At 33.7% G+C, this 288,358-nt stretch overlaps 21 protein-coding genes and 1 pseudogene across 27 annotated transcripts; 14 read left to right on the forward strand and 8 right to left on the reverse strand.

Moving 5' to 3' along the window:
- The first annotated feature begins 5,267 nt into the window (after positions 1–5,267).
- Positions 5,268–7,955, forward strand: LOC128182481 (uncharacterized). The gene is made up of 3 exons (XM_052851116.1): positions 5,268–5,867; positions 6,002–6,217; positions 6,393–7,955. Exons 1-3 carry the CDS (start codon positions 5,781–5,783, stop codon positions 6,660–6,662), a joined length of 573 nt encoding a protein of 190 aa, XP_052707076.1. The 5' UTR covers positions 5,268–5,780; the 3' UTR covers positions 6,663–7,955.
- A 1,028-nt stretch (positions 7,956–8,983) lies between these two features.
- On the forward strand, positions 8,984–20,015 carry LOC128181110 (uncharacterized; annotated as a pseudogene).
- Positions 20,016–44,370: 24,355 nt separating this feature from the next.
- Positions 44,371–47,153, forward strand: LOC128182129 (uncharacterized). The gene is made up of 4 exons (XM_052850741.1): positions 44,371–44,379; positions 44,477–44,687; positions 45,579–45,724; positions 46,102–47,153. Exons 1-4 carry the CDS (start codon positions 44,371–44,373, stop codon positions 47,047–47,049), a joined length of 1,314 nt encoding a protein of 437 aa, XP_052706701.1. The 3' UTR covers positions 47,050–47,153.
- A 10,182-nt stretch (positions 47,154–57,335) lies between these two features.
- LOC128182598 (CD27 antigen-like) lies at positions 57,336–60,378 on the forward strand. Its single transcript, XM_052851320.1, has 5 exons — positions 57,336–57,482; positions 57,788–57,853; positions 58,298–58,394; positions 58,933–59,064; positions 60,051–60,378. Exons 2-5 carry the CDS (start codon positions 57,791–57,793, stop codon positions 60,194–60,196), a joined length of 438 nt encoding a protein of 145 aa, XP_052707280.1. The 5' UTR covers positions 57,336–57,482; positions 57,788–57,790; the 3' UTR covers positions 60,197–60,378.
- A 1,216-nt stretch (positions 60,379–61,594) lies between these two features.
- LOC128182589 (acid sphingomyelinase-like phosphodiesterase 3b) lies at positions 61,595–65,608 on the forward strand. The gene is made up of 6 exons (XM_052851310.1): positions 61,595–61,739; positions 62,632–62,830; positions 63,423–63,667; positions 63,966–64,129; positions 64,626–64,803; positions 65,100–65,608. Exons 1-6 carry the CDS (start codon positions 61,670–61,672, stop codon positions 65,564–65,566), a joined length of 1,323 nt encoding a protein of 440 aa, XP_052707270.1. The 5' UTR covers positions 61,595–61,669; the 3' UTR covers positions 65,567–65,608.
- An 824-nt stretch (positions 65,609–66,432) lies between these two features.
- On the forward strand, positions 66,433–73,088 carry LOC128182599 (uncharacterized). The gene is made up of 8 exons (XM_052851322.1): positions 66,433–66,679; positions 67,399–67,486; positions 69,246–69,565; positions 69,731–69,870; positions 70,037–70,223; positions 70,840–70,956; positions 71,063–71,125; positions 71,250–73,088. The coding sequence occupies exons 3-8, from the start codon at positions 69,403–69,405 to the stop codon at positions 72,680–72,682; spliced, it is 2,103 nt and encodes a 700-aa protein (XP_052707282.1). The 5' UTR covers positions 66,433–66,679; positions 67,399–67,486; positions 69,246–69,402; the 3' UTR covers positions 72,683–73,088.
- A 26-nt stretch (positions 73,089–73,114) lies between these two features.
- Positions 73,115–74,505, forward strand: LOC128182594 (basic salivary proline-rich protein 3-like). The gene has a single exon (XM_052851316.1). It carries the CDS (start codon positions 73,454–73,456, stop codon positions 74,246–74,248), a length of 795 nt encoding a protein of 264 aa, XP_052707276.1. The 5' UTR covers positions 73,115–73,453; the 3' UTR covers positions 74,249–74,505.
- A 1,995-nt stretch (positions 74,506–76,500) lies between these two features.
- LOC128182585 (uncharacterized) lies at positions 76,501–97,085 on the reverse strand. 4 transcript variants are annotated; one of them, XM_052851304.1, is made up of 11 exons: positions 96,954–97,085; positions 91,426–91,542; positions 87,851–88,071; positions 87,248–87,308; positions 86,633–87,074; positions 84,108–85,649; positions 82,808–83,003; positions 82,268–82,511; positions 81,279–81,425; positions 80,496–80,516; positions 76,501–79,616 (listed from the first exon to the last, which is right to left on the reverse strand). In XM_052851304.1, exons 2-11 carry the CDS (start codon positions 91,522–91,524, stop codon positions 79,488–79,490), a joined length of 3,102 nt encoding a protein of 1,033 aa, XP_052707264.1. In that variant the 5' UTR covers positions 91,525–91,542; positions 96,954–97,085; the 3' UTR covers positions 76,501–79,487. The 4 variants fall into 4 exon arrangements, with proteins under 4 accessions (XP_052707264.1, XP_052707266.1, XP_052707263.1 ...); XM_052851306.1 differs by lacking the exon at positions 96,954–97,085 and adding an exon at positions 94,955–95,264 and having other exon boundaries at positions 86,858–87,074; XM_052851303.1 differs by lacking the exon at positions 96,954–97,085 and adding an exon at positions 94,955–95,264.
- Positions 97,086–98,193: 1,108 nt separating this feature from the next.
- LOC128182600 (pseudouridylate synthase 1 homolog) lies at positions 98,194–119,784 on the forward strand. The gene is made up of 17 exons (XM_052851323.1): positions 98,194–98,339; positions 98,850–98,909; positions 99,133–99,227; positions 99,487–99,580; positions 100,115–100,183; positions 100,491–100,560; positions 101,125–101,225; positions 101,536–101,563; positions 103,125–103,203; positions 105,640–105,685; positions 107,688–107,781; positions 108,618–108,688; positions 109,110–109,154; positions 109,477–109,551; positions 109,806–109,876; positions 113,664–113,742; positions 119,250–119,784. Exons 1-17 carry the CDS (start codon positions 98,262–98,264, stop codon positions 119,553–119,555), a joined length of 1,461 nt encoding a protein of 486 aa, XP_052707283.1. The 5' UTR covers positions 98,194–98,261; the 3' UTR covers positions 119,556–119,784.
- A 12,147-nt stretch (positions 119,785–131,931) lies between these two features.
- Positions 131,932–137,937, forward strand: LOC128182591 (neuropeptide Y receptor type 5-like). Its single transcript, XM_052851312.1, has 2 exons — positions 131,932–132,067; positions 136,637–137,937. Exon 2 carries the CDS (start codon positions 136,637–136,639, stop codon positions 137,756–137,758), a length of 1,122 nt encoding a protein of 373 aa, XP_052707272.1. The 5' UTR covers positions 131,932–132,067; the 3' UTR covers positions 137,759–137,937.
- Positions 137,938–141,066: 3,129 nt separating this feature from the next.
- LOC128182584 (uncharacterized) lies at positions 141,067–147,181 on the reverse strand. The gene is made up of 2 exons (XM_052851302.1): positions 141,693–147,181; positions 141,067–141,214 (listed from the first exon to the last, which is right to left on the reverse strand). Exon 1 carries the CDS (start codon positions 147,094–147,096, stop codon positions 142,066–142,068), a length of 5,031 nt encoding a protein of 1,676 aa, XP_052707262.1. The 5' UTR covers positions 147,097–147,181; the 3' UTR covers positions 141,067–141,214; positions 141,693–142,065.
- Positions 147,128–148,718, reverse strand: LOC128182130 (uncharacterized). The gene is made up of 3 exons (XM_052850742.1): positions 148,520–148,718; positions 147,228–148,041; positions 147,128–147,138 (listed from the first exon to the last, which is right to left on the reverse strand). The coding sequence occupies exons 2-3, from the start codon at positions 147,844–147,846 to the stop codon at positions 147,128–147,130; spliced, it is 630 nt and encodes a 209-aa protein (XP_052706702.1). The 5' UTR covers positions 147,847–148,041; positions 148,520–148,718.
- Positions 148,719–150,196: 1,478 nt separating this feature from the next.
- On the reverse strand, positions 150,197–163,892 carry LOC128182588 (heparanase-like). Its single transcript, XM_052851308.1, has 10 exons — positions 163,673–163,892; positions 160,637–160,854; positions 159,362–159,538; positions 158,006–158,183; positions 157,108–157,158; positions 156,301–156,501; positions 155,971–156,085; positions 153,271–153,383; positions 152,696–152,827; positions 150,197–150,886 (listed from the first exon to the last, which is right to left on the reverse strand). The coding sequence occupies exons 1-10, from the start codon at positions 163,846–163,848 to the stop codon at positions 150,724–150,726; spliced, it is 1,524 nt and encodes a 507-aa protein (XP_052707268.1). The 5' UTR covers positions 163,849–163,892; the 3' UTR covers positions 150,197–150,723.
- Positions 163,893–164,136: 244 nt separating this feature from the next.
- Positions 164,137–170,797, reverse strand: LOC128182597 (UPF0687 protein C20orf27 homolog). 2 transcript variants are annotated; one of them, XM_052851318.1, is made up of 5 exons: positions 170,663–170,797; positions 170,396–170,518; positions 168,101–168,337; positions 167,560–167,685; positions 164,137–167,352 (listed from the first exon to the last, which is right to left on the reverse strand). In XM_052851318.1, exons 2-5 carry the CDS (start codon positions 170,418–170,420, stop codon positions 167,252–167,254), a joined length of 489 nt encoding a protein of 162 aa, XP_052707278.1. In that variant the 5' UTR covers positions 170,421–170,518; positions 170,663–170,797; the 3' UTR covers positions 164,137–167,251. The 2 variants fall into 2 exon arrangements, with proteins under 2 accessions (XP_052707278.1, XP_052707279.1); XM_052851319.1 differs by having other exon boundaries at positions 170,659–170,745.
- Positions 170,798–170,964: 167 nt separating this feature from the next.
- Positions 170,965–188,440, forward strand: LOC128182583 (trichohyalin-like). Of its 2 annotated transcripts, none has more exons than XM_052851300.1 (17): positions 170,965–171,140; positions 172,200–172,294; positions 172,487–172,579; positions 172,755–172,883; positions 173,364–173,440; positions 173,899–173,987; positions 175,043–177,339; positions 177,505–177,976; positions 178,424–178,509; positions 178,845–178,949; positions 179,343–179,422; positions 180,087–180,138; positions 180,530–180,755; positions 181,274–181,466; positions 181,566–181,738; positions 182,099–185,162; positions 185,846–188,440. In XM_052851300.1, the coding sequence occupies exons 1-17, from the start codon at positions 170,996–170,998 to the stop codon at positions 185,859–185,861; spliced, it is 7,392 nt and encodes a 2,463-aa protein (XP_052707260.1). In that variant the 5' UTR covers positions 170,965–170,995; the 3' UTR covers positions 185,862–188,440. The 2 variants fall into 2 exon arrangements, with proteins under 2 accessions (XP_052707260.1, XP_052707261.1); XM_052851301.1 differs by having other exon boundaries at positions 175,055–177,339.
- Positions 188,441–189,551: 1,111 nt separating this feature from the next.
- LOC128182596 (uncharacterized) lies at positions 189,552–190,717 on the reverse strand. Its single transcript, XM_052851317.1, has 5 exons — positions 190,631–190,717; positions 190,450–190,546; positions 190,197–190,328; positions 190,023–190,087; positions 189,552–189,879 (listed from the first exon to the last, which is right to left on the reverse strand). Exons 1-5 carry the CDS (start codon positions 190,715–190,717, stop codon positions 189,661–189,663), a joined length of 600 nt encoding a protein of 199 aa, XP_052707277.1. The 3' UTR covers positions 189,552–189,660.
- Positions 190,718–197,204: 6,487 nt separating this feature from the next.
- Positions 197,205–199,477, forward strand: LOC128182587 (uncharacterized). The gene is made up of 2 exons (XM_052851307.1): positions 197,205–197,281; positions 197,440–199,477. The coding sequence occupies exons 1-2, from the start codon at positions 197,259–197,261 to the stop codon at positions 199,475–199,477; spliced, it is 2,061 nt and encodes a 686-aa protein (XP_052707267.1). The 5' UTR covers positions 197,205–197,258.
- A 5,103-nt stretch (positions 199,478–204,580) lies between these two features.
- On the reverse strand, positions 204,581–205,837 carry LOC128182131 (uncharacterized). Its single transcript, XM_052850743.1, has 5 exons — positions 205,751–205,837; positions 205,499–205,607; positions 205,250–205,381; positions 205,084–205,148; positions 204,581–204,933 (listed from the first exon to the last, which is right to left on the reverse strand). Exons 1-5 carry the CDS (start codon positions 205,835–205,837, stop codon positions 204,715–204,717), a joined length of 612 nt encoding a protein of 203 aa, XP_052706703.1. The 3' UTR covers positions 204,581–204,714.
- Positions 205,838–206,955: 1,118 nt separating this feature from the next.
- On the forward strand, positions 206,956–210,254 carry LOC128182590 (ribonuclease P protein subunit p38-like). Its single transcript, XM_052851311.1, has 5 exons — positions 206,956–207,095; positions 207,871–207,921; positions 208,200–208,487; positions 209,211–209,430; positions 209,745–210,254. The coding sequence occupies exons 1-5, from the start codon at positions 206,971–206,973 to the stop codon at positions 210,237–210,239; spliced, it is 1,179 nt and encodes a 392-aa protein (XP_052707271.1). The 5' UTR covers positions 206,956–206,970; the 3' UTR covers positions 210,240–210,254.
- Positions 210,255–213,779: 3,525 nt separating this feature from the next.
- LOC128182593 (uncharacterized) lies at positions 213,780–219,338 on the forward strand. Its single transcript, XM_052851315.1, has 3 exons — positions 213,780–214,377; positions 215,534–215,718; positions 218,922–219,338. The coding sequence occupies exons 1-3, from the start codon at positions 214,028–214,030 to the stop codon at positions 219,194–219,196; spliced, it is 810 nt and encodes a 269-aa protein (XP_052707275.1). The 5' UTR covers positions 213,780–214,027; the 3' UTR covers positions 219,197–219,338.
- A 7,118-nt stretch (positions 219,339–226,456) lies between these two features.
- Positions 226,457–243,256, forward strand: LOC128182592 (protein FAM43A-like). 2 transcript variants are annotated; one of them, XM_052851314.1, is made up of 4 exons: positions 226,457–226,569; positions 228,165–228,466; positions 233,197–234,313; positions 234,419–234,753. In XM_052851314.1, the coding sequence occupies exon 3, from the start codon at positions 233,244–233,246 to the stop codon at positions 234,270–234,272; it is 1,029 nt and encodes a 342-aa protein (XP_052707274.1). In that variant the 5' UTR covers positions 226,457–226,569; positions 228,165–228,466; positions 233,197–233,243; the 3' UTR covers positions 234,273–234,313; positions 234,419–234,753. The 2 variants fall into 2 exon arrangements, with proteins under 2 accessions (XP_052707274.1, XP_052707273.1); XM_052851313.1 differs by lacking the exon at positions 234,419–234,753 and adding an exon at positions 241,757–243,256 and having other exon boundaries at positions 226,459–226,569.
- Positions 243,257–267,175: 23,919 nt separating this feature from the next.
- LOC128182601 (tumor necrosis factor-like) lies at positions 267,176–284,042 on the reverse strand. The gene is made up of 4 exons (XM_052851324.1): positions 283,100–284,042; positions 275,857–275,893; positions 269,850–269,945; positions 267,176–268,711 (listed from the first exon to the last, which is right to left on the reverse strand). Exons 1-4 carry the CDS (start codon positions 283,571–283,573, stop codon positions 268,275–268,277), a joined length of 1,044 nt encoding a protein of 347 aa, XP_052707284.1. The 5' UTR covers positions 283,574–284,042; the 3' UTR covers positions 267,176–268,274.
- Positions 284,043–288,358: the final 4,316 nt, after the last annotated feature.

Consider the following 288,358-nt stretch of genomic DNA (forward strand, 5'->3'; position numbering starts at 1 on the left):
ATTGTTTCGAAATGAAGGGATATCAATAAGAGAAAACTGGGACATTTTACAAGAACAGAGAGAGTTTTATGCTGCTGAGCAAAAATCAGGTGAAAATGCTACGAGTTGTGAGAACACATCTTATACAAATGAATTGGAAAATGAGACCAGTTCTTTGCAAGATGAAGATGATGTTGATGAATGGACAGAAGATCCAAATTTTGAAAGTAGACTTACTGGAAATACAGACACGTTGCTGCATCCTGCAGATGTAAGATCATTAAATAAGACAATGTCATTTGCACCAGGTGAAAACCAAACACCTCTTGGGTTGTATCAAGATCCAGATGCAGAATATTTAGCATTTCCAACTATATACTGTGGTCAGAGAAGAATGTCTAACAAAAATCGTACGGTGCCAGTTACTTACAGTTCAATTTGCAAATGGGAGTTAAGATCCCAAGATCGCCGAGCAGCATGTTCAATGCCAAACCTTTTTTTCAAGTTAAAAAAATTACAGATAAAGCAAATTCAGGACAAAGTGACACTTGCAATGCGAAAGTGCAAAAGCGAAGGCAAAAAAATAACAGCTGGTCATGTTTTGAATCCTACTTCGTTTGATAACATTGTTAAATTAAATGAAGGGTATAAGAGTCTTGAGAACATTAAGAAGATCACCAGCATATTGGGAAAGTGCAAAAAGAGATGTTTTTGCAATGATAAGACAGCTTGGTATTCCAACATGGTTTTGTTCTTTCTCAGCTGCAGAAACGAAATGGAAAAATTTGATTCAGATATTGAGCAAAAGTTTGAACAATGCAGAACTAACTGAGTCAGATGTTGATGAATTGACTTGGATCGAGAAATGTGAACTCATTAAAAGAGATCCAGTAACTTGTTTGAGATATTTTAGCCATAGGTTTCAGATATTTATGTCCAAAATTTTGAAAGGTGACTGCAGTCCTTTAGGAAAAATTGTGGACCATTTCTTTCGTGTTGAGTTTCAGCAAAGGGGATCTCCACACATCCATTTGCTTCTTTGGATAGAAAATGCACCTGTGTATGGAAAGTCAACTAATGAAGAGATTCAAAACTTTATTGATGAGCATTCCACTTGTTTCAAAAATGAAAATATTGCGGAACTTGTCAATTATCAAACACACAGGCATGCTAGAACATGCAAGAAAGCAGGAAAGAATATTTGTCGTTTTAATTTTCCTTTGCCTCCAATGCCAGAAACCATCATTTTAGAACCATTGGAGGAGGACAAATTTGAACAGAATGCAGATGTACAGCAAAATTACAGGAAAATATGTGAACTGCTCAATGATTCTAAATTGTGCAATGCAATGAGTTTTGATGAATTTTTGACAATGATAAATTTGACAAAGGAAGATTACATTTTGGCAATACAGTCTTCTTTAAAGTCTCCGAAGGTATTTTTGCGTCGCAGCATTGCAGAAATAAGAATAAACCCATACAATCAGATATTGTTGAGGTCATGGGAAGCTAACATAGATGTGCAGTTCATTCTTGATGCATATGCTTGTGCAGCATATATTGTGTCGTATATTTCGAAGTCCCAGAGAGGAATGTCTAATTTAATTCATGATGCTTGTGAAGAGGCAAGGAAGGGAAATTTATCTTTAAAGCAGCAAATAAGACAAATTGGAAACAAATTCCTCACACATGTAGAAATATGTGCTCAAGAGGCAGCATATTTGCTTTTGCAAATGCCATTACGATCAAGTAGTAGAAATGTTGTGTTTATAAATACATGTGATCGAGAAAATCGCACATTTTTATTGAAGTCTCTTGAAGTTCTTCAAGATATGCCAGAAAATTCAACAAATATTGAGTCAGACAACTGGATAAAACGTTATAAAAGAAGGCCAGGTGTTCTGCAGAACTATTGCTTAGCTGATTTTGTGTCAAAATTTGATGTTGTGCCACCTCCTAAAGACAAAAAACAGAACAATATTGAAGAGTTGTTACCAGAGGATGAATATGAGGAAATGAATGAAGACAATAGTGATGTGTCAATTAGTGATGAAGACAATTCAAATAGTCAAAAAGAATACCATATGAAAGATGGTTCTATTTTGAAACTAAGGAAAACTCAAAAAGTCATCAGATATGTTCGATACAACAAGGAACAAGATTCAGAAAACTATTTCCGAGAACAACTTGTTTTATCCATGGAGAAATGAAGAAAATGATCTAATTGGAAATCATACCTCTTTTGAATCGCATTTTAATCAGCAACAGGAAAAAATAAAGAAAAACAAATTGCCTTATGAAGCAGACAGGGGTATAGTTGACGTTGTTGAAAACAATATGAATGATTTATTGAGTAATGTTGATCATATTGTTGCTGCAGAAGTACAACATAATGAAGAAATTGACTTTCAAGAAGATGAAAACTTGTGCTTAGATCATGGTTGTTTTAACCCAAAATTTGCACAGATGGAGTATGACTTTGGTTATGATTTAGGCATAGCCAGAAAACAAGTGGAGACTGATGATATATCAGTAAACATGCTGAGTGATAAGGAATATAAACTCCTTGCAAGAAGTTTAAATCAAAATCAGAAAATATTTTTTTACCACATACTTCATAAGATTAAAACAAATGATCTACCAATTCATTGCTTCTTAACAGGTGGTGCTGGTGTGGGAAAAAGTTTGTTAACAACCTGCCTATTTCAGGCAATTGTTCGTTATTATGCCAAACGTGTAGCAGAGAAATGTGATGAGGTTAAGGGGGTGTTATGTGCACCAACAGGTAAAGCTGCATACAACATAGGAGGGCAAACTATACATTCTCTTTTCTGCATTCCAGCAAACCAAAATTTGAAGTACAAACCTCTTGATGTACAGCAACTTGACAATATGAGAGTAAAGTTTCGCAGCTTGAAAATTGTCTTTATTGATGAAGTTTCGATGGTAGGAAATAAAATGTTCAATTACATTAATTTAAGGCTGCAAGAGATTTTTGCAAAAGGTGTTCCATTTGGAGGTATTAGCATCATAGCTATTGGTGATTTATTCCAGCTTAAACCTGTATTTGATGGCTGGATATTTGAAAATCTCACTGAAGGTTATGGACCATTAGCAACAAATTTATGGACTGATTTGTTTCGAGTCTTTGAATTAACAGAAATTATGAGGCAAAAAGAAGATAAAAACTTTGCTGAATTACTAAATAGACTCAGAGAAGGAAAGCACAATGACAATGATATAAACGTGCTGAGAACGAGAATCTGCACAGAAGAAATCCAAAATTTAAATTCAATTCCACACTTGTTTACAACCAATGTCAAGGTGAATTTTCATAATAGTCAAGAATATGAAAAAGCAGATTCAAATGACAAATGTATTGTGACGGCACTTGATGCTGTTACTGGAGATGTGTCCTCTGAAATAAAAAATGCAATACTCCTTCAAGTATCTGATGATCCATCTAAAACCATGGGACTATGTAAAAAATTGCAATTGGTGACTGATTTACCTGCTGAGGTTTGCATCAATATCAATGTCCAAGATGGGTTAACAAATGGAAGTCCATGCATAGTGAAGAAATTAGATTACAGAGTAATAGGTTCAAACAGGTGCGGTATTGTATGGGTATTATTTGATGACCCAGTAATAGGATTTTCTGCACGACAAAAATACTGTAATCTGTATTCTGAAGATATCTCTAAAGATTGGACACCCATTCTTGAAGTGACTAAAAAGTTCACAGTCGGGAGACACAAATCCTGTCATGTCACAAGAAGACAGTTTCCACTCCGACTAGCATGTGCAAAAATAATACATAAAGCACAGGGTTCTACATTAAATAATGTTGTGCTAGATTTAGGAAAAAGGAAATTAGATCACATTCATTATGTCGGTCTAAGTAGAGTTCGAAAACTGCAAGATTTGCACATTTTGTCTCTAAATGAAGAAAAAATAGGAGTTTCAGGAAATGTTGTTTGTGAAATGGAACGTATGAGAAATCATGCAGCATTGTGGACCTGCCTGCCTATTCTTGAAAACATAACCTCAGATTTGAAAATTATATATCACAACAGCAGGTCGTTGCATTTGCACATAAGTGACTTGTTGTCGGAAAAAAACATTCTGTCAGGCGATATTGTAGCTGTTACAGAAAGCAGATTAAAAGCAAGTGACAACAGTGAAAATTATTTGTTACCAGGTTTTCATATTTATCGTTTTGATGAAGAAGAATCCTCTCATACAATGCGGCCATTTTATGGTTCAGTTATTTACTCCAAATATCCACTGATCAATGTGTCAAAAGCAGTTTTAAATGGCATTCAAACAGTAAAGGCAACACTTATGAAAAACAGTGACCTTATTCAAATTATTTTCATATATTGTCCCCCAAAGTTTGCCACCATCACCAATATTTGTTGTTTTCTGGTTTCAGTCTTGAACTTATTAGATACTAGTCAACCTTTTCTTATTATGGGTGATACAAACATAGATTATTTTACCCAAAGAGATCTCTCTTCAAATTTGAAACATTTAAATATCAGACAAATAATGCATAGTTCTACAACTGACTATGGAAGTTGTTTAGATCATGTATATACCAACTTAAATAGTTCTGCTGAAATTTCATGTGCTACTCTGGAATCATATTATTCAGACCATAAACCTATTGCTGTGTATTTGCCATTTTAAAAACTTATTATATTACGCGTTACTGCATTTCAGCTAAAAAAACACATAATGATTAAAACAATCTCACCTCTTACAAATATGCATAATGAGTTCAAAATATAAAACAATAATAATCAATTGTCTGCAATATTAAAATACTCAACATTGTAAATCTATTACCATCGTACAAGACCATTATATTAAGTATCTATAGACATTCTTCAAGACTCTTAATTTATTTCTGTATTTCAGATGCTGCACAAAACTTTGGCAGAGTTGCAAAAAATGAAGTCAGGAGATTCCCTTCCATATCCCAATGCTTTGGTTAAAGCAACAGCCATCAAACCTGGCCACCTTTACCAATGCAAATGGAGAAAAGGGTTCTATTTTGAACTTTAGTGTTGCTGATGGAACTGAGGCCATGCTTGTCACTCTTAGTGATGAAGCAAAAATGCCAACTATCAAAGACGGAAGGACCCTACAAATAAGAAATTTCATTGTGTAAGGAAGTTGACTTGTACTGTCCAAACAATCAAAAATTATGGCAGGACCAGCTGTATACAAGTGCCAGAATCTTTAAAGGGACTTGGACACGATTTAACTTAAAATTTTCAAATTTTATTTTTCCATTTTCAATGTTTATACTGATAAATATAGAAGTTTATAATGCTATGTAAAAATTTGAGAGTCAAATATCAAGTTATAAGCAAGTTACAGAGTTCATAATCCTTTGTTTTGTAAACAAGGCTCGAATATTGTCATTTTTACATATGTGTTGTATTGGTGTAAGTTTCAATCAAATTTATCTTTCTTTTGTTTATAATGGTATTTATGAAGATACTGAATTAGTTTAAATTGGTTTTTTGCATGTCATTTTGTCTAAGAAATGGTAATTCTCTACAATACATTTTTTGTAAACAACTATAAGCATGATAAGACTCGAGCTTTGTTTACATTACAACCAATTCTTACCTCTGTATCTCACTCGTAACTTGACTTTAACATTCAATAATTTGGTCAATCATTTAAAATGCACCAGTAAACCATTTTATACATAAAAAATAAAAATAAAATTTTTGATCTCAAATCGTGTCCAAGTCCCTTTAAAGGAAAAAGCAGTTACCATAATCATGCCACCATCACCTACAAAAACCTTGAAGGATGCAATGTCATCGCCTGTTAGAGAAATCCTGACTGTTCAAGGGCAAATTATTCGTGTACGTAACTCAACTTGATATTAAAGTTAAAAATCATCTAAAATTATAATTCATAATCAAATGAAATTAAAAACAATTGTACTTGTATTGAATTATACCCCTATAGTTTACTTTTCAATTGATTTTCTTTGCAGGATGAAGCAATCAAAACAGTGAAAGTTGCCCAGAAGGACACTAAGATTAGAGCATTGACCTTAGAAGAGAATGGACAGACAATGGAACTAACTCTTTGGAGAGAGCTGAGTGAACAAGACTTGAAGATAGGGCAATACATTGAAGTTACTCATTGTCTTGTATCTGAATGGCTCAGAAAGAAGAGTCTTAACTCCACAAGAAACACCACCATCAAGGTAACAATAGCTTGGTACATTCAACTGCATTTACATGTATTCAAAATCCAAGCATAGTACTAGTTTATTGTAAATTTACACAAGATTTGAAAAAAAATAATGTACTTTAATCATGCCAAAAAATATCAGCTATGCATATTATGTATAATAACGAATGAATACTTCATTGTTTCAGGCTGTACAACGTAAAGATATGGTTGTAACTGGAAATGTCGAACCTCTGTCAATGACGGACACCCACTGTGAAATGTGTGTCAAGGAAGATGACATATATAAAGACTTTATTGTGGATCTGGACAAAGTTCGTGCCCAAGTTCAAAGATATGTGGAAGAAGCCGGAACATTAAACTTACAACAGCTAGAAAATATGATTGTTGACAAACTTCTCTTCCCTGTGAAGCTTGTCATCAACGGCACAACAGTCATTTCCTTTGAATTGTTATAAACACTTGCCAACATTCCTACATTTGAACCATATCAAAATAAATACTTTTTGTAAGAACTGTTAAATTACTATAAAAAAAAGTCAGTATGATTATTGATTAGCTATCATGACATCTCTTCAAATTGACATTTGCAAACAGGCTTATTGAATTTGTAATATTTCACTTACCTTATTTTTACCTTTTCTGAAACACCATAACTGTATATAGATCTAGTTTAATTTCTGGTTGTAAATATTAAATGAGCAAATGCAAACAGCAACTGTTTACAGAAATACCGGCACATGCTTTTCTAACTTTGCATGCACACAGTGGTTATACAAGTTAATTAATTTTGTTAACTTTGATAGTTAGTCTACTTTTATTGTTTTTGTTTCAAAAAACCATATGACCCTTTCATCCAATCTTTATTTGGGATATACAGATTGATTTCTGTTAATTATGTTGGTTTTTACTTTACTTTTCCCATTTTAGTAATATTCTTACTTGATGCATATTGTTAGTTTTACCGTAGTTGTATTTTTGTTGTTTTCATCTTCATAACCATATAACTCAATTGTTCAGTCTATAAGAGACATTCACATATGGTTATTTCTTTGACATAGATATATAGTGTGTTTATATATAGAACATGTTTGTTTATACTTTACTTTTTTTGTTTCTGATACTACCCTTACTTGATGCATATTCTAGTAGTTTAGTTATAGTTTACATACACAGCACAAAATCTAAGCAATAATTATCTTGCTGAAAGTGAAATGTATTGCAACTTGATCACGAAATACACTACAGACTATAATCTCTGCATGCCATTTTACAATTCATCCATTTCTTTCTTTGAAATGTGTACATGTTCTAAATATGAAAAGAACATACTGCCAAATAATTTGTGCCAAATTTTCATTGCCATTGTCAATATACCAGTTGACATTCAGTTCATCTTAGAAAAACTAATTCTCCCAATCCACTCTAATAACATAACCAAAATAAAAAAACCTTTGTGTAAATCATTATATTGTTAACTATTCTTTATATATATCTCATAATACATAAACTTCCATTATTTTGTTTATCTCTATTTTCCAAACTGATATACTCTCAAATATACAAGATTCTGTATTGTTATTTAAAAGTTCTTCCTCTTTTATCAAACCTAGCTATGTGTTCAATAAACATTTGCCTCTTGATTTCATTTTGTTGTTTTACCATACCTAAAGAAATCAGACAACAGTAGCATCTTGATAAACCAACCCAACTTTTCACGCCACCGTCTTTCAGTACTTTCAGTACTTTGATTTTGTATAGAGTTATATAGTAACTGTTTTACAGGGGTATAACAAGTTTTCTTTATTATGTATTTCAAATATACTTAGAATATTATACACTGTACAAACATTGCATATATTTCTTTTTGTTCTATTGTTATTATTATAAATACATTAAATGTGTCATCCTATATCAGATGATATAGAAAAACTTTTACTTTTCTGTATTAGGTTGGAGCTTAGTCAGGGCCCCATCTCTGGCAGCTGCCTTAAAATTAGATAAGGGTAAAATATTTATTATAAATATAGGTCTGGGACAATAAAAAAAAAATTTGGGACAGGAAGATAAATCTTTCGCAACAATTATAGAGTAAATCAACCTCAACTCATAAATGAACCATATCTTAGGGGAAAAAATCACACCATTGAACCTTATGTGAAATACTAACGACATATCCAGACATGTCTAAAATGTTTACAAGTCTTGATGCATTCAAATATCTTTTATTTTTTTAAAAATGAATTGTCAGTACCTACTTTTTAAAATTTTGCCATGAATTGAAAAAAGGGTCTTTAGTATTTTTTTTTTAAATGTAGTTCTATATATTCAGTTTGATCATTGCCATCACTTTAAAATAATAGTTGCCATGATTATTATCTCACTAACATGTCGTTTCGAAATAATGGCGCAAACATACTGTCCTTTAAATGCGAAAAAGTCAATTTACATGCGCACAAACTCAGATCGAGGGATAAATATTAACCATCACAACCCCCCCCCCCCCACCCCACCCCACCCCCGATTTTGTTTTGTCTACAGTAACATACTTTCTTTTTATAGAATTCCTGATTTCACCACATTGATTAGTAAGATACCTTAAGAAAGGAAATATAACAGCTATAATTTAAATACAATTTGGGTCTCATTTCATGTTTCAATATGTTTACATTAAATTAGCTAAAACCAAGACAAAACAAAGTTAAATCTAATACGATATAATAATAGTTTATTGGACTTAAAAACAAGTCATGGTTTAAGTGCTAGCAACTGTTCTGTTGGTCCATGTCCAAGTACACAGACCTGCTGTTTGTATCAATATTATGGAACATAATAAACATATGCATTTACTGTGTATATATAATGGCGATATATGTCATCTGGTGATTTTTTAATGGATAAGCGTCAAAATAAAGGGCACACTATCCCGGGCGAATGCCAAGGTGTTTTATTAACTATGTCATTTACACCACTCACAACTCGTGCTTTCTGAGCAGAGATGGCAAATTTTGCAGGGTGGGCAATATTTGTAAGTGCCTATGTCTTCCATTCTTGTTTGGGGTACGGCCCTGATGCAGGATTATGGGATAGCGAGCCCCTGCAATGTGTAAATAAGGTAAGGTTATAGAGTTGTAATTGTACTTTATAAATTTACTTTATATTTTATAATGAATATTTGCGTGAAAGTTGCCTAGGTCACATTTTCAGCCGATGGTCGGCTGAACAAATTTTCCTCGTAATGTCGGCCGAAGAAACATGATCGCTCGACACTGCTATCGGGCAACGCGGAGCAGTCAAATTATTTTCAGAAACACCTTTACCTAGACGGTGAATCGTCGCTCGATTATCGATCGATGAGCCACAGGTTCTTAATTTTATTGATGAAAAAAGGTTTAAAACATTGCGTCGCGTCCGCCTGTTCGCCACTTATCGACATATAGACGGTAGATGTTTAACGTAATCCGTATCTGATTTGTCAAAGTCGCCCAAAAAACAGTTGAACTTCGGCCGATTTTAGGTCGTCTATTGGTATCTGTTGGCGTAAATTTAGGAATATTTACGAAAGCCGAGAAGGATCATTCGAGATTCGAGATTCAAAATACGAGATTCGATATACGAGATTCAAGATTCGAAATTCGAGATTCAATATCTGAATTAACCAATCAAATCATGGATCTGAAACCTGTATCCTAGCAACATCAAACTGTTCTAAATAAAGATCATTCGTACATGCTCTTTCCTACAAATAAATGTCTTAATAGCTCTTATATAGTGGTTAAATGGTTAAATTAACATTGACGAATTAACCCCACACAGTATTATAAACAATTAAATTAGTGATAACACTGTTGGCTTTGCGAATCTAAGTGATTTTGTTTACCCTGTATGTATTTCCCCCCGAACAATTTTAACCCGAAGTGTATTCGCCCCAACTGTGTAAAAATCGGCTCTCGAAGAAAGATCTGTTTAATCTAAATAATTAAAACTGAGTGTGGTTTTAGCTATGAAAAGAAACTCAATGAAATAATCGACATGTCAAAATATAGGTTATGATAAAGATTTAAACCATAGAAGATATAATGATTTACAACCTCAACGACAACAATCCAGATAAGAATAGTGTATTGTAGGGTATGGCAATGCCATTGTATATATGAGAGAGAGAGAGAGAGAGAGAGAGAGAGAGAGAGAGAGAGAGAGAGAGAGAGAGTGTGTGTGTGTGTGTGTGTGTGTGTGTGTGTGTGTGTGTGTTTTGTAGTGTCAAATTCAATTTTGATTTAGAATTTGAAATTGATTTGATTTGATACAAGCATATATGGACAATAATTAAGCCTCTAAAAGGAGAAAAGAGAGGAGGTAGCTAGGGTAGGGCAGACCAACTAGCAAGCTTTAATTTTAACGGTGTTAGCGCACCTGGGATTTACATCGACTCTCTCTCTCTCTCTCTCTCTCTCTCTCTCTCATCACCTAGCATGCATTTCTTTTTCCGTGAGGGGGTTTGGGGTATTCTTACATTAGCTAGCGAAAATGATAAACAAAAAAACATGAAATTTTCTTTAAATTGTGTGCGGATGTTGTACTCAATAATCTGTTTTCAGTATACACATTTCAAGAGAAGGGGGGGGGGGGGCTATATAGTCCTAAGAAATTTGTCAGTTATTCTGTCCCCACTTTGTTTTCTCTTCGTTTTCCATCTTTTTTTATTTGGCACGGCAAATTAATATAAAACATTCTGACAGTGTGTAGCTCCATAACGATGCACTGTAGATAAATTATGAGTAGTTTTACTTTCAATAAACAGGTACATATCCGTACTTGATTTTTAATTTGACTCTTATAATCGAATTTAATATTCCAATAAATATAGGATAGGAAAGAGTAGACGGGACTTTTTTGCGCTTATCCTACTGTACCACTCATTCAACACAGGTATTAGCACTCATCGAGTTCGACTTGCTTTCCTTTTTTTATCCACTGGATTTAAAGCTATTAATTTTTGAAAATATTTTGAATTTATGGCCTGATTATATATAAATTAGAGCTGCGCTGGTGCATCTATTTACCCAAATGGACTAAAATATAACCAAATGAATCTAAAAATTTTGACAAAATTAGTTTTAAACGTACGACTCTTTTTTCAATTCTAATCGGGTATGTCCTTTAGAAAAATCTTGAACCACACATATTTTAGCAAATAAAACGACAATGGTTTCATTTTTTTTATGGGGAGGGAGGTGGTGCCGGGAAAGGACATGTATTGCTTGTGGCAGTTGTGCTATACTCTCATTTGATATAATAGGTAATATTATATATTGATATAAAATGAAAGTTTCCAATTACACTGTACATAGCTTCTATCATGCATTTTGACGCGTGCGATAGTTTAAAACAATTTTCAAAGCATTTAATGTAATTCAACCGATCATTTTTGAAATTTAATTTTCTGGATCCCCGCCTTCTAGTATATTAGAATTACATGTACGTTGACCATATGTACACGTTAACCTAATCAGCTATGTTATGTGACGATAACATTTTTATCAATGTTTTTGCAGGATATGTAACAAATAACAGCCTATTTGTTGGTTTTTGCATTGATTATTTGAGATAATTTGCCGCCATCTTTTATGCATTCACACCCTACTCACAGTTTCTTTATTTGGTGTTCTGTGTGTATGGCGACAAATTGGTAAATTTGCACCACTCGCCCCTTGTAGCTTCACCCTGATTACATTTTATCTGGCTAAGTGTAATGTAGTAGTATATTAAATACACACATCGTTGTTTGCAGTGCTTATTTTTTTTTTTTTTTTTTTTTTTTTATTTGCAGTTTTTCATTTTATAGTACACTGTACATATAACACATTCATACACACAGTGTAAGTGCTTATTTACATCTTTAGAGATTTACTTACAAACAAAGTAAACATTTGTATGAGTTATATGTAATTATTGTCAATTTTGGTGCGGGGGGGGGGGGGGGGGGGGGGGGTTAGGAAACTACAGAGAAACTGAACTTGGCTGTGATACGTATGCTTGTCTATACCTTTTATTCTTTCTTGTTCATATATCAATGCATGAATTATAACAAAATGCATGTGCAACAATTAATTTTGAAATATTCATGCACAATCAAATTTTTAAAAAGTTTTACTGTTCTCTGCACAAGAAATCGGCAATGTGAACAAATTGGCACCCTATCATCCCTACCTTTAATTGTAGAGAGTAGGTATCCTTCTAAATTGAAAACAATTCCAAAAGTAAGACTCATAATAAGTTGTTTACTGAGGAAAAGGAAAAAAAATGTATTAATAATTCCGTATGATGTGATAATATATCAATGATTTGTTTATCATCATAGTACTAGTGTATGATTGTATGCATACATAAAAACGATAAGTAATGCTTATATTTATTGGTGAAACCGGACTGATTATTTATAATTAGATTATTTAGATTCATGTACTAATCTTCATGCGCGGATCTAGAAAGGAGGGGGTCAGGGGATCTGGACCCCCTCTTTGGGAAAATTGGAGCTTATTAAATTTACATAGTAAAATTATTTAAAATTGGCCTAGGACCCCCCCCCCCCCCCCCCCTAGAGAAAAAATTAGCTACGCTTATGAAGTTCTCTACCATAACCGCATTTTTACACAACAGGGGTGAATAAACCCGGGTTTTAAACTATTACTGGTGGTGAAATACCCCAGGTTTCAAACGCATCAGGAGGAAATGCACCAGGCCAAACAAAATCACTTAGATCTGCGAAACACACTGCATTATTTCTAGTCTACTTAGATATTCTGTGTAAAAGTAAATACAAATAATTATATAGTTAGGTAGGGAGAAGTGAACATAGCATTTATTTGTATATAAGAGCATGCACGGATGATTTTTATTTAGAACAGTTTGATGTCGCTAGGATAAATATTTTCAGATCCTTGATTTGATTGGTTAATTTAGATATTGAATCTCGAATTTCGAATCTTGAATCTCGTATTTTGAATCTCGAATCTCGAATGATCCTTCTCGGCTTTCGTAAATATTTCAAATGCCTCAAGCAGACATAACAATCTTTCTGCCGATGGTCGAACGATGAGTTGCTCGATGGACTATTCATCAACTGTTTCAACTGAAAGAATCGGCAACCGACGCAGAAAAATTTATAATTTGGCCCGATGGACACAAAATTGATGGTCCGACGAAAGAAAGAATGATATCGGCCAAGAAAACGGATGATGAACTGCCGACTGTCGCCCAAAGAATCCCATTTTTGCCTCAAAAATCATCGTCCGCTGGTCATTTTTGGGAGTTGATTTTAATCAACTCTCCTATGCAGTTACTCTGGCAAACCGAAAGTGAAACAGTGTTTGGACCTCAGCACAAATCATTACGCTGACAAGACTAAGTTCTGGAAAATAATAGAAAAATTCGATGTAATGTATGCTGAAGCATTGTTTTTCAAGGAAACTTATCTATAAACACTTTGAAAATAGTCAGATTTTATATAATACGAACAATTTAGATATATTTTTGTAGTTTAATGTATTCCTACGCCAGAGTTTAATATAGTCTCGTTCAACCAAGCTGTCTCCGTAAATCTCCGACAAGCAGAGAGGCTCTCTTGCTTACCGGAGATTAACGGAGACAGCCGAGCGTCTGGTTGAACGAGACTATAGTTCGATATCAATAGTACTTGGATCCATACATTTTTTAGAATACTAATACATAGTTTAAAATCTTTCTTTCAATATTACACAACATGATTCATATGGGGTTTCTTGAAATTCTTGTCGGAAAAGTCTAAAAATTCATATTATAAAAAAGTGCGTAATTCAAATACAGACTAGAAACTAATTGCCATGCAAGCTAAGTTGATTTTAAAATAAATGATAACAGATAAAATCAACTCCCGTCAGTACTTCAGTACTTTGATTGGAAATGTGACTTGGGTTTAAATGGTATATTCCGACCATCATATCTTCACAATTTTCTATATAATTATCTATATTAAAGAGCCCCTTTTCTCAAGGAGATTGACATTGTCTAAAAATGGCCATAACTACCCATCCCTCCTATTAAAGCAATGACGGATGGTTTAAAAAAATCAAGCATTTAAATTTTTATATGTTTGTATTTGATTTATCAAGCATTCTCCATCTTGTAGGAAAATTTTCTATCAAATCTCATTTTAAAGGCATTTGGCCCCTTTTTGATGAAAGATATACATACATGTAAGAAGTATCGATTATAGTTCACCGACTTCTTATTTATAGACCAGCACTTTTTCTTGCCGGTTCGTGACTTTTTTTATAATCTAAAATTGAAACGAGGTAAGCCATTTGAAGGCTTTTTTAGTTTCTGAACAAACATATGTAAAATTTGAGTTATTTGACATAGAAATCGAAATTTACAATATTATTACTTATTATACTTTGTCCCGAGTTTTTGCTTCCATTACTTTTTGCTTGATATTTCAATAATAGTAAATACCTTGTGCTCAGACCACGTTCATCCACTAATATGAAAAATGTCCATATTATCTTTTTTGAAACGCCCCCTCTATAGCTTCAGGTTTCAATATACACATCCCAAAATTGAAAGTCTACGGAGATTTTGCATTGCATCAGCCATAAATAGGCCCGGATGATTATGATATGAGATTGATCAACCCAATATATTTCCGTAGTGAGTCAGTAACTAACTAATAAGTGTTTTGTTTTCCCGAGGACTATCAAGCGACATATTTATTCACAAATAGCGATGATCTACGCAAAGCCATGTACAAGATGCTTAACTTCTCGTTCAATTTAACTCATTTAAACTCTTCAAAATTTTTAATCTCACCTTTCAAATACTCTTTAAAAATTTTTGCTTCACCCATGTTTACTTACAATGTTTTGTTGCTATTCAATTTTAAATGTTTTCTCCCTTTCCTCTGCAGAGATTTAAGCAAATATTTCGACGCTGCCATTTTGTTCTGCTCCAGACAAAACAATGTGACGTCAATATTCTAAGGGCAACTACTCTAATTTCAAAGAATATCAAAGGGCAACAACTCCAAATTTTTTAAGAACCTACGGAATGCGGTTTATGTATTAAATACTATGAAATGTCGAAATAAGTAAGCAAAGAGTCGGGTAATGACGGCCATATTGCATATAGGTCTGTCCCAAGTTATTGCTTCCATCGCTTTTGATGATTTTTAATAAAATTACACATACCTGTGAAAGAAGTACAGTTGAAATCGTTTTAAATAAAAAAGGGAATATATCCAAGATATTTTCATTGAACAATTATCCCTTTCCACTCAGAAAAATTCATAGGAAAGAAAACAGATTCCTTACGGAGATTTATTATGGGGAATGTTTACATCTTTTCTCCATTCGGAATACACTCGGAATACATCGCGCAATTTTTTAACGTTATCATCCGGGGATATTAATGGCTGTTGCAAATCAAAATCTCCGTAGACTTTCAATTTCGGGATTTGTATTGAAACCTGAAGCGGTAGAGGGGGCGTTTCAAAACAGAAAATCTGGACATTTTTAATATTAGTGGATGAACGTAGTTTGAGCACAAAGGTATTTACTATTATTGAAATATCAAGCAAAAAGTGGTGGAAGCAAAAACTCGGGACAGAGTATAATATTATTTCTCACCGAACAAATACAGAGATATATGAGGCAATCACGTGCTATGTGTAACGTTAAACCAATGAAAGTGTGACATTTCAGTCCATATTATTGTACCGGATCAGCTAAAGTCTGTCCCAAAATATCTATGCAGCACAATTGAAGGATTTTAAAAGTAAAAATACACATATTAGTGAAAGAAGTGCAATTGAAATAGATCGAAGGAAAAATATCCAAGATAACGAAATAAATCGGAAAATAAACAGAGGCGAAAACAGCTAGATTTTTTAATATATGGAGATTTAAAATAGGAAATGTTGACATATTTTCTCAATTTGGAATTCACACGAAATACCTCGCACAATTTTTCAACACTATCATCCGGAGTTGTTGCAACGAAAAGCCTTCGTAGATTCTTTTATTTTTAGCATTATGTCGAAACATGATAAGTTAGAGAGAACGTTTGAACAGTTTAAAAGAGAAATCTTGGGAGATTTTTTTTATACTTTTGAATGAACATCGTTTGAACCCTAAGGTGTTACATGTAAAATAGAAAATCGAGTAATCAAGCAAAAATGTGAATCGATGATATTTTGAGACAGGGTATTATAATATATGTACTCAGGTTGCGATATTGTGAAAACTAGACCTGTTACCGAGACCTACGACAGCTCCCGCTACACATAATCGAGGTTGCGCCGTTGGCTGTAATACGATTGGCTCGTTAAAGGGGCATGGTCACGATTTTGATCAAATTCCATTATTCTATTTTCATTATTTACAATGCTTTAGAAATGCATTTCTAAAGATCAAATGAAACTTGAGTCAGTTGTTGAGTTATAACCAAGATGCAGGGCTCGCAATTATTTCCCACGTAAACAAGGCTCGTGCCCTGTTTTTGTTTACATATAGGTTCAATATACCAGTAAAAAAAATCTTTTTCAACCTGATTTGTCTCTCCTCTTATTAATTGTAAGCATATATAGAATATTTCAAAGTGGTCTGCTTATCAACTGTGACGATAATTAACATGACAATTTTTTACTGAAATATTTTTTTTGCAAGGAATTCATGCAGGGTTATCCTAGAATAAAAGGACCCAGGTCGGTACATGACCGCATCGCCATAATTGGTGCCGGACCCTCGGGAGTACATGTACACATGGCATACGAACTAAAAGTACTTCATCTAATACATGTACTTAAAGCAATATGAGCTGCATTTTCATGCTGAATTTAATTTTTTACGAAAATGTTATTTTCCACTAAAATGACAAAAATATCATGGTTTTTAAATTTTTGTTAGCCATATTTTTGTTGAAAAGGCCTTTAAGAAGCCTTAATCAAAGCAAAATTCAATTAATGTCGTTCTGTACAATAATTGATCTGCTTTATATTCCTTAGAAGAGAAATCTTTCTTCTGACAGAAATTAATGATTTTTTTCAAATCTTATTTATCGTACTAAGAGTTTTAAGTTACATGAAGACTTATCATACTAGCAGGTTGTTTCAGCAAAATAAAATTCTAAAAAATACAGCTCATATTGCTTTAATTGAATTATCAATATACAGTAAATAGAACGAATGAGTTCAAAGTTTATTTTTATATGCACATATTTATAATATATATGTGTATAAGTGATCTGATAAATTTATTTCAAACCATGGATCAATGATCAAAAGTGGTTGTCATTACAGAAACGAGGTTTCCGAAACATTGTGATACATTGTATTTGAAAGCCGGGACGAGGTCGGGGGGAAGTCGTCCTCTAGGCTATACAGGAACGTGTGGGTCGACCTTGGGACGATCGGTCTGACAGAGATTTATGACAAAACCGTTGACCTACTAGAGAGGTTCAATGCGGGATTCGAAGTCCGACCGGATCTTCCAAGGGTTACATGGCTGAACAGAAACGGCAAGATAACTCTCTGTGTTTGCAAATTTTAAAGTCTAAAAATTTGGACAAGGAACTCAAACTTAATTCGTCATTTTAAGAAAAAAAAGGACTTGTGATTTAAAAGATATAGAGTTCTGAAAACGTTTATAAACCTTTTATTTCAAACAATAAGATATCTGTGAGCCAATGCTTACTAGTATTAGTAATAACCCCGCTCTGATGTAAAAATACAAAATAAGCAAAGTCGACAAAGTTAACAGAAAATTGACATGTGTGAAAAATCTTCGACGAAAATTTATTTGAAGATTTAGGCTTAAAATAGACAAAGTCGATTTTAACAGGAAGTTGATGTCTGGGTGTTACAAAAATATATCCCAACGCATGACATGCCTAAACAAATATTGTGTAAAAAATTCAAGCATTTGCAAAGAATTGTGGCTGAAAAAATTGCGTCTGAAAGTTTTGTTACGAACAGACAGACAGACGGACAAACAGAGAGACACACAAGGGTACAACAGTATACCCCCTTCTCCTTCAATAAAAAAAATATAATTTAATTATAGATATAACTTTGCATTCTAGATCTCTATATTTCTTGTCCCAAAACTCATTAACCCATTTGGCAATCAATAAGAGATTAAAAAATATATATATTGTTATTTTCATAAACATCTTCTCTACACTATAGTATATAACTATATTATAATGAGACGTTATTTCTTTATTTACAGAATACAGACCTACCATTGAAACAATTCCGGTCCCCATTGAGAGAATACAGCAAGCCTCACAGCGTTATACTGTTCTTCACCAATGTTTCTTTGGGACTTACGACAGCGAGCTTATGCCGCGACCTTCTCCTGAAATTCTGAGGAAGGTAAACTGACTGAAACAATTAGCAAGGAGGGATAAGTTGTAAATATGAACTCGAAGAAAATTAATTTTAAAAGATAAAAATTTTAGCACGGAAAAATGAATTGAAAATAATGAACACGAAAACAGATATTGAAAGTTGAGCACATAAAAGATTTTATTAATTTATTGAAACTTGAGCAAGTAAGGAAAGATAAATAGATAAAAATGATCATAGATAAATAAAGATCAAGATACTACTAACCAAAAAAAACCACAATTTTTTTTTTACATAGACTTATATAGTTAACTGTTAGAATTATCCAATCTTGCTTTCAGTACATCAATCATCAATACTAATTTTTTTTACTGTTAGATTCGTGGGACAATAGGGGACTTTCTTCAGAGATACAACTTGACTGACTTGCAACCAATATTCTTTGCCGCCATTACACTAAACGGATATGGATTTCTTAACGAGACTTCCGCCATATACGGATTGACATATGTAACCCCTTTAGTAGTACAGTCCTTTTTTAGGCCCGAGAGGGGAGCATACAGACTCTACGGTGGCTGGCAGAACCTTTGTCGCGAAATAGCAAGACGTAGCGACGTTGATATAAGGTTTAACGTAAATATCAAACGGATTAATAGAAAAAATGGAGTTCAAATAGTGTACAGTAAAAAACACTCTGGGCAGACTTATGTTGACGACTTTGATTTTCTCATTCTCACCCCAGCCATGAATTCTTTATTCAATGTTGTCGATTTTAATCAGCATGAATTAAGCATTTTCTCTCATCTACGAAATTCTTTTGCTTTAAAATCCATCGTCAATTCCATAATCCCTGGTAGAAGATCCATTTCTCCTCTCGACACCTACTTGTACGACTTTGAGAATGTCGAGTACAGTGTGTATAGGTCTATTAACCCTCATCAAGTCGAGAACAATATAACGGGCGTGGATTATCAGCTTGGATTGCGGGAAAACGTTGATCCCGATGGGAATAAATACGAGACAAGCGTGTACATCCAAATTGGTAAATCTAACCCTTGGAAACCAAATGTCGATGCTCATATTCAAAGAACACTTTTCAAACATTTGCGAGATTTCAACAAAGCCAATCCGGAAGTCGTCGGGCAAGTCAAATGGGGCTACTACTTTCCAAACTTCCCCCCGGAAGCTGTGACTGAAGGTGCATTATGGGATATTCTAGATATGCAGGGGCATTACAACACGTGGTACATTGGTTCGTCGGTATGTTTTGAATCAATAGAGAGTGTGTTTGAATACAACTACTTGATACTCAAATCGTTTGTATGATTTATCATCAATGTTTTCTTTTCTTCACTCAAAATGATCTCTGAGAGTCTTATTTTAATTCAAATCATATCTACTAAATTAAATAAAATAAGATTTGAACATGGTTTTGTGTTGTTTTATAATTCTTATATATTGTAATTGATTGTTGTTTGGTTTTTTTTTTGTTCTGTATTTTGCACTTTTCGGGAGTGTTTTTCATCTTTTGTTAAATTAATGTCGCATGTATGTAGATATTTACCATATTTACAGAAACGTTTCCAGGAAAGCATGATGTAGTTTCATGTATAATCGTGACGATTATAAAGTCTCTAAAACGAATGGGGCCATCATTGGGGGTAGGGATGACCCACATGGGTCAAACGTTACAAGCAAAAAGATTTAATACTTGATTATTTCTATTTTGAAATTCGATGATGTCCCCAAGAGGTCATTTACTGTATATCAGGTGAACCGATATGACCCAAGGAACTCACCTGTTTTCAAGTATTTGGGCACTTCCTGTTCAAAAGACGGTCAAGGCCAATCCCCGGGGCCCATGAACTATAAACCATTTTTTTCTTGCTACGAATAAAATGGTTAGAATCCATCTGGAGGGAAATTATACGAAACATTGTTTTTGGGTTAAACCGTTTTCCAAAATAGATACTGAACGTAAAAACAGAACTTCTTTATGTTTACAACAATGAGTTTCACTTTAATTCACGAAATTCGCGGTCAAACTTTTACTTGAAAGTGCATGGTCATGCATCATTCAACGCTGACGTGTATATTATTCAGCGAAATAAAAAAAATTAATATTGAATAAAGTTAAAATAATGTATTCAATTTGAATAATAAAAATTATAATATACACATCAGCGTTTTCAATGTATTATTTCAAGGCATTGAAAAGTTTTTATAGGTCATGTTAACTTTCAAGTGACAAATTCGATCAATTCCTACTAGCGTAAATCATTTAATATTTATTCGTTTGATGAGATATCGGCGCTTCTGATTGGTTGAAAAATTTCTTTGATACCCGCATCAATAAAATTTTTGCCGGATCTACTTTTCTCAACTGTTCTGGTCTAACACTATTTATAGAACAGGTATTTCCAAGATAAACACTGTCAACAAAATGTAAAGTTGTGTCTGTTTTATTGTCAGCAAAGAAAATGCAACCTTGGGAATATAAAAACTTGAAAGTTTAACCTTCAAAAATGAATAAAACACATTATTTGATTCACGAAATAGAAAATTAAGCGTCTTCTCACGATTTCGTCTGCTTGAGATCAATGAACATTTACAGCGAGGCTGGCTGTTCCTCTTCCAGGAATATTATAACGAACTAATAGGCCTATAAACTTTCACGGTTACACTGCTGTTCAAATTTGGTAACGATAAGTTTTTAATTTACACACGTACATGATCGGTCATCAGAAATGGCGTCGTAAAGAAAAGCTATGAGAAATGCATCGATCAACTCCTTCGGCGCATTCCAAGCGGCAGATATACCATTTAAGGACATCACTGGCTATCTAGTTACCACAACGTTTACAAAAGTCGCTTATACATACTATTCTTTGTCGACATATCAGCTATTTTCGTCCACGATCGCCTTTCCTTGGATGGTTATGTCCATTGAGTTGCATATTCCAGCGATCTCACATGAAAACTAGTTTTAATACGAGTTTTTCTGCACAGTGAATAATATCACATGTATTTTCCTTTCGTTTTCAATTCAGCCGGTTTAGATTTTAACTCACTATTTGTGTTTAATCCATTAAAATTAGCTCAATAGATCAGCATCAGCTGAAGGCGCATCCATTTTGAGTATTGTTGCTGTTGTTGTTTGGTATTCATACGCGCTGCTTCATTTACATTATTTACATTTTTGATCAATGACACTTCACATTTTTTTATTTGAAAATGTTTAATTAAATGATAAGAAATGAAGATAATAATTTTTCTATTGATCGACGTATCAAAGAAAAAATTGACCGGAAAACTTTTTCATCAATGCGCTACGCGCATTGATGAAGTTTTCCGGTCAATTTTTTCTTTGATACGTCGATCAATAGAAAAATTATTATCTTCATTTCTTAATTCATAAAAATATATAATTTTCACCAAAATTCTGAATTTATATATCTTTATTCATAAAGAAATGCTTTCACAAACCTAATATACAAATGTGAATTATAACAAGTTTTATTTTATACAGATAAAATTGCGACGCTTAATATGCTTCAATAGCTTATTTTCATTATGTATTCATTTTTGTATCAAAATGCTTTATTTCTTAAGTTTTGTTAATAAAGATGCTTAGCTTGATAATTATCTAGATCATGAACGATATCATATTTTGTGTAGGGGCCTTCGATGTTTCCGAGCCCGATCTTTAATATCCCACTATAATGATTAGGTACTATAAGTAGGGGCCCGAATCTCAAAATTAAGAGATGGCCACATCATCATATTTTCACAGTGGTAGTGGTATACCACTAGCAGATGACCCTGAAAATTTCACCTCCAGGGTAGGGGCTCTCGATATAAGGGCGAAAGTATCCCTGTATACAGTACATTGGTCATTTTGGGGAGTAACATCTACGCTAAACAAGAGTGATCACCCTTAGCTAACGAAGATGGGGAAGCAATAATAAACAAAATTTTAACAAATTCTGAACAATTTGTCTTTTTCAAATGTAAATATAAGAAAATAACAGCAATGTTTAAACGTTCATCGGGATATAAAGTTGGTTGGTACGTGATCAAATCCTCTGAGAAGCCGAGATTCACAGGATTTAATCACGTGACCAACTAAGTTCATATCCGGGTGAACTTTGTAACATGATTTAATTTCATAAATATTTACATCTGCAAATAGGTTTCCTTATATAAACCTTATATGAACCTATAGAATAGCGAAGACTTACATGTATCAAAGGAAAAATTGATCGGAAAACTTCATGGTTGCGCTTAGCGCATTGATGAAAAAAGTTTCCGGTCAATTTTGCTTTTGATACGTCGATAAATAGAAACATTATCAAATTAATTTCTAATCATTCAATAAAACATTTTCAAATCATAAAATGTGAAGTGTCTTTGATAAAAAATATAAGTAATTTAAATGAAGCGGCGCGTATGAATACAAAACAACAACAGCAACAATATTCAAAATGGATGCGCCTTCTGCTGAGCAGAGCTGAATCTAATGTATCAAACACTAATAGAAGGTTTAAAATCTGAACCGACTGAATTGATAACGAAAGGGAAATACGAGCGATTGCTAGTGATGTTACTCACTGTGCAGCAAGATTCGTTAAAACTGGTTTTGATGCGAGTTTGATCTCCTGAATATGCACCTGAGCGCATGGCATAACCATGAAAGGAGACGCGATCATGGACGAAAATAGTTGATATGTCGACAAATAATAGTATGTATGTGCTACTTTTGTAAATGTTGTGGTAACTAGATAGCATGCGAGGTACTTAATGATTTATCTGCCGCTTGGAATACGCCGAAGCCGAAGGAGTTCACCTGATGCACTACCTATAGCTTTGCTTTACGATGCTTATTCTCATGACCGACCATGTACGTGTTTTAATTTGAAACTCATCGTTACCAAATTTGAACAGCAGCGTTACCGTGAAAGTGTATATGCCTATATATGTTCGTTATAATCAGTCCTGGAATTGGAACAGCCAGCCTCGCCGTAAATGTTGATCGTTGATCTCAAGCAGACGAAGAGAAGACGTTTTATTTTCTATATAGTGAATTAAATAATGTGTATTGTTTATTTTTGAAGGTTAAACTTTTAATGTTTTATATTTATAAAGTTGTCTTTGTTTGATGACAATCAAACAGACATAACCTGACATTTTGTTGACAGTGTTTATCTTGGAAATACCCGTTCTATGAATAGTGTTTAATCAGAACAGATAAGAAAAGTAGATCCGGCAAAAATTTTATTGATGCAGGTATCAAAGAAATTTTTCGACCACTCAGAAGCGCCGATATCTTATCAAACTAATAAATAATATTAAATGATGTTCAATTCAATTCAATACTTTTTCATGACGTCACAATGGTCGTAGCACGCGCTTATCGCTTGTCGGTTGGATTATTGTAAACATAAAAACTTGATAATTTTAATAATTCAGAGCAATTTGCTTTTTTCAAATGTAAATATAAGTAATAAACAACAATGTTGAAAAGTTCACCGGGATATGAACTTGGTTGGTACGTAATTCGATCCAATCTTCTGAGAATCCCCTCGGGCATTTTTTTTTAAAAATTGTTATTGATAAGAACAAACAAAATATACAAAAACTTCAAGCGCAATAATCAGAGTATAGACATACTGTATAATTCCTTAATTGTTTATATAAAGGTTGTATATAAATATACATGCTCCCATTGAGATTCACTTTTGTTTTTAAAAAGAAACTTTTTTCTAATTAATTGTCTCGAAAGCATCATATTATAGTTTACTTAGAATACTCTTCTGTCATCGATTCGTTGTATAATTTCATATTGTTTATGAAATGAAACACAAACGGCAAACATATTTAAATTTGTATGGCTTCGACAAATAATGTTTGCGTATAGTATATAGGTATACCTGTACCGATTACATTGATGGTAACCTACAACGTACCAACAAAACTTCATGATAAACGTGATGACTTCAATTTTTCTACTTTCCTTAGTTATGTAGCAATTTACCATCATCATCTGCATGTGGATTTTTTGTCTCTCAATTAATTTGATACGCAAGGGCATGCTTTACGTATGAACAGCTTCTAAAGCGAGGCAAGCTACTCAGTACTGCCAAACAAGTTTAATAAAATAGGACTACCAATAGTCTCGATTGAAGACATCTTTACGTAAGTTCTATGGTCGATACAACGACCTTGTCACAAATACAATCTTCCTCTGGGTTGCATGCTGACTTATTTTCATAAGTATTGGTAGACCATAATTACTCACCTAATTGTCTAAGAATTTTTCCGGTTTTCTCGATTATGATAAAGTGCACAAAGCGAGTGTGACCGGTCAGCAGAGAATGTTCCCATCTCCATGCCACCTGATCCTACCTCTAATTTTATTAGAGGTCCGTGTTTGCTCTGCTTTCGTATTGTATTTTTTCTTTGGACTTTTGATTTTGGTCACTGATTTTGATCACTGTCCGTTATCACCACCTGTCATACAGCTTCATTCTGGTGCATAGGGCTAGTGAAATAAAAAAAAGGTATACAATATCATTTTTCTTTAATGTATATCTTTAAGAGCATCGACAAAATTAGAACCAATTACATTCCAAAAACATTAATAGAATTCACTAGGTAATTCATAAAGGCCAAGTGATTTATCATGTTTCATGCAATTAACAGCTTCCGTACAATTCTCGAACGTTGGAAATTTATCTAGCATATATTTATTATCCTCCCTTATTAATGGTACCTAGATTTCCGATAAGTAATCACACTGCACTTCACAGGAATTGGTCACATGACCAAATAAGTTCATAATCCGGTTCGTTGTACATTAACATATTTTTTTTTTAATTTTGTCTACATTATTCATTAATACACTTTTCTTTCTATGAAATTCTTTTTTTAATCACATTAATAGAAGAGAACAAATAAAGGCATTGTGCCTGCTGTTCGATCCGATTCTATGTATTCTTATTTACTTGAATAAAATACTTATTAAATTTGATTAACCACATAAAGGAAAATACAATTATAGCAGTGATTTTAAATAGACCTAGATCTAATTTCATGTTTCAAAGTTAACTATGTTCATTATAGCTAAAACCAAGATAAAAGCAAAATCGAATCAAATATGATAGTGTTTTTCCGATTTATAAAGAACTCATGGTTTAAGTGTTAACAACTGTTCTGTTGGTCCATGTACATGTACCTGCTGTTTGTATCAGAACTAATGGACATAATAAACATCTAAATTAACAGAATGTAATGGCGATATATGTGATTTTTTAATGGCCAAGTGTCAACATGTTGGGCACATTAACTTGAAAAAATGTACAAGGTGTTTTATTAACAATGTCATTTACACCACACATAACTCGTGCTGTCTGAGCAGAGATGGCAACTTTCGCAGGGTTGGCAATATTTGTAAGTGCCTTAATTTTCCATATTTGTATGGGGTACGGTCCTGATGCAGGATTTTGGGATAGCGAGCACCTGCAATGCGTAAATAAGGTCAACCTATATAGAGTTATGGATGTAAGTTATATTTTGTACAACATTTGTACAAAAAATCGGACAAAGTATATACAAAAATATGGTTCATCATATTAAGCATTATATGATAATAATTTGTAAAGTGTTAAATCCCGCGCTTGCGCGGGGTATCATCTAGTACTTCATAACGAGTTTTCTTTCTTTTATCATCATATTATAATCATCATATTAAATTTTAATCACTGATCAATGTGCAATTTTGACATAATCTTTGCCATAACAATTATTTCACCAACATGTAGTTCCGTAACTTATTTAGGCCGGCATTTCACTACAAAATAACTGTAGATTCCTTATTTTACGCGAGTAATTAATTCCACGATTTAACGGTCTTGCATCAAATCACGATAAATTAGCGAACGCCGAATTTGAATAATAATTCAAAATAGTTAATATCTGTTCAAAAATTTTTAAAGAGGTTTCTTTTATCCACGAGATGTGCTTCTTGCGAATTTACGTGAATATTAATTTCTCTCGTATAATTCGGAATTTACGCTATTGACCAACATAAAGCATAAAAAGTCACATATTTAAAACGGATGCAATAGATATTATATACACATTACTAAAGTCACTTATGGCACTTCATATAAAGATACAAAAGAATACATTGACCTTTAGAATGCAAAAAGGTTAATTTAATTCAAAAGTACTTAACTCAGAGAAATAAAAAGTGACCCTCGCCTCTTTTTTCTTTTGTACGTGTATTTTACATAGTGTTTCGCCTACGTACAGTACTCAATGATAAATACATGATGTACTAGTACTTTTTAAGAAATGCTTAATTCAACCACATTGAGGAGTAAAATCTTTAATTCAATAATTTAATAAGATTGAGTTCCATGTTTTAATTTGTCCGGTTAAAAACGAAGATTAACTCAAAATTAAAGTGATTAAGTCTTGGTTTCTGTACTGGGTCTTGTTTCGTTGATACAAACATGCTGTTGGGGACATAGTTAACATGATTAACATCTGGATCTACAGTACATCATAGTAATAAATGACATCTAGGTCACGTGACCTTTGTAAGGACAAGTCTCAATTTGATGGACAAGAGAGAATTGACCTTTGTTTTATTGATAAAGTGTCAGTTACACCACACATAACTCGTGCTGTCTGAGCAGAGATGGCAACTTTCGCAGGGTTGGCAATATTTGTAAGTGCCTTAATTTTCCATATTTGTATGGGGTACGGTCCTGATGCAGGATTATGGGATAGCGAGCCCCTGCAATGTGTGAATAAGGTAAGCCTATTGAATTAATCGGCATAATCACTTTAAAATAGACTGACACAAACATCCATTCACTCACTCATCTTAATGTTCCATTAGAAGTATTTATTACTAAATGTACAAGTAGAAGAAATATGGATGATGCTTTTTAAGCAATGAAGGATGGTTAAAAAGAAAACAGTGGGACGGACAACTTCGGAATGGACATTTTTCCGGCGTTGCGCACCTCTTTCCATACACACTATTGACCAAAGTTTAGTACCAAATGGTGGGGTTTTTTATTCTAAATAAATTTATGGAAAAAAAATTGAAACATTTTTAGATAGTTTTTTAGATATTTGAACTTAAAAGTTCCAACCCCATGGGATTTTAGTTTGGAAAAAATACCCCACAGAAAACCCCATGCAAACCCCATGGGGTTTTGCAATAAACCCCATGGGGCAGAAAACCCCATGAAAATAATGTGGGGTTTAAAAACCCACTTTTTTCTTAAATAACAGTTTAGGGTTTTTAATCCCATAAAATAGATGTCATGGGATTTATTATCCCACATATGCATGGGGTATTTTATCCCATTTGTTCATAATATAAAATTACTAAAATATTTTACCAATCTATTAAAATACCAGTACTCACAGTGCAGACAGTATGGGGTGATGTTAACTAAACCAATCCAAGCAAATAAATCAGATTCTCAATAATAAATTACTCGAGACTAATTTATTCATGTTTGCATTAGTTTAATGACTCTAGATTTTCTCTTGCATTGAATTATAATCCACAGATGTTGGTAATGTCTTCCAAAAATGCCTTTTTTTCAAATGACAAGTGTCAGCATCAGAGGTATGCTCTGTCATCCTTTAATTTGCCTAAAAATATGTCATGAAAACTATTTAAATTATGTTTAAAAGATATAACTAATTCAAAATAAGTATTGCCCTACTTATTATAAAATTCTTTAAAATCTGACAGGTTGTAAATATTTATCAATACTGAACTGTATTGTATGTACCAATGTTATATGATCCACTAATAACGGCATAAATTTACGGTTTATGCAATCACAAAGATTACATATAATGTTTAAACTTCTGTTAAATATCATAGCATATTAATACAGTCTTTAATCTATGGTCTCACTATTTCGAGAAAATTCGGTCCAGGAATAAATGTTGGGTTTTTTTCATTACCTAGCTTTTCACTTGGAAGTTATTAAAGAATATATAGACGTATAAATTTAAAATGAAACTGATTTGCAGTCAATGGAATTACCTTTGGAAATGGACAGAAGAAACACAAACTTAGCAACACTAACTTATCAAGAGTTGAAAACCGGATGTCGAAATAGTTAGACAAATCGGGACACAGATATTTCGATTAGAGCAGTCGAAATTTCATGAATTTCAAGTATAATGCCGTTTAATGAACTCGAAAATCCTATTAGTTATTTAACATCCTGAACACCGTATTATTATATAGATTATTCATCTAACTATAAACATGATGAATTTAGTGTCAATGGTGGGGGTTGGGGGGGGGGGGGGGTTATAACAACTAATAAATAAAGTGTGCAAAATGTTTTATATCATTATACTATTAGTAAAACCAATAATTATTATAAAATTCTTAATTTAACAGGAGATAGTAAGGTGGTTATCAAGGTATATATGTACAATAATACTTTTCGACGGATAATTTCAGCTTGTGTACATGTTTTCTCATGGGGGGGGGGGGGGGGGTACTTGATGAAAAGTCCCGTTGATTTTTTCTTTTCCGTAGAATGTTTTAGTGAAAGAGTATAAATTTTGTGATAATGTCCAGGAGCTATTTTGGATAATAAAAAATAGATACCATGTCTATAGTACATCAGAGGCATGTGACAAAATCAGTACGTTTAAATATACTGTAGAAGCCTCTCACAATAATTATTTTGTTTTTAAATTAATTCATAGCATGTATACCGGTAAGTACCTCTTATCTATTTCGTTCCCACTCTTCCCATTGTATAGGACTTATCTCAAGCGAGCAAAAGCTGGAGCAAAAGCTGGAATTTTATTTCAAATCGAATTTCCCATTGCAATTAATTTGGCAAGTATATATAAAGGATAACCTTTATACAAAATAAACCAGTGCTTGAAATACATAGTCATGGAGAACAAATCATGCAGTCTTTGTAATGATTTTAAAGCTTAATCATGAGAATACTTGGAGTGATTTCCACACCGGCAATAATAACAGAGTCTAAGGCCGACAAAAAGGCATCACAATCTAAGTCAAAGGATGAAGCCCATTGCACATTTGTATCGTTTAATATATTCCCACGATTTCATAATAAACTGAACAAGACCAATCCCTGTGTATACATGTACTTTGTATTCACTGTCTATATTTCAACACATGTGTATACATATCATCGGAACGTTGTGTATACTAAATATATCAATGCATGCTTGATTTTAAGTTGTCAAATTTGTATCGAGCCGAGAAGGAACTGTTACTGGATTGATATTATTTTAATTTTTGTGGCATTTTACAGAAAGAAAATTTGGAGAAAAATCATTGCCGGCCGTGGGATCCGAACCCACAACCCTTGGGTCTGTAGGCCAATGCGCTACCATATGCGCCACGGCGCTCATTAATATCATCTGATGTAATTAAATATTTAAACGATATCAAAAAGGGTCATTAACTGATTACGGGAAAATGATAAATAAATGGTGTTTTTTTTAACTAAGATATTTTAAAATCTCATTACCTATTATTATACTCATCAGATATGATTTAGAACCAATGCAAAATCATTGTACTTGATTTTTGTTTCCATTTTTCGACATTTAACTTAATTAGTTTATATTAATGTATGATCATTTACTTATTAGTCTCTGTTGCACATCCAGAACGTCTAATTCTTGCCGAAAAAAACTTTGAAATATACTGATTGTTATATTTATCCTTCCAGTATTGATATTAGAATGCAGAAATAATTCATTACTGATAATTGTATTAAGTTGTTTAAGATGTATAAGATATTTTTACTACAGTAACTTTCAGTACAATGCACAATGTTTGATATGCTTATTCATTGTTACAGTAATATTCTCCGATAATTGGAAATGGCTTGCATCTTGTTATAAATCATAAAAGCTAGTGAACGTATTTTCTTTACTTTTATCTAATAAATGCCCTGTTAATTGTGATCCCACGCCAGAAACACTTCACCAGTGTTCACTGCTCAATTGAACACAGATCGCTGCAATCATTGCCGCTGCAATAAACTGGTCAACAGTGATACATCTTTGCAGAAAAAATCCGACGAAGGTCATTAAATAGATGATTAACATAACATATCGTTTAACCATTCAATTATTGCTCTGATAAAAGTCCCTAGAAAATAAGGGCGACCAAAAGGAGTTACCCAGTACACTTTTATTTTAAAATTTAAATCTACATCCCAACCCATTGCCTTTAATCCCAACCCCCCGATCCGGTAGCGATATACATCCTGATCAGAGCCGTTTAAGTGTGTTCAAAATGCACTGTTTTATGAAAAGGTCCAAGTTGCATATATTTTAACATCGATTATAAAATGCGTGTGTGGGGGGGGGGGGGTGATAGCGTGTAATCTACCTTTAACTTCATTTTCCTCTCTTAACATCTTGTTTTCCAATTTTTAATATTCTCCCCCAAAAGAGTGTGTGTGGGAGGGGTGGGGGTGGGGGTGGGTGGGCTCTATGATAACTCAATTATAATAAAAATCTTTGCTGCAGAAATAGACCCCCCCCCCCACCCCCCACACCCAGCCCCCAAGTTGACATCCAGATTAATTGCAGCCCCCTGTCCATTACTTTGTTCCTGCTTACACGTGCACAGCTCGATCGGACACCTGCTCTCACGTGTCGTGTGTATGTACCTTTGCTCCGTTGAACAATAGGGTGGTTAATTGGTATACACAGAACGTACCCGTTACAAAGACAGGTAAGAATTCTTAGTTAATTGCAAGGTCTGTGAAAGAACAATAGGTGCTAATGAGGTATACACAGTGTGTCTCCTTGGTTCATATCAGGCCAGCCCACTCTCATCTAAGTTAGAAAAACACCCAGAGCTACATTCTAATTAAATTATTCATTTAAACAATATTAGAAGACAAATGTAAAATTATTAAAACACACATGCTGCATTTTCCTTAATTTGGGAAGGGTTTATGGATTTTTTTTTAACTCTTATATTCTTATTTAGCCGTAACGTACAAACACCAAATTTTGCAGATTAATTTCACCTAGGTCCACTTTTCAGTGATAGAAAATTTTACATTATTAGACTATTTTTTCTTTTTTTTAGTCTAAAGTTGAACAATCCAATACATTTGTATAAAATAAAGTGATCACAACAGCTTTTAAGTACGTTTACTTCAAATCCAAATTGTTCCTTGAGAGAGAGAGAGAGAGAGAGAGAGAGAGAGAGAGAGAGAGAGAGAGAGAGAGAGAGAGAGAGAGAGAGAGAGAGAGAGAGAGAGTTAGTAGTTGATTGACAGCTTTATATAATCTCTATTATACAGTCAAATTTGAGTAAGTCTATTAAAAAGAAAGAAGAAAAAGCCAAGTTTCCCATCTCATATAGATATCATCTAATCTGCAATTTTTTGTAGCAATATATTTTAGAGTCGATATATGTCTTTCAATATCTATTATTAATTCATGAATTGATAGTATTTCCTTAAGACACCTTTTCCAATAGATATGGGAATCATAATCAAGAAGATAGAATAAATGTCTATAGAAATAGGCTCAGGGTGTAGCCCGAATATAAAAGTTATTTTAATCTTATATGCCAAAATATCTGCACACAGTAGGAATGAATAGGGGGAGATTGGGTCGCCTTGGTGAAATCCTCTGCTATGTTTGAAAAATTTTGAAAGGTTTCCAGCTTGTGTGACTGATGGTTCTATATTACATTGACAAGTAGATATCTAAGATTGAATGGATGCTCCAAAGTTGAAAAAATCTTAATATTTGTGAATAAATTTCCACGTGAAGTATCAAATGCTTTTTTTTTAAAAAATCAATTATGAATAATACACCAGAAATGTCTCCCCCCCACCCCCCCCCCCCCCCACCCATATGTTGCATAAGATCATATATCAGCTTAGTATTTTCACCAATATATCTTCCTGGAATGAAACCTGTTTGATCGGGACTACTTATTATATCAAGCGTATTTTAATTCTCTGAGCATTACACTCATAACTTATTTTATAAGCAATGTTTAGAAGTGTTATTGGTCTCCAATTGTTTAAATACCATCTTTTGGAATACAGGTAATTATTCCTTGTTTCTATTTGACATAGTTCCCGAACTTTGCATGTACCCATATAAAAAATATGGCAAATAATAAGAGTCCAGGCAGTGATATATTTACAACAGAATTCTATAAAGTTTTTTGGAATAAGATAGGACATTTTGTGGTTCGATCATTAAATTTAATTTAATGATCGAACCACAAAGGAAATTTCACCTTCTAAGGAGTCTCTTTGTTTATTAAGTGTTTTATTTCAATGTATGTTAAAATTTTATTTCGATTATAGATAATGTTTTCATTTTTATTTTATAAATTCTTATAAAAACTTTTTAATTTCATTCATTCAGGATTTCCCTTTGGTTTGTAATTTCTTACAAATTCTCAAGTTCTCATGTGTCGTGTGTATATAGTGCTTTGCTCTGTTGATTGTAGGCCGCATTAGGAGAACAATAGGGTGGTCAATAGGTATACACAGAATGTGCCGTTGCAAATACACATGAGATTTCTAAGTTAATTGCAAGGTCTGTGAAAGAACAATAGGTGCTAATGAGGTATACACCGTGTGTCTCCTTGGTTCATATCAGGCCAGCCCACTCTTATCTAAGTTAGAAAAACACCCAGAGCTACATTCTAGAAATTAAATTATTCATTCAAACACAATATAAGAAGACAAATGTAAAATTGTTAAAACATACATGCTGCATTTTCCTTAATTTGGGAAGGGTTTCTGGATTTTTTTTTGACTTTCATACTCTTATTTAGACATAATATATGTACAAACACCAAATTTTGCAGATTAATTTCATCTAGGTTCACTTTTCAATGATAGAAAATCTTACAGTATTAGAATATTAGACTATTTAATCTCTAATTGAATGTACAATGTATCTATACATGTACATATTCTGGGTACATACATGTATTTACATGGATGTCAAGTTTCATTTATATCAATATCATCCTGGCCTCAATCAATTTAATTCAATTTTATACATCCTGAAAAAATTATCCCGATATGCAAACAAATTACATTGTTTCTTCAATGAAGTGTTTCTAAAAATACACAAACCCATTGTGCATTTCTTGAATCTCCTAGAATAATGTCCAGTTCAGTCTTTGATATATGCTATCATACAATGCATTATTTTGTAGTAATGAGGTTATTTCTTAAAATTATTGCTATTTTCATAATCTCATTATTAATCAAGCTCTGTAACTTGATACATTAATATGTTATCCTATTGGGAATGCATAACTGAAACTAAACAAGTTAAAAGTCTATAAACTCGGTTAGCTATAAATAACTACATGTAATTTGCATGTATCTCTGGTATTCTTTGAGTGCTCAGATGATAAGTCTTATTTGGGTCACACAAAATTGTTGATCATAATTAACACATAATTTTTGCAATAAAACAAACACTGCCATATGCTACTATGCCAGATAATCAGTAACCTAATGGCGAATTTGGATTGTACATGTAGATGTACATGTAATATCAAAATACAATTTTATATTCAACTGAATAGCGCGTACTTGTCACTCAGATTTATAAAATTGATATTATGGAATCATACCAGCAGGATTTTTTGATAATGAAATTCAAATTATGACTGCATTGTTTTATCCATTAAGTAAACATACATGTAAATGTCAAGGAGGAGAAAAATACATTCAATGACTAAGTGGCTAATTTTCTTATCAATCTTTTTGTATTAGTGAAGATCAATTTAAGGTTCTAATATTTTTTTAAACATGAAGATTGAGATAACAATTATTTGCTCTAATTAATATTTATATTGACAATCAGGGAAAATGAGCTGCCAATGCACTACCAGTATTAGAAGTTCTTGATCAGTTATCAGTTGTATTCGATACCTTATTACACCTCATAATATATATTCAAGAATAAGGGTTGTCTGCCGCAATCTACATGTAACTATATATGTAGAACTAGTTAAACTTTTTAAATACATGTATAATTTTATCACATACATGCATACTGAGATACAATCTATGTTAATTTTCTAAATACAACTGAGACAGGTTTTTTTGTCGATTAAAGAAATATGTCAATTAGATATATACATGTAGTGGATATAGTGTATATTTCTTACATGTGGGTCGGGGCGGGGTTGTTAAAATAAATGTTCTGCATGCAAAGGTAAACACTAACTAGAGGAGCCCAATCTCAATTTGTTTTCTAAAAATTTTACCTTTCTTACTGGCCAGCATGCACAAGCCCCAAGTAACTGCTGGAAGCAACTGTACTTGGGATATTGTCTACCCATGCAAAAAATTATCAATTATTGGGGGGACCCATTACATCCTCTTTTTCAAGCATAAATCAAAAAGTGAAAATTTTGGCAACATTGTTACAGCAGCATTTTCTTAATCTATTCGATAAAATAAACAACCATGCAATATTATAGTGTCATTATATGAACAATGGACATGTGCTCCACTCCCAAACAAATGATTGCAATAATTATTCTGACTGTACTCCTAAAATAACCATTCAAATGTCTGGTTTCCCCCCTCCTTTTTCATAAATTAGACAGGTCTTTCAGACAAAACTATAAATATATCCACTGCCATCTTTGACATTAAGTCTAAGAGTTTATTTCTCACAAAAACACTTTATAATCAGAACGCTTAGGTTGTGCAATTTTAAGTCGAAATTTTCAAATTTAATTTTATTTCACTTAAAAATAAAAAAGTTAATTCTGTTTTAGTAACATCCCCATTCCCGGCTGAACCAATCACCTTGTACCGTGTAATAACAGTTTCTGTAAATTGCTTTTAAGATTAATTATGACCACTTTTAATTCAAAAGCCATTTTTATTACAATCAGTTACATCAAGAATTCTGTACATTTAAACGATGTAAACACATTGACTATTCCCCTTCGAATAAAATGTTTCATGTTATATTTTACCCCTTGTCTAAAGTCAACAAAACAGTCATAGCTGCAAGATGATCAATTAAAAGTTTACCGGTACTTTGGATCATAATGAACCTAGCTAATATAAGTCATTAAGGACCCACATATCACATACCAATTTCAATAGGAGACATCTCTCTAACTAATGCTAATCACTAAAAACTATTTTATGACTTTTTGCAACACAACATAAGCCTGAAAGTAGAGCAATTCTCCATTTCACCAAATAATTGACAGTACAAATAATCTAAAACAGTCCCTTGCTACCTTTCACTTACACTTACTTTCTATAAAGAAGAGTTTTGTATTATAATAAGAAAGAATATGCAGTTCTAAAAAAAAGTAAACCCCATAATGCCACTTCCATTGAGGTTTAAGAAAAAATATAACCATTTAAGTGATCCCACTATCTCCACTTCACTTAATCATCTTTCTATAAGTATAAACATGCACAGATTCATGGGGTTTAAATTTCCTGCAGTAAAACATTTTTACTAAATAATCACTAAGAAGTCAATTGCTCTTCAGTCTCCTCTAATAAGAATTGACCTTAATTATTCAATACTACAAGTACCTGGTATCTTCATGATATTATCATGATAAAAGCATTATAAACATCACATAGAAATACCCTTACAGCTCCCCCTATCTTTTGATTTTCATGAAATGCAGCTAGATGTTAAAAACCTTTCACATATAGGATCATAAAACCTACGGCAATTTCCTCGAGTCAATTCTCACACACATTTGAAAACAATTGTCATAGAATCTAAAAATTGACCTTTAGATTTGTAGCATTTTACATGTATATATTTATACATAGCCACAGACAAAGAGACATTCCATCCGGCATATGATATTTCTTGATTCCATGAAAAAGTGAGCTTAATTAAACACTCATTTTTAGTGAATATCTAATATATACTTATAGCTATATGGTGTTTCTACTCTCTTGTCAACCATGCTAAAGCAATAAGACCTACACGTATAGCTACCAGTGTGATGTATGCTTTTAAGTAAAATAAGATTAATATACAGCTGGATAGCTGCATGGTGATAATAGAATTTCATGGAAAAATGTTCAAATTTTACCTATGTTTTTCTACATGTACCGGTATATTAAATAAATATTCCAAATATACCAGTATATATTTTTTGTTCATTTTGAAAATAATTTTCAAAGTAGATGTTATTTTTACAGTCAAAGATACATTTACATATTCTACATGTTAACTGAAGGATGAGGTGATTTTCCACATGTACTAGATGTATTTAATATTATTCAAATATAACTTTTGGACAGAAGAAGCAACAGAGCAAACATGGGTTTTTTCTCATTTTGTTTTCTATGATAACTTTGTTTGTCTACATGTCAACTTAATTTCAAAAATATTTTTTTTACTGTAACAGAAACAAACACTTGTGCTAGGGTCATAGACCCCTTCACGGTAACTGTGATGACTGCTCTTTTGCAGGGCAAAATGACTTTATTGGGTGAAACATGACGTACCATTAAACCAGGCCCCCTGAATCTCTAGGCAGGTGCTCTACCAACTGAGCTATCTGGCACTGGTATTCGAACAGGTCTGACCATCACATTCCTCCCCCCTTAAATGATCTTTGCCCTTGAAGATCAACCCAGACTCTTCCCCTGGCAGGAGTTAACCTGTCAGTTCCAGGGGTTGGTCACGGCACCAAATGTAACAGGATGGGAGAAATAATGATGGTCGTGATTCGAACACGGGCCCCCTGATTCTCTAGTCAGGTGCTCTACCTACTGAGCTATCTCGCCCCGGTATTCGAACTGGTCTGCATGACCATCACAAGTACTTAAACTTCACCATAATTGATCATATTTCCCTGCAAGAGAGCAGTACCACTCTTACAGTAAAGGGGTCTATGAGGTTTATTGAAACCCTATTCCAAGTTAAATGCATTTCATAAATTGTAATTACTTAAAATAACAGTTTTATGATCATTCCTGCTGTTAATCAACTGCACTTATTATAACTTAATGAAAGTTTACTGATCCATTTTCATTTAGTATAATTTTCATAAAAATATGGATTCATGGCAGTTATGATTTGTATTCATATCAAACTGAAACTTTTTTTTAAAAAAATTGCTGCCATATAACATGTATAATTCATATTAGTTTAATTATTAAATTTATCCTCATATAAAAACCAAGACAATTAATAAAATCAGTAAATCATATAATAAATCCAAAAATGGAAAGGGATAAACCTTATTTACTTATGTAATATATATATACAAGTTGCTATATCAATTCCAGGTTATATGACATGTTGCAATCATAAAGTTTTGGTTTTTCAATGTTGCAAAAAATCAGTCTAATATGTCTATAAAATATGTTCAACATTCAGGGATGTATTCATCATTAGGGATCAAACCCATGCAGACCAGTAGAAGTAATGGGGGGGGGGGGGGGGGGGCAGGGGTGAATTCCTAGGGAGGGAGGATGAAAACCAATTTTAAGGGGTAATTAGCACATTAAGGGGAAGGTGTGTGGGTTGTCTTTAGGTATCTTAATTGGGGGTTGTTCTTTCTTTTAACTTGGAAATGCATGCACTTACACTGGGAAGTATATGAAATAGGGTTTGCCAGAAATAAGCAATGTTAAGTTGCTAGCTAGCTCTCAGAGAAGTTCAAACAGTTTGCAGTTACTACTATAAGATATACCCAATTTAAAATGCCATGTTAAATGTCAACATACACTTGCCTCGGAATTAAATATCTTTACCACGCTTCGCGCTTGTGTATACAACAGAGTTTATGACCACTGTTCGCTGATGCAACCGTTGTACAATATATTCACCATTACACTGCAGTACTGTACTCCAATATATGGTCGAGGATACACCTGTACACTAATGTAAAAAAAAACGATCTTTTTTCTGAGACAACAACCGTCACCGCAGTTCCGCCGGCCTTATACAATGTTCTGATCTATTTATAGAATATTTTAAAATATATCTTTTTAAATGAAATAACTTCAAAACAGACAGTTTCGTGTATTAGCTTTCCCGATTGCATGTTCTGATTTTAGTCAACACCTGTCATAGTCTTAAAAGCGCTTACTGTTACGTTATTATCAGTCTGGACATTTGAACAAGAGTCACAGTGTTTGGACTGAATCATGCATTTGTAAATTGTTTCTCGTGTAAATAATTTTCCGAGAATCTAATTTTCGATGGCGTGAATCAGTTCACTAAACAACACCTTCAAAGAATTCATTTGCTGTAAGTACAAAATAAGGGATTGTAGATTTTTGCGTGTGAAACTTGCTCTCGTAGTTCATTATATACTCATAATATCACGAGTTCTTCTTCTTGACGAACACAGAACCCCAGACAGTATATATATATATATATGTTGTAGATTGATATTGAATAGGCTAACTGGTCCAGTTTTATTTTGCTGTTTGTGATTTTTACCTAATCGTTTTGCTGTTGAAATATTTTTACTTTGAAAACCTCATTGCCAGCAAAATTTTTGATTGCAACATTACAGACTACATGTAATACGCCCTAGCTGACCAAAATTTTGATAAATACCACATCTTGCCATTGCAATGTGAAAGTCACAATTAATTTAGGATAACTTAGGAAATTAATTAATAAGTAGACTTTGTAAGAATACATTAACAGGTACTTTCCAACAATTGACATTAGGTTATAGTTAAGTTTTCACCTGGGCTGCTATATATTTTCCTTGATTTTTAAATGCTAATTTTAAGCATAAACTAGCTAATATAGAAATATTTTACAGATTTATTCAAACAACCAAAAATTAAAATCACTTGCAACCTGTTCTGTCACAAAGAGATCCATCATACATTTGATGAGTAAATTCAACTTTATTTGAAAATTGCCTAAGTAAAAATTTGTAAGGTATATCAACTAGGCAATCGGCCTAATATCAGCCATTAAGCAGATTCTATTACTTCACTTCAGATTAATATTTTGTGGGGTTTTTTACCCCATTATCATTACTTTAGTAAATATGGGGGAAAAAACCCAACATAAGCATTAAATATGGGGATAAAAACCCCATCTGATTTTTTTCGGGAATGGTGGGGGTTTTTTCCCCATAAATAATTTCATGGGGTTTATTGCAAAACCCCATGGGGTTTGCATGGGGTTTTCTGTGGGGTATTTTTTCCAAACTAAAATCCCATGGGGTTGGAACTTTTAAGTTCAAATATCTAAAAAACTATCTAAAAATGTTTCAATTTTTTTTCCATAAATTTATTTAGAATAAAAAACCCCACCATTTGGTACTAAACTTTGGTCAATATTGTGAATGGAAAGGGGTGCGCAACGCCGGAAAAATGTCCATTCCGAAGTTGTCCGTCCCACTGTTAGAATTTAATAGAATTTATCAAGCATTCTCCATCTTAAAGGAATTTTTTATCATATCTCATATTAGAGGTATTAGACTTCTTTTTTAAGGAATGATATACATACATGTATAGATTTTAGTTTACTTATTTGTTATTTGCAGATCAGAACTTTTTTTTATGTTTCGAATCATTTCTATTTTATTAACCTAAAACAAAGACAAAGTAAGCCATCTTTGAATTTAAACTTTAAAATTAGAATTAAATTTATTCTAAGATAGATTGATATTTTACAGGCAACTAAATACATTATTTGCCGACCCCTTCCACCAACCAATTCAGTGTAATTTAGTATTTATAGTTTTCTAGATAGTTGCCGTACATAGAAATATAAAATTCTGATATTCAAACCGACATCCCGCTTGCAAGTGATGGAAGATGGAATGGCATTCCCTTAGGAGGAAGACTTTGCTTTTTATTTGATCAAAAAGGAACATAATAAATTCCTTATCTTTCATAATGTCGATTTGAAATTAAACCACAAATTCTGCGATTAAACAATTTTTGTTCCAATGTCATCACTTTTGTTAGCAGGTTTTATTTTATTCATTGACTTCTTTCCTTACTATCAATTAATGAATCACGAATTACATTATTTACTTTAATTTCCGTGCAATGGGACACTTTACAATATTGTTATCGCCAAAATCAAGTCTTTTTTTCATACATCCTCTCGAGACTAGCATTCTTTATAAATACAATACTAGTATACACCAATAATATGCATTTCAATATTCTTTACATTGATTGAAAAATATAACCGATTATTTTCCAAATCTTTATTAGTTATTAAGTCATTAGCTTGAATATTTACCGAATAGACACAGAAAAGGAGATTGTAAAGACTTGACCATTTACTAAGACATACGACACTTTCCGACACTTTCCGAAGTGTTCTCATACACATATCGGTTGGGCGGTTTGCTGCAATTACAAATCATCTGTGATATATACACCTCAGGCAAATGTTCAACAACTTCAGACTGATGCTCATGACAGGTTCATTGTCCAAGACCTGTTAACAATAGCAAGCGTGAAAGTGAAGATTCTGCAATACTGTCTGGTGTCATTATTGTTGTCTTCGTAATTAGAAATATAAAAAAAGACACCATTGTTTTGGTTATTACCAAGGGTCCTCGACACTCCCGTCTCTTTTATTTTTTATGACAGTACGTCACACCTGGGCGATTTCAACTCAATTTTAAACTGTTTATATCCTCATATTTGGATAACAGTGGGTCTTACTACGGTCTACTAACCAGCAGGTCGAAAAAAATAACGACTTTTGTTTTTTATGAAAAGTATTAGTTACTGTAAAGTTTACAGTAACTAATACTACAGTGTAAACAATTTTTTTTTCGCGGCGACTTTATTCCGCGATTAACTGCCGATAAACTGGTTTGCGACGACTAATGTTCGTGACCAAACCTTCTCCAGACCTGTATTGTAATAAAAACTATAGACAAAGGATTGGTTCGCGCCAAGAAATAATTGCGACGACAAGGCTCTCGCTAACCCCGCGAAAATTTCTTGAACGCGAATGAAAGTTGGTTTACAGTATTTTTTCTTTAACATTTTGACCTTTTATCAGCCATTTTCACGTCAAACGTAACGTTCTATAATTCCTTAACTGAAATGAATATAACACCGTATGGTATACAAGACTTTTTCCATAAGAGCGGAGAACCCTTCGTCAGCTATTAATTACGAGGGCTTAATGACTGTGGCCATTTTTAGGCTTTATCACAAAGATAGTTAGACAAAGATACAAGAAAATTGTTAAATTTATCATTAAAATTATTGAATTTTTTCTTTCCTAAATAATATTTATGACCAAAATTATCATATTTAAGGCAAATTTGATGGTCAATTCATTGACCATTTCGCCTCATTAATCAAGAAAAGTAAGAATGTGAATAGCAGTTACCTGTCATGAACACCATTTTCGTCATCTGTTGTGTTCTGTCCTCACTCTCTTTGTTTGACCGTTGTTGTCGTTCGTCAGTCTTAACATTGGAATGGTAATTCTGACTGTAAATGGCAAAATCGAAATACATGTACATATGTAGATTACAATGTAAGTTTATGAAATACAATATGTTCGTATGTATGTAAATTTGTTTGTACAGTGTATGTATGTATGTATAATCCTTTTCTTTTCATGCATTTCAGTAAAGACAGGTGACACAATTACAAAAACATTGACCAACAAGTTGAATTGTGAGTGGGATACAATTTCTGCAAAATTTTCCTTACTACTCCCATCTGTTTCACAGCTATTGCTGAATTACTGAGCCGATTGCAGGTGTCATAACAGTATTTCACTGAAGGTTCACGTCAAAACATGGCTGAGCCAAAATAATTCCCGAATTTCCTTTGAATTCGGGGCGGTTCCGCTCGAGACAGGAGCTGATTTTTTTTATGAGATGAAAAACAATGTGTAAGAGGTCTAACTATCCCAGTTTTGTAATAATGCGAGGTCATTTGAATTTTTGATGCGCGTTGTTTCTGGAGGGGGGTGAAAAGTCCCGGGCTTGATTTTCAAGCACATGTGTAACTTCGATGTAAACAAAGTCGCACGCCTTGCTGGATGCACGTGTGTATTTTGCTAGAAACTTGTAAATGAAGCGTTGTTTAAAAAGATGTCAAGAGGATTTTTTCCAGAAGTTCGTTTTGAATTTTTAATCTGTATGTAAAGTTGTGCAATTTTGGTAAGAATATATAGTAGAATTTAATACTGTAGTGCAACCATAAGACGCGTGACCTCAATATGCATATCTGAAGCCTCTGAGATCGGAAACCTTCGGTGCGACGTAATAGCCGACACACTGCCCATTCGCTGTATCTTTCAACCATAGGGATTTCTGAATTGCTCTTATCTAAAATCTGAAGTCATTAACTTTTGCTCATTGCTTTTAAAAGTTTGAGAACCCAGTACATAAACAGAGTTATTATAAGCTTAGAAACCCCATTTCTGTTTCCTCAGCAATTATGAATAGGAGTAAAAATTGTGACCTGTACTGTTAACTTTTCATTGATCTATATACTTCATGCTGGAAAAAAAATGTCAGATGTAGGATTTGTAAAAGATAAAAATCCTCAAAACCATGGAATCATTGTTTCTGAAGAAAGGATTTTGTTTTGTCAACACATAGTAAGTGATATTGTATAGAGGCTTTTAGTAACCATGAATTTCACTGGATCTTAATCCCTAAATAAACCCTAATTAAGTTAATTGGACGTAATAAAGGATTTTTTGATTTAAGAAGTATTACTAGAAATCCTGGTACCTGTAAGCAAATATGTTTGTAAATTTCTTTAGTTCCACAAAATCAGGGGTCTACCTTAATCTCAATTCTAATAACCGAAACATCTTTTAATTTCATTTTTTAGTATGGTATTTGATCATGTTTGTTTATTAAAACTATATTGTTCATAATCAGTAAAGACTGAAACAGTAGTTTTTTAACATAGTATTCAGGTTTTAAAAACGTATTAATCTCAGACTCCTTGAATTTTATCCAAATGTAATTTGATCTTTTTTTAATAGTTTATGAAGATCATTTTTTGGTAGTACTTCTGAGTTGTGTATAATTTATTCTCTATTGATCAAACCTAAAAAAAAAAAAAAGCCAAAAACGAGCTATTAGGCACACTGATTACTTCTTATATACTGACATTAGATTCAGATGGACAATGAATTATTTTTTTTACAGCAACACCAATTGTTACAAATAGTACACAAAAAAGGATTTATATGTGATACAATAAAAATCTAACTCATCGTGCTCCCAGTTGAGTTTTTTTTTAAGAAAAAAAATATTTAGATTAATATCAACTTATTCAAATCAATGTTTTGGATCTGCAAGATTGGATAAATATGCATATTCAAACAATAAATTTCAAACTTTACTGAATACTGACAATCTGAACAAGTGGTTGCCTGTCTGGCTGACAGGATGATAAACTGCAATAAATGATTATCAATCACAGAATCTTCAGAGACAATGCACTTAAATATTGAAAAATCACGGTAAAATTTTTCTATACAGATTGCCAAATATTTAAAACAAAATATCGACCCCGAAATGAACTAAGAGCTATTAGGTACGTGCTGAAATACACTAACTTTCTTGTTTTTAAGTTTCGTTGATTTCAATCTGTTGGTTTTATTTTTTTCTGGGCTCTGTCGAGAAGACGTATCGATTACAAAATGCTGAAAATATCAAATCACTTTATTTCATAATTTTCGAATATTTTCCTATTTACCAGAGTGAACACTTAGAAGTTTTGTTAATTGTAGATGTAACAATGAGGAATGTACGTTATTTATATGAAATAAGTACAAAAAATATTATTTGAAAAAAACATATATATCAAACCACCCATAATCTGAATTAAGTGGTTGTCATTACAGAAACGGGGTTTCCGGAACATTGTGATATTTGAAAGCCGGGACGAGGTCGGGGGGAAGACGACCTCTAGATTGTACAGGAACGTGTGGGTCGACCTTGGGACGGTCGGTCTGACAGAGTCCTATGACAAAACTGTGGACCTACTGGAAAAATTCAACACGGGGTTCGAAGTCCGGCCGACACTTCCAGGAGCTACATGGCTGAACAGAAAGGGCAAGATTTTTCTGAGTATTTGCTATCTGTAAAGTCTTGGAATAGAGAACTTTAGTCTGTCCCAAGATATTTATGCAGCATATTTGAACCATTTTTAAACCTGTGAAAGAAGTGCGCTTGAAATCGATGAAAGGAACACTATCCAAGATATCTTCGTTGACACATGGTCATTTTTCACTCGAAAAAATACACAGGAACGGAAACAGATTTCTTAAAGAGATTTTTTAATGGGAAATGTTTACATTATTTCGCCATTCGTAAGTCACTCTGGATACCACGCACAATTTTTCAACGTAATTATCCGGTACTTTATCTCTTTTGCAATGCAATATCCCTAATGACTTTTTTTTTAGCTTTGTAGTGAAACCTGACAAGCTAGAGGCTATGTTTCAAAAAAGAAATCGTTGGATTTTTTCATACAATTGAATGAATATAGTTGAGGCGCAGAGGTATTTATAAATACAGAAGAATTAAGAAAAAATGTTTGGCAAAAATATCTTGGGATAGACGATAAAAAGTAATCATTTAGGGTCATTAAAGGACTCAGCGGGAATTAAATACTTTGTGTCAAACAGCAATAGAGTGTAAATATATATATCCCATTACTGAAAAAGAGAGCCCTGTAGACTTAGCAAGCTCAAACGTGCACACCTTATACGCGTGTTCTCGACCTGTGTTATCTATAAGGACAATGTTTCAAAAAGAACTAATGGTTTAACACAAACTCGTATTTAGTGCCTTCAGCGTTTCACGAAAGCGTTTTTTTTTTTATTACGTTGCATGTACGTCGCGTTTTGCTTTGGGGGTGGGGGAGAGTGACGTTAAAATCACGTCTCAGCGTATCATTCAATCCTACTTATCATAATGTGGCGTTCTTTCCTAACCTCACAGAGTACAGACCTACCATTGAAACAATTCCGGTCCCCATTGAAAGAATACAGCAAGCCTCCCAGCGTTATACTGTTCTTCACCAATGTTTCTTTGGGACTTACGACAGCGAGCTTATGCCGCGACCTTCTCCTGAAATTCTGAGGAAGGTAAACTGGCTGAAAAAAAATTAAGTAAAAATTATGAGCACGAAGAAGATTGACTAAGTTGAAAATTTTAGCATGGTAAGATGAATTGAAAAAAAAAAGAACGAAAAGATTAATTCAAAATTGAGCACAGGAAGATAATTGAAAATTGAGCAAGAAAATATAAATTGAAAAAACTAGCACTGAAAATTATCGATGATAAGAGATAAAAACGAAGATTTTACGTGATGTCAGATAAAAAAAACGATATTGATAGTGTACATTGTTTGCAATTCAACCAACATGAACCTTATTCATAGATAATGATTTAGCTATAAAGTGTATTTTTCAATTAGTTACTTTATTTGAGATTTGGTTTTTATTTTAATTTTTACTGTTAGATTCATGGATCAATAGAGGAATTTCTTCTGAGGTACAACTTGACTGACTTGCAACCAATATTCTTTGCTGCCATTACACTTAACGGATATGGATTTCTTAACGAGACTTCCGCCATATATGGATTGACATATGTAACCCCTTTAGTAGTACAGTCCTTTTTTAGGCCCGAGAGGGGAGCATACAGACTATTTGGTGGCTGGCAGAACCTCTGTCGCGAAATAGCAAGACGTAGCAACGTTGATATTAGGCTTAATATAAATATCAAACGGATTGATAGGAAAAATGGAGTTCAAATAGTGTACAGTAAAAAACACTCTGGGCAGACTTATGTTGACGACTTTGATTTTCTCATTCTAACCCCAGCCATGAATTCTTTATTCAAAGTTGTGGATTTTAATCAGCATGAATTAAGCATTTTTTCTCACCTACGAAATTTGTTTTATTTAAAATCCGTTATCAATTCCATTAGCCCCGGAAGAAGATCCATTTCTCCTCTCGACACCTACTTGTACGACTTTCAGAATGTCGAGTACAGTGTGTATAGGACTGTTAACCCGCATCAACTCGAGAACAATATAACGGGCGTAGATTATCAGCTTGGATTGCGGGAAAACGTTGATCCCGATGGAAGTCAGTACGAGACAAGTGTGTATGTTCAGACTGGAAAATCTAACCCTTGGAAACCAGACGTCGATGCTCACATTCAAACAAAACTATTCGAACATTTGCGAGATTTCAAAAAAAGCAACCCGGAAGTCGTCGAGCAGGTCAAATGGGGATACTACTTCCCAAACTTTCCACCGGAAGCTGCGACTGGAGGTGCATTGTGGGATGTTCTAGATATGCAGGGACATTATAACACGTGGTACATAGGTTCGTCTGTATGCTTTGATGCAATAGAGAGTGTGTTTGAATACAACTACTTGATACTAAAATTGTTTGCATGATTTATTATCCAAGTTTTCTTTTCTTCAGTCAAAATGATTCATGAGAGGTTTTTTTGATTGAAATTATACCTGCTAAATTAAATAAAATCAAGATTTAAACATGATATTGTGTTGTTTTAAAGTTTTTATAATTGATTGTTGTTTGTTTGTTTTTTGTTCTGTATTTTGCACTTTTGGTATTGTGTTATTTTGTTAGTTTTCTTCATGGGATTTTTTCTGTATTTTTTCTTTCTAGAATGTTTTTTTAATAATAATATATATCTCTTTAATTTTTCGGGTTTATGTATTTATTATTTGCCATATTTAGTAGAACACTTCCTGTAAAATAACGTAAAATTGGAAACAGGTGAGTAAATCAACAATGGTTTTCCGTAAAAAATAGCTTTAAAATATTCGTCTCTACCTTTTCTCTCGTTAGGATATAAGAGAACCCAAGTTTACTTAAAGTGTGACTTTAGTGAACTTTAAACAAGTGAGTATTACTATTATATGACATTCCAAAATTCCACAAAAATTCACAATTGTTGAGACAATTTTTGAGTTGATTGTCATAGTATTTTTTGAATAATAAAAATTCTACTTTAAACATCAGCTGTGTTAAGGTATGACTGATAACCGCGTATTGTTTAAACATAATGAAACTTCTATATATTCACAAATAGGGCCAAGCAAACTTTCACATGACAATTCGATCAGATCCTTTTAGCATTAATATCTAAAAAGATATTAAATCTTAACCAAAACATTCTGCATTGGCTTTTCTTTATTCATAACAGACGGCTTTCACAAACCTATGATTATGAATTATAGCATTTCAAATATGAATCAATAGTTTGGAACTATATCCACAGCAGAATTACGTAATGACCGTTTGTTTTAATGAATAACTTTTTAGAAATTGATAATAATTTTTTAATTTAAATCATAAGTTTAATTTAATACAGGTGAAAACATTAATATTCTAAAATTGCAACGCTTTCTACATGTACGCTATAATAGCTCATCTTTATTAGTTTATTCCTCCATGTACAAAAGATAGCGTGCATGCTTTAAAAGCTTTATTTCGCAAGTTATGTTACATGTAATAAAGATGCTTGTCTTGAAATAATTACCTAGAACATAAATGAGAACATACATGTGTTCATTAAGTAAGAATAGAATACAATGCAATTAATCAATAAGAGCTTGCGAAAAATCAATGGGAAAAATAAATGGGAAAATTCAGAGGTGACCGTTGAATCGATCGTAATAAATTAGTAAATTTTTAAAGCTTCTTTGGAAAATACGTACGTAAGCTACAAGTATTTCCTGTATTTTTAATGACCTTGAGTAAATATTTTTATCAAATTTAATGACAATATCCGGAACATTGGGCCACTTTAAAGTACTTTGACAGCTAGTAAAAAATCAAGTGTATGCGTACAACCCCCCCCCCCCCCCCCCTTCAAAAAAAAGCATATACGTATATGTGTGGGCCCCTAGTACCAGTGTTCTTTTTCAGCATAAGACGTCATATTAATTCAAAGAACGTGTTTTCATTGATGAACTCATTTATGTTGTAATAAATCAAAGCACTGGAATTCCAAGATGGGAGGGGATTTTTTTTGGGGGGGGAGGGGGGAGTTTTTAATCAAAATAGAATTTAACGAATCGTCAGTCATATTAGATAGCAGACGGGTCATTTTTTTTCTCCTGAAGAATATAGATGAATCATGCTGTTTTTCCGTCTGAGCTAGTAAACACAATTGAAGAACGCAGACCATCTTCTGAAAGTTTTGTCTATCAAAGCCTATTCGTAAAGCATTGAAATAAAATGTAAAACATTGAATTTCACTACAATGAGTGTTAATTTACGTTCATATATCGAATTTGTTGTCGTAATAAATGCCAATGTGGAACATTGTTTTAATAAACAAATTGTTTCGCTCTAATTGAACATTTTTACATTTTGCAGTGAGCATAAAGCTTATCAAGATAGTTTGTATTCATTTGAAAAATTTGTATCTTTTTATAATTTATTTGTATATTTATTATTTAGTTGATATTTTTCAGGTTATAAAACAACAGAAAATGACTCTAGAAATTGTGTCTCTTCTTTAATACCTAATAACACTGTCTGTAAGTATGCATCGCCTCCCTTGTCACGGGACCGCTGTCTTGAATTTTTAAAATATTTCTGTTTGATTTGATTTTATATTTATGTGCGGATCTAAAGGGGTAGGGATTACGACTCCCCCCCCCCCCCCCCCCTCCCCTCCAAAATTAAAATAGTACAATCTTCATTGTAAAATTGCCGTTAATAGGCATCTAAACCAACCCTTCCCAGTAACCAAAAATTATCCCTCATTCGATGAACGACAGTTTCAGCAATTTTGTTACTTCTTTGATCAATTACTTATTGAAAGTTTAGTACAACACAATTATATAAGAGGAAACTGACTCTAAGACAAGAAGGATGACCCAAAATATTTATATCTAAATAAGTTGGGGGTTTTTTGGGGGGTCAGGGAAAACTTTATCCTTCATATCTTTATACAAACAGCCATCTCCTGTTCACATGTCGAGAGGACTAACTTTTAGACGGGGGAGACTAGATGTTGTATCTATGTTGAATGGCAACCAAGTAATTTTCTAATACATTTCCTTTTAAATGCATATATTTGCATTTTCCAGTGTCTTTGCCTGTGATAACACTACGTATCGATTTTGTACTATATAACTCATAATACAATGACGCCAACTAGAGGCGCCAGCGGGGTTTGCTTATTTATATTTAAATATTTAATCGTACGATGGTTTAAAATTATATAAATATAAGTAATAAGGAATCATTCTTTGAATATTATGAGGTGATAATTTCGGTCGGGGCGTGATCAAATCTATCATAAAGCCCTTCGGGCTACTATTACATGACATTCAAAAAATTCCACTAAAATTCCCAATTGCTGAGACAATTTTTGAGTCGATTGTTAACTCGTAAAAAAAGAAAAAAATGTATCTGTTTTATTTAAAGGAAAATGTCACTTCATATGCATGTACACAGCATGTTATCATGATGTCGACTTATATTGAAGTTTAAATAGGCATTGACACCCCCGATTACTACTATCATGATTAATGTATTGAAAAATCATATTTACCAATAGTCGTTAGGGATACCTTAATACACTTGCGAAGAATTTTGTCCCGTTCTGAATTCGCTTAAACACAGTTAGAAATATACAGTTATTTAAAAATTTAATTCACCCAGTCTTAAATTCGCCCATTGACAAAGTGGGGAAATGAGCGAAAATAAAACAGGTCGAATATATCCCTGTATACAGTATTTCAATTCATTTTCTACGTCTTGGCTGTGATGTATAGGTAGCTGTTACTTCTATCCAGTTGCTTTTAAGGAATGCACTGTTTTTAAGTAGGGTGCTAGCGAGGTATCCACGCCATACTAACACGTGATGTTTACAATTCCACCAATGGTGTATGGACTTTATTTTGAATGTTTTTTAATTTACCATAACCAACTATTTAGTTGTTTCTTCATTGCACTTTGAATCTGGTTTGTGTGCAATATTTCTTTTCTTTCAAACGAAAGCCTCATTACCCACTTCTTCGGCGGCGTTATATTGTATTCTGGGTATCTGCAACCCCACCCCCTTTAACCACATTTTTAAAAGCTTTGAAACAAAATAAATCGTGAGTGACAAACGATTTTAATTAATTTTCGATCTTTTTATTTCTTTGATTTTTGATTAAACAAAGTTGTGAATTGCTGTTGACTGATCCATAGGCTTTTGGGTCGAAATTTAGAGAGATAGGTTAGATAGTTTAGAATTCGTAGAATAGCGAAACGCAAAACAGGCACGTAGCATCTTTTTTGAAAGTGGGGGGCAACCTCATCCAAACAATCTTGACAAGCAAAAAAAAATTTTCCCAAAATCTTCAAAATCCTAATCCGTGGGGGGGATTGGGGTTGTTACTTCAATTCGACTCCTCATTTCGTTATTTTCATATCTATTTTTTACATACTTCAAAAAAAGTGGAAAAGTGGGGGGGGGGGGGGGGGGGCAACTCCATGTTAATTCACTTTTTTATATGTAAATTTTAAAAAATTTGTTGCTGCGAGAAAAAGTGGGGGGGGGGGGGGGGGGGGCAGGGCCAGGTGTAACACGGTCCACTCTAATAATTCCATTATACGATCTGATAAAACTACATTTTTTACAGTGCATTGTTTCAACGCACTTTGAAAAATTACGCACTTTGAAAAAAAGTTGTTCAGGATCTAGTCGAAATAATTGATACTTTTATATACAATAAAAGATTGTTTTAACCTTGTTTAACTCAATGGGATATATTTAAAAAAGAACCCCATGTATTCTCAGCTAAATTGACCAACAGTTTCTCGATTAGATTTTTTTCTTTTCTCATAAACCTACGTAGTTTGACAATTTACACATAAAAAAACAACTCGGGAGATTTGAATTATCCAAACATGACATACTAGTAAACAACATCACTTGGCAATTGCCTTTCCTTTTTGTGTATGCAACACATTTACTTCTCATCTGGTACATTGGGCTATGCCAGAAACGAAAATGATTTATGTTATACATGTATATTGATAATGATTTATATATAATGATAATAGAGATCAATGTATATCATTTTTCAACTGGCTTCGATTGTATTTGCTTGTAAACAAACAAAATGTGAAAAAGGGATACGTTAGTTATGTTTATCAAAAACAATACGATTCTTTAAAACATCAGTGCGAGAATAAAGAAAGCCACACCCTAATACCTATTTTAAAATTTATGATAATTTAATGTCTGTCAATGTAAGTTTTTTTTATAATAAAGTGATTTATTTAAGTCATTAGAATTTGAAAAAGAGGGTTTATGTTATAATTATAATCCTTACAGATTCTTTAACATAGCATTGGAGAACTAATTGTTTGGCCAGTTCGTTATTTTAATATCACAGTACTTAATTTGCAACAAAGCATGTTTCTTTTTCCAATCTTAAATGTTTACCCCAAGTTGCTGAACATCATATTGTTATGAAGGAAAATTAGGGATAGTGGACCTTCTACCTGTCATCAATTAAATGATGTTCTGGTAATTGACCTAAGATTAACTAGTGTTAACAAATCATCATACAATCAACAAATTTAAGTGTCTCGATAGTAAAAAATGTTGATGTACCTTCAAAAATTTTCAAACTGTGTTAACTTGGTCCCAATTCTAACGCACTTTGAAAAAAAAATTTATTGCGTTGCCACAGTGCATGTATATTTGTATAGAGGTATTTCAGTTCAAAGTGATTCTGATGCATGATTTGCGCCTGGCAATTCGACGTAAGTAATTGTTGAGAAATAAATCGAAAACCTACTTTCATTTTCGATAAACAAGCCCGAAATAGCAAATATGAGAGTAAGGTGGTTGATACGCTTTGGCGTTTCCAAGTCAGTGGGATATTACATCAAAATACATGCTTGCAACGAAATGATATTGAATAAATACGTAAAGAATGAATACATTTACTTAGAACTTATTTAAGGAATATATAGAAATCAAGATATGACAAATGTTAAATAAATAAAATGAACCATTGTGTTTCTTACATGCGCGATTGTAGTTTTGATAGATCGAACTTTCCAGAACGGGGTAACCAAGAACGAGAGTTGACTAATTAACGTCATGGCGAAAAGTGTAGGACGAGTTCAGTTATATATCCTTGTGTGCTCATATTTCGACAGTCTTAATCTATAGGTCTTTTTTTCAGATAAAATGAGCAATAATTATGAAAGCTAAGACATTTATCATGATTATCAATCATAGCTTGCTGTGTTAACATTAGTTTATTTTGTTATTAACCTTTTTACATTTTGTTTTTCAACAAACAAAGTATCAATTCATCAACAAAATTACGGGTGCCGCTATTACTGAGTCCTAAATTCGACGATTGCTCTACATTGTCTTGTCAGTGAAATTTATCCTCACAATATCGATTGTTTTTCATTAATGAATCTTCGGTCCCTGCAGACGATACATCTTGGGGTTCTTCATAGTGTTTATATTTTTGTATTACGATGTTCAAAATTCAGGGTAATGGTGGATTAACAAACTTTATTGTTTTCGATAGTAAAAAATCATAAATTAATTTCTTACTTGTTTGAGGTGCATTTTAATAAATACTGGGTCAGTTGATTGTTCGTCTATCATAGTATCATATGCATGCAAAATTGCTCTTGTTCCTGCGAAAACGAACGAGATGTAAAAAAAAAAAAAAAAAAAAAAAAAAAAAAAAAGAATGAACACCGTCGAAATTTGGACCCTGTTGATTTTAGGACCTTCGACCATACCTCGGATCAAACATAAATGTGTATATACTAGCGTTCTTAAATTACATTCATTTTTATACCACTACAAGTTATTAGAAACCTTATGCAATTTATGTGTGAACCATAAACAGATTATTTAAACAACTGTACGTCTGTGAAAATAAATGATGTATGCGTAAACGTATGGGGCGCCGTTTTAATATTTTTTAGGTATTTTCTGATATCAGAAAATGATTTTTTGATATCAAGAATTCGAATTTCTGATATCAGGAAATGATTTTTTGATATCAGAAATTCGAATTCTTGATATCAGAAAATACGATCCATTTTCTGATATCAAAAAATCGATTTTCTGATATCAAAAAATCATTTTCTGATATCAGAAATTCGATTTTTTGATATCAGAAAATGATTTTTTGATATCAGAAATTGAAACTGATTATTTGATATCAAGAATTATATTTTCTGATATCAGAAATTCAAAGAAAATGGCGAATAAATTTCACCTATTTAATGAATACTCCCTTGACCCAAAATTAAATTGCCGAACTACAGAGCCAGATTTGCATTTAAATATTTGTTGTCTTTTATTTGTTTTAATGTAAAATTTAATAAGTGTTCTTGATAATTCTGGTCTTATGTATTGAAAGCGCTAACTGGACGCCTGTATAACTCTTTATATTATGCGAGGCCATCATTTTTCAATATTCACAGCAAATCGCAAAGAAAGCAGTGTTGATCATTGTATATGTGGCAAAACTTGCCAGAATGAAACCAGGTTTAAAATAAGGCATTCATTATCATTCTTAAGAGACATCTACAGGCTTGAAACACATTTTCTTACAAATTACAAAAGTTGCATTACAGGGAGCATTCATTAAGTTGATAGTAATTTTATGTAAGTCTTATTTTCTGATATCAAAAAATAGATTTTCTGATATCAGAAAATGTAAATGATTTTTTGATATCAAAAAATGATTTTGTGATATCAAGAATTCGATTTTTTGATATCAAAAAATGATTTTATGATATCAAGAATTCAATTTTTTGATATCAAAAAATCAACTTTAATTCTTGATATCAAAAAATCTATTTTGTGATATCAGAAAATCATTTTTTGATATCAAGAATTCGAATTTGTGATATCAAAAAATGATTTTCTGATATCACAAAATAGATTTTTTGATATCAAGAATTAATTTTTGATATCAAGAATTATTTTTTGATATCAAAAATTCGAATTATTGATATCAAATATTTATTTTTTGATATCAGAAAATACCTCAAAAATATTAAAACGGCGCCTCATATAAACGGGAGGAAGTTAAATTGGGGGAAGGGGTTACAGTCTTTTATCCGAATTTCTTATTTGGAACAGTGATAAAAGTTACAAAGAGATTTTGATTTGACATAAAGAACGAAATTTAGAAAATAGATAATTCATGTAAAGGAGAAAATCCTCAAACTGTCCATTCTGGGGCCTCGAACAGTTCTTTCTCTCACAGAATGGACAGTTTGAGGATTTTATCCTACTTAAAACATTTTCTCTTAAAAAACTGTCTCAGGTGTTGGCTTGAATGATTGCTAAGATTACGTAACACAATTGATTGTCCATTTAAAAAACAACAACAAACGGGTTTAAAATAATGGTGTATATTTTAACTTAATTGACAGTGCCAGGTAAGTTAATATTTAAATGATACCTATGGTGACTACTCTCTAGGTAAAACTTAATGAGAAAAGATGTCTTCATCAGATGGAGAAAGTATATTTTTGACGTAATCGAAAAATAGATCTAGAAGAAAGTGTAAATACGGATGGCATTTTGAGTGACATTTTAAACATGGAAGAAAACAGCAAACCACCGGCACGGTTTGCTTTAAGACTGGATTTGTTCTCAGATGTATCGAAGAATAATTAACAGAAGGTAGTCAAGGTGTGGAGAATATGGAAAGATTTTTAAAACTGCTTAATCAAGCAGAATTAGATGATTTGGTGAAGAAAGGTCTCTCAAAGAAAACGAAGCAGAAAACAAAACGGACTATTCATTTATTCAGTGAGTAAAATAATTCATGGAAAACGGGGAAATTCGAGTGATGGAAAAATGGGGAAATTCAAGTGATGGGCAGTGTGAAAAAAAGATAAAGAAAAAAATGTGTGATCCCTGAGATTCCAATATCAGTGCACCTAGTGAAATTAATATTACCTCTGGAAATATGTCTTTCTCATTCAAATTCTGATAGGTTTCTGGAGTCACATTTACAGAACCATTCATTGAAATGGTCAGCATATTTTTTGTGCATGCATGCCTTTCTCCGGAGATGAAAAAATCATACTGTTGTAAAATAATATTTTAAATACTAATGTTGGTATTGATGTTTATATTTTGATAAGTAATTTTTAATTTAACTGGGGACAATGTGTGTGTGTTTTGCTTTCAACATTTAAAACCTGTACATAAGTTACCTGTAGCTGTACATTAAGTTGGAGAAGCTGTCGATTAAGTAAAGAATCGACAGTTTTTTCCACTTAATATACAGCTACAGGTAACTTAATGTACGGGTTTTAAAAATCCAAATATATTACGCTATATAATGTACCAAAAACATAAAGGATTACAGAACAAAAATGTTTTAAGACACACTATACACTCACTTCCTGGTTTGGAATAAAATAGAAAAGATTGTTATTTTTTTTTAGTTGGCTGCAACAAGAAAAATAATAAAGGCCATGTACATGAATCATTGTATTATATTTATGTATCAAGTGTCGATTCCCGCGCTTGCACGTGTTTCATCTTTTATAATACGTAATAATGAATAGCTAAGAAAGATAACTCTAAATATACTCTCATAACGCGTTTTAGTAATTTACTTGAACTTTTGGAGAGACTGTCTATATTGTTTCTATATAACAAGGAGGGTTTGTGAAAACTTTCTACTTTTCTTTTTATTTTATATTCGATTTTTTTCTGCGACAAAAAATAGGTTGAATATCTGGAGGGGCATTAGACGAGACATTGTGTCATGGTAAACCGTATCCAAAAAATAGATACTGGAAGTAGACAACGGAACTGAATGATTTATGTTCAAAGCAATGAATTTCATTATAAGTCACGGAATTCAGGAACAAACTTTTACCTGTTAGTGCACTGTCATGCATTATTCAACGCTGACGTGTATATTATTCAAAGAAATACTAAGAAATGATCTCAAAAAAAATTCTGGATTTGTTTTTCTCTATTCCTAACAAAAGGCTTACATTTCTCAAACCTACGAATATGAATTAAAACATTTCAAATATGAATCAAAAAGTTTGGTATTAAACCCGAAGCAGAATAACATAATGCCTGTTTATTTTAATGAATAACAACTTTTAAAAAATTAATAAACCCTTTTTTTCATACAAACCAAAAGATTTATTAAATACAGATGAAAAGATTTTTATAAAATTACAACTCTTTATACACTATAATAGCTCATTTTCATTAGTGTATTCATCTTTGAATTTAAATGCTTTATTTCGTAAGTTTTGTTAATAAAGATGCCTATCTTGATAGTTATCTAGTTATGTATTTCATTGAGTAAAAAAAGAATATAACGTAAAAAAAAAAATCAATAAGAGATTACGAATATTCAACGGGGTTCAATCGATCATGAGAAATTCATGAGAGATTCATTGAAAACTGCGTTAGCTACTTGTATTCTAATTCATACTGAGTAAAAGATTTATTAAGTAGTTTATTGATAATTTCCGGGAAATGGGGTCACATAATTAAGTGTAAGCGTACGAAACATAAATATATGTACATGCAGTGTAGGCGTAAAAAATGGACATGTACATCGCCTACTAGTATCGGCACAATCTTTTTCAGGACATGACGTCATATTACCTCAGGGATTTCCGAAATGCGAACTAAAGAATGGCCATTCGTAACTATAGATAACAGATGGGTAAATTTGTTTTCCCCCTTCTGAAGTATATAAATGAAAGAAGTTGTTTCTTTTGAGCTACAAAATATACAACTGAAGAGCCCAGATCATCTTAAAGGCTTATCTGTCAAAGCCTAAATTCGTAAAGCATCGGATATAAAAAGGTAAAACATTCACTTTAATGAACGTTCACATTTTTTTTATGTTTCATTTTTTTAAAAATACGATCCAAATTGTTGTCATAATAAATGCCATTTATTTGTGTTTTGCTTATGAACAGCCATGTGGCACATTGTTCTAATAAACAAATTGTTTCGCTCTAACTGGACATTATATCAATATTATTATTAGTAGCAGTGATAGTAAAGTCATATCAAAATAGTTTGCATCATTTGAAAATTTGTAATTTTTATAGTTCATTTATTTATTTATTTATTTATTTATTTATTATTCAGTTAATATTTTTCAGGTTATGAAACAACAGAAAATGACTCTAGGAATGGTGTCTCTTCTTCCATGCCTAATCACATTGTCTGTAAGTATGCAACACCTCCCTTGTCACGGGACCGCTGTCTTGAACTTTTAAAATATTTCTGTTTGATTTGATTTGATATTTATGGGCGGATTAAAGGGGTAGAGATCACGACCCCCCCCCCCCCTCCCCCTTGGAAAATTTGAATAGTACAATCTTCATTGTAAAATTGCCGTTGATAGGCATCTGACCCCCCCCCTCCCCTTCCCAGCAAACAAAATTATCCCTCATCCACCCCCACCCCCCCCCCCCCCACCCCGAATAATTTTCTGGGTCCACGCATAAATTATATTTTCAGCAATTAAATTACCTCTTTGATTAAATACTTATTCTAAGTTAAGTACAACACAATTATATAGAAGGAAACTGACTCTAAGACAAGAAATCTGACCCGAGAGATTTATATCTGAATATTTTATTTAGCAGTAAACTGTTATCTTCCTTCAGATCTTTAAACAGGCAGCCATCGCCTGTTCACATGTCGAGAGGACAAACTTTTGGACGGGGGAGACCAGATGCTGTATCTATGTCGAATGTCAACCAAGTAATTTTCTTAATACATTTTATTTTAAATTGATTTATAATCTTATTACTGTATGTATTCAAACGATATTTGTAAAACGAATATTCCCACATGACGCCCAATGATCAAAAGCTAGGAACGTGTTTTTTTTTTATAATAGACCGTGGACTTTCGGTATCAGATGTTTAGTGAACAGGTAAAGTTTAATTTACACACTGAAACAAGTTGAAAGTGTAAAACGTACATAGGTATAAAACTAAATATATTCATTGGTTTCGCAATGATGTTACCTGGAATTTATATATCTATTTACTTATCGAAACAAGTTCAAAGAGTAAAATATAGATACACCTAATAACGATTTTTAATGAGTCAATGACTGAATGAGCGGCATTGATATGTGTGCCAGACCACAGCTTGGCAGACGTAAGTCAAAATTCCTCGGTCTTTTTTTAAGTGGTTGTAATGACAAAATCAATTGAAAATAAAGTAAGACTTGAACACTCATTCCATTTATACATGTGAAGAGAAATTGATTAGATTGTTATAACAATTTCAGATTTTTACGTGAAAGAATGTGAAGTTGACAACACTGCGGACACCTGTGAGCCCTGCCCCGCGGGGTCCTTCATGTTTGACCGCACGGACTCTCACTTTCCATTCCAGTGCCGTAGATATTCATGCCCGCCCGGTAAGATGGCATTTTTATTTTTTATTTCCCCCTCAAGACAAGTGAATTATTTATTTGACATATCAAGTTTGATAAGATTACTCTAAATAAAACGGATGGTTTTTAGCCTAAACGATATTTAGAATATCGATATTTCAATGTTGATAAAAGCGCATATATGAACAAAGTAGCATTACATTTAATAGTGTAATTGATTTTTCGTAAGCTGTTTTAAAAAGCTTTTAAAAGCCTAAATAGAATACACAACCAAATATGATACGTTTTATAGTAAACCAACCAACCTAGTGTTGAATAGATAACATAAAACTTGAACAAAATTAATAACGGCATGATTAAAATTTTAAAAAATTGAATGTACAAAGTTTCATGTGGCTTTACTGGAAAAACAAAATAGCAAAGCAAAAAGAGAAAAATAAAGTCAATGTAAATATTTACTCTCAAGTTGTTGATTTCCTTCGCCTGTGATAACATAACTCTCCTCTTGGCATATACATATTGGGCCTGTTTACCCCTCGCATGAAAAAAAAAACGTTTGTTAGGGGTGAGGATGAATTCTTTATTGTTGAAGTCAGTAACTCAGGCTTGGCTCCTGTCAGAACTGATATTTCAAGTTGGATTCTGATCCTGCTGTTTTCGCACGCAGCTGTTGTTGTTTTTCTTTCATGTTCGCATTGTGGGGGTTTTTGTCTGTTATTGCTGCTTTCACTTTATCAGCTGGATTTTAGGTGCAGATGAACTCGCAGCGAGACCTTATTATAGATATTTATTTATTCATTTATTTTTTTTATATCGAAATTTCATTTATTGATTTGTTCATTTATTCGAATAACATGTGTAGCTATTTATTCATTTCGTTCTCTTCGCATGAGAATGAATTTATTTATTTATTCATATTTTATCTATGTATTTTCATAATGTACATATTTATTCATTTATTTTTCATCTATATTTGTGTATTGATTTATCTTTTTTTTTGTCTTTAACAGAAGCAAGACCGAAAAGCTCTTTCTCAGAGAAAGGTTGTAAGTTGCCTTGTGAATGTGACGAAAGTAGAGGATATATTGGCGAGGATCCATGCTTATGCAGAAAACGGGCGCGGTCTTTTCTATTACAAACACTCCATAGAAAATGATGAAAGCATAGCTTGCAAAGCCCACAGTCTGATCTGCCAGTAATTAAATACAAATGTGTTCTATTGATATTAATTTTAAACTATATACATGTACATACCTCTATATTGAACTGTTAGATGTATTTGTATTTATTCTTAAAAATAAAATGGCATTTTTTCTTTTATAAAATCTTGCGGAAAAACTTTCCTTCTTTTATGTTTTTAGTCTGGCAACGTTGGCATCAAAGACTGGAATGCATTGTCTTTGGAGGTCAAGGAAATTAATTTTAACGAAAATTTAAGAAAGCCGTAAAATCATTCTTGTCTTCTAATGCAAGAGACTATACTATATGACTGTTTGTCCAAATCCATTTTTATCGTATGTATTGTTAGTACTTTTAAGTTATAAGAATGATTAAGGAAACATGTCATTTTTCAAAGCATTGTGCTATATTCCTTTTCAGTATCCTGCCTAAATTCCATAATGTAAATTTGTAGTGCACTTTTGTTATTAATCTAACTTTTATATAAGGACCCCATTAAAAATAAGCTTTTTAAGATTTATATGCCATGTAATCTATTTAATAACAATATTGAACAAGTTAATTCTAATGAACTTGCATATAGTGCTGTGATAATGTCTGGGTTATTTTTATTTGATGTATTTAAGCCTGGCATTCTGTGATATATTTACCTAATAAAATGAATGAATGAATGAATGTTCAAAAGACGAGATAGTTCATTAATGTTCATGTTGTTAAGGTTCTTTTAGACTTGCTCAAGTCTCTATATTTTGAAGTTTTTATATTTCTTGCTTTATTGTGTTTCGGAAATATATATAAATTCCTTCTCGCTGTTATCAAACATAAATTATATTTGGCATTGTGCATATAATTGTATCAAAGAGAGCGCTAAAAATATTAAACATATACACGAGTGAGTCAAGGGTTCTTTCAGTCATTATCGATGAAAAAAGAATAAGTATTTTATATGAACAAGACCCCAGGATCATGAAGCAATCTTAGACTTAAGTCAAAAACTGTACACTGTCTTTATGTATCTTGACTGAAAACACCGAAACAATTGAAATGCCATTAAAAGTGCCTCGATATAAAGTTGTTAATCAAAAATTTTAATCATCATTTTAGGATAAACAATTCTATCATGGCTGACTGAAATTGTTTCAAGATCCCGAGACCTCAAAATCGCAACTTCTTGGGCTTTCAGACAAGCAAAACCACTTTTATTGTATTTAATACGTACGTCCTTTTTTATTTGACTGAATATGTATACATGGCATTGGATTAACAAATTCATTTTATTACACGTACATTGTTTAAAATACTAGTGTACATCTCTCATTTCGTATTCTTTAATCCACTCGATTCGAATCTCGACTTACACACATGTACAGAGACAGTCATTTAGAGGTAACCTTGCTGATAAGAGATCGCAAAGCTTCAAATGCACGCAAGTTCTCAGATCTAATCAAAGATGGTTTTTCCTGGTCTATGCATCGTTTTCCTTTTATCCTTGCTCCGGACCTCTTTGTGTGTATCGGAAGGTATATTATATACATGTATTAACTAAATTTAAAATCGTTTTTAAAAAAAACTAATAGATTGGTAGAGGTGACAGCATAAACTTATTTTTTTAATTGATATATGTTATGAAATGGACTGTCGAAAAAGAAAGGAAGGAACTTAATTTCGAATGATCGTTGGGTGGATTTTACATATATCGTTGAACAATTTACAGGTTATGTTGAAGGCTTTTTAAATATTACGTTAAGGTTGGAATTTAGATGAAAATAAATGTTATTAGGTAAGATTGAACAAGTAATGCTGAAGATTGGACTTTACATGTTACATGTAGGCTATATTTTACACGTTACTTTGAAGATCGAGTGCTACGTTTTAGGTTAGACTTGAAATGATAGGTTTTAGGTTGGATTTTAGGTTGTAGGTTATAGTTTATAAATTACTTTTAGATCGGATGATAAGTTACATGTTGATTTTTACATGTTACGTTATAGGTTTTATTTAACATGTTACATTGTAGATCAGATGTTACGTTGTAGACTGGATTTTGTATGCTACGTTATATAGGTTTGATTTTTCATATTACTTTATAGGCTAGATTTAACATGTTATGTTCTAGGATGGATTCTTTCATGTTAAATGTAGGTTAGATTTTACATGTTACATTGAAGATCGAGCATTTCGTTGTAGGTTTGACTTAAAAAGTTACATGTTACGTTTTAGGTTAGATTTTAGTTTACATGTTACGTTTGAGGTTGGATTTTTAGTTACATGTTACGTTGTAGGTTAGCATTTACATGTTACTTTGTAGGTTAAACATCACATGTTACGTTGTAGGTTAGATTTTTCATGCTACTTTGTAGGTTAAACTTTACATGTTACGTTGTAGGCTGGATTTTACATGTTACATTGTAGGCTGGATTTTACATGTTACGGATTTCCACTGGGACCGTTCCTATTCTAGCAATGATCTCTCTTGCAATGGCGTCGTGAACACCCATGGCATGTATGGGGACTACTGGTGCGACTCGCCATTCTCTCTCATTGATGTTACAATGAAAGCTATGAAGAACGCGACGTTAGATAAAGAAGTGGATTTCATGCTATGGACTGGGTAATTACCACTTGGAATTTTCTGGAAAAAATAAACAAAAAGCATTTTTAAAATATGATCCTCCATAACGTTGTTGCAAACAGACGTCTCTTATTTTTGTTGTAAATTTAAGTGTTATGACAGGGTTGACAAGACTGGCTATAGTGTTTGGAATGCCTGTCGCAAAAGTATTTTTTACGTTTTAAAAAAAACTCGTTAGAAAGTCAAAGTCATGGAACCTCATCTTTGTTCGAGTCCAAATTCAATACTTAGCTTAGACCTGTCCCCGGGGCTATAAAACTTAGATGAGCTCACTTTTGATCTCAGTCTCACTTTTGAAAAAGGAATATATAGTGGAAAATTGATAATGAGATCAACAGTGAGCTCCTTAATTTTTATGGCCCCGGGGCCTGGTCTGCTGTGTTGAAGTTATAAACATAGGATCTCGATTGTTGAATGCAGCTATCATGTGCCTACATTTTATCTTTAAAAACAATAATATATGCGCTTGATTCTGATGTTTAAAAACATGATAGTATTGGCGATCATTGCAAAAAGGTTCGTAACTATTGGACGATACATGTATACTGAATGCAATGGGTTTTGTTCACAGTGATAGCGTACTTCATACACCTGATGAGAACCTGAGCATAAACGAGAACATCGACATTCTCACAAACCTCACAGGCCAACTGCAGGAGGCATTCCCAACAATGGACGTCTACGCCACCTACGGAAACCATGACTACTTCCCTAGCAACCAGTACCCTCCGCATAACAACGAAATCTACAATAGGACGCTGGAACATTGGAGAACATGGATCAACGATAGTACGCAGGAAACCAACTTCCTGAAAGGTGTTGGAAGTGTTTTATTTAGGTCAACAAATTACCCATTATTAATGATATTTGCCTTAAATTTTCAAATTTGATATTTTGTCATCAACAGTAAAGAATAAATGAAGATATTATAGGCTTGACAGTTTGAATATTTTTCCTGTATTTATATACAGGGCTCTAAAGGAGATAAATTTAGCCTAAAAATGACCACGAGCATCAAGCCCTCTTTAAAACAAGTACTATATATATCACTGTGTAAAATATTAACCAAAGATGCCGAACAAAGTTAAGAAACCGTTTTTGATGCCTTCAACAGGTGCCTATTACACACTTAAAACAAAGTACGGGATGAGGATATTGGCCTTGAACACCAATCTGTACTACACGTCTGACAAAGTGACCACACACATGGACGACCCCGCCGATCAGTTCGTGTGGATGGAAGGAATTCTGATGCAGGCCAGAAGGGACCACGAAAAGGTATGCGAAGGTTTGGTTTGTATTGCTTCATTTTCTATCACGTTAGAGAAAAAATGAATGAATAAAGGGTTGTTTTCGCCCCGTGTTATTTACGCCCTTCTTCACTTCCAAACGGCTTCGCCCCCACTCTCTACCATCGGCTGAGAGAGGAACGAACGACAACTCTGCATGGGAGAATGCTTCGCCCCGTCTTGAATTCGCCCAGACAAAGTTGAGTTTAAAGAGAGTCAATAAGAGACATTGTAATTCGTCCAGTCTTAAATAATTCGCCCTCTACATTGTAACAACGAGGTCGAAAGGGGCAAACATAAAACGGGGGCGAATATTTCCCTGTGTACAGTAGATCCTTCGTGGTACTATCGGCAATGTTGGATAAAACATGACGAAACTGTTATTGTTTGCTTATAATGTCTTTGATTACCTATTAGCTAAATATTTGCACAGAAACTATATACTTGTAATTGAGTTTTGGTTATCTGTTCATTGTTTTCTAAAGGTATTGGTTACCGGACATGTTCCCCCGGGTATTGCTGCAGAGGGAGGAAGACCCTGGTTCTACCAACATTTCAATACTCGTATGGTGCACATATTACAACAATACAGTGACGTCATCATCGGGCTTCACTTTGGTCATGAGCATGCTGACACGTTTAGAATATTCTATGATCATTCTGGTAAACATGATTATTACATAGATCATACTTTTCGTGTCGATTTCTTTCTTCTGAAATATGATATAGAAAAATTATTTTTTTTTAAGTGTGTACCATCAAATAAAATAGTATTAACTAAATTTCAATCATGCATACTACCCATACTATACACCCTAACTACTATGTATTCTCCAGTTTATAAATGAGACATATACATCATTTCATATCCAATTATTCATCATGAATTTTTTTTCTTACGACTAATGAATAGGATTATTAGAAATCGTAAATAAATCACTCGGCATCTCCATTTGTAGGACGACCGGAAATGACGCTGTACGTAGCCCCTTCTGTAACTCCTTGGAGATACAAAATTCCCTCGGCAACCGGTCCAAAACACAATCCGTCGTTCCGCCTCATCAAGTATGACAGGACAACAGGGCGCCATTTAGACTTGGTTCAATACTACATGGACCTTCCCGAAAGTAATAAACAGGGCAGACCAATATGGAGCATCGCTTACACAGCCACCAAAGACATGGGCGTCCCTGACATTTCTCCAGCATCCATGGATGGTTTCGCAACTCGAACCAAAAATCCAAACGGTCCGGAGTTCCAAAATCACCTTAGGTGGCGAAATGCCAATGCCGAAGTGATGCCGTGTGATGCGCTATGCCATTCGCTGATTTTCTGTAACTTCTTTAAGGTTCACGATCACGATTACAAAACGTGTTTACGTGACACGCAGCATTATACAGCATCCATATTTGGGAAAAGAAAATAGTTTATTTTGTTTGTATCATTAAATTTTTAACAAAATCCAAAATTCAGTTTGGGTTTTTCCCTTCCACAGTTGGTTTTTGTATTGAACTTTATCCAAAAAAAGATTTAAAGATTCTATATTTGAAACTTTACTCTCACTGATGGAGTCTATTAAGTCGAAGTTGCAGAGTCTGGTGGTTCCAGACGATAGAAAATAAGGCAATTACGAGGAATTTCATTTTGAAATAATGTGATAAGTAATCCAGAAATATGTATTAACATACATGTTAACCTCCAGTGATGAAAAATAGGTAGATTTTGAACACAAAAGAGGTAGCATTGCGCGCTGCGCGCGGCGGTTTCAAATTTCACATTTTCACATTTTTACATGAAGCTCTTCTGCTAAAGGAGATTCATATAGTCTAAAATACGGCCATGACCATCCAGACGTCTTAAATGATATCCAAGCGAGCTCTTGTAAGTAACATCAGATATTTCAATCTTTTGGATATTAAGTGTAAAAAAAAAATCCTATAAATAAGAATTTAGATATGATTGTTTTAGCCAGTAACATATTTATTAAATGAGGGAAAATTCCATAACTTTTGACATTTCCCGATAACATCTTTATATAAAGCTCTTTTTCTCAAGGAGATAAATAAAGTCTAAAGATGACCACAACCACCCAGCCATCTTAATTGATATCCAAGCGAGTTCTCGGAAGTAACTACAGATATGACAATCTTATGGATACATGTAAGCGTTAAAAATTGCATCCTATTGATAAAGAACTTTTTTACAAGCCGATCAATGACTACTGTTTTGTTACTGGAAAAAAAATAAATCCTTTCAAGCTTCCTAGACCTACTACAAAATAGAAGAACAGCTTAAAATAAGATCTTCTTGGAAAAAACAAAACGACATTCCTCAACTGAGAAAAACAAATTAAAGTAAATACTAGCATATTCTCTATATTTAGTACAAAAATTAATCTTATAAATGTATGATTACAACGGCTTCATTCCGATAATATTCACGTGTATTTTTTTCCGGGAATCGAACGAGGAAGTGATTGGACATATTTACAATGCGTCTGAAGTCCCAGGTAAATTACTCCGTGAAACAAAGGGAAAAGGTGAGGTTGTCTTTCATTTCTTTGGTATTGCAGGAAATGTGTTACAATAACTATGTATTCCAAGATGCATGAGAAGAATTCGGCGATATGAGATTTAATTAATTCGTTGTAGATGAAAGTTCCTGATGTATAACATATCATTGCAGTTTCCATTGTTTAAAAATTTCTAATCATATTTCATCATAAAATGCATTTTAATAGGTTTTATTACGTAAATTAAAATCTTGTTTTGAAAAAACAATGACTTACAGATGAGATTTGTTGCTAGGCGATAAAACAAATGAGAGATACGGCGTCATAATGTTAGGAGAGTTTCAAAATGGCCGTTTTGCATGGTACCTTTATACCATTGGATAGCATCCAGTTTAAATCGGTACATTTACATGCAGCGTGTAATTTTTAAATGAATGAATGAAAATTTCAATTACCTTGTTCCATCGTTAGTATAACTTTTGCCGGCGACGGAATTTTTATTCGCACATTGTATTGTATCCAAGCGAAAAGTATCTTTTCTTTTAAGTTACGGCCATAAAACTAAGCTGTCTTTGGTAAAAAAGAAAGTTCGGACGAACAAAATATTTGATCGAACGATATGGGCATAATTATGGTCAAACAAATTACATATTTGCTGAAACGAATTAGCTATTTTCTCGGACAAATGTGTAATTGTATTTTGATAGTTTATGGTTTGTTTAATAACTTTTTTTTATTATTCATAGGTGACCGAACAATAAAATTATCTTATCAAATGCATTGCTGAACTCCACATGAACCCTTTCAGATAAGCCTCACCTGTGTAACGGACAGGTAAAAAACACCAATCCTTTATTTGATGCAGGTTATTTATAAATACATATTACAGTGTACATGTATATATCAATTTGTGTATGGAAAAGAGTTGTTACTGATGAGTATTATTCAGTTGGTTTTCTTTAAATGACATTCACAGAATATGAAAAAACTTTTGTTTCGGCGGAAATGTACGTCTCCTCTCTCTCTCTCTCTCTCTCTCTCTCTCTCTCTCTCTCTCTCTCTCTCTCTCTCTCTCTCTCTCTCTCTCTCTCTCTCTGTGAGCCCACTATTCAGTCAATTTAGAGATTAGAGAAGGTGGTCTACAGAGAGCACAAGAAACAATACTAGTAGTCCATCCTTGCTATCAAAGGTATAAACGAATCTGACGAGGAAATAACTACTAAATGAAAATAGATAATCATATAAACTTATCAGACCAATGTTGTACATATACCAATTGTTTTGATATTGATTCGTTGTTTTATCTAAAAATATGCATGAGTAGTACATGCATTGTGTCTTAGACTATCAAAATCGATAAAACCACACTCCAGAAGGGAGTTATCATTGCAATTGTTGTAGTTTTTTATGCTCAATTAGGTCACATTTATCACAACGGGAAACCCCCCTCCCCCACATTGCACCGCTAAATACACAAGTAGGCCAGTAGTTTTAAATTCATAATAACTAATAATTTCACGCCCCGGCTACTTCATTTAAATGCAAATCGAGGTTTAAATTTAGCCGAATAGTGAACATTTTTGCCTTGTAAACAGAGGCTTTCGGACACCTGTCTTTTCAAATACACAGTTACTGTTGACACAGACGAAAGCTGGATGTACATATATGTCATAGTTAAATGCATCTATCATCTACTGTGACATAGTTTTATTTCTCTGCTGGTCTTAGAAGATGCAAGAAATGGGGAAACAAGTACGTTTTTTAATCTTCTAGTCGCCATGTTTATCTAAGAGCTCGTATTCTTGAATGATTACACAATGTGGGGTTGGAGGGTGGGGGGGGGGGGGGTAATTGTAGTAGTGTATAAATATAGTATACGTAATATATTTTTTTCTGTGATAATGAAAGACAACATTTAGCTAGCTACCCTAACAAAATGAGGTAATAAGGATGGAATAGTTTGAGTTGTCAGAGTTCTAGGTGATATTATGTACGTCAGGCTTATTTCGAGTTTATTTTTATATACGATCCTGATACTCATTATAAAGAGGAGCCTTTCGTCTGACTGAAAATGACCTTGAGTCTGATGACGAGACCAAAGATTGTTATTTTGAAACCTGTAGTACAATATTACGACAATAAGTAGGCAGAATAAAGGGGAAACCCTTCACATGAATGCGTCATCCCCCATGTACTTTTTTTTAAACTTGCTTGTTTACATGTACTGAATGTACGTTCACACTTCACAATAATGCATGTCTGATAGAACTATAGTTTATGAAATACAAAAGACTCGTCTGATTATTGGTCTCTTTTTCTAATTATAGATATTGATAGTAGCTTTGGTTATGATTCTATCATAACCCCCCCCCCCTCCTCCATGTGTGTGTGTGTGGGGGGGGGGGGGGGGGCTTAATATCCATACCATGATAAATGTTAAGTATGTTTTTACATGCACTTACATGTAAATTCGTACTTAAAGTACGTTGTGCACTAAACCGACTGATAGTTTAGTACATGCTCTACAATGTAAATTCTTTTTTAAATTGCATTTTAATTTCATAATTTTTTTCTTTCCTTTTTTTTTTACCAGCTGCATTTGGACCCGGATTAAAGTGCTTATGGCAGTTATTTAAAATTAATTACTTAAACCATGTGGTTATTCAACTGAGAGAGCTACATCAATCTAACTATAATAATTGATATATGTCATCAACAACAGAAAAGCTTCGAAACTTCATCGCTCAGTAATGGATAGCGACATTGACGTTAGTTTTGGCCCAAAATTACAAAAGGATTCATTGAACAGTGATAATCCACTCGCCATGAGGGGATATTGCTCTTTGGAAGACGGGTCGTTGATGAGACCCCCATGTCAGAACCAGCCTACAAGACCTAGTGACATTGATGCAAGTAAGTAAATAGCTGTAGATATGTGGATTAACGGACAAAATTCGGGTTATAACATGTCATAGATTCTACGACATGTCAACACACATTTATCAATTCCATATCTGTTTCTTTCCTATTTTTCTTTCAAAAATATGTCTAATATTATTCACAAAATGATAAATTCAGGGCAGTGTCTGATAGACCCACCAAGGCATCAGCCGACATTGTCACTGGATCGACCACCAGAAGCGGAAGACGGGGGAAGTCGAACAGAACCGGAAATACACAGTACTTCCGGTCTAGATGATTCGTGTCAACTTGAAACGGTAAACACGAAATAAGACGCATATTTCCTATGGACATTATCTTTTTTTTTTTAAATTTACATATTTTTTTTTTTATAAAAAGGGGTTGAAAATTGAACCATCTATAAAATTATAGAATAGTTTCACCACACACACACACTAATTTATCTATCTGAATATTCATCAGACATCAAGTGAAGAGAAACTCATGTTCGGTAAGGCGATCGACAGTTTAGACCCAGAATCCATTTATGGTTCCGGTTCCGGTTTATCTGGCAATCTCCGGAAACCAAGCAATCTCAGAGTGGATTCCTTGACTGAATCAAATGAAAATACTGGAACCTCTGAATCTGAGGACTACCTTAATGATAACGGTAAAATTGTTGTAAAATTAAAAAACAAAACAAAACAAAAAATTACCAACAAAAAACAAGTGATGGCTGGATTGACAATTTGAATGAGTTCTATAAATTTTTAATCTTAATGAAGCCAGGTAGTAATGGTCATTTTAGGCCACTTTTCAATATTGGTAGCTATCTATTCCTTGCGTCAAAACAATTAAAAATATGACGCTTGCTTCAAGCGAAATATGCATCGTTTGCGTGGTCTTAGAACCATTTTAACAAGAGCTTGTACTTTGGGTAGTTGTGTCAAACAGCAATGTGACGTAGGCCTGTCTATTTCATTGCTGGCCACTCAGCCATAAATCTTTGAAATCAACAAGATTTGTCTGACGTTTGGGCTAAGACTACGCAATCGGTGTATATTTCGCTTAAAATCGCGTCATTCTAACTTATTTTGACGCTAGAAATAGATAGCTACGTTCAACCGAAAGTCCAATGTTCTAGCTCAAAAGCCAAATAAATCTTGTTGATTTCAAAGAGCCATGGCTAAATGGCTAGCAATGAAACAGATTGGCGTACGTAACACATTGCTGTTTAACACAACTACCCAAAGTCCAAGCTCTTGTTAAAATGGTTCTATTTTCAGAACGATCCTCAGCAACAGGTGAATCCAGTATCGGGAACTTTTGCAGTTTGGATGTTCGATCGCTTACCGAAAGCCGCAACACTTCGTCAGAGTATTTTGCAGGAATCATAAAATCTGGTAAGTTTAATTTTTTTTTCGATGTTTATAATTTTCACAGATTATGAACTTGGTTATTAAAGTAACCGAGTAAGCTTAACGTATTAATTTTCATGTATGTATTTAGAACAAATGATGGCGGATTCAAATTCCCTATGGCAGACTGGTCTAGACTATTCCTCAGTGGACGGTAAGTAGATATCACTTTCTGAACGTTGCAATACTCTTTTGATATTGTTTTGTTGATATAAGTATAATTATAAACTTGTACATGAATCTTGAGTAATAAGTAACTATGTTGTTGTTTGTTTTAGAATGTCAAATGCTGCAACCGAGGATTCCCGACTTTGTATTAAAAATGTTTGTAAGCATTTTAAGTGGACGTCAAGTTAATGCTGCTTTGTTAGCAAACTCGTTGTATGATTCGGGTATTGTCTCAGAGAGCTGTTTGCAACTTTTAAACGACGACCAAGATTTATCCGACGATGATAAAATTAACATTGTTATCAAGAATATCAACAGAAACGTAACAACCCTTCAGCTAATATACAAAATTTATAATAGCAATTTTTCTAAGGTTGCACAAGACTTGTATGCAAATTACATACAATTTGCAACGCAACCCAAAACTAGAGAGGTTACCCGAAAAATTGTCGGAGAGCGTAAAAAAATACAAATTTACTTCAAACAAATCAAACAAAGCGTCCATATGCTCGTCTCTTCGAACATCCAAGTTAGTGAATTAGGAAAGATTATGCTTCGGGAAATCAAAGAAGAAACTAACCCTGGCAGAAAACGTTTCCTCTATGATAAATACATTTGCCTTAAAGCAGCCGAAATTGATGCAAAGACTAACCTTACGGACAACGTTGATCCAAAAGGAGAACCCTTCAAAGAAATGGGAGAAGCGATCGAAGAAAGTTCGTGTCCAGAAATCTCGCTCATTCTAATGTTGGGCCGACAGGCAGACATATCTTCTTCCCTGGGTACCAGTCCAAGTGATGGCGAACCGTTTTTGGTGCAAGCTTTTCAGTGGCAGGATATATGCGAAAGATGTATCGAATCGACGGATATGATGTATAAAAGCGTAGTTTTCAATCTGTTACAGTTTCAGAGAACGAAAGACGAGGAATATCGGCAAAAGGTTTTAAAACAGGCTAAAATGGGACTCGAATCTCTTTCCGAAGAAGATGAAGACGTGCGATTATTTTGGTCTCGGCTTTTTAGACTGAGAATAATCTATTGTCATTTGGGAATCGGAAAAAGGTGTGAGATTATAGAAGGGTATGAAGTAACCCAGGATTCAATCAAAATTGTCCAGAAGATGTTTAAAGAGGATAAGTTAGCCAACTTGGAACATCGGAGGAAAATGATGTATGGAATAGCAGTCGCGCGATTCTTCCATCTTCAGGGTGGCTATCAAGAAGCAAAGGACATCATTGACTTAACAATGGAATTTGCTAATGAAGGAAAATACAGTGAAAAGGAAAACATTTCTGCTTATCAAAAAGTTCTGCATAACATAGATGTCCCTGAACTTGTCTTTTTTCCAGACGAGTACTTATTCAACACTATTTCACCGATTTATTCGCGACAATCTTCCAGGACTTCAGCAACGTCTACCAGTTGTTCCGAAAAAACCTCCTCTAAAAGTCAAATTCTGTTGACGAGTATTTCCTCGGGTGAATATGGAAATATAACAGATAGTGACGGGCCAAAAGCGGCAATGCCATCCACTGGATCATAGAACCATTTTAACAAGAGCTTGGACTTTAAGTAGTTATGTCAAACTGCAATGTGACGTAGGCCTGTCTATTTCATTGCTGGCTACGCAGCCATGTCTCTTTGAAATTGACACAATTTGTCTGGCTTTTGAGTGAAAACTACACAATTGTGTATATTTTGCTTAAAACCAGCGTTATTTTAATTTGTTTTGACGCAAGAAATAGATAGCTAAATCCTACCGAAAGTCCAAGGTCTTGTTAAAATGGTTCTAAGTTTTGTGGATGGTGTATAAATGTTTAAAGTTTTGAATAATTACGTTGAATTGGTTAATGGACACAGGGATGGCATATTGAGCATGATGAGTGAATTCGAGAACAGTTCATTAGTGTGATATATATTTCATAAAAATGGAACAAAACTTTTTAACTTTTTAACTTTTTAACTTTTTAAAAACAGCATACAAGTACACGTACTTTCAGCAAAACAACACAAAAATTACAAACTTCTCTGATACGGTGTCATAGATAAAAAAATCAATTTATTTTTAGATGAGGGAAATGTTGATGAAAAAACCACTTAACATATAATTAGACTTGCTGAGTTATCATATCTTATGATCAGTATGTAAGTAATTGATATGTTTATCGTTTGTTTGTTGTTGTTAATGTTGAATAAATCCATTTACATGTACATTAAGCATGTTTGATTAATAAAAACGATAACTAACGTCACCATCTACAAATCCTATATAAGAACTAAGGTAATAATAAATTAAAACTTACTAGCCATAAACATGGCGAGTTCCTTGGTATTTGTTTTACTGGTGATCACAGCAGTTGTTTTGTCGGAAGCTGAGTCGCTCAGAAACCAAGAATTGAAAGAAAGAGATGAAGAAATGAGTCATAAACCAAAAAGAGATTTTTTTAATTGGGAAACGGGAAAAGAAAACGTTCCGGATAAATTGCCAAAAAATGAAACGGGCTCTTCGGATGACAACCGGCAAGATAAAGAAAACAGTATCAAAGGAAAACTGCAAGAGGAAAACAATACGCAAGAAACACCACAAAATGACAACATGCAAGGAATACCACCGGGGCTCAACATCTCGCAAGGAGCACCAGAAAATGACAACATGCAAGGAGCACCACCGGGGCTCAACATCTCTCAAGGAGCACCACAAAATGACAACATGCAAGGAGCACCACCGGGGCTCAACATCTCTCAAGGAGCACCACAAAATGACAACATGCAAGGAGCACCACCGGGGCTCAACATCTCGCAGGAAACACCACCGAGACTCAACAACGTGCAAGGAGCACCACCGGGGCTCAACATCTCGCAAGAAACACAGCCGGGGCTCAATATCTCGCAAGGAGCACCATCAGGACTCAATATCTCGCAAGGAGCACAAGGGGATCAAAAACAGTCATCTGGGGAAGAAGGGTCTTCAGGGGAAAACGGATCTCAGCAGCAACCAAATAAAAGAAATGGTGACGACGAATGGGAAGATACTCCGTCTACAGAGGGTCCGCCCCCAGTGTTCGCTGACCCTGTGCTTCACGTAGATCCAGAGTCTGTAATGGGTTAGGTAATTCTAACGACAGGAGTATGCAAGGCATCAAATATTTCATCAGCTAGAACTCTAATGGAAAAGTTTGATTTGCGACAAAAGTTAATTTATTAATAATGATGACTTCGGGAAAAATAACTGGATAGCTTAGGAACGGTAATTTTTAGTAATCAACATATTTGTTTGATTACATCCTCAAACATTTCGAAAATCAATTTTTCTATTCTGTATTAAGAATTTATTATGGCTAATAAATGATAAAGAAAAATGTTTGAAAGTTTAGTTTTAATGTTCTTCTAGAAGAAATGACTAGTGGAATTAAGGAAAAAATTAATAATAATTGGTTCCAGGTAGAGATCAAATCAATTATACTAGCGCATTTTTAAAAATCCTATTTTCAAGTAATAACCTAGCAAGAACGTTTTTAGCCTGCCAGATTGTAATAGAAATAAGCATACCATTTGCCAGGCCTCACTCAATCCGTGAGGGGCAATAAGGGGTGATATTTTCTTGAAATTTGGCTGATTTTGAGATATACAATACTAGTATGCTTCCTTCAGAATTGAAACTAATCGGTAGAATTTCTTGCTCATAATGTACAAAAGTTTCACTCTCTGCATATTACTATAAAAGCAAGAAGGCTAAAGCACTTGTATTTATTTTTCATTATTAATAAGTATCCAATTCCTATTAAAACTGTATAGTAAATATTCTTCATTAATTTATTGTAATATATTTGTTCCTACATTTTGAGACGGTCCCTTACAAAAATTACATAATATACGTTTTTTGTTTTTGTTTTTCGAAAAGAGCCCCCTCCTACTGTTACTAAGTGTCTGCCTAACAATATTTTGAGGATAGAATTTTAATAAAATTGCAGCAACACTAATGTTGGCGTTTAATAGAGTAAAACATATATGGTATGAAAACGATTTTTTATGCTGTTCGTCAACCGAAAAAACAGACCACCCTTACCGTATGATCATAGTTACTATCATGTACCCAGCATTGTCATTCAAAACCATGCACTGATAACTACCAATGAGTCAATATTAACATTTTTCTGTTTCGCATCTTTATTTCAAGCCTCAACAACATCACAAACATTATTAAACTTTGGAATGGTCAGGATTGCACTTATTTGTGTTAGTACATGTAATTACTAGCTTCACTATATATTCTCACAATCGCAGCTTCTCGAGCCTTTCCGGCAAGCTCGGAAAAACACGTGTTTTCCGAGCTTGCCGGAAAGGCCCCAGAAGTTGCGATTGTATATTCTCAGTGTGTATTAGCTCATATATATATATATAGACATTATAATACTTATATGTCTACCATGCAGCAGTACAATAGTAATAGCAAACATATGCGCGGATCCAGCTTTTTTCCAAAATGGGGGATGGGGGTGGTGGGGGGGCGTTTCTAATATTCTCAATATATTCAAACATTGGTCTGAAACCACCCCATCCATCCCCCACCCCCCAATCTCGAACCACTCCTGAAACATACAATTAGTATCAGATCAACTTTATAGCAGGCACAATACATTCACTATCAATATGTAAGAAAATAAGAACAAAATTGTAAAATAGATATATTAAATCGTTAACTTAACATTGTTATTCTTTACACCAGCTAGAGCTTAGAGACAGATCAATATACATATTTAATAAGTATAGCTCCATGGCACCGTGTGTTAAAAAAAAAAAGTTGTTTTAATTATAACATAATATAAAATTCCAAGAATTAACCTAGTGAAACAAAAATGAAATTTCTAATGAATTATGCAGTTTGAAAGCAATATACAAAGCAGATACTTTTCAACTGACTAATAAATTGATGAAAATCTGTGTCATTCATTGATATAGTTTCATTTCTCTTCACATTGTCAGTTTTTACTTTAATTGTCATGCTCAAATAGAAAAAAAAAACATTGGCAATTTTACATTAATCATAAAATGAAACATGAAAAAAAAAATTACACACTAATAAATGATCAATTTGCTGTGTGATGCAGATATCTGTATAATGCAATTTGAATAATAAATATACTCGTGATCATATATCTCAAAGCATCAAGGATTTTGCAAAATGATATCTATCTAAATCTGCTTTCTTCTAATAAAACAAACTAAATCCAAGATATGCAAACACAAATTCATCCACCTAATATGTGACCAGCACAAATAGTCTTTATTCTACAAGCCATATATATTTATGACATCTGTCCATTTCACAGCTACAAAGCACCATCAACTAAAACATCTAGATATTATTATGCAAATATGAGAATACTGATAAATAATTCATTTTATAAAATTTTGTAATGAAGAATCATTGGCAATTACAAAAATTTAATAAACTATTGCTGAAAAACTTTGTGTCTGAATATTTTCTGAGGGGTGAAATTTTTTACATATCGAATGCCAAAAATTCAATCCCCAGAACATCTTTTTACATTACTATGTATATACTAAGTATATGAAATAAAGACACTGTATTAAATTTAATTTTGAAAAAAAGAAGCTTTTATTTTGGAATAAAAAATATTTGCACAACTTAAATATTGTTAAAGTGCTATTCTTTAATTTTTTTTAAATATTCTCATGCATGGTTTGGTTTTTTATTCATTAATGAAATTCTAACAAGTTTATAATTAGAAGTATATAAAAAATAATGTATTAATGTAAAATACAATTTTTTTTTTTTACTGACAACTTTGAGTCAAAGAATTGTTATAAAAAACAACATTTTGCTTCAATAGTACATGTACAAGTTATCTCTCTTATGTAATGAATCTGCAGTGAACAATTAATAAGCACAATTTTTTTAATCCAAGCAAGCTGAAAAAGTTAATGATAAAATAAATTATATCATGTTGAGGGAGACACATCTTATGGCATTCAAAAATTCTGGTAAATGACTCTTCAAAAAATTGCGTCAAAACAATTTTAACAGAACTATAGTTACAACAAGGTAATTATTATAAATTTACAAGTACATGCATTTGAAATCGTGTGTGTATATCAAAATTTTGTATCTTAATTTAGTTTATAAAAAAAATTTGTAAGAAAATTCTTTTTTTCCCCTTTAAACAATAGTTATACATGTATTGATCGAAAAAAATATCTCATCATTTATGATGAAAATAAAAAAAATTAACAGAAATATATGTAACAGAATGATCCAATTCAAGTCACATTAAAAATCTAATATCCATTTAAATTTTACTGATGAAACTCTAAAATTTACACATATCTCTGGTTTTCATATATTTTACATTTTCCGGCCCATTACAGCTCATATAGTATGCAAAAATACTAGTCTTCATTTAAAATAACTGCCTGCACACCATAATAATTTTTTTTCTTTTTCATTCAATCTATGTATTAAGTATTAAGATAAAAAAAAAAACAACTAAATAAATGGTACAAATTTGTAGAAACAAAATATTGAAATTTATCAGTGAGGATTAGCAGACCTTTGTTAGCTAGTACAAATGTAGAAAATGTAATTACTCAGGCCTCAGCAGTTGTTTATAATTATATGATTTCTTGCGTTGTACATACACACATATACATATAATTTATTATTATTCTAAAGGATAAAAAAGTATATTTTTTCTACACATGAAAAAAAAAATTGGGCAATATGTCATAAAACGGGTAAGTGGATTTGATGTTCCATAGATTGCCTACAGTACGGGAATAACTCAAGCACTTTATATGCATCATATGTAACAACATGGAAAAAGCACACTGGATGACGGTCTAATATTCTAGCACCATGCAATAGCAACAAAAACTGCAAGTATTTGTAAGGTGAAAAATCAGTATCACTATGGCAACAGTTTGGGTTTTTTTTGTAGATCTACATTCCTTTTTAAAAAATGCTATGACAACACATGACAAGTTCTACTTAATACTGTAAAATCATTCATTTTCATGGGTTAAAATGTTTGTGATATGGGAAAGGGGGTTATAAATATTGGTATTTGTGGCTCCCTAATACAGTTTTAGGAAATCATTATTACTAATTTGTAATTGATTCACAGAAAAAAGGTTCTTAAATTCAACACATTTTGAGACAGGAACAAAAGTAATATAATGTTAATTCGTAATTAAACCCAAGGAATTAATATCCGTGTAAAATCGCGAGAAGCCCGTGTCGCAAATTTTAAAATCTCGCTTTTAATTTTTGGGCATATATAAACTACATGTAACTATGATAAAATTTCCGCATTCACAATTTTATGTTCTAGCAATTTGATAGAAAAGCATTGAATCGCGGAATTAAGTACTCGTGTAATATAAGGAATCTTCAGTAACTAAAAATAATTACTGACATTTTTGGAAAATTGGGTAGAACCATATAAATTATGGTACATGTACAAGTCTTAAATTAGTCTCACTTGGGTTGCTTAGAGTTTTGAAAAAACTTTATCTCTAATTTGCATAGGAAATACCGGTAAATTTTGTGTATGTACCCCTGTCCTTTAATTATGGCAAGAACTTGGTACATATTTTGCACTGAAATTATGCCATTACAGAAACCCAAGTCTAATATTATCACATACCCTGAAGTTTAACTGTTCAAGTATGATGACACTTTATCAAGGATAAGGATTCTTTACCCTAATTGAAACAGATATACAGTGAAATCACAAAACTTCATAATCCCCAGTAAATACTTATGATTTTACAGTACATAGTTACCTTCTAATCATTTTTCTACACTCAAAACAAACATAAACTTAATTGGCACCAATTGCATTGATGAAGCAAACAAACAAAAAATTAATATAAAAATTATTTAAAAATACTGAATGCATAAACTTGTTTGGATTTACTTGACCTGTGTACTCGCACACAAATTGTTTTTAAGTATATTAACATTTGCACTAAACTTAGTGCAACCGTTTGAGTGCAACTCCATTAAATTTATTGCAAACCTATACTAATATACATATACATGATAGTTTTCTCTAATATCTATAAAGTTTCATTCGATGTGCAATATACCTTGCTACTTCTACCTATTATATAAATTTTGGGATGTACAATCACAAATGCTTTAGTCTGAATTTCATGGCCTCATTTTGAATACATGGATTTTATAAAGTATCACTTTCATGTCCAGCAGGAATAAACTTTTAAATACAAACTAGTATTACATATTCAATATGTAAAATTAATGTCAAATAAACCATGTCTACATTTGATTGTGATGCAAAGATTTAATCCGCATTTCCTCTGGCCTAATACCTCATTAACAGATCTTTGTAGTTTTTGAGCTTCTTCAACTGTTTCTTCAGTTCTTTCATAAAGTCTTCAGGTTGTACAACAATAGATATGTCCTTACCCACAGCATTCAACAAATGTTCAATCTACAATGATGATAAGATAAAATACTTTTATTTCCATATTCTGGGCCCTTTTGGGCATATGTAGGTAATAACAATTTTTTTTTTAAAAACCCCAAAATAATAAAAAAAAATAAAGAATAATAATAATAAAATACATTCACACATACAAGAAGAGAGAGGGTTTCAAAGTGATAGTTTATATTTCAAGTTAAATAAAAGATGAGTCTATTACAGTCTCAGTTGAACACAAGGCTTTTCTCAATTGAAAACAAAACTATAAATGAGTTTGCAAAAATTTCAATAACATTATCACATTCAATAGACATTAGCCAGATAAACTTGTCTTTATTACTTAGATTTTGAAAATTTTTACACATTGAACTACATGTACTGTATACAGGGAAATATTCGCCCCTGTTTTATTTTCGCCCCTTTTGCCCCTTTCGTTGACGGCGGGCGAATTTAAGACTGGGCGAATTCCAATGTTCCAATTTATCTCTTTAATACACAAGCATGTCTGGCCGAATTTAAGACGGGACGAAACCTTTTGGAAGAATTGAAGGGCGAAAATAACACAGGGCGAAAATAACACGGGGCGAAAATAACACGGGGCGAAAATAACCCTGTATACAGTATTCAAGGACTCTATTAAAGGTCTCCTTAATGTATTGTTTAATGTACAATTGAATATAAAATGAATTCCATCTTCTACTAATTTAATAACTTCAGATTTACAAAAAGTACATGTCCTTTCATTAACAGGAGTATTGTTATAGTGACCAGTTTCAATGGCTAATGAATGAGAACTAGTTCTAAAGTTGGTGAAACATTTTAAAACATGAGGATTTTTGATAACAGAAAAATCTTTTTTTTTTAAAAGAGCATATGTTCTGAGTTTACCAATTCATTTTTCTGCATTGTCTGCAAGATGATGAAAATACAATAAAGCGATATTGATATCGTGCAATCAATCAAATAATTAATAGTTAATGAAAGTCGCTATTACAATCTCAATCTGCATTAACTGAATCATCAGAGAGGTGATAAATACATCCAGTAGACCAGTACCAATTGAATTGATTTTTCAAAAATGTCTTTATTAAATGCATGATTATATTGAAAGTGTAAACTATGAATTTGTGCATAAGGGTTATTATTCTTATACATAGTGAATTTCACATTTAATACTATTACTGTGTCAAAATTCATTAATTTTTTCCTAAAATATTGTTTGAAGCAAAAGCTAAATGAACCTTTCAAAAAAATCTTACATATTAGGAACTAAATATAATTCAGTCTATTTGTGCACTTGACAATAAAACCATAATTTAAAATTATTGCATAATGTAAAGTAATGTACAAGTGTGGCACATCGTGACATGTTATAGGACAAATTTATTGTTTTAAAAGTTTATCAACTCAAAGTAGATGTTATATAATATTAAGAAATTGTTCAAAATACTACATATTTATATCTTGAAAAAAAAATATAGATTAACATATAATAATAATAATTTGTTATTTAATCTCTTTCTCTCTCTCTATGTGTTTGTATAATGTATGTATAGAACATATAACTGCTGTTTTTGACTTACTGTAAGTTCATATATCTGTGGGCTTTTTTAAATTTTAAAAAAGTAATAAGTTGAACTCAATGACCTTGTCTCATTCTGATTAACTGACCTCATTCCCCTTGAAAGACAGGTCGAGGGGTCTGCTGTTGATCTCGGTCAGACACCAGTAACAGAACTCGCTGCCCACCAGCACTGAGCGCGCTCGCTGCTGTAGTCCGTGCTTTGCTGCCAATCCATTAGGATCTACGTACACAATCTAATAACATAGAGCACATAGAAAATATACAGTCAAACATTGAAATCTCAAATTGTTTAAACTTTGAGGCATCCAAGGATTTCAGATACTGTAAACCAACTTTTATTCGCGTGCGAGAAATTTTTGCGCGGTTAGCGATAGCCTTGTCGTCACGAATATTTCTCACAGCGAACCAATCCTTATCCTATAGTTTTGATAACAATACAGGTCAGGATAAGGCTTGGTGGCGAACATTAGTCAACGCGAACCAGTTTATTGGCAGTTAATCGCGAAATAAAGTCACCGCGAATAAAAATTGGTTTACAGTAAGTAAAACTTATTATTGATAAGGATAAAATTGATAAAGAAACAGTAGATGACATCACTAAAAGCTATTTTAAACATCACTGAGATGCATGGTGACCATCTCAAAAAAACATTAGGAGGAGACGCAATATAGAGGACTTTGCTAAATTTTTTACTTCTGACTTAAGTTTGAAATTTAGTTCAATATAAATAAGCTTGGGCCAGGACAAGGATATTGCATGGAAATATCCTATGACCTTGACATTTGAACAGGAAACTAATTTTCAAGATTATTCCACACCAGGCACTGTGGGTAAACTTAAGTATGAGTCAAATTGGGCTAAAAAGGGAAAAAAAATATGATTCTGACAAGTCAAATTGACACTGTCAGAAAGATTAACAGAAAACAAACTAGGCCAAGGGTAAAGAAAATATGCCCCGAACAAATTAAGGCAGATGGACGGATAGAAAAACAGATGTATCACTTTAATGTGCCCACGGAGCAAAGCCTTTTTAATGGGTGTACAGTAAAACAAGTACATATTTTAATTGAGTACCTTTGAAGTTCCCCCATCCCTCTGAATTCCTATTGGCTGTTTGGTCTCCTGTCGATGTATTGCTATCACCTGAGCATACGGCAGTCTCTGCACCGTCAATATCACGGAATCCTCCGCACTCTTGTACATTTTCTGAGCATCTGCACTATTTTTAACTCTTTTATCATTGATTTTTAGCAATTGGTCTCCAATGTGTATTTTGTCATTCAACCGGGGACAGGTCTTCATATCCCAGCCAGCAACCCTTTAAGGAAATAATATTCAAGACTTAAAAACAGAAAAGCAATACTGGACGTACAATATTGACACCATTTTTTGCCTACATAATGTTCAGACAATAACATCAATCAAAAAATATAATCATGAAAATATTAATTACATGGGTGCAAAGAGAGGAAATAAAATTACAAATTAAGTTATCACCATTACTTGACGTTAATTTATGTCACCTTATTCTTAAAAGGTTCCCGAGTTTTTACATTTAATTCACTCTTTTTTTCTATGATCATGACCTTGTACACATGTAATTCAAGTACCAACCAGACTTTCTCAAAGCAGTCAACCAGCGCGATCTTTGTTCCGGTCGGTCGATTGATGGTGACATTGATGGAGGGGTGGCGCTGCTCCTGCTGTAGGATCTCCACCTGGCTCTGTTTGAGGGGCACCACATTGATGACCCCCACTGTCTGACTGATCCGCTGTCGCTCCTGTAGTGACTGCTGTCTGACCACAGAACCTTCAACAAACAGGTGTCTCGATGCATGTGTCAATTATTTAATATGTTTTCCTTATATATAAATAAATCTTCATACCATCAACAAACAGGCATCTTGATATACAGAGTTAATTACTTTACTGGAATATAAATTCATGTACTGTAACAATATGTAGGGGAAATAAGTTCCTGGCCCTCCTGTAGTGGTTAAGGCCTGAGCATCTTATCTTCAACAAACACAGGTCTCAATGCACTTGTCAATTACCTAACTAAAGATTTTACTTTTATGTATACTTTTATATATACATATATGAATAAAAAGTAAAAATTTCAGTTAAGTAATTGACAAGTGCATTTATGACCTGTGTTTGTTGAAGATTAGATGCTCAGACCTTTATCACTACAAGAGTTTATGTAATACATGCTATGCATGAATATTCATATTACTCAGCAAAGTGTCTTGCAGAGGGTCAATAACTTTACTTGAGGTAAGACACAACCAGTGGCTTTCGTGGGTAAGCCTTGCCCATGAATTTGCAACCCCACGAACCTATACACAAATTATCCCGATTACACTACCAACGAAATTACGTCCCCATGAACCAGAAAAATTTTGGCTACCCACGAACATTGACCTCACAAATAAAAATCATTCCACAATAAAATGGCAATTGTAATTTTTACTAAATAATGGTCATTTTTTTTTTAACGGGCATGAAATATACTGTGGTCTCATTAATTTTCGTGGGTATCAATTTTCGTGGATTTTCTGAAAACCACGGTTTCAAGGATATGTAATTTCGTGGCCAATGATCCTATCAATACAAAATCGTAGTTGAAATTGAACTTCAATGAACATTTAATTTCGTGGATCAACTTAACAATGAAATCCACGAAAATTGGTATTCAACGAATATTGATGAAACCAGTCAGTTCGTGTTTTGTACTGTTTCACAAAAAAATAAATAAATAAAGCAAACAAAACTCTAAACCAATGATTTCTGTTGTTGGTTAAAGGTTATCCTATATCATAAAATTTGATCACATATCATGATGTACAGTACACAGGGTTAAAATTTACCCTGCATACATTATGTTTATAATTGCTTTGTACTAATGACTCACTTTTTGGTCGTACTGGGGGATCATCTTGCGTAATCTGGGCTCTCTCTTCAGCATTGTGGTAGCTCTTGGACTTGTTCAGATTTGGCTTCATCGACAGGCGGGGAGGGGGTTTGGGTGGCTGACCATTCATACCTGTAGCATCTTCGTACTCTTCGCTGTCATCGGTGCAGTCCGCAGCAGCTGTTGGTTCAGATTTACCTGGTTTGAACTTAAAAGACTGCTGGGGTGGGGAATTTACCCCTCTCCCCTCAATCCTCTGGGGTACCTGACCCCGGGGAGGGGGAAGTTGAGGAATATCCCCCCTCTCCTCAGGTTTAGGGGTCACAAATGCGTAATCTGTTGGAGGGGGGATGTTTTTTCGTTTGGGGGGAAGAGGTTGCACGGAATAAAAGTTGCCTTTATCAGGGTCCTCGGGGTTACTTGTGGGTAGATCTGAAAGACTTCTCGCATGTCCAGCGGGCTTAGGCGGTACCCTGCACGGTATATTTTCCTGCGACAAAACCTCCTGTAAAGTTCTCCTTACTGGTATGGATTCCAGTGGAGGGGGGATAGGGCTGGGGCCCTCGGGGGTCCTGGATTCTCTGGAGTTTCTGTTTGAGTGCGGTGGGGACAAAACGTTTGAATCTTTCTTGTTCCTCGGCGGTTTTTCGGGACTAGAGCATTTCGGAGATTCGCTGCCGTTCTGCCTTGGAGGGGGCAAACTAGGGACACTTTCCATATTGGCATCGGAATTCCTGAAATCTAATCCTCCTGGAAAGGGGGCATATAAATTCTCCTCTTTGGACGATGAATTTCGAGATCCTTCAAACACACTACCACTGTCCCTGTTTGTTGAACTAGCCTCACTTCTACCACTTAGTCGCTTTTCATCACTACTTGACGGCAAAGATACTCTAGTTTTTTTTGTATCACATGACATATCCTCATAATCGAACGAATTTGGATCGCTAGCATCAGATCTGATAGCTTGGTAGCCATCATCAAGACTTTTCAAGTCAATGGGCTCTTTGGTTAAAGTTCTGTTCTTATCAGAATCAGCCATGGCTAAATACGGGTTATTTTCAAGTAATAGGTCCTCATCCAATGGGAATTTCGCTACATCATAGTTATCGTCGTCCATATCTGGATTGGTAGGGGTTGTCGGATGATCACCGCTACACATCCGAGGCCTTCTGACAACACTATACTGATCCGATCTCTTGAGGTTTTCCTGGTTATGGCTTTCCTTTTTACTGTTCTTTCTCGGATGTGGAATGGACAATAAATTCAACCCCAAATCCAAAGGTTTGTCGGGATTGTAGTTTTCGTAGATGTTGAACGATGCAGGGTAATTGATCATGGAAACAGGGCGCACTGGTTGTGGGGTGGGACTTCTTCGAATTCCAAGGTCATCGCGGAATCGACGCTGTACTGCTGGGGATTTCTCGAGTTTTTTATTACTTACAAAAAAGTCCTCTGCCACGAAGTCTTCATCACCTGTGGTATCCGGTTCACTAGCACTCGACTCCGAGTCGCCATGGTATCGCATATGTCTAGGTTTTCCTGAAAGTTAAAGACATTTAGAAATTTGAATGCATTCTTTCCAAACTGGAGTTAATTATGCCTTACAATAGAATAGGCATGAAGTAAACGTTAAATCAACACATAAAAAAAAAACCCAGAAGTCCAGAACAATGAATCTTTGCAGATATTATTGCTGATAATATCAGAACAATGTTTCTTTCAATTTTCTCAATGACAGTGATAATTATAATAAGGCATGAAAATTCAAGTTTGTAAAATTATCATAGTTATGATGATAGAATATATTCTAAATACAAGCAAAACATATCATGGTTACTATTCGATGACAGAATATATTAGCCACTGTAAACCAACTTTCATTTGCAGGGACTAATTCTCGCAATCAAGATTTCTGGAAAATAAAGTACCAGAGAGACTTTTCTGGACTGGATTTAGGCAAGAAAAATTCTTGGTGATGAGGCTCTTGTGAACCTCATGAAAATTTTTGACACACGAATAAAAAGTTGGATTACAGTAAGTTAATTATACGTAGCTCCATTGTAGCTGAAAGTGTCAAACAGCAATTCTTTAATTCAGTTGACGATCCCAGAAATGTGAATTATTATAGTCTACCACAAAATATGGCTTCCATGGGAAAAAAATAACTTGTAAGTATAGTGAAATGCAAACAGCTTGAGCTCTACAGTGATCGTCAAAGCAACTTCAATCATTGCAGAGTAATTAGTGTTAGCTGTTCCATTCAATTTCAGAAAATAAATTGCAGCGTTCTTTCATTAATGATATTAATTACATGTAGCACTGAGATGCATGATTATCTGCTTCAATGAAATGATCAGGCTTGAGAGAGAATGTTTTTTCAGAAGATGCTAGCATCACTACATACAACATACCCATATAAACCGGAGTAAAGACAGTTAGTCAGCGAGACGGCAAAACCAGAGCAATTCTACACCAGTCTAAAGAAAAAAGGGAGCCTTCAGAGAATCTAACACAAAATAAACCTTTGTGGGGTTGTTTCAAATGGTGATGATCATCTATGATCCAGGCGGCTTCGCTATACTCCGGGTCGCTATCGATGTCTCCCTCTGTTCCCATGTCATCCGGAATCGACCTACATACTCCGTCTTCCGGAAAAGAGTTACACACATCCTCATCCGACGTGGATGAGTTCTGATTGGCAAAGATCAGAGACTCTCTCAGTCCAGCTGAAGCGTTCTGTAAATTACCTGAATTGCGTAGAGTGTCCATAAGACTCGACTGACTCTCAAAGATGTCCTCCTTCTCCGAGCTCCCGGAGGAAGCACCCTGATTACTTGAGGGTAGAGGGGGCAGTGCCTCGGCTCCCAGGGGTTCCGGAGAGTCTGGAGGGGTTACAGGGAGGCTTTTCCTGGGGGGCCGTTTTATAGGGTAGGCGCTGTAAACATGTTCACTGCTGGTTTTTCTCTGAAAAAAAAAATGTTTTATAAGAATGCATATAGCCAATACCACATGTAGCAAATTCTTCATTTTTTGGAAGGGTGGAGAAAGGGGCATCCACTTAGTAAGTACTTATCTAGCTTGCCTTCATCTCATATCTAATACAGTTCTATATTTTTAGTAATTTTAAAATTACATACAAGGTTTCCAAAGGCATGTAGAGTTCTTTCCAGTATCCTGCACCATGAAAGCATACTGTCTCTGAAACAAATATACATCTAGATATAACTACATGTACATGTACATGGTATTCTGTCCCTTTTCATCAAAAAACCTTAAAAATTTGGTTGTGTGTTCTGTTAATTCATCATTTTTTGAAGATCAGTTAATTAATCATTTTTTTAAAGTAAATTGGCTAATCCACTAAATCCAATACACTGTACCTGGTACATTGCTTCCCTTACATATATGTATACATGTTATAATATGGGATCATAAGTCAAAAAGAGGTCGCATTTAGAAATCTATGCTAACCTACAGAGAAATCAATTTTCCACCAATCAACGATCTTCACTAGCCAAGGGTTTTTGATCCACTCCACTCAACGTAAATTTATGGGGAGCAGAGTGAACCAAAAACCATTGGCTAGTAAAGATGTTTCGGTTCGCTCGATCCACTTTCCATCAATTTATAATAAGCAGAGGATCAAAAACCCTTGGCTAGCAAAGATGCCAAATAAACTTAATTCTAAATAAAATATGTTTACAGAATTTCATAAACATGAGATGGATAGAAACCAATACCTGTTATCAGCAGTTAGTTCCAGGATTCGGTCCTCGAGGAAGATACAGAACGTCCACACCTTGTTAAGTCTCCCCATGGTGTAAGTGATGCGTTTACAGTTGGCCATGCAGAAGGAATGGATTGGCTCCCCTGAAAAGGCGCTCTCCTCTTTGTCGTAGTATTCCAGATACGGAATCCCCATCTTCATTCCAAACACATACCATCTTTGGGGTTCAAACAACTGAAAAAAAGTTTTTTTCATTATATATATATCATTTATTTTAAAGGTACAATGTATGAACAGTAAAACCCACTTTGTCCATAAACAAATATAGTGAAATCATGAATATGAGAAGTTTTAATTACTCCATGACAGTAAAGTATTGTGGTCTAAAGAACTATAGTACCCTGGTACATGTATTATATATACAAATTAAATATTTACAGATTCTGTAACATCTCCTTGATTTTAAAATATTTGTTTAATTTTCTGGCTGTTTTTCACTTTATGATATAGCAAAATGATATAGTTAAAATTAGAACCTCAATCCGCTCCCCGATTTTTAAAACGTCGCCTGGAACATATCAAAAACCGAGAAGTGGACGGCAGTTCTTATAAAATTACATTGTCATGATTTCATATTCTTGCCATTTGATACAAAGCAGCAGACTTCCAAAAAAAAGTACATGAACTTGCCTAAAATAAAGAATCGGCAGTATTGATTTTGTGTAACAAAATTTTCATCTTTAATTTACAATGAATTGTTTTAGTATTTCGATCAAGTTAACAATGCCTCATTGACTTTATTATTGCGAGTATTTCTTTCCACAGAAAATTCTTTCAATTAAGTATCTGATAATCTTAGGTTTCCAAAATAGATTATACATTTTTTTTTTCTTTAAGGATATCTTAGTATATCTATAGGAATTAGAAGAAACATAATTGTTTGCAATTTTGCTTTACTGCACAGACATAGCCAAATAAATTTGTAGGTCTTTTAACAATAGGAGTTTACTACCGGTATATCTGAGTTGTACTTGCTATAAAAATATAGTGTAGGAAGTAAAAAAAAACCAGTTGAACAACAAATATTCATGCTTGCCACATGCATTTTAACAGTTTACGTGCAGTTTCTCAGAGAAGTTTACATTAAAGATCTACATTTCATTTAATTTTTTACAAATATATCCTTTATTGGTTTCCTTCCTCGTCTTATTTCGGCCAAAAAAATACACACAAAAACATGCATGCTTGCACATATCTACTAAAAGATCTTAGTTCTTTAAAAACTCTGGAGTATACTTAACAGGAAAATTTCAACCCACGCACGGTATATATAACAGCAGTTATATAGGCCAGGAAACCCAAGATAGTATGAAAATAATTTCATATATAAACACACATATGATAGCTGAACCATACATAATATTTCTTTCATTGAAAGGGGTTGAATTTGAATTTGGAATATGTATAAAATACGGTTCTGTATTTTCCCATGCTTGTATAGTTTTTTTTGGCTTTCTTTCTTGTTTTTCTGGAGTGTGGGAAGTGGTCTCTGTTCCTTTTTCAGATTTTTGTGTTTGAATGCTACAATGAATTTTGTTGTGATATATAGCTTGAACTAGGAAGTGAGACCGTACAAAAATAGCATAAGTGCTAATTTGGGTCTTATATTTTTGTATATTATATATACATGTACATATAGTGTTGCACATCGTCCTTACACACAAACAATTTCAATTTTTATCATTTTCAGGAAGAAAAAAACCCCACCATAATTATAATGCATGCAGGTGCATTAATACATTAATTCTTCCTGTTAACTAGCATATAATCAGGAGAAAAAAAAACATGGGCTAGTAAACTAATCGCTTAAGAAATAACTGCAGCATGGTGCTTCATTGTAAAATTAAATGTGCTTATTCACGAAAATACAATATATTATTGAACTCAATTTCCTTGTCAAATTTTCATACAAAGTGTGCTTGTGCTTCGATAAAAGAGCAACATATCATTATTGTAAGCATGAGTATGAATAGAAAGGCGTAAGATTTCCAAATATTTCAACATTTTCCTGATTCAAATCTTAAAATAAATTTCAAATATTTCAGAAAAGACTTCTATTGTAAATATGCAGAAACTTATATAATTACTAACCAATAAACAAATGACGTGCTGCAAAAAGTTTTAATTGTTTTGAACAACTTGAATGCTACTGGGCCTTTCAGTAATTATTCAAGTCTTGGGCAACATTTGCATAATGTACTTGTGCATAAAATGCATAAAAATGTACAGACATGAATCACGGCCACTTAAAACATTAACTGATAACCATACAGTATCCTTCCTGTTGCATGACGCACGCACATTGTAAAAAAAATAAAATATGTCACCCACCAAAAATAAAACTCTGAATATAGCACAAGCTCTTTGGGCTGCATATTCTTTTTAATTATATGAATTGGTCCGATGGATCTTACATGTAATTATAAAATTTCTCGAATGACCAATGAAAAATCTTGTTGCAAGTGACCATGCAGAGACAAACAAATATTTAATACCTATAGCCCTGCAAACACATACACAAATCTGATGAATTTTTAAGACTGTGTAAAGTAAATCTAAAGTACCTATATTGCAAATGCAAAGGAGAGACAAAGAACACTGTTTAAGAGAGAGAGAGAGAGAGAGAGAATAAACTATAGACTTTGTATAACACCTATCTTCTAAAAAAAATGAATATTTCTTAAAAACAATACAGCTGTTAATTTAAATAGCTAAAGGCTAGCACAATCAATAGTTTAATATAGCTGTCCTTTGCATATAGATCAAAATGTACCCAACACCTGTTCAATAAAAATAAAACCCAAATAGTTAATGTTTCCTGTACTTTGAAGTCAATGACAAATGCATGTCACTACATGTATTTATAATTATTCCAATCACATCTTCCTTAGATCATGAAAACATTTACAACATTTACAGAGAATAATTTTAATATGACAGAGCAATTTTACTATTAAAATTCAAAGTGTTTATAGAACAAACATTATGTCTGGTGATTGGTTATTTTTAGCATCCAAAAGCTTATTTTTGTTTTAACTTTTTAGAAAAATGTGCTCAGAGATCAAACATATACTTCATATTACAATTCTACTATTTCAAGAATACCATAGGTCAAAGCTAGATTTTAATTTGATCTGATTTGAACATGTTTTATTATGTCAATAAACATAATTGGATTAGGCAACAAGCATTGCATTTATATCATAAGCCTTCTCCAAAAAGACTCCATTCTAAAGATCATAATTTATAAATAGATAAAGCTGGTATTTCTTAAACTGCATAATTAATATGTTTTGACTATACTCCTCATGCGCAGATCCAGAAAATATTTCCGGGGGGGGGGTTCGGGTCGACAGTTATTTGAATTTGCCAGGGGGGTGGGGGGGTCCAAGGCATATTTTTGATTTTTGGTAATTTAATAATGTAATTTATAGAAATTTGAATTTTACTGGGGGTGATCTGGATCCCCCCCCACCCAACCCCTCAACCCTCCCCCCTCTAGATCCGTGTATGCTCCTTGAGTTGTACCTGTTTGATACTGGTGGCAAAACTGGCCCCAGTCGAGGAAGGGGAGGTCGGGTGTGCCTTTTTCAGGTACCCCTGTTTGATGATATTATCCATGCTCATGGTGAAGCAAAGATGGCACTGAAAAGAGAAAGCAATAAACTACAGTGCAATTAGAGAGCTCTAAACATGTTATACACAAGAAGTAAATCTACATTAGGTACATGTTATATAAATCTTATAGATCTAAATCAATTTTATGATGAAGCTTTACACTGTACAAGCCTGAGCTTATACATTAATATAGTATTTTTATAAGAATATTACATTCCTGATCCCCTTTATAGTACTGTTATAGACATCTTCCTAAGTCAAGGGTTTCTGATCCGCTCCGCTCTACATAAACCCTTGACCGAAAAGACAAGAAATATGCGGGTTAACGATTAAGCCATCTAGTACTCATTTTTTAACTTTTGTGACTTCTTTTTCTGACCAATCAGAGAATGTGTTATAAACAGAAACAATATAGCAATATGGCTGCTCCCATGAACAAAATCAAATTTGTAGAAAAGATGGATTCACTAAAAACCAATAGCAGTAAGTCAAATACTTACTAGCCCGTCTCAAATTAATTTGACAATTGTTCAACATTGATCAATGCACAATTATCATCGTTTTTGAAACAATGTTTCTTATTGGTTAATGCAAACTTGTATAACACCAACCAGCGTGCGAGGTTTCTAACCCTGTCAAACTCTGCCTATTCGGTCAAGGGTTCATGTAGAGCGGAGCGGATCAGAAACTCTTGACTTGGGAAGATGTGTTAATTATTGACTGAACTGTCTTAGAACTGGCTCTGGGGAATCAAAACTAAAAAAAACTCACTGTTGATCTCAGTCGAACTTTTACAAAAGGGTGATACAGCAAATAATTTAGAATGAAATTCAACATGTTCAAGACTGCATGGGTGAATTCCTATGTTTCAAACTATCTTTCTTTATTCACAAATTGACTGGGTGAATTCAAGACAGAGAAAAACCATTTTCAAGTGAAAACGGGTATAAATAACACAGGGTGAAAATAACCCTATATAGAGTATCAATTAATGTTTGTGATGGCCATGGCCATTTTAAGACTGTATTGTTCCTCTTGAGAAGAAGAGTTCTATATATATCATCTTCCCTTGACTTCAGAAGATGTGTATATATGTATATATAAAGATACAGGAAAATACTCAAATTTAAAAACTGAGAAAAAAATTTAAATCTTTCCTTTCTTTACTGAATAATATTACTGGCACTGTACCAGTTATCGGCTATAATTTTACGTTTTCTTTTCGTGTTTCCTTATTTCTTGATATATTGTAATAAAACTTTTCATACTTTAAATTGTGAACTCCTTATTTATCCATCGGTTAGATTAAATCATCATTTAGAACCCAAAACATATTGTTTCTGTGCTTTTTAGCAAGCCCCAAATTTCCCTAGGTTTTATGATTTACTGTACCAGTTATCGGCTTCGTGATAATAACATAGTGAAATCCTTGTACATGTTGATTTTATATTCTGCAAAGTGTTGCTTGAATTATGTCCCTTGATGGGTCAGCCTATAGGTCGTAGGGGTTATAACACATAAATTAAACTCATAAAATAATTCTTTTATCATCATACGGTAATACACACAATCGTATGCTAATCAATGCATAATTATACAATCCGGCGTTCAACTGCGCAATGAATCTCTCGGAATTTAGTGAATTCCTTTTCTTTATAAATGTTATATGTATTGATATTATATGTCAAATCAAAGAGGGGATATAATTACGTATCACAAAGAGGTCATATTCTATTTTTAACTTATTACGTCACTTCCCCCACAGCTGAAAGTGCACAGATGTAAATCAGCGGTAAACAATGATCGTTAAAGCTCATGTTTAAAACATATTGAAGAAAGTTTTCAAGCAAACTTACTTTTCTTTATTAGAAACAGATGACTGAATTAAAAAATCTCGGATATTCGCATGCTATAGACCCAAACCCTCAGTTTAGCCGATAACTGGTCTTAGCCGATAACTGGTACAGTACCAGTATAGTTCAACAAATGATGGATAATATAATTGTAAGAATTCATTATACAACCCATGCGCGGATCCAGAAAAAAAAAAAAAATTGTGGGGGGGGGGGGGGGGGGGGGGTGTCCGACGGTTATCCGAGTTAGCCATGGGGGGTCCGAGGCATATTTTTTGGTAATTTTAAAGAAATTTGAATTTTGCAGGGGAGGGGGGGTCTGGATCCCCTGACCCCCCCCCCCCTAGATCCGCGAATGCAACGAAAACAATTTAGACTGATACCAGACTGATACCAGGCTTCAAAACCATTAAAAGCGACTCGCGAGTCTCAATTCTTTGCTATACATGTAGGCTATATATTTCCAATTTAAAAGTAAGACTGAAATTAAAAGTTAATTACTGTATACATGCCCGTCTACACTTGCAAACGGTTTTGCCCTGTCTTGAATTTGTCAAGACACAGTTGTATCAAAGAGAGATAATATGAGAAATTCTAATTCTTTCAGTCTTAAACTTGCCCGCTAACAACAAGGGCGTAAAGGGCAAAAATAAAACAAGGGCAAACATTTCCCTGTGTACAGCAACTCCTCTAGGTTCAATGGCGTGAAGACCTCATTACTAAAATACTGAGTCTCTGTTAGTTGTGACTTAAATTATCCTGATCGATCTTCATCCAACATTCTCAGTAAAAATAAGAGAATTTTGAAAGTAAAAGATCAAGCCACTGCATGTATGTCCAAGGTCTAGTACTTGAAAAAATGCATAAGCATTTGACACACATTATTTTCTATAAAGATAATTGGCAAGTACATTTTATGACCAAGTTTCTTTATACGGGATTATAGAGTTGTGTATTGAAAATCTATCATCTACTTATTTTCACTAACAGCATGTCAATTTGCTTGCTCAGACCTGTTCTATTTTTATAAATTTATTTTTTCACTATTTAATTAATTAAATTAAATAATTGATATTTAAATTTGCATTATCAAGCACAAAATTTGAAATAGCACTGACAGTCCTGATCAATCGCAATGTTTGCTAGATATGATTTGGTTTTTCGACTGAACATAGGTTGCCATTTTCTATGAATGCCTTCATCATGTTCATATTAACTTAGTCTGCAATTTGATTGTGAATGGTCAGTACTACTCTTCGGTTTTGTTTGGTTCTTGTTTGACTATTAAAGGAATGAATAAAATTTTATCGAGTTTGATCTAGACAATTCATAGACATTCATTGGTAGTGAAATAGTTTATATCGACTTGATGAGATGTATTCAGATATTAACAATATAAATGAGTACACATATCATTGCTTCAATTATGCCAAACATTTTACAATAAAAAAAACTAGCACTATCTTGAGAGTTTTGTCAGTATAAGATGATCCTTATATAATGATGAAAAAGAATAACATAGAGCCGATTAATTCTTGTATTCTACACAAGCATAATATTTTTCTAAAAAAATTGTTATGCAATACCTCATATGTCTAAAGCATAATGCCACAAAGAAATGGACGCCGATCTTTTCAGACTCGTGGCCTTGAACATTAAGTCTAAAATTTACTTCCTCTTCTTTTATATTACTTCATCAAAACTTAAAATCGATTCACTGTTCACCATAGTCGCTAATGTCGGTGCAAACTGAATTTACCAATACCAATGAAATTTCAATCTTATTCCCAAATATTATCCGTCGTAGTTTATGTCACCAACTTCAATATGTGTAATTTCATTATCATAACATTTTCAGCATTGAAACTGCAAGTAGCACTTTACTTCCGCAATCGATTAGCGCCCTCTGTAAATATTGAATCAAGAACTGTAACTCTATGACATTTAGTTAAAAAAAAAATATTATACTGTACGTATTTTTCAAAGCCTGTCGAGGAATCTCGTATATGCATTTAATGAAGATCATTCTGGAGTTAAAAAAAAAACCGAAAAGTAATGCATGCATGAAAATCTTTGATTTACCAAAAATATTGCAAGATCAGCATTTTTTTTCTTATGTATTATCCGGCATCCTGGATGTCGTCGGTACTATACGTACATTCATATAGTGCATATTTCAAGAGCTACGGATATTCAAAACCATCTAAAGACATGTTTTTTCCTCTAGGATACGCAATGATATTATAACCCCCCCCCCCTTCCCAAACAAATATTTATCTAGTTAATTGCACTGTAAATCATTACCATGGAAATTAAGATTATATATACGTGTTTGTTAGGGAAAACTTTATTTCCAGTTCTAATTTTTCCACACCCAATCACTCATATACTTAACTAAAAATGCGTACTTATGATTTGATGGTTGATCAGCGTTGATTGATTGGAATATCCACAATTAATTACATGTATCTATGGAATAGGCCAATCATCTGGCTTAAAACTAGAATTTTTGAATATAGTTTAAATAGCAGGACATCGCAAAACAATTCTAATACCAACGTACATGTATATATGGTGACTTTACTATGATTGTTGACAATGTATACAGTGACCATATACATTGTACGTTGCCTCTTGACCAAAAGGATTGGACCCTTTTGATGAATTATATTAATTAACATTTTTTTTAAATAATTTTACAATCTGGTAATTTTTTCCCGTTAATTCGGAACAGAATATGCCTTGTATATAAGTACATGTAAAATATCGGTTTTTGAAATAATGGTCTTGTCTTTTACTAATTTACAATTTTTAATTGTCAATAACTAATTAAATTAGTCATGGACTCATTGACAATTAAAAATTGTTAAATAGTAAAAGACAGTGTTATAAAGTAAAATGCATATATTTTTTTTAAATGAAAAGAAAGTTATAAAATAAAAACTAAACGAGCGGTGCTGGGTGATCGATATGTGTCTATCAATATACATGTAGAACGACCACAGCTGATTTATAAACTAATCATATGAACATGCATATGCATATATTATATGTGTATATACAATTGACCTTTGAACAAATATCAAACATGTATATACTGTAACATGTACCTCATAAATATATAAATATAACTTCAGATAAAACATATTTTTCACAAGATGCGTATATATATATATACAATGTATGAATAGTTGCAGCCCGTGGCTTATAAAACATAGCTAGAGTGGGGCATTAAATTCAGTAAGCACGGTAAGAGCGAGACTGAAGTGAATATAATTAAGTCTCAGATGTGCATGCAGAATGCGAAAAACTAAATCATACAATAAAACATCTTTTATACTTTTCCCCCTAAAGTCAAGATCAGTATCAATGTTATTGTGGTAATTTTTTTTAGTAAGAACATACTCAGTGACTTTTTTGGGCATCCTCACAATAACGCCAAGAATCCTGAGTCCACCCGTGGCCACGAATTCGAATAGACTCGGGATCCCTGATGTTAATTGTGATGGTGCTTTTGTGGGGTTATACATAAAACGTTTTTATTATTTACTGGATAGTATTCAGGAATGTTCGATCTAAACTTACCCATATTCCTCTCTTCGCACAATATATTGTTTCTATCCTGACTCATACACATGTAACATACTATGTCGAACCGTTTTCAAATATATCACGTGCGTTGCATACATATACGCTTTATTATAACAATCGATGCAATGTTTTATTTTTAGATTTTAGAATCACGATTTTACAAATTCTGCGACGAACAAGGATGTTAGTTAAAAAGAATATAAGTATAATATAAATCGGTTAACGCGTAATGATTGGCAGTTTAAATAAGTACTATGTATTTGTGTATGCATGGTCGATGATTTGGGTCGTGTGTAGACATTTCGATACATATATAATCTTTGATGTCGATCCCCCGACCCTGGGCATAAAAAGGGGATATGCACATAAGAAAACTCGAGTTAATCAGTTTATAGTTTAATGAAAAACTAATTTCATTCACGAACTGTAGGATATATTTTTTTACTTGTTAGCGAGGTTTTTTTTCTGTATATATATATGCATCGATTTACAAATGTATATATACGCGAATGCATGATTTGTGATGTGCTATGATTCAAAAGGGTAGTCCCGGTGGGTGGGGGTGGGGGGTCAGAGACATAAATTACATAAATGTTATTTATGACTCTGGTTGAGGTGTAATCATGCAATTTATAACTAGATCGAAACTATTTTATTTCTCTTCTAACAAACATGTACTCCCATTTCTATTGAACTTTATTCCCACTCTAACCATTTAATCACTGCGTGATTTTGTCTTTAAAATAATTCTTAAAAACAGATAAAATGATCAATTGAACATCTAAATTTTTCATATTTGGTAAGAAAGGAGCTCTTTAAGTCTATAGTCTATTTGTAAAGTGTTTGAAAACTTTTGAATCGAACGACTATATAATTATTTGGTTTTGGATTTGTTTATTTGTTTGATTGTTGGTTTGGTTTTTTTGTTGGTTTTTTTTTTTTTGTTTAACATGCGCGGATCTACATGTATCGTTAAAATTGGATATATGTATGATCACCCCCCCCCCCCCCCACCCGGAATATTAAACTTATCAAGGTTACATGGTATCGTTTTAATTCTATTCTTCTGTAAATAATATTTATATTTTCTAATAAAAACTATATATAGCTACGAAGCTTGAATCACATAAATACATGTAGCTTTTTTTCTCGGGAAAAAAACCCTGTACCATTGATATCTCGATCCGAAATAATTTATACCGCATAGAGCGGTTTGCATTTTAGTGTGCAAGTACTGTTTCCTGTAATTTCAACAACGTGAAGAAATCTGGTCACACACATACTGAACAAAATGCAACGGTTATGATAAGACGTTTAGCTTCCAGATTGCGTTCTTATATTTCAAAAATCATGAGTGAAGTCACCCCTGAATCGAGTCTGGTAAATATCCATTCATTTCAATTGTCTTATCCAAGTAACAGTTAAAAATTCAGCCGACTCGTACACTCTACTCGGAGTCGGGAGTGAAATTATGAGTCTGATTATTGATAAATTATACACATTGTGACTCGCCGCCTCTGTCTCTTTACTGTTATTTTATTGTAATATTTTGTACAAAAATATCCATCAAAACCGTAGTCTATTCTACCAGAGACATGATTAACTCTGATCCTACCTTACACAATCTCAGCATAATAGAAGACAGTAAGGACATTCCTAAAATAATAAATATTTAATCATTTTGAATTGCAAAAAGTATGAAAATTTGTGGCTTATTTTTGAATTTAAAACTAAGTGAGGGGTGTTTCGAAATGTTTGGAGTGGGTTCAAGATGTTCGATTTTTCCATTAATACTTCTAAATGTTCTTTGGACATATTAAATAGTGGTCTAAGAGAACAGAGTTTTGTAGCCAGTAGATGTTATTCTTTTTTTTGTTATTTTTATGATAGAAAAGGAAAGCAGACAATGAACAAGAAACTTCATCAAAAAATACCAAAAACATTAAAAAGGTAGTAAAGTTTCCTATTTTGTTGTTTATTTATTACTCATCAGCATATTTAATGTGTGCATCATAATAATTATATAGATATATATTTATACCTTTGGTTTAGCCTTAAATACAGTTGTTTAAAAGTACCAGTGCTGTTGCTGAAAGGTTTCAAATATCAATGCAGAGTTGGGAAAAATATTGATAATATATAGGGTTCTTAAATGCATGTTATTTATTTGCAGGAACAAGTTCCACAAATGAAAGGAAATCCAAATGTAAAGAGAAAAGTTGCAGTTTTGATTGCCTATAATGGCAAGGGATACCATGGCATTCAAAGGTGATTAAGATATTTCTACCTGCAGTTTCACTTTGTAAAACTTTTTTGACAACATATGATTACTGGTATTAACTATTTTTTGTGAAATTCATATGGATTGTAGGGAAAATAGTTCCTATTAGGTTGAATGTTGAACTTCATGAATTTTGATAAAAATAGTATTTTATTGATAAGACTATATTATTTCATTGTATGTTAGGTTTTATTAAAAAAAAATTGTCAATGTACATTATCTTGGTTTACACAATGAACTTTTCAGAAACCCACCGTTCCCCTCAATAGAAGAAGAAATATTGAAAGCTCTCTTAGAAGTGAAGGCAATAACACAAGAACAGTACGATAAACCCAGCTTAGTGAGTACCCAAGTATATCTTCTTTTCAGGAGTTTCTTCTTGAACTTGTGAGCCTATCATTTCCCAAATGCATTCTTTGAAATATTCAGGATTCTTGACAGTACAATTTTTTGTAATGAATGTGTACAACTGAGAAGTACTTTCCTATTAGTTTTTCAACGTACATACGGTTGAACTTCAATATCTCGAATATTGATATTTTGAATACAATGGATATGTCAATATGAAAGTGATTTGTAAGTCCCAACCACTTATTTTTGAAGTATTTTACCCTCGATATCTCATATACTTGGATATCTGGAATGTTTTTAAAAAACAGTCACATTTAGTTTGAGATAATGAAGTTTGACTGTAATATGTGAATTTAAGATTATTTTTAGAACTCATTTTACGGTCTTTCATTATATTGTAGAGGAGATTTTAATATACAGCTTTTTAAAATTATATTGTACAAGGTTGTTTATAGTATTAAATGGACTCTAAACTGTACAGTATAATGTTCATCAACCCCTGATGACTTACATTTCTTTTTAGGTGAGTTTCCAGAGGGCAGCCAGGACAGACAAACATGTCTCCGCAGCAAGTAACATACTCTCATTGAAGATAAGTGTTGTACATCTTCACCTAGTCTTTTACAATTTGCAATGTTATCATTGACTTAAGAGTTTTCTCCCTTTTCTCATTTCAATTTTGAAACTGAATGCATTTTGATTTTCTGTCAATATTTGTACATATTGAATTATTATAGAGAAGAAAAAATAAAATGTATCACAATCATGTTTTTATTAATATTTAATTATAAACTCTGTTTGTGATGAAATCTTATCCCAAAGTTTTTTTTATTAATAAGTGTTTCATTATAATCAGAAACTACATGCACATATTGATTGTCAATTTTGGATTTCATTACATGGTGACAAACGTAGAGAACTTTTTGGACAACGTGAACGGGATATTGCCTAATCAGATCAGAATGCTGGGTAATGTATTTGATTGTGGTCATGCATAATCAAAGTTGAAGATTTTTTACTTTCAACGATAAAGTTTGTTGCATGAATGTACACTTCATACTACATGTTAGGATAATTTAGAAATATATAAAAGAATGTTATGACAATGCAAGCTTATTAATGTATGTTCTAATAATATAAAAATATAGAGGAATGTTATCCTAACTAACAAAAATATTAAGTTTTTTTTCACACCTGTTGTTTTGATTAAATCAATATGATTTAAGGAAAGAAATGAACAGCTACCCAATTTATACAAGAATAAACTGGGTTAAGACAGTTTAAGTTTTAAACTTTATAAACCCACAAAGTGGTTTAATTCTTTTCTGCTCTAAAAAGTAGATAGTAAGGTAAATTGACTATGAATAACTTTTAACATTGTACAAAACTTAAATTCAATGTTTTTGAGATGCAATGTTATTCTTATCGATTTTGTAAGCAAAATTCTTTATACAGTGTAATAAGGGAGATTCAGCCAATCAAAATACATAGAGCATGTACATTACAACCAAAATCAATTGTTTTTTTCTCAAGGGTTCAAGAGGACAACAAAGGGGTTTGATTGCAAGACACAATGCACTGGCCGCACATACATGTATGTTCTACCCACGTACGCTCTTGCTCCTGTGGAAATGGTGAGACTTTAATGTTTAAAGATATTAAGTACTCTATGTATGTTATACATATTTGTATTGTAACATTCCATTTATTTTGGATTTGACACAAAACTGCTTTTTAATGGGTATGAACTATTTGGTACATGTACAAATGTATTTTAAATGTCAGATTTTTCTAAAATTTAGAATTGAAAATGAGTCTTGAACATATGTTATTGTAATACTCTTTTAGAGTTATTGTCATTGAAATACCTGATATTATAAATACTTTAGTAAGACTTGGCTATTGGAAGTTTTATAAATATCAATTTTGTTCATTTGTTTACAGACAGTGACAGACAATTATCGAGTAACAGGTAATGTCCAAGAAACACGAAGAGGGAACACATTATCTAAACATACAGTAAAACTTGTTAAGTTGAACTCACTTATAACAAATTTACGTTTACAGTGAGTCAATTTGTTTTTAAGTTGTTGCATGTTAATATTTTCAATTATGTTTTCATTTTAATATACTAATTACCGGTATTCAGTCAAATTGACTCAATCATTATAATTAAATAGGGTGTTTAATGGCCAACTCTAGATCAAAACTCAGTAAATGCTTGTTTCAAAAACTTTGTAAGTTTAAAATTGGACAAATAGTTGTTCTTGTTCAAACAATTTCAGTGTCCTCAATCCTTTGAACTTATTGATGGTTACATGATAATTTTGAAAACTGAAAACAAAGTGTTTAGCAATATACACTGTATGCTAATTAGCATACAGTGTATATGCTAAACATGTTGTTTTCAGTGGTTAACCACTTAAATAAACAAAAGAATATCTATTTATATAAGTTTATCAGATATATTTAATTGTACTAATTCTTCATTTCTACTACTACATGTACCATGTTTTACTGTTTATATCTAGCAGTCAAAAAAATATGTTTTAGTAGTTAATCACTGAGAGATTAGATCTTACTGAATTTTTTCACCCAGTACTTTGAGTATCAAAAAAAAAAATTAGAAATTATATTGGTATCTTACATTTCTTTTATACAATTGTATTACAAAATTTTAATTAGTTTAAAATAAGGCCTGTTTATTCGAAATTTTTAATGAGTTTCATAGAAAGTTATATCAAATACATGTATTTGCCTTTACATTCAAGTGTTTTTTCTGTCAGCAAAAAAGATTCAATAAATCTTTTGGTCAGAGAGCTAATTTTTAGTTTACCGTACTTAAAATATAGATCACTATTGGTAATTAGGCAAGGACTGTATTTGATACTTTGAAGCAAAAAAACTGCTGGTTCATGTATTGAAGGGACTTAGACACGATTTGGCTTAAAATTTTCAAATTTTATTTTTCCATTTTCAATGTTTATAATGGTAAATATGGAAGTTTATAATGCTATGTCAAATTTTGAAAGTCAGATATCAAGTTATAAGCAAGATACAGAGTTCATAATTCTTTGTTTTCAAAACAAAGCTTGAATATTGTCATATTTTACATAATTATGTATAGTACTGGTGTAAGTTTCAATCAAATGTATCTTTCTTTTGTTGATAAAACCTGTAGTATTTATGAAGAAATTGAATTACCGGTAGTTTAAATTGTTTTTTACGTGTCATTTTGCCTAAGAGATGGTAGTTCTCTACATTACATTTTTTGTAAACAACTATAAGACTCGAGCTTTGTTTACATAACAATCAATTTTTACCTCTGTATCCCGCTTGTAACTTGACTTTAACATTCAATATTTTGATCAATCATTTAAAATGCACCAGTAAACCATATCATACATAAAAAATAAAAAAAACATTTTGTATCACAAATCGTGTCCAAGTCCCTTTAATTGTGTCAAATACCAGAATAAATTGTGTATGAAACATACTCCAGTTGTTGTTGACAAATCCAATTCTCTCTGCAGATGAAGTTCTCACTAGAGTCAATGAAATTCTTCAGCTGTATGTTGGTACCCACAACTTTCACAATTTCACTTCAGGCATGTAAGTATAATTCTTTTTAATTTAAGGCAATAAAACATCTTGATCTTTAGTATTATCATGTCTTGATCTTTATTATTTACTCGGGCTAAAAATTATGTAAAAATGCAATGAAGGAATACATTTTAATTGCGAGACTTGAAAAAGAGGAATAACTTATTTTTTTTAATTACTTAAAATTTAATAAATTAATACATTTAAAAATTAATATACATTTTTTCTACATGGCAACAAAATTATTCACAATGGCCTTTGACCATTGGTGGCAGCTAAAAAAATAAACATTAATTTCTCTAAGCCATACTTGTAGCTCCTTATTATACCCCCGCAAACGAAGTTTAGGGGGGTATATTGGTTTCATCCTGTCCGTCTGTCTGTAGATGCAACTTTGTACCCCCTATAGCATTTTTTATTACTTCACGGAGCAGTTTGAAAATTTGTACATATGTTGAACACCATCTGAAGATGTGCACCTGCAATTTTTTTTAAGATCAGACAAGATTTAATGATTTTATGACAGTTTTCATTTTCCTTACTCTATATATTGTACACTAATGTTGAAAAGTAAGGGAGGTAATCCTTACAGATCTTATTAATTAATTAATTAATAGTATTAAAACACTCTAAAATATATTTATATAAATACATCCAGATGGAGGTGTTTTGTCTTTATGTCTTAATTAATATAAAAATTGTTTTTTATAAGTATTCTATCAACTGACAATGCAAAGTTTTTGTTTGTCAATGATAAATTCTTAGGAGCTAATGAGAACATCAAAGAGAAGTGTGGCTGATTTCATTGGTTCCAAGGGAGCCATTATCTGAGCCATGGTTCAGATGGAGCATGTGTTTAGGTATTTTAAAACTGTTTCATGTAAACCAAAAGTTTATATCAATATATTAAGGAAATAAATAATATCATTATTAATAAAGAAGTTGAAATATTTTTAGAAGTTGTTTTAATTTATTAGTCAAGTAAATTGATGAAGTGACCCTATCGGGCATTAATTTAAATGAAATTCAAAATTACTGATATGATTGTAGTGTTTTGGCAGTTTTAAAATTGTTTGTTATATTAAATTTTCTTTTTTACATAGTATGGTAATTATGGTAATGTTTTGGGAGTTTATTAACAATTTAGGTTTTGGATATATATGGAACTGTAAAGAACAATTTAATGAACATGTATTCCTACATGAAGTGAAGCAGAGGTTGACTGACATGTTTATACAAGAAGGACATGGCTACTTTGAAAATTCCCCCAAATGTGTAATGTATAAGCACTTATGTAATAATTTTGAAGTACAAGAATATTTAACAAAACCAATACCAACTGTATATGTTCAATTTATAAGTAAATATCATTTATCCTCTCATCAACTGGAGATTGAGCGTGGCAGATTTTATAATATCCATAGAAATGAGAGAGTTTGTAAACTATGTTCACTATCACAGATTAAAGATGAGTTTCATTTTATTTTAATCTGTCCATTTTATAAGGAAATAAGAAAGTTGTATGTAAAAAAAATATTATTATGAAAAGCCTTCTGTTTTTAAACTTATTCAATTACTTTCAACAAAGAATATCAAAGAGTTGTGCAATTTGGGAAAATACCTATATAAATGCTCAAAATTACGATAAAATTATAATTAGTTTTTGTTTTGATAATATACTCTTAATTATCCTGTTTACTTCTGTCATGTATATTTTGCAGACTGCTATGTGCACACGCAGTCTAATACAAGATTGTGATGGTCTTTCTTTTTTGTTTTTGTTTTTAAAAATGTTTTCATATGTTTGTTCACTTATGTATATATGTTAAACCTATGAATCGTATGGTTCTTGGTAATAAACAATACAATTAAATTTAACAAGCTCATCAAAACAAATCATAGTCCTATGGGATCAATTTTCTGATATGGAGTTCCATTGTGCCATAGGAGAAAGTGAGGAAAATTTGAAACAACTAATTGCATTTGTCAAGACTCTTATTAGAAAGATACTGAAAGTTTTATCAACAGAAGAGCATTGCTTGGCTACCGGTATTTTCCATTTACTGCAAAGGGAGGGGTTATTGTCATTTTGTTGGTTTTTCTTTAAATCAATTAAATTTTAAAAAAAATATCATCAGATACATACATTTGTAAATGTATTACTGTTATAGATATGTATTTACAGTGAAATTCTGACAATTTTGATTTTAATTTTTCTTTGTTAACTAATTTTCTTTTTTTTTTTTACAATTCTAGATTTTTTATTTTTTTGTATGTGTTCCAAACCTTTATTATTCAATTCAATTACTTGTCCCATTTGAAATTAGCCTTGCGGGGGTATTAGTCCCATTAGGACAGTTCTAGTTATCATTAGTATTAATCTGAGGATAAAATCCCCCTTTTTTCTGTTGATATGCAATGAAAACATTTATTTTAAATTTTCAGAAAACCAACAGAGAGAAGGGCCTACAGATACATTATTAAGTTTGAGGTAAGACATTTCTGATCTTTATAAAAGATTGTTATTCTGTCAAATTAAGGATTTTTTTCTTAATTAAAGTATTCCTTTAAAAACAATCATTGACTCTAGTCTACCTTGTTGAATGTCAGTTCTGTATCTTTGCTATTTTCTGATGGCAGGGTTTATGAAATTCAGGGAGAACTCATGTTTTTCTTTTCTTTTATTGATGTAATCAAGGGCATGAAATATGATCTATTTACAATGTACCGTAGATCATCTGAGGATATTTTATCAACATAGCTAATCTAATATCGGAAATTAAAGTATTGTCCTTATTATCGTAATTAAAACAAAACTTTTAAATACTGATGGACTTGTACTTTAAGATGTTAATTCCAGACCAGTCATCAGAGAAATATGACCTGAATACAAGTAGATTGATGTCAACATCAACCTTTATACATGTAGGGTAAACGTGCAAAATATCGGACAGTTTTTGGAAAAACATAATTAAAAATCTGCGGATGTTTTTTTGTTTTGCACCTGTCTTTCAATAACTAATTATTATAGTCATCCAACATATAAATCAAGTTTTATTGGTTGAAAGATGTCAAATGTTTATTGTTTTGAAAAAGATCTGCAATAAACTTCGTAATTACTGTTAACGTGAATGTCCTGCCAATTACCGGTTTCTGGTCTTCAGTCTGCAAATATGCACAAACTGTTTTGAGACTGATGAGTATGACATCATCACATATGTACTGAACCCCCCCTGGTTTCATAATCTATGATTAATAATGAATGATAGAATAGGATATAGCAACAACATACAAGGATGTCTATATTTGGATCAAATTGTAGATATACACTGTAGATAAATGGTAGATAATACTAGATATACATGTTGATTGCTGGAATTATTTTATCAAGAAAACCTTGGAATGATTTGGGTTTTTCGCTTATTCGTTCATCTTTTATAAGGTTATTGAATGTTCAAGAGGGCAAATGTTTAAATTTTGATCCATGCGTACATACACATTCCATATATCGGGTAATTTTTGTGATGATCTTCTGTAGAATATGTTGGTGTACTGAAAGCAATTTGTACATATATGAGATAAGTGTAAGTAAAAGCTCAGATTCAGCTTTTTCACATTTCTTCTCTTGAGTCCAGTAGTATTGCAAAATAAAATTATAACTAATTTTCCTTTTTCCCAATTTGAATGAATTTTGAGTTATTGTACTAATTCTTTTTTTCAAATCTTGCGTAAAATACCTGCCTGCCACATTATAGTTTGAAAGTTTTGGCTGAAAAAACTAAAAAAAAATTTTTTTGGCTTATATTGGCTAGCTGCAGGTATATAATTTGAACATTTTAGCCAAGGAAACTAAAATTGTTTTTTCGGCTTATATTGGCCAGCTGCAGGTATTATTTTAAAGTTTTGGCTGAAGAAACTAAAGATAATTTTCTTTTGGTTTATATTGGCTAGCTGCAGGTCTTTAGCTTTTGGTAAAAAAAAATATGAATGGACAACCTGGGTGGCAAAGTTATCAATCAGTTAGAATGTAAAAACATTTTTAAATGATGTAAACTTATATAAAAGCATGCCTCTGGAAGTCATGCATGGCCATTTTTTAGTCTTTATTTATAAATCTCCTCTACAAGAAGAACTTTGTGTGACGGTAAAGAAAAATATTCAAATTTAAAGCTTCATGTAATAGAGTAGGAAGTTTTCTTTACTTAATAATTATTAAAGTTCATGGCTAAAAGATTCATATCTTAAATTTTAAAGTACCGGTAGATCTGATGGTTATATTTTCTTGATTGACCTATTTGACCTTCAAGACTCCTTAATATTGAGACTTTTTATCTATCATTTGATCTGTTTGAGGTAATGGATCAAAGGCGATACATCATTTAATTACTCTGGTTTTTATTTTTTTGAAGATTGAAGAAGATTAAGTTTTCACTGTGTACATTTTGCCATGGCTGGTTTTGGCAACTGAAATTTCATTTTTTTTTTTTTTGCAGTGTGGGAAGCCATTTGTGCGGGAAGGTTTAGAGTTCGTGACCTGCAAGGTCAGGGGTCAGAGTTTCATGCTGCATCACATAAGGAAAATGATAGGTATGTGTGCATGGGTGTGTGAGTCCATTTTTACTCTAATGTAGGTGGTCACTGAATTTACATATTTATCATAAATTCCTGCTTTAATGAAAGGAATCAACATCCACGTAAAATTATGAGAAGAATTCTCCGCAAATTTGAAAATATCACTTTTCATTTTTCTGACAGTTGTCAACTTTAAAAAATATAACATGTAAACTAAGTGCTTGCAATCTTTGAATTTTCACAATTTGATACAAAACAGTGAAATCACAAAATTAAGTAAATAATTATGTACAGTATTAGCTCTCATTAAATAAAGAATCTACACTAAGTCTAAAATCTATCATTATATAATACTGTACTTTCAGGGAAACAGTTTTCTTTGATATTAGTATGCTTAAATTTTCAGCAATTGTACGATTAAATATTTGAATATAATAAAGCAAACACTGCTTGCACCGCAATTATACGTCATTTGAATTTATTGGACAGTACAGTACAAAATCAATATGCAGTTTTATCACAAGCAAAGACACTGAAAAATGTAAATATTAAGGAATTTATGTATAACTGTTCAGACTTTTAGATTGGTTATCATGGTTATGGTTGTCGAGTGAAATTAACGTGAAAAATATTGATTTATATTGAATAAATATTCAAACTTTATTTGTGGCCTTATCTTTGATAAAGGCATCGGGAAATGAAAATATTACAATTTCAGTTTGTAATTCAATCAGCTGATATGTAATTTGAAGTGAAAAATATTGATTAAAAAAACTTCTTTTTATTAATAAAATAAAAAACATATGGTAAATTCTGATCTGCTTGTGTATAAATGGGTTTTCTGTTTGCAGGTTTAATGATTGCCGTAGTGAAGGGCTACTGTAAAGAAGATTCTATTGAGTTGTCATGGGAGTCAGAAAAGGTAAATAACAATGGTTTCCTTGTGACCTTGACCTTATTAAAATTGTCCAATGAAATAAAAAAGAAGGCTTGGTGGTTTAAATTTTTAAACAGCAAAAAAGTATAGATGTTTTCTTACCAATTGATTATTATTTTATACTGTATACAGGGAAATATTTGCCCCCATTTTCTTTTTGCCGTTTCGCCCTCATTGTCAGAAGGCAAATTTAAGACTAGATGAATCCAAATGTCTCATTTTATTTCTCCTCACACAAAACTATGACTGGGCGAATTCAAAACTGGGTGAAACTAGTTGCAAGTGTAGATGAGTGAAAATTCACGAGGCAAAAATACCCCTGTATACAGTAGCTAAAAAAAATAATCTCTAAAAAATTCTGTATATTTCTGTGACATTTCTAAATTTTTTTTCTGCTGATTACCAGGTAGATGTCCCAAAGGCCCCAGGACTAGGTTTACTGCTCGATGAGGTAATTTCTTCTCTTATCTCATCTTCAGTTGGTACTCTTCCTAGTTGCTCAGATCCATTTCTTGTATACAATATATGTACTGCAAATTATTCCAAGAAATCTGTAACTATGGACTGTTTTTGCTGAGCCATATTAAGAAACTAAATTAATAGTATGAAAACTATTTATGAAAGTATAAAACACCCTTGTTTTTAAAATTTAAATATCAATTGTTATAATGAATTACAAACTGTGCGTACCATCTGTTGATTTATTATTAAGAATAGCAAAATAGATATATTTGTGTTTATAAACATACTGGAAATTTTCTGTATTTTTGTAGCTCTACTTTGATGGTTATAATAAAAAATGGGGCAGAGATGGTCTACATGAACCAATAGAATGGTCAGAATTTGAGGTAAGTCCTTATGAAACTAAAAATATATAAGTACAATATCCATATGCATATTGAAGTCAAGATAACCATGATGTAATCTTCTCCCAAATGTTGCATTTATGTATTACAGTACCATTTTCAATAATTTTATGTCGTAAAAGAAAAGAATTTTTAAGGTGTGAATTCCAAAACATGAATTATATACTAGGTAGATAATTTTTGTAGCTGTGTCTCTTACAAAGCCTTAATGGTCATTGATGATTTCCTATTTCCAGGAAGAGCTAGAAAAATTCAGAGAGGAATATATATTGCCAGAAATTTACAAGGGAGAGAAAAATGAGAGAGTGTATCCTTTCAATTAGTCTTGATATTTAATGTCAAAAAATATACTAATTATACAAAACAATTAATTGCAAAAATTAAAATATTGAAATGTTACATTCACCTAAACACTCTTCTTATAGACATACAACACTGGCAAATTTAGTTTAGGGGTACTTGGATATTTATGAATTATTAAGAGGATTCAATGGTCATAGACTTTTTTTTAGACTGTATCGATCTCCTTTAGAAGAAGAGCTCTAAATAAGACTTTAGGAAAATTTTTGAATTTTAAATTTTAAAAGGTGAAATAGATTTTTTTCTTCACTGAATAAAAGGTACAGCTAAACAAATCATGTCTTAAAATCTTAACTATACTGGTTGGTAATTTGGTTGACCATCCAGTCTCCTTAAGTACTACTCACTGCAAGTCCTACTGTTGTGTCATTACATGTAAAAACAATGTTTGGCCTTTTCTGACTACCTGGAAAAAACGAACATGACTCAGCATTTAAAAAAAGAAGCAAAAAAAAAAAATGAATAAAAGCTACCATGTGTTTATTAGTTGTTCATTTTTAACGAGAGTATTACATTTAAGGCACTGTGGATATTTTTTGATCGAGTGTAATTTGGTTCGGGTTTGAAAGTATTTCATTCTTATCACTTTTGATGGGGCCATATTAAAAATGTTTGTTTGGAATTGCCGCCTGGTGGTTTCTAGAACCAGGAGGAAAGGGTTTTTTCCATGTTTCAAACTTTAACTATTTAAAAATTGGTAAAAAAAAAAAAATAATAAAACTCCACAAAAAAAAATTGTTTATTTTTTGCTGATAAAATTTTATCAGTGGGAGGTATTTCAATGAGGCAGGTGGCAGTTCCAAACAGATGATAATTTTATTTTGGCCTTGTGAAGGTTAACGTTTTATCCTGCTTTTGTTTCCATTTTACTGATCATTTAACAGTACTTACAGGTTCATTTTTATTATATCACTTCCTATTCCAACGATAGACTTTATTTTATATAAAATTTATTGGATTGGTCTCATTCCAGATTAAACTTGAACTTTATTTTGCTTCTAATGCTTAATTTACTCCGTGATAGGGATTAAATATGTAGAATGAACTGCAAAAACACGTCTTGTTGAGCATTTATTATATGTTTTGATGAAAATATAAAGCAGAAATTATTATCTGTATCCTGTTTGTGACAAAAAATCTTTAGACTTAATTGCATGTGTATATGTATGTTAAAGCTGTATGGTCCGATTGTTTGGCTATTCCAGTACAGTATCCAACAGTTTTCCATACAAACCAATTACCCCGGTATCTTAGAAAGTTATACTTTTGCCTATTTACACCAGCAGAATCGATCTCTTTTCAAAGTTAGAAATATTTAAAGTAAATGAAAATAGTTTCTTTATTGGGTTTCAAAAAAACCCATTTGAAACCAAAATGCTTCTTGGGATGTTTAAGAAAGGGAACCGTTTGGTTTCGTTCCCCGATAGTTTTGGTTTCTTCAATCCGGATGTTATGCATTGAATGTAAACAAAACAAACTTAAGAAATAATAGTGAACAACATGTAAAAAGGTTTAATTTTGATTTGCCAGAACACTACCCATATTAAGACTCTATTAAAGCGATGTCAAAGTCGTAATACGATCATCCCCGCCTCGACGTCAGGGGCGAATTTTAATAGGAGGCGAAATTATACGACACCCTTTTCAGGACGTATGTTTTGTTAATAAATTTTGTACATAATTTTTTTCATTAAAATGTAGTTAAATTGACCGGAAAAACTATTGCAATGTTTATATACATGCTTAGCATAACCATTACTTAAATGCGTACCCAAAATTTTATATAAAATCGGACTCTTGTTTCAGTACAAACTATGAATATTTGCATCCGATATTTTTGTACCCCACACAACACTTGTTGTATATTTGTCTACGTTTGTCAGTCAGTCATATTTTTCAGTGTAACTCCTCTATAACCTCTGCACAGAATTTAATATTTAAGGTTTAAAGTAATAAGATTACAATATATAAAGGTGCATATTTACAAGAAATTCAGAATCCTTTAATTTTTCATCAAATTTGACTCCTTTTGGACTTTCGGAATTTTCCCTTTTATTGAATATATTACTGAACAGTTTGCACGTGCCATTTCTCTTAAGTTTACCACTGCACTAACTGTTGCTGACTAAGGTTAACGTGACATTATCTACATATGGTTACCCCAAGGAGGTTTGGCGAGGGCATTGGTCATCCTTGATAAGTTCTTGTTGTCTTTACCTTATAATGTCACAAACTCTTCCTAGATTTATCAACCAATATGTGATAATTGATTTCAGTTGTTGAACTGCTTGGGAAGGGCATGGGCATTCAGTGTGAAACGTACCAAGTTCATGTTCACATGCTTGTGTTATAAATACTTCTGTAATTTATCTTGAGGCAACTGCGTAGTTTGTTATTTAACCATATCTTTTTTGAATTTATGATACATTAAATTCATTAATGAGTATGGACATAGACATTTATAAGTAAAAGGAAACAGGGCAACATCTCCTCTCATTATGAGTATGTTTTCAATTTGCTGTAGAATTATTTAGCCTGAGAATGCTGAGTATAATATGCATATAAAGACTGGTACTCTAGTTTCATAAATATTTCTTGAATGCCATGTATCTCATGGATTTCGTTGGCGAGTTGATTCATGAAATTAAAGCTGATTGGTCCGATTTTTAAATCAAATTTTGTGTACTCTTTTAAACGATGGGGTTTTAATAAGAATGTGCATGATAATACACATTGCAGTAGTTATCCCGGTCAATTAAGCCATATTTTAATAATAAAAAAATGTTGGAAAATTTTGTTCACAGAACAAGCGACATTTAATGATATTGCGTTATTTCGCCTCCTTTTAAAATTCTCCCCTGACATCGAGACGAAGACTTTGAAATCGCTTTAAATGGAGTCTAAATATGAGTTATGTTCTGACAAATCAAAAATAAACTTGTGTACATTTTGTTCATTTTTGTTCCTGAGGTTTGCGGGTTTTAATTCCAAACATTCGGGGGACGAAACCAAACGGTTCCCTTTCCTAAACATCCCTATGATGCATTTTAGTTATGTACGCCCATAAAGAAATTATTTCATTTTTTGAATATTTCTAATCTTGAAAGGAGACCGATACTGCTGGTATAAATAGGCCAAAGAACCATTTTAACAAGACATTGGATTTCGATTGGATATAACTTTTTTTCTTGCATCAATACAAGTTAAAAGTGATGCTAATCTGCTTGGATTGCATAGTCTTAGCTCAAAAGACTGTTTGACACAACTACCCAAAGTCCAAGCTCCTGTTGAAATAGCTCAATCAACATATACTGTGTTAAATATTGAGTCAATGGCAACAAATTTAAGTATCATTGAAACTGATTTTCATGCAATGACCCACAAAAATTGACGCCCGCGCATATTTATGAAATTAAACATCTGTTTTACTGCAATCCTAAATTTAAAAAAAAGTTGGACTTTTTTCTGCTTTGCCTTGTGTGCAGAAGATATATGTTTATGATTGTATAGTCGTCGCAATACTATTTTAAAAACCTAATTTGCTTAGTGTGAACGTTCAATTTGGCTCTTTTGATTCCAGACAAATCCCCCCCCCCCCAAAAAAAAAAAACATGAAACACTGATCATTATGTGTATTTTGAGCTGTAACAAAAATGTACTATAGTCTTGTTTTACATATTTGTGCATATTTGTGTATGAGAGACAAAACGACATGTTTCTTAATTCAAGAAAAGAATGTGGGACTGGCTGAAAACCTTGCACATGCACTCATTTGATGTGGAGAGCAAGAACAGAAGAAGAAACAAATATTCGGTAAAGTCCAATCCACACTTTGTAAAGTTGTTTCCCTCTGCGGGGTCAACCCAAAGGTCAAAAGGGAAAACCCAACTTTTTCCTTGTTTATGCAACCAAGTACTTGGGCGTCCTGTGATGACATCTTTTGGAATTTAATTTATACTGTTTACTCGCACAAGGGGCATGGACACCCCTCCATCCCCCATACCCACATTCAGTTTTTTGGAAAATTATCTTTTTTTGCCTATGTTCCTTCTAATATGCAATATCAATTATTTAATGTAACTGATGTAGCCTTAATTAAATTACAGAATGTAACCTATTAAAATTTGTGTACATATATTTTTGAAATACGCACGCTTTTATGTGTCAAAAGTTTTGATTTTTAAAAGTTGTTCAATGAGACAAATAAGTTAAGTTTTTGATAAATAGAATGTTAAATAGAATATTCATATAAGAGAAAAATTTAAAAAAAAAAAAGTGTAAGACAAGCCAAAAATATTTTCATTTAAAAATTAAAGTACAGGACAAGAGGAAGGGGGCTTGAAGCCCTAAGTGTTTGTTGAAATGTTTAGAAGACAGAACACTATTATAACTCGGTGATCTTTGTTTCTGTTACAAAGGTTGGAGGCTGGAATAACCCTCTTTTAAAATAAAGGACCTATGGGGGCCTCCCCCATTCTAGGGGAATAATATGTATTAAGACGTTTAGCTCACCTGAGCCAAAAACTCGATGGAGTTTATTTATCTGTTGTCTTTGTCATTAGTTTTCATATATGTTTACCATCTTCAGAACCACTTGACTAATTTCAATTTGGCACAAAGCATCACTGAGCTTGAATTTTTCTAGTTTGTAAAAATGAAGGACCAAACTTACTTCAAAGGAGAGATAATTTGAAAAAAAAGACTGGCTAAAGTTTGTGAAATATATATGAAATTAAGTATGAATAAGTGTTATTTAGTAGCCGAGCATATTTTACACTTGAAAACAGGTGGGAATTCTTATCCGTATTTTATTAAGTCACCTGAGTAAACTCAGGTGACCTATTGCAATCCGTTTTCATCCGTCGTCGTCCATCGTGCGTTAACAATATAACATTTTAAACTTTTTCTTAAAAACTACAAGGTTAATTGTTACAATTTTTGGTATGAGACATTTCTATGATAAGAGGAATCTAAATTGTGAAATTCGTGGCTCTACCATCTCCGGGGCACCACAGGTGGGGCCAAATATGCAAAAAAAAAGCAGCAAAATTTTCAAAAAACTTCTCTACTCCAATATACATGTGAGGAAAAAACTGGTTGCATTGTTATGATGTCCATGAGGCCTACCAAAATTATGAAATTTATGACCCCTGTGTCAGGGGTTCAGGCTCTAGGGTGGGGCCAATATGACCATATAGTTAAAATGTATTAATCCATAGAAAATCTTCTTCTCTACTCCCGTATATATTTGTTAAAAACTAAATGCATGATTATGATGTCCATGAAGTCCTCTACCACAATTGTGAAATTCATGGCCCATGGGTCATGGGGTCTGGCTTAGGGATGGGGCAAGTATGGCCGTATATTAAAAATGTATTAAATCTTTAAAAATCTTCTTCTTTACTCCCACACATGTGGGCAAAAAACTGAATACATGGTTATGATGTCCGCTAACTCCTCTACCAAAATTGTGAAATTGATGGTCCCTGGGTCAGGGGTTCAGGACGGGGGGGGGGGGGGGGGAAATATAGTGTTACATGTAAAGCATATAATGTTTAAAAATCTTCTTCTCTTTTCTCACACATCTTTATGAAAGACTGACTTCATAATTATGTTTTCCAGGAAGTCCTCTACTAAAATTTTAAATTTCATGTCCCCTGGAGTATGGGTTTTGCCTCGAGGGCAGGGTCAAAATGGATGTACAGGTGTTAATGCATATATCAATGTTTAAAAATTATCTTCTTTACTCCTACGCACCTAAAAGGAAAACTGAATTCATGATTTTGTAGACCAGATCTTTCAGTTTGCTAAAATTATAGGTTTCATAGTTCTCTCTGAAAGATTTCAGGCAAAGAGGTGGTCGTCATTACAGATTTATAATTTTTCTACTCCAGAATGAAACCTAATTAAATGCATATATGTGACTCCTCGTCAAGATTGTGTATGGGTTATATGCTACTCAGGTGACCGTTAAGGCCTATTGGTCTCTTGTTAAGTATTCAATATCTAAACCCACACAAGAACATTGGGTGTAAATTGACATTAGTAGACATAAGATGTAAAATGATATTATATGATAATTAGCGGCTGTCATTCGAATGTGTCATCTGCTAATAAAACATGACGTAAGCTCAGTTTATGGTTTTTTAAAAGTGTAAAACTTGCGTACTCCGTGCAAAGATTTTTTTAACGTATAAAAATATCACAAAAAATGGAAATGCAACATTCATTTACACAAAAATACCCACAAACTAAGAATATATAAGTAGTTTCCTAATTAGACTTTTCACAAGGGTAATTGTGACGTCATCAACAGTGCAAAATGTTGAAGTCATAATTATTTTTTGAAACAGTATAAAAGCGTGTAACTTGGTTCTTTTTATACACAAATATTCAAGATCGTTATTTTCAAGAGATTTAAACAACTTTTGAATTTTTGGACAAATATTGAAATAAACTGTTCCTTCTTCTTTGTATGAAATTAAGTACAAATATTAAGTTTTATTCAGTAGTCGAGCATACAGCCAGGTGGGATTTTTTTATTCGTATTTTATTAAGTATTCAATATCTAAACCCACACCAGGGCATTGGGTGTAAATTGACATTAGTAGACATAAGGTGTAAAATGATATTATATGATAATTAGCGGCTGTCATTCGAATGTGTCATGTGCTAATAAAACATGACGTAAGCTCAGTTTATAGTTTTTCAAAAGTACAAATTGTAAAACTTGCGTACTCCATGCAAAGATTTTTTTTAAGGTATTTTCATTATGGTGTACCTAATCTCGCTATTTAATTTTGTATCTGAAAGTGATGCAGTATCCTTTAAAATATATTTATTTACATTTTCTGGTCTTGGTCTATGATAACACTACGAATCGATTTTGTTATTTATTTTCCAATACATTTCATCAATTGTTCAATCGTACAATTGATTATATTTTTGTAAAATACATATTGAGTATTAAGGAAGTATGATGTGATCAAATACGATCGGGTGGGATCCAATCGATCTTAAAGACCTTCGGGTTTGACTGTGTTTGATCAGAACCGGCCATTTTTGATCACCTCATTACACGGCCCAAAGAATGATTTCTTATTCCTTAAATCAAACGTATCGACAATATGTAATATTTCAGAGTTTGTTAGCATTTTAAATGATGACATGCTCAACTCCACAATGGTACCTATCTCTTATTTTTTAGCGGTCCGTGTTTGCTCTGCCCCTGTTTTGTATTTTTCTTTGGATTTTGATTTTGAACATTGTTCGTTATCACCACATGTCAAGCGGTGAAATTTTGTGTACTCCTACGTAAAACTCACGTTAGAAAAGAAAACAAATAACAAAGATGGCTTCATTCTTAAAAAGAGGACATGTTATTTTTTTAAATTCTTAGTGAACTTTTTATTTAAAACGATGAAAAGTTGTGATGTCTGTACTACTATATTAGAATTAAAATAATGGACTTAAATTTTTGGGCTTTAATACATGTCTTTGTTTTCTATATTTTAAACATCATTGTTACTTGAAGATTACCAATTTGTTTTTAAGGCGTCGAGCTAATGCTCGGCAGCCTTCTAGCGACGTCTGGATTGGCAATCGTACAAAAATTCATGCTCTGCACCGCCTTTTTAATGCGCATAAAAAAATTAGTTCCTTGAAGTATTAAACGTATTACAAGATTTGTATTCCTTTTATTCAACTAAATTGTGTTACAAAAACCCAACTTTGCCTCCCTGGTTATTGACAACTCATTGCATTAATAAAATTTGCTTAATCAAGAAATGGCAGATGAATACAATAGGGTGCAACGTAAACAATTTAAGTTTATCGCTTACATTTCGATTGGAGACCGTGCCCGATAGAAATAAAATTTGATATGTAAAGTTATTTGTTATCGGGCATGGTCTCCAAAATAATTATAAGCGATAAACTTATCTAGAGATTTTGTTGCAATTAATAAACACGATAATGCAGTTAGTTTGGTCGAGCATTTTAGATAGCACGTGTTGTGGATTTGTTTGTAAACAACCATAGCATAGGTAATCTTGTTTCAAACGGGAATTGAAATAAATAAAAGTATGTTTTATTATTATAATTAGGGACACACTGTTAATGTATTCAAATTATGAGCCTGTGAAAATTGTGCAAAGACTTTTCAAAGCAGAAAGAAAATGAATTTTTTTTTAGAACTTTGAAATTTCTTCGATTTTTTGTAACCATGATGAGTTATTGTTTATAAACGCATCACTACCTATTTTATAACGAAATATACTGATTATTGTTTTTGAAACAGCGCAAAAAGTAATTCATTTCCTTTTTTATTCTAATATTATTTGATATATGACTATTAGTACAGTACAGAAATTCAAATTACAAATGTATTGATATCATTCTATATAAAAGAAAATGTCAGCTCGACGCCTTTGTGGCCGTTCCGGCCTTTGATTATTTTTTCTCAAACAAGCTTTGCTAATTAATAATCAACGAAAATTTCTTTTAAAAATCTGGAAATCATCAGGATTTTTTGGTTTTTACGATGGATTTTACAATCTTGCGCATGTGCATTGCATTTACGCTAAATCACGGGATGCTCTTTAGTTTATGTTTTCACAATGTCACATTTGCATGGATAAACTCAGAAACGATAATACAAATACGTGTAAATTTTCATTCCTATTACATATATTCTGTTCATCAATGAAAATACGATAGATAACTCTGACTCAGTGCATTTAATATGAAAATGCACGAGAGTATCAAATGTCAACATTGTGTGTAAATTTGAAGCGAGTAAAAACGTTGGTGAAAAAGTATTTATTCTTAATTAATAAGAATTAAATTTTTAGATGAAAAATATTTACAGCCTCAAAATGGTTTGTAATGAATAATTTGACTGTCATTTTCAATGCAGCTTCATTTATTTTCTACAAAATCGTTTCGAAGCGATTCTGTAATTTTTGGCTACATTACGGGTATATGAGAGGCATTTTAACTGTGGTGAAGGCCTGTCCCAAGACACAGATTATTCTAACTAAGCAGAGTGTAGTGAAATGAATAGCATTATTGTAGGCTAACAGCTGCTTAAAGCTTGGTTATGTAAATGTCAACAATACGCTGTGTCGATGTATCTATTTCGTGAATGTCCGATATCATATTCAATGTGTCAACCCGTGCAAGCACGGGTCAAAGTCTAGTTTATATTGTTATACATAGTGAAAAGGGGAAATTTTAATCAAGTTTGTTGATTTTTTAAACGGATGACAAGCAATGATGGGTTATATTATAGTACACAGCTAACTTTATTTTTTTTTTAGATTCCAGGCTCAGAGGAAAGCACGCGGGATGTGAACGAGGAGTCCCAAAACACTAACCTCGACCTCACAGATGGGGATACCGGAGGTGAGGTCATAACTAAAAATAGAACGGAAGTTGAGGCGAATCCCCAGACTGTGCTTTCTCATCCGAAGGAAGATGGAGAGGTTAAAAAACAAGACTTTACAAAATCAGATGAAGTCTTAAAGGGAGAATGCGAAATAGGTCACAAAGATCTAGAAGTGGGTGAAGGTCAAGAGGGTGATGGTCAAGATAAAATTAACTCTGTGGGCTCCCAAAGTCTATGACAAATCAGAATGTTGCAATTACGGAGGAGGGAAAAAAATAATTCAGGAAGAATCACACACAATGCAAACGACACTCTGATCGCGAGCGGAAGTCCTATACGTTGTTTGCAAATAATAATAAGACATGTTATGGGTTTGTTTACCCACGCGACAAAACAGGATGTGGAGCAACATAAACAATGTACCAGTACCAGGTTTATATGATCATGAAATGTCCTTTTAATTGTAAGATAGGTATATATATTTTTTTATATCCGAACTCTCAAGTTAATTGGAAATTCCTTAAACGGCATCTCAACCACACAACTATTTAGTTACTAGTATACCGGAATGTGTCCACACGAGATGTTTCGTATTACAAACGAACATAAATCCACCAAGGATGTCGAACGGGATTTTGTTTATATATATATATAATATATATATATATATATATATATATATATATATATATATATATATATATATATATATATATAACAAGGTAGATATATTTTAACCCAGTTGATAAAACTGTCAATAATTTTTCATAATGAGCTGCAACCATTTTAACTGTCATGCTTATAAACAAATAAAATACATCAAACATCTGTTGTAAACCTTTAACAAAACGATACATTTTACGTTAAATCCATCAATGTAGTTCACCCGTCTGACGTCACTTAACGGATTTATTTTTACTTCCTGTAGCCTGATTTAAGATGTAATATAGGAAGACTATACAATGGGGTCTTTATGTCTTCTATCAGATATTTTTGACTTGATCATCACTTGTTGCGCGACGTCATTAGAGGTATTCAAGCCACCAAGAGAAATTAAAAAGGGGTATACGGGATTATGGTCTTCCCATAATGCCGTCTTTTATCTGCCTGAAAAAGACAATAATGGCACCTATGGGAGAGCGTGCATAGACATCAACAATCGCGACACATACGTTAGACGATGAATTTGTCTTATATCATTAAGAGGGCTGAATGTGGTCGTGGTATTTTTTACACTACATAAACCTTCTTAAAATGAAGAGCTTTATGGAAAGATATAGGGGAAAATTCAAATTTTGGAGTTAAAATATATGGCATTTTCTGTATAGTATTAGTTTACAGCTAAAAGTAATTTGTTTACCACACAGGCTTCCTTAGGTGGTATAGGATACCTCCATATTGTGACATATTTCCTATTGAAATAAACAGTAGAATCAAGTATGATTTTATCATTTTATTTTCGCCCCTTTCGCCCACGTTATCAGCGGGCGAATTTAAAACTGGGCGAATTCCAATGTCTCGAATTATATTTCTTTTAAAACAACTGTATCTGGGCGAGTTCAAGACGGGGCGATACTGTTTTCAAGTGTAAAAGGGCGAAAATTACATGGAACGAAAATACATGTAACGCTGTATACAGTATGTAGGTAAAACGTAAGTAGCCATTAACATTACATGCTGATACTTCAACATTGCATGATGGTACTTTAACATTACGTGCTGATACTTTAACATTACTTGATGGTACTTTAACATTACATGCTGATACCCCAACATTGCATGATGGTACTTTAACATTACGTGCTGATACTTCAACATTGCATGATGGTACTTTAACATTACGTGCTGATATTCAACATTACTTGATGGTACTTTAACATTACATGCTGATACTTCAACATTGCATGATGGTACTTTACGTGCTGATACTTCAACATTACTTGATGGTACTTTAAGATTACATGCTGATACTTCAACATTGCATGATGGTGTTTTAACATTACGAGCTGATACTTCAACATTACTTGATGGTACTTTAACATTACATGCTGATACTTCAACATTGCATGATGGTACTTTAACATTACATGCTGATACTTCATTACTTGATGGTACTTTAACATTACATGCTGATACTTCAACATTGCATGATGGTACTTAAACATTACGTGCTGATACTTCAACATTACATGATGGTACTTTATCATCACGTGCTGATGCTTCAACATTACATGATGGTACTTTAACATCACGTGCTGATACTTTAACATTACATGCTGATACTTCTTCATTATATGATACTTTACCATTACATGTTAGTTGAATAGTTTAATACATGTATGATTGCGTCCATGAGGAAAGAGTGCTCATTGCATTTTTGTGTGTGCACATTTTGAGATTTTTACAGAATTGAATAAAAAAATATCTTTCATTACATACTCCAGTTGATTATCTTTATTAATTTTTTGTATGAATATAATTATATTAAAGTGTTTGTTATACATATGCATACATGTAGGATATGTATAATTTTTTTTATTTAATTGTCGTGATTGAGTGGTTCTTGCCCCACTTCCCTCCAGAATCCAGTTTCACCTGAGTGGCACAAGCTCTAGTTTTGGCAATACGTATTTTAATAATACCCACTTGGGTTCGAAAAGTGTCCATTTTTATGTAAGGAAATAAAGGAAGTAATAAATGAAGCATGTTTGAATTGTTGTGTAGCTTGACTTAAGTCCTATAGTTTCTCGTAATAAGGAATCACGATCCTGGTGCTTATAGCTAATTAAGAGCCACTACATACTGAAATACCATCATTTTATGAAATATCAGCATGTAGTGTTAAAGTATCAGCATGTAATGTTGAAGTATCAGCATGTAATGTTGAAGTAATAGCATGTAATGATAAAGTATCATATAATGAAGGAGTACCATCATGTAATGTTAAAGTATCAGCATGTAATGTTAAAGTACCATCGTGTAATGTTGAAGTATCAGCATGTAATCTTAAAGTACCATCATGTAATGTTGAAGTATCAGCATGAAATCTTAAAGTACCATCATGTAATGTTGAAGTATCAGCATGTAATGTTAAAGTATCATCATATAATGTTGAATGATCAGCATGTAATGTTAAAGTGTCATCATATTATCACCATGTAAAATATATATTTTACATGTAGCGAACATTTTCTTTAGTTTAGCTTGTTGGTAAATTAACGTTATTTACTCTTATTAATTATCGTGAAATTCCTCCTGACTGTGATGTGATAGAACGAAATTAATGTTAACAAACGTCTTAACTGTAACAAAGAAATAGGACATCAAAGTAATCAAGTGCAGCTTTAGGAAATATACTTATTAGAAAGGCAGGATTGAAGGACAATGGTTTCAACTAAGAAATGTGTGTTTTACACTAATGGAGTTAATGCAATTACATAACAATTAGCGGATTTACACAGGTGAATAAATGGGCGTTTACCTGGGAGATGGTCAGTTTAGGGATAAAGAAATATTCTCTGATTGGATGATTTATACATGTCAATTATTTAGATGGTCACGCCAGTAAAATATTATTATATGTTTTATAGATGATTCTAAGTTTATCTAAGAGAGTTAGAGTTCGATAGTTAGAGGTGAAGAGTCAAGGTACAAGTCCGTCTAATCCGTTACGATGTTTTCCCTTACTGTCATATGTAGGTTAACATTAAGTTAGAATTATTTATAAGCGAGTTTCCCCTTTTTAATGTGTACGGAGTGGAGAGTAACTGTTTGTATAAATGTGTTATGAAGTGGAATAAATGTGGAAAATACAGCGAGTGTTGAGCTAATTCCCTAGTAATCGCCCGGTATGGAAAATATCCCATACGGTACAAAGCCGGCGGTTATAATTGGTTTGAGTATCCTGATTTCCCAAAGATGTACCTCTCACAGGAAAAATATCCATTTCAACCTAGACATGAGGAAACGTGTAAGAACGGTAGGACGAGAAGTTACGGACGTAAAACGTGTAAGAACGGTAGGACGAGAAGTTACGGACGTAAAATGTAGGACGAGAAGTTACGGACGTAAAATGTATATTTTACGTCCGTAACTTCTCGTCCTACCGTTCTTACACGTTTCCTCATGTCTAGGTTGAAATGGATATTTTTCCTGTGAGAGGTACATCTTTGGGAATACATGTAGCGAACATTTTCTATAGTTTAGCTTGTTGGTAAATTAACGTTATTTACTAACAAGCTAAACTATAGAAAATGTTCGCTACGTGTAAAATATACATTTTACATGGTGATAATATAATGAAGATTACCTACATAAGGCAGTTGAGGCGTTCCATAGATAATACCTAGTATTTATGTTACTATATTTAAATCCACAAAGAATATTTCTATCTATTTCTTACGGAAAATGATTGTTATTTATAGCTTTATAAAAACTGACATGGCTGAATTCTACATGATCCAGTTCTAACCAGTTTATCGATCGGTCGAAATGATCTAGTTTGAAATACATTGTGTAAAACTTACATACCACAAGCAAAGATCTTTCAACGTATTTTGATTAAGATGTACTTTCACCTACATAAAAATCTCAAGGTGCCCCATGGCTCATACCACCTTACTTTTTTAACGTGGAAGCTTTTAAGAAATAAAATGCTTTTGTTTGTGATTCGTGCGGTATATGAAAGTAGCGACATTGCAGGAAAAAAATTACAAACCCGGTAAGCATTATCGCCGTAGTAAGCAGTTTTGTTGAGGTGGCTTGTAAAGGTGACTCGAATCAGCAGAAAAATACTTGATCATGAAAGATAGCATGAAGAATGAGAAGTGTATGTTAGACCAATGGGCGTGGTAATCTGCAATTTTGGGTAAAAATGATGATTTTCAAATAAATATCAATTATGAACAAAAATCCAAGTCGGATTCGAACTCGTGATCTGCGCATCACAAATTCGATACTTTAACCACTGAGATATGATATTCAATTAAATCGATTGATGCAAACAAAACATTTATCTGTTTTTGTTTTTGTTTTTTTTGTTTTTTTGTTTTTTGTTGTTGTTTTTTTTATTGTAAACAAAGGTTAAATATATTGTTTTGTATATAGTATTACAAAGTTTAGAATTCTGTTCTCCCAAACAAGGGGATAAACACCAAATAGTACATTACAAACATCAAAACTAACGTTTTTGTTGCATTTCTCATATATAAGCATACTAAGTGCATTCCATAGAGGCTGGATTTTCTTGCAAGTTGCAAAAACATGTTTTATAGTTTCAGGCATATCATTACAGAAAGTATAGCAGTCAGAAAATTCTGATTTTCTTAAGATAATATTTAACAGGAAGAATTCTATGGAGAATTCTATATTGTAACCAATAAATAGTTGAATCATTGGTAGTTCTAAAACATATTTTAAACACATCCTGTACACAGAGATCATTTGGCAAAATATCACATAGCTCAGCATCCCATTTGTTGAGAGCTGTAGGTACACAATCATTTAAGGTTAAACATATGTATATATGCTTTGTTACTTTTTCTTTCAAAAAATAGACTCATAATAAAATGGCATAAGTGTAGTGCAGTCTCTCTTCATAGTAGACTTATCAATAGACAAATATGTCAAGTATTTTGATATTGCACATAAAACACTATAATTATATAACATTGGAGGTATATATGAAAAATGGAATCTTTCAGTAAAATCTATTCTTGACAATATGTTTCCATTTTCATTCAAAAAATCTCCAATGATTTTAACCCCTTTCATATACCAATCTTTGATAAATACATATTTACATGCAATTTTTATATTAGAGTTGTACCACACAGGGATGTTGAAAACATTCTTGGTATTTAATGAGCTTTTAATCATTTTCTTAGTATAGCAGAGCCAAGAATTAAAAACATCTTGCCAAAAAATATTGTTTCTTTGAAAAACCATGCATGATAGAATATCATCACCAAAATCAATAAGTTTTTTGGGAGTTTATTTTAATCAACTCTCCTATGCACTTACTCGGGCAAACCGAAAATGAAACAGTGTTTGGACCTAAGCACAATTCAATACCGCTGACAACACTTAGTTCCTGAAAAAAATCGATAAATTCAAATGCAATGTATTCTGAAGCATTGTTTTTCAAAAAAACCTATTTATTAATACCATGAAAATAGTAAGATTTTAAATGGTACAAGCAGTTTAGATATTTTTTGAAGTCGTATGTATTCATACGCTAGACTTCAATGTACTAGTCTCGTTCAACCAGACGCTCGGCTGTCTCCGTTAATATCCGACAAAACAGAGAGTTTCTCTTGCTTGTCGGAGATAAACGGAGACAGTCGAGCGTTTGGTTGAACAAAACTAGAGTTCAATCTTGCCTGGATTCATACCATTTCTCAGAAATATTTCGATAACTGATGCTACTTGCCATGCAAAATCACATATCCCTGATTTTAAAATAAATGATAATCGATAAAATCAACTCCTGTCAGTACTTCAGTACTTAGATTTGCAAAGTCATTAACTTTTATTGATAATAAAAAGTCCATCCATGGTTTGTAGCCTTGAGTTAATTTCTTAATCCATGAACATTTAAGAGATGCCATGACGTTAGAAATGTCAACCATTTTTAAACCACCCTTTAGGTAATCGAGAGTAACAATTTCTCTCTAAACTTTATCACACTTTGAATTCCAAATGAATTCGAACAGGCTCTTACTAAGAGATAGAATGACATCTTGTATTGGATTTTTAAGTGAAATAAGCAGGTGGTTAAGTTTTGGAATAATCAAACTTTTTACAACTGTGATGCGACCAATGGGAGTTAAAATTCTCCTCCTCCATTGTTGAATTAGAGAAAAAACTTTTGGCAGTTGTTTGTTGTAATTTAGTGATGTCATTTTATCTAAGTCAACAGAAAATTCTTTTTATACATAAATGAGATAGGTATATTAATGTAAATAAAGTTAATAAACTTACATCCACTATATGGTTTTCTCAATTTAAAAAAAAAAAACTCTTGTAATTCCTTCAAAATGACAAGAATGAAATCCACGCAAAAAAAACACCTACGGTATTGGCGTATGAATATACACATATTCCTTTAACATGTCAAATGATTTTTTGTTCATGTAACTGCAATTTAACAATTTTTGATCAGTAATTGTTTACTTTCCGTGAGTACTAAACTAAAGTTTCAATGAGAGATGAACTCTACGGACTTGCACGTACGGGCTGACCCCAGACTTCTAAGAAGCTGTAGTTTCCATGGTAACAAATGAAAAATTCATTGTTCCCTCTGTCTAAGGTTCTGATCGACAATAACAATAACGCACTTTATTAACTTTCGAGGATAAATGAATAAATCATTCTGAAAGAGGTGCAAGTATAAACAGTAAATTGCTTTCTTTGGTGTGTCATATGCAGTTATTGCAGAAACGAACACACAGCGGGCAATGTGTCAGCGAGTGTCTAATTTTTTTTCCTGCAACGCTATACTAGTAGCTACATGTACATGTACCTTCATACCATCATGAAACACCAAAGAAAGCACTGTATGGTTTCAAATAAAAAAAAAATGCTCTTCGTGTCGGTTACTACTGGCTGTGAAAAAAGATCGACGTTACAGATTTTTTTCTAATTTTCAAAAATTGCTGCATGTTTCATGTACCCTCATACCTTTGAAGCAAAAACAGTTGATCTCCAAAAGAATATCGATAGTACAACTTTGTTTCACTGATCTGTCAAATAATCTATTTAAGGTTTGTCTTATGCCCATTCATTGCGCAGTTTTCATGCGCGACTTACGAATTTTTTTCATTTTCATTTTATTTAGATTGAAAGCCTGTATGAGCTGTATTTTTAAAAATTTTATTTGCTACCAAAACATGCTACATGTAATTATAATATGTTAATTCTGTGTACATAATTTGAATATAATAAATGAGATGAAAACAGATAGTTAAATTTTATCACAGTACAAAGGAAAAACTTAGTTGAAATGGGCCATACACGTGTTGCTATGAGCACGAGTATGTTCGACAAAAGTGTCGCAAACGTTTCCAGTCACCCTTGATGTTTATAAACTACCGGTATAATTCAACTTCCCGAGTAAGATGAGGCGTACTTGGTTCCAGTCGATAAATAAAGATTACCGTGTCTTTAATGTATTTCCGGCCATTGCCTCCTTTAATCACGTGATGGATGAGTGATATTCTATGTAGTTTCTTTAATGTATATTGTTGCTATAAATTGATTCATATGGTAGAGTACATCAAGTATTATGTAGCCCAGTCTTTACTACCGACCGTTTGTAAACCATGTCAGATTCTCGCTTAAGTTCATCAGATTCGATGCGTTACTTGTGTAATAGCACTGAAATATACTGTCTAAGCACGCTAAAACGCCATCATTTTTTTTTTCAAATTCATTTTTACAATTCACGCAATGATGCGGAGCATTTATAGCGTAAGAACTAAAGAATCGTTTAAACTGCGACGGAACCATGTAGTTTGATTGACGATCCTCTGTCGCTATTTAGATCTCGAATACTAAGTCGTTCAAGATGCAATCGGTTAAAGATCTACTTGCGAATAATAAAAGATAATGCTACTTGAGGTGGATGGTCTTTGTTTTATTACATAATAGCCTATAAAGTCTGGCACAAAAGTTATAGTCTCGATGAAAATTCAATTTTATTAAACATTCAATAAATGATAATTATTTTAGTCTAAACTCATGTGAGAAGGGAAGGGGGGGGGGGATGAAATATATTTTCCAAATTTCATATCCAGTTCGTCGATACAAGTATTCATAACTGTTTTTGCTTTTATATATATATATATATATATATATATATATATATATATATATATATATATATATATATATATATATATGAGACATCTCATCGTAACGAGCCGAAAAAAAAATCTGAGTTCATTTACATTGTTTACGTTGCGTTCGTCCTAATCCGAGCTGTGTTTCAGTCGAACGTATTCGGCGAGTGACGGTAATCCTTGCACATGAATAATTATTTGTTTTATGTCGAGTTCACGTGGAGAGATTCATCCTTCGGTGAAACTACTTTTATCCTCATCAGGACATCCCGGAGCATAGTTTTTTTTCATTAGAATCAAAACACAAATCACGAATAATGGCGGATAACAAAAATGAATGAAAGTGATGTCGTGAAAGACAGATATATGATCTAGGTATAATAAATAAATTAATTTTGATAAAGTCATTGTGCTATGGGCTGTCTCCAAAGATGTATTGGATGGACTAATTAGCGTAAACCTACGTCAGTACGTCTGTCCGTTTCCGGAACTGGGTCACGTTTCCCGACGATTCAGTTGATGTATATGATATTTATAATTCAATAGTTTTTTATCAGAATTAATTACGATTCAGTATTGTCGATGGTTAAGAGTACTGAGTATAATACAGCGGCTCGCCAAATATTGTCAACATATATCCATAGCATAGTTATTGAGACGATTCTTTTTGTTTATTTAGGGTATGACCCGTCCTTGACCGAGATGCACGAAAAATAATCGCGTGTTCGATATATTCCACAGAAAAACACATGATAAGCATGCATCACTTTCAGTATTGTCCCTCTGGTGAAGAAGAAGAAGAAGAGGAAGAAGAAGAAGAAGAAGAAGAAAAAGAGATAGAGAGAGAGGAGAGAGAGAAAGGAGAGAGATTAGGAGAGGGAGAGAGTTGCAAAAATAAGCATTTTTTGTTCTTAAACGTTTTCGTGACAGTCCGCTCACGAGTCAAGTGACGAGGAGAATTTATGATTCCAGCATATTTTGTTCACTCCATAAATCGTTATAATTAACACAAAAGGAACGGAGGGAGACAACTAATCTTTTTAAATACTGTGATTAAATGGTATCGGGACTTTAATTATACGATTATAAGAGGGTTTTTTTATATCAAGAAAATCCCTTTGTATTAAAGAGACGTCAATATTTGTATATGAATAAATGTGCTGTTGTATCCACTACAATCCCCCCTCCGCTCTCCTTCCGTGCAATTAAAAAAGAACATGTATTTATACTCGTTATTCTGGTGGTTCTTACAACAGATACTGTGGAATCAATAGATTTCGTGGTAGCTCAATTTTCGTGGAATTCGTGGGCACCGCTCACCCACGAATTAACATCCTCCACGAATAAAAAAAATTAGGACTGTAAAGTCATATTTCCTTTCGTAAGTATCCGAGAATGCACGATAATACGTCCCAACGAACATGTAAAATTGAAGCAATCCACAAAAATTGGCCCCCACGAATTTTAATGATTCCACAGTATTTTGTTAGGTCACCTGAGTTACTAAGGTGACCTATTGCCATTTGTCTTTTTTCTGTCGTCGTGTGTCGTCTGTCGTGCATCGTTCGTAAACAATCTTACATTTTAAACTTCTTCTTGAAAACTAGAAGAACTGTTACCATTTTTGGTTTGAAGCCTTTTTAGTGTACGGGGAAATCTACATTGTGAAATTTATGAGCTTTACCGTCCCTGTGGCCCAATGGGTGGAACCAAATACCGGTATGCTAAAAAAAATGCTTCTCTACTCCCACATGTAAGGAAAAGTGGAACATGTAAAATGGTTTTGGATTAAATGCCAGATGGTTATGCAGCATCAACGGTCGGATTTTGAAGGACTGGAACATGAAAAAAAAATCGTTTTAAATGCATCACAAGGAGAGTTTCCGTCTGGCCCAAGGGGGTGGGGGATGGGGGTTGTTTTAAATAAAACATGTATACTAGCTTTCTTGCTTTAATATATGATCTGTGAAAATATATTCACATAAATCTATTCTAAAGTTAGCAAATATGGGGAAATCATTTCATATTAGAGTCTTGCACCTTTTTAATATCAGCTCATGCAATCTATTATGATCTTTATGTTTTTCGCCAGTTTTAAGTTTCGTTGTCCTTTAAAAAAGATTTCAAGCAGAGAGGTACAATATCATAATCCTTTTACTTCAGAATGAATCGTAGATAAATTCATACATGAGATTCCTCCACAAGTTTGTGTATGGGCTATGGTATTCAGAAGATGACCGTTAAGGCCTGTTGGCCTCTTGCTGTCTTTATGTTCATCGGTAGACTGATCGAGCTTTCTTTCCTTACATGATGACTGTGTGCATATATTTCTGTATTACATGAATTTGCATACAAAGTAATTAAGAAACTAGTTCTGTAACAAACAAAGTAATTAAGAAACCAGTTCTGCGACTTCGAAGATGTCGCTCACCGTAGGTTAACCACCACACACAAACCAGTAAACATGGCGACACGTTTCTCGAGCATCTTTTTTGTATCTCCTCGTAATAAAGAGTTCAAATAAAAATGATTATTTTTATAATGATTTTTAAAATGATTAAAATTTACTTGTGTATGGTTATATGCCTAGATGGCCGAGTGGTTAGAGCCGTGGCCGCTCTCTGCGAGGAGCGTAGAATCTAGAGGTTGTGAATACAAAGCCCGGCCCAATAAAGTGAATTTCGTTGTGCTGTATTATTTATTTATTTTTAAATCAGCAATTCAAGTGTATTTTCAAGAAAATTATAAAGGAAATTGCTTTCTATAGTATTTTGCAGAAATGCTTGGTAAGGTATCCTAATTTTTGGCAAGAAAACTTGTCGGAGTAGTAGTAAACCATTAACAAATTCCTGGAAAATGTTATATAAAATTGAGGAACGTGTCTTCTGACCTTAAACGTCTACTTGACAATAAATATTATCTGAAAAATTAATACGATATTAATTGTATTGTTAGTTACTCATAAAGATTAAGTGTTGTGCCTGTTTTTAATATCACACATCAAGTTGACTATACTTTATTTGAATCTTAAAAACACGAGGCCCGTGGACCAAATAGCTCACCGTGCTATCACTTTCCAATTAATGTTAACTAGCAATTGTCTGCCTCTAATGATCACAATTTAAACAAACATCAAACATATAAATATATAAGCTTGCTTTAACAGGAGATTATTATGGTTGAGTTTGACTGCAATTGCCGTCCATATTACAACTTTACATGTAAAATTAGTGAAACTTCTGCATGTGTACTGTACCTATAATAAACATACGTTTGAAACAATGGCCGCTGACTTCAAGATTAAAAAGCTAGTCTGGAAGATCAACGAATTACCCATTTATTTAATTTAATGTTTTCCTATCCTATTTTTCAGAACTCTTCTTCCTAAGTAGACTTTTATGGTCCAAATATGGCCACAGCTATCCAACCCTCTTCTAATATATATATATATATATATATATATATATATATATATATATATATATATATATATATATATATATATATATATATATATATATATATATATTTCGGAATATCGGAGTTTTTCATCGTCCCTTGGTCATTCATTTGCATAATGACCATTCATTCTACTAAAGATGTATGCATGCATCACGCAGTCAATCGTTATTCTTAAATACTATGTGCTATAGATGGTCGCTAAGTAGTGTTTGGGATGGTAATTAAGAGAGAACGTTGTCGCTTATAGTTTTCTTCTCTCGGCATAGCTCTACTGTCGCATATTGATTCGTTTTAAAAGGTAAACACGCTACTCTCTGATATTTTCTCGCATTTGAAGAATCTTGCGTCTCATCAATGTGATGGCGTTGTTCTTGCTTGTGTGCAGGTTATAACCCGCGCATTCAACCAAGTATCACCTTATTAAGGATACGCTTAAGTGATTTACAAGGTAGGTTAATTTCATATTTTGAATTATGATTATCAAAAAATATTAATAGAGTGATGTTGAATCAGATTATTTTCTGAAATCATTTCCGCTGCATCGTCGCCATGCAGTTTGCAACATTGATAACAAAAACTCTAGTAGATCATTCATTTTACATATAGATACATATACATGCATTGCACTCTATAAAAGAAGTTTGCAAATACTGTTTTTTTAAATTCCCACTTTTGAAAAATAAAAAATAGCGTGGTTTACTTACAATAAGTCAGATGTTATCATGTATATTTTTTTTAAATTCAATTTAGAATAAAACATTGTTAGAAAAAAATATTAAAATAAAAAATTCGCAATTAAATTTTGTTTGTAAAACTCGTTTATTAATGCGTCCCTTGCATTGTGTGTATCGCATTTTTATATTTTCTTTCCTCAAACTTCTTGTATAAAGTTAAAGCTGATATTGATTGGGATTTTTATTTATTTTTTCATTTTTGAGAAGGAGAGATATTTGTCTTTGCATGCTGCAAACTCGAGTCTGCAACAAGAAGAGAGGGGAAAACGCGCCAATGATTTATATTGAATGGTTGATTTATTAAAGCAATCTAGCTGTAAAAATCTAGATTCCCGTTGGGACATTCTAATTTAAAGTAAAATGTAAAAAGTGCACAGAAACTATATACCGGTAAAAAAAAAAAGAAATTGCGTGAAATTCTGGTTTAAAAAAATAAATTGGACAATTAATGAAAAACTGCTATTAGACAATAAAATATTGAAAAAAATATGGGCAAATTTTGTTTCGCCTAATGATTCTTTGAGTAACACATATCACATATGACTTTGGAGTACAAATCACAGATATGGACTACACATGCCAGAGTATTGCATTAAAAACCCTCCAACTACCTTCATTTAATCTTGAGCACTATATTTATTATAATGTCTTGGTGCCTCTTTTTTGCGACACCCGGGAATAATGTTTATAGTTATCGATTTTTTCAGGAAAAGAAGCATCATTACTGGCTTCGTTTTAACAAAAATATTAAATATACAATTTTTATTTCGTTTCACACAGTTTTGTACATTTCACTATGTCACATCTTGCGCGTCATCTTGTGGGTTATATGGGACTTTGATCCGAAATCACCAAGACAGATTTGTTATAAATGTTTGTGTTTTTTGTGGATTTTTTTTTTCTTCAATGTTTTGATTTTTATTTTTTTTTTGAAAAATCTCCAGATAAGAGAGATAACTCTCACAGCGATAAGTTACTGGATCTTCGGAACTTCCCGGGATTTTTTAACCTGACACTGCTGTGAGCGAAGTCCTAAATTACAATTCTCTTTCTCTTTCAAAATTTTACCCTTACGTTGTTTAATATAAAATAATTTTGCATTTTGATAGAACTTACTTTAGATTTATTTTAAACAAAAATGATTTCATTGCAGCCAAAGAAAATTAGATTCCAGATAACTGAGTTCGTGATTTTTGTACTTACGTATGTCTAAGCTTTTTTTTTATAATAAACAGCATAACGTTATGGAATGCAGACAAAGATCTGTATTTTTATAATAGTGAAATACGGATATCAAAGTTCTATGAAAGTACTAGGAAAAACCTGAAAGAAGCTAGGTACGTATTGCTGGTCAGTACCAGCGGGTGTAATATCATGATAGTTTATATACATATAAAAATCACAATTAAATATTTAAAATCAAAAAAAAAGTTTCAGAATGTTTGACCCCCCCCCCCCACCTCCGTGAAATCCCTCTAGGTGGCCCCTATACCCCCTGCCTCTGAAACAAAAATTTCATCCACCTGACTCCCAATCCTCACATTGGGAAATTCCTGAATCCGCCCCATGATAACATTTTTGAACTATAAATTTGTTTTGATGATTTCTGTTTTAATTGTTCGGTATTTGATTGAAAATTGAGGACGTCACATAATTACCGCCTACTTGTGTTTAAAACTATTATAACTATACGTATACATGTACTCATAGAATGCAGGTTGGACTTAGAATTGTTGATCTAATTTTCTTGGAAAGTCAACGGGTTCATGAAAAGCTCAACAAAAGTTTTATAAGGTGCATATGTAGTAAAGTGCCCTTTCTGATATATTCCATTTCACCTCCTACTTATGTTTTGAATTATCATAACTACACGTATACTTAAAGAGTTTCTTGGAAAGTTAATTGGTTCATGAAAAGCTCAACGAAACTAACCCCCCCCCCCATCCACCCACGGATGAGGATTAGGATTTTCATGATTTTGGGCATTAGTGGGTGGTTTTTTGTTTTGCTTGTCAAAATTTCTGATGATTAGTCTAGCCTCCCCCCCCCCCCTCCCCCCCAACTTTCAATTTGCTTCCGAAACCACTGACATGTATATTGTATGTTTTATTTGTTAAAATAAAATTTATCGGAAAGGAAATTACATGTAGCTATCAAGTATGAAAACTGAATATGCATCTGCATGAAGTAGAAAGGGAAATTTAAAGTTCCCCTGAGTACGGATTCTCTTAGAAAATCCATACCTGGATACGAGTTCCAATTGCAACTTCTCGGGCCTTTCCGGCAAGCTCGGAATTTTCCTAACTTGTCGGAAAGGCCCGAGAAGTTGCGATTGTACGAGTTCTTCAGTGTACGCAGGTTCTCCAGCTAGGATACGACTTCACATGATACGAATATGCATGGGTACATGGGTTAGGATGTTATACCGGTGTATGCACATACACATGTACATGTACAGTGTACTATCAAATTCTTATTCTAAGTAAGATTAAAAAAATCTTCAGAAATATATAAAACCTAAATTAAACAATAGAAAGCTCTCTAGTGGTTCAAATGGGTTCCTGTATGTAAGAAACCCCCACAAAATTAACGATTTTCTTAAATTCAATCGCAAAAAAGAACAAAATTATGTTAAATTACCCATTCTAATCAAAATTTTACCTTTTCTGAAAAGAATAAAAAGAAGAAGAAACATTAATACTATAAATAACCCCTTTCATGAAAACATCTTTATTTTTCTGCACTGATCACGAGCTTCAGAATCTGAAACATCAATTTTTATTTATTTATTTTTTTTTACATCTTGCTTTGAATTTCTAAAATCGTTCGTGTAAAAATTGCCAACATTAAACTGTCTACTAAAGGTCAGAAAATTGCATTAATTGAGAGAACAGCCTAAAAAAAAGTTCTGGCGTCAGAATGTGCATGTCTGTTGCTAGGACAAACTCGATAGGTCGATCTATCTTTCTGCAGTCCACAGCAAATTAACTTTTAAAGTATAAAACACGGCAAATATCAATGGCATTGACATTTCACATCATAGGTATTTTAAAAAGTTCAAAATCAATAAACAAGAAATAAACACTTTTTTGGAAGAAAAAAAAACACCAACGAAAGCTTCTACAGTTTAATTTAGCATCTTTTTGTACGTTGGTGTTTCGGTCTGTTGCTAATACTCGGACAAATAACACTTATCTTAAAATTTGTCATTGATAAAACTGGTTAAATAAACTATTGATTGCTTTTTTGGTTTATTCGGGGTGGGGGTGGTATAGGGACGGCTTTACTCAGTGGCTGTGAATATGAAAAATGATATAAATATTTTCCTTTTCTTTTACTCCAACACAGTAAGTCCCTATAATGAATATCTAGCGTTTAGAAACATATCATAACAACCACGGTTTCGTATTATATATATTTGCTCAAAATAAATCAACATTTCATACATTAAATCTAAACTAGGCACCAAAAAAACGTCATGCAGTAAAAAACATTTTTGTTTAAGAACAACCAACTTTCATGACACTAGAATTCCATGTATTTGCATATTGATGCGCAGTTATGAAAAATATGTATGTATGTATGTATGTATGTATGTATGTATGTGAATATACAAACGCACGCCCAGAGGGTGTGGAAAAAATACCTTCAAACACACAACAGTACAGTCATAAAATCTCAAACTGTTCCATTAACACGGCAAAACCCAACATTTCGCTCAGCTCACCTTAATTCCATACGTACATGTATTGATTTGTCTATTAGGAATATAGCAGCCCACTTTTGATGTTAACTGACAGACATGGGTAACATCGCTCGTTACAAATTGACTTCAATTATTGCCTTTGATCGCATCCTGACGTCAGAATAAAGTCTCTTATAAAATAATTGCCAGCTCTTTGATGCGCCAAGAAAGGAATTGGAAATCAAGGTACTGGTATCTTGTGTTTGTTTTTGCCGACTACTAATATACATGTATCATATTAGCTTCAACTGTGCACAGGGATGCGCGAATTATGGGTTTAACGATTGAAAAGTCATATTAAGCTGGAAAACTTATGTGGAGCATACTGAGTAATTCAAAATACAGAGCTCACGAAGTGCAGAAGAAAATAAACTTGGGGTAACATCTTGGAGATAAGTAGTAGTTACCCCATAGAGTTGTTGGTTATGTATAGATAACCAACACTTTGAACGATAAAAAAACGCCAAGCTGTGGCACAACTATTAATTTATTATTTGCTGTATTTCATTAACTTTTTATTTTTCATTTTATTGCCTAGATGTCAACAAACGAATCTCAGTTCGTGCTAGAACACGGTGTACTCTTCACAAAGAACTACTCTTTGACCGAGTTCGCCAAAATAGCTAATGAATTCCACTTCAACCACAAGCTCAGCCAATCTTTGGAATCCCTGTTCATTGTGTTATTTACTCTGATCGTATTGTTTGGCTTCTTCGGAAACTCCTTGCTTGTCTACGTAATCATCAGGAAGTCCAAGATCAAATCCAGCCGATGTATGTTCGTCTTTAACCTCGCCCTCACCGACATTTTGACATGTCTTCTCTGCATTCCTCTGACGGCGGTGCGGCTTTTGCTGACCCACTGGTCTCTGGGAGAAATGCTTTGTAAACTGGTTCCCGTCTTGCAGGCTCTTTACATCTTTGTGTCTTCTTTGACTGTCGTTGCGATAGCCATCGACAGGTACCAGTCCATTGTTAACTGGCCAAAAGCTATCCGGAAGTCCAACATGAAGTACGTGTTTTTGATGATGTGGATGCTCGGCCTCGCTTTGGCTCTCCCCATGTTTGTTTTCCACGAAGTGGAGACGGTAGATGTGATCCCTGGTCTCCTTTCCGTGTCAGTGTGTGTGGAGAGGTGGAGTTCCTACATCTCCCGCGGAATCTACACACTCGTCGTGTTAATGTTCCACTTCGTACTTCCTCTGGCCTCGATATCAATGCTCCACCTCCTAATCTGTAGGTTCATTGGCGCCCATTTTGGATCCAAACTGCACAGCAGATCCGACAGAAGTCGAAGGTACTTAATAAGGCAAAGAAAAAACGTTGTTCTTTTGACTGTCATCGCTGTGACCTTTGCCTTCACTTGGCTTCCTTGGACTTGTGTCAATTTGATCGCAGACTTCAGTTTGGAGCACTTCCGGTCTATAAACATCAACGTTGTCAATGCCGCCTGTCACACGTTAGCAATGAGTTCCGTTTGTGTCAATCCAGTTGTATATGGATGGTTCAATTCTATATTCAGGCAGGAAATAGATTCAGTGTTTCGCACATTCTGTCTTGGACGAAGCCGTGGCAGCGAACAGCCGCCATCTCCGGAAAAGAACTCGTTTACTCTCTTCCAGAAAACTACAACTTTATCGTCCTACGTACGGCATGATTAAATGGTACAAAACAACGCCATTGTATTGTCATTTCTATTCTGTGACGACGCAGAACTACGCCTGTTTTGACGGGTTTGGTATCGACAACTTCCGCGATTGTAGAATATATGGAACTTTTTTTGCACTGTTATTGATTGTGAATATATGAGTTGATAATAAAATTGTATAATAAATGTAGTACAAGCCTTCGTTTTTGTCAATTATTCATAAGGTTTTAATAATTTGGTGTCGCTTTTATCTATGAAATTAGAAAATACAGGGTGATTCCTAAGCTCGAGATCCTTTTGGTATTATTTTGTTGCTAAAATTTAATTATGCAATACCATGAAAAAATTTTAAAATTTCTTTCCAAAGGGCATTGAAGTGATTTTCCTAAAAATGCTGGAAGTTGAATAAAGGCGTTTTAATGATTGCTTTTAAAAATAGAAATATCTTAAATTTTACCCTACCATTATTTTGCCCCCCCCCCCAGCCAAAATTGGTTTTGCTTTGTTCAGCCTTGAAGTCGTTAAATGTTACTTTTACTCCCAGAGTTTCGTGTATTACCTTTTACTCTCCCTTACAACTTACAACATGACTATATATATAAAAGAAAAACCATCTCTCTCTCTCTCTCTCTCTCTCTCTCTCTCTCTCTCTCTCTCTCTCTCTCTCTCTCTCCAGTCATCTGCAAATTAAAGTTTCTTAACATAAAAATATGTTTATTATCTTGACTGTTTTGTTTGAATAAAGTACGAAATTACTTGCAGTGGTTTTCTTTTCTAATTAAAAGACTCTGGCTATTACAGAAATATCTACCGCCTGCAATGTTTGTTTATATCAGTTCAAAGAAGTCTTCCTTGGTCTCCAAGGGCAAAAGTGTTGTCTTTTTCATGATTAGAAAAAAAACACGGTCTTTGATAAACTTGTTTTCTTTCTCGCCCCTCTTTCCACCAACAGTTTCCCAGAATAGATTATTTTCTAGGAAGCTCGTAGCTATAGATCACAACTACACAAAATTGTTTTTTCATTTTTACAATCAATGTGCATTCCCTTTTAGTGCATATTTGTCACCAGAAAACCCCGATTCTGGTGATTTTAATTCTAAGACTCCTAATATGTCTCTGTGTGTGTGTGTTTTTTAAGGGGGGGGGGGGGGGTATTATGTGTCGTGAATACCAATGAATAAGCAATATACATCGTTTATACAGCGCGCGCAATTTTTAAATGCAATAAATAAAAAATAAATATTATCAGCATCAATCTAACGGCAACACATTTAGATTACATACAAATTAAATCTTATGTATGGTCTAACAATGGAATTCAGGACTAGGTTAGAAATCAGCAATATCGCATCATGCACAGCAGAACTCAAAACACCTGCCTGAATATCTATATATTGTGGACATATACTAGTCTAGTATTATTTACCACCATTTTTATGTCATCCTTTACTTTTGACAAAATAATCGCCCGACATCGATTTTGAGAGATGATTGTCGAATTTGGCTCGTTTATGTCAGCAAGGACATGACTAACAAAGCCATGATGAATACCTATTATAGTTCATCGATCAATCCTTTCATCGCCTTTCCTACTTAAATTTCACAATCAAATTATATATCCGTATTTAATATTAAGCGGGTAAAAAAAAAAGAACACAATACATCCTTGATCATGATTGTCAATTAAATAATACACGATCTGAAGGAATGTCTATAATCATTGCATAATATGGCAACGTGTCGAAAATAGAAAATTTCAAACAAAGCTAGCTGTTCCTGGTTTAGGCTAGTAGCTAGAGTAATCTAAGACCATGCAAAAAAGTACACCGACTTAATCTATAAATAAAGATATTTCCTGAACCCTAATGTATAAACAACCACCAGAGACAAATAATTTTGTTTTTCTTCGCGGTGTTTATATAGAAGAGTCTTTCGAATTAAAAATTCCCTCCTTCGGCATTTTAATGAAATAACACCCTATTTTTGTTTTTTTGCTTTGCTCTCTTGACGCAGTTATCAGTCATGATGACTGCAGACAATCGAAATCTAATTATACCGAGGGGAGTTCGACCGGATTACTTGTTTTTAATTGTCAGTTTGAAAAAAAAAGAGTTACACTCACGAGCTAATGCGGCCTTGAGCTTGCTTCTTTCAGATACACAGCCAAAAACATGTCAGTCTTTTTTATATACTGAGAATGATTAATTTAGGTATTTCTATTACTTTAGAAGAAACATGAATGCCAGAAGTCTTTAAGTTACAAGTAATTTTTTTTTTGTATTTTAACAATGAAATTTAAAAAGGAGATACGTAGTTTTTTTTCAATGTAGATAATTAAAGTTTATGTCATGTTTTTTTTTATGAATTTGTGTATTAAAAATGGTATACCATATTTTAACCACAATGACAATTGGCAAATGTAAGATTGTTAAATTAAGTTACATAAAAAAACAGCTTTCAAAAACAGAATAAAATGTGATTTGAATGAAACGTTTGTCATTTTTAGTGAATGTATATTACATGTGTAAACAAATACATGGCAAAAATTGTAAAACTGTAATCTCACTTATTACTCTACGTTTGTACATGTATTAAGAAAAATTGAATGTGCTTTTTGCCAAACAAAGATTGCACTTGGAACAAATATACTCCACGAATAGACACAGCCAACGCATCCAATGAAAGCAAATCGCGAAAAAAAGAAACTCTTTCAAAAGAACGGCTCTGATGTAAATAGTATTTTTATACAGAAATAACACACCATGATTCAGAGATTTGATATCAGACGGCGTTAAAACATTTCAGACCGACTGTCCCACTAACATACAAGATGATTATCGGTTTATGACAAAATCCTTGCATAGCTATTCATTAGATGCCGGGAATCACGCGCAAAAAAGGGAACTACTGAAACGTTAGAACCATCAATAAGACGTACGCGACCAGGAAAAAACCCGAGAGAAAGGGATTGCCATTACTTTAAAAGAACTGAAATCTAATACATCTCTGAATTCTGAATGCACTGTGTGTTTGAATTGTGTGTTAAAAGCTTTAACATAGGGAATCACAGATTACAGAGCTTACCGAGACATCAGCTTTACGAGAATACCACTTTGATCAACATGTATATACTAAAAATCAGATTGAATGGTCTTTCATACTAAAATATTGGATGTTGTAGCGTGGCTTAACACAATATTATATGATATCAATGCATGCACTATTAATCAATAAATTACTTACGTATGATACTTGGGTCATTTGATATAACATATTATTCAATATGATACTCTATTGATGCAATATGATATTGTATCACACGTGTACTGACTACCATCAAGGAAGAGTCAACTTGTTGTTAATGCACATCTTTATTCAGTCATTGTATAACTATAATGATGATTTAGGACATGATGACGTGACTTGATGTAATGACACGTGATGTGACTAGATGTGATGATGTGATTAACTGGAAAAACAAAGAAAACATACATAAGTTTTGATGCTATGAATAAACAAACAAAACACACTCAGCATATGACAAATATCACTCTAGTAAATATATATGCCCCTGTTCTTGTAAACAATACTTTCACTTATATATATATGCTCTAGTAAATTAGCAAATATAACGAAACTCGTACTACTAGCAAATTACACAATTCAAAATGAATATATATGTACGCCTATGGTAGAGTGCACAAAACATCGCATCCAAACAATGAAACCTTAAATTCCGATATATCATACAATAGAAACATGCTACGATGATACTTATAGCTTTAAATTTATATAACATTCTAGATATATCCCTTGTGCCAACATTCTAACATGTTACTAAAAATACATCTTCACAGTTGAACACTTTTGTTTACACATTTATATCTATCGTTTATACATAACTTTCTGCACAAAACAATACACAAGCAGATTTCATGTTAACTTACCAACTTAGAAGTTTTCTCTCGTAGAAACAAACATAGTAAACATGGTAAATGTAAATGGTGTTCAGCACAGGGACTAGGAAAAAATCTAAACTGCTCGTTCCCCGCGAAAAATCCTAATAACAAAACCAAATCCGGAAATCCGGAATATTCTAAAATTCAAACTCAATCCGGAAAAATGTATATAATGTTAAATTGGCTATAACAATCCAGCCCCCTAATTGTGGAACATTATGTGACACAATTATACAAATCATAATACTTGATATATAATCAAATTATACATATTGAAAAAGTACCCGTGTCAATAAAATGTCATAGGTTGCCTTAGATAAGCAATAAATATGAAAAAGCACAATGAAAGTTTGATAACACATCACACAGAAGGTTCGTCCATTTCCAAAATAAGACACAGTTTATCTATTGGACGCATCAAAGTGTTCGTTGTTGTCTTTACTTTAACTTGTCGCACCAGTCCAAAACGATCGGGAACAGTCTCTAAAACCACACCCATGGGCCAGGAATTACGAGGAGAGTTCGAATCCACCACTAAAACCACATCACCGATTTTCAGGTTCCTCTTCACTTCGTGCCACTTTTGACGCTCTTGCAGTAATGGTAGGTATTCTTTCACCCATCGGTTCCAGAAGAGGTTGGCCATATATTGAACCTGCCTCCAACGACGTCTGCAGTAGTTGTCAGATTTCGTAAACACTCCTGGCGGTAAATTTGGCTGTTGTCTCATTAACAAGAGATGATTTGGTGTCAAAGCCTCTAGGTCGTTGTGATGATCGGAATTCTTGGTTATTGGTCTGTCATTGAGAATGGCCTCTATTTCACACATAAGTGTATTGAGTCCTTCATCATCTAGGATCTGTTCTCGAAGAACACTGTTCATCACTTTTCTTATGGTCCTGATGATTCTCTCCCAGACACCTCCATGATGGGATCCTGCTGGGGGGTTGAAATGCCAATCTATGTTTTTCTGTAGCATTGCTTCATGAATCTGTGACACATTCCAGTCGTTTATCGAGTTTCTAAGTTCACGATTTGCCCCAACAAAGTTTGTCCCATTGTCCGAGCGAATTTTCTTCACCTGACCTCTGCGTGCAATGAAACGACGTAAAGCGTTGATGTAGGAATCTGTAGTCAAAGAAGACGCAACTTCTAAATGCACAGCACGACTGGCAAGACATGTAAAGATAACACCATAACATTTGACGTGACTTCTCTTCAATTTCACTTCAAAAGGACCAAAATAATCCACGCCAACTCTAGTGAATGGTGGTTCATCAGGTATTAAACGATCCTCTGGTAATTGAGCCATTTTCTGTTCTCCAACTCTAGCTTTTTGGCGGCGACATACTATACACTTTGAAATCAACTTCCTGATAGAAGAAGGCGCATGTATTAACCAGTATTTTTGTCTTAACATAGAAAGCATATGATTTCTACCACTATGTTTCAGTTCACAATGGATCTGTTTCAATATCAGATTTGACACGTGGTGATCCTTAGGTAAGATGATTGGATGCTTGGTTTCTAATGGCATACTTGCTCTGTGCAATCGACCACCAACACGAATGAGTCCATCATCAAGAATAGGGTCTAATTTTCTGACATTGCTACTAAGTTTCACAGGATGTCCTTTCTTCAGCTCTTCGATTTCTGATGCAAATGATGTTCTTTGAATGAATTTCAAAATAGCAACTTCAGCTTCCTGCAAGTCCTCAGCTGATAAACATGTCTCAGCTGCTTGATTTTCTAATTGTGTATTGCGTCGAGTTCTGAGAAACAGTTTTTTCTTTATTTTGAGAATCCATGCCACACTTTTCTTTAACTTGTACCATGAGGAATGATAGTTCAAGAGTCTTTCAACACTATCAACATGATTATCACTGGATTCACGTGTATGAATAACTGCCCTCACTGTGATCTTTTTTACCTCTGGATCGTCAACAGGTATCTCATCAGAAAGTTCCATTGGTTTTTCAGCCCAACTATCATTTTTTGCTAACAAGACTTCAGGTGCTGTTATCCAATGTTTTCCTTGAAGAATGTCATTAGCGGACATGCCTCTTGATGCAAGATCAGCAGGGTTTTGTTTGGTATTGATGTATCGCCATTCATCAGGTAAGGAGCCTTCATGAATCACTGCAAGTCTATTTGCGACGAAAGTGTGAAATCTAGATGAGGTATTTCTTATATACCGAATAACTGCCATGCTGTCTGTCCAAAACACAGTTTCATCTATAGGTACATCTAACTCGGACTTCAACATCTTATCTGTGCGAACTGCTACTGTAGCCGCTGTCAATTCCAGTCGAGGAATTGTCGTCTGTTTTAATGGAGCGACACGTGACTTGCCTATAACGAATGAGCAATGAACTGCACCATCAAAGTTCTCCTGTCTTAAGTAGGATACAGTTCCATATCCACGTTCACTGGCATCTGCGAAGTGATGTAGCTGTGCGGACTTTATTTCTCCGAAATCAACAGGTTTATAACATCTTGACACTTTAAAGTCAGAAAGTCTCTCTAGATCTTGTAGCCATTCGTTCCACTGTTGTGCGAGATGTCCTGGTATCTTCTCATCCCATCCTAGCTGAAGTTTACAAAGTTCTTGTAGTAAACACTTTGCTTTTAGAGTGAACGGGGCCAAAAATCCCAGTGGGTCAAATACACTGCTCACCATTGATAAGATACCTCTTCTCGTTAAGGGTTTATCTTTAATGTCCATCTTGAAACAAAAAACATCATTTTCAACACACCACTGAACTCCCAGGGCTCTATCGATGGGAAGGGTATCATTTTCCAAATCCAAGTCTTTGACTTCCTTTGCTCTCCTTGAGACTGGAATATAGGTCATAACTTCCCGGCTATTACTAATCCATTTAGTAATATGAAATCCTCCTCTCATAAGAAGATCTTGCAAATCACACAACAGAGAAGATGCTTCAGTTACGGTTTTCACTGATTTCAAACAGTCATCCACATAAAAGTTTTTAAGAATAGTGTTGATGACTTCTGTGTTGTAAAGTCCTTTGTAATCTTGCGCTGTTTTCCTCAAAGCATAATTTGCACAACTTGGCGATGATGTCGCACCAAATAAATGTACTACCATTTGGTACTCAATTATGCGTTTTCTAGGATTTCCATCCTCCCACCATAGGAATCTAAGGAAACTTGCATCCTCCTGTGGTACTTTCACTTGATAAAACATGCTATCGATGTCTCCCATGATCACTATCTCATCTTGTCTGAATCTTAAGAGTGTACCAATCAGAGTATTTGTGAGATTCGGTCCTTGTAACAGTTGTTCGTTCAATGAAGTTCCCTGATATCGAGCTGCACAATCGAACACAACTCTCAACTTCCTTTTCTTAGGATGGTATACTCCATGATGAGGTAGGTACCACACTTGTCCGTCATCTTGAATAACTTTCTCATCTGGAACTTTGACAGCATATCCTTCTTCAAGAATCTTGTTCATGAATACACAGTATTCTTTGTGAAAGTTTTCATCACGACTAAATCGTTTCTGAAGTGAAGACAGTCTTTGTTCAACTTGTTTCCTGTTGTTAGGTAAACACACGTTTTCTGACTTAAACGGAAGGCTTATAACGTAATGTCCATCTTCAAAATGAATAGAATTTGACACACATTCTAGGAATCTTCTGTCTTCCTTTGAGGGTTCACACTTGTCATCAATAGTTCTTTCATTAAAGTCATGATTAAACTGATTGCGAATCTGTTCCTCCAAGTTGTTCATTAGTTTTGCATCTACACGATTAACGGACACATATGTATCATTCGAAGTCGCATGAATTTCGAGTGGGCCATTTATCACCCAGCCTAGCAAAGTTTTTACAGCGAACGGTCCATTATCAACACTGGGTATAACATCCCAAGGCTCCATTGCTCTAGGCACATTGACTCCAATCAGAATTCCAACATCACTGTCAATCCTGGGAAGTTCAATATCACTGAGATATGGATAGTTCTCAATATCCTCTGGAGAAATCACATCTGTCCTCGATGCAGGTAAAGTAGGCTGTGTGTAGACCGGAGGAAGTTCCAACACGTTCACACCATTGATGTCGGATATTTCTAACCCGGAAATCACATGAGAAGTCTGAGTATGCTGTTGGCCCATTGTCGTAAGGTTGAGGTTCATCTTCCTTCCCTCCAGTTTTAACAATCTTGCAATGTCCTCCAAACAGAATGTTGCATTGCTTCCTGAGTCAAGGAAAGCATATGTTTCCAGGTATTTGTCACTGAACTTTGACTTGACTCTGACCGGCACAATAGGTAGTGCTTGTTTTCCAGCCCCCATATGAACTGTAGATGACATAGCGAACAAAGGGTTTTCACCGTCAGTATGTTCTCTTGAAGTTGAAGCTCCATTTGTTCCTTCATTCTGTCGAGGATCAACGTGAAGAATGGATGGATGATACTTCTTACAATGAGCACATGTCATTCTTTGTCGACAATTAGTTTTCACATGTCCATATCTCAAGCATGCAAAACACAGTCCATTCGTTTTCAAGAATGCATATCTGTCTTTAAGAGGTAGAATAGTAAGGCTCAAACACATGTCCAATGAATGGGCTCCATTACAGAATGTACAATGTTTGAAAACTGGTTTCATCTGTGTAGCACTGTTATCATAGAAAGATCTTGTGTTGGTTTTCACAGCAAAGTTTTTATGTGCTTCTGATTTCTTCTGGTCTTGAAAACGTTTGTTGGCTGAACTGCTCATAATTTCTCTTCCGTATATAGGATCTGTTGCTTTTTTGGCTTCTTTGCGAACAAAGTCAGCAAGATGGTGAAACTTCACAGCTTGTTTCTTCTCTTTCAGTTCATATACACAGCTTCGCCATTTGTCGTGAAGGTAAAATGGTAATTTCTTCACTAACAGTTTCAAATTTTCTGAATATTCCAGTACACGACCAGTATCAATGTTTTCAACAGCATATTGACACTCACGCAAAAATATAGCAAACTGATCTAAAGTTTTTGCACTGTCCGGTTTTACTGGAGGCCAATCGAGAGCTTTCTTCACATATGCTTGCGCTATAATGTCAGGGTCTCCATAACGATCCTTCAACTCTTCCAGTGCTGCTTTGTAGCCACGTTCAGCATCCAGATATGAATAACCAGAAACGATTCTTTGTGCTTCACCAACAGTAAACTGTAATAGATAGTTCAACCGTTCTTCGTATGATTCCGTATTAGAACAAATTCTGGCATTGAATTGTCTGAGAAATCTTGTGTAATTCATAGGGTTTCCATCAAACTTCTGTAGATCAGCTTTTGGTTTGTTCAATTCACGAGCGACAGTCTGTATTTCACTGCTTGATTCATATATGGGTGTTGACAATTCTGGTCTAACTAAACGTTGCATTGATCGATGAGGAATGCGCGGAGTAGAATTGTCACATGTGAACTCATTTTCACGATCAAGATCAAAAGTTACAATTCTGTCTATATTTTCATTGATGAGGGAGTTTTTTAGTTCTTGGTCACGAAGTTCACTTTTCTCTAATTCTTCCAATAATTTGGATCGTGCATCACTTATCTGAAGTTCAGTTTTAATCTTCAATTCTTCTTCTTTCATTTTCAGCTCCAGTTTAGCCGCTTCTAATTTTCGTTGTTCATCTAAAGCTGATGCTTTGGCCAACAGTTCTGCTTTTCGTTGACTTTCTTTTAATTTCTCAAGTGAAATTTGACTTGAAGTTCTCGATGCACTCGACAGTCTCGATTTCACATCAGATGGTATTTTCTTTGGAGTAGGTTGCACTGAATGTTTCCCGAACCACTGTTCTACAGAATCTTTCACTTTATGAAATCGGGAATTCCTGTCCTGAAATTCTTTGTCATCACTTTCTCCACTTCCGGTCGAAAGTTTCAATAAGCCCTGAAGACTTTCATGTGTAAATAAAAGTTCATCGTAAACTTTCAGCCATTTCTTGTACAGTTCTTTGACTTCATTCACATCTGTTGATGTTGTTAATAATTCTTCGATATCCTCACTCAAAGACACCAGTTTATTTTCACATCCCCGACGATACTTAGACTTACGATCGAGATGATATTCTAAACCTTTCTCGGTATGAGTTCTAGGTCTTGTCTCTCCCGTAGCACCATCCGCCATGACGAAGTACAGCTTCTTTAGGGACAAGATCTTCTAAGTTGTTAATGTTGTACTGACTACCATCAAGGAAGAGTCAACTTGTTGTTAATGCACATCTTTATTCAGTCATTGTATAACTATAATGATGATTTAGGACATGATGACGTGACTTGATGTAATGACACGTGATGTGACTAGATGTGATGATGTGATTAACTGGAAAAACAAAGAAAACATACATAAGTTTTGATGCTATGAATAAACAAACAAAACACACTCAGCATATGACAAATATCACTCTAGTAAATATATATGCCCCTGTTCTTGTAAACAATACTTTCACTTATATATATATGCTCTAGTAAATTAGCAAATATAACGAAACTCGTACTACTAGCAAATTACACAATTCAAAATGAATATATATGTACGCCTATGGTAGAGTGCACAAAACATCGCATCCAAACAATGAAACCTTAAATTCCGATATATCATACAATAGAAACATGCTACGATGATACTTATAGCTTTAAATTTATATAACATTCTAGATATATTCCTTGTGCCAACATTCTAACATGTTACTAAAAATACATATTCACAGTTGAACACTTTTGTTTACACATTTATATCTATCGTTTATACATAACTTTCTGCACAAAACAATACACAAGCAGATTTCATGTTAACTTACCAACTTAGAAGTTTTCTCTCGTAGAAACAAACATAGTAAACATGGTAAATGTAAATGGTGTTCAGCACAGGGACTAGGAAAAAATCTAAACTGCTCGTTCCCCGCGAAAAATCCTAATAACAAAACCAAATCCGGAAATCCGGAATATTCTAAAATTCAAACTCAATCCGGAAAAATGTATATAATGTTAAATTGGCTATAACAACACGGTACGATATTGTATATGATATTTTATCATATGATACGATATTGTATCATGTAATACGATACCATATTGTATCTAATATTATGAAATCGTATACTATGACATCATACCATATAAAATGATGTTTTATCTACTGATGATACTGTATTATATGATATTTAGATATTGTATCATATAATACGATATCGTATTTTATGAAACGATAATGTATCATATGATATTATATATGATACAGAAAAAATATTATGCAACATGGTATCATATCACATTATAAAATATCATATAATATAATTTTAAATCATATCAAACAAGATAAATATATTTTATATAATATACATAGGATCTCTCATGATTTGCAATGGTATAGGACTTTTATCCAACGAATTGTGTAACACGAGTTGAATAAAAGTCCTATACCATTGCAAATCATGAGGGATTCTTTTTATCACGTTTTACCAAGCCTTTTGTTAAACCTCAATTATTTCAATAAAAATTATAATTGAAAGCTGCACAAAACATTTACCTCAAGACGTTTACAACTTCATGCACGGAAGAAAGATCCTTAAAGATTAACGAACATTCTATTTTCAAGCATATCTTTACCAATTCATGTGCAAAAAAATAAAACTGCATTAAATGCTTCACATTTACAACTCTACACTTTTCAACTGAATTGTTTTGTTACTTTTTCATTCTACGTCAATCATCCGCAAGAAGTTTATAATGTACATAGTATTACGTACATATTGCTTAATTATGATGTCATGTGGCGTAAAAGCACAGAGGAACATCAAAAATTTATCCTATGAGTGATATCCACCGTATCCTGAGATAAACGTGATAATATATCATATAATACAATATTATATAAAAGAGCAATATCATATAATACAAGATTATATCATATCAGATAATATTTTACAATGTCATATATCATAGGATACAATATCATATGACACAATCTCATATGATACAATATCATATGCTACAATATCATATGATAAATATCATATGATTCAATATCACAGGAATAGTAATCATGATGATATATCTAATTACCAACAATCACATCCATCGAGCAAGTTTTGAGTGAGGTATGCAGAACAAGATTTTCATAGCATCCTTGATAATGGAGATCAGGCCCTGTATCTACCGGTATCCGAGCTAGCATCATGTTTCATAAAAAGTTAGATGGACCATGAATTGTAAGTCAGGATAAAATTTTTTTTCCAACAATCAATTCAATCTGTATTTAATGACTATAAAAACTTACACCTGCTTCAGCATCAAGATAATTATAATCAAGATCAAGCTCTGTATCTGAAGCTATCACTATTTACACCCCTGAAATATATGAACTGTTTTAGTCTGACTAGGTATGAACAAAGTTTAATTCTTTTGTAACCAGCCCCAAGCTACCTCTGTGGTTCACTGACTTTGTCTCAGTGGGCCAAAAAACCATAAAACTACAATATTTTCATCATTTATTATCAACAGCAGTATAAACATCATATGTACAAATTATCTCAAAATTCTCTCTCTCTCTCTCTCTCTCTCTCTCTCTCTCTTTTGTTTGCAAATATACATGTACGCTTTATGCAAGATTCAAGATCCATATAATAACAGTCAACCATGGAAACTTGCATAAAGTTCACTTTAAAAAAAATAAAATCAAATTAGATGACATTTAAGCCCTGTAGTTTTCTATATGTCAGATTTGCACCAACACTCTAAAACACTCCAGAGAGATTCGATCAAATATTCAAGTAAATGACATAAAAGCACCAATCTGTAGTTAAATGTCACTATCGCACTTGACAGAGCCCAAGAGATTCCCACAAGGCAATCAGTTTTTTACCGCCTGCATATTCAGAATCACAGCTTTGGTATTTCATGGTATTGAGACATTGTTATGAGGTCTCAAAAAGTCTCTAGACAGTCTTTCCTCTATTTACATGTATTGTTATAAATCTTACATAACTACTAGATATCACTCATTTCAGGTGTCTAGACAACTTTTACTGTAGATTTTGTTATCAGCTACGATAAAAACATAGGAAAATGGTGGCAGAAACAGCAGATTTGGCCCTGACCTTGGGGTCAGCTCTGGTAGGCTTGTGTCAGAGGTCATCTCCAGGGTAATCCCATTCAAGTTTACAAATCTGTACAAAGGTAAAATTGTGAAATATCACAGACATTTACATAGATTGAACTTACTTTATGGTTAAAAATATATATAAGTAAACAAGTAAACACCACACATCAGTAAGAAGTGATTAACTTAAATATTAATCATATTTATCCCCGTTTTGCTTACTGTATCTAAAAACAACAAGAGATGTTTGTGAAACACTTATGCCCCTTTCCCTTGGAAACATCCACAAAGAAAATGAGCTTAAACTGCAAATAACTGGAATTTTTCTAAGTCCAAGGAATATAACTCTGTCGAAAATTGCTCTATCATACCCAAAATCAAACCTGACCTAGATATAACTTAGATAAACCTGTATACTAATTTTCATATCAATATGTGCACCATATGCGAAGAAAATGAGCAAAAACTGCAAATAACTGGAATTTCTCTATGTCCAAGGGCCATAACTCTGTCGAAAATTGCTCGGTCATACCCAATATCAAACTTGACCTAGATATTATCATGATAAACCTGTATACCAAATTTCATTCCAATATGTTCATTCTCTGCGAAGAAAATGAGCGGAAACTGCAAATAACTGGAATTTTTATATGTCCAAGGGCCATAACTCTGTTGAAAATTGCTCGATTGTACCCAATATAGAAGTTGATCTAAATATTATCATGATAAACCTGTATACCAAATGTCATTTCAATATGTTCATCCTCTGCAAAGAAAATGAGCAGAAACTGCAAATAACTGGAATTTTACTAAGTCCAAGGGCCATAACTCTGCCGAAAATTGCTCGATGGTACCCAATATCGAACTTGACCTAGATATTATCATGATAAACTTGTATACCAAATTTCATTCAAATATAATCATCCTCTGTGAAGAAGATGAATGGAAACTGTTGGTGGACCGACCGACTGACAGACAGCAGCAAAGCAATATGCCCTCCCTTCTTCGAAGGGGGGCATAAAAAGTACTTGTTAGAACAAGATGGCAACTTCAGTAGTTTTTATTTTATAGTTTCAGACATGTAGATTTAACAATAACCTTGTGACCTTGACCTTTTTGACCTGTAAATCGGTAGAGATCACCTGCTTTTTGTACTGTATGTTAATTGATTCTTTTGGTTATTTTTAAATACCCTGATATACTGGTAGTTGATGAGATCTGTTCTCTTTGAGCATTGACAGAAAACATCCTCTTTTCATACTTTTGAAAATACCCTAAACTGACTAGATTAATCAAACAAATACACATAAGTGTGTACTTTCTAATACACAGAACTTGCTCTCTTTGTGTAGTGCAGCTTACTGAAGTTTCATACCTAAGCCCTCTTACTTGTACAGGCATCTAAAGCAAGTTAAAGTGTTTTTTAAGGAGGCTGAATGGTCATCACCTTTTTTTAAGACCATATTAATCTCCTTGAAAAGAAGAGCTCTGAAAATATAGTATGGGAAAATATTCAAATTCTATAACTAAAATATCCAGAATATTTTTTCACTGAATAATAGTTCATAGGCAAAAATATAATATTTTAAATTCTAAGATACTGTAAATTCCTTATTCTACGCAAGTACTTAACTCTGCTATTCTGCTGTTTTGTATCAAATTGATAGAATATTAAATCAGGATCACCATTTGTTTGTTATAATTTCCTACAGCTCAAAACTAGCTGAAAAATAAAAGCAAGATTCTAAACTCCACGAGGATTGTCACTCAAGATTTCACGTGGAAATTAATTCCTAATGTCTAATTAGGAATCTACAGAAGATCATGATGGTTAATTTGTTGACGATGCAGCCTCCTTCAGTGAACTTGTACCTACCTAGATTTCAGGTTTTGGTTTGGAGCAGATAAGAGATAAATTTTAAGTTGAGCTTCAAACTGGGGAAATGTCACATTGACCCCTTTGGACAATAAATTCATTCCGTAGACTGTCACTGATCCTTGGGGAAACCTAGAAATAGATTCAATTTCTCAATCCTTTTTTTAAAAAATATTACAGTTTGTCCTTACTCCTACATAAATTCTATGTAATTCTATGTAATGATCATGTTCCATTTATCTAGGTTTTTTTATATTGAGCTTTCAGCTGCAAGCTTCTTTTTTTTTTAATGTTAGCTAGTGGTTCATACATTGATCAACAATTTTTAGTAGTAAACTGATAAAAGTTTTTAAGTACGCCATTGTCAGACTGTTATATTTCGTTACCTCAATTTTATTTCCATAGATTGATAGAATCAATGCTTTTGACGATAAGTCATACATTAGTTTTTATAAATAATAAATCATACAAAAAATAATAAAACTCCTAAGCTTGGCAATCTGTCACCCACATACGTGTAGGTCCAAACAACACACAAATCAATGAATTACCATTCCATTAATATGTACTCTTACCCCTCTGCTGAACAATGGGCATAAAACCTGACGTCTCCAGAGAGCGGTGAGGAGATGACGTTAAGGACTTTGTTTCCGACCAATCGCTTGTACAACACAGTAAGCCAGTAGTCCTACACATCAAGAATTAACAAGATATCTGTGAGCCAATGCTCACTAGTGATACCCTTGCTCTGATGTGAAAATGCAAAATATAAACAAAGTCGACATTTAACAGAAAGCTGGCATCCGATTGGTACAGAAATATATCCCGTAATATGGCATGCCTAAATAAATAGTGTGTTAAAATTTAAAGCATCTGCGATAAATAGCTGCTGAGAAATCTTTGAGGAAAATTTGTTTGAAAATTTTGGCTAAAATAAACAAAGTACTAATTTAATAGGAAGTTGAGGTCCGATTGGTACAAAAATATGTCCCACGATATGGCATGCCTTAACAAACACTGTGTAAAAATTTCAAGCATCTGCGATAAATAGCTGCTGAGAAATCTTTGACGAAAATTTGTTTAAATATTTTGGCTAAATATAAACAAAGTCATTATTTAACAAGAAGTTGACGCCCAATTGATACAAAAATATATCCCACAATATGGCATGCGAAAACAGATAGTGTGTTAAAATTTCAAGCATCTGCGATAAATAGTTGCTGAGAAATCTTTGACGGAAATTTGTTTGAAAATTTTGGCTAAAAATAAACAAAGTACTCATTAAACAGGAAGTTGACATCCGATTGGTACAAAAATACATCCCAGGATAAAACATGCCTATACAAATACTGTGTAAAAATTTAAAGCATCTGCGATAAAAAGTTGCTGAGAATTCTTTGACAAAATTTGTTTGAAAATTTTTGCTAAAAAATAACAGTCGTCATTTAACAGGAAGTTGACGTCCGATTGGTACAAAAATATATCCCCGATATGGCATGCCTATACAAATATTTTGTAAAAATTTCGAGCATCTGTGATAAACAGTTGCCAAGAATTCTTTGATAAAAATTTGTTCGAATATTTTTGCTAAAAAAAATAAGCAAAGTCGTCATTTAACAGGAAGTTGACGTCCGATTGGTACAAAAATACATCCCACGATATGGCATGCCTTAACAAACACTGTGTAAAAATTTCAAGCATCTGCGATAAATAGTTGCTGAGAAATCTTTGACGAAAATTTGTTTGAAAATTTTGTTTAAAAAATAAGCAAAGTCGTCATTTAACAGGAAGTTGACGTCCGATTGGTACAAAAATATATCCCACGATATGGCATGCCGTAACAAACACTGTGTAAAAATTTCAAGCATCTGCGATAAATAGTTGCTGAGATAAATGCGACAGAAATTTTTGTTACTGATGGACAGACAGACGGACAGACAGACACACAAGGGTAAAACAGTATACCCCCTCTCCTTTGGAGCGGGGGTATAATAGTAGATTTCTGTGACAAAGTTGACAATTTTTACATTTTTATTTTCTATATTTAGCTTGGGCCTTCTACCGCCATGCATAACGTTAAAATAGAGATTTCTGTCATACTGTTCAAAAATTTCCAAGTTTTTATTCGTTATAGCGTGATCAAGCTATATAACTCAGATAAACTCACTTTTGATCTCAGTCTGACTCAATGAAAAAAGAACACATATTAATCATGATAATGAAAAAGTGAAACTGAGATCAAAAGCAAACTGGCCAGGCCCAATTAAGGTAGGTCGCGGTAAGCTTGTGAGAAAACATACCCTGAAAATTTGTCTGCGTGATCGATAGGTTTCAGAGTTTTATTTCTAAAATTTATTTGAGATTCGTCTGCTTGGTAATAATGTTATTGTGATTCAAACACAGTGTCGCTGATAAAATCATGCAACGCCAAATCAAGAAAATATATAGTTAAATACATATCTCAGTCAAAAACCGCATTTCAAAACTATGCTTCAAAATATAAACAATCTAGACAAACTTGATTTTATCAACACAATAACAGAAGAGTTAATTTTGAATCAGTTTATAAAAAAAAATCAATATGTGTTTTCGGCAAATTTTTCTCAAAACAACTTTAAAAATTTAAAAGATTTCACAAAAACCTATATTTTCATCACGGCGTTAGCGCGACGTCATCAATTTCTTTCGTCCGAGAACCAAATGTTTTGGTTCTTGAATGTTTTCGAATGTAAGGTTGTGAAGAGAAGAAACATGGCTACTTTTCTTTTCATGAAACTCAATGGGTCAATTGTTCAATGCAAAAAATACTACCATACAACTATTGACATATTAATAAGTTTGTAATCGTATACGATAACTAGCTAAAGCCAAAATAATTTTAATAGTTAGATCGGTATTTGAAAATACAGAATTTATAATTGTAAAACAGGTGGATTTTATACATACGGTTCAATTTATTTACAATGTACTTGCTTAAACATGATTTTAGATGAAAGTGTTCAAACCCACTCATACGTTATACATCTAAATGCGACAATGTCTGTCACGTCTTTAAATTTTTAGCACTTAATAATTACATGTATAAATATTTTATTAAACTGCAATTAAGCTTTTTGAAACATTTCATTTTATGTTTGTAAAGATCATTTGACTTTGTTATTCTTAAAAGAAATGTATGAGTATGCAATGACGGTCAACTCTTAACATAGAATCCTATAGTGACATCAGCAAACCCGCGAGCTACGTTAGGAACCATCAATATTTTAAATTCTCACAGGATTTGGATCTACTGTTGTGGCATCTAGCAGGGCGTATTTCCCTCCATAAAAGCTCTGCCTCAGTACAACATCTACATTGTTCTTGGCTGATATTCCTAACTTGTCTAACCACCTTTAAAGAGAGAATCCACGACATTTTCATAATTTAAAAACTCTTTTAACTAATAGATTATTATTTAATACGCGTGCAAGTGTATCACGTTTGTACATCATTTAAAAATGTAGGGCATTAACATATGAACATGAACAAAGGCAGTCATATACGTATCTAACTGCATGCACTTGTCTATGGTTTTATACTTAGATGGCAAGTAATTTCATACGTACATGAATGCAGCCACATAGGCGTCTGACAGTCCATCTGCTCCCCCTCCATAGGCAGAGCTTGTCTCTCCTAGCCACAGTTTACGCTTCCTACCAGTAGCCTCAATGATCCTGTTCCCAGTCCTAAGCTCATCCTGTAGGCTGTCTAGGACTTCTGAGTTTGTAAAGTCATCCACTGTGGCAATTCTTCCATTAACATAGTATCTGGCAAGTATGAACAGGTTCAACTGAAAATTGTTACCAGAGCAGTATCTTCAGGATAAACAATAAGATTTTTTTTTTTTTACCAGCAATAGTTTTTTTTTAATTTTCTAGTGATCTGAAAGAAGGTACATTTAATTACTGTGAGTAAAGTCACTTCAATTATCTACCCATTTGGGAAATTAAAACTGGTTACGGTACATGGAAATACCTTTTTTTTGGAAATGTGTTTTTAAAGTAAATATCCTTTTCAAAAGGAAACAACTACATGATGTCCATAACAAATTAATCAATTCATATTTTGTGGGGGGTAAATCTCACAACAATGTATTTTTCTGTTCCCACATGAATTGTTTGAATGTCACAAACTTATACTTAAGCACCATTAGAGTAAATAACTTTAGATTTACAGTAATTGTAAATAACCAAACCTACTGTCCATGTTTCAGTTTTACAAATACCGGTATACCAAAAAAAAATTGTACTACATGTTGCTATTTCATCTTTATCCTTTTTTTGTTTTCTGTCTCTCTCTCCCCTCCCCCCCACCCCCCCCCCCCCAAAAAAAAAACACCCAGATTTTTTTCTGACGTTAATATCAATACCTACTGGTGAAAATTTGGAGATGTCACTTCTCTTCCTCCTTCTGTCGCCATGAAACTAAAAAGGAGAAAAAAGAAATTCATGGAGCAGCAATAATTGCATGACCCTGGTATATACTGCAAACCAACTATTACTTGCAACAACTTTTTCTTGCGATTTACCGAAGATGAACTGGATAGAAGGGATAAATTTTCACGACTAAGCCTTATCCACACTTTTTTTTTTTTATTACAAATGTATGGCAAATACTGGTCCATGGCGAGAAATAAATGTATTTGCAACAATGAGGCTCTCGTGACCGTTGCAAAATTTCTTGCACACAAATAAAAGTCAGTTTACACTGTATGTAGCTAACTAGCTATAACTAGATTTCCGGTAAAAATACTGATACTATATAAATAGTGCCTGTTTGGGAGGGTAACAGTTGAAATTGACACCCTGAGAAAACCATTGTCAACCGACGCGAAGCGGAGGTTGACAATGGTTTTCGAGGGGTGTCAATTTCAACTGTTATCCTCCCAAACAATCACTATTTATTTTGTTATACTGAATGTCTTAATTCTAAAGAAAACATCACTGCTTTTAGATAGGAATAACGTGAACCGTACGCGCATGATTTTCGCGCATGTAACAATTTTTTAATGTTACCCGTTGCTAGGTGCGTTGCTAACGCTGAGGGTAATAGAACAGATTATGAACTGCATCTAAACCAATCAGATTTCAGTATTTAACATGAAAGTATAACAAAATAAATTCACACGTCTATATGCACAGTGATTTCTGGAAACATCAATCAACACAACACAAAAGTAGAATTAATTTAGGGCAGCCATAAATGGTAATAAAACATATATCTAATATTAAAAACAAGTTGATTTGGCTGTGTTAAGTATGGATCACTTACTCAGAGAAATATTTGATGGTTGGTTTCTTATTCAGCTGTGTTGTGCTTGGTCCAGTCAATACACTCCCTTTGATTTTAGGAAATTGGTTCAAAATTTGTGATAATTGAAAGAAATCATCTCCAAGTGATTCTGCAGTGACATTTAAAGATGAGTTCAAATGATGGAAGCTGTTGGGCTCTGAAAGAAAAAAAGAAAAATTACTGGGACAATCCAAAGGATATTATTCATCCCCCCCCCCTTGTCTCTAACATTTAAGGTGGCTCTATACACCACTTTTTGATGACGCAGTACGCGAAAAAGTAAATCTTTGTTTAATAAATTCACTTATACAGGCCTATAATGAAATATGTATGTATTTATCATTCCAACATTATTTTAAGGAAATTTTCTTCAACTCAGAAATGAAAAGTCCCCAAGGTGTTTGGACCTTGGGACTTAGGAACGATAACCCTTACAGGTCTGAGGAACTTTCATACCAAATAAAATTAAGAATATTTTTTGTGTTTATTTTCAATGATTTTCATTCAATTTTTTATGTCACATTTATTAAAATACATTTTCTTATAACATCAAGCAACTTTTTCAGATGGTTTGTCAACAGAGTAAGAAAATATGAAAAATTATGTTTTGGGGAAATACTAAAAAAAATTGCAATAACAGTTTTGAATGTTAAGAAGTGTTGTATATTTTTTTATAAGTCGGAAGGAAATATCCATCATATGACTAAAAAATTCTCTCAATTTGTTAATAGCTGTCTTTTAAAAAAAATATTTTACAAAAACACGAAAAAACATTAAAAAATTCTTTAAAAATACCTATAGTATCCCCATCATCATTTTAATACATGTATTTGATAAGTTTATGTTTTGTAGTCTTCTATTGAAAATTGGAATAAACTATGGGTGTATAGAGCCACCTTAAAGAAATTTGTCAGACATTTGTTAATGAGTGTTAATGTGTTAATAATTATTGAACAGATGTAAGTAAATTCTTAAAAGAGTTATATGCATTGGATGTTACAATTTATAATTCCAACTCTTTGTGAAAACTTACTCATTTTATACTACGGTAACGGTAACTACCAGCATTTGTGTTCGAAAATAAAGTAAAAAAAATCTCAAACTAGATGGCCGGGACTGTTTAAAAACTTCGAGATATCCTAGTATTTGAGATATCGAGGGTTAATACTTCCATGAAGATATCTTGGACATTTTCCCTTCCATTAATTTCAAATGCACCTTACAGAGCTACATGTACGTGTATTTTTATAAAAATTGTTCAAATGTGCTGCATACATATCTGAATGTACAGTTTTGTATATAATTTTTTTTATAAATAACATGTAATTTTTCTACCATTTCCTAGTTCCCATCCTGCCATTGTGTAACCTCGCCCTTGGGTATACTTCAGTAGCTCTATAGCATTTGTGCTGTTCCATTTCTGATCTTTTGTTCTCTTCAGCACGTTGAGGTCAAAGATCAAATCCAATTTGGCTTCCTGAACAAACTCATGAATTTCATCCCAAGTTATTCCTGAAAAATAAACAACTATTTTGGGCTGTTTAGTAACAAGAGCATGCATGGACTTCGGGCAGTACTGTATACAGGGAAATAATTGCTCCCTGTTTAATTTTCGCCCCTTTTGCCCAGTGGGCAAATTTAAGACTCTGCAAATTCCAATGTCTCGTATTATTTCTTTTTCAAAACAACTGTGTCTAGGTGAATTCAAGACTGAGCAAAACTGTTTGTAGGATTAGAAAGGCAAAAACCAGAGGGCAAAAATAACTTGTCTTGCCTAATAAGACTTAAGTGCATAACACATCAAGTGACCAGGCCAGGGTTTGAACCATTGACCTTTTGATTACTGGGCCAACGCCTATGACCACTGAGCCATGTGCTACATCCAATCAAAAGATTGGAAACAAACTCAATGACTTGAGAGGATCCCCAACCTACTGTTCATATTTAGTTCTTGGAGAAATAGGGGAACAACAGACTATTGCATGCTTCTGTGTTTCACCAAGAACTATAAATTAAGAATCTATTCAAACTGAGAGGTATCAAATGAAGGAGAGCTGCTGAGCAGCAAGGTTGCTCTCTTCATTAAAGGGGCATGGTCACGATTTTGGTCAAATTCTATTTTCATGTTTTTATTATTAAAAAAGCTTTAGGAATGCATTTCTAATGATCAAATTAAATTTGAGAGTCATTCGTAGAGTTATAAGCAAGATACAGGCCTCATAATTCTTTGTCATGTAAACAAGGCTCGTGTCCTGTTTTTGTTTACATAGATTCCATATACCAGTAAAAAATCTTTTTATTCATTTTAAGCAAAGATAGACACTTCCTAATTAACGTTTTACACATTTGTTTATAGCGAAGAATTTCAAGCTCTGTAACTCGCTTATAACTCAACAAATGAGACTCAAATTTCGGTTGCCTTTGAAAATGCCTTTCTGAAGCATTGTAAATATTAGAATCGGAAAAATAATTTTTGACCAAAATTGTTACCATGCCCCTTTAATATAGATATACATGTATTGTGCACCACAAGTACACAAACAGCATTGAGGATGAATTACCAGTAATTTAAAAAGGAAAAGATGAGGGTTAAAGTATGGTAACTGTTACCTGTCATAAAGAACTCTGTGAGATTCTTGTGTTTGTTCCTCTTTAAATGAAATAGAAGATCATCCTTTGACAATCTTCCTGGATGTAACTTTTTAATATTTCTACTAGTATTGTTTGAAAGAGTAAATGTACAAAAATCTGCAGCAGTACCACCCAGTCTGAGGTATGTCTTGGAGTATGGCGATAAACCTTTAGCCAGTGTCAACACTTTGGGTGACCTGCAAGATGTATTTTGAGGCAAGATAACACATGTAACACTCACAGTTTTTCAGTAATAAATTAATTCATTTTAAACAAGAGGCCCAGGGGCCACATCGCTCACCTGAGCAACAATTGCCTTAATTCTGATCAAATTATCATTACAGTATCAAAATATCTTGACAACTGAGTACAGTAGATCTTGCTAAAAAAAATTGAAAATCTGCCAATTTTTATCCACCTCTTATTTTTTAGTAAAGCCCCTTTTGTTGTTGTACCTGTAAGAAGATTTTTCTCTATTCCTATAACCCCCCCCGCCCCCCTCCTCATTTCGTGGCCCCACTATTCTCTAGGGAATCATGGTTTCATCAAACTTAAATCTACCTATAATCTCATAACCTGTGCTTTCACACTAAGTACTGAGTTTTGGACCGAAAACTTTCCCAGAATATTTTTAAGGATTGTAAAACTTGATCCCCCAATTGTGGCCTCACCCTACCCCCAGGGACCATGATTTGAACAAACTTGAATCAACACTTCCTGAGGATGCTTCCATTTAAATTTGAGTTTTTCTGGCCTAATAGTTTTTGAGAAGAAAATTTTTAAAGATTTTCTCTATATATTCCTATGTAAAACTTGATCTCCCAATTGTGGCCCCACCCTACCCCCGGGGACCATGATTTGAACAAACATGAATCTACACTTCCTGAGGATGCTTCCATTTTAATTTGAGCTTTTCTGGCCAAACAGTTTTTGAGAAGAAGATTTTTAAAGATTTTCTCTATATATTCCTATGTAAAACTTGATCCCCCAATTGTGGCCCCACCCTACCCCCAGGGACCATGATTTGAACAAACTTGAATCTACACTACATGAGGATGCTTCCATTTTAATTTGAGCTTTTCTGGCCAAATAGTTTTTGAGAAGAAGATTTTTAAATATTTTCTCTATATATTCCTATGTAAAAATTGATCCCCCAATTGTGGCCCCACCCTACCCCGGGGACCATGATTTGAACAAATTTGAATCAACACTTCCTGAGGATGCTTCCATTTTAATTTGAGCTTTTCTGGCCTAATAGTTTTTAAAAGAAATTTTTAAAAAGATTTTCTCTATATATTCCTATGTAAAACTTGATCCCCCAATTGTGGCCCCACCCTACCCCCGGGGACCATGATTTGAACAAACTTGAATCTACACTTCCTGAGGATGCTTCCATTTTAATTTGAGCTTTTCTGGCCTAATAGTTTTTGAGAAAAAGATTTTTAAAGATTTTCTCTATATATTCCTATGTAAAACTTGATCCCCCAATTGTGGCCCCACCCTACCCCCGGGGACCATGATTTGAACAAACTTGAATCTACACTTCCTGAGGATGCTTCCACTTTAATTTGAGCTTTTCTGGCCAAACAGTTTTTGAGAAAAAGATTTTTAAAGATTTTCTCTATATATTCCTATGTAAAACTTGATCCCCCAATTGTGGCCCCACCCTACCCCCGGGGACCATGATTTGAACAAACATGAATCTACACTTCCTGAGGATGCTTCCATTTTCATTTGAGCTTTTCTGGCCAAACAGTTTTTGAGAAGAAGATTTTTAAAGATTTTCTCTATATATTCCTATGTAAAACTTGATCCCCCAATTGTGGCCCCACCCTACCCCCAGGGACCATGATTTGAACAAACTTGAATTTACACTACCTGATGAGGCCAAAAAGTTTTTGAGAAGAAGATTTTTGAAAAATACCAACAAATTTTCATTAATTCTCAATTATCTCCCCTTTAAAAAGGGCATGGCCCTTCCTTTGAACAAACTTGAATCCCCTTCATCTAGTGATGCTTTGTGCCAAATTTGGTTGAAATCTGCCCAGTGGTTCTTGAGAAGAAGATAAAAATGTAAAAAGTTTACGACGACGACGACGACTACGACAACGACAACGACAACGACGACAGACAACGGACAAATTGTGATCAGAAAAGCTCACTTGAGCCTTTGGCTCAGGTGAGCTAAAAATAATTGTTGTAGCTTTTTAAGAAAGAAAAATGCAATTAATGAAATGGTATCAATATTTAATGTACTGCATTACAACTCATATTTTAAGGAACTCAAAGAATGGAAATAATATATATTCACAACAAAATCCCATGAAAATCATATAGCTTGAAAAAATGTTGCTGCATGCAAAATCCCCAATGGGAAATTTTAGAAGTTGGCATGTATGACAAACTTAATTTACTATAGGTATAACAACTTTATTATCAATACAAATAGAATTTCATCAAAAGGTTTCTAGTTCATCCCTAGATCCCCTACCTGCTGAATCCATACATGACTTCTGTAGTCTGACAGACAATAAAATTTGCGACAATGTAAGTTCAAAAGAATTAATTAGGACTCGTTATACTGTATTTTGGGAAATGCATCATTAGTAAAGATCAATTGAAATCTCTCAATTTTCTCGGGAAAATCTGAGAAAAACAAAGTAAGAATTTAATAAGTCCCCAAAATGTAAAAATCGTATAAACTGTACTCGATGTTTCCTGAAATAACAGATCACAGAAAATATATGAGCCATTCCTATGATATTGTGGTAGTTAAAATCATTTTGTCGAAAAATCTATCAATACGGAAGCATATTTCCAAAACTCTAATGTTAGTTTCCCCTATTATATACCTCAGTGACGTTCAGCGTGCCTCTGTTTACTATGTCTAAAAATATCCCGACGTCAAATGTCAATTTCAGCGCGTGCTATCATACGTAAACAGAAATACCTCGATACCATAAAACCAGCGATATGATAGGAAACAAGTAACGTTACATGTATGAGACATTTTACCTAAAATCCAATTTATCCCACCGAACTCTGAGGAGACCAGTATCTAACGTCACACCGACAAATTGTTTTGAAGTGGTCGAAATTATTGACTTAGGATCAAAGGTAACAGAAAATGCGTTCGATTCACATCCTGTTATAAGAATTAAGAAAATAACAATATACATGTATTCAATCATTTTCGGTTTCCCGTTGTTGTATTGTTTACATTGTTTTGAACTTCGATCTCGATCGAATTTCCAAACTAGATCCCGATTTGAATTAAACCGGCCTGCACCGAAAATAATTATTCAAAACTTTCTGTTGAACATTTCTAAAATCATCACATTTTTAGTAACATGAAAATAATAAATTAAAATGTGTGTGTTTTTTTCAATGCCAACAAAAAGCATTACACTAGTTTTAATTCTGTAGGTACAATCTGAAAATTAAAAAGAGACAGTACAGAAAAAAAGACAAACAATGTGTTATCAAATTCAGAGTTTAATCAGCTACAAGTTCCAAACCAACATAAAAAAAATCATTCCCCAAAGTACATTAAAATGTAGTTCAAACACTGAAAATAACTATAATATACTAAATAAATACTGTTCAACATAAACATGAAGCACAAGTAGATCTAGAGTACTAGTATTTATAAAGTAACATAAAGAATGCAAACTCTGTAATGAAATTAGGGAGAAAAAAATTCAAAAACAACCCCCCCCCCCCCCCAAAAAAAAAGAAGAAGAAGAAAAACCAACATTATTTTTATATCATAGCTTTAAATGTTTAACATGTAGTCTAAGGTATTAATTTTTTATCTAAAAATTGCATACTATACTTTATAGTGAAGAACAATTTTTGCTCAAGTTCCACTTAAAAAATTATAAATTATAATATACATTCTAAAACATTCATTTATACTCGGATATTAAATTTAGCTTGGCTACAGGATTTTATCCAATTACCGAGATAATATATTCGGTCTTTAGTATATTTTATGAATAAATTTCAAGCTTATGTTAAAAGCTATCAGTATTTTAAATTGTTTATGTACCATCTACAGTGTAACTCTAAGACTAACAATAAATTAAAACCATGTTGAACAGTGGAGCTACATTTGTATACAAATCATCTTCTTCCCAGAATATGAATCGATCTAACAAACCCTTCCTCCCTTTGTAATTTTTTCACTAACATCTAATTACCTATGTTAGTAGTAAAATAAAAAACACATGGATAAGTTTCGATTTTCTGAATATATACTAGTACACAACAGCGAACCAGATAACATTGTTCAATAACAAATGTTAAATAACATCAACAGATCTACATATACCAAAAAGAATTATTTACAAAAAAAGGTTTACATTTTTTATCTTATCAACCCACCACCCAAAGATAATTCAGAAATTGATCCACTGGACAGCTGCCTATAAGGTTATTTAGCAGGAATATCATAAATCACATCATTGTCATTGCCCATATCTGGAGGGGAGGGAGGGTGGAGTGTAGGTCCCAAATTGAAAAATTCAAACTTATCAAATTCAGATGGTAAAATCATTTAAAAAGGTTGTGGTCCCCCCCCCCCCCTTCTGGCAAACATACCAGTATATAATTATCCCTGGGAAAAATTTTTGGGATCCGCACAATTGAGGTGGGTTAATAACAGTAAAAGCTTCTATAAACTCATAAAGCCGTTGTAGCTTGTTGTGTAAAGATTTGTGCATAGACTTTTTTTGTTTTGATACATATCACTTAATGATGTACATGTATTTGAATATAAGGAAACAACATGCATGAATACAGAATTCACTCAAATTAAAAATAAAACTATCAAAAAGAACTTAAATGTTTATAAAATAATATATACCGGTAAACAAGTATAAACTGAAATCTGTAAATAAGTAAAATGCAAGCAAGTAACAATGTTACATTTTAACACCAGTGACTGATAAATTGTTTATTTTCCATGCACTGCCACAATGTAGTATGCATAATTTGCTTGGTTATCAGTATACATGTATTAAAATATTTGAAAACTTCAAAGATTTTTTAATCAATACATTTGAAATTTTAAAAACATTTTTTCCCACAATTACTTTAACAGAAAAATTGATATGATCATACAATACAAAAATAAATGAAAAAGAAGAAGAAAAATTGCATCCATAACGAATGGAATGCAACATACCTCTCCCCAAAAAAAGAAATAATTTCAAGTATCCATTTGCAATCATACATGTATAACGCACATCTAATACGTGTGTGACAATCTATTTAAAATTTGATGTTCCAAATGCACTTCTGCTTCGATTGGAAACATCAAACTTTAATTAGTTTGCATGTGATAACTGTTAATACATGTATAATTCTTTAATGTACCATAAAAGTTACAGGATTTTTTTCACAAAAAATCTAATTCACCATGCAGAAGAATTTACCATGTAAGCTCAGCTCACCAGCAGTTTTCACATATACATGTATTTTGATTTTCAATGCAAAAGTTTTTGTTTTTTTTTCATGCTACCATTTAATAAATTTAAGAAGTAGTTGAAGACTACAAGTATTGCATGATCGATATTCATTCATTACATTACATGTAAAGTTTACACAGAGAATTACGCACAGTAATTATTGTAACATCATTCTTAGTTACTTGTTTACGAATCAATTAATCCATATGTACATGTAAATTACATATCGTTGGGTTTTGATTGAATGGGGTTTACCGGTATTTAAAAACTACAAGCCTTGATTTAATTTGTAAAATCATTGCATCACAAGTCTTGGTAAATATTAAATTGTTGCTAAGTTGTCAAACGCTGTACATTTCATTTGCCATTCTCTATATACACTTCCTAATTAATAATTTTATATCAATTTAAATGCTGAAATTGCCATATCATTCTGTATTTCACAGATATTTGATAGAGAACCTGTCCAATATATATATACACATGTATATATAAATCCCTGATGCCATATACATTTACATACTGTTTATATAATATAAAGTGAATAAATTGATAGCATTTGAGATCTAGATACAATGCACACGTATGAACTTGGTTTGGTTTTTGGGGGGCTTTTGTTATTTTTTTCTATTGAAATATGTTAACGTGTTTCAAAAATCATTCCTGGGCATTTACCAGTTTTCAAAAACCATTTACAAAAATCTGTTAATTTTGCACTTAAGTGTGTCTTTTTAAAAAACCTGGTTTCACACATAGTTAAAATTGTCTCTGTTATGGTTATTTATTTAATAAATACATGTATCAATTACAGTGTTTTTTAATTAAAGTCTTTTTGAAAGACTAATGTACTTCTAAATTAAAAGAAAATATTAATACTACAGGACATTTCCTGTCCCATAATTCTAAATATTTCTATCATAATCTACAAATTTTAAGATTATAGTAAAATGTCATGATCGATATACATGTATATACAAAATACTCCTCATCTAATATAATATAACTAATAAACTTGTTGGCAATACTATTCGTGGCAGTTAAATTCTACATAAGCACACCATAGACAGAGGAAGGACTGTGGGCTCCTGATGGTTGGGGGGAAGGAGGGAGGGGGAGGCCGGGCTCAGAATCCCTGCCAGTCGCTGTGTGCGTCCGAGTCCTCATCAGTGTCCACTTTGTAACATTTGATTCCATTCTTCAGGGCAGGAGTTCCTTTCCCTTTACCTTTAATAGAGAATAAAATAAGGGCCAATGACCACTAAACAACTAACAATAGTCCTTATAGTTCTCAAGAAAGAAATTCACTTATCAGTCAAATTAATTAACTAGCACTACTTAAACTAGATCTGATAGAATATTTACTACAGGTAGTATTATGAATTTATATACCCAGAATAAGTTAAGAGTTTGATTAGTATAAAAAAGAATTACCAAGTACTCGTGCATGGATTACAATCTTCAGATTCTTTTCCTCGTCCTTGCTTTGTATATGAATCACCTCGTTCAGCAGTTTCTCTCTGTGAGCATTGAAATTCAGCGAAATATCATGTCCCTCACCTGGAAGTGATAAATAAAATGGATTATTTACATTTAGTTATAATAAACCGAAGTTCTGCATGTTGCTCTTCATGACTTGTTTTTGGAATCCCATGCTTATTCCAAACCTTTCACACATACTGTTAATATTAACACTGTACTGAAGTAAAAATTTCTCACAACAAACCAGAAATTTTTAAATAATTTAAAAATGTCTTTCATTTGCATCTGATTTATATTATCAACTAAAGTCAAAATAAAGCTGCATGTTGCATATCAAATTTGGTTTAACTTTATTGTTTCAAGGTCATTAATTATTGATTGTTTTTAAATTCAATTTCATCAATCAATATTAAAAAACTCTAATTTAAAAGAGGTAATAATCAATTTCCTTTTATTTTGGGACAAGATTGCAGTAACGAAATTTATGCATCACCATCACTTGTTGGAGTAACCTTCTGGATCTCCACATGAAGATTCTCCCTCTGGTCGTAGCACACTTCCTGTCCCAGACTGTCCTTGATGCAGAAGCTGACATGGTAGTGATGGTGGATCTGTAGGAACCCCAGGTGGATGTCCACCTGCCCTTCCTGCTGTTTGATCTGGATCTCCAGATTGTGGTCCTTAAGCTGCTCGGCCGAGAAATGGACATGTTCCTTGCAGTGGGCATGACCTTAAAATGACAGCAGATGAAAACTAACTTTACAAATATAGGTTATCAATTTGCAGTACCCTTATTACATTATTGAGGTATGTTGCCGAAGAAACTGTAAAACATTCTTGGAAAAGGGTTTTACTATGATTGTTTTAAAGCATGGTTACCGATATTACTAAGGATCAGGCTGGTGGGGAAAAAAAAAGGCCATCAGATCTTCCCAAAAATTTTAATATAGAGCTATATTCTTCTAAAGAAAATCAATGCAGTCATATGGCATTGACCACCGAGTTCTCTTAATGCAAAAGAAACCATCTTACTTTGAAGGGAATATTTTAAAGTATCGTGCCTGCATATTTGTTTAACCTTTTCAAGGGCAAGAGCATACAGGCTTAATTTGGAGACTGTGTTAATAATTAACAAGCTCATTATACTGGAGACATGGGATAATTGACATGCTCTTTTCTTAGTTGGCTATGGCAAGTACTGGTACAAGCATGTAATATGGTAACATAATTATATATCATAACCATGCATAATTAACTTGCACATCCATTTTTTTCATGGATGAAATTTTACTTACATGTAATGTGGGGGTAAAAAGTAATTTTAAAACAAACATAATTGCACAAACACTCTGCAGCTGGAACAATAGATAAAAACAAGAGGCCAATGGGCCACATCGCTCACCTGAGCAACAATAGTTATAATAGGTATGATAAAATCAGCTAAACAGAGTCACAATACAAACTATCTGGACAATGTTACAGTAGTATAATACATGTAAATCCTGTATTAAAAAAAGTCCAATTTTTTTTTCATCCTGAATGTTCTTATGTTTATAATCAAGCCCTTTTCCTAACAGAAAGATATTTTTAAAAAATATTACTCTTTATAATCCTATGTAAAACTTGAATCCCCCATAGTGGCCCAACCTTACTCCCGAGGACCATGATTTGAACAAACTTGAATCTACACTATTTGAGGATGCTTCCACACAAGTTTTAGCTTTTCTGGCTGAATTATTTTTGTGAGGAAGACTTACACTATATATTCCTATGTAAAATTTTGACCCCCCCCCCCCCCATTTTGGCCCCACCCTACCCCTTGGGGTCATGATTTTCACAACTTTAAATCTACACTACATGAGGATGCTTCCAAACAAGTTCCAGCTTTCCTGTGGTCCCACCTTACCCAAGGAGGTCATGATTGGAACAAACTTGAATCTACACTATCGGAGGATGCTTCCACACAAGTTTCAGCTTTCCTGGCCAAATGGTTTTTAAGAAGATTTTGAAAAAATATCAACAAATTTTCAATAAATTCTAATGTGGCCCTTAATTATAACAATATTTAGTCCACTTTACCCAGTGATGCTTTGTGCCAAGTTTGGTTGAAATTGGCCCAGTGGTTCTAGAGAAGAAGTTGAAAATGTAAAAAGTTTACAGACAGAAAGACGGACGAACGGACAGACAGACAGATGCACACTGGACAAAAAGTGATCAGAAAAGTTCACTTGAGCTTCAGCTCAGGTGAGCTAAAAGCCTTAAATTGAATTATTATTTCTTCCATCTAGTTACATTTGGTGCTATGCCCATCCCTCAAACTGACAGGTTCACTCCTGCCAAGGAATGAGCCTGGGGTGATCTTCAGGAGCGATGACCATTCAAGCCATTTAAGGGGGAGTAATGTGACAGACCAGCTTGATTACCGTCGCGAGATAGCTCAGTTTGTAGAACACCTGACAAGAGATTCTGATATCCTGGATCTGAATCCTGGTCTGGTCCATCATTATTAATTTCCCCCATCCCTTTACATCTGGTGAGGTGCCAACCCCTGAAACTGACTGGTAATCATTTTAACTCCTGCCAGGTGAAAAACCTGAGGGATCTTTGAGGGCTAATAGCATTTGAGAAGGAGATGGTCAGATTGATTCAAATATAGGTGCCAGAGAGGTCAGTTGGTAGAACAACTGACCAGAGAATGAGATTCTGGGGGCCATGTACATGTAGGTCTTGATCTGGCTTGCGCCTGTCATTATTTCTCCCTTTCCATAAATACGTAAAGATATCTTACCACTTTTTTCGTGGATTGTTTCCATCGCTGACAAATTTGAATCTTGAATTAAAATAGTATTATTTTTTTTTCTCTTATAGCAGTGCAGTAGGCATCTTAATGCTTCCTATATATTGAAGGATTCTGAAAATAGAAAAAAATTAGTATCCAAAATCCATGACAAAAAATACAGTAAGTATTCTGAGGTTTAAATGTTAGCATCGAATTTTTAAATCAAATTAAAACAATGTGCAGTTGTCATCAGTACTTGTATCCCTACTTACTTACAAAAGTGATTTGAATCCTGTGTGTGATTAACTCGAGGAAATTCAAGTGGCATGAAAAAATGGGTTGCAAGTCGATCCCGAGTTTTATGAAAATACTACCAAAATATCTTTTAATGTGCCTATCCTCAATTTTTTTAATGGATATGTAGCTTTTATGAAATATGCATTTCATAAAATATATGTGAGCAAGTAGTAAAATTAAAAATATATATACACCAGATACTATATAATGATGTCGGGATCGAAAGTGTTTTCGGGAGAATTTAGTGCTTCTGTTTTAAATTAAAGGAAACACCGAGGTATTCCGAAAAAAGCTATTAGCATATCGATCAAGATGGCGGCGGCGTCAGAAAATGATTGTCTCAATGACCCAAACTTTGCAGTTATTTGTAATTTTTTGGATCGGTATGGTGAAATGATAGGCCTTGGAGACATATCCTACACAGATTTACAAACATGGCTTGAAGACACGAAGCATGGTGCGTGAAATTGGGCGCTATTTTATTATTTACCTCATGCAAAACAAATTATCTTTGTTTATTTTTTGTTATGATGTTGTGGGAAGATCATTATTTATTTCTGACAGTAGCATTGTGGTATAAAAAGTATATGTTGGTAAATGCATTTTCATATTTGTAATTTTTGTGCACATAAATTGCACAAACATGAAAAAATGATATTACAAACATTGTGCATAGTGAATGTAAAATGGTTTAAAACATGTAAGATGTCATGCATTTTATTAAAATGCATAGTGTATATAAAATGTTTAAAGTTATTATACTTTATTTATGAATAAATTCAACCTGCCTTCGATAAATAAAATGATGAAAATAGCTAAAATAACATCGTTTGTTAGGTATCAAAACAGATCCAATTAGATAATGATTGCAGAATCAGGCAAACAGAATGATTGAAATATGATTTATTTTTGAAAAGATAATTTTTGGGGAAAATGATAGATGCATTGTGATATCATGGTTGTCATTGATCATAGCTATACATACTTAGCAATTTATCTAGTTGGGTATTGTGTTTAAAATTTCTTTAATCAATTAAAACATGCTCTGTATCAATTGTTGCAGAAAGTTGCTTTCAGCTTGTCTTTGTATAATAAGTGCTTTGTATTATAAAAAAAAAGGATAACTATGAAATATATAGTACATAATAGATATAAGAATACTTTTCTTTCTGAATTTCTATATATTAGCTAATATATTATGTTATATTTGATTTTAAAAACTTTGTCATATAAATTGATGGCATCACTAACATGCTGTTGTTATGCATCCCTACACTACCAAATAGTGATAAGGAATATACCAAACATAATTTCTAAATCATAATTTCTATATTTATAATTTTTTTTCAAAGCACTGACTGTCCATTAAATAAAAAGGAATCAAATTTTTACCTTAGATTTAATTAATTTTTTTTAAGCATTGGCATCTAATATTTTTTAAATAGATATATTTTATGTGATATTTGTTCAATATTGTTAATAATAAAAATTGTTGTACATTTTTTTGTTGTTATAGTCCCCTCTTTCCTGGTAGACCTGCATGTTAAACTTCTTAGACGGATGGGGAAAAGTTCCGTTTCTACAGAGCGATGGGAACGCTATGTAATCAAGGTACGATTTCCAATTTAATACAACTCATAGATAAAGTTAAAAAAAAAACAATTTCCATAATTATTGTTAATATTTAAAAGGTGCCATTTGATAAAGCTTATAAGCTTAATATAATGCAAAGTTCCAAACAAAAAAGTGCACATCTTTTTTTTTCATAACAAAATTAGAATTTTATTATTTTTCCTGTTTTAGTTCATACACACCTACTCCAGTGTAGACGCGTGGGAAGTGGAAAGGTTTGGATACAAGCACTGCAAAATAACCACCAAACTTACAATTCTAAAGGTAAGCTTTATAATCCTATGTATTTAGTCAATGTTTAGATTATAATCAAAGAATTCAACAGGCCTTGCATGAATTTTTTCTCAGTGGGATTGTAGAATCTGTGTATTGAAACCAGAGTAGATTGAAATTTTAAACGATACAACAATGAAAAATTTCAGAATTTATTATCTTGCAGAACCTGCTTGAGAAACAGTTTGACTTCAACTCTAAGTTCAAAGAGCAGATAAATGCCAAGCCAGCAGAAGACATGAGGTTTGAGCCTCTTGGTCGAGACAAAAACGGACTAGCCTATTGGTACCTCATTGTAAGCATCCCATTTTAGTGACAGTTTAGCTCTCCCAAATTTTTCTGATTAACAATGGTCTTCAGATTTTTTTTCTCATGTTTGCATTTCTAAGACTGAGAGTTTTTTTAATCATGAATAAATAAAATTTTTGAATTGTCTACTCCTTCCTTAGATATAACATTTTTAACCAAAGTTGACAAATGTTCAATCATGAGATACATTTTGCATTACATCCCTCTTCCAAGCTGGATGAGACCCCCCCCCCCCCCCAAAAAAAAAAAAAATTAACATTTTCCTCTAAAAATGTTACCTGACTTTTGTAATTGTGTTTTTTAAGGATCATTGCTAAAAAAATAAAAATCAAATTTTAGAAATAATACACAGTATGTTTTCTGTCAAATTGAGTTCATGATTATATGTTTTTCAATGACATTGATTTTATCCTGTTATGTTTTTAAAAGAAGATGAAAGGAAATGTATTAACATTATGCATTGTAGGATAAAGAGTTCAATGTGCGAGTGTACAGAGAGGACCAAGATGACGTGGATGCAGAGACTTGGGAAGTTGTCTGCAAGTATGTACAACTCATAAGTACAAAATGATTGAAGAGGGGGGGGGGGGGGGGGGGTAGGATATTTGGTGCCAAACTTGTATTTTTGTAATTTATACTTTATTAAATTTATGTTTTTCTTTTCATTATTGATGAACTTTTATGGGGGTTTGTGTGATTTTATTATGACAATTAAAAAAAAAAAAATTTTTTAAAATCAAGCAGAAAAAAAATTTAGATTTCAACTGGAAAAGATAAAGACTGAATATGTTTTTTTAAAATATGATTTACATTGTAGATTTATAATCTTTATTCAAAGTTTTAATTTCACATTTGGTCATTTTATTAATAAAAGGAAAATATTAATAGGAAATATAGCTTCATGAAACTTTCTGCATAATAACACATTTTCTAGATCTTACAAAAAATATATATATCGTATATGATTACTTATTCATATATTAAAATCTCGTAAATTACAGGAGCAGGAATGAGCTTGCCCAACTGATTGGAACATTGGAGAACCAAATCCAGAACAACGATGTTAAAGAGGAGACTGAGTCAGAATCGGGTGAGTTCACAGTCCTGTTAGGCCTATAATAAAAATTGTGTGTTTAGGGTAACACTGATGAAAAAATAAGGTTGGGTAGGTAGGGATTTTTTTTTATTTTATCATATTTTTTCTGCATGAATCCTAAGAATGTTTGTTTGTGTCATATTTAAAAACAGACTTTTTAATAGAAATAATATAAAATTTACAATCGGATAAAAACAGACATCTAAAAATGGTAGGATCGGGCGTTTTTGTAAACACACAACTTTTTTTTTAGGCCTTACACAATAGCCATTATTTAATACAACTTACTAATAATTGTATCATAACTAGCAATTTTGTTAGCTCGTCAAGTTTTTTTTTTCTATAGTAGTTTAAACATTTATTGAGTATTCAGAAGGATTAGGTAACAGGCAAAGCCCATTTAAAACCTCTCCAAAATGTATAATTTCTATAGTTAATATATTTGGCCCAGCTAGGTCACAATACTTTCGGCGTGCAAGTGATATTAAATGGTATGTTCTTATATTATTAGAATAAGTTTTTGTACAATTATATATCTCTCTTGAGAACAAAAATTTTCTTATTTCCTGATCTTAAAGACAGAAAATCAAATTTTAAGGAATGAATTTCATTATTTGCCAATGTTATTCCATGTAGCAAATCTATGGACTGTAAACCCTGTTACATGTATATTGTTTCAAGCTGATAGAAAATTCTTCAAAAGTAATAAAAAAAATCTTCATAATTATCATAATTACACAAAAAATTCATTCTTGATAGAATTAAGCAGTGCTGTATTATTTTGAATATTTTTAATTTGAATCAGTTGATATCGTTGTTAATGAAAATCGGTGAAGGAAACTAAAAAAGAATCACAATTGCTTTGAGGCCAGGGTGTCTGGATAAAACATTTTTTTTTGGGGGGGGGGGGGGGGTGGGGAGGGGGGTTCTCAAACACCTGTAAACATGCAGTGAAAATCATAGCAGATATTCAGTACACTTTGGATGTCAAGGACTCTGTACATGTATGATCATTGTTAATAGATGACAATTTTCTTTACAATGAGCAGTCTCATTGACAGAAAACACAAACGGTGACGTCAAGAAAGAGCTGAGTGACGATGAAGACTCTGGCAAAGACACGACTGGATTCTCCAACCTGAAGAAAGAACCAGATAAAATGGATGAAGTTGACGGAGGAACAGAAGACAAGGAAGATGGTGCAGATGACAAGAAAAATGTTGATGTGATCAAGTGTGAAAAAAGGGACAAAGATCAGAATGTGAAAGTGGAGGTCAAAGAAGTGAAAGTGGAGGTCAAAGAAGTGAAAGCAGAGGTCAAAGAAGAATGTTCAGTGAGTTTGGAAGAAACCACAGCAAATAAGGAAGAGACCACAGCAGTAAAGGAAGAAAGTATGCAGGAAGAAAATGTCAAAGATTCGGTTAAAGTGGAAGATGGTGTCAGCGTAAAACAAGAATCTTCCAAAGAAAGCAAAGAAGAATCCACAGAGGTAAAAATGGATGATTCCTCGAAAACGGAAGATAATCTGAAAGATAAGGAAGGTTTGCCGAGTGAAACGAGAGTGGGAGAGTCATTAGGAGAGGACAGAAAAACTGGAGAGGACCCTCCTTTTGAAGTGGATATGAAGGATATAGCAGGCAAGGAAAAAAGTCCACAGCATGATAAAGATTTCTCAGAGGAAGTAAAAGAGATCAAAGCAGAGGATGGTACTTCCATGGAAGACGAGACTGTTAAAACAGAGGAAAATGTTTCCGAATCAGACAACATTTCTAAAGAGGAAGAGATCGATAAAATGGAAGAAAATGTTTCAAAAGAAAATATTTCAACAAAAGAAAAGACAGAAAAGATTGCGGAAAATGTTTCCAAAACGCAGGACATTTCCACAGAAAAAAGTACAGAAAAAGTGGAAGATAATATCAACAGATCAGATGATCCTGAGAAAGTTAGTAAACGTGAGGAGTCAGCAAAATCTCAAACCTCAGATGTGTCGAAGACCAAATCTGAAAGTGCGGAATCTGATACTGTAAAATCTGAAGAGCAAGTTGAAAATAAAGAGTCGGATCCAGAGAAAAGTACTGTCAGCAATGATGAAAGTAAATCCGTTAATACCTTTAATTCTATTAAACCATGTGAGACAGATGGAAATGTTAAAAGTGTTTCCACTGAAGAAATTTCACATACTGATAAGGAGAAGTGTGATGATAAAGTACAATCACAGGAAACTAGTTCTAATGAAAGAACTTTTGTCAGTGAAGAAAAACCTCTTGGTGATGCAGAAGTGAAAGACTCAAAAGTAGAAGTCAGTAGTTATAATGAAGACAATTTAAACAAAACACCCAAAGAAGGTAAAACAGATTCACAGGACGAGGAGGGAATTTCTACTAAGAGTAAGGAGGGTGAAGTTGAAGCAAGGAGTTCTACAAATAATGATAAGGAAATTAGTTCAATGGAGGAAAGTGAGTCTAAAATAAAATCATCAGATGTTATAGATAAAGAAACCAATTCTGATAGTTCATTAAAAGTTTCCAATGAAGAGGTTAAAGATTTTAAAAACAAATCTGCCGTAGATTCTATTAATGACTCTGAAGAGAAATGTTTGAAAGAGAAGGAAGATTTAAAAGTAGAAGATACTGTTGACTATGAAAATATTGATAAAAGTTCCATAGAAAAGGTTGAGAAAACGGAAGAATTATCACCTGAACAGGATAAAAAATCTAATGCAGTAAGTAGTAAAGTTGATGAAAATCAACAGGTAAACGTGTCTAAAACTGGTACAGGGACTGAAAATGAAGAAAAGGCTGAAGGTAAATATCTGCAAAATGCTCCTTCAAATGAAATCATTGATGATGCAACAGTAAATGATACCGACAAAGATGCTTCAATTTCATTAAATGATGCTAATGAAAGTCAAGAAAATGATGTGAATAAGGGTCAAGCCAAGAATGATCAAGAGGAGGAAAAGAATGAGGAAAGTAAGATAGAATCAGATAAGACACCAGAGAAAGCCAAACAAGAATCTCCAGCGAATGAAGTCCAGCAGGAAAAGGATCCAGACACTGCAAAACAGAGTACTCCGAAAACGAAAAAACAGAATCTGAAAGGACGTAAAAGGGGGATTGAGTTCGACGAATCTGCCGAAGATTCCCCCGTGGAACCTTACTCAAAGAAAGCGAAGGACGGGAAGAAAATAATTCCAAGAGGGAAACGAAGGACCACAAAGAAAGTGGATTCCTCGTCGGATAGCGATGACATTCCGCTGAGTAAGATTGGGAACAAGTCGGGGGAATCAGCCAAGAAACGGACAGAATCATCTACACCTTCCAGAAAAAGTACCAGGCCAGTCAAGGTAATGTACTTCTCAACCACACTATATAAAATTAAAATGATCACAAAAATAAGTTTGAAAAACTTTTAAACAGTTAAAACAGTATAAAAGTTTTTAAAACTTAAATTAATATTATGATAGCCAGTTTTTAGACTTTGTTTTATATGAAATGTGTCAAAAATTCAGAAAAAGAAAGTCTCCAGTGATGATGAGGAGGAAGAAGAAAGTCCAAAGAAAACGAAGTCAAAGAGGAGAAACATTGCAGAAAAACCAAGTGAAAGCGAAGATGAGGAGGAAGGTCCAGAAACAACAAAGAAAGGAAGCTCCAAGAAATCAAAACCACCACCCAAAAAGACCAAGAAACAAGAGGAGCAGGGTTCCAGTGATGATGACCTACCTCTGAAAAATTCCAAAACGGCAAAAAACACCAAACTGAAGACTGAGGAGGAGGCTGCAAGCGATGAGGACGATCAGGGCAGGAGGAGGAGTGCCAGGGTGAGGAATATGAGGAAGAAGAAGGACCCGACCCCAGAGCCTTCCAGTTTTGAGGAGGACAATGTGGACACCGAGTTTGAGGTGGGCTCCGAGGAGGAAACGTCAGATGATGAATTCACTCCCACCAAAGGACGCAATGCTCAAAGACAGGAGGCTCGCAAACGTGAGATTTAATACTCAATTTTCTTACAGACAAAATTTTTTTCAATTAAAAGAAAGTTATTTAACAGAGTTTGTATTGGGAGTTTATCTAGATTATTTTCAATATAGAGTAATTGTCAATAAAATAAATAGTTGTTAAGAGTGTCAAGATTGTTTTGCTGTGTTGTTTTGCCAGTTATATACTACCTTTATGACTTTATATTATATGCACGCTGTTCATATGTTTTGACATACTGATGTACATTTGCCCGGCTGTTACAAGTTCATGTATGTGTATGGACTATTTTTATATGTAGAATCTCTCTTTTAGGCATTTCTATCTAATATCTGTAATCTTGTATGCCCTCTGGGCCCAAAATTGGAAATAAACTATTATTATTAATATTATTATTATACCAATGTATTTTTTTTTTGTTTATTTGTTGTAAGTTTTTTCCTTGGTTTGTAGGCCAGTTAGAAGAAGATAAAGCAGAAGAGGAGATTCCAAACGACACACCCTGCTGTAAATGTCAGAAAACCCACCAACCAGAATGGGTAATTACTAATTTAGATTTCCATCTAAAACATGTAAAATTCATTTCAGTAACAGTATGACCTGATCCTTATATTTACATGTATACAGTGTATGTTCATATACATTGTGTGATATTAGCAGATTTACATTGATCAGATTGCCTTTCAAACTAGGAGTATCAAAAAAGAACTTGTTTTTCTATTACAAGCTTTGTCATCAGGAACATTTCTCACTATCACAAACCATGCATTTGAAGTCCCTTGTAATTGTTAAGTTTACATAGTTTTTGACTGCTTGAACTTAAAGTAAAGTCTAGAGGCGTTCCACATATTTGATGTCCATTATGTTGTTGTAGCTGCTGCTGTGTGACAAGTGTGATGCGGCGTTCCACACGGCCTGTCTCCGCCCCCCTCTGATGATCATCCCGGATGGAGACTGGTACTGCCCACCCTGTGAACACGTGAGCCACCGTTTATGTCTTTTATCTGGGAATCTTATGAATATTTAAATTTGCAAAATTATTTCTTTCTATAAACCAACAAAAGAGCAAAAGACATTCATGTCTGTGACTGTGAACTTTTTAAAGGTCATGTTTTTGACATCTGCTCCCAGTGATCATCGCATGTGCTTATGGTGTTACAGTTGCATTATTACAAGCATAAATACTTTGCTATACATGTATTTATTACTCTGAGCCATTTTACTTTCTCATACGTAATATATTAGAAATAAACAGCAATGTTATATACATGTGAGATATGAACTTGGTTGGTTAGGAGAAGCCTTTCGGACATCACAGGATTTCATCACATGCTATTAACGTAGCATAAATTTCACTTATTGATGTTTACAGAAATCCTTGGTGTCAAGGCTACAAGAAAATTTGAAAGATTTGGATACAAACCTTAAAAAGCATGAAAGAATTATCAAGAGGTATTTATGCCCAGAATTTTAAAAAAATTTATTGTTCTAATATTTGTGACTTTGTTTTGAATCTGTGTTAAAAAGAAGGTGAGTGAACTTAAAGTAATTCCAGTGTTCTGTGATGTCACACTTTTTTGTAAAACTTTGAATTCTTTAAAAATTGTGCAAGGTAGTTTTATTTATTTTATGTGAATATAATCACATGGATGTAATTAGAAATTATTGGTAGGTTCAAGATATTTTAGCACTTAATTTTATCCTAAATTTCCAAATTTTTATACATCTTATCTATGCAAAGGGGAAATAACTCTTTTTCTGACTTTTCTCTCAGTTGTATGTTTAAATGCTATAGTTTTTCTTATTCCAACGATTAATTTTAAAATGTGTAATTTTAGTTTTCTGATAAAGTTAAGTTACATTAAAATTAAACAAGAAAAACAAATTTCTGCCTACAAGATTTTACTTTTAACCAAAAAAATACAGTTTTCTGATGCTAAAATATGCTTTAGTTTATGTTTATCTGGCATCTCATAAAGTGTGATGACATGTATATTTTTTCTAACAATTGATGACATTTAAGTCTATTAAGTTGAAATCAGTTCAGTTTTTCAACTTTCCTCAGAGAATTTTACGAGTATGGAATTACCGTAATTTTTTTTTTTTTTTTTTAAAGGAAGCAGAGATTGGCATATGTTGGAATTAGCTTGGACAACATTCTCAAAGAAGTATGTGATGCTACACTTTTTGTATATCTTGAGTTTGATTGACATGTCTCTTGCATATAAGTGCATCAACTTGAAAAATAATTTTTGAAAGTAAATTTTTTAAATCAACTCCTCTATGCAATCACTTTCTCCAGAAATGATGTGAACCTACTAGATGAATGCGCAATAAACAATAGTTCTTAAATAAAATATATGAAAAAAATGTTTCTGCTATTTACTGAAAGCATAACATGTCAAACAATTATCATACAAAAGTCATCTCCCTTAAAGTAGTTTGACCATTTAGAATTTTTTTCATCACTGTATATGGCTTACTGTTCAGGTCATTTCTATTAGAAATCATATAGACATATACACTGAAGTTTAATGAAAATGTTCTAAAAATAATTAGGAGTACAAGGAAAAGAAAGAAAACATAGCTCCTGACGAGGAAGAATATGAGAGCGAAGAAAGCCAGAAGAGTTTCAACCCTAAGCCCAGGAAGAGTAAATACATCAAGCGGACTTGTCGGCAGAGGAACACGATCAGCTACAAGTTCGAGGACTTTGATGACATGATTGACAAAGCCATCAAACAGGAGGTCGAGGAGGTCAAGGAGTACAAGAAACATAATTATGGTAATTATATGAAATAGAGCTAGGAATCAGTCCTACCATTTAAAAAGACTATTCAACTGGGAAACAAAATCAGTGAAAAAATAGAGAATTATATAACAGATCAAAAAATTAGTCCTCATGACTAGAAACTGTACAAGAGGGAAACGGAAAGAGTGGGAAGAGAGAAAAATTATAATACATGTATAAATGTACAACACACTGTATGAAAGGGAAACAGAATGTCAGTGAGAGAAGATAGGTGTTGTGGTTTTTTTGTCCCATTAAGGTGACATTTCAAAATTCAAGATGAAATGGCATTTGGTTAGGGTAAAATAATCTGCCTTTTCAAAAAAAAAATTATTTACCTAAGTTTGAAAATAAATGTCAATGGACATGTCACATGTAAAATTGAACACTTTAATAGAACATATCAGTTTAGATGACTCAACCTAATCAAGTTGAAATGATTTGGACAACAATAAATATGAAGAGAATATATTTAAAAGTGCCTAAACATTACTTCTATTTCTTTGTTAAAGGACGAAGTAGGGGCAAAGACATGGCCAACATCTATGAAGCTGAGGGTCGAGAATACATACCTTCTGACGAAGAAAAATTAGATAAACCACCGCCAGTGGTCAACAGGAAAAAGCGAACTCGCCGTCTGACGACATTGGACAGTGATGATGATGATGATCAGGGAGAGGAAAGCGAAGAGTTCCATTTGTCTGAGTAAGTCATGATCTTCTCCAGATTACATCAAGATGTACAAGCAGTTATCTGTGTTAATGCCGTTTTCTTCATTCAATTGTCTCTCATTGTTTGTTTTAGTGAGACTGTTTCTGAAGTTCCTGAAGAAGATCAGGAAGATACTGAAGATGAGGAGGAGATATCCGACTACAGCGAAGATGGAGAGGGCTGGAGGTCAGGTCGAAGGTCAACTCGAAAACCAACCAGGAAAAGTTCTCGGAAAAGAGGACGCCACTCCATATTTAAAGACTTTGGTAAGCTATTAAAAGACATTTAGAATAATACTTCTTGTTTTCAATGTTTATTAAGTGCCTTAATTAAAACCAGTTGTAGTTATCATTTAAATTGCACTCTTCTAGATATTTATATGCAATGAACTTGTATTTATTTTTATTTTATTTTTTAGATGTTCTTTTAGTATATTCATTTGCTTATATAATAAATAAAGTCTTTGTTTCAAAATTTGTTTAGGAGGTAAAATTGTGGTTGAGAGATACCTCTTAAATCCTTGAAAATTGAGCCACTACTAATTCTAATAATTCCCCTTTAAGAGAAAAATGTTTGAAAGATAAATTGTTTCAGTATTTTAAAATTTGTTCTGTATTTTATTGTAGTGGTGGATGAAGATGAAGACAGTGAGGAGAATAGGCGAACAGCGAGGAGATCTGCTCGTAAGAGAGTGACGTACCGCGATCCATCGAGCGAGGAGGAAGCTGAGACTGAGGAGACAGAGGAGGAAAGCTTTGACAGCGAGGATCTGTGTTCTGAGGACAGCGACTCCAAAAACAAGAAGAGCAAAAAGAAAATTGAAATCGCAAAGAAGAAAAAGAAATTGGAGACTTCATCGGAAACAGAGCAAGAAAGTGAAGGGTCAGTTGTGAAAAAGAAATCCAAGTCTTCTTCAAAGAAAAAGACAAAAAAGAAAGTAGAGGAAAGTGAAAGTGATTCAGAGGATGAACGCAATAGACGATCCAGAAGGAATGTGAAAAAGATCGATTTTAAGTCATTAATGATGTCTGAAACTGAGAGTGAAGATGGAGGAAAGAGCAGCAAGAAAAAGAAGAAAGTTTCTAGTAGTGAGAGTGCGTCCAGTGATGAAACAGGGTCAGAAAGTGAAGAGGAGGAAGAAGAGGCTATGAAGAAGAAGAAGAAGAATGTAATCCGAGATGAATCTTCAGGGACGGATGAATATGAACCTGAAGACAAAAACAGTAAACTAGAGGAGAAAGACATAGAAAAAAGTGTGGCAGAAGATAAAACAGAGGAAAAGACTGAAGAGCTCTCTGCTGATAGTGTTGTTGTGAAAAGTGACAAAGAAAAGATGGATTCAAAGGCTGAATTGAACGTACCGGACATAGGTGCTGCCCCTCCAAATCCATCAAATGTAGTTACCAGTGAGAATTCTAGTATTCCTATGAACAGAGGATTTGAAGATCAAGCTGTACACCAAACTGTCCCTCCTCAGCAGCATAACATGTACTCAAATTTCTCCAATGTACCTCAAGGACCTCAGAACGTGGGATTCCATCCACCACAGCAGTTCCCAAACCAAAGACTTCCTTATTCGGGAATGGATAAACCAGTTTTCCAGCCCCAGCCCGGCCCAATGAAGAGTCCCCCACATTTACCTACCCCTCCCAATCATCCTCACAGTCACAATCAGAGACACATATCAAGTCCACCCCAGGGGATTTCAAGCCCCCCTCCATTCCCTGGACAGAACCGAATGGCCAGTCCACCCCATCAGATGATGAGTCCATCACACAGTCAAGCCCCACCTCACAGTCAGATGAATCCTCGCATGTCCTACCCCTCCCCCCAGCATGGGCCCCGTCCAGGAGATCCCCAGAATTTTCCTAACAGCCCACCCCCAGTTCCGTCATCCCAGGGCCCGCCGATGCAATTTGATCCCAGAATGCATCAGAACAGGATGCCAATGGACTACAGAGGACCACATCCAAGGATGCTAAACAACTCCAACAACCCATATTCTCAGTATGGAAATCTTCCACCTGGACCTCAAGCCATGAACTTTCAGAATCAGATGAGAATGCATGGTTCGGTTCCGTCAAGAATGGAAGGTCCTGGACAAATGGATCCTGTAAGCTCTTCCCCAGGAGGACCATTGACGTCACTAGGACAGATGGTAGTTCCTGGATATCAGGGCCCCTCACAGCAAATACCAAGACCAGGCGGTCCACCGAATTCCATGAATATGGGTATGCCAAGACACAACATGCCCCCAATTCAGCAATCACCTCACAGCATACCACAGAGTTCAGCCAGTCAGAATGCAGGAATGTTATCCAATACTCAAGGACAACACATGCCTTCAAATTTGATGATGCAAAACATGCCACCTTCTTCTTCGAGTTCCCAATCAGTTGGATTTAATGTACCAAGTAAAGGGATGCCACCCTCTTATCCAGGACAAACACCAGCTTTAAGTAATTCCAGTCAAAGCACAACTCCTCCGGCTTCTGATGCTCCCAAAGCTGGATCAAAGAGGGGCAGACCTAAAGGCAGCAAAAGCAAAAAGAAGAAAGATGCAACAGCAGAGAATGAATCTTCCAAATCTCCTGGATCATCTCCACAAATAGATGCTCCAAAGTTTCCATTTCCTGTTCCACCCAATGGAGAAATGGATCAGAGACAAATGCATCCTGCTGGTGTCCCTGAAAACTTGCAAAGACCCATGATGCCCGGCCATGAAAACAGGGTAAGGCCTTCTCCATATATTGGTAGAAATGAAGCTATTCAAGGTCATCCGGTCAGTCATGCACCCCCACCACCGCAACCACCCCAACCACCAAGTGACTCAAGCAGTAGACCTCCAGATCCAAAGGTGCAGTCCACCGAAGACAAGCAACGGTTAAAAGACAGTGATAAACATAAAAGACCTCCAGAAAATGACACACAGAAAAAGCCTGTGGAAGAAGCTAAGACAAATCCAAGTAGTGATGATAAACAGAAACCCATTTTGAGTGAAGGCAGCATTAAACAGGGTGTTGAAATTGAGACAGGTGGTCGACAGACTGGTAAAGAAATGATGCATCGACCCCCAATGGGTGCTGTGGGTCAGAGACCACTTGGGCCAGAGATGGGTCATCAAATTCCGGGCCCAGATATGGGTCAGAGACCCATGATTCCTCCCTCCAGCCAGATGGGTCAGCATCCCATGCCGCCACAGTTCAGTGATATGAGTCAAAGAATGATGCATCCTGGAATGATGCCGCCCAGAATGATGGACTCAAGAGGTATGCCCATGCTTCCACATGGACACCCAATGAGAGCACCCATGTCTTATCCGGGCTTCCCTTACAACAGGGATCAGTATGGAATAAATGGGCATCCAGCGTCTATTCACTCTTCTATGCAGGACCCGAGCAGTTTTTCTAGCATGAATCCAGCAATGATGAGCTCCCCTCATCAGAACCCAATGATGCACCCCAGCCATGTTTCTCCGTCTATGGGAGGGGGGCGTGGATTCATGATTGATAATCTGTTGGAGAAAAACCAAAAATCAGCCATGTCCTCTTTTTCTGAAAATTTGGAGGAGGGAGCCTCTACTCCGGCAGAAAGCAAAGGGGACTCCTCTCAAATAGAGCAGGAATATGGACCAGGTTACCAAGGCGACCAGGAGGAAGAAGGGGTATCAGACATTGCTGACATTGTCAAGTAAGTTTGAAACAAGCAACAATTTTTAAAGTTTTTTTTTTTAAAGAGGGCTAGATAGTCATGTTTAGACTAAATATATTTCATTAAGAAAACGAGGTATATGGAAATATATACGGAAGTTTTCTGTTCTAAAAATAACGGTAGTTTATAGCTTAACAAATGATTATTTTTAAATTGAGGTTAAATAAGTAACTTAGATCAAATGGATAATTTAGTAACCATGCATCCACTTAAGTGCTTTGTAAATGTATTTTAAATACCAAAATGTTTGACACAGAAAAAAGTCAAATGCTTGCAGATATCTCTGCTATTTATACACTATAAATCTGATTTATATCATGTCAAGTTCTTTTCCACAGATCACTGCTTAGAAATGTATACTAAATAAAAAAAAAAATTATTTTTATTTTTTGATAATCTTTAAAAAAGGATAACTCATTCTGTTCTACAATAAAAATTCTACTGACAATTTTTCCATGATCCCAGCATACTTACTGGTATTAACAGTGATATCGGATTCATAAAACAACTTTACAATTTGTGGTACTAGAATGTGAACTCTTATATCTGTTCCTAAAAATACATTTATTTCTCCAGAATACATGTAGAAATGAAGACTTTTCATGATTTGCAGGTAGTTAATAGGTTTTTGTCTAATTTTTCTTTTCTTGCTTTCATTGCAGATGTTTCAAAGCATAGTGGATTGTCATCCAGTCTTCAAAACCAAGTTATACAATCCGTCTTCCATGGAAATTTGTTCAAACTGCTTGTGATTACAATTTCCCAACTCAGTTGAAAACAGTTCAAGGTGAAGAGAAGTTTGTGTGTTAAATCTAGGGGAAAATACATGTACAATACTGCCTCTTGTGCACACAGAGCTATTAGATTAGCTTTATGAGGTGTTTTATTGATACTTATAAATATGTTCATTTATTTCATTATCATTGTTGTATTTATGATATTCATTCAGTCATTTTATACATTGACTTTATCAGATGTGCTTTTTAACTAAATGGAAAATGAATGAGAAATTTTGTTTTCTCCTAGAGGCAGTGAGTGTAAGGCCTAAAAAAAATTAATGTTTTGTTTCTCATCAGGTTAAACACTACAGCATTGATTTATTGAAATGCTTTTTTGAAAAAGGGGAATAACTCGATTTTGAAATTTTAGTTGAAATATGAAAATTTAGTTATTCCCTTTGCAAATTTTGCTTTTTTGGAAAAGGGGAATAACTTTTTTTTAAATTTTAGTTGAAATATGAAAATTTAGTTATTTCCTTTGCAAATTTTGCATTATTTAAGCCTGCCTGTTGCTTTGTAATTTTTTTGGCCTGAGAAACTGAATATTAAATTTTTTAAGGTGTAATACGTGTTGAATTTTTATGCTGCTATGAATCAGGGTTGTGATTGTGATTTTTTTTCCCCTGTAAATTTATAATTTTGTATCGTCGAATGATTTTGCAACTTGTATCCATGTTAGTTTATAAGAATTTCTTAAATCTTTATTTGTTACGTAAGTGTTGTCCCAGGTTCATAACTTGTGTTTTATGTTCAAAGACGTGTCAATAGTTTTATATATATCCTTACGCTTTATTAGTGGCAATATACATGTATGTGTGAATTAAAGAGTGACTTATTCAATTTTCTGTATTAGGATATTTTTATTTTCTGTGGTTAAAGGATATTGTTTCTTTGATTTAAGGTACTTCTCCGTTTCTTGCTTGACAACCCAGTATTATTTGTTCAGTGCGTGTGTACCTTAAAAGATTCAATTTCTCCTTAATGTTAATTCTTTAGTTTGCATAAAGAAAAATCAAAACATGTTTTCTCACATGTTCCCAAATTTTATTTTTATTTTGACTATTATAAACAAATTTGATTTTCCAATTGTGTCCATATTAATATATACTAGTACATACTTGTAAATAGTATTGATATTGTACATGAAAACTTTTTTCTGATTTTTTTAAAGAAAGCTTATATTTAGACATGTCAGTTTCAATTTTGTTTTACAGTAGAACTGTACGAGCTGGCTTTACTGAATGCATTGATTGCAAAATAATCAATGATAAGTGTGATTTGTACATGTACTATATTTTTATTAGTAGAAAGAGCTTGCATTTTTTTTTTGTTACAAAGTAAAAGAGGTGCTCAATATATATGTGTGTCTACTTATATTGTAAATACTATTCATACTATATTTGTACATATAGTTGTTTTTTATACTTTGTACATACGTACTCTTTTTCATACATTTTTTTCTACTCCATTTTAAACTTGTTAGCATTTAGTCATTTTTTTTTTCCATCGGCACAGTGTTACATTAACTGTGTAGCCTAGATCTGGTCCTTATATCAAGTCCTGATTGATACGCATTATCCAATGGCATTATGTTGTGAAGTCTCTTTTTCTTTGAACAGATTGTTCTCTGTTTCATGTACTGTAACTAAGCTTCATGGAGTGAATACGTTTATTGACACATAGAACTTGGCCACTGATATTTTTTTTTCTCCCTGTTCTTTAGGCAGTTAATGCATGCTTTGATTTTTTTTTTAATGAAAAATTCCATCCATATGTTGTAATGTAAAAGAAACATTTATTTCATTATTTCATTTATATTTAATTTAAAACTATTTTTTAAGGAAGGTTGGTTCTTATGAAAAGAGAGGCAACTCCCCAAATATGATAACTTAATTTTTGATTTGATAAATGTCAATTTTTATCCCACAATGAAAATTGAATAAAGATTTAATTTTCCAGAAGAGGAAATTGTAATATGTGTTAGCAGAGGGATGCTGTACATTTTGTCATTATATTTTTCACTGTCAGCTTTTTTCTACCAGTCGCACAAATTTAAATTCTCATTTTGTTATCACCATACTCGTGGATACCAAAGCATATAAATCCAACCGGCAAATGCCTGCAGTCCAGTCAGACTCTAATTAACGAAATGTTTTCTTTTTTTTTTTTTTGAATTATTATTTCATGTATTCATTTGTTTTCCTCAAAGAAACTTCAGTGCTACGGGAACTCTGCCGCTGGTATGGTTTTTATTACTTAGTTTATATACGTTACGTAACGATTTGTGTTGAGATTTCAGCTCACCTGCTGGTTGACTAGTGGCTTTTGTCTGTTGTTTTGTCCCTCTGTGTTAGATCTGATATGTTTTTTTTAAGTTGATCTCAGGACTTCTATGTTATTTAGCATCTGAAATCCTCATATCACATGTCACATAGGAATTTATGTTTCTCTCATGAATCAATAAAATTCTAAACTCTGTGCACTTCTTATTATTTATCTAATCTACTATAGGACAAAGGATTTGATATTTTTGTGAGCAAGGTTAAGCTGAGATTAAGATATATGCAATAAAGTGAAGCGTAATACTAGTATTCTGGTCGAGTACTCTCAGTACTTTGATGATTTTCCTTATTGCTTGCTCTCTCTCATGGGTTTTAGTGGCTTCTGTTTCAGCCTGGTATAATACATCGTGAGCTATTTCAGATTTTGTTTGTTTACCTATTATACATTTTGAATGTGAGTTTTTACTGTGTTTTTACACAAATCTCTTCTAGGGAGATGATGCAGTCTAAAAATGGCCACAACCAACGGGCTCTCTTAAGGTACTTCACTACACCGAGACTTATACTTTTTAAGACACTACGTCACAAGATGGCGATTTAAATGTTTTGTTAAACTGTTTGTATCAATCGATTCAGATGTATATCGTCATAGCTCAGTGGTTAAAGTATCAGGCTTGTGAACCGCAGGTAATGAGTTCGAATCCACCTGGGGCTTTTGTTCATGTTTACTGAATGACATTTTTGAAAATATCATTTTTTATCTAAAATTGTACATTTTCTCGCCTCGTTGATATATATAATTCTTATCCATCAGTCTCTCTATCATATTCAAGTAAATTTCTGCTGATTTGAGAAATTATTTCAAGGTGTAGTGAGGTACCTTAAGTTTCGACTGAACATTTCATAAAATTAAATTTAATCAAAGTGCAAGAAGGCATCATTAAACGATGTTAACCATATCTTTTTCTTACCTTTTTTGATTGAGTTGATATTTTAATCAGCTTACAATATCCAACTCAATCAAAAAGGTAAAAGAGAGGTAATATACTACTGAACATTTTGTTAAAGTTGTAGATAATTGTTTCATATAGAAAATTTAAAAAATTACACGAGCTTCCTAAAATCATGTAATATATACGTCAGCGTGAATATATTATAAAAAAATAAGAACAAAACAAGAACTAAAAATTAAGTCAATTTATTGGTGACTAAAACGCCACCACAAAAAAATGCATACTAGTATAGTCATGTGACTAGAACGCCACGACAATAATCCATAGACTAAGTCAGGTGACTAAAACGCCACAACGAAAATCCGTATTCAGGTAACTATAACACGAAAACAATGTTCAATAGCCAGGTGACTAAAACGCCACAAGTAAGATCCATAGCCAGGTGACTAAAACGCCACATAATTTACTGAATGTCTTGGAACTTCAGCATCAAGAAATCTCTCGGATCTCCTCGGCCAAATTTATTCTTCAGTGACATTTTAAATCTCTCAAGAAGTCTGGGTCTTCGAAAGCAAAACGGACCAACTCCAAGTTTTGTCACGTGACTTTTGGATTTCGTTCTGTCATCTGCACTTGGATCGCTGGTTTTCATTATCTCTAGATGTCGCTGAAATCGTTTGATCTATACAGGATAGAGAATAATTTATTTAATTAAACGTGAAGTTCAGCATTGCCAAAAGCAAGCAGGTAGAAATGAATAAATTAACTGATCGATGGAAATTTTTTTTTACATTTTGAAGGCATGCTTTGTATATAAATACGTACGTTAAAAACTGTCTCCCCGCTGTCATGGAGAATTCTCTCGTATTTCTCAGCTGTCTCTGCCATTTTTACAGTAGAGGAAAAGAAGATGAATGAAAATGGAGCAATATTAATTTGAAAAAGAATATGATAAAAAATAATTATGATCACAGCAAAATAAAAACATAATGTGCATACCGCTGTTGACCAGGGACAGGAGGTGCTGCCCCCACATTCTCTGGAGTGTGGTCAAGTCGGTCTCAGTTATTGTGTTTTTCTTCAACGCCTCCATGAACAGATAGCCATACAGAACGTACTTCTTCTGTTGGTCTGAAATTAAAAAATATAATTCTGATTAACCCAATCAATCTATAGATCATTATTTAAAAGAAGTAAACAAGTTTTATTTATTGGATTAGAATTTTTCTGCTTTGAACATTTATATACAAACCAGCAACATCTTTGTTCTTAGAGTAAGATAATCCACCAGCTTCCCTGAAACTCTCTTCTCCGTACAGAATCATCAACAGCTGCAGGATGTGTTTTCTCTGTAAAACAAAACAGTAAAAATAGTAGATGGTAGACCAAAAAACCTCGACAAACATAAACTAGGGTAAAAAAGCAAAACATACCACCGGAGTCATTGTCCGTGTGTTTGTGGTGGACACGTATTCCATCAGGAGTAAACGCAGTCGAGTCTCGAATCCAGCTTTCTCCATATTTACAAATCAATCAAACTTTTCGGACAAGGTTCCAACAAGAGCGTTTGTTTTGGTGTTGTTTGACAACGATTATAACTCGCAACGTTTGTGACGTCATGATATTATGATGCGTTGCAAGACGACGTCACGAATGAAGGTAAAAAGAAAACCAAATAGGTCATTTTTTCCGACTTTGAAAGTATAATGATTTTTAAACCTTCTGTTTCGTCTGAAAATATTGGCTCAAATGTGGGGGTTTTTTCTTCATAAAATCCAGCTAGTTTGTGTAATAGGTATCTCTCTTGCCCTTCTCTCTGTCATATTGTTTTGGTATATATTTTATTTTTGTTGGCGCAGTGATTTAGATCAATCATGTTTTAATCAGGGAATCCAATTTCTGATGCACTGATGCTCGACCCATCCATTCCTTTTAACAATGAAAATTCAGCGACTTCAATGTGCCGTCATATTCATGATTTTTCTTTTTATTTTACGTTAATTAATAAAGAAAAGATTTGTTTTTTTAATATAACTTTTGCGAAATTTCAAGAAATCAATATTTTTTAAAAAATAATTATCAGTCATTTTGGAGGACTAATGCATGAGAACGAGACAGTTCTCGAATGCAGTCAAACATTATCCTTGACAAATGTTTAAGCTTTCTATAATTTTTTCTGCGCATTGCTCGATCGTTTCGCCAGCTCTTAAAAAGGTAGAATAATTCCCTCAGGGGTGGATCCAGAAATTTACTAACGGGTAAGGGGGGTGTTATTTTTATTGGTAGATGACTGGGACACACAACAAAGTAAGGGGAGAGGAATGGAGGATGGGACTGACTTACATGTACCTTATTAAAAAAAAACGTAGTTTTTCACAATTAGTTATGAAAGAAAAAGTGCACTTAAGCTATAGAGAATGGGCCCTTTTTCAGTGCTGTTTTTATGTAGAAAATATCAACAAATTGTGTTTTTTCGTAATAGTTCAAGCACTGATGGATATCTCTGATTTATGTGCACGCCAAAATTTACCAAAATTAGCATACAATTCCAAAAATTCAAGATTTTTAAATGCTTATAAATAATCTAAATCCGGAAAAATCGAATCGAACCTACTTGAATTGTGTCTATTTAAATCAGAAGGAGGAGACATTTAAATCAGCATTATTCTCTTGGTGGATCAATTGGCGCGTTTGCTGAAATATTATAATTCTTTATGCATTATTTTACGTCTGAACAAAACTCGAATAAAGTTTGAAGTTGCATATTACCATATTGATCAAACAACCTTCTTTACCATACAACGTTGATTTAAAACGAGTCAATGTTTTACAGTGAGCAACTACATGTACCTGGATAGAACCCACGTGATTGTTTGAAATAATTTATTCCATGCGTGAGTTCAAACATGGGTCACACAGGTATAGCTTTCGCTTGCTATAGGAATCAAAGTACTGAAGTACTGACGGGAGTTGATTTTATTGATTATCATTTATTTAAAAATCAACTTATCTTGCGTGGCAATTAGTTTCTTGTCTGTATTTAAATTACGCACTTTTTTATGATATGAATTTTAATTAGACTTTTCAGACAAGAATTTAGAGAAACCCCATATAAACATGTTGTGTAATATTTAAAGACAGATTTCAAACTATGTATTAGTAATCGAAACAATTCTAAAAACTGTATGGATCCAAGCACTACTGATATTGAAATCCAGTCTCGTTCAACCAGACGCTCAGCTGTCTCCGTTAATCGCCGACAAGCAAGAGAGCCTCGATCTCTGTTTGTCGGAGATTTACGGAGACAGCCGAGCTTTTGGTTGAACGAGACTATATTAAACTCTGGCGTAGGAAGACATGAGACTACATAAATATTTAAACTGTTCGTATTATATAATATCTTACTATTTTCAAAGTGTTTAAAGATAAGTTTCCTTGAAAAACAATGCTTCAGCATACATTACATCGAATTTTTCTATTATATTCAAGAACTAAGACTTGTCAGCGGTGATGATTTGTGCTTAGGTTCAAACACTGTTTCACTTTCGGTTTGCCAGAGTGACTGCATAGGAGAGTTGATTAAAATCAACTCCTAAAAACCTTAAAATTTTAATACGTTTTCCATTTTTTAGGTACCAGCCTAATGTAGTACAAACTTCTTGTTTTCACAGAAGTTTTCTAAATGTATAATGCGTATTTTGTCTTTTCCACAAGTTTGTACTGGGTTAGGCTGACAGTAAACATGAATGCCCGTCCTCGATTTATACTATACAAAATCACGAATGCCGGCTGACCACTACTACTGTTGTAAAGCTTCGTGCTTTTCATATACAGTAAATTCAGCGCTAAAACTTGCTGATTCTTATGGATTAGATATCAATAGGTGATGTTAGGTAAAAAATTATAGGTACAAAATATACAGTGCATCATCACTTCCTATTTCATAAAAGGGGGGAGGGGGTTAAAATTAACACCTGGGGTCATTAATGTACTTTACACCGGGTGCGTTCAGAGTATTTCCAGTGGTACCAATACCTGTTTGTCAATGGTAACAATTGTCGCCATTGGTGCAATTAGACCCATATGTACTCTGAACGAGTTTTGGGGTACAAATAGTGAGAAATTTACCATTGTTAACAATGGTACCTTTGGTGTACCATTGTTAGCACTGGCTGATTATTTAGCGGAAAATGTCAAACCAAGATTCAATTATTTTTGCCTCGTTGATCATTTTGCACCAAAAGGATACATTCAGAAATATAATTTGTGTACAGTAAAGTATTTTTTCTTACATTTTTTTCTCCTGCAAAACGTGCGTAGATTTTTGAAAAGCATGGCTAGAGTAAGTCATTATAATATGAGATTACTGTACTATCATATACACCCGATGATTTTTATACCGTTTGTCCAGGGACACATTTGAAAGTAAATGCTATGGTTAATGCCAACAACAATCTAAAGGGCCCTACCCCTAATGTTGAAAAAAAAAACCCGTTGGTGTTTTGTAGAAACTCTGTTTGAGAGCTTTCGATGTATGGCTGATCGGTTTTAGAACATCTATAAAAGAAAGTTTTTTGTAGAGTATATTCTCTTCCTTGAAAAATATTGAGGCCAAGTAGATAGCATACATCATATGCAAAAAATTGGAGAAAATTTCAATTTCAAAATGTTGCTTTAGATGACATTCATATTCCAACCAATGTCCCCATTCACCTGCAATTTGCCTACATGTACGGAAAGAAATTCTATGCAGTTTGTACTGTGGCATGTTACAATGCTTATAAGGAATTGTTCAGCTACAACAAGATTTAAGGTGAGAAATTTGTGCCTGAAATGCATATACACAATATTCGCCATATTTGTGACGTCATAAATCAAAGTACTGAAAGTACTGAAAAGCGCTAACCTAGCTTAGTTCTAAGAAAATTTACTGTGTGCAAGCGTAGACGGAAATGAGCCTTATTGAAATTTTGGTTTATGTTTAATGAATATCAATTCAAAGTATCGAAGGCCAGATTTCTTTAAATATATGTTACTTTCTTAAGATGATGTGAATTAAAGCTGAATACGATTTGTATATGGATACTTGCCTGAAAAAAGATATGTTAAAATCACGAATTATACCTTTTGAACAGTAATTTATCACAGTTTTTGACATTTTCTTGCAAAGAATCGATTTTATTTTTCTACATTTTAGCTTCTGAATACGCACTATATTTTTTCATCACTGCGTAGCATCCCGTGCTGATGTACGTAAGCCCCGCAAACCAATCGTATCTACTCGGCCATTTCCGTCACCCAGATAACTGGTTCCCTATACCTCTTACCAGTTTAAATGATGTATATTTCTGCTCATAGAGGGCAGTTATTCCTTGCACCGGAAATAGAAGTCTAACGACAATAAAGCGCTGAGCTATGCTTAGCGCTTTAAAAAGTTACCATCGCTAATGGAGCTCTAGAGATCGTCTGCAGAAATGTCTACCTATGGTAAATTTTATCGGCAAACATTGGTACCGTTGGCATACCAATGGTAAAAAAATTTACCAGTGGTAACTTTTGCCAACGGCAGTACTCTGAACGCACCCACCATTTTGATGCATCATAATGATATTCAGGAGCGGATCTTGAACTGAATATAGGAATTGCCCTATTTTAAACATAATTAACGCGGTAAATATGAATTTTCTATTATATACCATTTCCTTAAATGATGTTTTAGTGATATAACAATGTCAGATTGATTATTTACACTGACATTCACGTTATCAAGCCCATCAAAACTCCAAGCGTAAATCACATAAAATTGAAGCAAATTTATAATCAGAAATGTCCCTTCGCTAATTGTGCTGACTAACTTCCGGTTTCATGTACTCATCCCATTCGATCCTCAGCTGGTCACGTGATACCCGAAGGGTATATAAGCTGAGAAAATCAGTAGGATCAGAGAGTCTGTGTTTGATGGCCGAGACATCGATAGACTGGCAATGCCTGTCTGATATGCGCGATATACAGACATCTTTCGTACGATAGAGACAGAGGACCAGTCTAAGACATCGACAGGTCGAAGCCAGGGAAGAAATTAAGGTTGGTAGGAATAACGTGTTTGTAGTCTTACGTGCCTGTAATAGGCTTTCGAGACTATAGGAGTGTATTTGGATTAATAAATATACAAATTGGCTTGTAGACTGTGGTTAATACGCTACAGTCCCGGAACGGCGCGTGCGCTCCTGTCTCCGAGCAGCGCATACGCAATTGTAGTTTGAAGTGCGTGCGCCACAGAGAACCGGCGGATATTTTTTCGTACATATTTCAAATTAAAATCTGTGATTGAGGAAATAGATCATTAAATTCACTATTTGATTTGCTCAGGCAGAGCAGCCGGATCTCATATCCAACTCAGAAACGTTACAAAATCACGCGAGAACTGTCATGGCTGCTGAAAAAGACGACTTGTAAACATGCTGCTGTGTTTTATCTGGTTTTGATTTATATACGGTTAGTTTGTTCAACCTGAATTAAAAAATCATTTTATCTAAAGAAAGTCAAATATAAAATCGATCATTTTAGACCGAAGCCAGCCGCATTAAGAAATTAATTTTGCACCATTACGGAGATCATGTGGAATTGTAGCCCTCTCCAGTAAACATCAGATATAGAAAATCGGAGAGGGCTACATTATTATAATCATTGCAGCTAGGTTACCCCGTTCACTCTATACGTAATCATTCAATATTATATCATTAATTATATAATATTATAATATATATTATGATCGAAACTATCCCTGACTTGGATCCGCCAAAGCTGTCTGTCAACTCTCATTTTTGCTATGTTGGGCTCAAAAACGAAAGTAGGTTTTTGATTAATATAACAATGATAACTTTTTTTTTATTTGGACGAACAAGCCGTGAAAATGCGTTGGGGGAGGGTCTTGGAACAGCCGCTATTAGCTCTTTGAAAATTAAAGGGAATACACATCGCTCTAAAGGACACTATCCGGTGTTATCAATGTTTTTATTTAATAAAGAGCAAGATTTTAAGTTAATTATAACTCATGGTCGACTTGAGATTGGTATGTGTTAAGATCTGATAATATATTGATGACGTTCGTGGTATATTGGAGAATAATGTCCGCCGCATCTCTTTGATCTCTACATTTGTAAAACAAAAGATATTTCTGTTGTTAATACCGTTTTTCCTTGTACGGGCTTATCGTTCCTGATACACGTATGCACAATAGATACAAAAATAACTTGTCTGAGAATTGGTCATTTAATGTCATTTGTAATCAAAAGTGCACAAACTGGGTTTTTCCATACAAATTTAACAGACTAACAAATGGAAATTGAAAGATACTGCTTATTTTGAAAATTTATAAAAAATACATTGTAAAAAAATAATTACTTTTTTTTTCACATGTGTTTATTATTTATGTTATTTGACAAAATATCAGCATTTGTAAAACAGGTGATTCACAATTCTGGAGGAAATTGTTTTCCCCGCAAGATTACGGTATAACATACCCGAACTAATTAAAAAAATATTCTGAGACAAAAAGGGTAGCATGCAGTTTATAGAAATAATTCTTTCTTCTTTTTTTTTTCTTTTTTTATCAAAAACTATAATAAAATTATCATTACACTTCACACATATACACTTATGGATTGTTATGGCACCAAGTTCAAATTTAATTACTTCTGTTTCTTTGAAAATATAATTGCCATATCTTAATTTGAAATATTTTCACACTCCAGTCTGAACAATTCACAGTGACTAAGACTAGTCTGAACAAGTATTGAAATTATTTCATTTCACCTCACTTAAATCACTGTTAGACTTCATTTCAACCAAAACAGGAAGGATTTCTAAGTCGGAGTTGGGCGTTTTTGTATTCTTTGAATGTTCATTTATAAAATTACTAAATTTATCTTTATCAACATATGAACGTTTTTATTTCCTTATTAATTATTTATTGCTGTTTTCAATAAAGACTTGAATGTGACAATAACGGCACCTAAAATAAAATAGCAGCAAATTTCGTCTGATGTGATTTCTTTCAAAATGGAGTCTTTCCCTCCACAAATGTAAGTGTATTATATTGGTATATCAGGTTGCGTGTTTTTTTTTAAAATAGGCAATAAGAGTACTTCTTGTATTTCATGATTTGTAAATATTGTGTATGATGATGAGAATGAGAAACAACAATATAAGTTTCCAATATATATATACATTAAAATAACAGATGTGAGGGAATGCAGCACATATCAGAATCCGTGTTTGTGGTACTATGTGAGATAGTGGGGACCTCACAAGACGTGGCCCTCAGGAGGGAGACAGAGGACATCAGGGATGTGGTGGTTAGAGGAAGGTTACCTATTAATGATGGGTTCATGAGTACGTTAAGTGGAAGTAAGAGAGAAGGATTCAGACTTGAGGGATCAGATGTGGACTGGATGTTCTGGCTAAACGACCACCAAGTGATCATGGACGTGTCTCAGTCTGAGTATTACAACACAGCCAATACAGCCTTGATTCTCTCTGACAGTTCTGAGAGTCCACCAGGATTCAGTCTACTTCAGTTACTGTCACCATTCGTAAACAGAGAAGTCTATTCAGCATGTGTCAGAACGAATGATAGACTCTATATATCTAGTTCTATATGGAGACAGTTAACTTGTTCAGCATTAATTCCTAATTCTACTATACATGGACCCTGTGGTAGTAGTGATGAAGCAGGGGTTCAATATGCCACTGCCTTCTGTTTTGTTTGTGACTTTTGGCCTCCGTCTGCCTCCTCTTGGACAGACAGATGTCACACATGGCCAGATCCTGAAGTTGTTGATAACATTGTCAGAAATGGATGTCACTTTGTAGCAATAGGACACCCATTAGGGCCCCATGAAAATGAAGAATGGAGAATTTCTTTTTCTCTGGCAGAAAATAAACTTGTCTCATCAATGAATCACTGTCAGTTTTTGACATATGGGTTGTTAAAAATTTTCTTAAAAGAAGTTATAGATCAACAATCAGAAGAAACCAATAAACTGTTGTGTTCCTATCACATGAAGACAACAGTTTTCTGGACGATTCAACAAAACACGCTACCTCACTGGTGTCCACAAAATATCCTGGCCGGTTTCTGGATCTGCTTTAAACTCCTCCTTAAATGGGTGTTTAAGGGAGTTTGTCCCAACTTTTTCATCCCACAAAACAATCTGTTTCTGACTAAGGTCCATGGCTCAGCACAAAACAGATTGTTCCTACAGTTACACGAGTTGTACAAGGAAGGTCTGGCCTGTCTGTTACAGAGTTCCTCTATCAGGTCCTACATCATTGATGTCCTGTACAATCCTAGACTTTCTATTTGTACAGACGAGAGTATAATGAGGTCTGAAGTTGATTATGATCTAAAAGTGGTCATACTGTCAGAAGGCATGATACACATTTTCAGGAGCGGAGATATTATAATTGATACTACCAAAACCATACACATAATAGAACAGTTTGTGGAGTCACCAATGACACATCATCAAGTTGTAGTGATACAGAGACTTACAACCAACCTTCTTCAAAGAACATCTTTTCTATTACAAAACATGCACAATGACACAGGTTTCAACAAACAGACGTATATTGCAGACAAAATGTCCTGTCACATGCTGAAATTAGCAGCCAAGTTTGGGTGTGTATCTGACATGTTGTACATTGCCATATATTATTACAAGACACTCAGATACAGGGAAGCTTTATCTGTTATAGAGATGACAAAGGTCAAGTTAGCACAGCCATATCTGATGTATAATAGACATGTAGACAGAGAGAGGTATACTGAGGCTGTAGGAGGACAGTCCTGGTCTACAAAGATAAGACAGGCTGTAGCAGAGGAAATAGATCTTGACAACAGAATCTGTTATATCAGTGAACTTATACCAGAACAACAGTCTGGTCTAAAGAACAGAACGACTTCTTTATTTATCCCATTGTTTGTTATGTTACACTTCCTAGAGTTCTTGTGTTACAGACACATTGATACAACGTTATCATTAGCAGCTTTAGATGAGCTACAGTTCCTAGTCCACCATGATCAGGGACTGTATATACGTGATATATACAGATACATCTCCTGGGAGATCCTGGGGATCTGTCAACAGATCACAGGGGACCTCCAAGGTGCTCTATACTCATACCAACAGTCGCTGATCCCACATCATCCATGGAACGAAATACCAACAGCTACTCAGAAGAGAATACAGGAAATTGTTCAGTCAGCACCACACTAGCAAATAAATCACTTACTTGGAATACACATATATATCTGTCTAAAGCCATCAATAAAATCAATTGTTTGTAACACAGTGCACTGTACAAAGATACATCCCTCCATCCATCTACAGTTCCCATATCAGGCAGATTGTATCCGGCGCGTCCACGCGATCGCGCAACAGATTTTGTTTGTAAATTAGATTGAACAACGATGGTAATTGGTGCTCAAATTAATGGAACCATTTTAACAAGAGCTTGGACTTTGGATAGTGGTGTCAAAGAGCAATGTGACGTAGGCCTGTCTATTTCATGGAAGGCCACCCAGCCACTGCTATTTAAAATCAACAAGATTTTTCTGGCTTTTGAGTAAAAGAGACAGTACGGCGCATCTTATAAAAAAAACCGACTTGAAAAAATTTTCCGATTGGGTTCGGTATTTTTGTACTACTCATGGATGTATTATAAACTTTCATAAAATTACAAAGTTCTCCTCTCCATGAAATAAATCTAACTATTTCATTAAAATTAATAATTACGTATAACCTATCACATATTTACATCGCAACGTGTTCCGGGGTCCAGCCTTCTATACTTATACGCATGCGTATTTACTGTACACACGCAGGCGGGGCTCGAGAAGATTCTCCTGGACATGTTTGTTGTTAAAATTTGGAATTTCTACTTCTCCTAGGTTATAATTGTTCAACATTTTAAAATAACCACAATTATTATTTTGCAAGCATGTATTTTGCGTGTTTTTCATAGGAGTTACTACAACCTAAATTCATTATTGTAAATGAGGCCCTTTGAGGGGTTATTTGACATATTTATGTCTGTTCATTTTTAAATGAACCGAAATTGGTAAACCATCAATAAATTATCGAGAAATTGATGATGTGTTCCGTTTAGAGAGTCCCTTTAACCTCGTATACCATGATGACCGTAGTCGGACGAAGATCTTGTAGTTTTCAGCACGTATCAATCACTGTCAATCAAAGTCCATGTGGTACAAATAAACGATATAAGATTATTCTGGTTTGTACAACCCTTAAATTTCCGGAAGCACATAATTACGTTAATTAGGTATGCGAAAGGGATTTTTATGTATTTCAACTATTACAATCAACGTTATTTCTTATTTCGTAAATGATACAATGGGTATAGATCTGAAGTTATTCACACATGTGTTTTCAGCTGTACTGTCTCTTTAAGAGTTTGGACGCAAGAAATAGATAGTTACGTCCTACTGAAAGACCAAGGCCTTGTTAAAATGGTTCTAGAAAATCCTGATATCAATGAGTTTGATTTAAGGGCACTTTTTGTCTTTTTCAATAGAAATCTATTAGAAACATTTAGTATACATGGTATATGAGAATGTAGATATGATGAATGAAAGAAAAATATTAAAACCATTTTAATACTGTGTATTTTGTTTGTTTGATGTGTTCATTATTAATACAATTTTACGTTTTTTGTCATTAAACTTCATGCTATTTTCATATCATGCTTAATACCACTAGAAATCAGCTTTATTTTTTTTCGAAAGCATTGGGGAGAGGGAAGCACAAGCAGCTGGATGATGTTAAAAATATTTCTTGCGATAATGAGATAATTCTCTGTAATATAATAATTATTATTATAGTACAGAACATTATCATGTTTCTAAAATAGATATTACAATGTCAATCATCTGTACCCTGGACCACCATCCACGCGGAGAAATCGTACCCTGGATAAGTATTCATTGATCATGTAGATAGGTACGGGTTCAAGGCTGAGAGGGAAACATAATATTATTTGGTTATCCTGTGCGCATATCTATAGTAAAACATTACATTATTATTTAAATTGGCAAGAAGATCTTACTTGATAAATAACAATATATCGAGAATAGGTGCGGGAGAAAAAAAGGTGTTTCAGTTCCTATGCTAATTTTTCCTAAAGGAGTTGCAGATAAAATGGAAAAATTAAAGTTACAGAATTTGATGCAATTATTTTTTGGGCTTGCAACGTTGTATATAAAGCAGGGTAGAATTTTATCTAGAAAGTTGATATTAACTTTTATAAGAACATTATATAGTATTGAAAATGGTTACACAGATTTCACGCTTAATAAAAGAGGAATCCTTATTGTTGTAAAAAACTGTCTCCTTGAAATAAAATTAATTTAATCTTAACGTTTAGAGTATGACAGTTTCTTGAAAACTGCCATTTCCGATTTTTTTTTCATAGAAGCATATTTTTTAAAAAAAATCTAACTTTTGGGAAAAAAATCATTAATACCTTTGAAATGTAAGAACTCTGTTAAATTTCCCATTATTAAGTCACGTCTAGGTTAGTCGTGTGGTAACGCAGAGAGAATAGGATGTAATCATGACCGACTTTTTTGATAGGGGGTTCGAAACCCGAAACAGTTGGATTTTTTTTATACATATTTCTTTTATATCGCATGCATATATATAATGTAATGGAAATGTATATAGAAAATTTAAGAATGTCAGAATAAAGTTATTTAAACGCTTGTCAATGTAATTTTTTGCATGCGTGCTTAATTTTTTTCAAGATTTCTTGCTGTTAACGTGTGAAGTCCCCAATATAAGCTTGAATTATAAACATTTAAAGGATTTTAAAACAATGTACGCATATACGTAGAAATTTATTCCCCCCCCCCCTTTTTTTTTTATGAAAAAAGCGGGTACGCCGATTTCAGAAATACATGTACAGGTTGTTAAAAGCTTTAAAAAAAAAGAAATCATTAAAAAATTATGAATCGGTAATGAAGCAGTAGGTTAATAAAAATATATACGGATAAATTTGTTGAAACCTTTTTATCTGGACTTGGCGTTTATTTCCATGTAGATACTATAGAAACATGCGATGATTACAATTACAACTCTGACGATTTTGAAGAGCCCGAATCAGACATTTCCATGTAACTCCATAGAATGATACTGAAAACACGCTGGACAATTGAAATCCATATATATTAACACCAAAATACCGAATTAATGGCCAACTTCCTACTGTATTTGGTGGTTGTCGTGTTCGATAGAAATACGCGTAAAATGTTTGTGTATCACTGTATTTTGCCTATACATACGGAACATACCCGCTATGTAAATTCAGTCGTCTACGTAATGTGTCTATATTTAGATATGAAAACCTCTTTGAAGTTATAGAAAATGTCTGTTTAAGCCATGGGCCTTTTTGTCATAAGCCTTAATATGATATTATTGCTCAGACGACGATTAGCCGAGTGCATGTAAACATATATTTGGTATCATTCACACTATGGACAGTATTGATCACTTATAGCTATACATGTAAATTTACATACTGGCCGACCCCATACCCGGGTTTATAATGTTTAGGCCAGTTGGGCTATTGACTCAACGAGTCCAATTTCCAGACTATGATATATTCTAAGTTGATATAAATAAATACGGACAGTATGTGTTTGTAAAACACTGATACCCTGTATTACATTTTATGGCCGAAATAACTCTTACAAGAGTAGACTAGACTCCAGCTAGGATCAATGTGGTATTAAAGATTAAAAAAATTGTTATGTGATGTCCAAAGAAAATAAAAGCCAAAGCTCTAACCGCTCAAAGGTATAGCAATGCGATTCAAATTGTTAACCAGTTACACACACTCAATAGTGTCATCACCAAACCCATCAGTCCATCGGTCGCAGCGTATACACTCATGTTAGATTTGCGATAAGAGGGCTCGATGGCCATGTTTATTTTTAGACTGCGTTGATCTCCTTTAAAAGAAGAGCTCTATATGAAAATATTAATACCCAAATTTAAAAGGAAAATACATGGATTTTTTCATACTAAATTATAATTTATAGCTAAAACATATCTTAAGATTTTAGGTAAATCTGATGACTATCCATCCTCCTTAAAAATTCACGCTGGCGTATATTATAGCATTAAATGATTTAGTTTTGACGTCAATAACTGCCGTCAGGTGAGCAGACAAATTGAATAACGCGCGATAGCGCGTTATGATAATTTGTCTGCTCAACTGACGGCAGTTATTAACACGACGACATAAAAAATAAATCATTTAATGCTGATATTTACATTCCCTTACTGATCAAATCAATTATTTACTTAAATAAATCAATATAAATTGTAGATCACGGAGGGAGTAAATTGGTAACAGCAAGAACAGCTGTTTTACATAACCGGTTTAAACTGGTTAAGACCTAGAGTGTTGAGTTGAGATCGACGAGCATGAAAATATAACCCATGAAAAATAACTCTTGAAATTTTGCTTTTATCTATAAAGTCAACTTTTTTGTTGATTAATTGTAAAACATGGTGTTTTGTCAACATTCATGGAATATATTTTTTAACCGATAGCATAGAAATCATTGTTTGAGCACTACTTATGTAAATTACGTGTAAATTCATACGCAGTGATTAGTTGTTGCATTTAGAGGCATTTAAAGAGCACAGAATTTAATGGAAAAACACGGTAAAATGTAAATATTTACATTTACATGTTTATCATGAGGCCAATATCAGCCTATCTCAGTGGATCCTACGAGTGTCATATATGTAAGTATACTATAATAGAAACAACCAGACTGAAATCTACACGCCCCGTTTATCGATTGCGCGAAACCTACAACGACCTTAAAAAATCCACGGACTGCACGAAATAATCATGATGATGTCAGACTCAAATTCCCATAGGAGACGGTTTGGCTGTTACTTATAGCTTATACTTACTTTTTTAAAATCAGTTTATTAATTTGTTAAGAGAGAAATGTAAATATAAACATCCCGCATGAATCACCAAAGAAAGCATCTACAACTTTATTGGATTAATTTCAAAACATTTGTTAGTATAATATCACAAAAGAATATTAAAAAAAATAAGAACAAAACAAGAACAAAAAATTAAGTCAATTTATTGGTGACTAAAACGCCACCACAAAAATTCATGGTAAAATGACTAAAACGTCACAACAAAAATCCATATAATAGTCATGTGACTAGAACGCCACCACAATAATCCATAGACTAAGTCAGGTGACTAAAACGCCACAACGAATAATCCATACACGAAAACAAAGTTCAATAATTAACCAGCTAGTGACTAGAACGCCATAACAAAGATCCATAGACAGGTGACTAAAACGCCACAACGAAAATCCATATTAAAAGTTCAACAGCAAGGTGACTTAAACGCCACAAGTAAGATCCATAGCCAGGTGACTAAAACGCCACATAATTTACTGAATATCTTGGAACTTCAGCATCAAGAAATCTCTCGGATCTCCTCGGCCAAACTTATTCTTCAGTGACATTGTGAGTCTCTCAAGAAGTCTGGGTCTTCGGAAGCAAAACGGGCCAACTCCAAGTTTTGTCACGTGACTTTTGGATTTCGTTCTGTCCTCTGCATTTGGATCGCTGGTTTTCATTATCTCTAGATGTCGCTGAAATCGTTTGATCTACAGGATAGAGAAGAATTTATTTAATTAAACGTGATGTTCAACATTGCCAAAAGCAACCAGGTAGAAATGAATTGATCGATGGAAAAAAATTGTTTACAATTTTAACGTTAAATTTTGATGAAATGTATATAATATAATTATATTTACGTTAAAAACTGTCTCCCCGCTGTCATGGAGAATTCTCTCGTATTTCTCAGCTGTCTTTACCAGTTCTACAGAGATGGAAAAGAGATGCATAAAAATGAAGCAAAATTGTGAAAGATTTTAATTTTAAAAAATGATCAAAGCCAAATAAAAACATAATGTATTATACCTCTGTTGACCAGGGACAGGAGGTGCTGTCTCCACATTCTCTGGAGTGTGGTCAAGTCGGTCTCAGTTATCGTGTTTTTCTTCAACGCCTCAATGAACAGATAGCCATACAGAACGTACTTCTTCTGTTGGTCTGAAATTGAAGATTATAATTTTGATTAATTCAATCAATTTATAATTATAGATCATTAAAAAATGGAACCGAGATTTTTCAGAAGATTAGATTGAAAGATTTGTTATATTTACATACCAGCAACATCTTTGTTCTTAGAATAAGAAAATCCACCATTTTCCCTGAAATTCTCTTCTCCGTACAAAAACATCAACAGCTGTAGGATGTGTTTTCTCTGTAAAATAAAATTTAAAAACCATATAGTCCAGAAATCAAGAAATACAGTTTTAATTTGTAAAGATATATAATTTATAAAGATGTTTTAGTCTACCAAGACTAAACATACGAAAAAAACCACAAACACAAACAGGATATAAAAAGCAAACACACCACTGGGGTCATTGTCCGTGTGTTAGTAGTGGACACGTATTCCATCAGGAGTGACCGCAATCTAGTCTCGAATCCAGCTTTCTCCATTTTGACAAATCAATCAAACTTTGCAAACAAGGTTCCAACAAAAGCGTGTGTTTTGGTGTTGTTTGACAACGGTAATAACTCGCAACGTTTGTGACGTCATGATATTATGATGCGTTTCAATAGGGATGAAGGTAAAAACAAAACCAAAAAGGTCATTTTCCGACTATGAATTTATATAAAATATTTTTGAATATGTTATACTGGTATATAGCGATTATATAGTGAATCAAAGTGCAATGATTTGAACTTATATTTGATGTCCAACAATAGGCTAAAATTTGCGGGGTTTTTTTCTTCATCAATTCGAGCTCGTTTGTATAATTGCTTTCTCCCAATACTGTCCTTCTATCTGTCAAGTTGTTTCGGTATTTTATTTCTGTTGCAATTAGATCCATAATGTTTAAATTTTGAAGTTCATTTTCTGGTGCTCTGATGCTTGACAGTAGATTAAATCCCTCAGGGTGGAATTAAGAAATTTCCAGGGGGGGGGGGGGGTCATGTGAATTTTTTTTAATGGCAAATGATCGGGGACACTTAACAATTGAAACTTTGAGTATAAGGGAAGAGGGGAAGGGAGGATCGAAAAATCTTGAAAAGCAAGGAAAAAACTGTGAGAGATTCTTGAGATTCTTAAAGAACGTGTTGTATTCACATAATAATCGAACGATTTGTTAGGAAAAAACAAGTATTCACGGTATATGATAGAAAATCATATGGTTTTTATAAATAAAAACAGGGACGTTTATATACATAGTATATGCATGTACGTCCCTGATAAAATGAACCCTTGTTTTTTCACAAGTTATGAAATTTTTTGCAACATCCAACTTTTACAACTTTTAATCTGTAAATAAAGAGTTCGACACTGGTTGGTGACTTTTATAAATGGTCAAAACTAGCACACACAAAAAAAAATCAATAGGCCTTGTACATGTATATGTTCTTTCGGTGACATTGTTCAAATCGCAAAATGTCAAATACCACCTTCAACTATCATTTTGTCATCGTGTTCTTTTTTTAAGTTCAAACCATGCTGATTTCCCACCACTTATTTGCACAAAATTATTTAAATTGATATATTTCAGGTCATTCGGGTCTTTCGGGTCTTTAGTGATTCAGGTTAAAAAATAAAGATGGCGGCCCCCACATTATCACACTCGGCAATGCAAGGCTCTTTAAAAAACCAAATGCGAGCCAAACAACAACAACAAAAGAAGAAAAAGAAAATGGTGTTATGTACTCCATATGTTACTCACAGGTAAACTTTTGGAGTTTTCGTTGTTATTTCTAAAATTTTGTATAAAACGGGTGACATTTATGCATTCGACTGTGTATCCTGTGTATTGCGACTCGTACCCAAACAGAATAATAATCCATTGGTCGGGTGGTAAACATTGATACATGGGTTGTAAATGTAAAAAATAATCTGTTAAGGTTAGGTTTTGATATATTTACAATAACTAAGAAATTATGGGATAAATGAATGTAGATTTTTGATAATATAATGCCATCTCCTAAAAGTTTGCCAAAGATCGAGGTTCATATCAACATTTGATAGAAAATTTCTGTTTACATGCAATCTTTTCTTTGAAAATCGATTTAATATATTGACAAATTTTTAAATTCTTCTCACTCTTTGATGGCAGGCGTAATATTATAACAGAAGTCATTTTTTACTTGAACAAAATGATTACAAGTCTGTTTGGGTACGAGTCGGTTTGGTTACGATTGACTGTAATTCTTGAATGCTGGCTTCAGATACAGAGCCTGATCAAGATTATCAAGTATTAGCATTTGAAAAAAGCAAAGAAAAATAAAATGCCAAAACCTTACACTTGAATGGTCAATATATTGAATAACATGTAATAGCATATTCATCATATACATGATATAGGGCTAAATTTGAATTCAAACTGTGGTCTTGTTTTTTCCAAGGCTATGCTTTGAGCATTTAAGAAGTGTTACTGTATACTTATGATGCAATGTAATATTACCAGTACATGTTAGATATAATAATGATTAAATTTTTTCAGAATTAGTTTACCAGAAGAAGCACAAGAGAAGATTTTACAAAAACTGGTTGAGTAAGTAACATACTTGTATTTCTATTGATCAAAAACCAACACCTATTCTGCTTCATTGACATATAAAACTCATGTATCTATGTACGTGAATATATATATGTAACATACCACCATTTAATTATTTAAAACTACGATAATCATTGATAAATTCCCCTGTTGTTTTCTGTGTGATGAATTTTGATACATCTCCTGTGTTTAAGCATTCATTTGATCATGTTGATATTAATGTAAATGTGATATTACCGTATTTGAATTTCTTTTTGCACTTTTATTTTCAGAGCAATAAAACCTTTAGGCATAGCAGAAGAGAGAGAGGAGAGACGGAAACAGAAAATCCTAAACCAGCAAAGACTTCGGAAGGAAAGAAAGCTGAAACAACAGGACCAAAAGACAGATCAAACAAATGGCAGTGAAAAGAATTTATCTGGTCAGGGGGGTAGGGGGCAAAGCTCAGAAGAAACAGAAAAGAGAGAGAGAGGACCGGAAAGTGAGACTGATGGCCACGAATCGACCAAGCCTTCATTTGAGGGACAGGGAGACGTCCATAGTAAAATGAGCATAGCAAGGTAGTGATGTATAAAGATAGTCATTTCATTTTTCTTTATTTTATGAAGAATCTGATCCATTTATCTGTAAACGTTGCATATGACGCAGTGCCGCATTCATGTATTGTCAAAGATATTCAATCTGTATTTTTTGAGAACAACTTTTCGTGGATTTCGTTGAGTTGATACTCAAATTAGAATGTTCATTGATTCAGAAATGCAATATCTGATAACATATGGTATTGATAGGATCATTTGACATATCCATGAAATCTGTGATTTTTACTTAATCCAATATAAGTTGATGCCCTTGAATATTAATAAAATCATAGTATACTGCAAGTGCCGTATCTTTCATTGACATTACTCAATCTTATTAAAATTAGATTTGTATATCCACTTTTCTATGGTACACTTTACTTGTATAGGATATTGTAGAGGAGCAGATATACAAGTCTTATTTTATTTGTTTACTACCGGTAATCGCTTTGTAAAATGGTGTCAAGCACTAGGATAAGCATATTTTCAGGTTGATTTGTGATAAACTATAGGAGATTTATATTGCGATTTAACTGTTAAAAGCTTTTAGAAGTTGAGTTGTCAAAATTGATATTGAAATATTTTCTATGACTACAACTTAACAAATGAAAATTCTTATCAAAGCAATTTGACATTTTAGATTTTTTTTTTCAAAAAATGCTATCAAATGTTTAACCATTCTAAACTACATGTAACAAATTTTAGGAGAAAAATCTGTTTTGGAATTAATGAAGTCATCAAAGGATTGGAGAAAGATCAAATGCGATTGGTTCTGGCCTGCCATTCCTGTAAGCCAGAGATGCTAACACAGCATATGATTGGCTTAGCTGCCACAAGGAATTGTCCTGCCACAATCATTTCCAATTTAAGCACAACACTCTGTCCCATACTAAAGATTTCATCTCTAATGGCCTTAGGAATAAAGGTGAGATGAATTTTCCCCAGAAATTTTCTAACAACAGTAATCAGTTCCAAACTAGAAAATTTAAAACAATTAACATGTACAGTAGATTTAACTCGCAGATCTCAAGTTCAAATACACTAGGGACTGTTAATTTTACAGATAAATTTTTCGAAGATTTTACCCCCCAAAAAAATTATTTAGGTTTTGCTTGTCATTTTCAAGTCTAGTGCATGGTAGCTTGCCACATCTCAAAAGAATAAAAATGCAAAATTTTTCCCCAAAGATGTGGAGGACCTTTAAACAGAATCTTACTGAATTTGTTTTATCTGCTTTAGAAATCAGAGACAGAAGAGACCAGCCCATTGGATGAAGCTGTTGAATTTGTGTCAGGTCTTATCCCAGAGCAAACTGTGCCTTGGATAGAGAAACTATCCAGTGAAAAAGGACCAATCACAGACCTTGATACAGGAAGTGGGAAGGAAGAAGATGTCTCATTAGCTGAATCAGCCTCAACTACGGTATCCAAGGATACCGAACCACTAAATACACAAAAGACTGCGCCAGATACAGATTATTCCAGATTTTATGTGTACAAGAATTCTGCCTCCAATTTGAAATGTTTTGGAGCAGATTTCATCCCATTTTCAAATGAGAGTGCAACCAAAGAGGTGAAAATGATTCCAGAGTTTGGGCATAAAAGGAAACATAAAGCTGAGGTCAAAGATCTGGCTAAATTCAGGAAATATCAATCCACTGGGTACATGCCAGTGTTTGGGAATGAACAAAAAGTCAAAAAGTCCAAAAAAAGAAAACGAAACAAAAATAAATGAATATGCCTGAAATAATGTGTTCTTGATACTTTTAAATAGAGAGCCCTTGTTGCAGCTACATGTAATTGAAAAGTTATTGAATCATTCATATTGGAGAGTGTGAAGCCGAAACTGGCTGCTATAAATTAGAATAAGTAACTTGATCTCTTCAAGAAACTTTTCTCGTGAACGCCTGGTGCCTGTCCTTGAAAATTGAATAATGTTTAATAAAGTTCAATCAAACCTTGGTATGAGTATAAGCAAGCGATTTCACTGTAGAAAATGTTGAAGTTTTGCAAGTCTTGGAAATATTACCACTGATTTTTTTTTATCCTTTTTCCGGAATTTTCGGTATTTGTAAAGCCATAAAGTGTTATTTAATGAATAAAAATTCCATGCATTATAGTTAGAAAATTTCGATAATTTGCTATATTTTCAATTTATACATGTATATAAAACTCTCTATCATATACATGTATATATATTATACATCTAGTATACAAATAACCGCAACTATCTATCCCTTAGATAGTCAGTGGAGTGTGTGCTCACAATTTAGCTGCTTAAGTTTCGACTAATCCATTCAAATTTTAGATCAAATAAAGCACAAAAAAACACCAATAAACGATTCCGGGGTAAATGTAAGACCAAATTATGATACTAGTATAGATGAGATATCATCCGGGTATGCTATCACATAAATTAAAACAGACACAGCTGAGAATTTTGATCTTTCAAAATATCTGAAGTCAGATTACTCTGCTCAAGTCAAGAAACATTTGTAAAAGCGTATGTTGATTATTTAAGCCCTTGAGCAATTTATCGACCAAATGTCTCGGAAACCCTACTCGCAGGTAGTTTTCCTTATGGTACATAAAGTCTCGGTGCCACATCAACAACTAGTATTACTTTGACATCAAGACATGGCGCATGGAATGTTGGACCACTTTCAAAGCAAGGGTTAAATCGAAGTGTTCGTTCACATGGCAACACTGAGAACAATCTGGTAGAGAGTCACATGGGTAAAACTATTAATTGCAAGAAACCGGCAACGTTTTGCGGCACTTCCTCATCGATAGACTATAGAGCTCATTTTGAAGTTTGCTGTTGTATTAATCTATAGAAGTTTCGACAGAAGAGCTTATACTTGGCAGCATCTTTAAGAGGACAAGCGCAGACTGTCCTCGGAAACAAGAAAACTGGTAAAGGCTAGGTTTGCACCTCAGTTCTGTTAATCAAACCGAGTCGTACTTAGCAATGTTGAGGAAAAAAAGCCTAAAAGAGACAAAGACTTTACGAGAGCTCTAGAAGCATACGTCGCTCGACTCATCTTGCACGCCCTACGGCACAAAGGGATGTAACTGAGATGATTGCCAAACTTAAGATCAGTATATTGATTTGCTGTCAGATTTTGACATGCGACTACGTATTTAACAGTCTCGCCCAAAATCTCTGAATGATGCTGTTAGATTATAGCAGTCGAAATAGAGATGTTCTGCAGAGCCGAGCGTCAACGTTGGCACATGTGTGTCGGATTTGCTCGAGTCGCTACAAACGACGTGGTAGATACATGCAAATATGTCTTCTGAACACAGTAGCATTGGTGTGAAGGAAGAAATTATAAAGTTTCGCCAGGGAATTCAACATGCAGTCCATGAGAGATCTGGAGAATAAAATATCAAAATTATATATATATCGTATCTGCAAGTAAGGGATCAGCTAAGGCAAGTTAAATGATGCCGATGTAAAGCATGTCACCATCGGTGGTTTCCCTTTCAATTACCATCACTGCGGAAGGCGTGGGCATAAATTCAAAATTTGTTTTATGAGGTCAACCAAGAGCTGACTCAAAAGAATATGGTGTTCCGATGGGGCCACTTCGACCTTCGCACTTTCGCCTTTAGGTCGAGGTGCTAGAGTGCGAAGTTGCGACGGCGAAAGTGCGACGGCGAAGGAGCGAAGATGCGACGGCGAAGCGCGAAGATGCGAAGGCGAAAGTGAGAAGTTGCGAAGGCGAAGAAGCGATACTACTATCGCTCCTTCGCAACTTCGCACTCTCGCCTTCGCATCTTCGCCTTCGCCTTTTTATAATTGTCGAGCTCTTTATCGTTTAATTAAAGACAATTTTAGCTGTATAAAAGGACATCTGAGGCAGAGGATGAACTTTTTAAAATTTATTTTCAACAGCCTGCGCAGATCCATAACTTTTCTAGATCCATACATAAGCAAGGTCCGCATAGATCCATACATAAGAATGTCGCATAATGAAATTAGAATGTTACTGTGTTTGATCCACGGTAAACAGACAGCTAGTAAGTGACAGGAGTCTGGAAGTGCATATGTACACATTATGGCGGACATTGCATTTTATGTGGAGTATAAAATGATTAGGCATAGCCAGCACTGGTAAACATATATGTCACATATACACATTAAAATATTTATAAACATTCATAGTAAGCACAATAGCCTAGCGCATGCGTACCAATAATATCTTGGATTAATCGGGAAACCTTGGCGAGTACGGTGCCAAAATCAAATTCTATGTAATCGACTGAGACTTTCTGAATGCTATAAAAAAGGCGAAGGCGAAAGTGCAAAGTTGCGAAGGCGAAGGAGCGATAGTAGTATCGCTCCTTCGCCTTCGCACTTTCGCCATCGCATCTTCGCGCTTCGCCGTCGCATCTTCGCACTTTCGCTCCTTAGCCGTCGCACTTTCGCCTTCGCAACTTCGCACTCGAAGTGGCCCCATCGGAACACCATAACAGAAAGCTGTTAAATCTCAAGCAGGTGAACATTGCGAAACGCAGACTGATCAAGAACAAAGGCCATGATACAAAGTCTATTATTATACTTTCATGCATATGTTAAATACTGAAATCTGATTGGTTTAGACGCAGTAGATAATCCCTTCTATTATCCTCAGCGTTAGCAACACACTTAGCAACGGGTAACACAACGAATTGTTACATGCGCGTAAACTATGCGCGTACGGTTCGCCAAAGAATTCACGTCATTCATATATAAAAGTAGTAAAGTTTTCTTTAAAAGTAAGACCTTCAGTATAATAAAATAAATAGTGCCCGTTTAGGAGGGTAAGAGTTGAAATTGACACCCCTCGAAAGCCATTGTCAACCTCCGCTTCGCGTCGGTTGACAACAGTTTTCTCGGGGTGTCAATTTCAACTCTTACCCTCCTAAACAGGCACTATTTATATAATACCGTCAGTGTTAAGAACGCTACAGTCGGTACAAAATCTGCATGGTGTGTTTACTCAAAGCGCATGCAGACATGGTTCGATCCATGCAATTTGCTAGTTCACACCGTTGCAACAGTCATTATCAATAAAACAAAATGTCCACGAAATATTGATTTTCTGTTACCATTGAAAAGGGGTTTCAAAATTTATGACTAACGCGCGGTATTCAATTTGTCTGCACCGCCTTGGTGGTTATAGGACCGACGACATCCAAAAATAAGCATTTAATATTTTATATAAAAATGACAGAATTAACCCTCCATACCAAGGTATTATAAACGCTTGAACGGCGAGCACTGTTGGATTACGATCTATCGGGAAGTAAAATAACGCTTAGAGTTTTAATTTAACTTGATGAGCTGTGGACCAGCTGTCTCTAATGTCTATGAGGAACTGTTGAGCCTTAATAAATCGGACGTAAATAGTTAGAAGGAAGATGCATGTAGTGACAGCGTAAACTTGTTTTATGGTATGGAGGACAGTTCAATTCAACACATAATTAGCCACGGATCGCAAGTTCTGTTCTTGAAATTGAAGGAGCGAGCAGAGAATGCTAGAGGTGGACCGGGTTCAATTACTAGAGTCGGAAGAAAAGCAGCAAGATGAAGGGAATATTGAAGACACTTTCGATTTCAAGTGGCGGTGCCTCGTAGCCCTGATTTCCATACTATTCTTTTTGATGTCGTTCGATTGTGACCTTGTTTTAGCCAGTGCGTATTTCGAGAGAGAAATGTACCATGAGTTCAGCTTGACAATATCCATTACCGTCACTGCTAGTTTGGTGATAGGGAGCTTGAGTACATTTTGGATCATTCAGAATTCCTCGACAAAGAAATCCCCACCAGGAATTAGATATGTTCTGTGTATTTTGACCAGGTTTCCAATGTCAGGATTGGCTAGGTAAGCTATTGTCTTTCCTCCAATGTTTATTTTATAAAAAAAAAAAACAGAAGTGGTTGTTATGACTACACCAATTTAATTTATGCATATGAACATTTGTGGGAAGGAACATTGTTTGAAAGAAACAAAAAAAACTGAAAGGGGCTCTATTGTTTTGTTGTGTTTTTAGGGATATATACATGTACATGTAGTACACTGACATATCAAACTGGTCAGTGGTCAGTTATGTTGTATTAAAATGTAGACTATCACCAAATTCCTATTTTTCGTTGGTTTAAGATTGGTAGGTTGTATCGTCATCCGGCATTTTAATTGACTACCTCGGAATTCAGTAGTTATAAATATATTTTCTGATCGGCATTATTTTTTTTATGCTGAAAATTTATAAAAATTGTGTTCTGGGACGATTACCCGACATTACTGACACTTCGAAAATGGAGAAAATGATTCGGAAGTGGGGAAACAATGCCTTGTTGAAATGTCTCTGTAAATATTGTTTCCGGGAAATTATTTTCAAAAACAAAATGAATGCTTTTAAAATAACTCACAAAATGTACTTTCAATATACATATAGTATAAAATTTAAATGGAACAGCTTTGCAAAATATCAAAGTAACAGTCTGACGTGACCCGGAATTGGCGACTTCACTGTATTAGAACTTGCATTGTGAATTAAAATAAAAAATTCTACAACAAGTCAAACTTTAGACAATTTATTTCGTTTAAGTTTATGTATAATTATTATGTTTATTGGTTATTTATAAAGCCTTTTCTTACGTGAAAGCCATATCCATCGAATTTAGTAGGAATATCCCGATATCCGGCGTTTTTCTAGCTCCTTTTTTTATATATAATTTTGATATTTGAAAGTTTATTTTGCCAGGATATTTTTCGTGTAAGTAAAATATCAAAATCGTTAAAACAAAGCCAAGAAAAACGTCAGATAATTCGGACTTCTTATGTTTTGTGGTTATTTTCTAATATGCTGAATGTAAATCTTATTCGTTACTGTAAGCATGGAACATGTAATATAAATCTTAACCTCATTTTCCATCTTAATTATAAGTGCACTTGTAAGTATTTCATTGCAATTACACGTTTTAGAGAGTTAGAGATTTTTTTTTTCAAGTATGTAATTTCATACGTTGAATTCTAGAGATGCAGACGTATTAAGCCGATGGATTATAAAGAGAGGTGACGGCCACCAAGGGAAGTTTTTACAGATTAACAGGGAAGCAAGAACTCTTAGGCTGTATGATGCACTAATAGGAAACGCGGCACAGTTTTTGCTGCAGGGATATTTTTACATTACCAAATTTAAGGAAATTGACGCATATTTAAGTAAGTATTATGGCAAACAAACTCTTGCCTTTTCTTGTAATTTCTGAGCCTTTGTTTACCCGGGTTTTTTTTGTGATATCTTAAAAGTACACAAAAAGAAATCAAAGTACTGAAAGTACTGTTAGACGGTGGCGCCGTTTGAAAGTGGTATATTACATGTATGATAATTATTGTTGTCGAAAATCCAAAGCCAGTATCTCATACATGTACTAATACTTAACGCTTACTCGCACAACTGGTCGTGAGTTTCCTACATGGATAATTCTGTGGAAATCGTAGTTGTGATCACAATCCACACCTTACAATTGTTGTGTCTCTTTATCGTCATCTTTTGGGGGAAACCCATAGATTTATCACAGTAGCCTTTGTAGTATAGAAGTTTGTATCTATATGTTTGTATCTATATCAGTTGACATTAAAACTCCGTTTTCGGTAATACATGTACTACATATATGTATTTTGATTGCCCCAGAATGACTCATTAAATAGGTGGGTTGCCACCACATATTGAATGAATAAATCAAATCCAAAGCGATTTCATCACAGTGCGCCCAAATATTTGATTGTGTAAAGAAGGGGATTTTTGGGTCCCCCCCCCCCTCTTTACCTTTGGGTTGACTCCGTAAAGGGGAACAACTTTTGAAAAAGTGTAGATTGGATATGATAAATGGATAAAATACTTATCAGTTTTTACTAATTATTTGGTAGACATGTAGTATGTTTATTGTCCCTCTCGACAGCATTTTCGTCAATTTCTTCGCGGGGAAAAAGTTGCAGTCTCGTGGACCATCACACTTGCTTTTGTCCTCATAGTCAGTTCATACATGTAGGTGTAAAGAAAACGGAATAGTTTACAAGAACCTGTTTGATAAACCTGCTATTGCTTTTGGAATGCACGTCATCATGAAACAGAAGAGTCAATCAATATTTTATTTTCGACTTTAGTGGATTATTTCCATTTGCTCACAACGAAAGTGAATAAAAATTTGAAAAAATATATCATACAATATTCAGTCGCGGCAGTTTCATTATTCAACGTTTTAAAGTACATTTGTCCTATTGTATTTAGCTATAGATTTATTCAAATCATTTGAATGGATTTGGGAAAGTCACATGTATATTTTATCGCTTCTCAGTACACTTTAACACGCATAATTTACTTGCTACATTAAACTCTTCTAGTAAATGTACAACAAATATTGATTAATTATTCAAAATTAGTTTTCAAAAAAACCAAACAAACAAAATCCAAGTTGAACGCATGTTTTTCTGACCGTACAGCTGTGTATATAAATTTCAATTTATTCTTTGCATGTACTATATACACCACTGGTATATCTAGGGTTCGCAAATCCCAGCAATATTTCCGGAAAGCTATAGTTCTGTAGCTCAGCAGAAAACTACAGTCATCTATGAAGCACAATTTTTGCCTTCATGTTTCATTATTTATCGCAAATATAGCATGGATGTATACGCTACGGCTGATGTAGCATTTCGTTGAGTGATGCCACTTTCTAACCGTTGTGTATTTCGATTGCGAGTCGCAACAAACTGGCGCATTTATATATTAGGCCTGCCTATTATGGAAACAAATGTCGAAGAAAGGTCATACTTGTAGTTGTACTCGCGAGATAAAAATTATTTGAGAACAAAAGGGGCGATATTTACGTACATGTGTAATAATGTTATCTGTTAGTGAAAAAATCCCCCCAAAACCAAAGAAAAGGTTCTCAAATAACAGAGACGTCGACGGGCGCATATGGATTAAAGTAACAGATTGTACTTCGCTCATCAAATTGCGTTATTCAGTTTATTGTGAAAAAATTCGTTAGAAACTGTTTAGTGAACAAAACTATTATATCTTACATTACCGTTCCCAATGTATCATAAATGTATAAGGAATATTGCATGAGTTGAACCGATTGTTTTTTCTCACGAAAAAGCTAGCGTTTGCTGTAAATTATTTAGAGATACACGAGCTGACACGCCGTGAAATCCATAAGACGTTTTACAGCATATGTCTTTAATCCCTTATTTGCTTACGAAAAATCTGAACTGAAAATCTTTGAAACATCGTAAAATGTGGTTTGTTTATACATGTAAAATTGTAAAATGGCGACTCGATTTGCACATGACTTTTACAATCCGAGGTCGATCGATTAGCGTGTTTGAGAGAGAGTCAGTAGCAAGTAAAGCGTTAACATCAGTAGTAAATATTGTCTGATGAATATTGAGGTTCCTGTAATAAAATTAATGTTCCTACATACTGAGTGGGTTACAAAATAAGGTTCATGTAAATCACAGGTCAGTCCAAAATTAAACACATTTGTATCGTAAATTTCAAGTTTTTTGTATGTTTAAAAACACATGCACACTTGTAGAAGAAAGTGTGCCATTGATTGGTTGAAGTTCAATAAAATGTAATTAATGTTATATTCATTGTCAGTATCTGTTGTGAATTCTTTGGAATAAGCTACAACAAAATAAATATTCTGCCTCAACTAAAATTAATGCGTTGAAAAATTGCTGAAATATGAAATGGCAAACCTGTTTAAATAGTGTGTTTCTGACAATGGTTTACATCATAAAAAAACAAGAAGCGATTATTGTGAGATCTCTTAGAAGTGATCGCAGTGATATAGTTTATGCAGCCCTGATACAGAGTTAAACGTCACAACTGGCAGTTGGTGCATAAATTTTCGATACCGCGTAAGCAGACAGGGTAACGGCCAATTTAAAATAAAACACAATTTCCTAAATTATTTAAATATATGTACAAAATAATTAGCAGCTATTATGCTTAAAATATCTGATCAGATTAAAATTAGTTCTCATACTGAAATCGACACATAGATAAAACATTGTCTGTAACACTGAATACCTAACAGAGTTATCGTTCCTTATCCGCTAGGGCCCCCGTGAGAAATACTCTTCCGGTCAGGCCGTAGCAATAGACCGTGGCTATTTATAGCCACCGTCTAAAAAGAAAACAAATTGTGTTTTACCTGATGTCGCCAAAAAAAAATTTATCAAAATTGATTCTTTTATTTAGCGTCGTCTTAATCATAAAAATTATTATTATTATATTATAAAAAATATAGCGTTATGCAGAGAGAAAAATGATTGTGTTATTTATAACCGTTACGTTTAAAGTCAACAATTTTGGGGAAACAACTTTTATTTTTATTTTTCTTTAATTTTAGATTTCCTGTACTGCATGTCCGTCATTTCGTCCTTTGTTATTGTTGTCTGGTCTGTGACAACTTATACCTCATCGTCCGACAGAGACCGTGCACTAGCCGCTGTACCTGACAACAACAAAGGCGACAGCAACACAACAAAGGGTCTCGCCACCACGCTACTGGACATCTTCAGCAACCGAACCTTTCTCATCTTGTTTCTCCTTAGCAATGTGATCTTTGTAGCCACCTTTCTGGTTTTTAGTTGGACCACAAGTCACAATTATAATTATAATTAATTTTTTAGATATGTTTTACAAATACAATGTACTACTATTATAATTATATTTTTTTAAGAATGAGTGTCTCAATGTTTTCTACAAGAATAGATGTGTAATCTGTATATTATGATGTGCTGAAAAATCCAACAGGGCCTGGTGCTGAAAATAAAATGTTTCATGTCATTTATTGGAAAATTTGTTTTTCTTTTTTTCATTTTATTGAGATTGTGATGCCCTTTACACATACAAATAGGTGAATAGCTCAGCTCTACTGTATCGAATAATTATGTATTTATAAGTACCTTTGAAGACGAGCTTTACCCTTTTTTTAAAGCGATAGAATTTAGTAAATATTCCCGATTTCCACCATTGAATTTATGGATGAATTCAAACATTATTCCGAAACAATATAACACAGTTATGACCATCGAATGCACGATTGTACAACAGTCGAATTATAAAGATCTAGACGATATTGAAAAATAATAAAAAATGAAAACCATGCAGGTGAAATGTTTAAGTATAATTATCCCTTTAAGCGAATCTATATCATGGCCAATACAATGTTCTGTGCCACGTCAGTCGTGCTATTCACCTGAAACTTTCAAGCCAGTGACATTGTTTATTTCATAATGTATTCATCCTGATTTGACCATTTTGAAAATTCCTGAAAAATTCTAACACTTCTTTCCTTATGTAAAATAATCGTATAACTTGTCATATCACGTTAGCATTGGGCAAGTCATGTGATGGTTTTCTACTGCAATGATAGCTATAGTACGTCCCAAGATATTTATGCCGCACATTTTCTTAAATTGTTCTTTATTTTTATAAATACCTCAGGGTTCAAACTATGTTCATTCAAAAATATGAACAAATCCCAAGATTTTCCCTTTGTAACGCCCCCTCTAGCTTGTCAGGTTTCAATACACGTCTAAAAACAAAAAGTCTACGAGAATTTTACATTGCAAAAGAGATGAAGGTACCCGGATGATAACGTTGAAAAATTGTGCGAGGTATTCCGAGTGACTTCTGAATGGAGAAAAGATGTAAAGTTAACACTCTCCTTTGTAAATCTCCCTAAGAAGTCGGTTTTCGTTTCTGTGATTTTTTTAAATGAAAAAACGATAGAACTATTTTAACAAGACCTTGGACTTTCAGTTGGACGTAGAGCTCTATCTATTTAAGGTAAGGTTTGCGGTTACAGGGAGATAACTCACACATTTTCTTTGTGACGTAACATCAACTACCCTTTATTTCAGTTATGACGTCAAAATTTATATGACGTCATAATTGATTTCAGTTTTTTTTTCTTTCGCGGGCTTTTTTAGTATCAATGAAAAAATAAGAGGACACAAGCATTTTATCAATTTCTACGAAAACGAAATCCGCATCATATGGTTTTGAATAGTGCTTTAGAAACATCAGATTACACATATTCTAAGATACGTTTTTCCTGAAATCGGTGGACTTGGAAAGGTTTCAAATAAGATGTTTTTGTTTACATAATAGTAGTCCAAAAATTAAGACTGTTGTTGCATTTTATTCTATTTTTAGATAGTTGATCAGAAATTAATAAAAGTAAATCATGATATTAATAGTGATATTATTTTCGAACATTTTAAGCATAAATAACCCCCATAATAGTCACATATAAAATGTACATATTTTCACGAAATTGTTTACATTTCATCAAAATGAAAATTGGAAATCATGAACTTTGACCTTTTGTAGTTATAAAACGGGACGGGCAAAATTCATTTGAATTTCATGAGAAAAAGACTTTTGTATAGTGAACAAAATGGTATGTAACTTTGGACTCCATCGGAAATTTTCCTGCGTGCACACAAAATTAAATGAAGGCCCGGTGCTCCAAGATGTCCGTTGACGTCAACGTTTTTTACTCATTTTTGGAGCGTTGTTCGTACCAATTCGGCGATAAAAAGGCCATAAATTTTTCAATTTAATTGAAACTCTCAGCAAATGACCTTCATAAGTCACTTTGATGTCATATGAAATATCGTTCATTTTTCTGCGCTCCAACGGTACATTTTCTTAATATTTAAACAAATGCGTACAAAATATAAAAAATAAAAATCTGACATGCTCCGTGAGGCATATCATATCAAAATAATCAAGCTGTATATTTTTTACGGTGCATTTAAAACATACAAATCTTTACATATTTCATCGAAAATACGTCAAGTTTAAATCTGAAAAGTTTCGCTGTTATCATGCAAATAGCCCGCTCACAATCGATCTTGTCCGCGAACTTTTTCTAACAACCCTCGTACTTTTGTGGTTGATTTATGTCGCGGTGGGGATTATTCTTTGATCGATCAAAACTAAAAATGGATGATTTTGGCCATTTATATAGTCTTTATTTACTTTCTTACAAGAGAAGCTCTGTATAAAAAAGATAATAGAAAATTTTAAAGCAAAAATATTTGTGGGGTTTTCTTTACAGCATATGCAAATATTTATTTATTACCAAAATGTTACCGTATATTTAAAACATTAAGGCAGATCTGATGGTTGATTAGTTTACCATATAGCATTTATGACATTTAAAGGACAAAAACCACGGTCTTGCACGGACTGACCTCAGCCCCCCCCCCCCCCCCCCCCCACCACCACCACCACCAAAATTATCAAATCACTCACAAAATCCTCAACTCAAATCCTTAAAAGAAAAGTGCATAAACTTGAGGTAAAAACTCAGACTTGATGCTGACTATTGACTTGAGGAAAGTTGATGACGGCGGGGCCAGACTGCTAAGAGGTGTTGTTACTATGGTAACCTTCGCATCTATGGAATATTGGCTGCTCTTTATGTGAACACGTTCTAATCGACAAGAAGAAGAATTTACGTCATATGAATCATAATTAAGCGATGAAAGTTGAAAATGGCAGTTTATTCAACTAAAGTCAGTAAGATAAGTTTATGATAAAGATTAAAGAATTCATCATTACATAGATCTGTATTTTTTTTAGACAATGCACTAATTCTCGCTTCTTGAAGTTAACAATGAAGGCCATGGAAATTGGATACTCTTTTAAAATAATTTATTTCATAGTAAATGTTATTTTGTAATATTTACATATACCGAGTATGCTTCCATCTACATGTATTTCTTACTGAAACTTTAGTTATTTCATAGCTCTATAGAAACAGCCAGACTGAAATCTACACGCCCCGTTTATTGATTGGTCGAAACCTACGGCAACCTAAGAAAAATCACGCACTGTACGAAATAATCATGATGATGTCAGACTCAAATTCCCATAGGAGACGATTAATTTGACTGTTTCTTTTAGATAACGTACTTGTGTATGTTCACTGTAATTTAATGAATTTTACAATCAAATTATCAATTTATTAAAAGAAGGGTGTTGATATACACAATAAAAAGCTTTCTTTAATTGATGATTCATGCGCTGTCGCGGGTTATGTATCTTTTTCTGCAATGTCACCAACTTCATAACCTGCATGCATCATCAAAGAAAGCATTTTATTGTTTAAATAAATCACTTGGTAAACACAAAGATACATTATCTTTTTCTTCCTGAAAATTTATAAAAATTATTCATAACTTACCGTACACATTTATTTAGTTCTCTAACTTTTCTGAAGGGCATATAATTAAGAGTTTAAAAAATCATCTTATTAGCAAATATTTCCTGATAGTTTCAAATTTGGAAAAATAAAATTATAAAAGCCCCAGCGGTATTTGAAAACATTAATCTAATCTGTAATGTGGATTACAGATTCGTATATAGTACTAGTAAAATAAACGCTCTAACCCATTGCGTTACTCTGTTGGGTAAAAACATTGGGAAAGATGCATGCGCATGAATGTTAACTCCTGTATTCAATACATGAAAACGAATCCATCTATCATTATGATAACAATATTGTAGTCGAGTTTTAAAGTTCGGGGTAATTTCATATAAAATTCCCTGTACAATAACGGAAACTTGTTTTTGTCGATGGGGCTTTTGTCCTGTTTGTACAGTTTTTGTTGGGGTTTTTTTTAAAGGAAAATACATTTGCAGAACAAATCTAAGGTTAAAGTTTATCTGGTCCGAGCACTATTCCTGCTTTTTTGTAAATTAGAGAATATAATATTGTTTATAAAAAGGAGTATACTAGTTTTTTAAGTTTTCGAAATAGAGAACATGTCATTTTAATTCAGGAAAAAATCTTTGAAGATAAATAAAAATCGCCTTTATTTACCCAAGTCTTTGCATTAAAATTAAATTCTAAGATTGCTTTATCTTTGTCTATTTATAATCTAATAGTCGAAATACTTGCATTGGTCTATAATTATTATATCTTACGATATAGTTATAAAACATCTAACTGCAGATAACTTCAACTACCCCAAAAGTTGGTTTTGTTGAATAGGGTTATCTTTCTTTGAATGCATGTTATTCAGCATAGGGGTTGTAGCAAGGGAGCATACCTTGCACCCCTTCTTCAATTCACGTCATTCCAAAATAGCTCAAATAATACATTGATATCTATATTTTTTCTCCATTTTTTGTGTAATGACTTTTCAAATAGTATTTTTTACATGAATAATAAAAAAGCGATATTTTATCATAGAAATAAAACCCCTGTTGAGTACATGTAGATACATGTAATTGGGACTCACATCTTTGCTAGCCAAGGTTCTACTATCCGCTCCTCTCGGCGGATCGCACCCCCGTAAAATTGGATAGCGGAGATGCTGGACTCAATGCAACTGAAGTTGATTTTGTAACATATTTTTAAAAATCATGTGTTCATTTAATGGGTCCGTATGGAACAGTTCTGTAGCGGTGATACAATATTAACGTAATGCTTTTCCGCTTAGTATTGAGAAATATGTAATTTATCATATATGAAAGGTTAAATCATGAGTAGTACTTGATGAAGTGGTATTTAAAACACACATGAATTTCACCGACATACATGAAGATGAATAAAGTATCCAATAAATTCTTTCTGAAAAGTACATTTTCTATAGTATACTTATAAATATTCCATTCCATGGCGGTAACTTCTGTACAGACAATGGTTCGTTGCTCGTTTAGCCCAGTTTCACGGAGAGTCATTGCAAACCAAAGACTGTACTAGCACTGAGTGCATGCTGGAACAGTCGCTTTTTGATACATCTATGATGTACTGTAAACTATAAGATAGCGATGATACGGCGAAGTTCTAAAAGTACCTTTGTATAAATATAGATTCATGATGTTTAACGATGTATTTCAGTGATTTACTTGTTGTTGCTTTCCGCCAAAAGCGCTAAATTAAAATCACAGCCAAATGAAATAGGTTTACAGTATATAAGGCTTTATGGGTACTAAGGCGAAACTTACTCTCAACCGACTTTTAACGAAATTCACTTGAAACCTATACCACGTGATAAACATACCATATTTTCCTTTTCGTCGCGAATATTTCTCGCCGCGAATCAGTCTTCGAATGTCTCTCGTGTATGTACACGTATTTGTTTGATATTATTAACATAGGCGTGTTCGCGAAAATTAGTCACTGCGAACAAGTTCATCATTAATCAATCGCGAAATAAAGTTATTACGAAAAAAAGTTTGTTATTTTTGCATTTTAAAATGCTTTCGTCAATTCTGATACTCTAGCATTTTGTAATTCTTAGACTAGGTTGTAATGCTGTAATAATATTAGTACTCTGTGAACATTTTGAGTTGTAATGTAGGAGTTACACTGTGATTGTACTGAGTATAGTAATGTAGTAACTTACAGAATGAGTTGTAATGTAGGAATTACACTGTGATCGTACTGAGTACAGGAATGTAGTAACTTACAGATTGAATTGTAATGTAGGAATTACACTGTGATCGTACTGAGTATAGGAATGTGTAACTTACAGATTGAGTTGTAATATAGGAATTACACTGCATGTGATCGAACGTATTATAGCTATGTAGTAACTAACAGACTGAGTTGTAATGAAAGAGTTACGCTGTGATTGTACTGAGTATAGTAATGTAGTAACTTACAGAATGAGTTGTAATGTAAGAATTACACTGTGATCGTACTGAGTGCAGGAATGTAGTAACTTACAGATTGAGTTGTAATGTAGGAATTACACTGTGGTCGTACTGAGTATAGGAATGTGTAACTTACAGATTGAGTTGTAATATAGGAATTACACTGCATGTGATCGAATGTATTATAGCTATGTAGTAACTAACAGATTGAGTTGTAATGTAGGAGTTACGCTGTGATTGTACTGAGTATAGTAATGTAGTAACTTACGGATTGAATTGTGATGTAAGAATTACACTGTGGTCGTACTGAGTACAGGAATGTAGTAACTAACAGATTGAGTCGTATGGTATGAATTACTCTTGGTTGTATTAAGAAGTAGTGTGCTAACTGTACGATTGAGTAGTAATGTAGGAATCACTCTGTTTTGATTTACTGCTTGGTAACTGCATATTGAGTAATAATGTAGTAATAGTGATGTAGTATTTACCACGTAATCGTACTAAATGACTCTGTAATTACTGTTCAAACATACTGAGTAGTTAATTTAAAGTACATTGTAATTTCTTCTTTAACGATGATAAGGAAACGCTATAATCAGATAATTATGGATAATTGTTGATTTTGTGTGATGACGTTGTTTTCCGTTTATATCGAAGGTTGCGTAAAAGATCGGTTTCCCATAGTTATATGCCAAAGGTGACGTAATAGATCAAGTTATCAGAAAATAAACCGTGATTGACAGAAGTTTCTCTTACTTAGCGGTGGGAAATAAACTGTTAACAACGTCTGTTGAAATCCAAAAAGTTTAAAGAAAAATCTTAGTTGTAAATAAATAGATATTTCAAACGCTTTAATTTGTTTGTTTGTTTGCTGCGAAATTCAAATTTCTTTAATTTACATTATACAATTACCAGAAATATGCTCCAGAGCTACCCCCCCCCCCGGAAAACACAAATAACCGTCGGAACCCCCCCCCCCTTTTGGAAAAAAAATTTTCGAGAGTGAGATCGATGTACTTGATTTTTCACGAGTACGTGTGACATCATGTGATTGAGTTCGGCCGTTTTTCTGTATAAAAGCTCGCAGTCACGAACTTACTATAAATCCAAAAATTCCCAAATACAAATAATATTTCAAGTACTTTAAAAAAAAATTACAATCTATATCGATATGATCTCAATTCACTCTAAGTATCCAGCTGGATTTGTTTTTATGTACTTCCGCCATCATTCAGATACATAGTACATATAAATACGGAGTACATAGTACATTTTTGCCAGTGGTGTCTCTGTCCACCAGTTTATACCTGTAAGATTTACGTGCAAAGTACATGATGGGACTTACACGCATATAGTACGGTAACCACATTGAGGTAATTGTTTAATATACAGATAGAAGCACGGGGATAAGGAGTAAGCGTTAATTCTTTGATAATTTTGCATGATTTCTTATGAATACCCGATATATCACTATACTCGATTCTTCAGAAATATGGATAATTATTAGTAATTAAAATTGACGCAAAGCGCAAAGGGTTTCTATAGATTGCGTTTAGAAATTTCATGTGAACCTTTATCGTAAACAAAAAAAAACCCCTCTCTTTGATATTTCCGTCTACGAGATGAAATAAATGTATTGGTTCTATATATAGATCTAGTTTTTTTCCCAAGGAGATTCATTCTAAACCAAACCATCCCCAAAAAAGATGTTTGTTTTTTTTTGTTTTTTGTTTTGTTTTCCTTTCAAATTTCAACCCCCATTCCCCAAAATCAACTCACTCGTCTCTTGAAACGACAACCTTACCCATTAACTGGGGGCTTTCCTTCAATATGAAGTGATATACAATATGATTGTTATATATATATACCCTCTTTTCCTTACGAACTACTCAATAGGCCCGTGTTTTCTAATGCCTAATTCTAGTAATTGTCTAGTGAAGATCTACATACCGGACCCCCCCCAACATTCCATTTGTAGAGGGGTCCACAATATTTCACCCCTCCCCCACTCCCATCCCTATAGATCCGCGCACCAAGTCATTGAAATGAGTTGAGGTTTTTTTTTTGGGAGGGGGGGGGGGGGGGGGAGTCTACGAATCTTATGCAATATGCTTAATATCGAAAATAAAACTACATTGATATAAACTAATCTGGATTTAAGTTTCGGTAATTCATTTTCTTCACTCAAATAAAGATCTCCCATCGGTAAAGTTGAGTACCGAAATCTCGCGAGATTTTGAAACTTTTGGGTAATTGGATTGCATCAATATACTCTTATTTCATGTCATCCTTAATCTCCAAGGCATCATCATTAAATTTAAAAATAAAAGACCCTTAGTTCTGTGGCTCCACTTCAAATCAACTGCAGAGATTATTTAGGACATAATAAATTTACTTCCTCTTTCGACAGATTAGATAAATATGAAATAAAAAGGAAATATCAATAAACAAAGTACAAATTCTTTTTAATATTTAAGTACATGGTAAGTAAACAAGCTCTGCATACTAGATATACAATAGATAAGAGAACTTAAAGGAGATAGGAAGAAAATACTTAAATACATTACTTCGTGTGACAAAATAGGAAGGATCGGGTAAATTCACAAAGTTTAACTGCATGTACATATACATCTAAATTTGTTGGTAATGAGGCGACAAAGACTGATTTCTCTATCAGAATTTGATGATAACAAAAATGGAGACTGATTAAGACGTTTAAATCAAAATAAAACAGAAAAGAATGTGTAATTCTTTTACTTGCATTAATTTATAAATATTTGGATATGCGTTTGATTAGTGTTCACTTTTAAATTTATAAATTAAAAGTTTGTCATGGGTTCCCAGCTATGCAGGCCCTTCACGGGTGGTTGAGCACTGTTCACTTACCACGCTTAATGAGGGGTATATTTAAATCGTTTCTGTCGTACAATAGAAAGGAATGCGTCAAATATTTTCTTACCTGTTGAAGAGTTCACCTGGACCGCGGGAGCCAATCAGAGGGACGAGTGTGTACCACGTGACTCACCTGAATACGAACTTGTCATATCGGAGAAAAGGTGTACATACATGGCACAGTGTGGAAGCATCGATCAATTGAGGATCTATAACTTCTCGTGAAAACAATAAGTGTGTCATTATCAATGATGTTGTTATGATGGATATGGACTACCCCGTACCAGAAGAGTTTCTGAAAACTTGACAGGCCAGTGTTACAGAACTAGAGAGAGAGAGGCATCCATTCACTCAAAACGCGGAAATAGAATTCACAAGGTGAGAGATTTATCTTGATATTTATAGAAACTCCGGACGTTTAAAGTTATATTTGTTTTAAGATACATGCCGTTTTTTGATGAAAAAGGTGAATTAACGCATTTTCTCAGAGGGTTCGAGGGAATTATCTAAGTACATGATGTGTTCATTGAGCAGATGATTCAGCTATAGAAATGATCAGTCATATTTCGATCCCTTGATCAACGTACGTAGATCAATCAAAGAGACCGAAATGTCACAGCTATAACCGATGCCCTCGGGGGCCCCAGGGTCAAAATAGCCTTACCGGCTAGACGTGTATATAGAAGCTCTAAGGTCCCATACAAGTTTTAATGTATTCCCTTTTTCCTATGTTGCATTATATATAGGTCTCTCGGTTCAGTTCATTGCGCCTGTCAAATATATGTTAAGCTATAGAGTATTCAGGTCACTGATTTTATCCCCAATCTGGTGGTGAGATTATATATACAGTATAATCTATTGGGACAGGTTTTTCTGTGCATAGCGGCGAGACTGCTTTAAATTAATAATATGCACTACGATCGTTTTAGCTGGCTGGATGCCCCTAATCTCCACAGTAATTTATACATATGCACGATGCAGATGTCGCTTGCATGGAGACACCGGGCAAAAATTTGGCGACTCTGTGATAAAATATCTAAAGCAACTGGAGGATGTGGCGCATGAAAAAAAAAATATATTCATAAATCAAAACGAAAGAAAAATCGACATGCGTATGACATCGGATCAGATGGAACAATCGCCACTGGACCCTGAGAATGTTAGATCGCTGAAGCATACGGGGTTAGGGGTCAGTCGTTTTCAGACGGTCCATTTTTTTCCCTTTATCATGTACCTATACCGTGTGACTCGTATATTGTGTCAACTGGACCATGCATGTACAAGTATAAAGACCCGGATAAAGAATGACTCTGCGCATTATTTAGACGATTGTTAAAAATAATCCCATGTTTCAATCGACAATAATGATTATACAAATATTTATTTTTTTAAATACAAAAGGTAAGGGGGTTTGAGCAACGGGGTGTCTATTAGACATGAATGAAAACCCTTGGCTTGGGTATAGGAACAGACCAAAACGGATAAAAAAATACAACTATTGATACAGTTTTTTTAAAAGGGTGTATAATTATGAAACTTGACGCCTATGTGTACATACATGTAATTTACAACACACGGGGTCCGTCGATTGTAATTCATTGTTGGACCACCGTTCAAGATGTGAAAAAATACATAATGCATTGGATTCTGGCATATAATGAAGACAATCTGTATGCAATCCGGCGGGAAGCGATACCTTGAGGATTAACTAGCATTTATTCGTATTCGCAATTGAAGAGTCGTATATATCATATAGTCAAATGTCAAGGTTGTACTGTTAAGCAATCTCCTCTCCCACTTTTCCATTGCTGGACTCAAACGTACATGTATCTAGTGTGTTTGATAAATTAACCCCCCCACCCCTTTCTTTCACTATGAGCTGTACATTTAGAGAAATGGGAAATTAAACTATGCTTATATAGCCAACGTACTGCAAACGATAGTTTTTTTTTATATGTATTAATATAAAAACAAAAAAAGAAAACCAGCTCTGAAACCATATTTTTTTTTACGCGTGGATGAGTCGTAGGTGTTAATATGTCCTGTGGCAACTGACCTCACATCAGCTGAATGGTCCGTCAGCGAGACAGTTCAAATGCAAATGGGGTGAACGTCAACAGAGTCAGCAAATATATCCACAACAGCAGACAACAACAAACGCGCACAAACGTGATTTATATATTTAATGTCGGATTAAGTAAGTTGTTTTTTGTCAACGCAAGTAAACAAAGCTTGAATTATGAAATATTCCAATACAAACGTTTCTGAAAGTTTTCTTTCCGTCCGGAATAAGACAAAAAATTCCTCAGAAGATAAAAAATGTATAGACGACAGTTATTCTTAAGCATATTCTGAAAGCGTATGATAAATTATGCATATCTTGTGGACTGGCGGACAGACCTATATTGAAATGTAAATGTCATTAAGTGTTTTGTTGAAGAAAATCTACATTTTTATTTTCTAATTTAAATACGAGATCCCAGTACACGAAGTGGCAAGCACTGGTGAAGTAAAAATTATTTCCTATAAAACGTCGCCTGATGACATTTTCTCTATCTTGTCTCTTTGATAATAAATTCATATCTAAATTCTTTTCCATTAAAGACCTATGCATTCCATGGGGCGGTTTTGTAACTTAAACTGCTCGCGCGGTAGTTGGAATTTAAAATATTGACAGATTAAAACACTGACAATATTCAATACAGCCAGGAGTACTTTATTTAAAGTTAATAAAGGAAAGTATACACGTTTATGATTCCTTGATAAAAAAAATTTAAACATCAAATTTATGAAAGAGGTCATTGATTCAATAGATTTTTCTCTCGATTTGAAAATAGACTGGGTATTTTCTTAAATCCATAAATGTGTCAATCCCAGGTAGGACTTTCACCGTGGTGTATCTACATTTAAGAACATGACACATTTAGAATGACAAATTTGTCGATACACGCACTGTTATTGAACTAAGGGGCCACGAACTATTATACGCTCACCTTTGGCTTTGCTGACTCTCTCTCTCTCTCTCTCTCTCTCTCTCTCTCTCTCTCTCTCTCAATATCCATAGAATGACTAGTTAGAATTGACTCTGTCGTATTCAGGAGGACACTGCCCTGAGCGATAAAATAAATATCGTACACAGTAGACGAATATGTTATACCTAATAAATGACACTCATCATATTTTTTTGGAGAGGGGGGGGGGGGGGGCATAAGATGGCACTATTGCCATTTCTCACTGATACAGTAGTTCAGGAAATGCGGTTTAATAACAAAGTTCCGCTTTTCAGTTAGATGATTTAGTAGAATATTCAGTGGGGGCCAACAGAATAAGACCATACACTTAATTATTATTAGTGCACTGGAGATTGCAAATAATTTATGACAATTATAAGTTGTAAATATAAATCTGAATATTAAGACTAACAGAGTTTGAGTTATGATAGCAATTTGTCGCGATATTGTCACTGTGGTATTTACTATTCCCCATGGTAAACACAAATTCAATATTTATGATACTACATACAGCCTCTTAACCCTGACCTGATTTCCATAGCAGACCATGGAGTTCACGGGGAAAAAATTAACTTACTGTATATTCTTTATATTAGTATTTTTGGCTGTATTTTTAGTATGTATTGTCTATCATTATAACTGCTATTAGACGCATGCCTTTTGCAATAAACAATTGAGAGTTAAAAAAAATATTGTATTAAAAGTTTGAAATTTTTAAACTTTAATTTACAATGATCAATTTTGAATTTTGTGTATTGGGATCATTGTTTCGATTCAAATACTTTTATGTATGTAATCCTTCAATATAGAGTGTTCATGTCGACACAGGTAACGTTACATGTATATTATTTTGGTCTACATCCTTTTGCAAAATTCCAATAACGAGAATTACATGTCAGGAGAAAACTCACATCATTATAAGGGGTGATTCCCTATATAAGATGTCACATTTCTCATTGTGTTTGAAATTAGCGTTGCAAAATAAAAGGAAAAAAAACCACAACAATTCGTTATCCGTTTAATGCGCAGACATAATTTTGAAATATGATAAAAATTGAAAATTATTACGGTGATCATCTTGAAATGTCACAGTATTCTTTAAGCATAAATTAAGCTTTACTTGATATTAAAGATAAGTATTATATCATGTATTACATGTATATACATATTTTGGTATTATAAAAAAATTGCGATTGAATTCCCTTAAACTGTTTGTTTTCTGTGTTTCAGAACGTCAGTGAGAGAAATTTACCGCGTCACATATTGACGACAGATTATTTCATGTACGTGTATATCACAGAGTAAAATACGTTATTTGTTCTCAAAATGAGCCAAATTGAACGTTATTCTATTACACGTAACAACAGTCTTTTATACATGTAATTTCCTTGTCTTCGGTCGAGGAATAAATGACAGCTATGATGTGTGGGTTCATTCCCCCCTCAGCAGCTTCTAAAAAAACATGTATACTATAAATTAGGAAGATTTATGGTGTCAAGACAATAAATATATATATAGATTCCATTATAAGATATAAACTTTAAAAGGAAGAAAAACTCACTAAACCTCCTGTGTAGTTCACTACTACGTGTAAAACACATCATCCATTTTTATGCCGTTTTTTTTACCCCAAAAAACCCCTACAGATAAGTAAATAATTCATCAACACGTTACCGTAAATCTTCCGGAAATATATTTCATTCCTAATTGCAAGATTAAAGTTGTCATCTTCCTCCATTTACATGGTAATTAAATCAGCATAGGAGACTAACAAGGCTCTCTTGTCGTCGCTTCCTTTAGCAGTCAGATTTTTCTTTTGGAGGGGGTCTCCAGACCATGGTTTTCAAATTTCTCAAGTTCTTTTAGCTGTGCGCAACATTTGCATCTCAGCAGAATAATGTCGAACAAACATATTCACCTCTTTATGATGACAAATACGTCTGACATTTTTCTTTCTCTACCTTGTTTTTTCTACAAATAGATTGACCAAGTACGTGCTTTCCAATGAGATTATCTGCATAAAAAACATGATCTTGAAATAGACTGCATATCACAAACTAAAGCAGTTGAATTCAATGTGTGCTTTTTTATTTACAGGTAGAATGAACTAACATTGGTTTCAACCCCTTACAGTGTGACACAAAATGAGTCTATTTAGTTGGAAAAAGAACTTGTCTATAAGTGACAAGGAGCCTACCTATAAGGTTCGTTACCTTGGAAACGTTCAAACGACCTTGATGCGCGGAGATGGATGTGTGGACAAGCCAGTGACCGTAATTTGGAATAATTATGTCCGCAGTTCGCATCCCGGATTAGAGATGAAGCTCACAGTTTCCGGTTCCGGATTGCGCGCGGAAACAAAGGAACAAGGGATTACTGAATACAGGGCACACAGAATTTCGTACTGTATAGCCCATCCCAAGTATCCACGACTTTTCGTCTGGGTGTATCGGCACGAAGGTAAAAGAATGAAGCTGGAACTTCGTTGCCATGCCGTATTGTGCAAAACGGAGGCAAAGGCTAAAGCATTGGCTGTTCAATTACACGAGAAACTAAAATTTGCGCTCAAAGAATTCATGCGAGAAAAAACAAGAAAACAGAACTCCCGTTTAGTGTTACAACGAACAAATTCGGTTCCTCAATCAGGCGAGGTCTTGCCCAAAAGGACTCAAATTCTGAGCACTGGAAAAAATTTTAAACCCCCAATATCAAAATCAAACACGGCTCCTAGACTTGGTGCAATAAGCGAGGATTTTGAGCAAGATGAAATGCTGGAGGAAGACAGCGAAAGTGACATAGACGACAGTGACGACAACAAATCGGAACAGGAAACGGTCAAATCACTGATGCTGGACAAGAAATCCGAGGCATCCAGTATGAAGGAGTCGGACTATGACGGGATAGAAATGTTGGTTCCCCGTGTGATCGATTTGGAGATCGGAAACGACTTAAACGAGTTGAAAAATGACAACGATGTTCAGTATTGTTTAATTAATGGTGATTCAGACGATGAGAGCTCGGAATCCGGTTTTCATGAGCAGGACCAGGACTCCAAATACGGACTCAATGGACACGATGATACCAGTCTTGGAGAGGATGAAGTGTGCGATTCCCCTTCCGGTATCGTACAAGTAATATACGTCTCCGAGGCAACGGAAAAGACCACTCTCTAACACTTTGGATATTTATTATCACCAGTGCTTACATTTTGCAGGTAATTTTTTGGTTGACAAAGCTTTTCTATCTATAGCCGAGTTGTGTCTGCAATGCACGTGTGGTCGATTATCATTTCATATTAAATTATTAATATTTGGTGCAGAGTAAAAAAAAAAAGAGAGAAGATAAAGAATAAATGCATGCCCAGGTTTGCCAATGTCAGAAATGCAAATTTGACAATCTCTTTCAGCACAGTGACATCGTCTTGCCCGGGGCAAGCCCAGCCAGACTATTTATATATCGCACTGACTATTTTTGTGAGGTCAAATTCTTTGCTCGCTATGAAATGTTTGAGGAGGAAATAGGCAGATCCTCAGATTGTCAGACCTTTGATGGATCGCTAGTTTTGCAATTGTTGAAATCAAAATGCTGATGTTATCAATGTAGTACGTTCTTATAGTCTTGAAAGTTCTGTAAATTAAAACTGTTTGTTTTATATTTGTTCTTACGATGTTTGTTTACCTTAGTCTTCAGTTCGGTCGGGGTATAGCAAAATAACAAACACTCAATTTGTGTCAAGTTAGAGATCTAATATTTATGCAACGGGAACATTAGGTTACGTACGGTCGTTAATCTGCTCCATACTTAATTTGTAATTCGCGTGAACTGGAAATAAGAACCAAGTAATTAAACGCTTATCCCAAAAAGACGGATTTAGCCAGTCGGTTAAAACTGGAGGTCAAAGTTGTATTTGTGTATTTGGGATGACCTCTTTATAGTCTTGATCGAGTGTTGTATGGGTGTTATGAAATATGCTCTACTTTTGATGACCCCCCCCCCCAACAAATTATGGAATAAATATATTTGATTTGGCGTCACGCAAGGTAAATTTCCTTTGCTTGCTTTTTCCCTCCAAAGGTTGTGACACTAAAAACATCCTTTGCAAAGCTAAAAATTCTCGTTACCTTTATTATTTTTTTTAAACTTTGCAATATCATAGTACATGTAGGTCTAGAGTCAAGACATATCTCTTTCTCTCTCTCTCTATGTAAACCCATCCCTCCATAACATATATACAATCTTTGTTTATTCTTCTTCTCCGTCTCATTCTTCTCAAACAAATTAAAACCGAGTAAATTCAGATCTGTATAGTAAATACGTGTTTACTTCAATTTGTTAAAAGTCATTCGTGTTTAGTGGCGCGTATGTATATGCGTTGGTAAATAATCCCAAAATTTGACGAACAAAGAAAAAAAATATCGTAAGACAAGAACGAAAACACTTTGTGGGTAAAAGTATAAACATTGTACCAGGCGCAGTCCTTCAGGGGAAAAAATAGACGTCAAAAACCTGTTACATCACGGCGTAAACTCCACTTGTCAGCGCTAAGAGGTACTTTTCCCGACCGACCAGAGACAGGTGCTTTGAAATGTGATGTACCATATAACAATAAACGTGTCTGGAGTTTTAAACATCACCAGTTTTGTACATGAACACATGTATATTTAATGTATATCTATATGAATTTGGTTTTTGAAAAATATTTAAAATTGATACACTGCAGTTTTCTCATAGGTCGCTTTTACTGCATGTATAGCTATATGAATTTGATTTTTGGAAAAGTATTAAAAAATTGATACACTGCCGTTTTCTTTTAGGTTGCTTTTTACCTTGTTAAAAGCTTAGAGATGGAAAAATTATTTGAAAAGTACAATATAATCTGGGGGTAATGAACGCAGAAATAGATGAACTAAGCTTGCTCTCAAATTCATCCTTTGATTGATTCGAAAGTTAGCAATCTCTCTCATCAAGTTGCCATTGCGTAAAATTTTATTCACTTTCTTTGTGGTTTAGCCTACTGACCCTTATTGCTACTTCATTCCGAATGTTTAAAATCCAAATAAAGTAATGCATCAGTAACCATGCCATACAAATCGACCCTCTGGCCATAAGCATGAAACTTTTGACCCTTTGGGTAGCGAAAAAATTACACAACTTAAAAATCGCCGTCGTAAACAAAATATCGGTGGTTCATTCGAAAGGCGAATAATATTCTTTCTTGTCCATTTCATTTTGCGCAGTTTTTATTTGTCAAGATAAATGTTTCGTGCTTATTACTAAGGATTATGGCATCTACATTTATTACTTTTGTGTTTTTTTTAGAGAAAGGTTTTATCACCGACGAAGAAAATGAAAACAACAAAAGGTGTAGAATTCTATGTCTCAAATAACAAGGCTGTTTTATTATGTAAGATGATAAATCGTTCGTGTAACTAAATCGGTAATAATAAGCAATAAGATTACCTTGTTTTCGCATATACCATGTATCATCATTGTGAATGTCAGTGGGAAAAAAAAATAATCGCAGTAAATACTTTAATGCACAATTGTAATAAGATATGCATAATTGAGAAAAAACATTGTCGAGCCAAAGAAAAAAAAAATCCAAAAAAAAAAAATAAAAATAAAATCGGCGCGTTTCATCATTCTTAAAAGTACTTTAAAAAACTGTTTATTCATAAAACCACAAATCTACAAAAACACCGGTCTGCGGCCCTGTTCTCGGGAATAAATGACAAAATTAGCTTGTCTGTCGTGTAACAGAGGCGTTTTGTTAGCTGGCTGTCAGTTGTAAGTTTCCCGGGTTAAGGTAGGTCGGCTAATTCGGTCCACTTTGTTCCTGATTGGCGATGATAGACGCTGAACCGCTGTAAAGTCTAATCAATACACCTAATGAATATCGACTCTTAAAGTAAACTTTATACTTCCCCCCTCGCCACAAGTCGCTAAAGTTTATTTCTTATCAATTGACTCTCTGAATATTGAGTGGAATTGATATGCCGTGTAAGACGTTTCTTTAAATTGAATGAAAACATACTTTTAAATATGTACATTGTACTTATGTATGTATAAAATTTATATATGTAAAAGAAATCTTGGGTACAAGACAAAATTTATATCGCACATTGTCAGATCGGGGGCATTGCTACTTGTCACCTGTTATAGATTATTTTACAAGCATCTAACCATCGATAATTTGAGAAAATGTAAGTTAATTTAAAACATACATCGCAGCAAATTGCAAGAAACCAATATCGATAACAAGTGGTGCTAATGGACAAAAAATGAACTGGATCATGGATAGATGGAGAAATACCCGTAATAATGCATCGGAGTTAGTAAAAAAAAAAAAAGGCCATGCAATATAAAACGATGGCAACGCAAAGTACTGGCAGCTGGAAAGAGCTATCGAGGAAAGCTAAATTACGAACACCAAGCACTAGCTTTAATGAGAAAATAAAAAAGGAGGCAAACTGATTTAAAATATTGAAACTTTCTTCCACACTGATTAAAAACTTCTTTATTTTGACGGATGAGAGAAAAGAGTATTTATTATTAAGACAAAATACAATGTGTGAAATTCACCCTTCCCTTATCCCAATCTCTTAAAAACGTAATTGTTGTGATTAAATTTTTGTTTTAAAAAGAGTTCTATCTGTTGTATGCTTAAATCAAAACAGGCTTAGTCATCGCAGATGGTAGAAGGAAGTTGGTTGGCCTACATGCACTTGTTCATGTACCTCGCTAATTAGGAAGATCGTTGTGTCCACGAAACATGCAGTGGGTCACCCCCCAGCCGACAGTAGTCTGATAGAACAAGGCCATTGTTTACATTTTTGCAGCGCGAGATGAAACCAAAAAAAGAAAGAAACCTGTGTTTTAAAACGAAAATTATCTTTGCTTGCAAGACCATTGCTTCCAGAAAGAACAAACCAGAGACCTTTTAAAATTTGATCACTGCAATAAAAAAAAAACTGCGCAATAAGTTTCAATCTATGAATGAGGATTTATTACCTGTTTTGAGTATAAATTCTGCATGTCTCAATTGCAAATTTTTATTCTTGAATGATTTATAATTCACTGAGCAACTTGATTACCTGAACCCGAGAGAACTCTACCTCAATATTTTGACATTTTGTTATTTTGCGTAAAAGCAAAAATATAGACTATTAAGACGTCACGACCGAATATGTAGAAATCTACCCAGAAACCCCGAAGGTATTTCATCTGCTGTCGTATGTTCGCGGTAGATTGCACACCTTAATTTAAATTGCCGCACCTGTCGTCTCTCTCCCTCAAGAGACACAATGGTTATTTGAAACAGTACGTCAGAGTATCTCTCTACCCCAGGGCTACGTTTTCGCTATCTAGAACTACTAGCGAGACTCTTCAATGTCATTACTACGTACACTTAGTATTAGATAGCACTTATAACGCGTCTTTTCACCCTTTGACCTATTTGGTCTAACTCTCCTGTACCTTTTGGTGTCCGAACCCGAACAATAAGACGTCAGTTGAAGGTCAAATCTGAGCACAAAAGTACAGACAATTTTATATGATAAATAATAGTAGTAATTCGTCATGCAATTAATCTATTATGGAAGAAATATTTCATCAACACGGGAAAATACTTGCAAAATGTAAAATTAATCCGTAAACTACTCAAAATGTATATATTCTAAATCGCCCAGTCAATATATTGATTTAGTATTATTTTCTTTTGCAAAACGAAAAATATACAAAATTAATTCAACAACTTATTTTTTTTTCTTTAAAAGAAAATACAAATACATGTACTCGGCCAATTTATTTATAGTCGCCTGCTTTCTTGCTACTAATATGGCCATCATCTTGCTGAACAAGTTTCCATCGACGAGTGATATCCACACATATATTCATTTGGTATTTTCTTTTCTTCTGGTGTAATTAGCAGTCGTTTAGGATGGCCACTGATTAGAGAAACTGTCACTGATCAATACAACTCGGAGAAAGGTTCACTGATTGTATGCTCAGAGACGGAAATACTCCCAACAAAATCTTAAAGTTGAAGAGTTTCATGTATTGACTTACAGAACTAAGAAATCGTGAACATTTTCAATATTATGCATAATTATGCTCACCTATTCACATTTTGTATGTACAACTACTCATTTTTCATTTGCACATTTTCAGCTCCACATTTTACTCTGGTAAAGGGTATAAACATAACTCAAACACCCATTCCTAGGCGATGCACTCAACGTACTTACCGGTCTACCCCCTGACAAATTTATATATGAAACAGTTCGCCACGCTAATTTTACAAAATAATAAATAGTGTAAATGATGAATAATGTAAATCAATGAATAGGTTTTGTCTAACTTGGTAGCTTGGTGGAGAAGAACCATCGAAATCAACAGACAGCTATCCGGCAGGTTCTGAGTTCAAACAAATACGACATTATGATAGAGTTTTCTTTCAGTTGTAGGATTGGCAATGACCTTTTTCTAAAACCATGCATCCCCCCCCCCCCCCCCCCAAGAACTGCATTTACCGTATCTTTTCTAATATTCTATGCAAACACGAAAATTAATATATTTCAAAAGATTTCTATAAGAAAAAACCCAGTTCTTGCTGGTTTCAGAAAATGACCTTAATGATGCAATGGTTGTTCGGCAAAGACAAACGCAACGACATTGATGACACATTGTTTTAAAAAATGCCATATCTGTGTTTCTTTTTGCCAAGTTAGTTGGTGCATTTACGTTTTCTACACGTGACAACAAAACACGTGGCTAGTACAAAGTATACTAATGGTATAAATGCACCCTAATATCATTCTCGCACCATAACACCTCTTTAACCCCAATCATCTCCTTTTTGCCACCCCCATACCGCTAATGCGGGGAATAATTTCTAATGCGACGTGTTGTGTTGGATTTTGCAGAACATGTCTGCCTTGTAATCTCTTCATATAAATAAAAAAAACCACCCATGTAAGATGATTTTTTCCCGGATTGCATAATGCTAAGTCTTAAGACGACTGTATATTCCAAGCTTCTAATGAGCCTTCTTGCCTGTCCTGTAATAAAATGTCATTTCTTCATGCGGGTTTAACGAGACAGTACGTGGTTGCGGTATAGATGATGTACAGTTATTAAAGCGCATTATGAAAGAAATCGCATAAGAGGGGTTGGGTTGTACTTAATTCGTATTTTTTTTTTTTTTTACTGGAAATGCAACTTTTTTTTAGCACTAATTGCTAGCGAATAACTACTCTTATCTCCAGGAAAAATGAAGAAGTAATGTTTGTTATGTAATCAAAGTGTGCAATCCTATTAGTGGGACCCTAACAGTGTGTCAATCGAAAGGCGAATTATTTATTAACTAGACTAAAAATTCAAAAATCATTACGCTTACAATAGTTTTATTTGCCAAAGGAAACAGAATACGAACTTAAGAGTAGGTAAATAAATGAAACCGAAATCGATACATAGGCTGAGGTTAAATGCAGTGTGTTTTTATCAAATAAGCTTTCGTCTGTAAATACACCCTTATATCTCAGTTCTTAAAGATAGAAGTCCGAATATAGTTACACCGATTGTGTACGTTTCAGAAACACATCACATGACAAACATTGACCCATTGATCGATTTTTAAATGGTCTTGCCGTCGTAAACAGTCGTGGACTTCATTATCAGCTGGTCTTTGACTTAAGTTTGTCCGCTTGGCAATTGTTTCATAGCTTGAGTTCTGTGTTTTGACAGATTGCCTCTTCATTTGAGTGGCCAATCATAATAAAAGTGTCGCAAACGGGAGCCCGATATTAAATGTAATTTATATATATATCGAACGCACGGTTTATTTTAAAACTATTTTTATCACTTTTTGTTTTTTGGGGGGGGGGGGGGTATTTATATTTAGTCTATTTGTATTGACCATGAGGTTATTCGTCTTTCTGAGTTCATAAAAGCTGAATTTCTTTTTTCAAACAAAGGTTCATGAAGCGATAATGTTAGCTCATTGGTTGACACCTGTCTGCCGAAAAGAACCCATGACCTGGTCAAGGATCATGATGAGTTAGCGATTTATCGCCTTTTTATTCCGATTTAGGTTAAAGTGACACACACACACACACAAACAAACTATTCGACAGCAAAGCTAGTAACTGATAGGACTATCGAAACTATTGGAGGCGCGTTTAGTAACTAAAGGTCATATGGACAAACATTTCGTCGTGATCGACAATTTGATTAACCTATTCTGAAATTGAATTTTTCATGCCTCTGCATATATAGTTAACGCTTACAATACGAATATTATAAAATTAAAATAGGAATTTCTTTAAGAGGTTTGTATGGTCGGGTTCGTTTTTTAGACTTTATTATTCTCCTTGAGAAGAAGAGTTCTGTTGAAAGATATAAAAAATATTCACACTTTAAAGCTGAAATATATTTTATTTACTGAATGATAGTTTGTGGCCAAAAATATCAGATTTAACGTTTAAAGGTAGATCTGAATGGCAAATTGTTGACCACCCATCATCCTTGATAAATATGTTGTACTGATTTCTTACATGTGTGAAGTATATGTACATGGCTAATTATATTGGAGATAAAAATCAAATACATGGTAATAAATGACTAGTGTTTATATTGTTTCTCTTCTTGTGTTTTGCAGAACGTGATAGAAAATGGAGCAATTATTGAACAACGAACGGAGGCGTTGGCTTTACCTGTCCAAGAGGATTTGCTCCAAAATGGATCTGAAATCACCACATGTTAAAACTATGTTACACAGTTAGAGATTTATATGCATTTTATGTTGACTTTTTATGTTACTAGTATTTTTTTTTCTCTCTCTCTCTCTCTCTCTCTCTCTCATATTGTTAGCCTTACCATTGTTAAATATTTATATATTGAAGTCTTTCATAGTTGTGTAAACTTTGGAACGGTGAGAAAAGTGTATGTACGTAGAACAGATTTTGTATCATTGTGTAAATGGGAATCGAACATCATCTACATGTATATTGTTATTTTTTTCAGTTTATTATTATTATTAATTTTTTTTCTTTTTCGTATTTCTCAATATCATATAAATAGAAATATTTATTTAAAGAAAAACATACGGGACTTCTCAATGTTAATGACATATTACGATCTGTAACTAACCGTAGTGATATGTACATCTACTTTGAAAACTAATTAATTAAGCATAATTAAGTTTCGACATTTTTAGAGGGTTTTTTTTTTATGAATATAACTAAAGATTTGGACCGATAGCTCCGACAATCACACCGAGATATATGTTTAACGTGTTCGATATGTACATCTTCAACTATAGTGCTCACGTACGAAGATTATTCATTTGTGTCCGTTTTTTGTCCGTGTAAGAAAAGGGGATTGGTTGGAGAAAAAAAAGAAAGAAAAAGAAATAATTGGGATGTTTTGAAATAACAAGTCGATTAAACATTTTCCGAGTGACACCGTTACTGTCTAAAGCTCTCTGATCTCCGTCACACAATTGTTTGCATGTCTCATCATCCGGTGCAGTTCCGCGTTTGAACAAAGGGGAGATAAAAAGTATTTTTAGAGTCTCCATCAAACCTTCTGGAGACTAGAAAATTCCGGTTGCAAGGATACTTATCTTACGCTCACAGGTAGACAGAATTCCGTGATCTCTCTCCCTCGCGGACTGTAAACATCAATATTGACAGAATCCAGCCGGTAGATCCGTAATCGGCGATAAAATTACCGGAGTACACACAATTTCTGGAATTATTCAAATACCTTAGACTTTCAATTTGTAAGCAATATCTTATACATAAGGACGCCGTGTAGCAATTTTTACCCCGCACGAGGAACCATAAAATTATACCCGTTGCGATGTCACCTTCTCTTTCGCTCAATCCTGTTTAAATAGAAGAAGGTAGTATATACGACACCCGCCTTTCTAGAGAATTTTTTTTATTAATATGTTAACCGAAACAGTGCGTAGATATGTACATCAGCAATACCGGTATATGATACATGAAGAAAAGGTTAAGAAACTCTTTATGTAAATGATATTAGTGGAAATTCTTATGTAATGTCAGTTTCTTGCATTTTTAAAAAAAATTTTGTTTATTAATCAAGATTATATTCATTGTGGTTTACCAATAAACAGCCTGATAAGAAAAAAGTTGTCATTTTTTTTTTTTGAAAAAAAATATTAACAATTTTAAATGGTCACTATTTAAGGGTTCTGAGTTAAAATTTTGAAGCACGATGCCACGCTTGTAATTTTAAGAAATAAATAATAAATTACGTAAAAGTGATTTCTTAATCGTCACCAAAAAAAACAAAACAGTGTGAAATAGACCGATGATATCCGTTAAAAATACGATTAGTTCACTTTTGTGGCAGTTCCTATTGATGCGTGTATAATACGCATAATACGTAAATGCAACATTTCAGGATATTGTGGTGAACGGGAAGAATTTTTATTTTTTGCCCCGAGAATTGCTAAAAAAAAACTCCCCAAAAATTGCGATTGGCACATTTTTAGATAAGCCAGTAATTTGAAAAAGGTTGATCATGGCTCTGGTTTATGAATTCATTATAGTATTTACACACACTTATCGTACATAGTACGATGAAATAGATACGAAGTGACAAGCTAATGACTGGCAATGTGTCACATCTGTTTAATTGAGGAACAAATAAATCATAATGTGACTCGAGTACCACTTGTTTTGCTTAGATTTTAAAATCTTTTTTTAACAGTATAACTGTACATGTGTAAAAGGAAAAACAAAGAATCGGAGTCTATCAATATGTAAATAGTGCCTGTTTGGGAGGGTAACAGTTGAAATTGACATCCCGAGAAATCCATTGTCAACCGACGCGAAGCGGAGGTTGACAATGGTTTCGAGGGGTGTCAATTTCAACTGTTATCCTCCAAAAACAGGCACTATTTATTTTATTATACTGAATGCATAAATTTTAAAGAAAACAAAGAAAACTTTACTGCTTTTATTGAAATGACGTGAATTTCACGGCGAACCGTATGCGCATAATTTACGCGCAGGTAACAATTCATTGTATTACCTGTTGCCAAGTGCGTTGCTAACGCTGAGGGTAATAGAACGGATTATAAACTGCTTCTAAACCAATCAGATTTTAGTATCTAACATGAAAGTATAATAATGTAAAGTTATCAAACACTGGCGTCGGAAGCAAATTGAAAGTGGGGGGGGGGGGGGGGTGGCTAGACTTATCCTAAAAAAAAAGTAATTCCAAAATCATGGAAATCCTAATCCGGGGGGGGGGGGGGGGGGGGGAGTACACCTATATTTCAACCAAATAAAAAAATTTTTCCCCTCAAAATCATGAAATTCCTAATCCATGGGGGGGGGGGGGGGGGGGGCTAGGATGCTTCTGAGTCCAACTTCTCAGTCTTCTTTCAAGGTAAATTTAGGAACAATCATCTTTCCTGCAAGAAAAAGTGGGGGGGGGGGGGGCTGAACCCTCTATCATGCAATGTTTCTAATGGTTAGGTATATCTTTGCAAAAAAAGTGGGGGGGGGGGGGGGCTAAGCTCCCCCTAGCCCCCCCCCCCCCGGTTCCGACGCCTATGTCAAAAGCGCTTCAATCGACGCGTTTTTGTAGATCAGATTATAGAGTACAACTATTTGGAAGTCTGACGTCATTCCGTGCAGTGCGTGCTCTCTGAGCACTGCTAAAAAAAAAACCTTCTTTTTATAGACAAATTTCAAAGAATACGTTTGTTTGTATATGTGGACAATTGATTAAACACAAAACTTGTTTAATCGTGACTAGGATTATGTCATGGGTTATATGGCTGCAATCCGATTTCATAAGAGAACAAAAAAAAGAAATCACTGGATGCAAAATTGATATTTTCTTATGAATGTGTTGGGGATGAAGCTGTAATTCGATGACTAGATATTTGCTTAATTCATATATCTGAATGTAATTCAATACAGACAATGCATAATGTATATTGTGGAAGTCGCCATTTAATTGAGTTTTTGTGAAGATCATGATACCCTGCCTTGTGTGAGCTATTTGTAGAGAAACTTAGGTTTCAAGATCAATACAAATATACGCAATTTCTTTTTTTTTCTTCTTTGACTTTTCGAATTTTCGAAAAGAAGGACCACAAAATACTGGAGAGTCTTTAAAATTAACTCAACATGACCATTGGGATAAACTCAACATCAGATCTGTTACGCCCCTGCAAGATCTGAAATGGGGCCATACGGTTGATTAAGGGGCTGGATGATTGTGGTCATTTTTTTTAAAAGTTATATCTATCTCCTTTAGATGAAGATCCCTTTATAAAGATGCGCGTCATAGTTAAAATTTAGGAATATCTATTGGTTGATTTGTACACGATCCACCCTCCTTCATCAGCACACAAGAAGTAGAATCCATTTGAAATATTCCGAGTTCCTATAGGAGATTGTGTGGTAATAAACACTACATTCATTGAATCAAACTAAAGAAAATAACTAAAAATGACTTGGCTATAGACGTAATTATTATATTTACATTCCACATACATTTTGCTTGTAAACTTTTTAAAGAAGCATTTTTTAAAGGGCATTCAAAACGCCAACTGGGACGGGGAGGTCAAAAGGTTAAATTGTGAGTTTTATTTTGACGTCACAAGCATCTTATGAATTTGTAAATGAACAGTTCGTTTTCAGTAGGTTAAAATAGTGAAAAATGGCCACCACCATCGAGTTTATCTAATATTGTTGTCTTATCGGTACCAGTAAATTTGGTTCTCAGATATTTGATTAATGAGACTGGATGGTCAACAATTTCACCATAAGACCTATACCTTAAAATTTTGATATGATTTTCAAGCCATAAACTATTGGTTAGTATAAAGAGGATTTCCCATAAAAATTGAAAAAAAAATTTTTTGCTAAAGACACAAGTATTTTATTGTACGATATGGGCGAGCCCTTTATTTTAGCTTGCTTATTGTTTTCATACAACGCTCTCCTTTTCGAGGAGGTAAAAATGATCTAGAAATGACAACGAACACCTAGCGCTCATATAATACAGAAATATTTCCTCGTAAATTGAAATGTATTTGAGAAGAGAGTATATCTATAAATCGTACATTGACTCTTCCTGTAAACGGCTGTCATTTTGATAGGATTCATTGGTTCAACGTACCATCCGTCTGACTGGAGGATAACACATGTCTCATTGAGAATGTATTGTTGCAATGTGTTCTCACAAAGTGCAAGTCTGTATTGACGAAAGTGTTGTTGCTCTTTTTGAAACATTCGGTACCGCTTACATTTATAACAATAATTTTAAAGTAAACGGCCAGAGATGAAAAGTTTAGTCATTTAATTTCGTAGATTAAGGGACCAATATGTGAAACGATCCTTTTAAGTTTCTCAGAAATCTTTATTCATTGGGTCTGAAAGAGACAACAGAGTTAGCTATAGGTCTGTAGCTCTATGAGAAAATTCGGGTTGACAGGACTACAGCTCTACGGAAAAATTCAGCCCTGCAGGTTCAAAAGAGTAAAAAAGACAAAAGATTTCCCCCAGGGAATGAGTAATAATCTTATGTTATAGGATATCAAATGAAAAGTTAACAAATATGACAAAGGGTTCTTTGGCAAATTATTTAATTTCACTAAACAGGATATGAGTAGCTAGTTTACTTCACTCTAGTAATTGAATCATGCACTTAGTTACAGGCTGCAGTTTCCATATATGCGTAATATTGGTATCATTAACGTATTACATCATCAAACATTCAGTGCGAATTCCCACACAGTTGAAAGAAAGATGCAAATACCTTACGAAGCCAAATTTTGTTTTGCTTTCATATGTATGTATGTGTACAGCTAAAGTCAGGATAAAAAAAACGCTCTTCTTGCAGTGGTACAAAGGTCACGTGATTATTTTTTTTTTTGTATTATGGAGGCTTGATTTGTTTTTGTTGATTTTTTTGTTTAACAAGAAAACAAGTTGCTGTCCTTAAAAAAGGACTACAATACGTGGACCATTTGCATGTGTTTCCAACGAAAACGTGAAAGCCTTAAGATAATCAGAGATTCCACCGACTCTAGCCCTCTGCTTTTAACCACTAAATTTGTACGTTGTATTACGTATACTTGTATGTATAGCCCTGACTTTTTATCTCAGAATTTAAAGGGTTCATACTTCTCAAATAATTATGATCTATCTATGAAGGAAATTTGCATGTATAGTATCAGGCATTCGGTGAATTCTACTATTTGCGCACACATTACGATTCGCACTACTTTGTTAACTATGCAGTGACAGCTTTGTGTAAATTAAAAATTTCATATTTTAATGCATTTTTCTTGAGATTTAAACTTTTATACAGTGACATAATTATTCAATCATACTTAAATGATTAAAAAATTTAATCGGGAAGTTCTCTAGCCTCGCCTACTATAAAAGTAAAGTTAAGCTACATGCATGTGTATTCGGAAAACAACAAAACATTGCAAATTATGCTATATGATGCATGTTGTAGTTTCGGCATAACATTAACTTATTTCACAATATATCCCGATCCGGATTCAGATAAACGTGTGCTAACCTGGTTCCCTGGGCTACCCATTACGCACAGGAACCAGGCTAGCTCATGCGCAGGCTGAATTTTCCCCATAGCATCCGGTTTGACCTCGCTTATATATTTTCTGCGTGGACCTCAGGGTCCACGCAAAATCAAAGTACTGAAGTACTGAAAGCCGGGCTCTTTTGGTGTGTCTTTATGCATATTGTGTAGTAAAATCCTCTCTCTTTCTCTCTCTCTCTCTCTCTCTCTCTCTCTCTCTCTCTCATGCTTTTAATGTCGGCAAAGCATCAGAGAGCGACCAAATTTTGTAAGTGACTATAAACAAAAAATATGTCTGTCTAGTAGAAGTTAAAAAGTTTAACAGTTGCTGCCTTGAATTTTGCAACAAGCATTATATATTCATCCCCGTTTCTTCATCGCGCAGCAAAGTAGTTCATGGAAATTCATGCGCATTGTATGAGTCCAGAATGCATAGTAATGTTTTAAAAGCACGTTATCAATAAGAAAATTAAAAAAGATAGACAATTGATTCGAAATTAAAAAAAAAAGAAACAAAATGCAAACACTTTTGACAAAACGTGGCTCTTTGTGTAACTATTTGGTATAGCGGAAGCCTTACCTTGACGCTGTTTGGTTTTTTGTTTATTTGTGCTATTTATAGTAACATTGGCGATTTGCCTGCCTATAGCCAGGACTCTGCTTTCAGCAGAGCCCGGCTAAAAATCAGCTTCTCTATAGCGTTTGGAACAATTTGAGGGTAATATTCACCTTTGCCGATAGGTTTTTAAGAAAGAAACCAGAATTCGAAAAGAACATAATAATGTTGATATCGACGGCTATAGACGTTGAGCCAGAACAATGGTTGTTTTGAATTGCTCTCAGACCGCAGCGGTGAAATGATAGACCAAACATGAACAACTTGGTTGCTGTTCTTTTCAAGCATGTTTTGCAAAACAACCTTTTAATGGCCAATTCGTGCTGATATTGCTCGACAGGTTCGGCTTTGTTTCATGGAAAAGTGTTCAATAATTGATATACAGTCAAACAGAAGGAAAAGTGGCAGCGGTATTAATTTATTTGACATATAATACGTGGAATTCAGGATATTAAGTATCGATTCATTCATTTCTCCCGTTGTTTTCCTCCAAGTTGAAGTGTATAATTATCCAATCTACGTCGGATTCAAAGGTATATTGTAATTGAAATGCCAAGAGCTCGCGGCCGTGGCACCCTTTTGCACTGGACTTGTACACATGAACATGAAACAATGCAACATCACGGAAACATTAGCTGAGATATTAATTGAAAATCTTAAGAGGCTTAAGAGGCTTGGTGGACACGAATTAACCAATCTACCTTAATTCTTTTTTAGACATAAGCTATTATTTTGCGAAGAAAAAATCATTCATGACATCTTAGTTTAAAAATCTTAATTCATTCCTCTATCTTTATGCAAAGCTCTTTTTCTGAAGGAGATTAGTTTAGTCTAAAATGGCCACGGCCATTTAGCTCTCTTACACACTTGATACACGATAACGACCTTCATCATATATACGTAATACTAGATGTCCTTTTTGTACTTCAAAGATAGAAGATGAATGTCATCATTTTTATATCATGGAAATGTCCCTTTCATTGTAATTCAAGAGGACAATTCCTAAAGAAGTTTTACTCTATTAAACCATCTCTCTTTAAATTAATTCAACTATTGTCAACAAAAAATGTAAGAGATTTGTAAAAATTTAGGTAAAAATATTATAGAATGCTTAAAGTTTTGTTACTCCATGTAAAAACTTGCATTTTTTTTTTCAAGTGACCCGTTTATATGTAATTTAACATGTGTATTTTTAAAACTGTCTTGAAAATGTATACATATGAGCTGTACAGCTGTTGACCGATAAACAATACAATATATGGTATAATGTTGCATGCAAGTGGTTCTCTTTCTATGCAGAACTGAGGCTACATGTACACCTAGTTTGACTTACGAGTGAGTATACATGTATTTCAGGCATTAACGTACATTGATGACGTAACAATTAATCTTGAAATTACATGTATACAGTGAGTCATAAATTTATTTCTCAATTATCCCGACTGATTGAATTAATTGTAGGTGTATATGCTGATTTACATGTAGGTCACGTGTAAGTATTGGCATTAACACGCGTGTAAATTGCTTTCCACATCACATCTACATTTACCTGCAAATGACACGTCAGGTACATAGTTCCCGGGCAGCTAGACATACTTATGATGCTGCACCTGGAAGCCTTTTCCCTCTTTAATTTTGTCCAACCAAATTTACGGTGCCACCAATTCACATCTGTTCTCTAACATTATGTGTTAATGAACGTGGAACATAGGCTTATTATAACCATAAATTTCGAATATATTAACATTTTTGATACATGTACTTTGAAAATAATTCAAAAAGCTATTGGCAGGTCAAAATCTATCAAGTACTAGACGGAATTAGTTTCAGAACATTCACAGTAAGGTAGAGTAACATACACGACCTTAAAGGGACTTGGACACGATTTGACTTCAAATTTTATTTTTCCATTTTCAATGTTTATACTGATAAATATAGAAGTTTAAAATGCTATGTCAAAATTTGAAAGTCAAATGTCAAGTTATAAGCAAGATACAGAGTTCACAATTCTTTGTTTTGTAAACAATTGTCATTTTTACATATGTGTTGTATTGGTGTAAGTTTCAATCAAATGTATCTTTCTTTTGTTGATAATAGTATTTATGAAGATATTGAATTAGGCGAGAGAAATTTAATTTTTAGTTTTACGGATTTTTTTGTAAAAAATTTGGGTCGGAGGAGGGAAAATAAAAAAAATAAAAAACTGGGGGCAAACTTTTATTAATCAAAATTACATATTATTTGCTTGAACTTATAATATTAAGTTTAATTTGTCCACTATCCATTGTGTACTTTGTGTTTGTTTTAAGATCATTGGTATTAACCTTACTAAACTTGTTCAGGATGACATATTTTCTTTGCTTTTCATAAAAACTTTTAAGCCAAACCATGCATGGCTGACCTCCATCTTAAATACTCCATGTTATAGAGACGCTTACACTTGATTTTAAAAGCTCCCTTTGTCAAACGTTTTGCAGATTTCAAATAAAATAAAGTAATTTTAAAACCAAGATCGGTTAAACTTGAAAATTCCGGAAAAATTTCCGAAGATACGAATTTTTTTTCATTATTTTTTTTTTTACAAAATCGGAAAAATTGGGTCGGCGGATCCGTAAAACTAAAAATTAAATTTCTCTCGCCTTAGTTTAAATTGTTTTTTACATGTCATTTTGTCTAAGAAATGGTAATTCTCTACATTACATTTTTTGTAAACAACTATAAGACTCGAGCTTTGTTTACATAAAAATCAATTCTTACCTCTGTATCTCGCTTGTAACTTGACTTTAACTTTCAATATTTTGGTCAATCATTTAAAATACACCAGTGAACCATTTTATACAGAACAAATAAAAATAAAATTGTTGATCTCAAATTGTGTCCAAGACCCTTTAACTCAAGGTTACATCCCAATGATGCCAAATCAACACCAGTTTTTATATCAATATGATCTTTTCAATAGGGACATTAAACTTTCAATTTTGATTTTTTTAAAGTCACGGGCGCGACATTTTTTGATATGGAATTGATTTTGAAAGGTCAAGGTCATTGTGTTCTTATGATCATAGATATCTCTTGCACAAACATATCTCAATTTAGTTCAAATCAACCCCCTATATATGTTATAATAATTATGCTGATATCTGGTTAAATTCCTCAGTGACATTGCAGTTTATGAGAGCGTGAAGGCTCTACTTTCAATAAACACTTCGGAATCTATTCAGAGAGTGTCACAAGAGAACCGATCCATCTTCCTTTTATACCTGTAGACGAGGTCGCGTCCTTGAAACGTTCTCATATAGGCTGCGGATAGATATAGAGGTCATAATTAGCCTTTAACTATTAATTCTTTTTTAAAGAGAGAAATTAAATAAATTGAATTAAGAATGAATTCTAGCAAGTCATGGAGAGAATGGTGTGTGGTTTTTCAAACATTTGGAATGAACAATGTACTGTAAATGTTAATTGGATTACAAATGCTGTCAAGCAAAGGCTTAAAGACCAGTTTGTGCAGAAATGGTCGGCTGATATTGCAAATTCTTCAAAAGGTCATATATATAGAACTTTCAAATTTATTTTTGGATATGAAAAATATTTGAGTATTCTGCCATCAAAACTTCGAAAAATTCTTGTTAAATTCCGTACGTCGAATCACCGACTTCCTGTAGACACTGGTAGATGGTTAGGCATTCCTCTTAATGAAAGATGTTGCACATTATGTAATAAAAATCAAATAGCCGATGAAATGCACTTTATATTAGAATGTAATGCTCTTTCATGTATTAGACAAAAATACTTGGAACCTAGATTTTGAGTAAGACCAAACACTTTTAAATTTTGTGAATTATTGTCTTCTTTAAAACTTAAAAAACTCAAAAAACTCTGTTTATTTATAAATGAAATTTTTGAATCAGTCTGTCCTCCTTGAACATTTGTACTTTTTTCTCATATTTTTTTTCCTCTCTAATTTGTACTGTACATGTACCTCTGACTCTATACATACATTTGTAAATATATATATATATATATATATATATATATATATATATATATATATATATATATATATATATATATATATATATATATATATATATATATATGTGTGTGTGTACCTCATGTACCGTCATGTTGACGGTTTGAGTGAAAATAAATTGAATTGAATAGAAATTGAATGTATAATGTTTATGATTGCAACAAATTAATTATCTAATTAGATAATTCGTGGTTTCTTTTTATAGTATCGTAAAAGTAAAACCTTTATTATTTTTTCCCTCGCTTGTTAGATAATTAATGGCACGTGTGTTTTGTAAACGTCTTACCTTCTTCGGCATCATCAATTATTCTTTAAAATAGAAATTATTGATAGAAATGTTTCTGTATAAGTAATGCTTGACGTGATTATGATTTGATAAGGGTTGTTGTATCTTTCACTAACTTTCACAATCATTTTTCCCAAACATTTTGAAGTAAAAAGTTTAAATTAAGATATGCGGATTTGACAGAATTAAAAGGAGTCTGGATGGTCAACAAACATCAGATCTACCCAGAATTTTAAGTTATGGTCTATTTAGCGATAAACTATTATTTAGTAAAGTAAAGAATGATCTATTTTACCATTTAAATTAAGGTACTTTCCTATATTTTTATATAGAGCTCTTCTTCCAAAAGAGATCAATTCAGTCTAAAAATGGCTACAACCATCGACCCCTTTCATAAGATTTCGTAGAGGTACTCTTTTTTATTTGTCCTTTATACATGTAGAGTGTACGTCCTCGTGTGAGATGCTTGCTACTGGACCATCAAACCATGTTTCGACTTGTTTTAATATCTCCATTAAAAAAAGAGAGCAATGTATTGATTTAATTTATAATAGCATTAGATACATTTATTATTCTTAAATTATTTTCTTTTAAATCTAATTGCATTTTCTTTGTATCTTTTAATTTGTAACTATATACTCGAATAATGCCCCGTGAATAGTAATATCTGTTTTGATAGAATTCCGGTTGAAGCTAGACTTGATACAATTCACAATAAACCTGCATGGTTACGTCATTCCAACATCCAGCAGTAACTAGTTACAGGAATATTTCTAATTATGTTTTTAAAGTAAATGAAAAGAGAAAAAAAAGGAATAATGGTGAAGAATTTAAAAAAAACAACAAGAAAAAACCCACAGAATAATTGTATAAGAACTTAAAAATATAGCACAAAGAAAACAAACAACTCAAAATTATGAAATTTAAACTACAAGGTCGAACTGCACATTAAATAATTAAATACATTGGGGAAAAAACCGAAAGACCCAATTAATATTAAACCAACAAAGACAAAATGCACGTGTCATTAATTTAATTATACACGTTTGAATTACATTTCAATGCAGGTGAAACCTGAACAGAACTAAAACCTGCATCAATTAATTTAATTCGCCTAGAAAGAAAAAAAAAACAAGAGAGACTTTACGAAAAAAAAATCAGTTATCATAAACATTGTCTCGTACATGTTATGATTATTTCATTCTTCATTAACTTTTAGTATTTTTATTCTCAAGGATAAGATTCTAAAGAACATATCATAATGATCATTACACAGATTTTGTAATTCTAAATCTTCGATGGCCTTTTGTCACTTTAAAGATTTGAAATTATAAGCAAACTTTAAGGAGGCTGGGTGGTTAAAAGATAATCAAAAGATCTACATTAAATAATAAAATATAATTTTAAAGGTATTAAATAGGAAACAATTCACACAATTTCAGCTTTAAAATTTGAACATTTCGTTGTATCTATATATATTGTACTCTTTTTCTCAAGGAGATTAAAATAGTTTTAAAAACGGCAACCACTATTGAGCTCTCTTAAGCGTAACTATTAACCTAGCATTGAGTAAAAACGACAACCGAGTAACTATACAAGAAACATTTTAGATATGTAGTCAATCAGTTTAATCCATTTTCCTATAGTAAAAATGTAAGCATCCAATTACATGGTATATATTTTTCAATCACCTTTACCCTCTAAATCTCAATCAATCTTACTCACCAAAAGATGCATTGTCTCTACGTATACACTTTGAACTACTAGAGTTGACATTCAATTTGTTATAGTATGCTTATTTCATTTCGTCGAAACTCGGTAAGAAGGTCATAAATCGTACAATTACTGTGACAATTATGTTAATGTGACGAATCTATAGTGTAGGTCCAGATGATGCATCAATGTAAACAATTACTTGATACATCATCACTCCTGCGCAGCTTTTTAAAAATATTCTCTCGTGTTTTGTACGTGATGAATCAGTTTGAATGATTCTGATTGGTTGCGTAAAGAAACACTAAAAAAAGACAATTTTTTAAATGAAAAATGTTTTATACTAAGGCCATTGCAAGTTTTTTCTTTGTTTAGCGTCCACCCAAAACTCAAAAACCTGTCTTTCTATCAGGAAAAAACCCCCACAAACCTTAGAAAAAACACAACTTTAAAGGTTCAAAAAAATAAACTTTGTTATATATTTTGAAGTATTTTCTTCATTTCGTAACAAAAATGACAAATACCTACTACCGGTATATGATTTCCATTTTGAATGTTGTTATATTTGATTTCTGATCCGGATTTAAAAATGCGATCCTGAGCCCGACATATGAAAAAGCGATCTAATTTTATGAACAACAAATGTGGTTTTTTTTTGGTTTTTTTTAATTTTTACATCCCAAAACCAATCCGTCCGCGGACGCTAAACATAGAAAAAAAACTTGGAATGGACTAATCAAACATGTATATATCAAAACCAAGGTTAGGCAAAAAGCAAGAATTATAATAAGAAACTCGTATTGGTTACCTACTCTTTGTAGTCAGAACTTATATATAAAGAGGGCTCGGTGGTCCTGGCCATTTTTAGACTGTATTGATCTCCTTTAGAAGAAGAGCTCTATATAAAAATATAGGAAATGTAAAATTTATTAAATGCTTTCTTTACTAAATAATAATATATAGGTAAAGAAATCATATCTGAAAATTTATGGTAGAGATCTGATAGTTAATTTGTTTATCATTGAGCCTCCTTAAACAAGAAAATGACTTTTTTTGGTTTCATGCCTCGTGGAATGAATTCGAAGGAACATGTATCAAACTTCGCTGAGAATACACATAACCCGCATCCATATGAAGTCAATAAAATTTAAAACATTAATGTCGATCAGAAAGTCAAATTCATAGAAACAGTTGATTTAAACAGCCAATTCTACCGTAGTACATATGGAAACTTCCTTCAACTATTTAGAAATCGCGGACTTAAGACTAGTATGCTTTTTGTATCTTTTCTGATAGAATAGTATATCGTTTTCTTCAAAGCATGTACAAAGAAAACATTTTCCCGTGACAGTAAATTTTTGTCTCTCTGTGAATCTCTCCTCGGCTATGTAAAGCCCAAAATAGTACGAAACTAGTCGTGGATGTTTGCAGGAATAGCCGATTCTTCCGTATATGGAAAGTTACTACATCTATTTAGAGGTCAGTCGTCGGCACAGGCGCCCTTGCAATCCGTGAAGCTCGTGCACTCAATGAAGCATGTCAATCAGTGACTAAACAATCCACGCATGGTCATCCTCAAAAGCTAAAAGAATATTAGTACCATTTATCTATGTGAACATTATTATTTACTAAACAGATCTCTTTTTTGATTTTGAAAATTGCAAGATTGCAGTAAAGACTTGAATTGAATTTTTGCCATTGCTTGTAGAATGAATGACATGTTGATAGCTTTAAATATAGTTGCGGTCGGTACTGAAATAGAGAACCAAGAAGGGACTGAATATTTGAATTCCAAATGTTCAATGTCATGACAAATTAAATTCGATTTGTCAAAAACTACGGAGATTTACTGTATTTACATATGCATAATTATAAAATTGTAATCAGTGCAGAATTAATATTTTGACCATCTGTAGGCAGGAAACGGAATTTATGTCTTTAACTAGCGTGCGCGTTTTTATTGGCCAGTGTTAGAATAAATGCTTTCTGCTAGTGTTTTGTAACTGACGGCCATTTTATTATATAAAAACCACCTGCTGTGGTGACCTTGAAGATGTAGAAACTGTAAACGGAAAAGGGCGGGGGAGGGGGATCCAAATGGATGATTTGATTTCTAAGGATGATTTCAATGGCTTTTATCGGTAACTTTACTATGATGTGAATTAGATTAGTTTGAATCTTTGTGGGTGGGAGTCTGGTTCCAGACCATTGTCACCCCCCCCCCCCCCCCCCCACACACACACTATACGTACCCTTACATCTCTTGTTCATTATCAACTTGGACTGGATCAAATTGTACGGAAGAAGGAAGGGCCCGCTTCTATAGTCGAATAACAGAGAACATGAAATCTATATAGATTATCTTGCCTACGACAAAGGATGACACCGTAATATCATACTTAAATTAACTTTTCTTGAAAAGATAAAAAAAAAAACAACTCTGAATCATACCAAATTTTCCCAAATAAATTTTTAAAACTTCCCGAAATCAAATAACGTTCTTACAACTACTTAAAATTACAGGAACTTGTTCCTGCAATATAAGTTCACCCTATATTGTATAATTATTATTATATATAGGGTTTATAATAGATACAAGTGTCTGTGTTTTAAATGCATTTTATGAAACGATGTTTACATCAATTCATATCAAACAATATTAGAAAGGATCTGATGGGTTTGATATCGTGCTTTTTGTTGGTGATAAAATCAACATTCTTTATTTAGTACGAGTATATATCAACAGATTTTGATATTTTATAATGTTATAATTAAGTTACATTACATATTGTACTGATCTTATCCGTTCCCTTGGTGACCTACATTCACTCACACCGTAAACAACCCCTAACGCGGGGGATTTGACAAAATGTAGGGGGGAGTCGATTCCAACGCATGGGGGAGTCGATTTTCTTCGCTTCGGAGACGAAAGGAATTTAAGTCACGCCTTTTGTAGGTATTTATAAGAAGTATTTCCAAAAAGTATATACCGCACGGAAGACAGCGATAATCAAACTTTGTGTCGGTGAATGGTCCGAGTGCTCTATGCATCTAGTAGTCTCAAACACTTCGAAACTATTTGACAGCTTTCAAATTCACGGTGATCGGGTGATCAAAATATGCATGATTTGTAAAATATACGACTTACTTTGGGATACAGACAGTTGAAACAGGCGAACAAATGATCAACCTTGTAAGTGCAATAATCAAATCTTAACAAACCTTAGGAAAAAAGGAGTAATCACTACAAGACATTTTCTGTTCAGATGTAACAGTAACGTAGGGGAGAGTCGATTTTCGGAAACAGAACGCACGGGGGAGTAGAAAAATGAAATCCAATTCACTCTATCGGGTATGTTCAACTCATTTTCCTATAGTAAATAGCATAAAAGTCGATTTCATCTAATAAACCGACACAAAGTTTGATTATCGCTGTCTTCCGTGCGGTATATATTTTTTGGAAATACCTCTTATAAATACCTACAAAAGGCGTGACCTAATTCCTTCCGTCTGGAAGCGAAGAAAATCGACTCCCTCATGCGTTGGAATCGACCCCCCCCCCCCCTACTTTTTGTCGACTCCCCGCGTTAGGGGTTGTTTACGGTGACCCAGTGTGCGAAAGAGTTACGACTTAGTTTATGAACTAAGAACGATCACTCACACATAAATGGTTCAAGAATCAACAAAATTCGCTGTATCTCATACAATCGGAACGGATTGTAAAGCATAAATTTCGTGTTATATTGTTTTTGTGTGAAAAATCAACAATTATTGTAATTTCAATGTATTTCAGCAAGTAAATAATGCAGCAAGACTGGAAAATAAAGCATTGTTTGTAGAGCTGAATTTCTATATAAATACCCCAAATACTAGTAGTATATACCGTGGAACTAGTTGCCCTTTTGTCAAAAATTGGTAAGTGAACTTAAAAAAATATCTGATGGGATCCTATGCACATAAAATCAATTTGAAAAGCTTTACAGGGATTAATTTTTGTTTTTACACCAAAATAGCAATAATCAATTGAAGACCCTGCCTAAACGATATTTAAACGGTGCTGAATGTATCAATTTGATATTTATTGATAATTTCTACTACAACAGTAAGACGAACACCAATGCGCCTATCATGGAATACATGTATATAAACCTACGATTCAAAGCCAAATCACCTCACGTTAAGGGTAAAACTGCATCCACAGGGGCTCGTCACGAAGTTTTTTCAACCTTCTATATATACCACCTCTATACTATAAAATACACAAGGGAGGAATCAAAACTCGAAAAAATCGCTACCTCCCGATTTCGGTCGCCTCGTATTAATTCTTCTCGGACGTTAAACCCTGCACTCTAGGTATCATTAGATCGGGAAAGGACCATAGTTTTTAGGAATACCTGCAAAATTTAAACATCGGCAATAATTTTAGAAGTTTTCACGCATTTTCTTCCAGTTTACTCTCCGATGACACTTTCTTCGATCAGATGTTGCGCACCAAATTTATTCATGCGCTCTCATTGGTTAATTTTGTTGATCAAGATAAATCGTACGTTGACTCATATTTTAGAGGGATATTCAAATGATGTGTGAAGAAGTTCTTATTACGTGGTGAGTATATGTATTACTTTCAACCATAACTCGGACATTCGGTAGGACGTGACTATGTATTTCTTGCATCAAAGCAAGTTTTAATATCGTTTGAAAATCCCTCTAAAATACAAGTTCTCGTACAAGTTATCTTGAGCAACATTGAATTGACCAATGAGAGCCCAACATCTGATCGAAGAAAGTGTCACCGGAGAGTAAACTGGAAGAAAATGCGTGAAAACTTCTAAAATTGTTGCCGATGTTTAAATTTTGCAGGTATTTCTAAAAACTATGGTCCTTTCCTGATCTAATGATACCTAGAGTGCAGGGTTTAACGTCCGAGAAGAATTAATACGAGGCGACCGAAATCGGGAGGTAACGATTTTTTCGAGTTTTGATTCCTCCCTTGTGTATTTTATAGTATAGAGGTGGTATATATAGAAGGTTGAAAAAACTTCGTGACGAGCCCCTGTGCTACATCTTTATTAAAGCTATATTTAACTAAATCAAGTGACAGAGTGCGATCATCTTCCTTCTACAATAGTATAGAGGACGATGGGGGGGGGGGGGGGTGCAAAAAGAAGCTTTAATTAATAAACAAAATGTGATTTCAAAAAAAAAAAGAAAAAAAAAAGAACAAATCCGGATAAAACCCAGGGGCCATTTTCACTTTCCGATAAATTAATAAGTATCCCAAAAACTGATTTTGTATATGCTTGTTTTTTTTTAATGAGGAGCAATGTTTATGTTATCGGGAATGTGCGGACATAGGAATATTCCTTCCCAATAGCACTGGTACTAATCTAAACTACGAAAAACATTAGATGTGCATTTAAGGTAGCAAGGGACAGTTTCGAATAAAGTATCCGTCAATATTTTGGTAAAATTGAGAGTTGCTGTACTTGAAGGCATATGAGTGTTGCTAAAATTCATGAAATGATTTTTAATTATCATCATTAGTTAGAGGGGTGTCTCTTGTTGAAATTGATATGCAATATGTAGGCCCCTTATGTTAGGTACATGAGAATCAGAAGTAAAATGCGAAACCTGCGGCTTTGACTGTTGTGCTGACTTTACACAGTGAAATTGCAAGTTACAAACGGGAGGTAAAATAACACGAAAAGTAGGTGGATGGGACATTGAAAACTATACACCGGTTAGTTTCTGACATGTGATAGTGCAGCATGCACGCGGTACGGAAGGTCAACCTTCTGCAGGGAATTAGCTGGGGGAGGTCTAAAAAGCTGAAAAATCATGAAAAATTAGCAAAATATGAAAGGGTCAAAATCTCATGAAAACAAGTATGTAGAGAATTTTACAGGTTTTGATTAGCAATTTTCTTCAGAAATTGGTGATTGGTCTTATAAAGAGTGAATTAAAGGTATTTGTGCTGAATGGGAACTGAGGAAATTCTAGTTACAGAGTTCCGAAGACATGCATCCCTTGGCTGCAATGAATTGGATAAAAAAAACTGTCCCCTGCCACCTAAGTCGTACTTCAGTCGTTGAGATAGGAAATACAGCTGTTGTATGAGCATGAGCAAAATTGCAAGAGTTATCGATCTTGTCCTTGTCGACTTTCAATTGAATCTTATTATAAAGTTTACTTTACATGTACTAGTCTTACTTGAAATCTTTGAAAAGTGAAATATCTGATTTTATGCTAGGCTAGTAATTTAATTCCACAGAATGTATAACAATTCTAAAAATTTATCATCGAACTCTTCTAGAGGCACTAATAAAATAATGCCTCCATCTTTTTTTATACAGTGCCACATCTTCTAAAATATTTTGGTTTGTTTTTTGTTTTTGCATTACAAGCCAGTTAAAGATTTAAGTAGCTCTAGATCTATCAAAGGCAAATAAAATACAAAAATACGGAAAAATCTATTTTTATATTTACGAGGACAAAAATATTCTTGTATATTTTATGAATATTTTGAGGACGTCTTCAGATCAAAAGACTCTCCTCCATTTAAATTTGTATGCATTATCTTAAAAGATGAATCATCTGTTAAGTTTCATGCACTGATATATAGCATTTAGCATTTATATTCAAAGGATAAGGTATGTACATGACTGTATCATACGTTTAATACCTTTATCAAAGTTTATTTATTGTACGTGGGATATAATTTCAGAAATCATTTTACACTAATTACTATACATGTATTGGGCTGTTGCCGATCGCGACTTCTCCCAAAGAGCTAATTAAGATTCCAACAAACACGTTTTAAAAATCTGACGGAAATAAATAAGGAAAGGTAGAACCTACTTTATGTGATTAATATCTGGAATTTGTAAACGCTTCGACAAAAAGTGTTAGAAAAAACTTATGTAACTGCATTGTGAAATAAAAAAAAAGATTCAGGTGCGAGAGAGAGAGAAAAAAGATTCAGGAGAGAGAGAGAGAGACGTCGGAACCGGGGGGGGGGGGGGGACTAAGGTGGCTAAGCCCCCTCTCACTTTCCCTTTATTTTGCAAAGCTAGACCTACAATCATAATCATTTTTTTTTTGCTTGTCAAAATTTCTGAAAAGTCTACCCCTCCCCACACACACACACACCGACGCCACTGGAGAGAGAGAGAGAGAGAGAGAGAGAGAGAGAGAGAGAGAGAGAGAGAGAGAGAGAGAGAGAGATGGGATACTGCTTTATCAGTAGCAGCTCATACAGCTGTCAATCTGGAACTAATTCAACAACAGACCTTGAGTTGTCACAATGGGGGTTTGTTTTATTGACCAAACTCTAGACCTTGGGCATGTTATGTCAAATATTACTTCATAATCAAAACTTCCTCCTGTACGTGTAACTTATAAATATACATGTATCATTTACTTTTATGAGAATAATAACGCACACAGAATGAAATACCGGTATAGGTGTCACGAAAAAGTTTTGTGCTTAGGATTGTTGTTGTTAAAGTTGGTTTTCTGTACTGTAATTGATAAATGGAGTCGATATACAATGAAGATATTTATTCCACGAAGATCCAGCATAAAGTCAATTATAAACAAATGATAAAAATGATGACAAATAAAACAGAGTACTAAACAATGAGTCTTTACAAAATATGTATAGAGATGCAACATAAAAAGGACCACAATAAAAATGAGTCTTTGCATACTCTAACACGATTGTAACATATACACATGCTAAGTGAATATTGACCACATTAAATCTGTGTTTTATAAGTACATAGCTATATCATATGATTATAAATAAAAATTAAAATAAGGGGAAAATTAACTAAAATGGAGAGATCGCTTGGCTATGATGAGGACCATAATTATTGAAAAGTCAACTATATTTGTTTACATGTAGTAGTAAGCTACGAACCTATACTTAGCGCGAGTACACATGTACTCGGCTATGTTGACGAGCCGGAATAAAGACGTAGAGTGATTAAAGTTAAATATAGATCTTAAGTTCAAATAAAAGAAAGCGTAGATAAAAATAAACATGTTAAACACTTACATTATAATTTAGGAACGATCGATTGTAATTATATAATGAAATACGCATTCTCTTAACGAAATAGATTTGTAAAACCCGCATTTCCTCTTGGGCGGAAGTATAAACAATGACTAAATTTAGAACCAATCACGTGGTTATTCCGGAAGACGCGTTAGCAATTATCGAAGTAAAAAGCGTAAGAAAATCAAAAATAAATCAAATAACAAAATATTAGAACAGATGGGAAAATGATTATGAACATAAAATGATTGAGAAAATAAACATTCCAGTTAATATTTTTGGCTAACAATATTTTCTTATCAAAGCATGTAATATACATGTATATAAATGTAATTTCAAGATAAGGTAAAATTCAATGACAGAAAAAGCTTAACGTTTTACCCTTTAAAAAGACAAATAGTTGTAGTAAAAATGCATATAAAAATGTATATAAAATAATGTCCTACCTGTAATTGATAAATGGAGTCGATATACAATAAAGATATTTATTCCACAAGGGTCCAGCATAAAGTGACGCGCTGGGATCTTGGGACAAAAATCGACTTAGTCCAGGTGAGGTACATTATAGGTTAATTACTTCTTGTATCAATAAAAATAAGAAAGGATTCCCTTGCGAGGGCCTCTTGACAAAAGGATAGTATAGCGTGGGTTCAGACAAAGGGGCTTAATCCGATGACCTGACACTAATTGAGTAGATCAAACATCAAAAGAAATTTCTAATTGAAAAGTGATTTGTTACGTAAAATTTGTTTGACCTTAACTAGATAGATATTTCGCTCGTCGCCATGATAAGTGTGAATATTTACGAAGCAGATTATCAAGTGATAGAAAATATTTCCTTGCGGCAAAATGGGATTTATAGTGACAAAAAGATATTAGTTACTTTTTGTGCATTTTGTTCCAGAAATAGTTTGAAACACAATTACAATATAAAGACACAATATGTAGAAAATAGGAGAATTTTCTATATTAAAATATATCTGATAAGGGGTCAAATATACCTTATGATAAAGGTATAGGCATCTGTTGCAATACATCTAATATGTCATTTCAAATGGAAACGAGTTTCATTCACCAGAATAATAATCTTCCGAGACCTCAATCACTGCTAGTTCTTGTAGATCTATGAAGAAATTGATCATCTGTTTTGTGTAAAATTACGCTCTTTATTTCAGAGTTATCTTTCTTTAAACTTCTGATCAATTGATTACGTAAGGCAGATGTTGATAAAAAACTTAAAATTTTATGACTTTTCTGTCAAGACTTATAATAAATCTAGTAATCAGAACTTCAAAGTTCGTTATAGAAACGAGGAAAAAAGACGTTTTTATGGCAAAATAAATACAATATTTAAACCCGTGCACCAAAAATATTACTTTTGAAAAATTAAAATGTCGTGACGCACGTTTTCATACATTTCCGATTATCAAGAGGGAAATAAAAAGAGGGTGTTTTCTAGATCCTTACTGATACTTTGTAACTTTTGAATATACCGTGAGAATTGGTCACAAAGAGTGTATAACCATGCACTACTCTTATTATTAGTGCTTGCATCTTGCGGGCATTGCTATTTGAATTTAGTTTATTTATACATGTAAGATTGCATTTTGATAATTGATTTACTAATAACAAATAAATATAAACAAATTATAGCCACATTTCTCATTTCTACGACCGATAAACATCAAGTCCATGTATAAAACTGACAAACTGTTCAATACTAATGAAATTAGTTATCAAAAAACAATAACATCGTTTTGCAGTTGGTTTGGGGAAAAGAAAATAACCTGCACCCTAATTCCCTTGGTCCGTGATAAAAACATGGCGCAGATTTATTTGCTTTCATTTAATTATCATAGACTTCTAGAGCGCCATAAACCACCATACAAATTTGGTATCGTGGTTTTGCCTTTATCTCGGCGACTCCAAGTGAGAAAATCAATTATAAGATGCCGTTAGTCGCTAGTATTTCCAGTAAAAGATATCATTTTAGGTCCATTTCTTTAAAAGGGTCTTGATTTACATTGCAAAAAAACTGGGCAAGTAACTTGATAGTGTGTAGCAAATTAGCCTGGCGTGTTTTGGGGGGGAAAAAAGAGATCGCCATTCCTAAGAACATGCGACGGAAAATCAATGTCATTCGATATAGTGAGAAAAATAAATCATCTTCTCGTGCTAAATTTGTGAAAGTTGTCATAATCCGTGGTTGTTGTGTTTAAACCTCATATACCTTTTTTTTTATTTTCTTCTGGACTTCTGGTATTAAAAACCCGGAGTTCTGAAAAGAATACACAGAAAGAAAAGTGTGTTCTTGGTTTATCAAACACTTCCTAGCAGAATTGATAAGTTGCAGTAGTATAAATGAATATATATATCTACAATCAGATATAATTATTGTTATAATTATTACAACTACATACAATTTGTTTTACATCCTATATATAGCATCGTCAGTGTAATTTGTAACTAGAAATACTGTCGATTAAACACCCGGTGAATATTAGTAATACAGTTGATTGACTAGAAAAAAAACCCAACCCAACATTTGATGAATACCAATAAGGCGCAGACATATAAAATGAACATAGTACAAGTACAATGTTTACCGGCTCACACGAATCTAATGAACAAAATATGGAAGCTCTACAAAACAGATAAGATGTCTTGTTATATTGTCTGTCTCCAATGAGGGAAGAGACATTGATGATGTCTAAGGAATGGTCGATGATTGTCGCAATAAGTGCCCAAGAACTGGTTGATGGTTGTCGCAATATGTGCTGAAGAAATGTTTTGTGATTGTCGTAATTAATAAGTGGTCTGTCGTTATAAAAGGACTCGGTGGATCTATGAAGCACTGTCTGAGTATTATGTGTTTACAAACAGATGAAAGAGAATTAATGGAATGACTAGTTCCCCTTTTCTATAATTCAATATACTTGTAAGTATGTGTTACATAACATAAATGCATCACTGCCTCTAGCAAAAATAAAAACAGTTGCATGTAGAGATGCTATATGCATTATAACGAAGAGTTGACAAAAAAAACATTACTATTGCTTTCTACGCTGAAGTCATGCACATTTTCACCAGAAGCCACAGATTTAGTTTAAGTTCATTTACCGACTCGCAAAATAGTATCGCGTACAGATGCCTTGAATTTTAATTAAAAGAGAAAATCAAAAACATTACAGTCACTACTGCTCAAGTACTATAAGGAGTCCGAAGACAAATCTTTTTCAAAATCTATAGATTTGGTTTGAATCGTACCTTCTCGGGCAGTTATAGCAACATTTACTTATGCTATGCATAATAACTATTTCTATACGGAAGTCAAATGTTTATCAAAATATCTCGACTGGTTTAGTTTGAACTACAACAGACGTTTGTAAATGTTTTACACTTCAGCTGACACGTTCATCCATCCTATAATGTAATGACAAAAGAAAATGTGACTGGAAAGACTAATGTGTTATTTTTCGCTGCCGTTTTCCTGGTTAGAGCCAGCAGGTCGGAATGAGTGCCCTTAAAACAATCTGTTCCTAACAAGTTGGTCGCGGATAAAAACGGAACGAATATCGACGAAAAATGTCCTAAACATGTAGAAATCCAAGTCCTTCGTGATGCGCAGAAATCAATCCCTTGTTTTAGGATTCCGGGTTACACAGGCGTTTGAAGTTCTGTTCAAACAGAGGCGTACGTCCTCATTGTAGAGATGATCATTTATTCTGTTTCATTCTTAGTTTATTTGTTGGTTTTTTTAGTTTTCTTCCAGAATCTTAGCAGATCTGTCATCCAGTATTTTAAAACACTGTTAAGAGGAATCTTTTTTCAGTTGAAATATATTTTCATACATATCAATTTGACTATTTTTACAAAGACTATGGCATCGCTTTGCACTTTGTTCATATTTGAAGCTTGTTGCATGTACAAATCATCGTGGTAAATATTAAAGGTAAAGTTGCCTCGAAAACGAGAGATTTATTTTGTTATGTTTTTGTTTACCTCTTTATTGCTTTGTAATCTTCTTAAATAGGTCAATAATACGTTTGATAGGCAATGCAGATTTATGTTTTGCTGGAAAAAATTTCCTACGAGAATAGTGCCACCTACTGGGGCTCTGTTTGTCCAAGAAATGTCAGGGGAAAAAGCACAAAATCTGCAGTATTAATACATTATAGAACACACTAAACAGGTGCAGTAAATGCAGACGCAATGGAATCTTTATCAAAACCAGCCTCCATCTTTTGATCCGCAATCATCTGTAATTAAATGTGGTTTATCACGTAATTCGGAATCCCTTTGATTTTTCCCCCAGTTCAATGTGACATTTAGTCTGCGATGCAACCCAGGAACCGAGTACGCAGTTATAATCACATAGATGTCTGATTGATACAAAACATCTTACATTTCCCACAAGTATTGTAGGTCTTTTATACTGGGCCTTGAAAACCCCGCACCTACACAAGGAAAAAATTGAGGGCGTACAACAAAGCTCTTTTTTCAATGAGTTTCATAATCATTTTTCATAATAAAAATGTTTGAAGATAATTTTGACTTTAAAATAGTTCTCGTTGGCCTGGTTCTGTGACACAATTTAAAGGAAAAAAATTGTTTTGATCTTATTGTCAATGACTTTTTCACCGACAATAACAGCCTATTCAATTTTTAATACAAGAGAAATAACCAGTTCTCAAACGCAATCATGACCTTCATGCATATTGCGAGGATAACAATTACGTGTATGAGGCAAAGACTAATAATATAAACTCCCACGTTCATAATTGGTTTTATTTGTATGACACTGTCAGTTTCATTACAAAAATACAGGTATACATATATATCCTATAAAAGAAAAAGAAAAAAGTCAAACAGAAAAAACTGACTTTTCAAGTCAGGAACAAAACAGAAAAAAAACCAAGAAAATTCTACTAAAATAAACAAAGTATCTACGGAATAACACGCCAGTAGCATAGAGAGGATAATTACATGTACCTTATCATATAAAATCAATCCAAATTAAGGAACAAAAACCCAATTACTTATCAATATACCTATTTTCTGTTGGTTAGTTTCCAGTAAAAGTAAGAGAAATATATGGAAAAAATAATAATCATACAACTGATTAATATATTCTATCAGTAGTTGCAAGTTAGCAAATACACAATAAATTGGCAGTTAAGAACCAAAGACCAGTTAACATATTATAGTGATTAATGATCATAACCGTGATCATAATCATGATCTTAATCAATCATAATCATGATCAATTATGATTACACAACTGACTAATAATCACCGAGAACATATTGGTAGCAAAAAGAAAATGAGTTTCAAAGCAAATTCTCTCTGAATATTGTACACAAATACACACCGTCTATAGCTGTTCATGGTACATGTAAGCAACTCTAGATCTCTCTCTCAAATTCAAATAGCAATCAAAATATCCCCAAAATCTTAGTAGAATATGAAACACTATCATTTCTCTCTCTCTCTCTCTCTCTCTCTCTCTCTCTCTCTCTCTCTCTCTCTCTCTCTCTCTCTCTCTCTCTCTCTCTCTCACACACACACACACACACATACACACATTAGAATACATTACAGTAACTTATACATGTTTTTAAACTGCACTCATATTAAACCATCTCCCACTAATGTTTGCTACAAATGAAATTACATATACACATATTCTATTTTTTCTTATAATGTAATGAACTTATTCCTTAAACGAAATCTGTTTAATTGATGAGATGGAATTTTGTCTCAGCTTTTCTAACTTTAACAAAGACACTCATTTTACGTTTAATTAAAAAAGTGACGGTTTGATGAATCAATGACAAAGGATTATTCAATATGGAATCCACATCCCTCACTCTTTCTGTGTGATATTTGACAGTCTAAAGATCCCGAAGTAGTTCTTCCTGACGTCACGAACCATGAGCGACAAATCCGAAACTTTCACGTACACCTCGTCATCTTTCCGTAGTTTGAACAGCGCCCCCAAGTGGCTGCTGTACTCCCCCACCACCTGATTGTTCGAGGATTTGCTGACCGTGTTCTGTGCCAGAGTTTCCTCCCCTCCGTTGGGGTAGATGATATTATAGCGACACAGGAAGTGGGAGACGGAATCGGCCCGTGTGCCTCCGCTACTTCCGGAATACAGTTCTAAGAACGACACCTGGCTGTAGACGTAATAGTAGCCGTCAGAGGGCACCACCAGTCTTCCGTGCTGGTATTTCATGTTGCTGATGAAGGCGATGTCTCTGTCGTAAATCCAGTGTGGGACTGAAAAACGGGTGCCTTTTTCTGTTTCAAAAGAAAAAAAATAAAAGTATTCACCTGTACTTAACTCTTCTGTACAAATACTTGTCACATCAATATTTTTCATTTCTATATCATCAGGTAATATAGCGTTGGGCATGTACTATGGTAATATTATATATTATATTCAATTTTTAAACTAATAAAACAGCAACTGTAACTTGTTACAAGAAAATTGGGTGATATAAACATGATATTGTTAACACGATCGAAAACACTTACTATCAAATGATTACATGTACAAATCGTGAAGTCTTTTTGTAGCAACGATAAAAACGATATCACTAGTGAAGTTAAAAGACAAACATGCAAAGCAGTTTTTATTCAGTGCCTTTTGAGGTTTGATTAGTTTTGATAAAAATATATCGAAGTCATCCTAACACTATCTTAAAGTATCTGTTCCTCATATAAAACCACAGGGTACATCGATCAGTCCTTTTACGAATTTCATTTCAATGAACTTTTTCTATCGTTAGACTTAGTAACCATGTATAGGATGATGAGAAAGAATATCAAAAGGCAGATAAAATTGACGACGTCCTCACGTATCATGTTCAAGGATAACTTATCTGCTTGTGCACATTTATCAATTATTTTTTCCAATAATTTTCATTTCAATCTAGTATCTTCAATTCAATTCATGCCAGTTCATGATTTTTTCTTTCAAAACTTACATTTTTCAAAAAATAATGCTGCTAAGCGTTTTATCTTTCTTTTTTTTTAAATTCCTAACGATTAATTTAGCTCTTTGTACAATATGACAAAAAAGAAAAGGATTGTTGCCTACAAAAAAAATAAATAAATTGTATCTCATATCATTCTAACAAAAATGTGGCTCCTTTAAAAATTCGAAAATACTCAGAATAAATTGAAATAAATACGGTTGAATATACCGGCAATGTCCTTTGCAATTGAACATTTTGCAATTACAAGAAAATTTGTCACAACAACTCTATTCTTCTGGTCATTATAAAGATGATCATTACATTGTCTCATGATTTTAATATTTCTCATTATTACGAGTTAAAATATATAATCCAAGGTATCCCTTTTCGTCCTTTAAAATATTAACCAACTGAGCCCAATCAAACTGATTAAAAAAAACAAAAGAGAAGAAATCTACCATGGTTATCCTCCAGGTGCTCCAATGAGCCGAGAAGATGGGCCGCCGTCTGATGCGTTCCCACGGAAACCAGCTCCCCTGTCACTGGGATGTTACCTATAAATAAAAACATACTGATTAATCAGTACTATGTCCGACTGCTGTCTTAATTAGTATGTTATATCTAATATGTAAATATTTCTTAAAGTACAAGTAAAGAGAAAATATCTTGTTCTAGTTTAGAACCATTTTAACAAGAGCTTGGACTTTGGGTAGTTGTGTCAAACAGCGATGTTACGTAGGTCTGTCCATCTCATTGTAGGCCACTCACTCATGGCTCTTTGAAATCAACAAGATTTGTCTGGCTTTTGAGCGTAGACTACGCAGTCAGTGCATATTTCGCTTGAAACTGCGTCATTTTTAACTTGTTTTGACGCAAATAGATAGCTACATGTACGTCCAACCGAAAGTCCAAGGTCTTGTTAAAATAGTTCTATCATATACATATGTACATGTAAACATGTAGCATGTAAATCTTATTTTTTTTAAACAGTTCAAAGAGTACACGTATATGTATATCGGCAGAATTTAATCTCTTTATTTACATGTATCTTTTTGGTTATATTTGTTTAATCCAGTGTATCTTGATGTCAATTAAATATGATGCCAAAATAATTCTGAAAAGGCAAATCCAAAATATAATTCCAATCAGTTAATCACATATCTCAATATCGACAGCATATAATACAGATCTTATTGACGGAAACCGTTTGGAATGACTGCACACGCTGGGTGTGTTTTTTGTGAGCAACTGTTTGTAAACAACTGCTGGGTCGCGTCAATGTCCTTATTATGGCTGTTTTAATTTAGCAGGCTGTTTTTTTTTAAATTAAAAAAAAAAACCTTTTAAAGTCATAGGCCTCTAGATATTAACAATCTTTAGAAACAGATATGTATGTAGATTCACGGAATGTGTATTGCGAGCTCGGTGCATTAACTCTGGTCATTGATTTCATATCAATCCTCATCAACTTAAATACACCCAGAGTAGCAGGCCCAAAGCGGGCCCCGTGTTATTGTATTGAATGAATGAAGCAATTTATCTGCCAAATGAACGTAATGATACTTTAATTGAAATTCTGACTTTTTCTTCCTCTCGGAGAACGCTGTTGCAATCTTTTATTAAAGTTAACACCCTGCGATTAACGGTAGCGGTTTGATTTCAATTCCATCAGTGTGGCTAAATTGATAGACAAATCCCCTTCGATATCAACCATCGCCATGCCCAAGCCAAATTAAGTTTCAGAGGAACCTACTTAGTAAGAATATGACTAAAGACATTAAATTATATTACAATTGTAACTTTTCAATGGTAACGTGCGTTGCTAGATAGCGTACAAAAGCACACGAAATCAAGGAATGAGATTTTGGTTGGCATTTTTTTTTTCCACGATTGCACATTTCATCTGATCAGTCATTAAAGTTTGTCCGTGGGCCATATACTGAACAGCAACAATGACAAACTTAATGTCATATGTTACTACCGACTGTACTTAGCTATCGTTATGGGACAATACACTTCGTTGACTTTTTTATGCTACAGTGGCAATGTGCATGTGTATCGCAGATGTTATTTACAATGTACTTTTTTTTACTGAAACAGTAACATAGACGAATTTTGATGGACGTGTTTGTTAAAAAAGTCAAACCCACGTAGATTTATTGTCTGTCAAACAATTTCAGAATTTATGACATTGATGTAAAATATAAAGCTTTCACAATACACAGATCTAAGCGTGAGGGTCTGCACTTTCTCTCCATAAAATCACCACGTTACAAAGCGAACCTCTTTACGCCATATCAACTCGCAACATCCGCCGCAAAAAAGAGAGACAAAATGCCAGATATTTTTTGCTCTCTGAAGCTGTTTTAAGTCAAATGTCGAGTGAAAGAGAACAGAAATATCGTGTTTTGCACAGTTACGATTCATTTAACACAGAGATTGTAGCTTTAACGTCTGCTTTGTGTAAATACAAATGTATATCCTTTACTGTTCACATCTCAAAAATTCTGGACCAAAATACTAACACTTGGGCATTTTAAACACAGGAACTCGGTAGATCGCTAATTTTTAGTTATTTTAAAAATTCAGATGGAGACAAAGGGATATATTTTGCCATTGTCAGAGAGAGATATTTTTCCCGTTTTTATGAAAGGCACTTGTAGAACTGCATGTAGAACAAATAAGATTTTTCGTACCCGCATTCTCCGTCAAATTAGCGTTGTTCTAGATTCAGAGACTACCTTTATTGATTAGAACATATGGTCCTGAATTACCGTATCCATGGCGATAGCGTAAATGAGACGGAGACGAAATTAATCTTTGTCGCTACGGTTTGATGAAATGATTTTATTTGCAACGACTTGGCTAATTAGCAGAAGTACTGTTCCAATATTGTCAGAGCTTTCAACAAGTTTGTACGATGATGCGTCAAATGAATACCACGCATCCACCTGACTTATCATGTGACTACATTGAACAAACCAGGAACTATATATGGGGACATCGCGCACATTTTTATTTGATAAGCAATCAGTACTCTTTACCGCTATTCGCGTCAACTACTGGACATCTCGGCTTATTTCGTTCAGAAAAAAAATAATTGCGACATTACAAAAATAGATTTCCGTATCTTAATGCGGAATCATTACACCCCAACCCCCCACCGCCAAGAAAAAATTCTCACAACAGGGTACATTGAATATATATCAACGGTTCCCAGAGAACCAGACATCGTTCGTTATCTTTTAACCCAGGCCTTCACATTACACCAAAAATTCAATAATTATCAAATCAAAGTCAAAGATTTTTTTTATTCTAAGAATTTAGAAGACATTTTCAGCGACCCATCAGAAATTATCTACAATCCGCAAGAAAAGTGTCATGTGATCGCACTTCTTTACAATGACTACTTGTATCTGTTTGTAAAATACACCTCCAACAAGCTTGTTTTTGTCTTGTCTCAGTGCACGGGTTCTGTATGGAAAACAGATGGTCATTATGTTGAAACAGAAGCTTGGTTCTAAGATCTGTCTTTTAGATTAGCTAGAGAGTCGTTTAGGAACAACAGACGAAACGCTTCGTTCTTATAACTGTGGGTCGATATTCCACAAGTTTCCTATTCTCGTACATTGACGACTCAAAAGTTCCAGGGTGCAACAAAGTATAGGAAATGTTTTGAAAACTCATAACATTAAGTTGCACTATTCTGCCAGCTTTTGAAACAGAGAAAACTCGGTCATAACTCCAACAAACGACAGACTGCATATAAGCCCCAAGGCTGGCGATAACTGCTCTATTCTCAAAAAATGAGATTCTCAAAATTTATTTTTACTTAATTTTTCAAATTTCTGCTCTCCCCTTTTACACATCATGTGTATGGAATGCAATCAAGCCCCTGTTTTTCCTATTCAAGCTGTTCGATGCAGCTATTTAATGACTGAACATAAGTTTGCTTGGTTCAAAAGATTTTATATACTTTATACACTAGCATTTTACAGGATTGGCAGGGTTTTTTTTTTAAATAAATTGTTCAATTATATTGGGGAATGGTTTGTGCAAAGTTTTCATCATTGCTAAGTGAAGTCCATGGGTGTCTTTAGATGCATGTTCATGTATAAATCCGTTGTTTTGAAAGCATGTGAAAAGATAATCCAAAATGTCCAAAATATTTTTCTTTTAAAATTTTTTGTTGAATTGGGTACTATTGTTTGATGTTTGAGAATGTGGCAAACATCAAAATACACCTTAAGAACCGAGAGACATACAAAAGTGGGCAAGTCATTATATGTGTACACAAATGTATGCCAAAAATTTTGGTAGGCAAAAATCTCTATACTTAATCATCGTAATTTCTGCGTGAATCTAGAAGGGGACCCTCCTTGAATATTCAAACTTATCAAATTCCCTCGTAAAATTGCTAACATTGCCCCCCCCCCCCCCACCCCGGCCCCTTGCAATCACATTTATCCCTTCGACCCCCCCCCCCCTTTCCACGAGGAGAGAATTCTGAATCCCCGCTTGACCCATGAAAGTCTTTGTTAACATTACAATTTTTCGACCCCTATTATTGTCAACTTCAAACCCTGACAACACATATTCAAACTCGTGGTTTTGGATAACGGTGTTTGATCAACATTTAACACTTTACATGTACAGGGACAAAAGGGTGAAAGAGAATTTATTAGATACCTGTCTCTTTTTGAGGAAGGCAGTTTAGAGGTTTTCCGGGCGCTGTTTAGCTTTTAAAACGTGGTATAAATATACACTATTTACATTTTAAATTGTCATCCGTCCTATACAAAAGCGTTTTGAGTCCACCATTGTAGAGATTTCATATATCGAGAATTTCAAAAGCGCCCTAAACAGGTCAAAACCACGAAGAAGAAAAAAATACAATAACAAATTTAAAACTCAAAAGTCAATAAGTAAAACCAATGAAGCGCGTCAAAACATTTATATATCGGATATTTCTTTCCATCTTATCTTTAACTTATCATTCCAAGCAGCCATCTAACAAGTTAAGCCATTTGAAAAATATATAGGTATCTTATGCATTTTTTTTTTTAAAAACCTGAAAGTGAGTTGGCTCTCTTTCAAATTTTCGCACAACGGACCGAAAAATAATAATCTATCGATTCAGAATTTCGAACTTTTTTCTCGTCCCTTTTTAAAATAACACCAAGATTTTCAATTTCAAATGTAATGTAATTGGTAAATCTTCTTCTTTAATCAACTCATTTTTCCCAGCGTCAAAGAAAGGCACCAGATTCCAGGCATAGAGAATCATGACATTAAGTGCCGTAATCTAACCAGAACTTTAACTTAGAGAGCCTCGTCCAATGTTTATTCTCTTATTAAGATGTTGGTGCCTCGTCTTAAATGCTGGTATTTCATATTTATTTTGTAATAGCACACCGGCTATCTTTTGCTCCTCTAAGAGATCTAATCGAAATCAAACTCAAGATGAACGAAAAAAATCACCAAATAATTAAATCCACAACTCGAGAGTGTTAAAGACCAATCCCCCAGAATTATTAGGACAAATAAATCAGTAATTCAAATGTAAAGGGATAAAAACATTTACATTTCAAAAATCATCCAAATATTTGTTGTCTGTCTATGGAAATATCGAAGTGTAGGAAAGGTATCTGTAACCATGCCAACAGAATACCTTCTTTGAACTATAGGCAAATTCTATTTAAAAAATCTACAATTTTATTTTGAGGAAAAAATATGAGTAAGAACAAATTTATAAGAAGAAGGGTATGCAATTTATTTTCAATGCATACATGTATTTGCAAAAAACATCATACATGTTTTACTAGATCCTTAAAAGGAATCATTAAAAAAACAACCCAAGATTAAACGCCAAAAAACACGAATCCCAAATTACTAGAATAATTCAAACAACATTAGATCGATGAATGTCTTTGTAAATGAATCAAGGAAACTAGTTTTAAACAGCATTAATGGAAATCAATCGCAGTTTTGGGTTGCCTCCGTGAGAGAAATCAGCAAGCATCATTTGATGTTGTCAACGGCTTTTACATTCCAGAGAGCAAAAAGCTAAATAACGGAGCCTTCTCAAAGAAGACCCATAAATCCCCGGATCCTTCAACCGTCGTTACAACGTTCATAACACGGCACAAGCTTAATTAAACACAATCTAATTTAGGTTGCTTTTCCTATCAAAGGCCTCAGTTAACCAAGAGGTTTGGGTAACAATATGAAGTATCTAATTTTGTGTCGTATCAATATTGATCAGACGGCAGCGTGACAAAGCTAAGCAATAACAAACAATCAAGCCCCTGAAAGCACTATACTCTGTACTTGTGGCAAGCAGTCGTATTATGACAAGACTCTTTGAGATATATCGACTTGAGGAAGGAATCTGTAATGGAGTGAAGTTATCTCCCCTTGAAGTAACTCTTCAGTCAGACGTGATGGCGTCTGTATAAAGCTTACCTTTAGCCGATTCTTCTCTGTATCGTTTTTCTATGAACTGAAAATAAAAATAACGTCATCAGTAACTCAGCTAAAATAGGCAAAATTTGTGTACATGTTATTTCGTTCTTAAGTAAGTTTAGATTTCTAAAAAAACTGAATTTAAGTTCATGTTGAACTGTAGTAATGAATGTCCTAAATTCAGCTTTACGTCATGAAAGAATGTTTTATGGTTGTTGTGCGAACGTTATGGTCGCATATCTGATAAATGTGTGCATTTCGAGGATAAAATACATAAATATACACATCAAATCTTTGTACAAAACACATAAATTTTAAACGCCAAAAGTTTTTGGTATATCGTAATAAAAATAGACATCTCATTTTGCTAATTTTCAACAAGATTCTCGGTCATTTGCGGCTTTTAGTGACGTCTTGTTCTATTAATGAACGGAAGTCAGCCGCCAAACGTCAGCTTTTAACGACAGCCATCTACGGCGCATCATTAAACGCTATGTCGACGCTGATTTCCAAAGTCGTTTGCAGATAAGTCTAAAATCGATACAATGCTTTTATGTTTCACTCAAGGGGTTTAGGAAGAAAATGTAAGTCTATTTAATGGAATCGATAAAAACAGTCATGCCAAATCTCGGCAATGCATTGTCCGCCATTGCCTACCCCCTTGTTGCACAGATTACGTCCCATGACACATAGAGAAAAAATTAAGCAGGAGAGAAAAGTCAACGTTAACAATCCTAAACTTGTAGTACATAGAATTTATAAACGTCTTTTTTCAATATCTTTAACCGGGCAACGTTAGTGAATATGTTTTCTGTTAGGAACGAACACTGAACAAATACCCGCCGTGTATGGAATATCCCATGGGTGGTGCGACAATTGCAGTAGGTTAATCACTCTATTGTAACGGGAACACGGCAGATTTCACGTTTCTGTTATCTAAATATAAAAGGCCAAAAGCCTCTTCAGGGTTGTGTTGGGACAGCAACTGCAATTAATTTGGTGGGTAATTTGAAGAGATGCACTTTAAGATGTAATTCTAGCCCATTACGTCACACCCGATTCGTTGTTCCAATATAATCCTACCATATCAAAGAATTGTTTCCGTTACGAAAAAAAAAATCGAAGTAAAAAAAAACCTACGGTATAGGTAATATTGATATTAGTTTCTTGTATAGGTAATAAGATTGATGATGAAAGCAGTATTGTGTGGGTAATAAAGTTAGTAATTAATTTTATCGAGTATAATATCTTCCAGATTAGCTTTTGCATGACATTCTTAATTAAATATTGTTGATGAGAGAAAGAGAGAGAAGGAGGAAGAGAGACAACATCTTTTTTTGGGGGAAATTAATTAAAACTATCATAAAAATCTGTGGAATAGAGATTATTCGCTATAGTGGGGTTAATTTGGGTTTGTTCCATCGACGAACGGTAGACCCCCCCCCCCCCCCTTTCCTCCTATTGTTATGACGTGGTTGTAAGGGTGTATATGATAATTATGACAAGATGGATGTCAAACTTAACAGGAAACAAAAACACACACAGACAGAGATGCCATGGTGGAAAATGAAAACCACATGACGATGAAAATTCTGCAGCAGAAGTAGGAAAAAGCTCTCCAATAGTACAAGGGTTATGTAAGACTTGTCAAATCAAATAATAAAACAAAACTGTGATGGAAAGAAGTCACTTGTTGCTTCTATTTTCTACTGTGTAGATTTTAAAGCATCATTCTCTTATGCATATAAACTAAAAAAAAAAACTATCGTTCTTAAAATTGGTAAAACCTCTTAAACTCAGCATTGATTTCATATTTGTTCTGGCTTGGGTTTTAAAATGAAGATTTACTTTCGCTTTATCCCATCAGTGATTTTTGCACAATAAAATAGGAAAAGGAGACGACATGAATTTTAAAATTCCCCAGTTGTTATAGATCAATGGTTGTCTGATATCGATAGATGTATTTACCCTGTATTTACTTGTTTTACAGGCTTAAATCTTTAGAGCTTTGCAATGCATAAAAAACTTTAAATTCACAAAGGGTGCGTGTTAAATCGCGCAGTGCATGACTTGAGCGGGCCTGTTCCTAAAGTGCACGTACCGTTTGTCATAAGTCTCAATCTATCTTCTGCTGTTTTTCTTTACCTCGAAAGCTCTTTTTTCGAATTTTGTCTGTCTCTTAGTTATACCCTCTTTCGTTGCCGTTGAACGAAAGTGAAGTAAAATAAATTGACTGTACGCCAATATATAATTAAACGCTTTTCTAAAACGTTATTCAGAAATTCTATATCTTCCTTCGAGATAATAAAGCATCAAAGAATTTGATATTTGGACTCCCGTCAGCTTGTCCTGTAATTCTTGAAATGATGACGTGATATTACAATTCTATAGGGCATTATTTAAGAAAATGCAGAGTCAAGGATTGCTTGTAGTTACAAAAATCAAGGAACGACATGATTGTATAACAATATTATAGCATATCCGTAGAACTTGGTACAAATGAACAAATATATGAATTAATTCTTTCTGATATTCCTGACATGTACATAATGTCTATATAATTATTATATATACATAGGACCTACACACAGGTCCATTTACATGAAATAAATCGTGGCCAGATGTGGTTTTTGTGCAATTCACAACAAGGGAAAGGATAAGATATCTGTCATAAACGACAGGCGCAAAAATCTAAAACGTGCACAATTGCAGATTGTAAATGAATGATGATGCACTACATACATGTATATCAGTCTAGCAAATATTGTTATTCAGAAACGGTCACTTTTGAAGATATTTTAAGCTTTAGAGATATGACCAATGAACTACGGCGTGTTTTTTTTTCAACCGTGTGAACGATAATTGATAAAATGCCCTCGACGCCATAAAACGTTCACAATTCAATTAACTCTGTTTGATAATATTTTCAATCAAATCCTATATCCTCGTTTTCTGATTCTACATACTAAGGCAAATGAATCAATTTAACCAAATCGCCAAAGAAAAATTTCATTAGGGTAACTTATTTCGCCATGAAAACCAAAGACAAAATCTCTGAAAAATTCAATATTTTGGTTATAATCCCAAAACATCCACCAATTCCATTTTCCTGCCGAGATTTTTATGCACGAGACCGGGGCACGGGGGAGCGATTGTCAGAAGGAATTAACGACGATTCGCGTTCGCCCCCAGTGGTCCAATACAGTAGGAGAAGTCGAATAAAAACCTCGAATGAACATCTGATAGAAAAACATGGTTTTCTACTCGCGTCAGAAACTGATTTGATATTGTACATACGGCCTGAAAACTATACAGAAATTTAAACAATTTCGACAAAGTAATGGGCCCGGCAGATAAACATGTTCTTATAACTAACGAGTCTGAAAATCCCAGGTGGTTAGCAAGGGTTACACTAGGGGAATCAGAGTTAAGTCTGAATCAAAGAAATCAAACCACAACGAACGATTAAACGCAGCGCTTAAAGCGGCATATCCCGTCATGACGTAAAGACGTTATCATGCGTCATTTGATTTAGGAGTTTTGGGATGCACTTTTATACATAAAACTGGGATTTAGCATACAATGCAGATGTTTCTCATACTTGAATTCATTTTTAGACAAATGCAGAACTATTCATTGTAGATGAATTCTAAGGAGAATACACCAACTGCTTTGTCTTTTTAAGATTATATCAAATGTAATATTTTTTTTTTTAAAAAGGCGATATCTAGACTTAGCTGCAGAGCTTTAGTTTTACGGGAAAATCGAGTTAATGGTTCACGTTCCATCAACCCGAATTTCCCATAGAGTTACAGTTCTGCAGCTAGATCTAGACTTTGCTTAAAATGTCTGAAAATGTCCGTGTTGTTTCTTCATTCATATCTTTTGGTAAATACATGTATAGAAATAAGCTTCCGGTATAAACATGATTTTATGGCTTAACATGTATTAGACACGTCATTTGAGTTCCATGTATATAGAAATAAGCTTCCGGTATAAACATGATTTCATGGCTTAACATGTATTAGACACGTCATTTGAGTTCCGTGTATTTGAAATGGAATATTAAGGAAAGCACATTATAATACTGTTAGACATAAAGTATTTATGCGTAAGCCCTTATAATAAACAAAACGGTTTGTAATATGTCAATGTTAATCCTTATAATCCATCGGATTATTGGATGAATCCATATTATCTTGAACTTAAAAGGTGACACTTCTCCTTTTTATCAAAATGAATATGTCTCTTCATTTATATTGGATTAATTCTTACATCGGATTAACATAATGTACTGTAATAGATTATCATTATGTGATATATTAATCATGTATACTACTGGTTAAAATGGGATCATCGCGGAAATACGGGATTAAATAAGTAGCTGGTCATGTACAAGTAGATACATGTCAAACTATTTAAAAAGTCTTTTAAAATTAGTTCTGTGACATCGCAAAACTGAACACCCACATTTTCAATCCTCCTGTCATTATTAGTTTTAAATTTCCTATCCCATTAGCCTGCACCCAAAGATTTCAAACACAAAAGGTTGTGCCCCGTATTTAGAGTTTGGTGTACCAAAGAATTTCATTATATACCTGCATTGAAACGAGAGTGTTGCAAACCAACTGTGAAAAGATGTTGGTGGCAATTTCTTAATTCGCCTGTTAATCTAATCTATTTATAATGCAAATGTTTGTGCATGTTGCAGATAGACCATCTCTTTGTTTTTAACTCCTTTATGTAGCGGTATTGTGATCTGTAACATATTTTGAGATATGCGGCAACACATGCTAATCACGAACAGAAGCCGACGTGCTATGTATATTACATTATCCTATCAAACTTGTCTGGTTGCAGGAAATGTAGATTATTAATTTGCTTTGGAAACATGTGATATTAACTTGAAAAATTTCTATTTTTTCTGGGTTATTGCGTTTGTTTTAAAATCAACAAATATTGCTTCATTTTTAACCGCTTTTCAACACGCCATAATCAAAGCGTCGAAAAACAGATGGGGAGCAAAATTTGAGGCAAATTTCAGTCTGTTTTATATCAGAAAACTTGCATATCAATCACGCATATGCTGTAGTTTGAGATAAGTAAGCCGTTATATAAATTGAGAACGTTTGTTTGAATTGGGTAGAAGTATTGATTCGCCACATTAAAGAAAGACAGGTTGCAATTTTATCGTATGTCAGTCCGTTTTATTGACAAGACTGTTGTAATCTTTCCTGCATTTAAAGTAAAAAATAGATTTTTATTGGAGAGCGGAATATACGTCTAGATGCAAGCAATCGTCTGTCGCTATAAATACAGACACATGAAAACTCGCAGATTTTTATACAGATTTAAAGCTGCAGTTATTGACGAAATATACACACATGATATCCGAAAATCAAGAAAAACTGATGGTGCATGTCTGCAATATTCCATATTCTCTTTCATGTTCTATTTTCCCAGTTAAAATATCCGTTTTCCCCTCTTTATTCAAAGCTATTGACCAGTTCAAACAAAAATTCGCCAATACGTTCATTGAAGTAATATAGTAGCAGTTCGATTATTAACACGTGCTGCTGCTAAGCTGAATCAATGTGTGGTTTTTGTTTTTCGGTTGATACATGTAGTAACACTATATAATGGATTTACAAGATACAGTATTTGGATAGACAATCACTGCTTGGCCGCCTCATTACAGCCTGTTTCGATCCTCCCCTATTGTCTGAAGCCGAGAATGAAAAGGTTGCGATTGATTAATCTGGCAGCTATACTCAATTGGCAAACCCCTAACGAATCTGGCTGTCAACACCCGTGAAAATAATAAAGTCCTTCCATATTGACTGGCAATTTTTCGCCACCATCACTTTAATAATGTCAGGGGATTTCATATTTACCATGCCCAATTTGTGACTAATTCGTGATTTTTTCCCCATAGTTTCATTATACAAACTGCTTCATAAATAGGGGTCCATGAACTTAAAAAACCTATTAGTGACATTTACAAAACAAGGCAAAACTCTAATGAACATTAAAGAGTGGTCGCTTTATAAATGTTAAGTATGTTTAGATGTAAGATAAAAGAGGGGGGAAAGTTCCGTTTTATGAAGGCGAAAACCTCGTTAAAATTTTACGATCAACGTACGATCAATGACCAGCTAAGAATTATTCTACAAGAACAATATTGAGGCACCCTGACATATACATTAAGCCGGGAGTCCACGGGAAAAAAAAAGTCAACGCCCAAAACAGAAACTGCACGGGCTGCTCGGGATAAGTTGACACTCGTGAAAATCTATCACGGACTTCGTGAGTTCAATTTCTATATCAATTTCCACGCTAAAATCACGACAATATCTATTCTGTAATGTGACTCATATTCAATAATTTAAATAGCACGGCACACAACTACATTGCAACTGTATCTTTGATGATTTAAAAAAAGAAGAAGAAATGCGCATAACTATCAACGGAGAAAATCAAATTCATAAAAAACAAACTTAATGTTAAGAAAAACAGTGAAATCAATATCGATATATCATAAAGCTCATAAAATTTAAATAGAATCGAACAGTTTAAATGCTTGCCCGAAGCCGTTTCATTTAGTGTTACTGTCAACTATAAAAATGAAACAGGAAAAGAAAAAGGGAATGACATGTACATTAAAGTATTTATGCCCCCACTTGTGAAATACTTCAAAGTTATGAGTATCAAAGCTAGAGAGACGGCGTAAACTATAAGGAAAAATACGGCAATTTACATTTTACTTCTAACTTAGAAATATACACGAGTTTGTTTACACTGATGTCAAGTACACATATTTCATGTCAGATTTCTCACCCGTGTGTGTTTGTAAGAGGATTGCAGAGATTTTCGAACGCCTGCTGAGAATTCCACACACAGCAAGGGCGACATAACGGAGTCGCAGAACGGATGTGCACCAGAAACTCAAGGGCACTTTTATCCAAAAAGTATAAACAGAGAGAGAGAGAGAGAGAGAGAGAGAGAGAGAGAGAGAGAGAGAGAGAGATTTTGTCAGTTACAGAAATTCGACAGAAACTCTATGATTTCAATGAAAAATGTTATAAACTGAACCTTAGAAATTCGACAGAAACTCTATGATTTCAATGAAAAATGTTATAAACTGAACATTACCTGAGAGAGAGAGAGAGAGAGAGAGAGAGAGAGAGAGAGAGAGAGAGAGAGAGAGAGAGAGAGAGAGTTTGAGAGTTTTGACTTGACTTACCAATTCCAACATCAGCAGTAATTCTGATGGAGTTTCTACACAACACATTTCCACATTTTCTTCGAACTTCCTGGCGAATTTGTCCAGAATTTCATTCTCTTCCGCACTTGGTCCCGACCTAATGTTCATACAGGGTACACAAAGTTCATTGTTCTTCAGCATGGCCGAAATCTGTTCCCCTACCTTGGGTTTGTGTTCATGATTAATCAAGTCATGACTTAATTTACCAAAAAGGACAGCTACCACAATTATCAGTATCAAAATCCCTGTCACTACAACCGCTGTTAATCCATACAAATATCTCCTAAGTCTTAGATATTCACTCTGTAGTAGTTCCAACCTAAAGTTTGGACAGTCCATTTTTGTTGGTTTCCCGTTATTGTAGAGATCGTTCGGTTTCACGCCATTCCTCAGTAATACGTCGTAACTCTCTGGCTCCTGATCTTCAGACATGTTTTTGATATCCTCTGACATTTTCCCCCTTCGACACGGTTAATATACACGCCCGGTCTCTATTGGTGAAACCAGCGTTTGAATCAATTACATGTGTTTCTGTCCGTTAGATAGCGAGAGAGAGAGAGAAAAACCGATTTTTTTCCGAGGAAGTAAATCGCCAGCTATAGCGACAACCACTGCACGATAAATACAGGAATCTCGTTCTCCGTTCGCGATAGTCTCTCGTTACGTGATTTAAACTTTTGAAAATGTAGATGTGTACACACAGTCAATATATGTACGCGCACACTCCCGATAACGATAGCTCATTGAGTTATTCACGTATTGTTGTGTACACCGTCTAATGCTACCAATACACACGTGGTTGTCTGTTTATCCAATAGATTCTCTCAGCGTAAATTTATTCAATCTCTTCCATGCAAACTCCCAATATTAAATGGAACCTGGTGCTTATACACTCAAATACCCCTCTTAATATTGTTTAAAGATTAGATTATTCAATTCATAACCAAATCACGGGCGTAAAATTCGTTGCTTTTGTTATAAGCACACACACACAATGCGATTTTTCATAGATGAATGAATACACGTACGTTTCTTTTCAAAAGAACCGAACATGCATTCTAACGGGTTTCTTTCAGACCTTTACTTATATCTTATCAATGGCACATTATTTGCTTTAAATATTTGACAAAAGGGGTTCGAATTCTGTAAGAAAAGCTGATTACTGGCTTAACAGGCTGATCTAACGTACAAAGACTTTTAAGAATCCAAATGGGTTTGACTTGGTCAGGACACACATATTCATTTATAGACTTCGTCAACATTCTTTCCGAGGGGGGTTCTATTGACATAGTGACTGATGTTTCTTAATGTGGCCAAAATTTCTTAAAATAATACTTATCTGTGAACCAAAATGTTTTCGCTTTAAGGTCGCCGCTTGTACAATTAAAATACAAGGTACGAGTTTACCTATACGTGTGAGATATCTTAATGCTTACAGGTTCAAAGAAGACAGCGTAATCTCTATTACCCTAATTTCCATTTGTTAAACTAGAAAACAGCGAAATATTCAATAGAGTTATCTATCTGAAATATCTATCTGAAACTAGATACATTCATTTTAAGAATTTTTGCCTCCGCACCAGAAGTTTCCTAATATATAAATACAGCTTTTTTTCAATACAGAGATGATTATTTTCAGAAATAAAATATTCTATTTCGAAATAGTGATTTAGCCATGATAAAGTGTATGTATCCCTCCCTATTTATAAATATTCAATCCTTTCCGAACTTCAGTTGACAAATATATTTTTTTTCCGGAACGCATGACTCAAAGATGGAATGGAAATCGGAAACTTCATTACTAGCAGATTCCTTGGGGTGTCATAAAAAGCTTTAAACCAATATCTTTTTCGCAATTTCTTGATTTGTTTTGTGTTTATATGCAATATACATCTCCAATGATAAGATCTATTAAATATATCGGCTGGTTTTTCTTATGGGAACTGTTTAAATATCTATGAATGCGTGCATCCAATATATCTATGAGCAACCTTTTAAACTGGTGTAGTTTTTGAGCGAACAAAGAAAATGGTGGGTGAATATGACCGATTAATTTGCACATAAACCTTGGGTTGTCTTTTTTTACCTACATTCTTTTTGTGTGTGTCCAGCGCTTGTCTTGACGTGTTGAAGTGGAAGTAATATTGACTCTGTGACGAATCTACCCCACTTCTTCAACCCCCCCCCCCCCCCGAAAAAAAGAGTATATTGCCCAATTAGACGTGCATGCAACCCCAAAGTTATGTTTTACGAATCTCCTGTTTAGAAAATGGGACATTTAAATATATCGAAGCAATTATATATCGAATGTCACTTAAAGTTGAAATTTCTAAGTAATGAGCAACTGGGTTAACAAAGAAGGAGTACTTAGTCTAGTTTTGAATTATATGGTAAATAAGTGCACAACGCAAACCATACACGAAAAATATTCAACAACTGCATCCAATTCTCTCTATAGTAACACGAATGAGTATCAAATTCTAAACTGGCGTTAATGGCCACCTTTGTATCAAAGAAATTGAATAAAACAAAGAGACTAACATGTCACGAGATGAATATTTCTTTTGCCATAGAAACAGAATAAACAATAAATTTGTTTTTGTTGAAATTTTTAAGAAACAAATTCTATGCATTTATATGTACATTTAAATGTCTAAATTAAATTTTCAGTATAAAATCTTTTTCACCCTTTCTCTTCAACCATCCATTTAAAAGCCGGTAAAACATAAACATGTAAAACTAGCGCCCTTTCCTTTTCAGTCAAGAGCTATTTAACCAACAAATTATAATTTTAATGAAAAATTTCACCTTAAATTGACCGTATTAAAGGACAGATTGTCTATTCTGTTCCATTCATCACAATCTCCCTCAGAGAGAGAGAGAGAGAGAGAGAGAGAGAGAGAGAGAGAGAGAGAGAGAGAGAGAGAGAGAGAGAGAGAGAGAGAGAGAGAGAGAGAGAGAGAGAGAGAGAGAGAGAGAGAGAGAGGGAAAATGAGAATTTTTATAACTATATCTTATAAATCTTATTATAGTGACTGGAGTGAGTCGTGAGTCAAAAAGATACGATAAGTTTAAAAACTTAGATGAAATCATAATTAGTGATGCACTAGAGTATTTCAACCTTTGTGATAGCGTAATATACGCCTAAAAAACCCGCTTACATGTACGTGTATTTACTATTATGTTAGATGTTTGAACTGGATATTTGTACTTATATGGGTTGCATTGGCAAAAGTATATAATATAAACCTTATTTCTTTTTTAAAACCTATTAATTTACAAAAACGACCTTAGATGCTTTAATATAGCTTTAAAATTCACAAACATTTTATTTTTGTATTTTACATGTATATTAAAACGTGACAGTACATAAATTTAGACATTGTGATAATGACTGTATAACCGTATTTTGACATCATGTTCAGCAATAGCAGCTTTTCAGGTCTCTCACGACAAAAAAAAAAAAAACAAAAAAAAAACCTAACCCCCTCGAAAAACAATAAAAAACACAGAAGACCCCACCCCCCCACCCCACCCCCCCCCCCCCCCCAAAAAAAAACCGACCATCCGAGCTCTGCCGAAAATGCCAACGAAGTTGCGATTGCTTGCATGTTCAGAGAATAGTTATACCTAAACAAAGGCTTCGCATGTTCATTTACTTTTACTAATGCTTACAATGAGTGTATTGATGTTGCCTCGACATGCAAGCGATGATTTCAGTGATGGCACGTGCACCGTATGTTTATTTGTGGAAGATGATAGCTTTAATTTACTAGGATACAAAATAAGTCATTATTTAAGTTAGATTACTTGCAGATACTAATACACTATAAATTATTCGATAAGATAATTTGATCGAAGGCTAAATGAAATAAGATGCACAGAAGAAAGAGAAAACGGGAAAAGAAATTATATCCGGATTATATCGAAAGACACGTAATTTGTACCTTGTAACATGGGTAAAGGAACCATATTGATTGTTAGTTTCTTAACTTGATGCGTCTTCATTATATCAAAAAGTTTCGTTACTCATGCTTTCACGCTGTAATGGTTTCTTTTTCTTATCGTGACTGTAGAAATTTGAAAGGAAGAAAATTGTATCGTTTTAATTCCAGTAATCTTGCCTGCCAATTTCTAGATTTTCAAAGGATCTAATTTGCTAGTTGAGAGCAACTTCCGCCGCCATGTTGAAGCAAGAAGATCATATCGAAGGAATGCTTGAGCACTTTTTGTTTGTCACCGCGCACGAACAATATTTGCTTCCATAAACATGATGGATGGAGCCGCCATTAACTTATCGGAACGTCAAAGCACGCTTGTAAAATGATTGCTTAATCAATAGGACCAAAACGCTCTCAAACCGGAAACACATTTTCGTAATATTTTCAACAGCTCTTAATCATCTGTGCGCTTAGTTTGATGCGACTTGGTCCGCTCCTTCCCTGTTTTATTGATTTCTGGTAAAACTTGTCGACCGGTTTTATTCATGAATAGCAAATAAATACTAATTGCACAAGACGTACAATTAACAATTTTATTAAAACCCTTGTTTGCCGGCTCTGACATCCTATGCATACTGATGCTGAGTGATTATGGGTAATCCTCGAGGGTTTCCAAATGATTGGGCGCTGATTTGCGAACATTTGTTCTGAGTGTTTCTTAATGTTTTAATCAATAGCATATATCACTGTGTGGATGTGTTGATGGAATAAAAGCTGTAACCATTTGATGTTAATATCTACTTTGTTTTGCGACATTTTGGAGACAGATGTAAGACCTTTCTAGAATTTCCATTTTTTTTATTGTAAGAATAGCCGATTTTTGGGTTACTCGTGAAACATCGTTTTTCTCTTCGAATTTTTTTTTTTTGTATTTCTTGGAAATATTTTGTTTGCCATATATTTATTGTATATTTATAAAGGACACCATTCATTCTTTAGACGATTCAAATTTTTAAAAATTTCTAATGGTCTGTAAAAAGCAGTTGTTATACACAGATTTAGTTAAATCGCACAAGAACGTACATCCGTCATAACTATAAATATGACATTCAAGAAATTCGTTGGTTTATGGGAAAACCCCATTCACATTTTTAAATCATATTCTCAATAACCTGCATTTGAGCATGTCCTAATGTCATGTTGTAAATTTTGAATTTACTGGGTGGGTGTAAATACAAAATTTACAATATGACAAGGTGACCCAGTAAATTCAAAATTTACAACATGACACTAATAT

Source organism: Crassostrea angulata, chromosome 4 (genome assembly GCF_025612915.1).
Source record: "Crassostrea angulata isolate pt1a10 chromosome 4, ASM2561291v2, whole genome shotgun sequence".
Classification (NCBI taxonomy): domain Eukaryota; kingdom Metazoa; phylum Mollusca; class Bivalvia; order Ostreida; family Ostreidae; genus Magallana; species Magallana angulata.

What these genes read in the sequence shown, in the direction of transcription:
- LOC128182481 (XM_052851116.1), top strand. Translation starts at nt 5,781, where the DNA reads ATGCCACCATCACCTACAAAAACCTTGAAGGATGCAATGTCATCGCCT. An exon ending in TTCAAGGGCAAATTATTCGT is followed by an intron (nt 5,868 to 6,001) that starts GTACGTAACTCA and finishes TTTTCTTTGCAG; the next exon opens with GATGAAGCAATCAAAACAGT. An exon ending in CAAGAAACACCACCATCAAG is followed by an intron (nt 6,218 to 6,392) that starts GTAACAATAGCT and finishes TCATTGTTTCAG; the next exon opens with GCTGTACAACGTAAAGATAT.
- LOC128182129 (XM_052850741.1), top strand. An exon ending in TACATGGCTGAACAGAAAGG is followed by an intron (nt 44,688 to 45,578) that starts GCAAGATTTTTC and finishes CTAACCTCACAG; the next exon opens with AGTACAGACCTACCATTGAA. An exon ending in CTCCTGAAATTCTGAGGAAG is followed by an intron (nt 45,725 to 46,101) that starts GTAAACTGGCTG and finishes TTTTACTGTTAG; the next exon opens with ATTCATGGATCAATAGAGGA.
- LOC128182598 (XM_052851320.1), top strand. Translation starts at nt 57,791, where the DNA reads ATGAAACAACAGAAAATGACTCTAGGAATGGTGTCTCTTCTTCCATGC. An exon ending in CATGCCTAATCACATTGTCT is followed by an intron (nt 57,854 to 58,297) that starts GTAAGTATGCAA and finishes ATCTTCCTTCAG; the next exon opens with ATCTTTAAACAGGCAGCCAT. An exon ending in TAGATATTCATGCCCGCCCG is followed by an intron (nt 59,065 to 60,050) that starts GTAAGATGGCAT and finishes TGTCTTTAACAG; the next exon opens with AAGCAAGACCGAAAAGCTCT.
- LOC128182589 (XM_052851310.1), top strand. Translation starts at nt 61,670, where the DNA reads ATGGTTTTTCCTGGTCTATGCATCGTTTTCCTTTTATCCTTGCTCCGG. An exon ending in CTCTTTGTGTGTATCGGAAG is followed by an intron (nt 61,740 to 62,631) that starts GTATATTATATA and finishes GTTACATTGTAG; the next exon opens with GCTGGATTTTACATGTTACG. An exon ending in AATATTCTATGATCATTCTG is followed by an intron (nt 64,804 to 65,099) that starts GTAAACATGATT and finishes CTCCATTTGTAG; the next exon opens with GACGACCGGAAATGACGCTG.
- LOC128182599 (XM_052851322.1), top strand. Translation starts at nt 69,403, where the DNA reads ATGGATAGCGACATTGACGTTAGTTTTGGCCCAAAATTACAAAAGGAT. An exon ending in GGACTACCTTAATGATAACG is followed by an intron (nt 70,224 to 70,839) that starts GTAAAATTGTTG and finishes TTCTATTTTCAG; the next exon opens with AACGATCCTCAGCAACAGGT. An exon ending in TGCAGGAATCATAAAATCTG is followed by an intron (nt 70,957 to 71,062) that starts GTAAGTTTAATT and finishes GTATGTATTTAG; the next exon opens with AACAAATGATGGCGGATTCA.
- LOC128182594 (XM_052851316.1), top strand. Translation starts at nt 73,454, where the DNA reads ATGGCGAGTTCCTTGGTATTTGTTTTACTGGTGATCACAGCAGTTGTT.
- LOC128182585 (XM_052851304.1), bottom strand. Translation starts at nt 91,524, where the DNA reads ATGAGCATGGATAATATCATCAAACAGGGGTACCTGAAAAAGGCACAC. An exon ending in TTTGAAACAACCCCACAAAG is followed by an intron (nt 85,650 to 86,632) that starts GTTTATTTTGTG and finishes TTTAACTTTCAG; the next exon opens with GAAAACCTAGACATATGCGA. An exon ending in GACTGCTTTGAGAAAGTCTG is followed by an intron (nt 82,512 to 82,807) that starts GTTGGTACTTGA and finishes ATTTCCTTAAAG; the next exon opens with GGTTGCTGGCTGGGATATGA.
- LOC128182600 (XM_052851323.1), top strand. Translation starts at nt 98,262, where the DNA reads ATGATAAGACGTTTAGCTTCCAGATTGCGTTCTTATATTTCAAAAATC. An exon ending in TAGAATGGTCAGAATTTGAG is followed by an intron (nt 109,552 to 109,805) that starts GTAAGTCCTTAT and finishes TCCTATTTCCAG; the next exon opens with GAAGAGCTAGAAAAATTCAG. An exon ending in GGAGAGAAAAATGAGAGAGT is followed by an intron (nt 109,877 to 113,663) that starts GTATCCTTTCAA and finishes ATTCAAGAAAAG; the next exon opens with AATGTGGGACTGGCTGAAAA.
- LOC128182591 (XM_052851312.1), top strand. Translation starts at nt 136,637, where the DNA reads ATGTCAACAAACGAATCTCAGTTCGTGCTAGAACACGGTGTACTCTTC.
- LOC128182584 (XM_052851302.1), bottom strand. Translation starts at nt 147,096, where the DNA reads ATGCAACGTTTAGTTAGACCAGAATTGTCAACACCCATATATGAATCA.
- LOC128182130 (XM_052850742.1), bottom strand. Translation starts at nt 147,846, where the DNA reads ATGGCGGATGGTGCTACGGGAGAGACAAGACCTAGAACTCATACCGAG.
- LOC128182588 (XM_052851308.1), bottom strand. Translation starts at nt 163,848, where the DNA reads ATGATTGAATACATGTATATTGTTATTTTCTTAATTCTTATAACAGGA. An exon ending in AGGATGGGAACTAGGAAATG is followed by an intron (nt 158,184 to 159,361) that starts GTAGAAAAATTA and finishes TTTTTCTTTCAG; the next exon opens with AGCCCAACAGCTTCCATCAT. An exon ending in CAACAGTAGATCCAAATCCT is followed by an intron (nt 153,384 to 155,970) that starts GTGAGAATTTAA and finishes CTTGATGTGTAG; the next exon opens with GACTACTGGCTTACTGTGTT.
- LOC128182597 (XM_052851318.1), bottom strand. Translation starts at nt 170,420, where the DNA reads ATGGAAACAATCCACGAAAAAAGTG. An exon ending in AACAATCCACGAAAAAAGTG is followed by an intron (nt 168,338 to 170,395) that starts GTAAGATATCTT and finishes TGTCATTTTAAG; the next exon opens with GTCATGCCCACTGCAAGGAA. An exon ending in GGTTACTCCAACAAGTGATG is followed by an intron (nt 167,686 to 168,100) that starts GTGATGCATAAA and finishes TATCACTTCCAG; the next exon opens with GTGAGGGACATGATATTTCG.
- LOC128182583 (XM_052851300.1), top strand. Translation starts at nt 170,996, where the DNA reads ATGGCGGCGGCGTCAGAAAATGATTGTCTCAATGACCCAAACTTTGCA. An exon ending in GGGAACGCTATGTAATCAAG is followed by an intron (nt 172,295 to 172,486) that starts GTACGATTTCCA and finishes TTCCTGTTTTAG; the next exon opens with TTCATACACACCTACTCCAG. An exon ending in ACTTGGGAAGTTGTCTGCAA is followed by an intron (nt 173,441 to 173,898) that starts GTATGTACAACT and finishes CGTAAATTACAG; the next exon opens with GAGCAGGAATGAGCTTGCCC.
- LOC128182596 (XM_052851317.1), bottom strand. Translation starts at nt 190,717, where the DNA reads ATGGAGAAAGCTGGATTCGAGACTCGACTGCGTTTACTCCTGATGGAA. An exon ending in CCTGTCCCTGGTCAACAGCG is followed by an intron (nt 190,088 to 190,196) that starts GTATGCACATTA and finishes CCTCTACTGTAA; the next exon opens with AAATGGCAGAGACAGCTGAG. An exon ending in GCGGGGAGACAGTTTTTAAC is followed by an intron (nt 189,880 to 190,022) that starts GTACGTATTTAT and finishes TATCCTGTATAG; the next exon opens with ATCAAACGATTTCAGCGACA.
- LOC128182587 (XM_052851307.1), top strand. Translation starts at nt 197,259, where the DNA reads ATGGAGTCTTTCCCTCCACAAAT. An exon ending in GAGTCTTTCCCTCCACAAAT is followed by an intron (nt 197,282 to 197,439) that starts GTAAGTGTATTA and finishes TTAAAATAACAG; the next exon opens with ATGTGAGGGAATGCAGCACA.
- LOC128182131 (XM_052850743.1), bottom strand. Translation starts at nt 205,837, where the DNA reads ATGGAGAAAGCTGGATTCGAGACTAGATTGCGGTCACTCCTGATGGAA. An exon ending in TAAGAACAAAGATGTTGCTG is followed by an intron (nt 205,382 to 205,498) that starts GTATGTAAATAT and finishes CTTCAATTTCAG; the next exon opens with ACCAACAGAAGAAGTACGTT. An exon ending in CCTGTCCCTGGTCAACAGAG is followed by an intron (nt 205,149 to 205,249) that starts GTATAATACATT and finishes CCATCTCTGTAG; the next exon opens with AACTGGTAAAGACAGCTGAG.
- LOC128182590 (XM_052851311.1), top strand. Translation starts at nt 206,971, where the DNA reads ATGGCGGCCCCCACATTATCACACTCGGCAATGCAAGGCTCTTTAAAA. An exon ending in ACTCCATATGTTACTCACAG is followed by an intron (nt 207,096 to 207,870) that starts GTAAACTTTTGG and finishes AAATTTTTTCAG; the next exon opens with AATTAGTTTACCAGAAGAAG. An exon ending in AGTAAAATGAGCATAGCAAG is followed by an intron (nt 208,488 to 209,210) that starts GTAGTGATGTAT and finishes AACAAATTTTAG; the next exon opens with GAGAAAAATCTGTTTTGGAA.
- LOC128182593 (XM_052851315.1), top strand. Translation starts at nt 214,028, where the DNA reads ATGCTAGAGGTGGACCGGGTTCAATTACTAGAGTCGGAAGAAAAGCAG. An exon ending in CCAATGTCAGGATTGGCTAG is followed by an intron (nt 214,378 to 215,533) that starts GTAAGCTATTGT and finishes GTTGAATTCTAG; the next exon opens with AGATGCAGACGTATTAAGCC. An exon ending in GGAAATTGACGCATATTTAA is followed by an intron (nt 215,719 to 218,921) that starts GTAAGTATTATG and finishes CTTTAATTTTAG; the next exon opens with ATTTCCTGTACTGCATGTCC.
- LOC128182592 (XM_052851314.1), top strand. Translation starts at nt 233,244, where the DNA reads ATGAGTCTATTTAGTTGGAAAAAGAACTTGTCTATAAGTGACAAGGAG.
- LOC128182601 (XM_052851324.1), bottom strand. Translation starts at nt 283,573, where the DNA reads ATGTCAGAGGATATCAAAAACATGTCTGAAGATCAGGAGCCAGAGAGT. An exon ending in CAGAGAAGAATCGGCTAAAG is followed by an intron (nt 269,946 to 275,856) that starts GTAAGCTTTATA and finishes TTTTATTTATAG; the next exon opens with GTAACATCCCAGTGACAGGG. An exon ending in GCACCTGGAGGATAACCATG is followed by an intron (nt 268,712 to 269,849) that starts GTAGATTTCTTC and finishes CTTTTGAAACAG; the next exon opens with AAAAAGGCACCCGTTTTTCA.